The sequence below is a fragment of the Zalophus californianus genome, chromosome X, assembly GCF_009762305.2.
Source record: "Zalophus californianus isolate mZalCal1 chromosome X, mZalCal1.pri.v2, whole genome shotgun sequence".
NCBI lineage: Eukaryota > Metazoa > Chordata > Mammalia > Carnivora > Otariidae > Zalophus > Zalophus californianus.
The window spans coordinates 58,814,250-59,102,607 of record NC_045612.1 but is presented as its reverse complement, the minus strand read 5'-3'; the positions used below and the strand labels follow the sequence as shown (position 1 = coordinate 59,102,607).

The 288,358-nt window shown below is 36.9% G+C and overlaps 2 protein-coding genes and 1 pseudogene across 3 annotated transcripts; 1 reads left to right on the top strand and 2 right to left on the bottom strand.

Moving 5' to 3' along the window:
* Positions 1-51,841: 51,841 nt before the first annotated feature.
* On the top strand, positions 51,842-174,888 carry APOOL (apolipoprotein O like). 2 transcript variants are annotated; one of them, XM_027609644.1, is made up of 9 exons: positions 51,842-51,946; positions 99,208-99,312; positions 130,248-130,367; positions 133,051-133,105; positions 134,789-134,887; positions 147,934-148,025; positions 153,716-153,829; positions 154,037-154,154; positions 174,326-174,888. In XM_027609644.1, the coding sequence occupies exons 1-9, from the start codon at positions 51,932-51,934 to the stop codon at positions 174,412-174,414; spliced, it is 807 nt and encodes a 268-aa protein (XP_027465445.1). In that variant the 5' UTR covers positions 51,842-51,931; the 3' UTR covers positions 174,415-174,888. The 2 variants fall into 2 exon arrangements, with proteins under 2 accessions (XP_027465445.1, XP_027465447.1); XM_027609646.1 differs by lacking the exon at positions 153,716-153,829.
* Positions 100,663-102,374, bottom strand: LOC113931170 (annotated as a pseudogene).
* Positions 174,889-177,698: 2,810 nt separating the features above from the next.
* Positions 177,699-201,401, bottom strand: SATL1 (spermidine/spermine N1-acetyl transferase like 1). The gene is made up of 6 exons (XM_027609643.1): positions 200,996-201,401; positions 198,792-198,843; positions 192,969-193,049; positions 192,454-192,555; positions 191,850-191,890; positions 177,699-177,964 (listed from the first exon to the last, which is right to left on the bottom strand). Exons 1-6 carry the CDS (start codon positions 201,374-201,376, stop codon positions 177,794-177,796), a joined length of 828 nt encoding a protein of 275 aa, XP_027465444.1. The 5' UTR covers positions 201,377-201,401; the 3' UTR covers positions 177,699-177,793.
* Positions 201,402-288,358: the final 86,957 nt, after the last annotated feature.

The following is a 288,358-nucleotide window of genomic DNA, read 5'->3' as shown; positions in this document are numbered from 1 at the left end:
TAACTTTGTGCCATTACCACATTGCCTTAATTACCATTGCTTTGTAGTATATTTTGAAATCTGGAACTATATGTACTCCTACTTTATTCATTTTTAGGACTGTTTTGGCTATTTTATGTCCATTACAATTACATATAAGTTTTTGGATCAGCTTGTTGATTCATTAAAAGAAATCAACTGAGATTCCGATAGAGATTGTGTTGATCTGTAGGTTAATTTGTGAAGTATTGCCATTCAACAATATTAAGTCTTCTGATCCATAAACATGGAATGTTTTCCATTAATTTAGATCTTTTAAAATTTCTTTCAATGTTTTATACTTTTTTAAAGTATGATTTTTGAACATATTTTATTAAATTTATTGCAAAGTTTTCTTTTTACTACTATTGTAAATGGAATTTTTAATTTTATTAAAGTATTCTTCATTGCAAGTATATAGAAATAAAATTGATTTTTTTCAAGTTTTTATTTAAATCCCAGTTAGTTAACATAGAGTGTAATATTACTTTCAGGTATAGAATTTAGTGATTCATCACTTAAATACAATGTCCTGTGTTCATCACAAGTGTCCTCCTTAATAGCATCAACCATTTAATCTTACCCTCACCCACTTCCTGTCCAGTAATGCTCAGTTTATTCTTCTTAGTTAAAACTGTTTTCTGGTTTGCCTTTTTTTTTTTTTGGTATGTTCATCTGTTTTGTTTCTTAAATTCCATATGTCAGTGAAATCACATGGCATTTGCCTTTCTTTGACTGACTTATTTCACTTAGCATTACACTCTCTAGTTCCATCCATGTCATTGAAAATGGCAAGATTTCATTCACTTTTATGGCTGAGTAATATTTCATTGTGTGTGTGTGTGTGTGTGTGTGTGTGTGTGTGTGTGTGTGTATCTTCCATATCCATTCATCAGTCGATGGACCTTTGGGCTCTTTCCAAAATTTGGCTAGATAATGCTGCTATAAGTATCATGGTGAATGTGCCCCTTCAAATTAGTATTTTCATATCCTTTGGTTAATTTCCTAGTGCAATTGCTGGATCATAGGGTAGTTCTACTTTTAACTTTTTTTTTATTAACATATAATGTATTACTTGTTTCAGGGGTATAGGTCTGTGATTCATCAGTCTTACACAATTCACAGAGCACATCATAGTACATACCCTCCCCAATGTCCATCACCCAGCCACCCCATCCTTCCCACCCCCACTCCACTCCAGCAACCCTCACTTTGTTCCCTGAGATTAAGAATCTCTTATGGTTAGTTTCTCTCTGGTTTCATCTTTTTGAAGAAACTCCATACTGTTTTCCAGAATGGCTGCACCAGTTTGCATTCACACAGTATAAGAGGGTTCCCCTTTCTCCACATCCTCTCCAACACCTGTTGTTTCCTGCGTTGTTAATTTTAACTATTATGACAGGAGTGAAGTGATATGTCATTATAGTTTTGACTTGTATTTCCCTCATGATGAGCGATATTGAGCTTCTTTTCATTTGTCTGTTAGCTATCTGTATGTCAGCTTTGGAGAAATGTCTGTTCATGTCTTCTGCCTATTTTTTAACTGGATTATTTGATTTTTTGTTTGTTGAGTTTTAGAAATTCTATATATATTTTGGATACTAACCCTTCATTCAGTATATAATTTGCAAATATCTTCTCCTATTCAGTAGGTTGCCTTTTAGTTTTGTTTATTGCTTCCTGCCTGTATAAAAGCTCTTTATTTTGATGAAGTCCCAATAGTTTATTTTTGCTTTTGTTTCCCTTGCCTCAGAAGACATAGCTAGAAAAAAAGTTGTTACAGCTAATGTCAAAGAGGTTACTACCTGTGTTCTCCTCTAGAATTTTCATAGTTTCCTTTCTCACATTTAGGTCTTTCATCCACTTTGATTTTATTTTTGTGTAGTGTAAAAAAAGTGGTCCAGTTTCAATCTTTTGCATGTTGCTGTCCAGTTTTCCCAATACCATCTGTTGAAGACACTGTCTTTTTTCCATTGGATATTCTTTCCTGCTTTCTTGAAGATTAATTGACCATATAGATGTGGGTTCATTTCTGGGTTTTCTATTCTTTTTCATTGAACTATGTGTCTGTCTCTCTGCTCTGTGCTAGTACTATACTGTCCTGATCGCTAGAGCTTTGTAGTCCAGAATTATGATGCCTCCAGCTTTGCTTTGCTTTTTCAAGATTGCTTTGGCTATTTGGCGTCTTTTGTGGTTCCATATAAACTTTAGGATTGTTTGTTCTAACTCTGTGGAAAATACTGTTTGTATTTTGATAGGGGTTGCATTAAATGTATAGATTGCTTTAGGTAATATGGACATTTTAATGATATTTGTTTTTCCAATCCATGAGTGTGGAATTTTTTTCCATGTGATTTCACTCACATGTGGAATTTAAGAAACAAATGAGCAAAGGGAAAAAGAGAGAGTGAGAATATATATACAAATATTTGAGACCATGGTATATTATTCCCTGCATTTGAGAACACCTTTTCTAAATGTTGGCAGAAATCTTCATACTTATTACTCAGTCAGAATTTTGTGTTTAACTCCTATATGACTAAGGACCATTCTGGGTTTTTGGTTTATTTGGGTTTGTGTATGTGTGTATATGTAAAAATACATATGTAAATGGTTTTCTTTTCTTTCTTCCTTCCTTCCTTCCTTCTTCCCTTCCTTCCTTCCTATCTATCTTTGTTTAACATTCACCAAAACAAAACAGCATTTCACAACCATGGATAAGTCCATGTTTCTGGGATAGCATTATTTTCAGCAACATAAGAAATAAATCATGGAAAGTTAAATTGTAATTTTTCCTGAAGCTTTAGCCTTTCAAGTTTTGTTACTAACTGGACAATTTAAATATAATATAAACAATTTAAGTTGGACAATTTAAAAGCAGCCATACCAGAATCCATAGCCATATCTACAGTCATATAAATGCAAGTTTATTTGCAAGATCCCTGAAAGGAAAATTTTATCACTACCAACCACCTCCCCACCTAAATAAGAAAACGAAACAAGTTCTCGTGTGTTCTAAGTAGGTGACCAAACCTTAGTTAAATGGACATTTAAAGGTTCATTCTAGTAAACCATTCCTTTTCAAGAAGTTGAAATCCGTGTGCTACATTGACTAATAAAAGGTCATGATTCTTGGAATGACTAAGACTTCATTCATGGAAACCTAAACATAATCAGATGGTTAGAGATGTTGGCAACTTAAGACCTGCTAGGATAAGTGAGTGAACAAACGTCTGTAATCTAAATTCTTGAACTGTATGTTTCATCTTTACCCCAATTCATACATCACATGTAAGCTCAGCAGAAACCAGGAAAAATAAATTTGTAGTATTCAGAATGTTATCCAACTGTATATTGTTTACTTTAACTACTGGTAAACTGTGGTCAATAGATTTTTATTCCTTTAAAAAAATAAAATACTGTAATGAAAACAGTGTTATATATAACAAATGAATCACTGAACTCTAGCTCTGAAACTAATAATACATTCTATGTTAATTTTGAATTTAAATTTAAAATCAAATTAAAAAATAAATAAAATAACATAACATAACATAAAAAAGTTGTCTCGTTTCATATGAATATCAAGACTTTTTCTCAAAGTTACTGACATGAGTATCATTACATATAATTCAAGCTATTAGCAGTTATTATTACTAAAAGGGTCACTGTAAGAATTTGTACTTCTCATAATTTTGCTGTGTGTACACTTTATTTTCATAACTATTTCCTTAAATTATATTTAAGTAAATACCACTATATTTAATGTTTTTAGTAACAACATTTAGGATAAATCAGATTTCTTTTTTTAATTTCTTTTTATTACCATATAATGAATTATTTGTTTCAGAAGTACAGGTCTGTGATTCATCAGTCTTACACAATTCACAGTGTTCACCATAGTACATACCCTCCCCAATGTCCATCACCAAGCCACCCCATCACTCCCAACACCCTCCACTCCAGCAACCCTCAGTTTGTTTCCTGAGACTAAGAGTCTCTTATGGTTTGTCGCCCTGTATGGTTTCATCTTGTTTCATTGTTCCCTCCATTCCCCTATGATCCTCTGTCTTGTTTCTCAAATTCCTCATATCAGTGAGATCATATGATATTTGTCTTTCTCTAATTGACTTATTTTACTTAGCATAATACTCTCTAGTTCCATTCACGTTGTTGCAAATGGCAAGATTTCAATTTTTGATGGCTGCATAATAGTCCATTGTATATATATACCACCTCTTCTTTATCCATTCATCTGTCAATGGACATCTAGGCTCTTTCCATAGTTTGGCTATTGTGGACATTGATGCTATAAACATTGGGGTGCATGTGCCCCTTCAGATCATTACATTTGTATCCTTGGGGTAAATACCTAGTAGTGCAATTGCTGAGTCGTAGGGTAGCACTATTTTCAACTTTTTGAGGAACCTCCATACTGTTTTCCAGAGTGGCTGCACCAGCTTGCATTCCCACCAACAGTGTAGGAGGGTTCCCCTTTCTCCGCATCCCCGCCAACATCTGTCATTTCCTGACTTGTTAATTTTAGCCATTCTGACTGGTGTGCGGTGGTATCTCATTGAGGTTTTGAGTTGGATTTCCCTGATGCCAAGGGATGTTGGGCACTTTTTCATGTGTCTGTTGTCCATTTGGATGTCTTCTTTGCAGGAATGTCTGTTCATATCTTCTGACCATTTCTTGATTGGATTATTTGTTCTTTGGGTGTTGAGTTTGGTAAGTTCTTTATAGATTATGGATACTAGCCCTTGAGCTGATATGTCATTTGCAAATATCTTCTCCCATTCTGTCGGGTGTCTTTCGGTAGTGTTGACTGTTTCCTTTGCTGTGCAGAAGCTTTTTATTTTGATGAAGTCCCAATAGTTCACTTTTGCCCTTGTTTCCCTTGCCTTTGGCGATGTTCCTAGGAAGAAGTTGCTGCAGCTAAGGCTGAAGAGGTTGCTGCTTGTGTTCACCTCAAGGATTTTGATGGATTCCTATCTCACATTTAGGTCTTTCATCCATTTTGAGTCTATTTTTGTGTGTACTGTAAGGAAATGGTCCAGTTTCATTCTTCTGCATGTGGCTGTTCAATTTACCCACCACCATTTGTTGAAGAGACTGTCTCGTTTCCTTTGGACATTCTTTCCTGCTTTGTCGAAGATGAGTTGACCATAGAGTTGAGGGTCCATTTCGAGTCTCTCTGTTCTGTTCCACTGATCTATGTATCTGTTTTTGTGCCAGTAGCATACTGTCTTGTTGATTACAGCTTTATAATAGAGCTTGAAGTCTGGCAACATGATGCCCCCAGCTTTGGTTTTCTTTTTCAACATTCCTCTGGCTATTCGGAGTCTTTTCTGGTTCCACACAAATTTTAGGATTATTTGTTCCATTTCTTTGAAAAAAAGTTGATGGTATTTTGATAGGGATTGCATTAAATATGTAGATTGCTCTAGGCAACATAGACATTTTCACAATATTTGTTCTTCCAATCCATGAGCATGGAAAGTTTTTTTTTTTTTTCCATTTCTTTGTGTCTTCCTCAATTTCTTCCATGAGTATTCAATAGTTTTCTGAGTTCCTTTGCTTCTGTAGTTAGATTTATTCCTAGGTATCTTATGGTTTTGGGTGCAATTGTAAATGGGATCGACTCCTTAATTTCTCTTTCTTCTGTCTTCTGGTTGGTGTATAAAAATGCAACTGATTTCTGTGCATTGATTTTACATCCTGCCAATTTACTGAATTCCTGGATGAGTTCTAGCAGTTTGGGGGTTGAGTCTTTTGGGTTTTCCACATAAAGTATCATATCATCTGCAAAGAGTGAGAGTTTCACTTCTTTGCCAATTCGGATACCTTTTATTTCTTTATGTTGTCTGATCGCTGCCACTAGGACTTCTAATACTATGTTGAACAGCAGTGGTGATAGTGGGCATCCTTGTCGTGTTCCTGACTTTAGGGGAAAAGCTTTCAGCTTTCCCCATTGAGAATGATATTCTCTGTGGGTTTTTCATAGATGGCTTTTATGATATTGAGGTATATACCATCTATCCCTACACTCTGAAGAATTTTAATCAAGAAAGGATGCTGTACTTTGTCATGCTTTTTCTGCAACTATTGAGAGGATTATATGGTTCTTGTTCTTTCTTTTATTAATGTATTGTATCACATTGATTGATTTGCGGATGTTGAACCAACCTTACAGCCCAGGAAGAAGTCCCACTTGGTTGTGGTGAATAGTCCTTTCAAAGTACTGTTGGATCCTATTGGCTAGTATTTTGGTGAGAATTTTTGCATCCGTGTTCCTCAGGGATATTGGTCTGTAGTTCTTCTTCTTGATTGGATCTTTGTCTGGCTTTGGGATCAACATAATGCTGGCCTCATAAAATGAGTTTGGAAGTTTTCCTTCCATTTCTATTTTTTTTGGCACAATTCAGAAGAATAGGTGTTAACTCTTCTTTAAATGTTTGCTAGAATTCCCCCGGGAAGCCATCTGGCCCTGGGCTCTTGTTTGTTGGGAGACTTTTGATTACTGCTTCAATTTCCTTAGTGGTTATGGGTCTGTTAAGGTTTTCTATTTCTTCCTGGTTCATTTTTGATAGTTTATACATCTCTAGGAATCCATGCATTTCTTCCAGATTATCTAATTTGCTGGCATATAGTTGCTCATAATATGTTCTTATAATTCTATTTCTTTGGTGTTGGTTGTTATCTCTCCTCTTTCATTCATGATTTTATTTATTTGGGTCCTTTCTCTTTTCTTTTTGATAAGTCTGGCCAGGGGTTTATCAATCTTACTAATTCTTCCAAAGAACCAGTTCATAGTTTCCTTGATCTGTTCTACTATTCTTTTGGTTTCTATTTCATTGATTTCTGCTCTGCTCTTTATTACTTCTCTTCTTTTGCTGGGTTTCAGCTTTATATGCTGTTGTTTCTCTTGGTCCTTTAGGTGTAGGGTTAGGTTGTGCATTTGAGACCCTTCTTGTTTCTTGAGAAAACCTTGTATTGCTATACACTTTCCTCTTAGGACAGCGTTTGCTGCATCCCAAAGATTTTGAGCAGTTGTGTTTTCATTTTCATTTGTTTCCATGAATTTTTTAAATTCTTCTTTAATTTCCTGGTTGACCCATTCATTCTTTAGTGGGATGCTCTTTAGCCTCCATGTATTTGAGTTCTTTCCAACTTTCCTCTTGTGATTGAGCTCTAGTTTCAAAACATTGTGGTCCAAAAATAGGCAGAGAATGATCCCAGTCTTTTGGTACTAGTTGAGACCTGATTTGTGACCCAGGATGTGATCTATTCATGAGAATATTCCATGTGCACTAGAGAAGAATGTGCATTCTGTTGCTTTGGGATGGACTGTTCTGAATATATCTGTGAAGTCGATCTGGTCCAGTGTGTCATTTAAAGCCTTTATTTCCTTGTTGATCTTTTGCTTAGATGATTTGTCTGTTTCAGTGAGGGGGTGTTAAAGTCCTCCATTATTATTGTATTATTGTCGATGTGTTACTTTCATTTTATTAATTGGCTTTTATAGTTGGCTGCTCCCATGTTAGGGGTATAGATATTTAAAATTGTTAGATCTTCTTGTTGGATAGACCCTTTAAGTAGGATATAGTGTCCTTCTTCATCTCTTATTACAGTCTTTGGCTTAAAATCTAATTTGTCTGGTATAAGGATTGCCACCCCAGCTTTCTTTTGATGTCCATTAACATGGTAAATTGTTTTCTACGCCCTCATTTTCAATCTGGATGTGTCTTTGGGTCTAAAATGAGTCTCTTGCACACAGCATATTGATGGGTCTTGTTTTTTAATCCAATCTGATAGCCTGTGTCTTCTGATTGGGGCATTTAGCCCATTTACATTCAGGGTAACTATAGAAAGATATAAATTTAGTGCCATTGTATTGCCTGAAGGTGAATGTTACTGTATATTGTCTCTGTTCCTTTCTGGTCTATGTTACTTTTGGGATCTCTCTTTGCTTAGAGGACCCCTTTCAATATTTCTAGTAGGACTGGTTTGGTGTTTGCAAATTCTTTTAGATTTTGTTTGTCCTGGAAGCTTTTTATCTCTCCTTCTACTTTCAGTGACAGTTTAGCTGGATATAGTATTCTTGGCTGCATATTTTTCTCATTTAGTGCTCTGAAGATATCATGCCAGGCCTTTCTGGCCTGCCAGGTCTCTGTGGATATGTGTGCTGCCAATCTAATGTTTCTACCATTGTAGCTCACAGACCTCTTGTTCCAATCTTCTTTCAGGATTTTCTCTTTGTCTCTCAAACTTGTGAGTTTTATTATTAGATGTTAGGGTGTTGACCTATAATTATTGATTTTGAGGGGAGTTCTCTGTGCCTCCTGGATTTTGATGCCTGTTTCCTTCCCCAAATTAGGGAAGTTCTCTGCTATAACTTGCTCCAATATTCCTTCTGCCCCTCTCTCTCTTTCTTCTTCTTCTGGGATCCCAGTTATTCTAATGTTGTTTTGCTTTATGGTATCACTTATCTCTCGAATTCTCCCCTAATGATCCAGTAATTATTTCTCTCTCTTTTTCTCAGCTTCTTTATTTGCTATCATTTGGTCCTCTATATCACTAATTCTGTCTTCTGCCTCATTTATCCTAGCAGTTAGAGCCTCCATTTTTTATTGTACCTCATTAATAGCCTTTTTTCTTTCAACTTTGTTAGATTTTAGTTCTTTTATTTCTCCAGAACGGGATTCTCTAATATCTTCTGTACTTTTTTCAAGCCCAGTTATTATTTTTTTAAGGTTTTATTTACTTATTTATTTATTTGACAGAGGGAGACACAGCAAGAGAGGGAACATAAGCAGGGGGTGTGGGAGAGGAAGAAGCAGGCTTCCCGTGGAGCAGGGAGCCCTATGCGGGGCTCGATCCCAGGACCCTGGGATCATGACCTGAGCCAAAGGCAGCTGCTTAATGACTAAGCCACCCCGCCCCCCCAGCAATTATCTTTATAATCATTATTCTGAGCTCTAGCTCCATCTTACTAATGTCTGTATTGATTAGGTCCCTGGCAATCGGTACTGCCTCTTGTTCTTTTTTCTGAGGTGGGTTTTTCTGTCTTGTCATTTTGTCCAGAGGAGAATAGATGAATGAGAGAACCAAATGCTAAAAAAAATGCTAAAATGGTATCAACAACCCGAGAAAAATATACACTAAACAAATCACAAGAGACCCAAAACCAGAGAGGAAAGAAAGGGAAGAAAAAAAAAAGTATATGATCAGGCTGGTGAATAAAACAGAGCCACACACTAGATTTTGGTTGTATTTTGGTCTGTTAGAAGAACTTGCCTTCCAAAATTTTAAAAAAAGAAAAACTTATATATATGTATATATATATACAAAAGTAAGGTAAATACGATGAAGGGATGGACTATGACTGTAAATATATAAAAAAAAAACTTTTTAAAAAAGAATTGATAAGAATGTGGTTGAAAAAAATTTAAAAAATAAAAAGAGAGAACGTGATCCGGTGGGAGACTAGGACAACCTCATACACTAGATTTAGGGTATATTTTGGTCTGTTAGAAGAAACTGTATACCAAAATTTTAAAGAAAGAAAATCTTATATATATACAAAAAATAAGGTTAAATACAATGAAGAGATAGAATATGACTGTAAACATGAAAAATTAAAAAAGATTTTTAAAAAGGAATTGATAAGATGTTGGTTGGAAAAGGAAAGAAGAGTAATTCAACTAAATAAATAGAAAAAGAAACGAATAAAGAAAATTTTAAAAATTAACTTTGAAAGAATAAAGCATCATGGGAAATAAGCCATGAATTCTATGTGCTGTATTGCCCTAGCACTGGGGTTTTGCCTTTCTCATTGATTGGTAAACTTGGTCTTGCCTGGACGTTCTTGCTGATCCTTTGTGGGAGGGGCGTGTTGCAGTGATTCTCAAATGTCTTTGCCTGAGGCAAAATTGCCCCACCCTTTCCAGGGGCCAGGCTAAGTAATCTGCTTGGGTTTGCTCTTGGTAGGTTTTGTTTCCTGAAGGCTTTCTGCACAGCTTTGGAGGATGAGAGTGAAAATGGCAGCCTCAAAATCTCTGGTCCTGGAGGAGCTAGAGCTCGGTGCCCCACTCCTCAGTGAGCCCTCATAGAAAAGCAGTCAATCACTCCTGTCTCCCTGGTTTCTGGCCATACTCTGTGCTCACCCGGCCTATGACCGAGCATTTCTAACTCTGGCATATGACCCCGTTTGGAGTCTCCAAACCCATCAGATCCTTGCAGTGTGTTCCTGTGCCGCTCCTCCCAGGGGGAAGGGGAGTCTCCCCGGATCTGCTGCTTTTTGGGTCCCTGCTCGAAGAGCAGTGGCTCACCTGTGCCACGGATCATGTTTTACAGCAACCATGAGCTGAAAGCCCACTCTTTGGCTCCGTCTTTGCAGCTGGCTTCCCTGCTCCAATACCTGGGAGCTCTGCCGCACTCAGGCACCCCGGGTCTTTCTGTGACCCTGAGGGTCCTGAGACCACACTGTCCCAGTGAGGGTTCCATCCCCCCACTTGGCCACTGGAGCAAAGTTTCTCAGCAGAGCAGACTTCTAAAAGTCCTGATTTTGTGCTCTGCTGCTCTATCACTTGCCTGTACCCAGCTGACAGAGGCTCCCTACCCCCCTCCCAGGGTCTATCTTCTCGTATTATCTCCTCAGATTCATTTTTCCTCATGTCCTACCTTCCAGAAAGTGGTCGCTTTTCTGCTCAGAGAGTTGTTGCTATTCTTTTCTTCAATCTCTTGCTGAGTTTGTAGGTGTTCTGAAAGGTTGGATAACTATCTAGCTGAATTCCTGGGACCAGATGAAATTTAGGACTCCTACTCTGCCACCTTGCTCCTCCTAAATCAGCTTTATTTTCACTATATGCAATAGTGTGGGAAATAAAGGTATTGGACTTCTTGGAATTATAAATGAAATTAGAATTGGTATTATCATTATATATATAAATTAAAAATGCCTAAAATTTAGTCTTTGTAATTGAACAATCATGTTCTTCCTAATATTCAGAAAATTAGAATTAATACAATAGTGCAAAATTGGCTGCTAGTTACTAGGTATATAAGATTCATAAGGGTAAAAAGACTTAGCACAACAATCTCAACAATATTGTACTCTTCTATCTTGGGAAGGTAAAAATGTCTAACATTTGTAGAGTATCTCATTTAACCCATGCAAAAACTTTAAAAGGTAGATATAATTATAATTGTTTTAGAGCTGAAGAAACTATGACTTGTGAATATTGGTATAACTTTCCCAAATCATATCACTAAAACTGACAGAACCAAATTCTCAAACATAGGTTATTGACTGAAAACCAATGCTCTTTTTTACACATACAATATTGACTTCTCTAAATCATATAGAAACCACTCTTCTGTCTGATAATGTCATTAAGATTCTACTTTGTTGCCATTTATTCATTTTATTTCCTCCTCTAAAAGTCACAAAAAGAATAAAAGGCTTTATATTCTTTCTTTTTTCTAATTTTATTTTATTTAAATACAATTAATTAACATATAGTGTATCATTAGTTTCAGAGGTAGAGTTCAGTTATTCATCCATTGCATATAACACCTAGTGCTCATTAGATCACATGCCCTCCTTAATGCCCATCACTCAGTTACCCCATCCCCCCTACCCCCTTCCCCTCCAGAAACCTTCAGTTTGTTTCCTATAATTCACTCTTTTATGGTTTTTCTCCCTCTCTGATTTCTTATTTTCCCTCCATTCCACTATGATCCTCTGTTTTGCTTCATAATTTCCACATATGAGTGAAATCATATGAAAATTGTCTTTCTCTGATTGACTTATTTTGTTTACATAATACCCTCCAATTCCAACCATGTCATTGCAAATGGTAAGATTTCATTTTTTTGATGGCTGAGTAATATTCCATTGTATATATATATATATATATATATATATATATATATATATATATATATATATATATACCACATCTTCTTTATCCATTCCTCTGTCGATGGATATCGGGGCTCTTTCCATATTTAGGCTATTGGGGACATTGCTGCTATAAACATTGAGGTGCAAGTGCCCCTTCAGATCACTATGTTTGTGTCTTTTGGGTAAATACCTAGTAGTGCAATCTGGCTCATAGGATAGCTCTATTTTCAACTTTTTGAGGAATCTCCATACTATTTTCCAGAGTGGCTGTACTAGCTTGCATTCCCACCAACAGTGCAAGAGGGTAACCCTTTCTCTGCATCCTCACCAACATTTGTTGTTTCCTGACTTGTTAATTTTAGCCATTCTGATTGGTATGAGGGGGACTCTCATTGTGGTTTTGATCTGTATTCCCTGATGCCAAGTGATGTGGAGCACTTTTTCATGTGTCTGTTGGCCATCTGTATGTCTTCTTTGGAGATATGTCTGTTCATGTCTTCTGCCTGTTTCTTGAAAGGGTTATTTGTTTTTGAAAAACAAAACAAAACAAAAAAAGTTAGAAAAACAGCAAAGACAGCAATAAAATATCAACAAAACAACAATATCTTCTGGAAGTGATTCTGGAGTATACTGTGTACATTCTTGCTATTGTGTTTTGGCTGATCTTTCCCACTGGTCCTTCCTCTACCAAGTTCCTCCTTGCTTGTAGTGGGGAATGTTGGTTCCTTTAAGTAGGTATGCTTTGATTTGTTTTTGAAGTTAAGCCATTAGGTGATGTTTTGGAGTTTTCTTTAATCAGTAGACTTGGTAGATATGGGGGTTTGTGTTGATCTTCTGAGGGAGAGGCCTGCCATGCTGGCTCACAATCTGATTTGCCCTCCTAAAGATGCCCTGCTGGGTCATGGGGGTGGGGTTTAGTGTAGGGGACTCCAACCTCCACTAGAGTGTCTCTGTTTCTTTCAGGAGTCTGACTGTGCTGGTGGGCAGGAGGGGGGGAGGGGTGGTGGAGAAGGTAGAATATGGCATCACCTTGCCTTCTTGTCCCTGGGGAGCAAAACTCCTGGCAGCTGCTCTTAGGAGGTCCTCTTAGAAAAGCAAGTCATCTCATGTGACCCAGGCCCTTGTCAGCTCCCTGCCCTAACCTGTCTGTGTCCAGGTTGTCAGTACACCCAGACCCCCAGATTTCCTGTATTTTATCTCTGGCCAGTGGCTGGGATTCAAAACTCCAAGTTTTAAAGGGCCACATAATGTGTGTACCCACTCCTGTCCCCAGGCAGGGAGGTTTGGGGTGTGTGCAGCACCATCCCATTCCTGAAAATCTGTCACAGTGTTTATGCAGAGGCTAAAGTTTATTGTAACACTGAGGGAAAAGCTGGAGCCAGGTTATCAGCCATCTGCATTTGACTCAGTCCTGTGCTCCCCTTTGTCCCAGAAAAGCTATAGCAGAGGCTTGAATCTATTGTGGCAGACAGCAAAAAGCAGTAGTCAAGTTATCCACAATCTGCTCCAGTCTCTATGATCTGCTCAGTCAGTCCCAGAAAAAAACTAGATTATTTCTTTTTTTTTTTAAGATTTTATTTATTTATTTGACAGAGAGAGAGAGAGTACAAGCAGGGGGAGCATCAGGCAAAGGGAAAGGGAAAAGCAGGCTCCCTGCCGAACAGGAAGCCCAATGTGGGGCTCCATCCCAGGACCCTGAGATCATGACCTGAGCAGAAAGTAAACGCTTAACCAACTGAACCACCCAGGTGCCCCAAATACTAGATTATTTCTGATAGAGATCTCCACCATATGCCTCATGCATTCTGTACTGTAGCCACACCAAAACTCTAAGTACAGATAATCATGTAGGAATAAATTAATCATTATAGAGGCCCTATTTTTCTTATGCAAATGAATATATCCATTTGGTTTTTGAAATCAAGGCTACATCTTCAGTCTTATTGAGTGATACTTTCTTGACTATAATTTATTCATTTTTTTTAACCAAATGATTTCTCTCATATGTGGAATTTAAGGAACAAAACAGATGAACATAGGGGAAGGGGAAAAAAGAGAGAGAGGCAAACCATAAGAGACTCTTAAGTATAAAGAACAAACCGAGGGTTGATGGAGGGGAGGTGGGTGGGGGTTGGGCTAAATGGGTGATGGGTATTAAGGAGGGCACTTGGTTTGGTGAGCACTGGGTGTTATATGTAAGTAATGAATCACTACATTCTGCTCCTGAAACCAATACTACACCATATGTTAACTAACTAGAATTTAAATACAAACTTGAAACAAACAAAAATCTTGTTTATAATTTAAGTTATTTATCTCTGTAGAGCAGCCTGAGTACCGCTGTCTGATTTTCATCTCACTCTTAGTGTTGTGCCTTACTCCTGATCACATGATAAGATATTAATCAATTTGGTGATACAACTCTTATTCTTGATATGACTTTTTTCAAACAGTGTTCTTTTTTCATTGAGTTTAAGAAGCTTGTATACCTTGAGTGCCCAGATACTTCCAATGTGTTTTACAGCCAGATTGTTTATAACTGTTTTAGTATATTCTATTATTATCTTGAGTGTGAATGAGTTTAACAAATAGTGCAATTGCATCATTTTTTTTTGTTTCTGTCAGGGTTAAGCCTTTGTCACTAATTTATAATAATAGCACTATATTAGTAAATTATATAATACATGCTATTGCAGAACAGAGCCATTAAAAATTATAGTTACCACCTTCCTTCAATATTTGTTGACACTTGGCTTGGGATAGAAAATTTATATTTGTGTTTCTAGTATTTACTATAAAACATAAATAAACACTACCAAGATCTCTTGTCTTTTGCATTATGTGAACACCACGAAATGCTATCATGTTATCAAAAGCAACATAATGACTTCATGTATTTACAAGAATATGAGCTCCTTTTCATAGAAATAAATCTGTGAGGGCTATACAGTAAAAAAGTTTCATTGTCATATATAGAATACCCTATTGAATACTTTTCAGAATGTATCTACATAAAGTCATCTCTTTTATAAAAGCCTAAAGATTATGAGTGTGCAATTAAAATTTATCTTAAGGATTCTGTATGTCGCTAAAGAAAATTTTATGAAAAGACATATCTCCTTCTCTCTAAAAAGACACTATCAATTTCTAAGGGGAAACTACCACCCAGCATTCTTTGACTTTTTCCCAAGTATGATTTTGTGTTTGGTGCAAAAACGTAGGAAAAATGTTCTTAGGACCTTGAAGAAATGGTAGAAAGAGGTCTTCTGTTTTTAAAATTAAGTGATGTTGATTTTTATTTTATTTCTGCCTATTTACCTGACATATTAAGCCAAAGAAAATTTTTTTTCTCTAAACAGGGAGATTGTATAAATTATAGGAATTATATTCCAGGAAATAATAAATTGCTAGTATTTCTAGAAGCAAAATGAAAAAAAATAATATAGACCTGTGGTAGCCAAACTTTGTACAGCAAGTTTTATTTTGGCCACATTGTGCCAATGAATTCCTACTAAATGAGCTATCTCCTAAAAAATAAGGTCTCTGAATCTGGACAGTATAGATATATAAGATAAATTATCACCTTTCATTTTTTTATGTCTTAATGAGCACAAGAGGACAGAAGAAAATTTAGGATCATGGCCACCTTTTGAAATATCAAATAGCAATAATCTATTGAAAGAAATGTTTTTTTTTTCCTTTGCAGAGATTTGTATTGTAATGTGAATGTCAAAGTATAACTTTATTATTTTTTTGTTATTCTTGCTCATGTTTTATTCTTCTCTTTATAGCAGTTTCAAGAATTCAACTTGTAAGATACCTGAGTGATGACAAGATTGTGAGATTTAAAGAGGTATCTTCAATGTTCAGTGACAATCAAAACTCACAGAAAAAGTTAAAGGAAAAGCACAGACACAGCATCTCTCCAAAGCCAAACACAGTCATGGATAATAAGCATCACAGAAATGCCAGGCGCATAACTTCTGTATATAAAATTCGTTGCAAGGACTACAGATTCCCACAAAGTTTTCAGAGTTCCCAATCTCTAATTAATCTTATTCCTCCTCTAAATGTTGAGGATTATACTTCCGAAGACTTAGCACCTCTCTGCCATCCTATGTCCATGAGCCCTTGGCCTGATGTACACCCCAAGACTCACAGAAATAACACATATTCTTTGGACACTGGAGCACCTATATGTTCCAAATGTTTCATGGAAATCAGTAATTCTTTTCATAAATGTCTTGTGAATTCTGATAATGATTCAGACCCTGACTCTACTTTACATCTCCAAATTCCCTTGGATTCTAAATATTCTCTGAGCCCCAAATCTATTAGACATCATAAGACTTCTCGGAATAGCCCTCTATCTCGATCCCTGGATCCTAAGCATCCTGTGGGCATCCACTGTCCTTTACACCGGGAGGATTCTAAATATTCCTTGGGCTCAACTTCTTATTTACACTGTGAAAGTTGCTCAGCTCTTCAAAATCTCATAGGCCTTACTGTAACCAGTACCTTTCCCATGAATCCTCAAAATACCATGGGCCACCATAGTACCCCTGACTCAGACAGTGCTATCTACACCAGCAATGTTCCTGGCCTTGAAAATGAGGGCAAGTTTAACCTTACTGCTAAGTTTGAAAATGAGGTCAATTCTGATAATGAAACTAAATTGGCCAGTGCTAGAAATCTCAAAGATAAGGCCAATGCCAAAGAGAAGCCTCTTCTCAAAGATGAGACAGACCATGAAGACAAGACAGAGTCTGAAGATGAAAAAGATTCTGAAGATGAAATAGATTCTGAGGATGACAACAACACCAAAGATAAGAAAGACCCCAAAGATAAGTCTGACCCTGATGACAGTGATTCCAAAGATAGCAATGCCGAAAAAGATGCAGACACAAACAATGGATCTGATCCCAGTGGTGATGCTGACCCTACAAGTGGAGCTGATTCCAATAATGATGGTGATTCTAACAATGGAACTGACTCCAACGGTGAACCTGACTCTAACATTGATAACGCCACTAACAGTGATGCTAACTCCAAACATAGCACTGATTCTGATGGGGAAAAACACACCAATAATTCAGACAGTACCTCTGGCCTAGACAATGGTGTTGATCAGGACTGTACTGCTAACTCCAACAAGGATACTAATACAAACTATAGCTCTGTGCTCCAAAATGGAACTGGCCTGGACTACGCTTCTGGTTCCAATAATGGTGCTGGCCCCAACAATAGACCTGGCTCTAAAATCAATAGATCTGGCTTCCAAAACAATGCCTCTGACCCCCAAAATATCAGATCAAACCCCAACAGCTCTGAGTCCATTAAGAATGTCTCTGGCCCCAACAACAATGGTTCTGGCCACAATAACAATGGCCCTGGCCTTAAAATAGACCCTGACTCTAACTATAATGTCAGGCCTAGTAACACTACAAGCCACAGTAGTGCTATTAGTTTTAACAAGTATGCTGATTCCAAGTATGATACAAAACCCACCATTGCTACTGGCTGCAACTATGCAGCTGTCTCAAACTGTGACTCAGATCTTGACTGTGTCTCAGGATTTACCCATGCAGTAGGTTCTGGCCTTCTACTCAACTCCAACTATATTGCCAGAAATAGTTATGCTGCCAAACCCAGCTCTACAGCTACCACTGTCAATGCCATTGACACTAGCAATACAATTAGTTGTAGTGGTGCCATTAGCCCTAGTTATACTGCTGGCACCACCTTTGCCTCAGGCACTAACCATGACCCTAGATTAATTCATGTATTTGGATCCAACCTTGTCACCAACCCCAATTATGATGCCACAAATACCCATAATGTTCATAATACTAGCAATATTAATAATCTCCCTGAGCCTGAATTGGAAATCAGTACCAATTCCTCCATTCTTAATATTTTTAATGGTAACTCCCCCACTTTTGCTGCTAACACAAACTATATTTCCACTCCTGGAAATTTGACCACCTCTGAATTTTCTAATCCATCCAAGCTTGGTATAAATTACACAATTTTTGATAACCACAAATTTGGTGCCTGCCTCAAAGACTCTGCTGGCTCCATGGATTTTGTTAGCCTTAAGCATACAACTGAGTCCAAGGATGTCCTTGATGCCAAGGAATCTGGCTTTTTAAAAGGTTTCTCCAGGGTCCAGAATCCCGTTGGTATCAAGGATCCTACAAATTTAAATTTTCACTCCAATTCAGATATTCCACTCCCTAGTTTTGACATTATAGTAGAAGCTGAACCACCAAATGTTGTGAAGTTTGCTGTATCATCAGGTGCTCTGAATCAATTTTTTAAGGTAAGTTTATATAAATGTAGGCTTTAAATTTCTTCTCTGTTTCTTATAATTCAGAGTGTTATGTCACTAAACAGGACCAAAAAACTTCCTTTTTAAAATTTACTTGAATATGCAATCCATGGAGGAGAGGAGACAAGATGTCCACTATTATTTATTTTTTGACCCTGGTAGCCAGCAACACGGTTTTCCATTTGAAAGATCTATCTGCTAGACAGCTGGTAAATAGAAAAATGGCCTTGATTGCACTGTGGCTGGCTCATTCACTACCTCCATCAAAGGTAAAATGACCAAGTGTTGGTTTCTTCCCCCTATTTGTAGAGAAAGTAAAGTTAAATTGATTTTAAATACCATGAATCAAAACATTTGAAACTACTATCTCCCAAAATCCCATTTTTATAAGGAAGCTGGCAAAAGTAGCTATAGCTATTATATTCTAATTTTTCATTAAATAAATATAATTTTAATTAGTTTGGTGACATAATGTTAAGGAGCAAAGAACCCTAATTTTTTTTTTTACTTTTGACTTAAAATTTGCTTTTTCTTATTTCTCCTGAAAATGAGTAAAATTATATCTTTAATAAGTCTTTATCAAATGTTTCTTCTAGCACTCTGAATTGCATGCACAACCTAGGATTTTTATATTTTGGAAGACTATTTTTGACAGCAGCAAGTAATACTCTTTTTGATGAAACTTTACCACCATACTGTCATTGAGACATAATCAAGTTGGTACACATTGAATTTTATTTTAGTTATTCTTCATTAGACATGGTAAACAAATACATTTATTTGGATTATAGTGTCTGTGTGGATAAATGTGCAACTTGAAAAATTACTTTGTTTTCTACTAGAATGTATAATTGAATATATATATACATTTTAAAATAAGGCATATAATCTTATAACCAAAATGAAAGTACAAAATTAGTATCTCTGTAATGCTTTTACTTTAATAGAGAACAGTTTCATGATTTTCCCAAGAGAACCATCTCTCTGGAAATAGTTGTAAATACCTAGTATAGTTTTATAGCTCCACCTTATGTAAATTTAAGGGTAATGTCCTGTTATAAGTAATAAAAATAATATTGCTAAAATACAAGCCTTAACATTAGAAAAAAGAGATGTTTTCTCCAGTTGTTTTATACAAATGAACTTTTGCAGTAGTCTGAAAACTTTTAAAATATGTTTATTTTATGGATTTGGTATTTTTGGATGAATGAAAATATGGTTATCATAAGTTTTAGCTTCCTAGTTAAGGAACACTTTGCAGTTAGAATCCTAGTATATAAGAACTATGTTTCTTAAGTTTGGGTATGTAAAACATATCTTGTTGATTTTAGATGCAAAGTAGGGCATTTCCTTCCCCCCCCAAAAAAAAACAACCAAATTTTTCAAATGGAGGGTACACAAACAAAGCTTTCTTCTGAAAGAATGGATGATTACCTTCCTTCAGAGCTTTGGTAGTTCCACATTTTCCTGGTTTATTACATCCTTGTCCATATTTCCATCACAAACAACTACAATAGGGAAAACAAAGGTACTTGCCCCATTAAAACAATTTTAAGTGAGAGAAGCTCACTTTAAAAGGAATAAAACTTTTCTACTAACCACAAATGAACCAAACAACCAACTTAACATCAGAACATTTAGTCAAACCATTTGTATCATCTTCATTCATTATTTCAATAGGCATTTAGTAATTAAACAGTGTAGAAATCTCAAAAAATATACAAAGTGAAAAACATCGTGCCTTTTAAGGTGCTTTTAGCCTATTTATCTTAATAGGAAAACAAGTGCCTATTTGAGGATAGAGGCTATGTGAAGACAAATAAAATGGCATCTCACTGAAATTCTAGAATGGTTAGAAAACATTTTGGTTGTTCAGATCACATATCACCAGTGTATTAAAGTAGTTGGAAATATGTGTGTATTAATTATTATACTGTGTTGCACTTTTCAGAAATAACCAAACAAGATCATAACTCCTAAAATTATCTTCCTTTTTGAGGGTTAACATTGATTTCTATGGATAGTGGTTTTAGAACTATATTACTAAGAGCCTGATATCATTTAATAAGTTATCTAGAAGTTATTTACAATTCTGAAGAAACAATATGATTCCATATAAAATAGATAAAAGTAATATTCTATCTTTCTTAAACTTTGAAAATAGTTTTTATTTATAAAAAGATTTACTCAAGGATTTAATTAATTGAAGTACTTGACAGATTCCAATGTACTTAAGAAAAATTGCATTAGGGCCATTCAAAGAAGTGTTCATCTATGATTTATGGTAGATTAAAAAAAAACAATGATTCAGTAGTGATCTGAAGGAAATTTTCATATAGTATAGTCTATTATAGCCAGAGTTTTATAAATACAGAGTTATATAGGTCTTCTTAGTGACAGATGTCTGAACATGCCAATCAAATGTGTTATGCTTTTTGCACAAAAGTTCTCTTACATTAGTATCTCTAGAAATTGCTCCAAAATTAACCAACAAAAATATTTTTGTTTATAAATATCTTGTATATTTGAGGAAGCCTACAGACAAGTCTTGGTTCAGAAGAGACTAAATTTGTAGTATAATGTCATCAAAATGGATTAACTGAAGTGGCCAGAAGTTTTCATATTTTCATTTTGAAATGGTCCACCCAATGTGTCATTTCCTTCCTGATCATAGAGCCATTAAAATACATGAATAGGTTTAACTCTTCTGCCTAATATTCATTGAAATAAATCTTAGTTAAACCCAACCTTTAGGCATATTTAGGTATGGAGTACCCACGTACTCTAGGTAATCAAAGCAATGTCCTGCCTTGTAGTTTCTTAGTTAAATATGTTTACATAGAGATAAACAGTTTTTCTCTTTCTAGCTTTTTAGGGATATGCTGTGTTTTGTCAGTGGGAGACATGTTTCCTGGGGATTTTCAATCTAAGATACAGTAAACCATCTCCTATCAACTTGCTCAAGGTCTGTTAATTATTAAACTGCTTTACTGAGGTCATCTGTGCACCAAACCTTTCCATAAAGTCACTCCTTTATATATCAGCTTGATCATATTTCTTTATAATACTGAAGTGCTTCCATGGTATCCTTTTGCTGGATTTGTTGTTAGATAGGATAGGGTCCTGAAAGTGTTTAATTGAAATACAGTGAACTGAGTTGGAACCTACTTTGGAATTAATTAGTAAAAGATCTCAAGTTAAATGTAACTAAATAAATAATATTGAGTAAATAAAAAAGTTCCTCCTGCTAACCATGTGAACTGCCCATTGTTCTCTGAATAGTTTGGGGAAAAAAAAATTGTTGGTTTGTTAAAAGATCAAAGTCTCAGACTGAATTCAGCCTTCTCTCTTTATCTACACCATGTATAGTTTCCTTTTTCTCTTTTTTTAAGTTTTATTTTATATTATGTTATGTTAGTCACCATACAGTACATCATTAGTTTTTTTTTTTTTACACTTCAATTATGGCTATATTTATTTTTGTTTTGTTGTTGTTGTTGTTTTATTATGTTATGTTAATCACCATACATTACATCATTAGTTTTTGATGTAGTGTTCCATGATTCATTGTTTGCATATAACACCCAGTGCTCCATGCAGTACGTGCCCTCTTTAATACCCATCACCAGGCTAACCCATCCACCCATCCCTCTCCCCTCTAAAACCCTCAGTTTGTTTCTCGGAGTCCATAGTCTCACGGTTTATCTCCCCCTCTGACTTCTCCCCCTTCATTATAATTTTCTAAGCCAACCACAAACTTGCAATGACCCAGGTGAGCAATCCAAAGGAAAGCCAGTTACCCCAAGCTCAAAGTAAAGTACACTTTATTCCTGCCCCTATTGCAGAAAATTGCAAATGACCTTCTTTCTGAAGGAATTTCAAAATTATGTATTTTTCCTTATGCTTCAAGGGCCTTTGGCTCAGCCTCCTTAAATGTAACCACAGGATCAATGATGCATCTTAGCAGATAGAGAAAAAACAGACCAAATCAACTTGAATCCAAAAATTGGTAGAGAACTTTAATACTATCACTCAACACCATAAATCTTAAATAATTGACTAAAGAGACATTTTATTCTCAAAAAGATTGCACTAGATTTTCAAATCTCAGAAATGTTTGCTACAATGACACCAGGGTATATGTAGTGCATTCAACAGTTATAGGATCTGTGCGGTCTGCCATGTTCCAGGCTTGAAAAAACCTGAGGCAGGTGTGTCTGAATTTATTTCATCTTCTACTTGAGGGACAATTAGTAAACCACATTTTCCAAAATTTTTAAGTCTGAGTTTGGAAGTATTGAGTATCAAAGACAATAAATGTGAAATGATTAAATAAGCAAGGTATGAAATTTCAGGTTTTGTCTCTCATGAATTATGTCAACCAATCCACTTCTAAAGATACCTGGATTCATTAAGTGGAATATTTATGGGATGGAAACTATTGACCCAGTGTAATAGAGTCCCTCAATAAAATGAAGAATGTAGATAAGAAGGTAGCAGCAAAAGAGGATTATATTGGAGGTGAATACAAAGGAAATAATGTTATATGGAGGAGAGATATTGTGGAATAATAAACATGATTGCAGTAATCTTTACTTTTGTTATCATATCATTGAATCCCAATATGCTCTGGCTGGTCCAAGTCCATTTGTAAAAGAAAAATATTTCCTCTATGCCATCCCTTGTACTTCCTTACCTGCCCTTATCTCATCACACACATGCACAAGCACACACACACACATACACTTACACACACACACACACGTACACAATTGCACTTTTCAAAGTTTCAAATACCAAGAATATAAGCACCCTATATTAACAAATGCTCACTTATTCACCACCAGCTTCTGTTTTTCCCATTCTGAGGTCATTCTAACACCCTAAAATACTAGCCCCATTTAGAAAGTAACCAAGGTGTTAAGCTGTCAAGCAAAGTGTACTTCCTGATTGCTGACTTTTGAAAGTTTATCTCCTAATATATCTGCTACCACCTCATTTTTACCCTTTCACGGAGAACCTATACAAATGCACACACACACACACATGCACACACACCATTGATAACTTTCGCTGCTTTTGGGTTACTTTGAGGACCATAGCCATCTGAGTTTTCACAGAGATCTTAATAAAAAGATCATTTTTATTACAAATAACTGATTTTTTGTTTTTTTTAAATAACTGTTTTTTTTATAAGAAGTTAGGAACAATCTGTTTGTTCATACTTACTATCTTGGTACTTCCTGAATAAAAAGATGATCAATCAAGTAGTAAATGAAGTAGAAATAATAGAAGAAACAAGCACCAGCACTACCTTATTTCATCACATAAATATTATACCACAAATGGACAGTGACCACAGCCAAGAAGCATAGTTCATCCTACCTGACTACATAGTGATAGATAATGAGGCAAACAAAATTTTATTCTAGGCCCTGAAAAGACCATTTCTAGACAGTTGCAAAAGGCTCTGAATCAGAATAAGATTGCTAATTGTGAGAGTTTTAAGCAAAAGATTCAGAAAATTCAATTCTCAGTATGATTATTTTCATGGCTTATACTACTCTTGAATATAGTTTACAAATGGAATATGATATGACATAACAAAAGATTAGTAAGATATCAATGTTGAAATTAGAAAACAAATAAAAATAAACTTCAATATAAATCTTATGCCATTTCATAACCAAGATTTAGTAGCACTTACTATTTGACATGCATTCTTGAGTTTAATGTGTAGTAGTTCATTTAACCCTCTCAACAACTCTATGAAGTTACATAATTTTCCTTATTATCCCTATTTTATAGGTGAGGACTATGTTATATAGTCAAGTAACCTTTTTGTGATCACACAGCTACCAAGTGAAAAAGAATCAGAGCCTATAATGAAAAACTTAAAGTTAATTTTATATATTGAAAATAACATAATTAAAGGTGTCAGGTGTAGTAAATATTGTGTTAAACTAACCTAGGCAGATGCCTAGGTTACAACATGAACACTACTATAGTTCCATCTTAGTATTTTAAGAGAGTATTATACTTGTGATTATAAGGTGGTCATAGTAGTTTTTGGGGCATGGGTTTGAAGCTTTCAAGGATCATGATATCTAATATTTTATATTAAATAATCTGTTTAAAGTAGTCTAAGGATAAAAATATTTGTTTCTTTCATTACAACTTTTAACTCCCAAGTTTCTTTTTATCCTGTTGTTGCAGCTCAACCTCCAGACAGGTAGCAGACAAAACCTTGACCCTTGATTAGTGAAAAGAATACCTTGAGATGGAAAAGACAAAGGCACACAAGAAGGTTTTGAGGATGTGAGCAAATAACTTCAAAACTTGCAGAGATCCCTGAGCAATGTTTATTATATGTTTGTTTCCTTACCCCTCCCCATTACATGACCTCGCCTTTATTGTCCATGGGACCAACAGTGTTGCTTCAAAATACCATGTGACAATTGCCCCATTCATCTTATTTGCTTTTGGCAGACTTTGAAGTTAGAAAAAAGAACACATTGTGGTCCTTTCTAACCATCATATAAAAATTATTTTATATTGTTAATGACTAAAAAGTGCAGTCAGATTTTTCAGCCAGAAATTCTCTCCATCTTTTGTGTAAGTCTCTGTCTCCAGAAGAAGATTGTCTTAAGAAATTTCATGAGAAATGTTTTTAATATTGTGATAGCCACTTAAGAAATCTTATGACAGATGCTTTTAAAATTGTGAGAGCCACTCCAGGTTTAATATCACTCATAATAAATTGTTATTTTATTGTTAATGTTGCTTATTATTGTTATTGTTTTATGAATGTGGTACACATAATTAAAATAGTTGAGACTCATCAGTACTGTGCAGTGTTTGCTTAACTTGATATTTATCCCATTCAACCTTGCTAACCTAGAAAAATTGATAACATATGTCATTTACCAAGAAGTTTTAGAAATGAATGAATTGGATGCAATAAAGCTATCTCTGGAGCTGCCATAAAGCAACTCAAAAACTGGTATAGAGATTTTATAGCTTGTGGTAAAAGAGCTGAAAAATATAGTGAAATAATTAAAAGAAAAATATATTTCTTTCCTTTGCAGTTACAAACAGGGGCTGTGTTGCCAGGTGTACTTAAAAACACACACACACACACACACACACCTTTTTGTCACTAATAATTACCAGATACGCTTTGAGGACTATAGGACACATAGGCAATCAAGCCACAATGACCTACCAGACCTTTTTATAAGATCTCCACTATTTGTCACCACTCTGTATGCTTATTTTTATTACTTAAATCTAGCCCTCTGCTCCACCTAGGTGAGTCTCCCTACTTTTCTCTACATTGTCTTGCTTGTATATATAGGCACCATATTCTTTTTGGTATCTTCCCTTAACTAAGACCTTTCTCATTTAAGAAGTCTCAGACTTCAATGAACAATATTGCTCCTCCATTTTTCAAGTTTCTATTCTTAAAGTCAGCTGAGAAAGATCATAGCACATTTGGGGAACTACCCATATTTTGGCATGCATATAGTACACGGTGGGACTGGGGCTGATGAGAAGTGAGGTTGGAAAAGTAAGCAGGGACCTCGTTTGCCTTTAGAGAGTTTAGATCTCATCCCAGAGGTAATAGGTAACCTTTAAAAGATTTTAAGCATGGTAGCAATGTGATTGATTGCACTTTAGAGAAATAACTCTGGTGGTGGTGTGGAGGATGGATTTAAGAAGAAGGCATAGAGGAAAAGAGGACAGAGGACACCTGTTAAGACACAGTTGTGGTAGTCCAGATTCTAATTCAAAAGAGCTTGAAATAAAGCAGTAAGAAGTAAGAATAGGGAAGCGAGGACACATTTGAAAGCTATTAAGACAGAAATGGCTGTAATTACTGGATTATTTGATGTAGTAGGAAAGAAAGTGGGAAAAGTTCAGTTTAACTCCAAGCTTTCTGATGTGGGGAGATGGTGGTGCCATTAACCAAGTTGAAATATAGAGGAGAATGGAAGAGAGGTGGTAGTAATGATACCAGTTTGTGACAAATGAAGATGGAGATTCTTGAGTAACATTTAGGTGCTGATGTCCAAAATTCATCTAAGATAAGCCCTGACCTTTAATATACCCCAGATGTAGAAGAAAAAGAACATAATGTTTATTGACATTGTATTTATATGTAAGGTTAGCAATTGTATGAAGCATTATCAGAATATTTGATCTTAACAATTACCCTTTAGAGTCATCATCACATGTAATAGTAGCTCCACTGTACATAAAAATAAGAAAACAAAGGTTCAAAAAAGACAAAATATGTTGTTCAAAGCTACAGATACAATTAAAAGAACTTGGAACTGGAACACTTGTATAGCAGTGATGGGTTCCAGAAAGTAACTCGTGGTTCAGGAAAAAAATGCTTGTAACAAATCTGATTTCCAGAATCAACATTGTGTTCCTTTATGTTAAGTTAAAGATGAAACACCTCAAGAAGAAAGTAACAAATTACATGTTTACATAAAACAACTACTATAAGTATAATTAATTTTTGTAGATTTCTGTGCTTTGCATAGTTATAAATTACCTAAAAAATAAATTTCCATTTTCCCCCTATTTTTTTATTTTGGTAAAATGCACTTAACATAAAATTTACCATCTTAACCAATTTTAAGTATACAGTTTAGTGCTATTAAATATATTCATGGGACACCTGGATGACTTAGTTAAGTGTCTGACTCTTGATTTCAGCTCAGGTCATGATCTCAGGGTCTTGGGATTGAGCCCTGTGTTGGGATCCACACTGAGAGCAGAGTCTGCTTGTCCCTCTCCCTCCCCCACTTGTGTGCACTCTCTTTCACTCTAAAAAAATAAAATATTTAAAAAATAAATATATTCATAATGTTGTCCAAACATCACCACCATCCACCCCCATAACTCTTTTTACTTGTAAAATTGAAACTCTATATCCATTAAATAAGAACTCGCAATCCAATCCCCAGCCCATGGAAACCACCATTCTACTTTCTGTATCTGTGATTTTGACTAGTCTAAGTACGTCATATGGTGGAAAGATACAGTATTTGTCTTTTTGTGACTGGCTCTTTCACTTAGCATAATGTCCTCAAGGTTCATCCATGTTGAACCATATGTCAGCATTTTCTTCCTTTCTAAGGGTAAATAATGTTCCATTGTATATTTAAACCATATTTTGCTTATCCATTTATCCAACAATGGACACTTGTGTTGCTTCCACATTTTAGCTTTAATGAAATAATGCTGTTTATGAACATGGGTGTACTAATGTCTCTTCAATACTCTGCTTTCAGTTCTTTTGAGCATACACAGAAGTGTAATTGCTTCATCATATGGTAATTCCTTTGTGTGTGTAGGTGTGGAACTGTTATATTGCTTTCCACAGCAGCTGTAACATTTTATATGCCCACCAATACTGCACAAGAGTTTCAATTTCCTCAAATCCTGGGCAATATTTGTTATCTTCCATTTTGTTATTCTGTGAGGTTTGTTTTGTTTTATTTTTATATAGGTCCCATCCTAATAAGTATGAGATGATATCTCAGTGAAATTTGATTTGCATTCCCTTAACAATTAGTGATGTTGAGCATCTTTTCATGAACTTATTGGCCATTTTTACATATTCCTTGAAGAAATGTCTATTTAAATCTTTTGCCCATTTTTGAGTCATTATTTAATTTTTGTTGTTGTTGAATGTTAGGAGATTTCTATATATTCTGAATATTAACCCCTTATCAGATATATGATTTGCAAATATTTTCTCCCATTCTGTTGGTTATCTTTTTACTCTGTTTACATTGTCTTTTTTTTTTAAAGATTTTATTTATTTATTCATGAGAGACAGAGAGAGAGAGAGAGAGAAGCAGAGGGAGAAGCAGGCTCCCAAGGAGCAGGGAGCCTGATGCGGGACTTGATCCCAGGACCCCGGGATCATGACCTGAGCCAAAGGCAGACGCTTAACCATCTGAGCCACCCAGGCGCCCGACATTATCTTTTGATGCACATTTTTAAAATATTTCATGAAATCTAATGTGTCTGATTTTTCTTTTGTTGCCTTTGCTTTTGGGATTTTACTCAAGAAATCACTGCCAAATCCAATGTCGTGAAGATTTCACTTTGTTTTCTTCTAAGAATTTTACAGTTTTAGGTCATATATTTAGGTTTTTGATCCATTTTGAATTAATTATTGTATATGGTGTTAGGTAAGGGTCCAACTTCATTCTTTTGCATGTGGATATCCAGTTTTCCCAACACCATTTCTTGAAAAGACATCATCAATGAATGGAATTGGCAGCCTTATCAAAAATCATTTAACCATGCATGTAAGAATTTATTTCTGAGCTCTCTATTTTTTTCATTGGTCTACATGTCTGTCTTTATGCCAGTACAGCACAGTTTTGATTCCTGTATCTTTTCAATAAGTTTTAAAATCAGGAATCGTGAGTCCTCCAGCTTTGTCCTTTTTCAAGACTATTTTAGCTATTTTGGGTCCCTTGATATTCCTAATAAATTTTAGGATGGGTTTTCTATTTCAGCAAATAATATCGTAGGGATTTTGATGGAGATTTCATTGAATCTATATATCACTCTGGGTAGTGTTGACATCTTAACAGTATTAAGTCTTCCAATCTATGAACATGAGATGCATTTCCATTTATTTATGTCTCCTTTCATTTTTTCAGTAATGTTTTGTAGTTTTCACTGTACAAGTCTTAACTTCCTTGGTCAAGTTAATTCCTTTTTACATGGTATTGTAAATGGAACTTTTTAAGTTCCTTTTCAAATTGTTCATTCTTAATGCCTAGAAATGCAACTGATTTTTGTGTGTTGACTTTGTATACTGCTACATTGTTGAATTCATTTATTATCTTCAGCAGCTGTGTGTGTGTGTGTGTGTGTGTGTGTGTGTTTAATCATTAGGGTTTTCTATATGTAAGATCATATCATCTGCAAACAGAGGTAATTTTAGCTCTTTTTTTTTCCAATTTGGATGCATTTTATTTCTTTTTCTTGCTTAATTGTTCTGGCTACAACTTCCACCACTGTGCTGAATAGAAGTGATGAAAGAGGGCATCCTTTCTTTATCTCTGATCTTAAAAGAAGTCTTTCACTACTGAGTATGATATTCACTGTGGGGTTTTCATATATGACTTCTATTATATTAAGGTAGTTTCCTGCTATCCCTAGTGTATTATGTATTTTTATCATAAAAGGATGTTGAATTTTGTCATTTTTTTCTACATTAAATGAGATGATCATGTGATTTTTCTCATCGTTCTGTTAATGTGTTATAATTTATTGATCGATTTTCATATGTTGTGATATCCTTGAATTCCATGAATAAATCTTACTTGGTCATGATGTATAATCCTCTTAATATGTTGCTGAATTCTGTTTCCTAGTATTTTGTTGAGGATTTTTGAATTAGTGTTCATAAGGTATATTGATCTATGTTTTTCTCTTCTTGTGATTTTTTTTCCGGCTTTGGCATCAGGAAAATGCTAGATTTATAGAATGAGTGATGCAGTGTCCCATCATTTTAAATTTTTTTAGAAACATTTGAGAAGGATTGACATTAGTTCTAGTTTAAATGTTTGGTAGAATTCACAAGTGAAGCCATCAGGTCCATGGCTTTGTCAGAAGAGTTTTGATTATTGGTTCAATCTCCTTATTAGTTATAGGTTTATTTCGATTTTCAGTCTTCATGATTTATTCTTGGTAGATATTATGTTTCTAAAAATTTGTTCATTTCATTTAGGTTATCCAATTTGAGTACAATTGTTCATAGTACTCTCTTATAATCTTTGTTTCTGTAGAATTCAAAGTAATGTCCCCAATTTCATTTTTCATTTTAGAAATTTGAGTCTTCTCTCTTTTTTCTTAGTCCATCTAGCTAAAGGTCTCTCAATTTTGTCAATGTTTTAAAAGAACTAACATTAATTTTATTGATTTTTATATTTTTTCCTCTTCTCTATTTGACCTCTGCTATAGTCTTTATCATTTCCTTCCTTCTGCTAGTTTTTAGTTTAGTTTGTTCTTCTTTCTCTAGTTCCTTAAATTATACATTTAGGTTGTTGACTTGAGTTCCTTGACTGATTTTTTTAAAGAAATATTCATTTTTACTGCTTTTATGATTTCTATCTTCATACTTTCATTTTTGGTCTTTCCTTTTTACTCAAAGAGCCCCTTTTAATATTTCTTGCAGTGCTGGTTTAGTGGTCATGAACTCCTTTAGTTTTTGTTTGTCTGGGAAACTATCTTTCTTTCTATTCTGAATGATGATCTTGCTGGATACATTATTATTGGCTGCAGTGTTTTTTTATTCAGCACTTTGAATATATCATGCCACTTCTTTCTGGCTTGGAGATTTTCTGCTGAAAAAGCCACTGATAGCCTTATGGGGTGTCTTTTGTATGTAGCTGTCATCTTTTGTCTTGGTGCTTTTGAGATTTTTTTCATTATCATTATATCTTGACATTTTAATTACAGTATGTCTTGGTGTGGATCTGCTTTTATTGATTTTGCCAGAGGTTTTCTGTGCCTCCTAGATCTTGATGTCTGTTTCTTTCCCCCAGATTAGGGAAGTTTTCAGCTCTTATTCAAATAAAATCTCTGCCCCCTTTTCTCTTTCTTCTTCTTTGACTCCTGAGTTCCCTAAGTCTATTCTCGTTTTGCATAATTCCTTTTTCTCTTTTTTGTTCAACTTGACTGCTTTTCCATTACTCTGTTTTGTAGGTCATCAATTTGTTCCTCTGTTTCTTCCATCCTGCTATCCATCCTATCAATTATGTTTCTCATTTCATTTATTGAGCCTTTTATATCTGCTATGTTATTCTTTATCTCTTTGTTAATGGTCTCACTGATGTTATCCACTCTTCTCAATTCCAGTGAGTATACTTATCATTGCTTTAAATTCACTATCAGGCATATTACCTATATCTGTTTTACTTAGATCTGTGGCCATGGCCTTGTCATTTTCTTTCATTTGGGACAAATTTCTCTGCTTTCTCATTTTGTCTAAGTCTCTGTGCATGTTTCTCTGTGTTAGGAAAATCAGCTACATCTTCTATTCTTGAGGGTAATGGCTTTATGAAGAAGAGGTCCTGTAGTGCCCTGCAATGTAATTTCCCTTGGTCCCAAGGGCCTGGCACTTCCAGGATTGTCTCCAATATGTACTGCATATGTTCTGCTGTTCTGCCCTGGCCACCTTATTTTTCAGAGCAGTCATCTGCAGAGGCTCTCTTTGCCTGTTGTGGGCAGTGTTTGGTCCTGTGTCTGAATGTGGTGAATTTTAACTACGTGTGCTCTTGTGAAATAAGATCTGGCACCACTGCCACCGGCACAGAGGCCTTGCAAATCTCCCAGGTAGGGAGATGCAGTTTTGGCATGGATTTGGGCCAGACTTATGGGGGAAGAGGTCATCTGTGCTGGGACTGAGGCAAGTGTGACTAGGAGGGGCACTTCCACCAGAGCATGTGGAGGCATGGCTTAGTGTAAGCAAGTAAGGTACCCAGTATTGCTGCTGTGCAGATTACAGCAGGTGGCTCTGTATTTATGCTGAGGGGAAGGGGAGGGAATTGGTGCCTTTCAGTTTCTTTGTTCTCAGAGAGGTCTTTCTGTGAACATTGCCTCTCTAGGGCATCTTCCAAGATGAGCAAATAACCTCCCCATTTATGCCCCAGGTGCTCTTCAGATCAGTGTTTCCACACTGTATGTTCACAAGCTGTTTTCCCTGTCTTTTCTCCAAGAGCAGCCCCAACATCACTGGAGCTTTCCCAGAGTCAATCTTGCTGACATTTAAAACTCCATGCTTTAAGCCCTGCTGTTTGCAAGAACTCATGAAAGTCAGGTCCTCTAGCTTTCCAAGACAACTGTTATGAGGGTTTGTTTTCCCCATGTGCTCCCTTGTGTGTCAGTCTTTGTCTCACCCTTCTCTGTGACTGCAGCTCCCTCCCCGTTGCAGCAGCCATAATCTGTTTTTCTCCCAAACTGTGTCTCTGTACTTCCTATCTCCTTCAATGTAGCCTTTCTCTACCTTTAGTTGTGGAGTTTGTTCTGTCAGTCTTCACAACAATTTCTGTAGTATTTAGGATGATTTGATAGTTATCTAGTTGTATTCACGGGGCGAGGCAAACCTAGGGTCCTACTTCCCCATCACCATCTTCCCCTCCAGTCTCCTAAATTGTATCTCAGTTTAAGGTTAAACATTTTTGAACACCATTACAGGGATAAAAGTGCAAGCCACAATGTGGTAGAAGATATCAACACATATAACTGGCAAAGTGCCTGTATAAGGTCTTATAAAGGACAACTAAAAATAAATGAGAAAAAAATAGACAACACAATAGAAAAAGTAGGAAAAACTTAAGCACTTCATGAAAGATAATATTCATATGGCCAATTGAAATATGAAACAGTGATCAATTTCATTAGACATCATGGAAAGGCAAAATAAACTTGAATGAGATACCACTATACACCTACCAGTATGGTTAAAATGAAAAAGACAATACCAATTGTTAGTGAAGATGTTGAGCAACTCTAACCTTCAAACCCTACTGGTGGAAGTGTAAATTGATACAATTATTCCAACAATTACATTTCTGTCTTCTGTTCTTTGGCCAATTTTTATGTGCCTGCTACCAAAGCAAAAAATAGCTGCACATAGACTCTTACTGAATTCACTCCGGGACAATCTGATGGTGCCCTGCCTCATGCTCATGCTATAATCTTCTCACTTTGCCCCCTATGGTTCCTCTTTTGACATGGAGACATGCAATACTATGGACCCACCCAGCACCTGTACATGTGCAGCTTGGAATTTGGGGGCAGGTAACCTTCCATGGCATGAATCTTTAGTAAATAGATGATGAGAAACAAAGGATAAATACTTTTTTTCTTCTTCTCACTGCCAGATTGTCCTGATACAGCCCACATAGCCTCTCAAAAATGAGATTGTGAGATTGAGCAATCAGTTGTGTTAGTTCCAAGTGGTGGTCAGCTCAGTAACACAGTCTTGAGTTAACTCTCCCTTCTCCTGAGACTTGGTCACCTTGTGAATGTTCTCCCTAATCAAGTAATAGTACATACTATATTTCTCAGGCTGTTTTCTGAAGAACCCAGGCTAAGGAAATACCCAACTGAATCATAAACATAGGTACGTCAAAAGACATGTACAAGAATGTTTATAGCAACATTATTCACAATATCCAAAAACTAGAAACAACTCAAATGTCCATCAAAGTATAATAGATTTTAAAATGTGACAGAAGTCAGAAGTACCTAGTCAGTTAAGCATCTGACTCTTGACTTTGGCTCAGGTCATGATCTCAGAGTCATAAGATCGAGCTCCACATTGGGTTCCATGCTGGGCATGGAGCCTGCTTAAGATTCTCTCTCTCTCCCTCTCCCTCTCCCTTTGCTTCTCCCCCCACTAGCATGCTCTCTCTCTCACTAAAAAAAAATAAAATAAAACAAAATGTAAAAGAAGTCAAATGCAAAAGAATACCTACTGTGTGATTCCATTTATGTAAAGTTCAAACACTGGCAAAATTAATATATGGTGTGAGGACGGAAGAGTGGTTATCTTTAGAGAAGAGAGTGAGTAATTAATGAGAGTGAGCACAATGAAGGCTTCTAGAGTCCTAGCAATGTTTGATTTTTTGATTTGTGTGCTGTTATGTGGATGGATTTAGTCTATAATAATTCTTGTTTATACAGTTTTCTACAAATAGGTTATACTTCAATTTAAAAAAAAAATGATTGTCATAGTCCCACTTGTCCATTTTTGCTTTTGTTGTCTCAGGCAACCTATGGAATGGAAGAAAATATTTGCAAACCATATATCTAATAGAGGGTTAATTTCCTAAATATGTAAGAAACGCCTATAACTAACTCAATATCAAAAATAAAATAAAAATAAAATAAATAACCTGATTTAAAAATAGCCAAAGGCCCTGAATAGACAATTCTCCAAAGATATACAAATGGAAATGAGAATATATGATTCTCAACACTTCTGATCATCAGAGAAATGCAAATCAAAACCACAATGAGATAGTAATTTCACACTTGTTAAAATGGCCATTATGAAAGCAAGGAAGAAAGAGAGAGAGAGAGACAGAGAAAGGAAGAAAGGAAGGAAGGAAGGAAGGAGGGAAGGAAGGAAGGAGGGAATGGAAGGAAGAAGGAAGGAAGGAAGGAAGGAAAGAAGGAAGGAAGGAAGAGAAAATAAGTATTGGCAAGGATATGGAAAAATCAAAACCTTTGCACTGTTGGTGGGAATACAAAATGGTGCTACCAATATGGAAAAAAGTATGAGGGTTTCTGAAAAAATTTAAAAATAAAACTACTGTATCATCCACAAATCCCACTCCTGAGTATTTCAATCCAAAATAATTGAAATCAAACTCTCAGATATCTGGATTCTCATGTTCTTTGAAGCATTATTCACAGTGATCAAGATATAAAAACAATCCAAATGTCCATTGACAGACTAACGGATAAAGAAAATGTGGTATACACATGCAATGGAATATCATTCAGCCTTAAAAAAAGAAGGAAATCCTACTATTTGCAACATGAATGATTCTGGAAGACATTATGCTAAGTGAAATGTCAGTCACAGAAAGACAAAAACTACAGGATCCCACTTATATAGAGAAAGGTATATACAATAGTCAAACTCATAGAAGCCAAGAATATGACGTCTTGCTAGGGGATGGAGGGAGGGAGAAATGGAGAGTTGTTGTTCAATGGGTATAAAGTTATACAAGATAAATAAGTTCTAGAGATCTGCTGTACAACGTAGCGCATATAATTAACAATACAGTGTTGTGCACTTAAAAAGTTAAGAGGATAGACTTCATGTTCAATCTCTTACCACAAAAATGAAGAAGGGTACACAAGAAATCTTTTGGAGGTAGTGGATATGTTTATTACTTGGATTGTGCTGATGTTATCATGTGTATATTTATATGTCCAAACTCATCAAAATGTATAAATTAAGTATGTGTAATTTTCTGTATATTAAGTATACTTTAATAAAGCTGAAAAAAACTTAAATGGAAAGGTAGGCCATAAGAGGGAGAAGGTAGTGATTTCCATAGCAAGTCTCTAAATCTGGGACATAACTCCAGGGAAGTTTTCCAAGAAAGGAGCAGTCCCACCACCTATGAAAAACTGAGTATCTATAAGTAAAGCCTACAATGTGGGATATTTTTGGACTTCCCAGGACATGTGAGTTATGGCTTACAGACTATCCAACATTGAACTAAACAAGAACCACCTACTGATCATCTACAACTAGGGAATAGTTAAGGATCCAACTTCATCAACATCCAGTGACTACCCCCAGTGACTACTTCCACAGGAATCACATCAATCCATGACCAAGACTTCTTTGCTTCCAGTATGATTTGCTTCATGTGAACCTTCCCTCCTTAAAATGCCCCAGAACACTCATAAACTCAAGGAGAAGAGGGAGGGGGGGTTTTGTAGATTTTTTTCCTTTTAGTGCTTTGAATATATCATGGCACTCCCTTCTGGCATGGGAAGCTTCTGCTTAAAAATTAGGTGATAGCCTTTTAAGTTTTCCCTTGTAGGTAATTTTTGCTTCTCTCCTGGTATTTTCAAAGGTCTTTATCTTTAATTTTTGACATTTAAATTATTATCTGTCATTGTATGGACTTTATTGGGTTCATCTTGTTTAGAACTTCCTGTGCTTCTTCGACCTGGATGTCTTTTTACTTCCCAATGTTAAGGAAGGTTTCATTTATTATTTCTTTAAGTTAATTTTCTACCCCTTTCTTTCTTTTTTTCCCTGGGACCCCTCTAATGCAAATGTTTGTTCACTTAATCTTGTCCAAGAGATCCTTTAACCTATCTTAACTTTTATTTCTCTTTAGGCTGTTCAGCTTTCAAGATTTCCATTACCCTGTCATCTAGATCACTGATATTCATCTGCATCTGCTATACTACTGTTATTTTTTATTTAAATTCAATTAGCCAACATATAGTACATCATAAGTTTCAATGTAGTGTTCAATAATTCATCAGTTGCATATAACACCCAGGGCTCAAACGTGCCCTCATTAATGCCCATCACCCAGTTACCCCATCCCCCCACCAACCTCCCCTCCAGCAACCCCGTCTGTGTCCTACAGTTAAGAGTCTCTCATGGTTTTTCCCACTCTCTGATGACTTCCAATTCAGTTTTGCCTCCCTTCACCTATGATCCCCTGCACTGTTTCTTATATTCCACATATAAGTAAAAATTTATGATAATTGTCTTTCTCAGAATTATTGTGCTCAGCATAATACCCTCCACTTCCATCCACATCAATGTAAAAGTAAGTATTCAACCTTTATGATGGCTAAGTAATATACCGTTGTGTATATATATATATATATATATATATATATATATATATATATATATATATATATATATATACCACATCTTCATTATCCATTCATCTGTCAGTGGATATCGACTTTTTCCACAGTTTGGCTATTGCGGACATAGCTGCGATGAACACTGGGGGGCAGGTGCCCCTTCGGATCCCTACATTTGTATCTTTGAGGTAAAAACCTAGTAGTGCAATTGCTGGATCATAAGGTAGCTCTATTTTTAACTTCATGAGGAACCTCCATACTGTTTTCCAGAGTGGCTGTACCAGCTTACATTCCCACCAACGTGTAAGAGAGTTCCCCATTCTCTGCATCCTTACCAACAGTTGTTGTTTCCTGTCTTAATTTTAGCCATCCTGACTGGTGTGAGGTGGTACCTCATTGTGGTCTTGATTTGTATTTCCCAGATGGCAAGTGATGTGGAGCATTTTTTATGTGTCTGCTGGCCATTTGTATGTCTTCTTTGGAGAAATGTCTGTTTGTGTCTTTTGCCCATTTCTTGACTGGTTTATTTGTTATTTGGGTGTTGAGTTTGATAAGTTCTTTATAGATTTTAGATACTAGCCCTTTATCTGATACGTCATTTGCTAATATCTTCTCTCATTTCATAGTTTGCCTTTTAGTTTTGTTTATGGTTTCCTTTGCTGTGTAGAAGCTTTTTATCTTGATGAAGTCCCAATAGTTCATTTGTGCTTTTGCTTCCCTTGCCTTTGGAGACATGTCTAGCAAGAATTTGCTCTGGCCATGGTTGGAAGAGGTTACTGCCTGTGTTATCTCCTTGGATTTTGATGGAGTCCTATCTCACATTTAGGTCTTTCATCCATTTTGAGTTGATCTTTGTGTATGGTGTAAGAAAAAGGTCTAGAGGGTGCCTGGGTGGCTCAGTTGGTTAAGCGACTGCCTTCGGCTCAGGTCATGATTCTGGAGTCCCGGGATCGAGTCCCACATCGGGCTCCCTGCTGAGCAGGGAGTCTGCTTCTCCCTCTGACCCTCTTCCCTTTCGTGCTCTCTATCTTTCATTCTCTCTCAAATAAATAAATAAAATCTTTAAAAAAAAAAAAAAAGAAAAAGGTCTAGATTCATTCTTCTACATGTGGCTGTCCAATTTTCCCAGCACCATTTACTGAAGAGGCTGTCCTTTTTCCATTGGATATTCCTTCCTGCTTTGATGTAGATTAGTTGGCCATACAGTTGAGGGTCCATTTCTGGTTTCTTTATTCTGTTCCATTGATCTATGTGTCTGTTTTTGTGCCAAAACCATACTATCTTGATGATTACAGCTTTCTAATATAGCTTGAAGTGTGGCATTGTGATGCCACCAGCTTTGGTTTTCTTTTTCAACATTCCTCTGGCTATCTGGGGACTTTTCTGTTTCCATACATATTTTAGGATTATTTTCTTCCAGCTCTGTGAAAAATGTTGATGGTATTTTGATAGGGATTGCATTGAATCTTTAGATTGCTCTGGGTAGCATAAGCATTTTCACAATATTTATTCCTCCAATCCATGAGCATGGAATGTTTGTCCATTTCTTTGTGTCTTCCTCAATTTCTTTCATAAGTGTTCTATAGTTTTTAGAGTACAGATCCTTTACCTCTTTGGTTAGATTTGTTCCTAAGTATCTTATGGGATTTGATGCAATTGTAAAAGGAATTGATTCCTTGATTTCTCTTTTGTCTGTCTCATTGTTAGTGTATAGAAATGCAACTGATTTCTCTGCATTGATTTTATATCCTGCCACATTGCTGAATTGATATATGAGTTCTAGCAATTTTGGGGTGGAGTCTTTTGGGTTTTCCCAATAAAGTACCATGTCATCTGTGAAGAGTGAGAGTTAGACTTCTTTGCCAGTTTAAATGCCTTTATTTCATTCTGTTGTTTGATTGTTGAATCAAACTAGGACTTCTAGTACTATGTTGAACAACAGTGATGAGGGTGGGCATCCCTGTCATGTTCCTGACCTCAGCAGAAAAACCTTCAGGTTTTTCCCATTGAGAATGATTATTTGCTGTGGGCTTTTCATAGATGTCTTTCATAATATTGAGGTAGCTTCCCTCTATCCCTACACTGTGGAAAATGTTAATCAAGAAAGGATCCTATATTTTGTTAAATTCATTTTCTGTCTCCATTGAGGTGATCATATGGTTCTTGTCCTTTTGTTTACTGTGATGTATCATGTTGATTTATTTGTGAATGTTGAACCACCCTTGCAGCCCAGGATTAAATCCCATTTGGTCATAGTGAATAATCATTTTTATGTACTGTTGGATCCTATTGGCTAGTATCTTGGTGAGTATTTTGGCATCCATGTTCACTGGAGATATTGGTCTATAATTCTCCTTTTTGGTGGGGTCTTTGGTTTTGGGATCAAGGTAATGCTGGCCTCATAGAACAAGTTTGGAAGTTTTCCTTCCGTTTCTATCTTTTGAAACATCTTCAGAAGAGTAGCCTTTAATTCTTTAAATGTTTGATAGAATTCCCCTGGAAAGCCATCTAGGCCTGGATTCTTGTTTGTTGGGAGATTTTTAATTACTGCTTCAATTTCCTTGCTGGTTTTGGGTCTGTTCAGGTTTTATATTTCTTCCTCTTTCAATTGTGGTAGTTTATATATTTTCAGGAATGCATCCATTTCTTCCAGATTTCCTAATTTGTTGGCATATAGTTGCTCATAATGTGTTTTCAAAATTGTATTTTCTTGGTGTTGGTCATGATCTCTCCTCTTTCATTCATGATTTTATTAATTTGGGTCCTTTCTCTATTCTTTTTGATGAGTCTGGCTAGGGGTTTATCGATCTCATTGATTCTTTCAAAGAACCAACTTCTAGTTTCATTGATCTGTTCTACTGTTCTTTTGTGAGGTTTTTTTTATTAATTTCTGCTCTAATCTTTATGATTTTTCTTCTCCTGTTTGGTTTACCCTTTATTTGCTGTTCTTTCTCCACTTCTTTAGGTGTAAACCCATTTACATTCAGAGAAATATTGACAGATATGAATTTAGTTCCATTGTATTACCTGTAAAGTCCCTGTTTCTGTAGATTGTCTCTGTTTCTTTCTGTTCTATGTTACTTTTGGGCTCTCTCTTCACTTACAGGATCCCCTTTAATATTTCCTGGAGGGCTGGTTTAGTCATCACAAAATCTTTTAGTTTCTCATTGTCTTGGAAGCTATTTATCTCTCCTTCCATTCTGAATGACAGCCTTGCTGGATAACATATTCTTGGCTGCATGCTTCAGTATGCATGATATATTCATTTACTACCCTGAATATATCATACCAGGCTTTTCTGGACTGCCAGCTCTCTGTGGATAAGTCTGCTGCCAGTCGAATGTTTCTATCATTGTAGGTTAAGGAACTCTTTTCTCGAGATTCTTTCAGGATTTTATTCATCTCTGAAATTTGCACTCTTCACTATTCTATGTCAGGTTGTTGATCTATTTTTATTGATTTTGTGGGGCATTTTCTCTACCTCTTGGACTTGAATGCCTGTTTCCTTCCCCAGATTAGGGCATTTCTCAGCTATGATTTGCTCAAATATGCCTACTGTCTCCCAATCTCTCTCTTTCTTCTTCCTCGGAGACCCCAATAATTCTAATATTGTTTCACTTTAGGGTATCACTGATTTCTCAAATCCTCTCCTCATGGTCCATTCGTTGTTTTTCTCTCTTTTCCTTAGCTTCCTTCCTCTCCATCATCTTGTCTTCTATGTCACTGACTCTCTCTTCTGCCTCATTTACCCTAGCTGTTAGAGCATCCAATTTAGATTGCATCTCAGTTAAAGCATTTTTAACTTTGGCCCGATCAGATTTTATTTCTGCACTAAGAGATTCTCCAGTGTCCTTTTTTAAAATTTAAATTCAATTAGCCAACACATTGTATATCATTAGTTTCAGATGTAGTGTTCAACAATTCACCAGGTGTGTATAACACCCAGTGCTTATCCCATCACGTGCCCTCCTTAATGCCCATCACCCAATTACCCGATCCCCCCACCCACTTCCCCTTTAGAAACCCTCAGTTTTTTTCCCATAATTAAGAGTCTCTCCGTCTAGTGTCTTTTATGCCTTTTTTCAAGCCCAGCTAGTAACTTTAGACTCATTATCCTGAATTCCAGCCCTAACATTTTGCTTATATCCATATGGATTAGATCTGTGGCAGAGAGCATTACCATTGGGTCTTTCCTTTTTTTGTGAATTCCTCCTTCCAATCATTTGTCTCAGAGAAGAATGGATGAATGAGAGAGAAAATCAAAAATATCAACCATGACCCAAGCGAAATATACACTAGACAAATCCAAAGAGGTCAGAAACCAAACAAGAAAAGAAAAAGAAAAAAAGGGGGTAGGTAAAGAGAAAATCTAACCTCCCAGGTGTTCAAAAACAGGGTGATCCACTTGTTCCTGCATGTATTTTGGACTGTTTGTTAGAAGACACTAAATCCCCAAATTGTAAAGAAAGCAAAACTTATACAAAAATAAAATTGAATACAGTGAAAGAAAGCCAAAAATGAAGAATATATCTATAAAATGTAAGTGTAAAAATGAAAGTTAAATGAAGACTTAAAAACAGAAAGTTGATAAAATAAGAAACTAGTTGAAAATGAAAAGAAGAACAAAAAGAAAAGGAAAAGTTTAAACTGAAGGATAAAAGAATCATGAGAAAAAAACTCAACTTCTATATACCAGCGCTGGAATTTTGCAGTTCTGTGTGCTTGGTAAACTTGGTATTCCCCTGATGTTACAGCTGGTCTTCTGGTGTAGGGGCCTGCTGTGCTTATAATGAGGTGTGTTTGTCTACACGAAGTTGCACCGCTTCTTGCTGGGGGGCTGGTCTCAGTTTAAGCTGCTTCGGGTTCTTTGATGTGGCTTTTTTTCCCCTGAAGGCTCTCTTTGCCACTTCAGAGGTTGAAAATAAAAATGGTTGTGCCCTGATCTCCAGCCCTGGAGCTGAAAGATCATGCTGCCCTCTTTCTTCAGTAAACCCTCAGGGAAAAGCAATCTTCACCTTTGTGTGTGCCAAACTCTGCAGACTCACGTGTTGTGCACCTGTGCCTCCCCTCCTGGGGCAGGGAGGAGGGTTGCTGGGGGCCTGCTGCTTGCAGGGTCCCCACTTGGAGAGCAGTCACACCATCTTGCTGTAGATTGCTGTTTATGGCAAACCTAGCTGAAAGCACACCCCCAGCCTCACTGACCGTAGCCAGTTTCCCAGCTAAATGTTTGGGAACTATGCCGGCTCAGGCACCCCCATTCTTTCTGTGATCCAGGGATCCTGAGACCACACTGTCCCACCTAGGATTCTGCCCTGCTTCACCACCTGAGCACCTTTCAGACAGGGATGTCTCTCAATGGAGCAGATTTCTAAAGGTTCCAATTTTAAACTATATCACTTTCCAATAGCCAGCTTGTGGAGGCTCCCTTCCCCATCCATTTATCTTCTGATATATCCCCTCTGATTCAATTTTCCACACATTCTACCTTGCAAAATGTCCATGATTTTCTATTTGTAGAAATTCAGGGATTCTTTTCTTACATCTCAGGTTGAATTCATAGGCATTCAGAATAATTTGATAGATATCTAGCTAAATTCAAGGGTCCAGATAAAACGAAGTCTTCTACTCTTCTACTTTCTTGCCTCCCAGTCTAGTCTACTGTTGATTCCCTCTAGTATGTTTTTTTATTTCAGTTATTGTACTCTTCAACTCTCATTGGTTCATTTTTATATTTTTTATCTCTTCATTGAATTTCTCACTGAGCTTTTCCATTCTTCTCTCCAGGCCAGTGAGCATCTTTACAATCATTACTTATAATCTTAATCAGGCATATTGCTTAGCTCCCTTTAATTTAGTTATTTTCTGAGGTTTAATCTTGTTCTTTGTTTTGGGGAATATTCCCTTGTCTCCCCATTTTGTTTCACTTTCTGTGTTTGTTTCTATGGATTAGGCAGAACAGCTACTTCCTCTAAACTTGAAGGAATTGTCTAATGTATGATCATCTATGTAGATTTTGTGTGATTGGTGACTTTTGCTGGCTGGCTGGAGCTGTGGATGTTGTGGGCTGGGGTCTGGGGGCTTTCTGCAGCGTGGGCACACTGTCAGAACATTTAAGTTGAGGTGGATGCAGACCAGTGTGTCCTGGGGTTCTTTGTTGAGGGTACCCTGGCAGGACAGCTGAATCTGAAATGGGTGCAAGCTGGGTTTCCGTGGGGCACTCTGTGTAGGGGGTGCCCTGGTGGTGAGGCTGGAGCTGAGGTATTATGCAAGTTGGGAGGCCCCTGAGCTCTCTGTGCTGAGGGTGTCTTGACAGGCTAACTGAAACTAAAATGGGTGCAAGCCAGGGGGACTCAGGCTCTACACACAGAGGGCACCTTGGTAGGACAACTGACACTGAAGTGGATATAAACCAGATATCCCAGGACTCTCTGCACATAGGGTGCCCACAAGGGGTGGCTGGAGGTGAGGCATGGTACAGGACAGGAGTTCCTTGGTGTTCCATGCAGATGGTGCCCAGGCAATTCTGCTAAAGCTAAAATGGTTTTGGGGCAGTGTGTTCCCTGGGCTCTTCATACAAAATATGCCCTGTCAGAGCAGCTGAAGCTGAATTGGGTGCAAACCTATATGTCCCAAGGTACTCAGCTCAGTGGGTGCCCTGGCCAGGTAACTGAAACCATGACTGGTGTGGGAAGGTGTGTTCTGGGGTGCTGCACACAGGGTGTGCTATGATGGAAAGGCTGAAATCAATGCAACCTTGGGCTAGGGGTTCCCAGGTTGTTCCACGTAGGGAGCACACTGGCAGGGCAGCTGGATCTGAAGCACACATTAACCAAGTTTCCTGAGCACTCTGCCCTTGAGGTGCCCTAGCAAGCCATCTAAAGCCAGAGTGGTTTAGACCTGGAGTTTTCCACAATGCTTTGTGCCTATGTCACTTTGGCACAAAGGCTGGGGCTGCAGTGATCACTAATCAGGGGTGTTCTAGTGTGCAATGCCTTGTGGCTACCTTGGTGGGACAGCTAGGGCTGGTGTGGGCTATGGGCCTGAGGCTCACTGATGTGTCAGGTCAGCTAGGATGCCTGGACCGTACACTGGTTTGTGCTTTCAAAGTTGGGGGAAGTGTAAATCTTGTCTATCAGCCTCTCCCATCTACAGAGCATTCCAGCTGTTCCCCCATCCATTTGGTAAAGGTCTAGTGGTAACTGTTTTATATGCTAGTTGCTGTTTTAAGTTGCTTTTTAAAGAAAAAAAAAGAAGAAAAAAGAGAAAAGAGGAAAAAAGAGAAGAGAAAAAAAAGAAGACAACATGTAGCTTTTTTTTTTTTTTTTCTGTATACCGGAGTGACCAGGGCTGGTGTACGTTTGTAGACCGAAGGCTTGCAGAGACAGCAAGACAGTTATGGAATCCAAGACCTTGCTCTGGCTTGTGCTTTTAAGGTGGAGAGGGAGCATAAATCTGCAGTTCTTCAGTTCCTATGACCCAGAGACCAGTCCCATGACTCCTCTGCCATTTGGCAGAATTCCAGTGTTGTCTCTTTTACATATCAGTTGTTCATTTATTTATTTATTTTAAGATTTTATTTATTTATTTGAGAGAGAGAGAGAGAAAGTACGAGAAGGGGGAGGGTCAGAGGGAGAAGCAGACTCCCTGCTGAGCAGAGAGCATGATGTAGGACTCGATCCTGGGACTCTGGGATCATGACCTGAGCTGAAGGCAGATGCCCGACTGACTGAGCTACCCAGGTGCCCTTAGTCGCTCTTTTAAACCAATGCTTCTTTTCTGTGCCCAATAACAGAGGAATCTGTTCCCAGGTCCTCAGTACTATCCCTTCCCACTGTAGTTCACAGATTTGGGTGGTTGAAGGATTCCTTTGTTACCATGGTTCCTTCTCTCTTGCTGTTCTCTTTTGCTGTTTTATCTTTTGTCATGCAGAAGTTTTTCAGTCTGCCCTCAGTTTTTCTTCAGGAGGAGCTGTTCTATAAATAATTGTAATTTGGTGTGTTTCGTGGAGGATGTGAGTTTAGGGTCTTCCTATGTCACCATCTTGGACCAGAACTCTACACCACAGCTTTTTTATCCATTCATCTATCAACGGACACAGGTTGCCTCCCTATCTTGACTGTTGTAAATAATGTTCTGATAAACAAGAAGGTGCATATATTTTTTTTATTTAGTGTTTTCATTTTCTTTGGGTAAAGATCCAGTAGTGGAGTTATTGGGTCATGTGGTATTTCTACTTTTAATTTTGTGAGGTAATGCTACATTGTTTTCTACAATGGCTGCACCAGTTTGCATTCCCAACAACAGTGCATGAGGGTTTCTTTTTCTCCATATCTTCCCAACATTTGCTATTTCTTGTGTTTTTGATTTTAGCCATTCTGATAGATGTAAGGTGATATCTCATTGTGGTTTTGATTTGCATTTCCCTGATGATTAGTAATGTTGAGCATCTTTGCATGAGTCTGTTGGATCTCTGTATGCCTTCCTTAGAAAAAGGTCTTTTCAAATCCTCTGCCCATTTTTTAATGTGATTATTTGTTTTTACACTGTTGAATTGTACAAGTAATTTATATATTTTGGATATTAACCCCTAATTAGATATATCATTTGCAGATATTTCTTCCATTTATTAGGTCATATTTTTATTTTGTTGATGGTTTTCTTTGCTGTGCAAATGCTTTGTATTTTAGTGTAGTCCCAAGAGTTTGTTTTTGTTTTTGTTTCCTTTGCCTCAGGAGAAATATCTAGAAAATGTTGCTAAGGCCAATATCAAAGAGAATACTGTCTATGTTTTCTATTAGGAATTTTATGATTTACATCTCACATTTAGGTCTTTAATCTATTTTGAGTTTATTTTTGTGTATGATGTTAGAAAGTGGTCCAGTTTTTCCAGCATGATTTACTGAAGAAAGTATCTTTTCCCTATTGGATATTCTTGCCTACTTTGTCATAGATTAACTGACTATATATGTGTGGATTTATTTCTGGGTTTTCTATTCTGTTTTATTGATTTATGTGTCTGTTTTTGTGCCAGTACCATACTATATTTTTTTATTATAGCTTTGTAATGAAATCTGGGATTGTAATACTTCCAGCTTTATACTTCTTTCTCAAGATTTCTTTGGCTATTTGGGAGGTTTTGTGGCTCCATACAAATTTTAATATTAATTTTTCTAGTTTTGTGAAAAATGATGTTGGTATTTTGATAGAGATTGCATTAAATCTGCAGTTTGGTTTGGGTAGTATGGACATTTTAACAACTATAATTTTTCTACCTCATGAACATGGAATATCCTTCCATTTGTTTGTGTTGTGTTCAAATTTTTTCATCAGTGTTTTATAGTTTTCAGAGTACAGGTTTTTCACCTCCTTGGTTAAGTTCATTCTTAGATATTTTATTATTTTTTGTGCAATCAGTTTCTTAATTTCTCTTCTTGCCACTTTATTATTAAGCAACACTGTGGAAAGACTCACATGGTAAAAAAAAGGAGTCCTCTTAATAACAACTATGTAAGTGAGTGAACCATCTTGGAAGTAGATCCTCCAACTTCAATCAAGCCTTCTGATAAATGCAGTTCCAGCTGACATCTTGAGAAGAACCTCATGAGAGACCTAGAGGCAGAATCACACAGCTAAGCCACTTTTGAATTCCTGAGCCACAGAAACTGTGAAATAATGTTTGGTTTTTGTACTGCTAAATTTGGGATAAATTGTTATGTAGCCATAGACAGCTAATCAAGGCCTAGAGATCTTGACAAAATAAAAGAAAAGGTGTGGTTCCAGAGCTTAAAGGATAATAGTTGTTTTAATTTAAAGTTTCAGAGGTGAAATGGTTCTCCTAGTAATAAGAAATTCAAGAGTATAGACATTGTTGTGGATGGCTGAAGCGAAGCAGGAGTAAAAGCCACTGGAGATGAGAATATCATGTGTCCACAAGAATATTGGAGTTACCCAGGATGACCAAATAGCATTATATAAAAGCCCTTATAGAATCTTAAAATGTTGGTGCTAGAAATGACATAGCATTGTAAATCATTTAGTCAATCTAATTGGACTTAGTTTCTCAAAGTATAGCCCAAGGAATACCCACATGAGAAACAATTGAGGAACTTTTGCAGAATTCTCTTATATCAGAAAAAAAATGAATACTCATATCCAGGTCTGGTATCCAGGAATCTTCATTTTATCAAATTATCCAGGTAATTATTAAACACACTAGCTTTCAGCACCTCTGGTTTATTTCAACTCCTTTATTTTATGACTTCTCTTTTATTTTTATTTTTTTAAAGATTTTTATTTATTTATTTGAGAGAGAGAATGAGAGATAGAGAGCACGAGAGGGAAGAGGGTCAGAGGGAGAAGCAGACTCCCTGCTGAGCAGGGAGCCCGATGTGGGACTCAATCCCGGGACTCCAGGATCATGACCTGAGCCGAAGGCAGTCACTTAACCAACTGAGCCACCCAGACGCCCATGACTCCTCTTTTAAAGACCAAGATCTTATTTTGCTTCTAATACTTTTCATTACTCAGAGCAGCTATTTGTGCCCAAAGCAATCAGTAGCAATTGGTAAACCTACAATAATAAATCAGAAACTATTTAAATAATATTTAAATTAAATATTTCTTTTTTAAAAAAGATTTTATTTATTTATTTGCGAGAGAGAAAGAGCAGGAGCAGGGGGGAGGGGCAGAGGGAGAAGGAGAAACAGACTCTTCTACTGATCAGGGAGCCCAATGCAGGGCTCAATCCCAGGACCTGAGATCATAACCTGAGCTGAAGGCAGATGCTTAACTGACTGAGCCATCAAGGCCCCCCTTAAATATTTCTTATAAAAAGAAAATTGAAATTTTATACATATGATCTGGCTCCTGCCTGACTTCTACTGCTTTCTGCCTCACTCATGATACTCTAGTGAATTTTTTCCCACCTCAGGGTTTTTGCATTTGTTGCACTTTTCACATAAGTGAATCTGTGAATCTGTGATATTCAGATACTCACATAAGTGGACCCTCTCGTTACTCAAGAAGTTACTCAAGTGTCAGCTCAAGTATCTGCTCCTTGAAGAAGTATTTTCTGTTCTCCCAATCTAAAGTATCTACCACACCAACCTCTCACTCTCTATGGTAGTTAACACTATTTGAAATAATCTTGTTTCTTTTTTTGTTTTCCTGGTCAAAAACTTACACTTAAGCTCAAACAGACCAGGGGTTTTGTCTTCATGTCTGTTTTGTTCATTGTTTCATATCTACCACATAGAACCATAACAGGCGTGAGGCCCTATGGGCAGGAATGGGAGTAGTCAGAACTGAGTGCAGTCAATAAGGAGATATATTATCTATAGAGAATTTAAAATCATTAATAAAACAAGAAAAATCATTCTTCTTTTTATTATTACAGTGTACTGGAAATTCTAAGCAATGTTGCTAATAAAATACTCCTCCCTTAGAAAACTTTTTTTTTTTTTTGGTCTAAGATCTAAACAAATCTTTTGGTTACTATATGTAACCCTCAAATTAGCACATCTTGATAACTTATTCTTTAACAAACATTGTATTCTCCAGTGAAACTTAATTTGGAGAATTCCAAGTTATACAGTTTCCAAAAACATGTTGACTGAGCTATACAAATTCTTTTAGAGAATAAATTCACAAAGTTTCCAAATTGTTGGGGCTCAACTTTGGTGCAGGTTGCATCTCTGCCCCCTGTGGTACTACATATCCTTGCATCTAAACAGATTAGAAATGAACAATGATAGCACAGTGATTGAAAAAGAGAAACAGAATCTGGGTTATTTCAATTCTGCCAATTTATGTGACCATTCGGTGTTTTGTGTGTATGTGTTCAAAATTTAAAACACTGAAACGGAGTGCAAACTTTGAGGTGTAAATTTTGTTTGGAAAAGTGTAACTTTATAAAAAAATTTATTTATTTATTTATTTGACACAGAGAGACAGAGCACAAGCCGGGGGAGGGGCAGAGGGAGAAGCAGACTCCCCACTGAGCAGGGATTCCCCCCTAGGGCTCAATCCCGGGATCCTGGGATCATGACCTGAGCCAAAGGCAGACACTTAACCAACTGAGCCACCCAGGCGCCCCAAAAAGTATAACTTTTAATATATCATGAACTGTTTTACTGAACTTGAATTTTCTGGCATGAAAATTTAGATGAGGTTGCTAATCAAACAGAAAAATATGTGCAAACAGCCAGAATTAGCCTTGAGCACCACACAGTGAAAAACAGTCTTAAACTGTTCCTTAAAAATTGGGACACAGAAAATGTGAAGAAAGTAATTTACTATGCAACAATACAGTGTAAGGAAATAGACATTACATAGAAAAGATGATCACATTTAAAAAAAATAATAGCAAGAGAAATGACAAAAGATGATTGTGTGACATTACCAGAAGAAACCAAAAGGGCATTATATAAATGCCTTGATAGTTTGCAGAAAGCACTGGACACTTGTTCTAAAGCAATGGATCAAATGATGTCAAAGTTCCCTCTCATTCAGACGTTTTTCACTGATTTCTACAGAACTTCTGAAGTTTTTACCTAGTAGTATAGAAATGTATAATTAATTTTCTGATGAAGATATTTAGATGAAATTTTCAACTGTGGAACATCTGAATGCCACTGGATTGGATGCTGAATAAACTAACACATGGATGGTATTGTAATTCATGGAAGTTCTGTGAAAGAAAATTATTATAATTCTCTTCCAAACTTATTCACAATTTTGTGCTCGCTTCAGCAGCACATATACAAACTTATTCACAATTTTAAGATTTTTTTTATTTGTGTATATGTTGCTTTACACGAAATAAACTTTATATATAGGTTTAAGTTCTTTCTCTTTTAAAAACATATATTAATGCAATTAGAAAACATTGATCCATTACTTTTCTCCTTTTCTGTACTGCACTATTTTCTGTTTTATTTTTATGATAGATATGAATTTCAATAAAAGAAAAAATTCAGTGTCTTTTATGGCCATTATTATTAGTTTAATTTCACCCTTATTTCTTTAAAATATTTATTATAATATTTAATATTTATAAATAATAGTTATAATATTTAATATTTATTTGATAAATATTTAATATTTTGAATATAGTTGATACACAATGTTACATTAATTTCAGGTGTACGACATAGTGCCTCAATAACTCTATACATCATGCTGTGCTCACCACAAGTGTAGTACCATCTGTCACTATAAAACGCTATTACAATACCACTGACTGTATTCCCTGCGCTGTACCTTTTGTTATCCTGACTTATTTTTCCATAACTGGAAGTCTCTCTCTTCCTTCACTCATTTTGCTCATCCCCACCCTTCCCTTCTGGCAGCCATTAATTTGTCCTTTGTATTAATAAGTCTCTTTCTGCTTTTTCTTTGTTTATTCATTTGTTTTGTTATTTAGTTTCCATATATAAGTGAAACCATATGGTATTTGTTTTTCTGTGTCTGACATATTTTATTTAGCATAATACCCTCTAAACCCATCCATGTTGTTGCAAATGGCAATATCTTATCCTTTTTTATGGCTGAATAGCCAAGATATGGAAGCAACCTAAGTGTCCATTGATAGATGAATGGATAAAAAAGATGTGGTATATATTATACAATAAAATATTACTCAGTCATCATTATTTCTCAAAACAATTTTGTCATATAGAGGAGAAAGCTGTTAAAAAATGATTTGCTTAGAGTGTCAAATATGTTAGATATGTTACTGATGCCTGGTATATAGTTTGCACTTAAATATTTGTTGAATGAATAAATGAATTAATATTGGCTATGCTGATGGTCAGATTATGAGCATTTTCTTTCCTTAAAATCATTCGTTGGAGGCCTAGGGAATATCTTGCTCCCTGTTAAGTAGATTGCACCTATTCAACGCATATTCTCCTTACAGCACCAAAATAATCCTTTTAAAATCTAGCTTAGATCATGCCACATCTTTGCTCAAAACCCTCCATTGACTCCACCCCCCCATTCAGAATCAAATCCGGTCTGTATGGTGGTACAAAAAGCCCCTACATAGCCTCTTATTTCATTCCTTTTGGACTTCTCACTCCAGCCACACCAGCCATTTTTCATTGTTGTTCTTTCTACATCAGATAGCCTTTCCCTAACCTATTTAAACAAGTAAATTCTCACCTTATCTCCATACTGTTTTATTTTCCTTCATAGCATTTGGCACTTCGTAACATTTGTTTGTCTTTTCCTTTTGGAAACATAAGCTCGTTGAGGGTGAAGACATTGTATTGTTCTGTATGTTGAACAAGTGCCTGGCATATAAGACGGTCAGAGTGACAGTCTTAAAATGTATGAATTTGACCATTTATCACAGAGGTAAGATGTTCTTTTAGTGATTGATAAAATACAAGAAATTTTCAACTTTTCATGTGTTTGGGGGTCCTGCTCCTGGGGTCCCAGAGAATGTATCCTTTAACATTTACCGAGGTCAAAATGACTCCGCAAAACTTCAAAGTATGGACTTTCTTTCTGCGCCAGGCACATATTGTACATGTGCTTTATTTAAAAAAATAGCCAAAAAAGAGCATTCCAAACATAAAGATAAGAAAAAAGAAAAAAAAATCTCCCTGGTTCCCATAAAATTAAAGTCATACAGCCTTGCACATATTAAAAACCTAAGATAAAGTCTTTAACGTTCTGGAATGTCCTTCCTCAGGATGATTTGTAACTTTTTATGAAAAAATATATATATATATAAAACCCTGGACCAAATGTTCCTTCCCAAGAGCACTCCTTTCTTTGTGAAGATTGTGTTTCCGGGCAACTGTATTCACTTGGGCTTGAATAAAACTCTTTTCCTTTCTCTTTAAAATTTTAAGAAAGCTTTGTTCAATCTGCCTGGACCTGACTATATAGTTATTTATTAATGCAGCTGGACTTGGATTTTAGATCCTTACCTAGACAAATCACATATGTCCGAAACAATGAAAATAGTGCAAACTTTTGCACCCAGCAAAACAGCTTTCAACTGGATTATGGAAAGTATTCTGAAAGGCTTTATGGAGGATAGGAACAGTCAGTCACGAGGATGAACAGTTTTACCGAGAGACAGCCGGCTAGCTGTAGCAGCTTCCCAAAGCCGCACTAGGAGAGTGGAGAAAGGGCGGAGCCAGCAGACAAGGACGTAACCAGGCGGGGCTGGTGAGGTGAGCCGAGTTGAGCTGTTTTGTCCCTCTCTGCCCACCATATGGTGAAAAACTCAGACGGAGAAGGTCACAGATATGGCGGCTGTTAGGGTAAGTTTAAAAAAAAACCAAAACCTTCCTTAGTTTCTGGGTGCAGATAGCATTCTAGTAACTATAGAAGGGATCCTCCTAATTTCAGAAGGGAGCCCCACAGCAAGAGGCGGGGTGGAGGTGGGGTTGTGAGAGAACTGACAAGGCCAGGGAATCTTAAACGTTTGCAGCCTCCAAACACCGACCTCTCCCCCTTGGATTTCCTGAGCCTGGGACAGTACTCTCTCCTCCGTCCCCTGCAGTTAACTGTTTATACAGCGGCATCGTGAAAACTGGGGAACGGCTGGGTGAAAAAGGCTGGCTTGGCGACAAGCAGCAGCAGACTTGTGGGTCTTGAACTGAAACAAAGAGTAAAAAATCCTGGGCATTCGACTGGGCGCACAGGGCGGAGTCTCATGACCCTTTGAAAGACTTTGTTCAAACATTTGGAGGTGAAATAGACTAGGATAGAGACATCTCAGAGTTTCTACGCAGTGCGCGGTGTTTGTATTCACTGTTGTTCCTTTCCGGGTTTGAATAATAGGTTACCTAAGTTTCTTTTGAGTTCTGTAATGGGAAAAGATGCCTTTACTTAGAAATCTAAGTACCGGAAGTGACTCAGCTGGCTGCTAGCTGCTGTTCCCTAAGTAGGTTTCAATATTAGTAGTAGACAAATATCTACAGGTGGGTATTTGTAGCGGGTTTTAAGTGTAAAATGCACTGCTTGCAGAAGATACAAATATGAATAATTCAGTTCAGCCAAAGTTTAAGGTGACTCAGTATCCATCTTGATTGACCATTCTTCATTTCAGCATTTCTGATTCTCATCTCATAATTTATCGGAATTATCATAATAGCCTTGTCACTGGACTCGCAGTCTCTAGCCTAGCTCTCGTGGAATCCATTTTCCCTTAACTGCCAGAGTACTGATCGTAAAATGCAAATCTGATTATACCCCTTTCCTACTTAAAAACCTTTATTGGCACTCATCATCTGCCCTCTGGGGTCAGGTCAGACTCCTGTGTCTACAACACCCAACCCTGCCTTGGCTTTTCAGCTTCATCTATTGTTTCCTAGGAAATTTTTTAACGTCTGTACTCCAAGCCTTTACCCCGGCTATTTCTCCGGACCTGATGGGAAACATCCTCATCTAGTTAGTTCCTATTTAAGTCTATTCGTTCATTTAACAGCTATTTGTGTACTGCCTCCTCATATACTAAGCACAAAATGCGTTTTCCAAGATAGTGTTCCCTACTTCCCCAATCTAATATAAATAACTCCTTTTTGTGCTTCCAGAGGACCCTGGGCATACTTTTACCTTAGGACTTATCACATTTCAAATAATAGACTACTTGCCTGTTCTACCCTCTTATAAGCTGCTTGAGGACAGTAATTATGATATTAATTTTTGTATCCCTAGCACAGGTATGACTTACATTAGGTACTCAATAAAAGCTACAGGAATAAATATATGCTAGGCAATGAAGTAGTGTACTCTGATTCAGAGCAAGAAAAGTGCCTTGCCTCAGGAGAAGTACAAAGTGATCTGAGGGTTCAAAAGAGAGAACTCAAACCTGGTTGAGGAGAATAAAGAACGACTTCATGGAGGCGGTGCAGAGACAGAAGGAATAGTCAGTGGTGAAAAGCAAACCAGAATAGAGTGTTGTCACTGAAGCCTAGAGGAGAGAGTTGAACAGTCTTTTGATTTAGCCATTAATAAGTCACTGGAAGCTACCATTTGTTAAGTGCTTACTACAAGATCAGGTACCATGCAAAAGTACTTTACATATGTTATTTCACTTAAATCTCAAGACAACTTTATCTTGTAGTTATTATGATCACCGTTTTACAAACGAAAAACTAAGGTTGAGAGAAGTCAAGTAAATTGCCCCAAATCATAATGCTAATAAGAGCTGAAGTGAGAAAAACCAGTATCAATAAAGTGATAGAGGGAGAACCTAGATTGTAAGGGGTTAAGGAAAGGCTAAGGGGTGGGAAACTGGCCTTAATTTAGCACTTACTTTGGCCAGCTGCTCTACATGTATTATTTCATTTTAGTCCTTTTGATGACCCTAAGAAATGGGGTAGTATCCCCATTTTATTTATGAAAAAACAGGCTTAGAAAAAGTGCTTGCTCCAGGTCATATTGCTGCCAAGTGGCAGAGTCAGGTTCAAATGCAGGTATATTTGGCTCCAAAGTCCATGATCCTTCCATTACTCCTTGCTTCTGAAAGGAAGGGTACATTACTCTTTGGAAAAGTGTGTGGTAAAAGGAAGGAAATAAATCTTGAGATACAGGTAACAAATTCCAGAAAAGGTGTCTTTTCATTTAAAATAGTCATGAGACTGTCAATTATATCTTGATAAAACTGGAAAAACAAAGTCAGGAGGCCTGAGCCGGTTTGGTGACAAGGCAAAATGTGCCAAAAACTAGTATAGAGGTGGGATGCATGGGTGGCTCAGTTGGTGAGGTGTCTGCCTTTGGCCCAGGTCATGATCCCAGGACCCTGGGATCGAGTCCCACATCAGGCTCCTTGCTCAGAGGGGAGCCTGCTTCTCCCTCTGCCTACTGCTCTCCATGCTTGTGCTCTCTCTCTCTCTGATAGATAAGTAAAATCTTAAAACTGATATAGAGGAAAGATAATAATTGTTATCACAGCTAGCTATTAAGTTATTAAACATTTACTGTGCTAGGCATTTTTGCCGAGCATTTTACGTGCATTTTCTCATTTATGCTTCACAGTGGCCCTATGAGTAGGTAGTTATCAGCATTTTACAGGTAAGGAAACTGAAGCTTAGAAAGTTTGAATAACTTGCCCACAGTCACATGGTAGCAAGCAGTAGAGCTGGATCTGAAATTACATGATCTGAGTCCCGATTATGAGGCTTAAGTTTGAGGAAGCATTTGTGAAGCCAAGGTACCAAAAGGGTGATCTGTGTTCATTTTGAAGCCCCAGAGTTTAATAACAAAGTGTAAGATAGAGGGGATCCCAGCAAGTTGGCAGAAAACTCTAAAAAATATTACATAAATCTTGAAATAGAGCTTGTTGAGCAGATATGATAGTGGAACACTGACATGGAATTACCCTCAAGGAATAAGGACTATGTTGATTTTTTCCTCCTGACTTCTTGAATCAGAAAGAATGGCTTGAGGGCTGGCCTTCATTTAAAAGGTTTGGTAGGAGAGGCACCTGGGTTGTGCAGTCGGTTAAACCTCTCTTAGTTTCTGCACAGGCCCTGTCGGGCTCTGTGCCGAGTGCAGAGTCGGCTAAAATTTCTCTCTCTCTCTCTCTCCTTCTGCCCCTCCCCACCTCCCTCTCAAATAAATAAATCTTTTAAAAAAAAGGACTGGGAAGAATATAGTAGTGTTAGACAAACGCCAAGTTTCTTTCATGCCAGAGGTTGAGTGAATTTGAGGAAAATGTGAGTCTCGAAAGAAAATTTATGATAAAATACTTATTATTAAAATGTGGGGGCACCTGGGTGGCTCAATTGGTTAAGCATCTGTCTTTGGCTCAGGTCATGATCTCAGGGTCCTGGGATAGAGCCCTGCATTGGGCTCCCTGCTCAGTGGGGAGTCTGCTTCTCCCTCTCCCTCTGTCCCTCCTCCTGCTCATTCTCTCTCTCTCTCTCTTAAATAATAAATAAAATCTTTAAAAAAAGAAAAAACTAAATATGGCTACCATTTATTGAGCACTTCCTGTGTGTCTGACACTGCCAAGCTGTTGATGCACATCATTTCATTCTTATGAAAGGTTTTCGAATGTAGGTAATTTTATTAGCTCAAAGAACAGGAGTAGAGCAGAAAGAAAATCAAAGGTGTAACAGGAGGTTGTAGTTAGAAAAAAGCTTGTTCAATGTATGATTTTAGCTATTAGCAAGTTCTGGGTAATGGTAAGTTCAGAGTATACTCATGGAGTGGATAGCCACAGTGGAGTGAATATGAAGGTCTATGGAGGTAAGGTAAAAGGGTGAGAGGAGGCTTTTGGGTGGTTTGTCCACAAGCATATTAAAGTCATTCTTAGTTAAAGCAGGATTTAGAGTATAGAAGACTGCTAACCAGGATTCTAACTCTTTGATGTGATGCAGTGACCAGGAGGCAGGTAGATGATAGTGCTAAGAATGAATAGATAGATGGTATGAACTTCAAAGTAGCAGAGTTACTTTTATTTCTTTTATATAAACTTTTTTTTAATTGAAGTATAGCATATATCCAGCAAAGTACACAAGTCATAAACAGCTTGGTAAATTTTCATAAAATGATCATGTTTATTGAATCAGAACCCAAATTAAAAAAAAAAAAAGAGCATTACCAACAGCCCAGAAACCTTTCCTTCTGTTCCTCTACATTGTTATCCTCCACCATAGATTATTTTTGCTTATTTTTGAGCTTCAGATAAATGGAATGGTACAGTATATACTGTGTTATGTCTGGCTTCTTTCACCCAATATTATGTTTCTGAGATTCAGCCATTATGCATGTAACACTAATTCATTTTTATTACTGTATGACATTTAAGAAGGTGAATGTATCATGATTTATTTATCCATTCTACTCTTTTTTTTTTTTTTTAAAGATTTTATTTATTTATTTGACAGAGAGATAGAGAGCACAAGTAGGCAGAGCGGCAGGCAGAGGGAGAGGGAGAAGCAGGCTCTCTGCTGAGCAGGGAGCTGGACATGGGGCTCGATCCCAGGACCCTGGGATCATGACCTGAGCCGAAGGCAGCCGCTTAACCGACTGAGCCACCCAGGCACCCCTATCCATTCTACTCTTGATGAACATTTGAATTATCTTCAGTTTTGAGCTATTACACAAATAATGACCCTGTGAACATTCTTCTGTATGTCTTTTTGGTGCACATAAATGTACATTTCTATTGTGTATACACCTAGGAGTGGGATTGCCAGGTCATAGGGCATGTAGCTTTGGTAGATACTGCCAAATAGTTTTTCAAAGTGGTTATACCAATTTACATTCCATTCAAGAGAGTTCTAGTTGTTCTACTTCCTCACTAATAAGAACAGAGGTTTTTACCTAAGGGTGAAGAAGTAATAGCTTAGAAGTAGCATTGAATATCAGGAAGAAGAAAATTAACCTCCTTTCCCTGAGACACTTTGAATAGCCTCGTCTTCAGGATTATAAGGGAAGTAGAGACCTCACAGAACAGTCATGTTTCATTTCAGGCAAGGAGAGGGGAGGGTAGACACAATGCAAGGACTTTCGGAGTTTTGAGGAATAGCAGAAAGTTTGGTCAGTGGAGAGAAAATACAGAGCACTGTAGAAATTAGAATACAGGAGATAATACATGACTGGGATTATATTTTGGGGCTTGGGCCAAGGATGGTGGATATGGAGAGGAACATGGACATCATAGGACTTAAGGTTTTAAAATCCTTGATAATACCAGCTGCATATTCCTTTGTGTCAATTTTAGTCCTTGTCTGTTTCCTTTCCTTGTTTCATGTAAGTTATACCAGAAAATAGAACCTAACAAAGTGAAATTTGTTAAGTTGGAAAGACTGGTGTTTATCATTAGCAAAATCAGTGTTCCTGTTTCCACTTAGCATTGTTGAACATGTTTATTTTCAGTGCAACTTTGAAAGTTAAGCTTTGAAACCCTTAGCCTATTTAACTATGTTTGGTATAGGTTCCAGGATATCACTTTATGCCATAAAGTGAAAGTGATGTGTGCGTTGCCTCCTCCCACACCCACATGACTGACTTCCCTGTAATGCCATCCTCACAGATGGTGGTTAGGTGTTCTGTGAACGTCATTGAATATGGAAATAAAATATTGCTTGTCATGTATCCTAAGGTTATAGAGAACTATGGCATGTTCAACTTATCTTAAGCAGTGTTTTAATGAAAGGATGCATAGTTTAGCAAGAAGGCCTAGGAAAGTGTCTCACCAGCCAAACAAACCTCAAGAAGAACCATTCAGAATATCATAGCAACTCTGGTAGTTACCAATCTCATGACTGGACTGTTCTGTTTCTGCTAACTCTACATGTTTTATATCAAGACTTTCCTAGAGAAAGGATTTGATTGGGTTGGCTAGACACTAACCACTACAAAGTACCCCTGTTGGGCAGAAATTGCACCTCAGGCCCCTTTATAAGACAGCCTCTAGTTGGCTGCCTTTGGCTCAGGTTCCAATCCCTAGTCTAGTCAGTTTTGGCCAGGGCATCAGTCCTGTAGTTCAAAGCATAGCAACCTATGTTAGGAATCATAGAAGGGAACACTATAATTGTCAGAAGCTCTGAAGCTTCTTAGAAGGGCCAAGGCAATGGACGGATATACTTTTGGGGTTCATGGTCTGTCTGGTATAAATTTACTTTTTTTGAATACTTTCCGGAAGTAAGTAGTAAAGTTGTTGAAATATGGTAGAACATTTTTAGAATTGCTATTAAAACCTAACTTATTAACCTCTTGTAATTTAAATTGGGAAATTGGTTTCTCAAGGATAAAAAACAGCAAGATGGTGGAGGGTTTGAATGCTAGGATATGTTGGAATTTTATTTTGAAGGTAGTAGAGAGCCATTGAAATAAATCCAAAATTATTTATGATTTTTAAATTTAATGTAAAATATTACAGTTATCAAAAAGGCATTAATGAACACTGTAAATGTAGGTGAAACCTCCTGTGTATCCCTCCAACTCTGATTGCATTCCCCTTACTTCCTAAACCCCCCATAGCTATTTTCCTGACTTGTATTTAATATTGCTATGTGTGTTTTGAGACTTTTACTCTATATACATGCATTACTAAACTTTATACACTGTTGTTTTGTGTGCTTTTTAGCTTTATATAAATTTTATTTATGTGGTATCTATTCTTCTGCCACGTGTTTTTATCAAGTAGCAGTTTGTGATACATACGTTTTTATGTGTAGCTGTAGTTCATTTATTTTCACGTGCATAGTATTCTATTATTCGAATATAACACGTTTATTTCTTCATTCTCTTGATACTGTAGTCACTTTTTTCTATTACAAATAATGCTATTATGAACTATAATATGCAAATCTCCTTGGACCCATGTGAGTTTCCCTGCTATACCATAGACTAGCTGTATGACTTGGGGCAAATCACTTAACCTGTGGAAACCTCAGTTTTCTTATCTGAACCCTTAGGATAAGAATAGTACTTATCCCCTAGAGTTTTATACTAGGAAATACTAAGTAGATAGTATATTATGTGCACAACACTATGCATGGGTTATAGCAGACATCCAATAATTTCTAGCTCCTATTATTCTCAGTGTTTAAAATAATATATTCCCAGCACTTAGTGTAATGCCATTATTTCTTCTGACCTTTAGATCCCAATTTAAGTCACACCTCATTCAGGCCAGTGGATTGATAACTTGTGAGTATCAGTAGTCTCAAGCAAGTAGAATAGAAATTTGTTGTGTTAACATGATCAATTGTTTATTGAAATGAATATTTATACACAGCCTTGTTTCTTCTTAGACTTATTTTGATTTCTTTCAGACTCTTGATGCTTATTCATGATACTTTTAATGATAAATAATTTTGAAAAAGTATAAAATGTAATGTGCTTTTTTGGTTACCATACCCTTTATGTATAAAATGTTCTTTCTCTCTTCATCGTTCAAACCGTAAGCCAATAAACAAGAAATTTGAATGGAGAGATTATTGCAGAGATTGTTTAGTCAAAAACTGTCATGTGAAACATAAAATAATTTTTATGACTTAAGAAAGGTTTCTTTAAGAATAACCCTAATTGAGGGCGCCTGGGTGGCTCAGTTGATTAAGCATCAACTCTTGATTTCAGCTCAGGTCATGATCTCAGGGTTGTGGTATTGAGCCCCATATCAGGCTCCGTGCTCAGTAGCGAGTCTGCTGGAGATTCTCTCCCTCTCCCTTTCCCCCTTCCCCTCACACACTCACTTGCTCTCTGTCTCTCAAAGAAATAAATCTTAAAAAAAAAAGGAATAACCCTAATTGAAGGGGGTAAAATTCTAGTAGAGTAGGAATGAGAGTACCATTTCCATTGATCTATGAACCCTAACGGATAAAGAGTGTAATTAAGGCATAATAGAGTCTCAAACCTTTGAATATTGAGATGCTAAAGGCTTTGTAGTTTGTTGCTGTTTTACACCTATAGTTTTTTCACAGGCACTTTATTTTTTTGTCTTTTCAAGTTTTTATTTAAATTACAGTTAGTTAGCATACAGTATAATTTTAGTTTCAGGTGTACAATATAGTGATTCATTACTTCCATACAAGACCTGGTGCTCATCAAAACAACTGCAATCCTTAATCGCCATCATCTGTTTAACCTATCCCCCTACCCACGTCCCCTCTGGTAACCATCAGTTTGTTCTTTGTAGTTAAAAGTTTGTTTTTGATTTGCCTTTCTCTCTCTCTTTTTTTTCCCTTGTGCTCTTTGTTTTGTTTGTTAAAATCCACATATAAGTGAAATCATATGGTATGTGTCTTTTTCTGACTGACTTATTGGTCGCTTAGCATAATACTCTCTAGCTCCACCCATGTCTTTGCAAAGGGCTAGATCTCATTCTTTTTTACGACTGAGTAATATTCCATTACACACACACACACACACACACACACACACACACACACACTTCTTTATCCATCCATTAGTTGATGGACATTTGGGCTGTTTCCTTAATTTGGCTATTGTAGATAATGCTGCTATAAACATTGGGGTGCATGTCTCCCTTTGAATTAGTATTTTTTTTATTATGTTCAGTTAGCCAGCATATAGTACATCATAAGTTTTTGATGTAGTGTTCACGATTCATTAGTTGTGTATAACACCCAATGCTCATCACAACATGTATTTTTAGGTAAATCCTTAATAGTATAATTGCTGGATTATAGGATAGTTCTGTTTTTAACTTTTTGAGGCAGCTCCATACTGTTTTCCAGAGCGGCTGCACCAGTTTGGATTCCCACCAACACCGCAAGAAGGTTCCCCTTTGTGAACATCCTCCCCAATATCTGTTGTTTCTTGTGTTGTTGATTTTAGCCATTCTCACTGTTGAGGGGTGATACCTCATTGTAGTTTTGATTTGTATTTCCCTGATGATGAGTGATGTTGAGCATCTTTTCATGTGTCTGTTGACCTTCTGTATATCTTCTTTGGAAAAATGTCTATTCATGCCCATTTTTAATTAGATTATTTGTTTTTTGGTGTTGAGTTTTATAAGTTTGTTATATATTTTGGATGCTAACCCTTTATCAGATATGTTATTTGCAAATATCTTCTCCCATTCCATAGGTGGCCTTTTAGTTTTGTTGATTATTTCCCTTGCTCTGCAGAAGCTTTTTATCTTGATAAAGTCCCAATAGTTTGTTTTTGCTTTTGTTTCCCTTGCCTCAAGAGAATTATCTAGTAGGAAGTTGCTAAGGCTGGTGTCAAAGAGGTTACTACCTATGTTCTCTAGGATTTTGATGGTTTTGTGTCTCACATTTAGATCTTTCATCCATTTTGAATTTATTTTTGTGTATAGTGTGAGAAAGTGGTCCAGTTTCATTCTTTTGCATGTTGCTGTCCAGTTTTCCCAACACCATTTGTTGAAGAGACCGTCTTTTTTTTTCCAATTGGATATTCTTTCCTGCTTTGTCAAAGATTAATTGACCATATAGTGTGGGTTCCTTTCTGGGTTTTCTGGTATGTTCCATTGACTTATGTGTCTATTTTTGTACCAGTACCCTACTGTCTTGATCACTACAGCTTTGTAATATAGCTTGAGGTAAGGAATTGTGATATCTCCAGCTTTGCTTTTCCTTTTCAAGGTTGCTTTGGCTATTCACAGTCTTTTCTGGTTCCACACAAATCTTAGGATTGTTTGTTCTAGCTCTGTGAAAAATCCTGATGATATTTTGAGAAGGGATTTCATTAAATGTGTAGATTGCTTTGGGTAGTATAGACATTTTAACAGTATTTGTTTTTCCAATCCACAGGCATGGCATGTCTTTCCAATACTCTCTTTCCTCTTCGATTTCTTTAATGAATGTTGTATACATGTCTTTCACCTCTTTGGTTAAATTTATTCCTAGGTATTTTACGGTTTTTGGTGCAATTGTAAATGGAATTGATTCCTTGATTTCCCTTTCTGCTGCTTCATTATTGGTGTATAGAAATGCAACAGATCTCTGTACCTTGATTTTGTATCCTGTGACCTTACTGAATTAGTGTATCAGTTCTAGTAGTTTTTTAGTGGAGTCTTTAAGGTTTTCTGTATAGAGTATCATGTCATGCGCAAATACTGAAAGTTTGACTTCTTCCTTGCTGATTTGGATGCTTTTATTTCTTTTTGTTGTCTGATTGCTGTGGCTGGTACTGTGTTAAAAAACAATGATTAGAGTGGACATCCTTGTCTTGTTCCCAACCTTAGAGGAAAAGCTCTCAGTTTTTCCCTATTGTGGATGATATTAGCTGTGAGTTTCTTTTTTTTTTTTTAATCTATGGCCTTTATTATGTTGTACATTCTTTCTAACCCTAATCTGTTGAGGGTTTTTATCATGAATGTATGTTGTACTTTATCAAATGCTTTTTCTGCATCTGTTGAATGGATTTTATGGTTCTTACCCTCTTTTAGGGGTGTCTTTATCTTGTTTTGGTATCAGGGTAATGCTCGTCTCATAGAAAGAATTTGGAAGTTTTCCTACTTTTTCTGTCTTTTGGAATATTTTGAGAAGAACGGGTATTAACTCTTCTTTACATGTTTGGTAGAATTTGCCTGTGAAGCCATGTGGCCCTGAACTTTTATTTGTTGGGAGATTTTTGATTAGTGATTCTGTTTCTTTGCTGATTATCAGTCTGTTCAAGTTTTCTTTTTCTTACTTTTTCAGTTTTGGTAATTTAAATCTTTCTAGGAATATATTCATTTCTTCCAGATTGTTCAATTTGGTGGTATATAATTTTTCATAATATTCTTTTTATAATTGTTCATATTTCTGTGGTGTTGGTTGTTATTTCTCCTCTTTTAATGGTGGTTTTATTTAAATGGGTCCTTTCTCTTCTGTTTTGTTCAATCTGGCTAAGGGTTTATCAATTTTATTGTTTTTTTTTTTTTTTCCAAAGAACCAGCTCCTGGTTCACTGATCTTTTTTTTTTTTTTTTTTTTTTTAGTTTCTGTACCATTTTTTTCTGCACGAATCTTCATTATTTTCTTCCTTTTGCTGGCTTTGTTGTTCCTTTAATAGCTCTTTTAGGTATAAGGTTGGTTAGGTTGTGTATTTGAGATTTTTCTTGCTTATTAAGGTAGGCATGTATTGCTCTATATACTTCCCTCTTAGGACTGCTTTTGCTGCATCCCAGAGGTTTTGGACTGTTTAGTTTTCGTTTTCATGTATTTTTTTTTTAATTTCCTTGAATGGATTGACCCATTCATTGTTCAGTAGAATGTTCTTTAACCTCCATGTATTTGTGGTCTTTCCAAATATTTTCTTGTGGTTGGCTTCAAGTTCCATAGCATTGTTGTCAGAAAAGATGCTTGGTATGGATCTCAATCTTTTTGTTATTTGTTGAGGAATGATTTGTGACCTAGTATGTGCTCTATTGTGGAGAGTGTCCCATGTGAACTTGAAAAGAATGTGTATTCTGCTGTTTTAGGATGGAATGTTCTGAACAGTCTGTTAAGTCCATCTAGTCCAGTGTGTCATTCAAAGCTGTTGTTTCCTTGTTGACTTTCTGCCTAGATGATCTGTCCATTGGTGTAAGTGGAGTTTAAAGCCCCCTGCTGTTATTGTGTTATTATCAATGAGTTCCTTTACATTTGTTATTAATTGTTTTATATATTTGGCTGCTCCCTTATTGGGTGCATAAATAATTACAATTGTTAGATCTTCTTGTTGGATTGCCCCCTTTATTATGGTATAGTACTCTTCATCTCTTGTTACAGTCTTCTGTTTAAAGTGTTTAAAGTGTAGTTTTCCTCAGATTGCCAAGGGCTCAAATTGACACTCTTCCCCTCAAATTCCAGCCCCTGTGCTCAAGTTTGTGCACAAAAGTGGGCATAATTATAACAGCAGAATGAAGCAACCCAAACATCTAATTATTTCTGTGGAATATAGAATGGATAAAAGGAGTGTGCTCGGCTGAGAACATCTCCAGCAAGCACATCAAAGAACAGTACATACAGCAGGATTCTGGTTAGTAAAACAAACAAACCAACCAACCAACCTGGGAAGAATAAAACAAGATGAAACCAGAGAGGGAGACAAACCATAAGAGACTTCTTAAGCATAGGAAAGAAACTGAGGCTTGCTGGAGGGGAGGTAGTGGGGGGGATGGGGTAACTGGGTGGTGGGCATGAAGGAGGGCACGTGATGGAATGAGCACTGGGTGTTGTATGCAATTGATGAATCACTGAACTCTACCTCTGAAACTAATAATACACTATATTGTTAATTAATTGAACTTAAAATAAAAAAAAATAAAGTATAGTTTTCCAATATAAGTATTGGTACTCTGGCTTTCATGTAACATCCATTTGCATGATAAATGTTTCTCCCTCCCCTCACTTTCAATGTGCAAGTGACTCTAGGTTTATAATAAATCTCTTGTAGGCAGTATATACTTGGGTCTTGTTTTTGTTTTTGTTTTTTAAAGATTTTATTTACATGCTGAGCATGGAGCCTGACCTGGGGCTTGATCTCACCACACTGAGATCACAACCTAAGTTGAAATCAAGAGTCGGTCACTTAACTGATGGAGCCACCCAGATGCCCCTTGGGTCTTGTTTTTTTATCCATTCTTACACTCTATGTCTTTTGCTTGGAGCATTTAGTCCATTTACATTCAGAGTAATTATTGATAGATATGTATTTAATGTCATTACTTGTTTTGTCATTGTTTCTGGAGATTTTTCCACTCAGAGTCTCCTTTAATATTTTTTGCAGGGGTGGTTTAGTGGTGAGGAGCTCCTTTAGTTTTTGTTTGTTTGGAAAACTCTTTATCTCCCCTTCTATTTTGAATGATAGCCTTGCTATTTTTCCCATTCAGCACGTTGAATATATCATGCCACTCCCTTCTGACTTGCCACATTGTGTTGAGAAATCTTCAGCTAGCTTAATGAGTCTTCCCTTCTAAGTTAGGTACTTCTTTTGTCTTGCTGGTTTTATGATTTTTTTCTTCATCACTGTATTTTGCAAATTTAATCACAGTATGTCCTGGTCTGGGCTTGCTTTTGTTGATTGTGATGGGAGTTCTCAGTGCCTCCTAGATCTGGAAGTTTTCAGCTATTATCCCTCCAAAACTTTTTTCTGCCCCTTTTTCCTCTCTTCTTCTTCTGGGACTCTTACAATACGAATGTTATTAAGTTTGATGGAGTCTTTGAGTTCCATAAGTCTGTTCTCGTGTTCCATAATTCTCTCTCTCTCTTGTTCAGCATCATTATTTTCCATTATTTTGTCTTCTAGGTTACTTATTCATTCCTCTGTTTTTTCCAGCCTGCTGTTCATTGCAACAAGCCTGTGTCCAGTCTCAGTTATTGCATTTTTCATTTTTTTTAATGTTTTCTTTTATGTTGGGTGTAGAGCCCAATGTGGGGCTTGAAATCTTGACCCTGAGATCAAGACTTGAGCTGAAATCAAGAGTTGGATGCTTGATCAACTGAGCCATTCAGGCACCTCACATTTTTCATTTCTGACTGTTTTTTAATTCTTTTATGTGTGTGGTAAGGGCCTCCCTGATGTCTTCCATTCTCTTCTCAACCTCAGCAAGTATTCTTATGATTGTTACTTTAAGTTCCCATCAGGCATGGTACTTATATTGGTTTGGTTAGATCTCTGGTGGTGACTTTATCTTGTTCTTTCATTTGGGATGAATTCCTCTATCTTGGCATTTTGTCTAAGTCTCTGCCTTCTTCTGTGTTTTAGAAAAGCCCATTATGTTTTCCTGCTCCTGAGAGTAATCGCTTCATGAAGAAGATGTTAGAGTGTCTAAGGCTTCCCACTTCCGGGAGTGTCTCTAGTGTCTCTAATGGCTCCAGTCTCTAGTCTGTGCTGTATGTGCTCTGCTGTTGTGTTTTGGCTCTTCTGTTCTCCAGTCCAGTCATCTGCAGTGGCTTCCCTAGCTTGCATTGGGCAGTGTTTGGTCCTTGGCCAGAATGTGGCAAGTTTTAACTAGGTGACCTGATACTACTACCACTAGAACTGAAGCCCTGCAGAGCTCTCTGGGCTGGACACATGGTATGGGCAGGGGTTTCTGCTGGTCTGGGGAAGGGGCCTGCTGTGCTGGCACCGAGGTAGACTTGACTGAGATGAGGAGGGCAGTACTGCCAGAGTGTAGGGGTATGGGACTTGTAACCAGGTTAAGCAGCCAGTGGAGGTGCTGTACTGTTTGCTACAGGTGGCTCTGTGTTTATGCTGAGGGGCAGATCAGGGAAATGAAGCCAGCCAGCTCCTGTTTCTGTGCAGAGGGGTCTGGGTGCTTGCTGTTTTCCATGAAGCACTGTGAAAAAAGCAAAGAATCTCCCTACTGTGTGTTCCATGCTTTTTTCAGATCAATGTTTCTACACTGTTTGCCTTTGGGTTGTTTACCTGCCTTATCTCCAGGAGCAGGGCAGTGCCCTTTGGGCTGTATTCAAGCCAAATATATTGCCTTTTAAACTCCAGGTCTTAGGGAGGTGGTACTGGCAGGGGCCTCTGCTGGTCTCCTGTGGGGAGGGTCTTGTCATGCTGGGACTGAGGAAGGCTGACCCAGAAGGGCAGTCATGCCAGAGCACAGAGGTGTGAGACTTGGTGTAAGCAAGTTAGGCAGCCAGTGTTGGGACTCATCTGTTTTCTGCAGGTGGCTTTTTGGTTATGCTGAGGCGCAGGGGAGGGAAATGGCTCCAGCCAGCTCCTTTGTCCTGGGAGAGGCATCTCTCTGAATGCTGCCTGTTAGGGATGTGTTCCAAGAAGAGTGAATAATCTCCCCAGTGTGTGCCCCAAGCGTTCTCCCTCTCCTCTGCAGCACTCATAGCTCGTTTCTCCCCTTAACCATGTGTCCATACTTCCTACATTCTTCAGTGTGCCTTCTCTCCTTTTAGTTGTGGAATTCATTCTGTCAGTCTTCAGGTAGGTTTCTGGGGTTTTTAGAATGATTCGATAGTTATCTAGTTGCATTTGTGGGACAAGATGAGCCTAGGGTCCTCCTGTTCTATCACCACCGTGTCTCTCAACTAGTATTTCAGTCGTTTAAAGTACACGATTTGATAAGCAATTGTGGAAGGACCAAACTGTATAGGTGCGTTTTTGTAGTTTATTTGTTCTTTAGTACCACTGTATTTTTCAAGGATTTTGTGAGAAAATGCAGGCAGATTTTTAAAATTTTCTATTTCAGTGAATTACCTCCTTTTCATGTAGCAGTATAATGAATAATGGCATAGCTGTTAGACTCTGCTATTCTCTGTCGATTTAATGTTAGTTTATTCTCTTAGAAATGATTCACCCACTCATTATTTTCTGAAGAAAATAAGCACCATGATACATACAAAATTTTGTTAGTGACTCACTGGTGATTAAAACTGTATCTTTGTGTAAGATTTATGTTGCTGTCAGGAAATAGCTCTTAGGCTATGGCTACAAAATGCAGCATTAATGCCCTTTCTTTTTCACTTTTAGTCAGAAAGAAATAAAGTAGTATTTCTGTTAGAGCAGAAGATGAGTTCAGTAGCACTTGACCATTGTCAGAAACTTTATTACCCCTGGAAAGTAGTACAGGAGACACAAGGGTACATTCCAGAAGTCACTAAAAGGAAATTAAAATATGCTTTCATAGGCAAGTATGGCCGGATGGGTCCTGTATGACCCAGAGGAGTGGAACCAGGACCAGTGAAAGTATATGGACATGTATTTCAGTTCAGTCTGTGGAAGAACTTTTTCATAGAGCTGTAAGAAGATGAAATGATCGATCAGTGGAGTTTCCCATTACTGAAGGTGGTCATACATAAACTGGGGGAATTCAAAATGAGAGAAATGGTTGGACCAGAAGACTTTTAAGGTCACTTTGCATTGTGAGATTGAAACTCTAGTACAAAGAAGGTGATATGCCTGAGATACAACCTTGTATTTTGAAACCAGTCTTTCTTTTGCCATTTTATGTTGGATTCAATAATCATTAGTTTATTCAGGAGCAGTGCTTGATTTTTCAAGCCAATTTGTGTTCTTTCCATCTCCTACCTGATACTTCAGAAGAGGCTAAAACTTCATCAGTTATGTAGTTATTCCCCTCTCTTTGTTTACCTCAGGACTATTTGTACATTAGGTCTGTAGATAACAAAAATCACCCAGAAAGAATAGTACTAATACAGTCAGTCACAGTCCTCCCTCCCCTGCTGATGATGCAAGCTATTACCACTTCAGGTCTGCCAAAGGAAGGAAAGGGAGAAAGAAGAAAAAATAGGAAGGTAAAATAAAACTTTAAAATCAATTGGAAAAAAATAAAAGTGTGGAAGAAAGAGATGAAGAGAAGAAAGAGCAACAAATGGGAGCAATTGGAGATGGGTAATCTGCTTTTTCCTTTACCAAGGATGGTAGACTATAACTTCCCTCTCTTCCCCACCCAGGTCTTGTGATCTGAGCCATAAACAGCCATGTGGTGTTGAGATTTTTCTTGTGAACAGCTCCTAAAAGATACCAGCCCCACACTGAAAAGGAAACTCCTTTTCATACATTTCCAACTCCCTCCATTTCTTGAACTTTTGACCTCTACAAAATGAGGCTTTTTAAAAATATATATTTAAGCAGTATAGTATACAGGAATATTTTTCTGTAAAGGATTCCTTAATCAAGGTACTATTCACCATTCTAGCTAAAAATGTATCAATTTAGAAAGTATATTTTAAAACATTTATTTGATACAGTATAATAATCATCACATTAATTTGACCAAGAAATTTTGTCATGGCACATGCAAAGTAGAATGCTGTTTCCAGTAAGAAAGAATCAGGCTTGTTTTGTTGTCCACTCAGATATAATCTTCAGAAGGTTGAAATTTAGTCAAAAAATGTTATAAGAATACTACCTTCCATTTATTTAGTATAATAGAGTTTATAAAATTTCATTTATTATAAGTTGTATATTATATATGTATTATACATGATTCTTAAAACTTTGCTATGAGAATTTTTTTAAGTTCTTTTTTTTAAGATTTTATTTATTTATTTGACAGAGAGAGACATAGCAAGAGAGGGAACACAAGCAGGGGTAGTGGGAGAGGAAGAAGCAGGCTTCCCGCTGAGCAGGGAGCCCAATGCGGGGCTCCATCCCAGTACCCTGGGATCATGACCTGTGAGCTGAAGGCAGATACTTAATGACTGAGCCACCGAGGCGCCCACTATACACCATTTAAAATGGCATTTTTATTTAAAAAAAAAAAAGGAGACAAACCCGAAAACAGGCTCTTAACTATAGAGAACTTACCAGAAGGGAGGTGGGTAGGGGGATGTGTGAAATAGGTGAAGGAGATTAAGAGTACACTTATCTTGATGAACACTGAGAAATATATGAAATTGTTGAATCACTATACTGTACACCTGAAACTAATACAACATTGTTTGTTAACTATGCTGGAATTATAATAAAATAAGATAAAATAAAATAATTTTTAAATAAAAAAATAAAATGACATTTTTATCCTTTGCAAATCTCTTCTCCCGTTCAATAGGTTACCTTTTTTTTTTAAAGATTTTATTTATTTATTTAATTGACAGAGAGAGAGAGACAGCGAGAGAGGGAACACAAGCAGGGGGAGGGTCAGAGGGAGAAGCAGGCTTCCCGCTGAGCAGGGAGCCCGATGCAGGGCTCGATCCCAGGACCCTGAGATCATGACCTGAGCTGAAGGCAGTCGCTTAACCAACTGAGCCACCCAGGCGCCCCAATAGGTTACCTTTTTGTTTGTTGATAGTTTACTTCTCCTTGCAAAAGCTATTTATTTTGCTGTACTCCCAGTAAGTTTAAATTTGCTTTTGATTCCCTTGCCTGAGGAGACCTCTAGAAAAAATGTGTCTATGGCCGATGTCAAAGAAATTACTGCTTATGTTTTCTAGGAATTTTATGGTTTCCAGTCTCACATTTAGATCTTTAATCCATTTTATTTTTGTATATGGTGTAAGAAAGTGGTCCATTTTCATTGGTTCACATGTAACTCCCGTTTTCCCAGCACCATTTTTTTTTTAAGATTTTATTTATTTATTTGACAGAGAGAGACATAGCGAGAGCAGGAACACAAGCAGGGGGAGTGGGAGAGGGAGAAGCAGGCTTCCCGCAGAGCAGGGAGCTCGATGTGGGACTCGATCCCAGGACCCTGGGATCATGACCTGAGTCGAAGGCACACGCTTAACGACTGAGCCACCCAGGCGCCCCCAGCACCATTTGTTGAAGAGACTTATCTTTTTCCCATTGTATATTCTTGCCTCCTTTGTCATAATTCAACTGAACATAAAAGTGTGGGTTTATTTCCAGACTCTCTATTCTGTTCCGATGATCTGTGTCTGTTTTTGTGCCACTAGCATACTGTTTTTGACTACTGCAGCTGTGTAGTATATCTTGAAATCTGGAATTGTGATACCTCCAGCTTTGTTCGTTTTCAACATTGCTTTGACTGTTTGAGGTGTTTTGTGGCTCTATACAAATTTTAGGATTATTTGTTTTAGGTTCTGTGAAAAAATGCTTTTAGTATTTTGATAGGGGTTGCATTAAATCTGTAGATAGTTTTGTGTAGCATGGACTTTTTAACAATATCAATTCTCCCAATCCATGAGCATGGAATATGTTCCCATTTGTTTGTGTCATCTTCAGTGTCTTTCAGCAGCATTTTACAGTTTTTAGAGTAGAGGTCTTTTACCTTCTTAGTTAATTTATTCCTAGGTACTTTGTTATTTTTGGTCCATTTGTCATTGGGATTGTTTTCTTAATTTCTCTTTTTGCTATTTCATTATTAGTGTATAGAAATGCAATGGATTTCTGTATATTTTATATCCTGTGACTTCACTGAATTCATTTATCAGTTCTAGTTTGATGGAGTCTTTAGTTTGATGGAGTCTTTAGGGTTTTCTACATATGGTATCAGGTCATCTGCAAAGAGTGGAAGTTTTTTTCTTCCTTACCAATTTGTATACCTTTTATTTCTTTTTGTTGTCTGATTGATGTGGCTAGAATTTCCAGTACAATGTTGAATAAAAGAGGAGAGAGCAGACATCCTTGTCTTGTTCCTGATCTTAGAGGAACAAGATCTTAGTTGTCACCATTGAGTATGATGTTAGTTGTGGATTTTTCATATAAGGCCTTTATTATGTTGAGGTATGTTCCCTCTACACCTACTTTGTGGAGAGTTTTTATCATGAATGAATGTTGTGCTTTTTTCAAATACTAATTTAAAAAGATATATGCACCCCTGTGTTTATTGCAACATTATTTACAATAGTCAAGATGTAGAAGCAACCCAAGTGTCTGTCCATAGATAATAAGGAAGATATGGGGTATACACACACACACACAATGAAATATTACTTAGCCATTAAAAAGAATGAACTGCCATTTGCAACAACATGGGTAGATCTAGAGGGTATAATGCTAAGTGAAATAAGTCAGTCATATGATTTCACTCATATGTGGAATTTAAGAAACAAAACAAATGAACAGAGGAAAAAAAAACAGACTTAAATATAGAGAACAAACTGGTGACTGCCAGAAGGGAGATGGGTGAGGAAGTGGGTGAAATAGGTGAAGGAGACTAAGAGTACACTTATGATGAGCACTGAGTAATATATAGAATTTTTGAATCATTACATTTTGTACCTGAAACTAATTTAAAACTGTATGTTAATTATACTTGAATAAAAATAAAGTGGCATTTTTATTTGTTTTAATTTTTAAAAAATTTTAAAAAGATTATTTTAGAGAGAATGAGCAGGGGGAGGGGCAGAGAGAGAGAATCTTTAAGCAGACTCCCCACTGAGCATGGGGTTCCATATGGGGCTCGATCTCGCCACCCATGAGATCATGACCTGAGCTGAAACCAAGAGTCAGATGCTTAACCAACTGAGCTACCCAGGCACCCCTAAAATGGCCTTTTCCTTAAGATTTACTTATTTGAGAGAGAGAGAGAGAGCTCAGGGGGAGGGTCAGAGGGAGAGGGAGAGAGAATCTCAAGCAGATTCCATGCTGACCTTGGAGCATGATATGGGGCTTGATCTCATGACCCTGAGATTACAACCCAAGCTGAAACCAAGAGTTCAATGCTTAACTGACTGCGCCATTTTTAGGGGCACCTGGGTGGCGCAGTCAGTTAAGAGTCTACCTTCGTTCCTGGGATCCAAACCCATTTCGGGCTCTCTGCTCAGCAGGAAGCCTCTTCTCCCTCTCCCTGCCGCTCCGCCTGCTTGTGCATGTGCTCTCTCTTTCTCTCTCTCTGTCAAATAGATAAAATTTAATAAATGGCATTTTTAATGGTAGGCAACAGAGCAAAAAGATGGGTTTTTCATAAGTTACTGAAATCATTCAATCTGAAAGTTCTGCTTACTTCTGGACTTCCTCTTACATGGGAGAATAATGTTTCGTCATTGTTGAAGCCTACTTGAGTTGGGGATCCCAAAACTTTAACCAAAAGAATCCTAAATGATGCCTACTATATTAGATTGCTCTGAGCATTAAAAGGCTCGATGTGTGTAAAGCACCTACCACATAGTAAGTGTTCCTTAAACAAAGAAAACCTGTCTTCAATGATCCCTTATGTTTTGAGGGACATTATGTTCAGGTGTAGCACCGGTACCATTACAAGATTGGTGAGCTGTTCCATCATCCATTTGTAACTTCATTGCTGTTTTTTTCTTAGCAATAGCATGTGCCTCTGCTACAGTCTTTCTTTCTACTTTTATTCTTATCCTATGTATTTCTTGTTACTTCTCCCACTTGGTTTTTGTATGATAAATCTAGACTTTTAAAACACAACTAGCCAGTTGGAATATCCTTGCCTATAGTACTCAGCTCTTTAGTTCTCCCTTTTGTTGGTTGCTGGATGTTAAGGGACAGCTCTTTGGCCACAAGAGATTCTGAAATATGAGGTCTTGTTTCTTTTTCCCCCTCCCCAGGTTTTAGAACTCCCCTAGATACCTAAAAGATCTAGGTAGCTAAGATCATACTGTACTATATAATAAGCATGGTTTGTGAAAGACACGTTTCTAAAAGCCACAGGAAATTTAATCTCCTTACATTGGAGTCATACCATGTATCTTAGATATGGTTACTATAACAAAATATCACAGACTGAGTGGCTTAAACAACAGACATTAATTTCTCACAGTTCTGGAGATTGGGATATCCAAGATCAAGATGCCAGCAGATATAATTCTTGATGAGGGCTCTCTTTCTTACAGACTGCCACCGTCAAGTTGTGTGCTCACGATAAGTTTTTGTGCATGCTTAGGAGAAAGAGAGAGCTCTTACGTCTCTTCCTTTTATTACAAGGATACTAACTCCCTTGTAGGGGCTCCACCCTAATGACTTCTTCTAGACCTAATTACCTGTCAAAGGCTCTACATTAGAATACCATCACATTAGGGGGTTAAGGCTTCAATGTATGAATTTGGGGGGGATACAAACATTCAATCCATAAAACCTTGTATATTTTTAAAGTAAAAAAAAAAACTTGGAGCATGTGGGTGGCTCAGTCGGTTAAATGTCCTACTCTTGATTTTGGGTCAGTTCATGATCTCAGTGTCCTGAGATCGAGCCCCATGATCGGCTCTGTGCTCAGTGGGAAGTCTACTTCTCCCCTTCTCCCTCTCCTCTGCCCCTCCCACTGCATGTGCGTGCTTTCTCTCTTTCTCTTTCTAAAATCAGTCAATCAATGAATCAATCTTTAAAAAATGTCTTTTTTTTTTTTACAGTGCAATATTTGTTTATTCGTTCATCGAGTGGAATTCAGTGATTCATCACTTACACACAACACCCAGTGTTCATCATAAGTGCCCTCCTTCATACCCATCACACATCTAGCCCATTCCCCACCAACCTTCCTCTATCAACCCTCAGCTTGTTCTATATCAGGAAGAGTCTCTTATGGTTAGTTTTCCTCTCCTTTTATTTATTTTCCCCCTTCCCATATGTTCATCTGTTTTCTTCCTTAAATTCCATATTGAGTGAGATCATGTGGTATTTGTCTTTCTCTGACTGACTTATTTTACTTAGCATAATACACTCTAGCTCCACCCAGGTCATTGCAAATGGCAAGATTTCATTCTTTTTTGATGGCTAAGTAATATATACACACCACATTTTCTTTATCTACTCATCAGATGATGGACATTTGGGCTCTCTTTCCGTAGTTTGGCTATTGTTGATAATGCTGCTATAAACATTAGGGTGCATGTATCCCATTGAATCTGTATTTTTGTATTTTTTGGGTGAATACCTAGTTGTGCAATTGCTAGATTGTAGGGTAGTTCTATTTTTAAAATTTTGAGATTTAAAATCTTCAGAGTAGTTGCACCAGTTTACATTCCCACCAACAGTGCAAGAGGGTTCCTCTTTTTCCCTATCATCGCCAAGACCTGTTAATTCTTGTGTTGTTAATTGTAGCCATCCTGACAGTTGTGAGATAGTATCTCATTGTGGTTTTAATTTGTATTTCCCTGATGATGAGTGATGTTCAGCATCTTTTCATGTTTCTGTTAGTCATCTGGATGTTGTTTTTGGAAAAGTGTCTATTCATGTTTTCTGCCCATTTCTTAACTGGGTTATTTGGGTTTTTTGGGGTGCTGAATTTGGTAAGTTCTTGGTAGATTTTGGATACTAACCCTTTTTCAGATAATGTTGTTTGCAAATATCTTCTCCCACTGTGTAAGTTGCCTTTTAGTTTTGTTAATTGTTTTCTTTGCTGTGCAGAAGTTCTTTATCATGATGAAGTCCCAATAGTTTTATTTTTGCTTTTGTTTCCCTTGCCTCTGGTGACATGTCTAGTAAGAAGTTGCTACAGCCACAGTCAAAGAGGTTTCTGCCTGTGTTCTCATCCAGGATTTTGATGGATTCCTGTCTCACATTTAGGTCTTTCATCCATTTTGAGTTTGTTTTTCTGTATGGTATAAGAAAGTGATCCAGTTTCATTCTTCTGTATGTGGCTGTCCAGTTTTTAGAGCACGATTTTTAAAGAAACTGTGTTTTTTCCATTGGATATTCTTTTTTGCTTTGTCATAGAGTAGTTGACCATAGAGTTGTGGGTCCATTTCTGGGTTGTCTCTTCTATTCTATTGATCTATGAGTCTGTTTTTGTGCCAGTACCATACTTTTTGATGACTACAGCTTGAAATCTGGAATAATATAATATAGTTTGAAATCTGAAATCATGATGCCTCCAGTTCTGTTTTTCTTTTTCAAGATTGCTTTGGCAGTTCGGGATCTTTTGTGGTTCCATACATGTTGGAGGATTGTTTGTTCTAGCTCTGTGAAAAGTGCTGGTGTTATTTTGATGGGTACTGCATTAAATGTATAAATTGCTTTGAGTATTACAGACATTTTAACAATGTTTGTTCTTCCAATCCATGAACATGGAATGCTTTTCCATTTGCATCGTCTTCAGTTTCTTTCATAATTGTTTTATAGTTTTGAGAGTATAGATCATTTACTTCTGTAGTTAGATTTATTCCTAGTTATCTTACTGTTTTTGGTACAGTTACAAATGGGATCAATTCCTTGATTTCTTTTTCTGCTGCTTTATTATTGGTGTATAGAAATGCAACAGATTTTTGCACATCTGTTTTATATCCTGTGACTTTGCTGAATTCATGTATGAGTTCTAGCAATTTTTTGATGAATTCCTTCAGGTTTTCTACATAGTATCATGTCCTCTGCAAATTCTGAATGTTTGACTTCTTCCTTGTCAATTTGGATGCCTTTTATTTCTTTTTGTTGTGTGATTACTGAGGCTAAGACTTGCAGTACTATGTTAAATAGTGGTGGTGAGAGTGAACATCCTTGTCTTGTTCCTGACTGTAGGGGAAAGCCTGTCAGTTTTTCCCCATTGAGGATGATATTAGTTGTGGATCTTTTGTATATGGCCTTTATATGTTGAGGTATGTTCCATGTATTTCTACTTTGTTGAGGGTTTTTATCAGGAAAGGAAGTTGTATTTTGTCGAATGCTTTTTCTGTATCTATTGACAAGATCATATGGACCTTTCTTTTATTAATGTGGTATATCACATTGATTTTTTAAGGAATATTGTACCACCCCTGCATCTTAGGAATAAATCACACTTGGTTGTGGTGAATAATTCTTTTAATGTACTGTTGAATTCAATTTCCTAGTATTTTATTGAGAATTTTTGCATGTTCATCAGGGATATTGGCCTATAATTCTGCTTTTTAGTGGGGCCTTTGTCTGGTTTTGGAATCAAGGTAATGCTGGCTTTGTAGAATGAGTTTGGAAGTGTTCCTTCCATTTCTATTTTTTGGAACAGTTTGAGAAGAATAGGTATTAACTCTTCTTTAAATGTCTGATAGAATTCCTTGAAAAGGCATCCAGGCCAGGACTTGTGTTTGTTGGGAAAGTTTTGATTACTAATTCAATTTGTTTGCTGTTATGGGTCTGTTCAAATTTTCTATTTCTTCCTGTTCATTTTTGATAGTTTGTAAGTTTGTAGAAGTTTGTCCATTTCTTCCAAGTTTCCCAGTTTCTTGGCATATAATTTTTCATAGTATTCTCTTAAAATTGTTTCTATTTTGTTTTTAAAAAAATTTTTTAAATAGTTTATTTATTTATTTGAGAGAGAGGGAACACAAGCAGGGGGAGTGGGAGAGGTAGAAGCAGGCTTCCCGCCGAGCAGGGAGCCCGATGCGGGGCTTGATCCCAAGACCCTGGGATCAGGACCTGAGGCAAAGGCAGATGCTTAACGACTGAGCCACCCAGGCACCCCAAATTGTTTGTATTTTGTGGTGTTGGTTGTGATCTTTCCTCTGTCATTCATGATTTTATCTATTTTGTTCCTTTCTCTTTTCTTTTTGATACATCTGGCTAGGGGTTTATCAATTTTAATTCTTTCAGAAAAACAGCTCTTAGTTTTTTAAATCTGTTTTGCTATTTTTTTGTTTCTATATCATTTATTTCTTCTCTAATCTTTATTATTTTCCTTCTTCCTCTGGCTTTAGCCTTTATTTGCTGTTCCTTTTCCAGCTCCTTTAGGTGTAAGTTTAGGTTGTGTATCTGAGACTTGCTTCTTGAGGTAAGCCTGTACTGTAATATACTTCCCTCTTAGGACTGTTTTTGTTGCATCCCAAAGGTTTGGGGATGTCATGATTTCATTTTCTTTTGCTTCCAAGTATTTTTTTTTTAATTTTTCTTTAATGTCTTGGTTAACCTGTTTCTTTTTTAGTGGGATGTTTTTTAACCCCCATGTATTTAAAGTGTTTCTAATTTTTTTCTTGTAGTTGACTTCCAGTTTCATAGTGTTGTGGTCTGAAAATATGCATGGTATGATCTTGATCTTTTTGTACTGGTTGAAACATGATTTGTGACCCAGTATGTGCTCTATTCTGGAGAACATTTCCTGTGCATTCAAAAAGAATGTGTACTCTTCTGCTTTAGGATGAAATGTTCTGAATATATCCTTTAAGTCTATCTGGTCCAGTGTGTCATTCAAAGTCATTGTTTCCTTGTTGATTTTCTGCTCAGATGATCTGTCCTTTGCTGTAAATGGGGTGTTAAAGTCCCCTACTATTATTTTATTATCATCAATGAGTTTCTTTGTTTGTAAGTGATTTATATATTTGGCTGCTCCCAAGTTAGGGGCATAAATATTTACAGTTGTTAGATCTTCTTGATTGATAGACCTCTTCATTATGATATAATGCCATTCTTCATCTCTTGTTACAGTTTTTGTTTTAAAATCTAGTTTGTCTGATGTCAGTATTGCTACTCTGGCTTTCTTTTGATGTCCATTAGCACGATAAATTGTTCTCCATCCCCTCACTTTCATTCTGGAGGTGTCTGTGGGTCCAAGATGAGTCTCTTGTTAAGTAGCATATTGATGAGTTTTGTTTTTTTATATAACCTAATACCCTTTGTCTTTTGATTGGCACAATTACTCCATTTACCATTCAGAGTAATTATTGATGGATATAAATTTAGTGCTATTGTGTTACCTGAGGAGTTGGTGTTTTTGGTTATGTTCTCTGGTCCTTTTTATTCTTTTTTGCTTTTGTTTTTTTTTTTTTCTCTCCAAAGAGTCCCCCTTAAAATTTCTTGCAGGGCTGGTTTAGTGCTCACAAACTCCTTCAGTTTCTCTTCATATGGAAAACTCTTTATCTCTCCTGTTTTGAATGACAGTCTAGTTCAATAAAGAATTCTTGGCTGCATATTTTTCCCATTGAGCTTGATGAATATTTTCTTCCACTGCTCTGTGGCCTGCCAAGTCTCTGTGGACAGATCTGCTGTGAACCTAATCTGTCTTTCCTTGTAGGTTAAAGACCATTTTTACCCTTGCTGCTTTCAGAATTCTTTCCTTGCTGTGTTGTTTGTGAATTTGACTATGATATACTTGGCAGTGGCTGGCTTTTGTTTAATTTAATAGGAGTTCTCTGTTCTTCTTGGTTTTTGATATCTGTGTACTTCACAAGAGTAGGGAAGTTTTCAAACTTAATTTGTTTGAATAAACCTTCCCCTTTATCTCTCTCTTAATCTTCTGGAACTCCTATGATACTAACGTTACTACATTTTACTAATAAGTCCCTGAGTTCTTTAAGTACACATTCATGGTCTGTTACCTTTCTTTCACTCTTCTTTTGGGCTTCATTATTTTCTATAATTTTATCTTCTATATCACTGATTTGCTTTTCTGCTTTGTTTCTATGGCCTCTATTTGTGTTTTCATCTCAGTTATAGCATTTTTATTTTGGCCTGACTAGATTTTAGTTCTTTTATCTCTGTAATAAGGGATTCTCTAGTGTCTTCTATGCTTTTTTAAAAGCCCAGCTAGTATCCTTATAATTGTTGTTTTAAGTTCTAGTTCAGACATCTTATTTGTGTCTGTATTGAATAAATTCCTGGCCAGGAGTTCTACCTTGTGTTCTTTCTTTTGGGGTGAATTCCTCCATCTCATCATTTTTTCTAGAAAAGAAGAAAGAAAAAAAAAGAATAATAAAAACAAAAAAACAGAAACAACAACAAAGAAAAAAATAAGAAAAACAAAAACACAAAGTAAGAAAACCAAAAAAAAAAAAAAAAAGTAGATCCTGAGTGTGTTTTGGCCTGCTTGTTAAAAGAATCTACATTCCAAAATAAGAATAAATTAATAAAGGGGCGCCTGGGTGGCTCGGTTGGTTAAGCGACTGCCTTCGGCTCAGGTCATGATCCTGGAGTCCCAGGATCGAGTCCCACATTGGCCTCCCTGCTCAGCAGGGAGTCTGCTTCTCCCTCTGACTCTCTTCCCTCTCGTGCTCTCTATCTCTCATTCTCTCTCTTTCAAATAAATAAATAAAATCTTAAAAAAAAATAAAAATAAAAGTAGGCCAAAAATAGTTATCTCTGTATATAGATAGATATGAAAAGCATACATATATATAAATTTTAAAAAATAACAAATTTAAAAGGAATTGGAAAATATAAGAAAATAAATGAAAAGATATTAAAAATGAAAGAAATAGTGAAAGATGGAAGCTCAGTCCTGTTCCCTCTAGAGTTTAAGCTTGCAGCACTCTATGATCAGTAAACTTTTTGCAAACTTGTTATTTGTGCTGGTCTTCTGGGGGAGGGACCTGGTGTACTGATTCTCAGGCCGACTTGTTTCAGTGGAAATGCTTCTCCAGGGTGCAAGGGTGTGGGGCTTGGTGTATGAGGCTCTAGCCTCCAGTAGATGGAGCTCTTTGGCTCCCTGAAGCCTTTCAGCACTGGTTGGAGGGATGAAAATGGGCACCCTACTCTCTAGCCTTGGAGCTGAAAAGTTTGCACCCCCTACTCTTCAATGAGCCCTCACAGGAAAGCAGTCAATCACTGTATTTGTTTCTCCAGTTTCCATCTGAACCCTGTGTTCACCCTGCCCATGTCTAAGCCTTTTTATCTCAGGTGTGTGACCAAGTTCAAAACTCCAAATTTCAAGGATGTTGGTGCTGCAGACATACACTGTTCCTCCAGGGGAGGGTCTTGCCACGTTTGCCAGCCTGTCCCAGGAAAGCAGTCCCATGACTGACTGGCAGTTTGCAGTTTATAGCAGAAACTTGGTACCAAGACCCGCTGTTCTCTGCTGGCTTGCTGGCTCTTATGCATGGGAACAGCTCAGCACCTTGGTGCCACCCATTCTTCCTGCAACCCAGGAGAACCTTAGACCACACTGTCACTCCTGGGATTCTTCCCCTCTCTGCCACCTAAGCACCCTTAATCCAGGAACGTCCCTCACAGTAGCAAACTTAAAAGTTCAGATTTTGCCCTCAGCTGCTTCTAATACTTTGCTGTAGGCTCCAAGCAGCCTTCCTTCCCACCACTGCATTCACAGCTATGTCTCCCCCAGGTGAGCTTCTACACCTCCTACCTTCCAAAAGGTGGTTGCTTTTCAATTGGTAGATTTGCAGTCTCAGACCTCTAATTGACTTTTTGGGTGTTCAGAATAATTTGATAACTCTCTAGCTATGTTCGAGGGATAAGACAAGCTCTGGTCCTCCTACTCTTCCACCATCTTAACTCCTCTCTTTAAGTTAAAAAAATCTTAACATTGGTCAAGTTTGATGTCACTGGGTAAAAATAACTTTCTTTGAATAATGACCCCAACCCCCCCCTTATTTCACTTTGGGATTATGCTTGATCATCATGTGTCCCCATAGTATTGTTAAACTAGAACTAATAAAACTGCTGTTCACATATTTTATATATTATTTTAGAAAAATGCTGGCTGATAGTGGATAACTATCATAAAAAGCAGCCTTATATTAATAGTACAAGGAGAAAGCTTCAGTATTCTTCCCAGATGATAACTCTTTGATTTTAACAAAAATGTCAGTTGAGGGCTGAGGGAAAAATAAGCAAATTATGATTTGACAGTTTTCATGTCAAATAAGCAAACATAAAGTATCTAATGGATTTTGGGTTTATTAGTAGACTTTTGGCGATCCTTAATAAATTATACCACATAAGTATTTCATAAACCTTGTGTTTCATATTGTAAGAAATTTCAGATGAAAGACCTGTTTCATGCATAAAGTTGGCTTATTCTAATTTTAAACCTGTGGGATAATACATAATAATGTATAAACAGAGAGGTTATCTTGAATGTGTTCATTTTTACCCCTTGTTCTAAGTTTTAACACGTCAGAAATGTGACGATTTGTAGGCCCAGTGAAAATCTAAAGAATGGATAAAGATGATATGATTACTTCATATTTTAGTCCTTGGATCCTACATTTGTTCAGAGATAGGTTATTTTGACCTGATGTTCTACTCTCACTAATTTATACTAAAAGGTATCCTTGGTACAAGCCTGGGGTAAAATGGCTACAACACTGCTAAGATTTAGTCATTGTCTTCAAGTAAAATGCAGTCTGTGTGGTTCAAAATAGTGACAAAGCAAATATAATTAAGTTAAGAAAGACTACATAGAGAGTGTCATAACAAGTAGTTCTTAAGAATGGCCAGGATTTTAGTAGAGAGGGTATTAATGGGAGTAATGGCATGGAGACAGGCAACCAGTTGAGTTTAGCTACATCAGAGTTCCTGAAGGAGAGTAGTGAATAGACACAAGGTTAGAAAAGTGATGGTGAATTTCCTCAGAGATGGGGCTTGGGGGAGGTGGGAGCATAATTTTTATTATGTTTATATTCCTAGTACCTAGCATTATGTTTGACTAATCTTTGTTTAAAGAATAGGAAAAATGTAAAAAAAGAAAAAGTGTGTGTGTGTGTGTGTGTGTACATATATATATATATACACACACATATATATAATAGGTTTGTTTTTATGATTCTATAAGACTATTCTCTGATTTATAGATTTAAATCATGTTCAGAACCATCCCTACGTAAGGATAAAATCACTCATTTTCAATTTTCCTTTTACTTTCTTGAAAGTGTAATGCCATTATATTGCTCTGCAGTGGCATGAACAACATCCAGCTCTTTATTCTGTTGTCTTCTGGTCAGCATATACCCTATGCTGGGTTAGGTTGGATGGATATACAGTTAAGACTGGTATGTTTAAAAGCAGAAACCATAAATAATTTAATTTTTTATCACATAAACTTGACATGTAACATTGTGTAAGTTAAAGATGCAAAGCATGTTACTTTGATGTATTTATATATTGTAATATGATTGCCATTGTAATATTTATCATACTACATAATTATAGTACAATATCATTTATATTCATTGTACTGTGCTTTCAATCTCTATTGCTTATTTTTACTTATTACAAGTTTGTACACTTAAGCACCATCAATCTTATCTACCTCTGTCCCTTGGTTACTATCATTTTACTGGTTTTTACAGGTTTGACTTTTTAGATTCCACATATAAATGATTTCATACAGTACTTGTCATTCTCTGTCTGATTTATCTCACTTATCATACTGTGCTCAAGGGCCATCCATGTTTTTACAAATAGCAGGATATCATTCTTTCTTGGGGCTGAATAATATTCCATTGTGTATATGTACCACATTCTTTTTCATATTTTCATTCTTTGATGGGCATTTGAGTTGTTTCCATATCTTGGCAATTGTGAATAATGCTGCAATAAACATGGGAGTGCATATTTCTCATTGAAATCTTAATTTCTTCTTTTTGAGATTTTATCCATTTTTTTTCTCATAAGAAAAACATAATGTTAGAGCTCTAAGGCAGTGCTATCCAATAAAACTTTCTTCAATGATGAAGTGTTCTATTTTGGTGCTCTTCAGTGTGATAGCCACTAGAGTCACATGTATCTTTTGAGGCCTTGAAATGTGGTTAGGGGATGAAGGACCTGCATTCTCAATTTTATTTAATTTTAATTAATTGAAATACAAATTTAAATAGCATATGTGGGTAGTGGCTACCATATTGGACAGTATAGTTCTAAGAGTACTAAGAAATTATCTGCTTGAGGTCTTTCATTTTACAAATAAGGAGACTTTGGCCCAGAGGTTATGTAGTTGTTTAAGAACAGAACTGGGATTAAACACAGGTATCCAGATGCTCAAGTCAGTGGTGTTACTAGAAATGAACACTTTGAAATTTTTGGGGGCACTTTGAAAAAAAATTTTTTTAAAGATTTTATTTATTTGACAGAGAGAGACACAGCGAGAGAGGGAACAGAAGCCGGGGCAGTGGGAGAGGGAGAAGTAGGCTCCTTGTGGAGCAGGGAGCCGGATGCAGGGCTTGATCCCAGGACCCCAGGATCATGACCTGAGCTGCAGGCAGAGGCTTAACGACTGAGCCACCCAGGCGCCCCAGACATTTTGAAATTTTTAAGTTACTAATTAAATTGTAATTATTACTTTTACTTCATTTATTGTGTTTAGTAGCAATTACCCAGTTCTCCTATCCTTTCTGCTACCTCTACTTCACACACACCTATATTCTCCCCATAAAAAAAATATGTCTTTAGGGTGAAGTTTTCAAATTAATTTAACTAGGAAGTAGGTTTTCATTGTGTGTGATTTTTAAATGACTTTTACATCTCAATTTTTGAAATTCCCTCTGTGGTCTCCACATTCAAGATGTTCAATGTGGGTAAAAGAGTGATTCTGGTCATATAATCTAGAGTATTATTTTGATATAAGGTAATTACTTATTCATAATTTCCCTTGTAGTTTTAAGAGAAATAAGGTGGCAATATCTTATCTGTAGTAAATTATGCACTGGGAAGTTATCACTGAACTTCAGAATTGTGCATTGTCAAAATTAGGAGGATGGGAGAAAATATTTGCAAATGACGTATCAGATAAAGGGCTATATCCAAAATCTATAATGAACTTAATCAAACTCAACATCCAAAGGACAAATAATCCAAGCAAGAAATGGGCAGAAGCTATGAATAGACATTTCTCCAAAGAAGACATCCAGATGGCCAAAAGACACATAAAAAATGCTCCACATCCCTTGGCATCAGGGAAATACAAATCAAAACCACAGTGAGATACCACCTCACACCAGTCAGAATGGCTAAAATTAACAAGTCAGGAAACAACAAATGTTGGTGAGGATGCAGAGAAAGGGGAACCCTTTTACACTGTTGGTGGGAATGTAAGCTGGTGCAGCCACTCTGGAAAACAGTATGGAGATTCCTGAAGAAGTTAAAAATAGAGCAATCCTGTGACCCAGCAATTGCACTACTAGGTATTTACCTCAAAGATACAAATGTAGTGAAACGAAGGGGCACCTGCACCCCACTGTTTATAGCAGCAGTGTCCACAATAGCCAACATGTGGAAAGAGCTGAGATGTCCATGGACAGAAGAATGGATAAAGAAAATGTGGCATATATATACAATGGAATATTACTCAGCCATCAGAAAGGATGAATACTTATCATTTACATGGATGTGGGTGGAACTGGAGGGTATTATGCTGATTGAAATAAGTCATTCAGAGAATGACAATTATCATATGGTTTCACTCAAATGTGGAATATAAGAAATAGGGCAGAGGACCATTGGGGAAAGGAGGGAAAACTAATGGGAAGTCATCAGGGAGAAAAACCATGAGAGACTCTTAACTATAGGAAACAAACTGAGGGTTGCTAGAGTGGAGGTGGGTAGGTGGATGGGGTAATTGGGTGATGAGCATTAAGGAGGGCACATGATGTGATGAGCACTGGGTGTTATACGCAGCTAATAAATTATTGAACACTATATCTGAAACTAATGATGTACTATAAGTTGGCTAATTGAATTTAAATTTAAAAAAAGAAGCTAAGGATAATTGTTGGGGAGTAGTGGGAAATAAGACTACCTGTATAGATTGGAGATAGATTATGGAGAATCTGAAAAGTACAAAATGGTTCTACATAGTTTTCTAGGCAAGAGGGTGCCAATTTTTTTGAGCAGTGTAGTAATCTGACAAAAGAATGATTTTAGTTTGACAGTGGTAATTACAGTTGGTTGGAATTAGATGAGAATGGTGTGATGGCCTTTGGCTAAGGAGATTGGTGATGATGGAAATGATGATGATGATGGTTATAATTAATATGTATGAGCCCCTCTTCTCTGCTTGTTCCTGTGAGATAAGTAATATTATAGTGTTTTAAAATTGACACCCATTCAAATCACTTGCCCAAAGCCACATCACTAGTAAGTAATATAACTCAAATTTGAATCTAGGTCTCACTCTGAAGTCTCTCCTCTCTCCATTATTTTACCATCCAGGCAGTAAAGGCCTGGTCTTGGATGGTGGACCCTATTGCACTCTGTACCTGCCTGTATTATAACATTCATCACAGTGGACTCTTTCGGTATTATATATTTGTCTTCTCTACTAGACTGTGATTCTTTGAGGACATGGATTTTATCTTAATCATTTTAGTAACCCAGCACCTAAATTATACATTAGGCACTTGAAAATGTTTGTTGAGGGGCGCCTGGGTGTCTCAGTCAGTTAAGCGTCTGACTTCCTCAGGTCATGATCTCAGGGTCCTGGGATCACACTCCCTGCTCAGGAGGGAGTCTGCTTCTCCCTCTGCCCCTCCCCCTGCACGTGCTTTCTCTCTCTCTCAAATAAATCTTTTTAAGAAAATGTTTGTTAAATGAAAGGATAGAGAGTACAGAGTAAGCAAGAGATATAAACAAACAATTTTTGTACTTGAGTGTAGTAGAATATTAAAGTTGGAATTGTAGAATTCTTTCTTCTGTTCTTGCCTTTTATCAGTATTAGTAAACTGCCCTCATTTCAACTGAAAAATGCTGTTGACAGATAATAATGGGATATATCCTAAGTTTCATAGGAGTTTTTAAAAAATTTTTATTATGGAAAATTTCAAACATTTACAAAAGTAAGATAACAACGTGAAATAAAATAATGTAATATAGCACAATATAATATAACATGTAATGTAACATGTAATATATGCCTATCCCCGAGCTTCAACAATAATCAAGTCCTGGCAAATCTTGTTTCATCTTTACCCCACCCCTGGAATATTTTGAAGCAGATCCCAGACATATTTCATCTCTAAAAATATTAGCATATATCTCTTAAAAAACTGGAACTCTTTAAAAAATTATCATACATAAAAATTCCCTAATACCAAATATCTGGTCAGTGTTAAAATATCCCTGAATATGAGGTTGGTTGGGAAGATGACATAGTGGGAGTACTCTGAGCTCACCTCCTCCCAGATACAACTAGATAACACTCACATCAGCTTAAGTAACCCAGAAAATGACATGACAGCTGGCAGGACAAACTCCAGAGATATCACTTGAAAGCAGCAGTTTGAAAAACACCAGGGGTATATGGGAGGTAGTTATTTACTCACCTCAGAGCATGGTCCGGAGAGACAAGGATCATGGTGAGACACTTCCAGGAACAAAGGAGATGGCAGGCACTAATTCCCTCCCCTGCCCCCAGGTATGAACAGTGGACACCTGCTGTGACCAGAGTACCACACACACTCCTTACTTAACATCTTATACCAAGCCCTGCCCATCCCTCACCCAGCATGCTTCTGTGGATCCTTACTTCCCAGTCATGCTACATTTAGTCCTGGTGCTGCAAACCCCTCCCTCAGAAGATAGGAGCAAACCTTCCTAATATATCTCCCAACCTGTGTGTTTTGTAGGACGTCAGTTCCAGGGGTGCTGGGGGAAGGTCTCATTTCACAAACAGACCACCGCATACCATGTTAAAATGTGCCCCAACCTGCTGGGGACCAAACACTGCTCACAATAAGCAAAGAGAACCTCTGCAGACAACTGGACTGAAGGAAAAAGAGGCCAAGACTTAATAGCGGAGCACATGCAACACACATAGGACACAGTCCCTGAAATGCTAGGCCCTGGGGTACAGGGGACACTGCACTGCAGGGCATTACAGGATCTCTTTTTCTTAAGGCCATTACCTTCAAAAGCAAGAGACATAGCTGACTTTACTAACATACAGAAACAGACACACAAAACAAAATTAGAAGACAGAGAAATAATGTCCCAAATGAAAGAACAAGACCAAACCACAGCAAGAGACCTAAGCAAAACAAATATAAATAATATGGCTGATAGAGAATATAAAATAATGATCATAAAGATACTCAATGGACTTGAGAAAATGTGGAGGATATCAGAGAGACACTTCACAAAGAGATACAAAGGAACCAATCAGAGATGAAGAACACAATAAACGAAATTAAAAAGGCACTTAATGGAAAAAATAGGCTAGAGGAAGCAGAGGAACAAATTAACTACCTGGCAGAGTAATGGGAAGTAACTAAGCTCAGCAAAGGAGAAGAAAATTATTCAAATTGAGAACAGTCTCAGGGAACTCAGTGACTTCATCAAACACTTCATCTGCATTATAGAGATCTCAGAAGAAGAAGAGTGAGAAAAGGAGGCAGAAAATTTATTTGAAGAAATAAGAGCTGAGGGGTGCCTGGGTGGCTCAGTCAGTTAAGCGGCTGCCTTCGGCTCAGGTCATGATCCCAGGGTCCTGGGATCGAGCCCTGCATCGGGCTCCGTGCTCAGTGGGAAGTCTGCTTCTTCCTCTCCCACTCCCCCTGCTTGCGTTCCCTCTCTCACTGTCTCTCTCTGTCAAATAAATAAATAAAATCTTAAAAAAAAAAGAGAAGAGCTGAATACTTCCCTAATTTGGGGAAGGAAACAGATATTCAGATCCAGGAGGCACAGAGATCCCTCAACAAAATCAACCAGAGGAGGTCCAAACCAAGACACATAGTAATTAAATGGCAAAAAGTAGTGATAAAGAGGGAGAGAACAGGAAGATGGCAGCAGAGTTGGAGGAACCTAGGTTCCTCTCTTCGCATGAATACAACTAGGTAACTATCAAATCATCCTAAATACCCCAGAAATTGACCTGAAGACTGGCAGAAGAAACTTCACAACTAAAGGGAGAGAAGAGGCCACATCCAAGAAGGTAGGGGAAGTACAGGGATGTGGTTTAGGGGATAAACAGAGCCTGGTTGCTGCAGAGGGGAGGGAGCTAAGGTTGTGGAGAGGGCAAAAGAGCAAGGAGCACATAGGGAAATGCACAGGGAGAATGTTCCCCATAGCCACTGGCTTGGAAAATAAGAGGCACTGGATTTTATGAGTTCATGCAGTCAGTGGGGCTTAAAACCTAGAGTTTTAAGGGTCAGCAGGCTTTGTTGGGATAGAGCCATGAGAGTATTACACTGCTCCTGGAGAGAAGAAAGGCAAACAGCCCAGGGTAGACAGCTCAGAAACAGTGATCTGAGGAGTGCCTGAGGCACACACTGGGGATATTATTTACTCCTCTCCCAGAACAAAGGAGCTGGCTGACACCATTTCCCTCCCCGACCCCTTGACATAAACAAAGACCAACCTGCCTTAAGCTGTGCAGCTCTGGCATGGGGCTGCCTAACTTGCATACACCAGCCACAGCCCCCTGTGCTCTTGTGGGCCTGCCCTTCTCAGTCATGCTTGCCTCAGTCCTAGCAAGGTGGGCCCATCCCCTCCTAAGACCAGCACAAACCCCAGCCCACACCCTGTGTCCCAAACAGCTCTGTAGGCCTCAGTTCTGGTGAAGGTGGTGACAAGTCTCATTTCATAACCATACTAGATCACACCTAGTTAAAACTCATCACATTCAGGCCAGGGACCAAACACTGCCCATAGAAGGCAAGGAGAGCCTCTGCAGATGACTGGCCTGAAGGATAGAGCAGCTAGAACATAACAGCAGAAAGCACACGACACATAATTGAGACACTCCTTGAAGTACCAGGCCCTGAGTACTACATGACCTCTTCATTAAGCCATTACTTGCAGGAGCAGTACATAACTGACTTTTCTAACACAGGGAAGAAAGCAGAGATGTAGACAAAATACCAAAATGGAGAATTTATCCCAAATGAAAGAATGAAATCTTATGGCCAGAGATCTTAGTGAAACAGATAGAAATAACATGCCTGATGGAGAATTTAAAGCAATGATCCTAAGTATACACACTGGAGATGAGAAAAGAATGGAAAACATCACAGAGACTATTACCACAATGATAAAAGATAAAAAAGAATCAGAGATGAAGAATGTAATAAACCAAATTAGGAACATATTAATGCAATGAACAGCAGGCTGGAAGATACAGAGGAATTAATTAGTGACCCAGAAAACAACATAATGGAAAGCAGTGAGGCTGAAAAGAAAGAATTATGCAAAACAAAAATAGACTTCAGGAACTCAGTGACTCCACCAAATGTAAAAACATTTGTATTATAGGAGTCCCACAAAAAGAGAGGGAAGTGGGGGCAGAAATTTTTGAAGAGCTAATAGCTGAAAAGGTCTCTAATCTGGGAAAGGAAACAACTATCCAGATCCAGGAGGCACATAGAACTCCCATCACAGTCAACAAAAGCAGGCACACACCAAGACACATTTTAATTAAATTTGAAAAATATACTGATAAAAGTTCTTAAAAGCAGCAAGACAAAAGAAGTCCTAAACTTACAAGGCTAGCTGGATATTTCTCAAAGAGAAACTTGGTAAGCCAGAAGAGAGTGGCATGATATATTCAGAGTACTGAATGGGAAAAATCTGCAACAGAGAATACTCAATCTAGGAAGGCTAGCTATCCCAGCTTTGCAAGAAATATTAAAGGGGACTCTGAATGGAAAGAAGAGACCAAAAGTGACAGTATTAAGGTAGGAAGCACAAAAGCAGTAAACATGACTATTTCTGTAAAAGGACAGTCAAAGGACTCACACACAAAAAAGACATAAAATGTAATAACATATACCTAAAACATGAGGAGGAGAGGAAAAAAGAATGGGTTGTTACTTGAATGATCGTGAACTTAAAAGAGACTGCTATTTGCAGAAGAGGTTACATAGAAAGTTAGTGGTAACCATCTATCAAAAACCATTAATACATATGCTAGGATAAAGGGAAAGAAATCCAAATATATCACTAAAGAAAATCAGTGAAACTTGAGAGAAATACAAGAAAGGAACAGAAAAAATTTCCAGAAAAAAAACACAAAACAAGGAATAAAATTGCAATACATACATATCTATTAATAATTACTTTGTTGTATGGACTCAGTGCTCCAATCAAAAGATTTATGGTGTCAGATTGTATAAAAGAAACCAGACCAGGGTGCCTGGATGGCTCAGTCGGTTAAGTGTCTGCCTTCAGATCAGGTCATGATCCCAGGGTCCTGGGATTGAGCCCCGCATTGGGCTCCCTGCTCAGTGGGGAGCCTGCTTCTCCCTCTGCCGCTCCCTCTGCTTGTGCTCTCTCTCTTTCTCTCAAATAAATAAATAAAAATCTTAAAAAAAATAAACCAGACCCATCTTTATGCTACCTACAAGAGACTCATTATAGACTTAAAGACACTTGCAGATTGAAAGTGAGGGGATGGAGAAATGTTTGTCATGAAAATGGGTGTCAAAAGAAAGCTGGAATAGCAATACTTATATTGGACAAACTAGATTTTAAAGCAAAGACTTCCACAAGGCACAATAATGGCATGGTATAATAATAAAGGGGACAATCCAGCAAGAAGATAGAGGAGTTGTAAATATTTATGCACCCAAGATGGGAGCACCCAAATACATAAAACGATTAATAAGAAACACTAAGGAACTAATCAATAGTACTACAATAACAAATAGTATGGGACTTTAACACCCCACTTACATCAATGGACAGATCATCCAAACAGAAAATCAACGCGGCAACAATGCCTTTGAATGACACACTGGACCAGATTGATTGAACAGATATATTCAGAACTTTCAATCCTAAAACAGCAGAATACACATTCTTTTCAAGTGTACATGGAACATTCTCCAGAGTAGATCACATCTTATGTCACAAAAAAATGGCCTCAACAAATACAAGATTGAAGTCATACCATGCACTTTTTCTGACCACAGTGCTATGAAACTTGAAGTCAACCACAAGAAATAATTTGGAAAGTACACAAGTACATGGAGGTTAAGTAACATGGTACCAAACAGTGAATGGGTCAACCAGGAAATAAAAAAAATAATACATGTTGAAACAAATGAAAATTAAAATACAACTACCAAAATGTTTGGGATGCATCAAAAGCAGTCCTAAGAGGGAAGTATGTAGCAATACAGGCCTACCTCAAGAAACAGGAACAATCTTAAACAACCTAATCTTACACCTAAAGGAGCTAGAAGAAAAGCAACAAAGGAAGCCTAAGTCCTGTAGAAGGAAGGAAATAATAAAAGAATAGAGCAGAAACAAATGATATAGAAACTAAGAAAACAGTAGAACAGATCAATGAAAACAGGAGCTGATTCTTTGAAAACATCAATAAAATTGATAAATCTCTAGCCAGACTTATTAAAAAGAAAAGCACCCAAATAAATAAAACCATAAATGAAAGTGGAGAAATATCACCCAACAGCAGAGAAATACAAATAATTATAACAGAATAGTATGAAAAACTATATGCTAACTAATTGGACAACCTAGAAGAGATAGATAAATTCCTAGAAACATATCAACTATTAAAACTGAAACAGGAAGAAAAAATTTGAACAGACCAATCACCAGCAAAGAAATTGAATCAGTAATCAAGAATCTTCCAACAAAGTCCAGGACCAGATGGCTTCATGGGAGAATTCTACCAAACATTTAAAGAAGAGTTAATACTTATTCTTAAACAATTCCAAAAAATAGAAATGGAAGGAAAACTTCCAAATTATTCTATCAGGCCAGCATTACCCTGATACAAAAACGAGATAAATATACCACAAAAAAAAAAATAACTGCAGGCCAACTCTGCAGAACATAGATGCAGAAATCCTCAACAAAGTACTAGCTATCAAATCTAAGCATACATTAAAAAAATTATTCACCACAGTCAAGTGGGATTTATTCCTAGGTAGCAAGGGTGGTTCAGTATTCACAAATCAATCAATGTGATACACTGCATTAATAAAGAATAAGAACGATATGATCCTCTCGATAGATACAGAAAAATCATTTGACAAACTACAACATCCATTTATGTTAAAAAGATTAACCAAGTAGGTTTAGAAGGAACATACCTCAACATAATAAAGGCCATATGCTAAAAACCCACAGCTAACATCATCCTCAATGGGGAAAATACTGAGAGCATTTCACCTAGGGTCAGGAACACAACAACAATGTCCACTCTCACCACTGTTATTTAATATATTACTGGAAGTGCTAGCCACAGCAATCAGACAACAAAAAGAAATAAAAGGCATCCAAATCAGCAAGTAAGAAGTCAGACTTCCACTATTTGCAGGGTGCTATATACAGATAAATTAAAACACCCCACCAAAAAACTGCTAGAACTGATAAAAGACTTCAGTAAAGTTGCAGTATACAAAATCAGTGTACAGACATTACTCCATTTCTATACACCAGTAATGAAATAGCAGAAAGAGAAATGAAGGAATAAGTCCTGTTTACAATTGCATTGAAAACAGTAAGCTACCTTGCAGTAAACCTAACCAAAGAGGTGAGAGTCCTGTACTCTGAAAACTACAAAATGCATTAAAGAAATTGAAGATGACACGAAGGAATGGGAGGACATTTCATGCTCAGGGACTGAAAGAACAAATATTGGTAAAATATCTATAGTACCCAAAGCAATCTACACATTTACTGCAATCCCTATCAAAATAGCAACATCATTTTTCTCAGACCTAGAGCAAATAATCCTACAATTTGTATGGAATCACAAAAGACCCTGAATAGCCAAAGCAATCTTGTAGAAGAAAAGTACAGCTGGAGGCATCACAATTGTGGTCAAATTATTTTACAAAGCTTTAGTGATCAAAACAGTTTGGTACTGGCATAAAAATAGAATAGAATAGGATAGTATAGGATAGAAAACCCAGAAATGAACCCACAATTATATGGGCAATTAATCTTTGACAAAGGAGAAAGGAATATCCAATGGGAAAAAGACAAGTCTCTTCAACAAGTGTTGTTCAGAAAACTGGATAGCAACCTGCAAAAGAATGAAATTGGACCACATTCTTACACCATACACAAAAATAAATTGTAAATGGATTAAAGACCTAGATGTGAGACCTGAAACTATAAAATCCTAGAAGGGAACACAGGCATTAACTTCTTTGATATTGGCTATAGCAACTTCTTTCTAGATACGTCTGTTGAGGCAAGGGAAACAGAAGCAAAAATAAACTATTAGGACATCAAAATAAAAAGCTTCTGCATAGTGAAGGAAAAAAATCAACAAAACTAAAAGTCAACCTATGGAATAGGAGAAGATATTTGCAAGTTACATATCTGATAAAGGGTTAGTACCCACAATACATAACGAACTTATAAAATTCAACACCTAAGAAATGAATAATCCAATTAAAATGTGCAGAAGACATGGATAGACGTTTTTCCAAAGAAGACATACAGATGGCACACAGACACATGAAAAGATGTTCACCATCACTGATCATTAGGGAAATCCAAATCAAAACTAGAATGAGATATCACCTCACACTTGTCAGAATGCATAAAATCGAAAACATTAGAAGTGTTAGCAAGGATGTGGAGAAAAAGGAACACTCTTGCACCATTTGTGGGAAAGCAAACTGGTGCAGCCACTGTGTGAAATGTTATGAAGGTTTTTCAAATAATTAAAAAGAGAAGTACCCTGTGGTCCAGTAATTGCGTTACTAGGTAGTCACACAAAAAATACAAAAAACATTAATTCAGAGGGATATACGCACCCCTATGTTTATTGCAGCATTATTTACAGTACATAAACTGTGGAAGCAGCTCAAATGCCCATCAATAGATGAATGGATAAAGAAAATGTGTGTATATATAAATTTTTATACACACACAAACACAATGGGATATTGTTCAGCCATGGAAAGAATGAAATCTTACTATTTGCAGCAACATGGATGGAGCTAGAGTGTGTAATGCTAAGTGAAATAAGTCAGAGAAAGACAAATACCATTTGATGTCACTCATGTAGACTTTAAGAAACAAAACAAATGAAGAAGGGAAAAAAAAAAGACCAAGAAACAGACTATCAACTATGGAGACCAAACTAATGGTTACCCAAGGGGAGGTGGGTGGGCAATGGGTGAAACAGGTGACAGTTATTAAAGAGTACATTTTAAAAATAATCCCTGAATGTATCATAACTTTTTAAAGTTCACTTTAAAATTCTTGTTCCAAACAGTATCTATATGTTAGAATTTATTGATTTTAAGTCTCATAAGTCTGTTCCTCCATTTTGTGTCATTTATTTATTGAGGAAATCAGGTCATGTCGTTTTCTCTTTAGAGTTTCTGAATTCCTGAATTTTCTTAATGAATTCCCATGGTGCCTTTTAACATGTTTCATTGTATTTATCTCCTGTGTCATAATAATATAGGATAACTGATAATTCCTATTTAAATTGAGAACTAGAAGATTTTGCTTTAACTTCATCAATCTTTGTCCCATATGAAAATCTCAATCTTTCAAATTCCAGTGTACTTTGTCTTATTCTACAAAACAACACACACAAGAGTTTCCTTATAAAATGGCAACATGGCCTCCAACAGTATGATTATTAGAAACATATTATTAAATACATTATTAAGAACAGTTTTAAGATTTTTGTTGTTTTTGCATTTGTATTTTTTGCTGTTTTCTCTTCTTTGGTTATATTGTTGCCCATTAGGGATGGACAATCAGTTACTTGGTTGTAATCACTGTGAATTGTTTCTCTCTTTGATCATTGCCTCTGCATTGTTTGTTTATTTCATTTTCCATTTAGTTTTCAGGGCTTAACCTTTTTAACTTTAAATTTTTTTAATATTTTATTTATTTTAGAGAGAGAAATAGAGAGAAAGCAAGACTGTGTGAACAGGGGGAGGGGCAGAGGGAGAGGGAGGGAAGAAGACTCCCTGCTGAGCACAGAGCCCAATGTGGGGCACAGTCCCAGGACCCTGAGATCATGACCTGAGCTGATATCAAGAGTCGGATGCTTAACCTACTGAGCCACCCAGGCACCCCTTTTAATTTTTAAATTTAAAAAAATTTTATACTTATCACAGGACTCTTGATTTATTTATTTTCTTTTTTTAAATTTAAATTCAATTAGCCAATAGTAAATTAGTTTCAGATGTGGAGTTTAGTAATTCATCAATTGGATATAACACCCAGGACTCTTGATTTAATACAAAAAATCCTTTGCTACATGATGATACATCTCTAAAGCAGAACTAATAATTAGGACTGGTTTTATATTAGACTAATAAATATATAGTCTTTATTACAAAATAGGTAACAAAAATTCTTATAAAGAAAACTTTACATTTCAATTCTCTTTGTAAAGTAGAAAATAACCCATATGTTTATGTTCCCAAGTGAACATGGATAAGGCATTTACCCATTCTGACAAGTGTGAGGTTTTGATTTGGATTTCCCTAATGATCCCTTCTGTGATCTAATCAGTCCTACATTTTTTTTTCACTTTTTTTGGTGATGCAGCTATTTAAAATGGCTCCCATGCATAGTGCACAAGTGCTATTAGTATTTTTAAGTGCAAGAAATACGTGATATGCCTTATAGAGAAAATATTTGTGTTGAGTATACTTCATTTAGGCATGAGTTACAGTGCTGTTGACCTTAAGTTTAATGTTAATGAATTAACTGTATATTAAATAAGGTGTTTTTTAAACAGAAACACATATAAATAAAGGTTACATATTGGTCAGTTGATAAAAATGTAACCAGAGACTTGCAAGAAATTAACCCTTTATTTTCCCTAGGAGCAGTGTTTCAGTTTTCACAGCTATTTTATGGAATGCGACTACTGCAAATAATGAGAATCAACTGTATTTTGATTACAGAAGTGCTTGGAAAGGTTGAGTCTTATGTGCGAGTTAATCTGATGCTCATCTTCAGTCTTGGTTTTTGTAAACTCTGTATGATAGAATTCTGTTCTAGAACCTGTTATCTTTTGGAGGAAGCCAATTTTTCTCTCACTGATTTTAAACAAGTCGTTAATAGTTTTGAATTGACAAGTCATTATTTTGAAGTTACAAATAATTTTAATGCAAGATCTTCTTGTGTAAAGTAGGATTGCCTTTGTTCAATTTTAATGCTATTTAATTAATGGCCTTATGGGACTGTAGGTTTGTATAGTACCCTCAAGCTCTGATATTTTTTGAATGTCTTATTTAATTTTCTAAATCAGGAGTTGGCTTTTTTTTCTGTAAAGGGTTAGATAACAAATTTGTTAGACTCTACAAAACAGAAGGTCACATATTCTTTGTTTCTTATTTTTGTTTTCACTATTCTTTAAATATTAAAAAAAAATGAAAATAGGATGCCTGGATGGCTCAGTTGGTTAGGCATCTGCCTTTGGCTCAGATCATGATCCCAGCTTCCTGGGATCAAGTCCCGCGTGGGACTCCTTGCTCAGTGGAGAGCCTGCTTCTCCCTCTGCCTGCCACTCCCCCTGCTTGTGCTTGTTGTGCACTTTCTCTCTCTGACAAATAAATAAATAAAATCTTTAAAAATTTTTTAAAAAAACATTCTTAACTCAGAGACCAGACCAGATTTAGCATAGAGCTGTAATTTGCCAATTCCTATTCTAAATTTTTCATGTGTTACGCAGTCAGTTGCCTCTCTTTGGGTAGGAAATCCCTTCTTCATCCGTATAACCAGTGTTTGAAAAAGCCTGAGGATGCCAATGTGCCTGTTTTCTTTTGATCAAAATCTTGGCCTTTTCTATTTTGAGACGACAAGTATGCTGTATTTTATTGTTGTTATGGATCTCAGCCAGAGCCTGATTAGCATCAAATACATCTGAGAAGAAAAATGAGGAGTAAGTGCAGCCACTTAACATCTTTATTCAGCAAGGAAAGATTGGGGAGCTAAAATTAATTGTCCATTTACCAAGTACAAGCCATTTTATATAATTATTTAATCTTCATGATAACCATATAAAAGGAAGGCATTTCCATGTTTTTCAGATAAATAAACTGAGACTCTAAGGTAGCACTGTCCAGTAGGATTTTCTTCAATGATGGAATTACTGTGTATCTGTACAGTACACTGTTGAGCACTTGAAATGGAGCTAATGTGACTAAGGAAATAAATTTTAAATTTTATTTATTTTTTATTTAAATTTAAATAACCACAAGTAGCTAGTAGTTACCATATTGTGCAGCATAACTCTAACAGCTTAAGTTACTTGCCCAGATTTAACAGTTCCACAACTGGAATTCAAAACCAGGTCTATGTAACTCCTAAGCTCATGTTTTTAGCATCATGCCACACTGCCTCATTAGTAAGAGGTGGATGGGCCCTACCCTACTGAATAGAAAATATAGTGAATTTACTTAGGCATTTTTCAAAATATGTTAACTTTTTAGGCCACTAGTTCAGTTAATCTAGACTTTGGAGCCCTGGATCATAAATATCAAGTAATACCTATGAATTTATTTTATAGTCTATATATTATTATTGTATTATGTGAAGATGAATATACTCTGAGAAGATTAGGGTAATTGAAATTTTTTTAGATATTAGCATACTTCAACTGTTTTTTCGTATTTAAGGAATAAGGTTTAATCAGCTGTTTTTAAAATAGCTTTTAAATGTTGAGAATTTACATTCTTTAATCACTTCAGAGATATATTAACAAAATTTCTCAGGTGCATGGGAGAGCATCCTTGATGGCATCAGCTTTAATATTTTTTTATTAAGAAATGACATAGGTATGGTGTAGAAATCTTACTTCATTAGTGAATACCAAGTATAAGGAAATCAAATGTGATGTCTTTTGGGAAGGCAGGCCTAGATAAATTATTCTGTGATGCTGATATATATATCAGAGGGAGGCTTGAAGGGAAAACAACAGTGAACAAAATTTTTATTAGTATCGAGTCCTCATTTTACCCTGTCTGAAGTCTCAGTCTAAATCAGTCATGACTGGCTTAAACAGGAAGTAGCCTAACTAAAGTCTCTAGCTTCCCTTATTCTGCTCAGAAGATATTGAAAAATATGTCAGAAATGAAGTATAGGCACTATCACTGTTATCAGAGAACACTTAGAGTCCTTTGACTAGTATTTCTTCCAGTTCTTGTATAATTTCTCTTCTGTGTAAGCCAAAGTGACCTCTTTCCTCTGGATGTCCTTTGTCAATTTCAGCTTTTCCTATGTAAAGAAAATATTTGTTCCCTGGAAAGCTTTTCAGTCGGCCTTGAATGGGTAATCTTTGGGAAATATTTTGATACCTGGATGACACTGGAGCACTTTGTTCTTAGAGCCAGTGATTTTCCTGCATTATTTTTTTTTGTTTAAATTTTTATTAATTTTAGAGATTCGGAAAGAGAGCATGAGCTGAAGGGGCAGAGGGAGAGAGAATCTCATGCAGACTCTGTGCTCAGCACAGAGCCCAGTGCAGGGCTTGATCTCACAACGCTGAGATCACGACCTGAGCCAAAACCAAGAGTTGTAGCTTAGCTGACTCTGCCATGCTGGTGCCCCTTTCCTGCATTCTTAATTCAAATCAAGTTATATCCAAAACAAAGTTCATTTTGGCTTAAATAAAGCATGAGATAGGTAAAAAGTGAATGTTTTGGAAAGTTAGGAATAAAGGATTTGTAATGGAAGGAAATTATTTTTATAAATAAATATAAATCGTATTTCAAGATACAACTTGAATCATTCAGTACTCCAGATCACCCTTATCTTTTACTTTCTCCATAGCATTTATCAATTTCTAATATATTGTTTATTTATTGTGTTTATTGTCTGTCTGTGCTCCACTAGAATGTCATCTCCAGAAGAGCAAGAATCTTTGTTTTGTTTATCGATATAGCCTAAGCACTGAGACCAATGGTCTGACACGTATTTGTGTACTAAGTGACTACCATGATATATCCTACTGAATCCTTCAAATTTTGTATTCACTTCTTGGTAATTATTTTATTGGTATATTCCATATGAAGTAGACTAAAGTTAACTAATAAAAATAATACTCTACTATCTAGGATGATATGAGAATTTTAGGAATTATACTCTAAAAATATATGCAGCAATTTGGAGTGCTTGAGTTTTTAATACTTTAAATAAAACCCATAGTGTTGCTTGGATACCCCCAGAATGTATCAGGAAATGGAGGATGGGGAGGTTTTCAATTAAAAATAATGATATGTCTTTCTCAGATGGGAAAGCTGACAACCATACCTGGAGGTCTGATATGTGCATCTATAACTGTCCATGCAGCTAAAGAAGAAGAATACAAAAAGCAGCTAGTAAGACCAGAGCAGGTAATTTGCCTACAAAAGTTTGTGCATTTTGTATAACATACATATGATGCAAAAGCCATGAGTGTTTTTATTTTTGACTTATCTCTATTCATCAAAAATGTATTTAAAGTATTTGTTAGGCTCATTTTATAAGTTGAAAGAAATAGTCGTAGGGTGTGTAAAAATAAACACTGTATTTATTATATTTAAATCAAACATCTAAAATTCTAACTCCAATGAAAAAAATTAGTGATTTTTCTTAGTGAATAATCAATTAGTAGTACAGGATCTTAGTACTTATAAGCAGTCTGATTTTTTTTTCTTGACAAATTTATACAAGTACACCTGATATTTGAAAACTTTAGTTTAAGAAATTCATTAAGATCTCAGCTTTGAAAGTGACCTTAGATGTTTTCTAGTGCAGCCTTCTGTGGTACTGTAATCCCCTCTACAATAGGCACACTAAGTGGCCGTTTATCTTCTACAACAATAAAATTCTGGAAAAAGGAACCTAAGGCAGTCTACCCATTTTCTGGCAGCTCTCATTCAGCTTGAGGTCCTTCCTTATGTCAGACACAGCTGTGTCTCATAATAAGTTCTATCCTTTGGCCTTGTATCTCTTGGCATTGGTACCATATAGAAAAATTCTCATCCCTCTTCCACAAAACAACTCTTCAGATATCAGTTACACTTTAAGTAATTTTGTATCCTGGATAAGTATATTAGTAGCTTTAACCCTCACATGTCATAGCTTGGAGTTCTTGCACTATAATGGTCATTCTTTGCCAAACATGTTTAGGATGGTTAGTGTTTTTTTCAGGTGACTGTAGGATAGAGTCAGATTCTGACTTCTCTTGTTTTAGATAATGTATTTCTATTAATACTGCCTGAGATCACATTCATTTTTATGTTTATATTTGTTTTGAGTGTCCTTATAATCAACCTTGCCTAAAATCAGCTTTTGACCATGACAGAGTAAACCTGAAGTTCTCTAAAATTAATTAAACTTCTTTATATGGGCTACCGGTAAGCTGTCTTTTTCCAATCTGTACTTAAGTATATGGACTTTTTGGACTCCATTACAGGTACAATTATGCCTGTTCAATTTTATTGATCTAGTCTATCATACCAGCTTGTTGATACTTACTTGTGGCTATTGATTCTGTTCACCATTGTACTTTTTTTTTTTAAGGGGCTCTTTCTCTTTAGATAAAAAGCACAAATAAAACCTGGAGGAATTGGGGGAAGGAAATATAGAAAAGGCCTGGGCAAAGCTCAGAGATGACAAAGGGGAAAAGCAGGGAGTGGAGGGGGAACAGTAAGAGCCCCAAGTCAGGGCATGAAAGAGGTTTCTAAAGAGTAAACATCTCCTTATTTGATGACAATTTTCTGGTGCAAGACTTGGGGCCCAGAGCCAGGAAGTGGCTCGGGAAGTGCTGAGGCAGTGGGCGGCAATCCATGGGCAGTGATGTTCTACTTGTAGGCCTCATGGATGATCTTGAAGCCTTGAGCAGTGGTGTAGGGGATGTCTGTGACAGCGTCCCAGTACAGGGCTGGGCAGATGTGACAGAGTCCCAGTACAGGGCAGACCTCCCAAACAGAGACCTTTGGGGCAGCCCTTGGGGAAACCATTCCTCAAATGTCACATTATCACTGAAAATAATGAAGGTACAGGAGCAGTGAGCAGGAGGGTTGATAGGTCCAGTGCTGGCCTGGGGAGTCAGTGCAGAAGCTGTGGGAGCAGGATCCAGTCCTTCCACATCCACATTTTCTTTAGGGCCTGGCTCCCCAATAAGCAGCACTACCACTGAATGATGTGATTATGGGCCCAGGGCACATCTGCGTCTTGTCCATCTGCTTCTTTTTGTCAGCCTTGATCTGCTCATATGTTTCTAATAAACTTAAGTTGAGCTCCTCTGTGGTCTTGGCCTCTCTGAGCAGCACCTCCTGGATCAGTAGCCACTCACAATGGGGCCCCTTTCGCTGCTGTGACTGGCGCTGCCTCTCCTGTACCCAAAGGAATGTCTGTCACGTATGCTCAGCTGTAGACTGACACATGGAATTCTGTCAGAGCCATTTTCCTGTAGTTCCTATTGGCAGCAGTGCTTTCTCTTATTAGGCCTTCTGAGAGCTACCAGCTGGAGTGCTGACTTTTCGAGGTCTCAAGATCTTGAGAGGCTCCTTATATGCTTTGGTGACTACTCAGCACTTCTTTTTTGGCTCTTCTGCTTTTCTATCACTGAATGGTTCATCCTCTTCATGGATGTCAAAGTCAGAGTTCACCTAATCCTCTGTGTCTGACTGGTGCCCTTGATACTCATTATTTCCCAATTCCTCTGTGAAACCCCCGTAAGTCATCTGGTAGAACTCGTCTTTCTCCTCTGCTTCCAGGAACCCAGAAACCTGGTTCCCCACAGTCTTCTGGGGACCCAGTCCCCAGCCAGACTCATACCGCCTACCGAGACTACGCTGCTACTAGCAGCCCCTCCCCCAGGGCCCTGTTCACCATTGCAATTTTTACCTTTTCCAGCCTGAAGTCACCCCTAAGCTTTATCTACATTCTTAGAAAAATGTATGTAAGTCTGAATCTGAATCCTGACTCCACCACTATTTGGATGACATTAAAGAGAATTCTTAATGGTGGCATAAATATTTGGTTGCATGAATGTACCATTATCAAATGTACAATTTCTATAATTTTTTTTTAAATTTAGCATATTTCCAATTATTTTGCTGTTACAATCAATCAGTGCTTTGTTGAAACACTTTGTACGAAATCTTTATGTACATTTCTGTTTCCTTAAAATGAATTTCTAGAAATGGAATTATAGATCAGAAGGCATAAAAATATCAATACATTGCCAAACTGACATGCATAAAGGTAGTATTCATTTAACAAAACTATTTCCTGAATTCCTCTTGTATGTGTATGAGGCACTGTATAAGCACTGGGTAAAGTTTTATTAATTTTCATTAGCAGTCTAAGATAGTCACTTTCCTACATACTTGCCGATTCTCAGTTTTCTTTCTCCTTTTTATTAATCTTAGAGAGATGATGATTTTAAGCTTACCTTGACACTCATCTTTGAAAAAGCTCAAAATCTAGGTATTCCCGAAAATCTATTTGTCCCGAATAGCTGAATTTACATATTTCTGAATTTAAAAATAAATTTGTACTCTTTATTATAGAATATACAGAATTCCTTATATTTATTGTGTTCCACAATACATTTTAAATAGAATTTAATTGAATTACTTACCAAACAAAATATTCTTTAATAACTGAAACTTTTTACTCAAGCCAGCACCTCCACATTTCCTTCTCCACCCACCTCTGGTAACCACTTTTCTACTCTGTGCTTCTGAGTCTTTTTGTTTGTTGGTTGGTTTGCATTTCAGTTGTAAGTGAGATTGATCTTGCCTTCATTGGCTTATTGGCATTTGTATTTCTTTTTTTATTCAAGTGTAATTAACATAGAGTGTTAAAATAGTTTCAGGTATACAGTGTAATGATTCAACAATTCTATCTACTTCTCTATGCTCATCCAGATAAATATAAATATATGCCTAATTCCTTTTATCTATTTCACCCATCCCCCTGGCAACCACCAGTTCCTTCTCTGTATTTAAGCGTCTGGGTTTTTTTCTTTGTCTCTTTTGTCTTTGTTCATTTGTTTTATTTCTTAAATTCCACAAATAAATGAAGTCTTTTGGTACTTGTCTTTCTCTGACTTAATTCACCTAACATTATACCTTCTAGGTCCATCCACGTTGGAAATGCTAATATTTCAGTCATTCTTATGGCTGAGCAATATTCCTTATATATTATATATATATATATAAATTTTCCATTTGAGATATATATCCATTCATCAGTTGATGGACATGTTGTTTGCTTCCATATCTTTGCTATTGTAAATATTATTACAGTAAACATAGGAGTTTATATCTTTTTGAATTAGTGTTTTTGTTTCCTTTGGATTACTCTAGTCTTGTAGTATATCTTGAAATCTGACATTGTAATACCTCAAGCTTTGTTCTTTTTTCTTACAATTGTTCAGCTGGGGTGCCTGGGTAGCACAGTTGGTTAAGCAATCAACTCTTGGTTTCGACTCAGGTTGTGATCTCAGGTCATGAGATTGAGCCCCACATTGGGCTCTGTGCTTAGTGTGGAGTCTGCTTAGGATTCTCTCTCTCTCTCTCCCTCCCTCTCTCTGAAATAAATAAATCTTTTTTTAAGAAAAAAGATTGCTTTCACCATTTGAGGTCTTTTGTGGTTATATACAAATTTTGGGATATTTTTTCCTAGTGCTGTGAAAATTGTTCTTGGCATTTTGATAGGGATTGCATTAAATCTGTGGATTGCTTTGTGTAGGATGGACATTTTAGCAGTGTTTGTTCTTCTAGTCTCTGAGGATGGAATGTCTTTCCATTTCTTTGTGTCATCTTCACTTTCTTTCATCAGTGATTTATAGGTTTTGTAGTACCAGTATTTCACCTTCCTGGTTAAGTTTATTCCTAGGTATTTTATTATATTTAGTCCAGTTGTCACTGGGATTGTTTCCTTAATTTCTCTTTCTGCTACTTCATTATTAGTGTGTAGAAATGCAATGAATTTCTGTATATTACTTTCATATCCTGTGACTTTGCTGAATTATCAGTTCTAGTAGTTATTTGATGGTTCTTTAGGTGTTTCTATATATAATACTGTCATCTGCCAAGAGTGAAAGTTGTATTTCTTCCTTATCAATTTGGATGCCTTTTCTATCTTTTTCTTGCCTGATTACTGTGACTAGGACTTCTGGTACCACGTTGATTAAAAAATGGTGGGTGTGAACATCCTTGTCTCGTTCCTAATCTTAGAGGATAACCTCTCAGATTTTCACCATTGAATATGATGTTAGCTGTGGGTTTTTCATAAGTGGCCTTTATTATGTTGAGGTATATTCTCACTAGACCTATTTCATGGAGAGTTTTTATCATGAATGGATGTTTTACTTTATCAAATGCTTTTTATACCTGTATTGATATTATCATGTGGTTTTTATACTTTCACATGTTAATGTGATGCATTACATTGATTGATTTGTGCTTACTGAACCACTTTTGCATCCCTGGAATCAATCCCACTTGATCATGGTGAGTGATTTTTTTTCACACATTGTTGGATTCAGTTTGCTAACATTTTGCATCTATGTTTATCAGAGATATTGGCCTGTAGGGGGGGGTGTGTGTGTGTGGTGTCTACCTAGTTTTGGTATCAAAGTAATGCTGCCCTTGTAGAATGAATTTGGAAGCTTTCCTTCCTTTTCTATTTTTTGGAATAGTTTGAGAAGAATAGATATTAACTCTTTTTTAAATGTTTGTTAGATTCATGTGTGAGTTGATTGGGTCCCGGGCTTTTTTATTGCCAGATTTTTGATTACTGATTCAATTTCATTGTAATGGTTCTGTTTCAATGTTCTATTTCTTCCTCATTCAGTTTTGTGAAGTTACATGTTTCTAGGAATTTATCCATTTCGTCTAGGTTGTTCAAATTGATGGTATATAAATTTCTATAATATTCTATAATATTCTCTAATAATCTTCTGTCTTTTGGTAGTGTTGGTTATTTCTCATTTCATTTCTGATTTTATTTCCTTGAGTCCTCTCTTGTTTTTTTCTTGATAAGTCTTGCTAAAGGTTTACCAATTTTGTTTACCTTTTCAAAGAAGCAGGACCCTGGTTTCATTGATCGGTTGTGGGTTTTTTGTTGTTATTTAGTTTCTATTTCATTTATTTCTCCTCTGATCTTTATTATTATTATGTTTTCTTTTTTTTAATTTTATTTTATTTTGTTATGTTAATCACCATACATTACATCATTAGTTTTTGATGTAGTGTTCCATGATTCATTGTTTGCATATAACACCCAGTGCTCCACACAGAACATGCCCTCTTTAATACCCATCACCAGGCTAGCCCATCCCCCCACCCCCCTCACCTCTAGAACCCTCAGTTTGTTTCTCAGAGTCCATAGTCACTCATGGTGCATCTCCCCCTGTGATTTCCCCCCCTTCATTTTTCCCTTCCTACTATCTTCTTCTTCTTCTTTTTTTTTAACATATAATGTATTATTTGCTGGCTTTGGTATTTATTTGTTCTTCTTTTTCTACCTCTTTTAGGTAAAAGGTTTGGGATTTTTCGTTTTTTGAGGTAGGCCTGTATTGCTATAAAGGCCTGTTAGAATGGCTTTTTCTGCGTGATAAAGTTTTTGGATCATTGTGTTTTCATTTACATTTACCTCCATGTATTTTTTTATTTCCTCCTTGATTTCTTGGTTGACACATTCATTGTTTAGTAGCAAGTTACTTAGTCTCCATGTATTTGTATTCTTTCCAGTTTTTTTCTTGTGATTGATTCTAGTTTCCTATCATTGTGCTTGGAAAAGATGGATGATGTAATTTCACTTCTTTTTTAATTTATTGAGACTTTGTTTTGTGGACTAAATGTGACCTATTCTAGAGAATGATCCATGTATACTTGAAAAGGATGAGTACTCCACTATTTTTGGATGGAATATTCTGACTGTATCTGTTAAGTCCATCTGGTCCAATGTGTCATTCAAAGCCACTGTTGCCTTGTTGATTCTCTGACTGAATGATCTATCCACTGATGTAAGTGGGGTGTTAAAGTTCCCTACTGTTATTATATTACTGTTAGTTTCTTCCTTTACGTCTGTTAATACTGCTTTTTGTATGTAGGTGCTCCCATGTTGGATACATAAATATTTATGATTATATCCTCTTATTGGATTGTCTTCTTTGTCATTATGTAGTGTCCTTTTTTGTCTCGTCTTTGTTTTTATTTATTTAGATTCAGTTAGCCAACATGTAGTACATCACTAGTTTCAGATGTAGTGTTCAGTAATTCATCTGTTTCCCATAACACCCAGTGCTCCTCAAATCATGTTACCCTCCTTAATGCCCATCACCCAATTACCCCATCCACCCACCCACCTCCTCTCTAGGAATCCTCAGTTGTGTTTCCTGTAGTTAAGAGTTTCTCATGGTTTTTCTCCCTCTCTGATGAGTTCCCATTCAGTTTTTCCTCCTTTCCCCTATGGTCCTTTGTACCTTTTTGTATATTCCACATATGCGTGAAACCATATGATAATTGTCTTTCTCTGATTGGCTTATTTTGCTCAGCATAAGACCCTCCAGTTCCATCCACATCATTGTAAATGGTAAGTGTTTATCCTTTCTGATGGATGAGTAATATACCATTGTGTGTGTATATATATATACCACATCTTCATTATCCATTCACATGTTGGTGGACATCTTGGCTCTTTCCACCATTTGGCTATTGAGGACATTGCTGCTATGAACATTGGGGTGCAGGTGCCCATTCAGATACCTACATTTGTATCTTTGGGGTAAATACCTACTAGTACAATTACTGGGTGTAGGAGAGCTCTATTTTTAATTTCTTGGGAAAGTTTCATATTGTTTTCCAGAGTGGCTGTACCAGCTTGCATTCCCACCAACAGTGTAAGAGGGTTCCCCTTTCTCCACATCCTCACCAGCATTTGTTGTTTCCTGAGTTGTTCATTTTAGCCATTTCTGACTGGTGTGAGGTTGTATCTCATTGTGGTTTTGATTTGTATTTCCCTGATGCCAAGGGATATGGAGCATTTTTTCGTGTGTCTTTTGGCCATTTGTATGTCTTCTTTGGAGAAATGACAGTCCGTGTCTTCTACTCATTTCTTGATTGGATTATTTGTTTTTTGGATGTTGAGATTGATAAATTGCTTATAGATCTTTGATACCAGCCCTTTATGTGATGTGTCATTTGCAAATATCTCCTCCCATTCTGTAGGTTGCATTTTAGTTTGGTTCACTGCTTCCTTTGCTGTGCAGACGCCTTTTATCTTGATGAAGTCCCAGTAGTTCATTTTTGCTTTGGTTTCCCTTGTCTTTGGAGACATGTATTGCAAGAATTTGCTGCGGCCGAGGTCAAAGAGGTTGCTGCCTGTGTTCTCTAGATTTTGATGGATTCCTGTCTCACATTTAGGTCTATCATCCATTTTTGAGGCTAGGACTTCTAGTACTATGTTGAATAGCAGTGGTGATAGGGGACATCCCTGCCGTGTTCCTGACCTCAGGGGAAAAGCTCTCACTTTTTCCCCATTGACTATGGTATTCGCTGTGGGCTTTTCATGATATTGAGATATGTTCCCTTTATCCCTACACTGTGGAGAGTTTTAATCAAGAAAGGATGCTGGATTTATCACATGCTATTTCTGCATCAGTTGAAAGGATCATATGGTTCTCTTACTTTCTTTTATTAATGTGATCTATCACATTGATTGATTTGTGAATGTTGAACCACCCCTGTATCCCAGGGATAAATTCCACCTGGTCTTGGTGAATAATCCTTTTAATGTACTTTTGGATCCTATTGGCTGTTTTTTTGCTGGGTATTTTGGCATCCATGTTCATCAGGGATAATGGTCTGTAATTCTTTTTCATGGGGTTTTTGTCTGGTTTGGGGATCAAGTTAATGCTGGCTTCAGAGAATGAGTTTGGAAATTTTCCTTCCATTTCTGTGTTTTGAAACAGCATCAAAAGAATAGGTATTAATTCTCCTTTAAATTTTTGGTAGGATTCTCCTGGGAAGCCATCTGGCCCTGAACTCTTGTTTGTTGGGAGATTTTTTTTTTAAGGACTTAATTTTTTTATTTGAGAGAGAGAGACACAGCGAGAGAGGGAACACAAACAGGGGGAGTGGGAGAGGGAGAGGCAGGCTTTCCGTGGAGCAGGGAGCCTGATGTGGGGCTCGATCCCAGGACCCTGGAATCATGACCTGAGCTGAAGGCAGATGCCTAACGACTGAGCCACCCAGGCGCCCCTGTTGGGAAATTTTTGATTATTATTTCAATTTCCTTGATGGTTATTGGTCTGTTCAGATTTTCTGTTTCTTCCTCTTTCAGTTGTGGTAGTTTATAAGTTTCTAGGAATGCATCCATTTCTTCCAGATTGCCTAATTTGTTGGCATATAGTTGCTCATAATATGTTCTGAAATTTTTTTTTATATTTTCTTGGTGTTGATTGTGATCTCTCCTTTCATTCATGATTTTATTAATTTGGGTCCTTTCTCTTTTCTTTTTGATATATCTCGCTAGGGATTTATTGATCTTATTAATTCTTTCAAAGAACCAACTTCTAGTTTCATTGATCTGTTCTACTGTTCTCTCAGGTTCTATTTCATTGATTTCTGCTCTAATCCTGATTATTTCTCTTCTGCTTGGTTTAGGGTTATTTGCTCTTCTTTTTCCAGCTCCTTTAGGTGTAAGCTTAGCTTCTGTGTTTGAGACTTTTCTAATTTTTTGAGAAAGGTTTGTGTTGCTATGAACTTCCGTCTTACAACCAGCTTTGCTGTATCCCAAAGGTTTTGAACAGTTGTATTTTCATTTTCATTTGTTTCCATGAATTTTTTTTAAATTCTTCTTTAATTTCTTGGTTGACCCATTCATTCTTCAGGAGGATGCTCTTTATCCTCCAAGTGTTTGAGTTCCTTCCAAATTTCCTCTTGTGATTGAGTTCAAGATTCAAAGCATTGTGGTCTGAAAGTATGCATGGAATAATCCCAATCTTTTGGTACCATTTGAGACCTGTTTTGTGACCCAGTATGTGATCTATTCTGGAGAATGTTCCATGTGCACTCAAGAAGAAGAATGTGTATTCTGTTGCTTTAGGATAGAATGCTCTGTATATATCTGTGAAGTTCATCTGGTCCAATGTGTCATTCAAAACCCTTGTTTCCTTGTTGATCTTCTGCTTAGATGATCTGTCCATTGTTATGAGTGGGGTGTTGAAGTCTACTATTAATTTATTCTTATCATTATGTTTCTTTACGTTGGTTATTAACTGGCTGATATAATTGGCTGCTCCCATGTTAGGAGCATGAATATTTACAATTGTTAGATCTTCTTGTTGGATAGACCCTTTAAGTATGATATAATATCTCTCTTCATCCCTTACTACAGTCTTTGGTTTAAAATCTAATTTGTCTGATATGAGGATTACTACTCCAGCTTTCTTTTCATGTCCATTGGCATGATAAATGGTTCTTCACCCACTCACTTTCAATCTGGAGGTGTTTTTATGTCTACAATGAGTCTCTTGTATACAGCATATTGATGGGTCATGCTTTTTCATCCAATCTGATACTCTGTCTTTTGATTGGGGCATTTAGTCCATTTATATTCAGAGTAACTATTCACAGATATGAATTTACTGCCATTGTATTACATGTAACATCCCTGTTTCTGTAGATTGTTTCTTTCTGGTCTATGTTACTTTCGGCTCTCTCTTCACTTACAGGATTCCCTTTAATATTTCCTGGAAGGCTGGTTTAGCAATTACAGATACTTTCAGTTTCTCTTTGTCCTGGAAGCCCTTTATCTCTCCTTACATTCTGAATGACAACCTTGCTGGATAAAGTACTTTTGGCTGCATGTTCTTCTCATTTAGTACCCTGACTATATCATTCCAGCCCTTTCTGGCCTGTCAGGTCCCTGTGGATAGGACTGCTGCCAGCCTGATGTTTTTTTATCATTGTAGGTTAAGAAGTTCTTTTCTTGACCTGCTTTCAGGATTTTCTCTTTATCTCTGAAATTTGTAAGCTTCACTATGATATGTCAGTGTGTTTATCTTTATTGCTTTTGTGGGGTGTTCTCTCTACCTCCTGGACTTAAATGCCTGATTTGTTCCCCAGATTAGGGAAGTTCTCAGCTATGATTTGCTCAAATATACCTTCTGTCCTCTCTCTCTCTTTCTTCTTCCTCTGGGACCCCAATAATTCTAATATTGTTTCGCTCTACAGTATCACTGATTTCTTGAAGCCTCCCCTCATAGTCCATTAGTTGTTTTTCTCTCTTTTCCTCAGCTTCCTCCCTTTCCATCAATTTGTTTTCTGTGTCACTCTCTTCTGCCTCATTTACCTTAGCTGTTAGAGCATCCAATTTAGACTGCTTCTCAGTTAAAGCATTTTTAATTTAGGTCTGATCAGATTTTATTTCTGCACTAAAATATTCTCTAGTGTCTTTTATGCTTTTTTCAAATTCAGTTAGAAACTTTATCATTGTTATCCTGAATTTCAGCTCTGAAATTTTATTTACATCCATATTGATTAGAGCTGTTGCAGAGAGTATTCCCTCTGGTTCTTTCTTTTGTTGTGAATTCCTCCTTCTAGTCATTTTGCCCAGAGAAGAATTGATGAATGAGAGAGCAAAATAAAAAATATCAACCACAGTCTAAGCAAAGTACACACTAGACAGATCCTAGGAGGTTAGAAATAGAAAAAAAAGGAGGGGGGAGAGAATATAATCTCTCAGGTGGTCAAAACATGGTGATCCATTTGGTCCTAGGTGTATTTGGTCTGTTAGAAAACACCAAATCCCAGAATTGTAAAGAAAGTGAAACTTGGATATATATGAAAATAAAATTGAATACAGTGAAAGGAAGGCAAAAATGAAGAATCTATTTCTAAAATATGTAAAAGTGAAAGTTAAAAAAAATACCTAAAAGCAAAGAGTTGATAAAATAAGAAGCTAGTTGAAAAGGAAAAAAAGTGGCAAAGGTAAATTTTAACTGAAAGAATCATGAGAAAAAAATCTCTACTTCTATATACTATTTTCCCTTAGCGCTGGAGTTTTGCAGTTCTGTGTGCTTGGTGAACTTGGTATTCTGCTAATGTTCTAGCTGATCCTCTGGGGGAGGGGCCGCTGTGATGATTCTCTGGTGTCTTTGCCTGGGTGTAGTTGTGCCACTCCTTGCTGGCAGGCCTGGATCAGTGTAACTTGCTCCGTGTTGCTTTATGTGGCCTTTGTTCCCTGAAGGCTTTCTGGGTTGCTTTATAAGATGAAAATCAAAACTGGCAAGCACTCTAATCTCCAGCCCTGGAGATAAAAGATTGTGGCCCACCCTCTTCAGTAAATGCTCAGGGAAAAGCAATGTTCACTTTTGTGTGTGCCGAACTCTGCAGATGCCTGCAGTGTGCAGCCGTGCCAATGCTCCCCTGAGAGGGACAAGTGTCACCGCGGTCCTGTTGCTTACAGGGCCCCCACATGGAGAGTGGTTGAACAATCTTGCCACAGTTCACAGTTTATGATAAACCTAGTTGAGAGCCCACTCCCAGTCTCCCTGGCCATAGCCAGTTTCCCCACTCCAGTGCTTGGGAACTCTCCTGGCTCACGCACCCCCGTTCTTTCTGTGACCCCAGGAATCATGAGACCACACTGTTCCACCTAGGATTCTTCCCTGCTTTGCCATTTGAGCACCTTTCAGGCAGGGATGTCTCTCACTGGTGCAGACTTCTAAAGGTTCTGATTTTGTGCTCCGGGCCTATATCACTTTATGGTACCTGGTTTATGGTGGCTCCCTGTCCCCGCCATTTGTCTTCCACTACATATTCTCTCGGATTCACTTCTCTGCACCTCCTACCTTGCAAAAAGTGTTACTGTTCCATATGCTATCTACAAGAGACTCATTTTAGACCTAAAGACACTTCCAGACTGAAAGTGAGGGGGTGGAGAACATTTAACACGCTGGTGGACCACAAAAGAAAGCTAGGGTAGCTATCCTCATATCAGACAAATTAGATTTTAAACCAAAGACTGTAGTAAGGGATGAAGAGGGACACTATATCGTACTTAAAGGGTCTATCCAACAAGAAGATCTAAGAATTCTAAGTATTTATACCCCCAACTTGGGAGCAGCCAATTATATCAACAAATTAATAACCAAATTAAAGAATCACATTGATAATACATTAAGAGTTGGGGACTTCAACACCCACCCACAGCAGTGCAGAAGATCAACAAGGAAACAATGGTTTTTGAATGACACACTGGACCAGATGGACTTCACAGATATATACAGAGCATTCCATCCTAAAGCAACAGAATACACACACATTCTTCTTGAGTGCACATGGAACATTCTCCAGAATAGATCACATATTAGGTCACAAAACAGGTTTCAACCAATACCAAAAGATTGGGATTATCCCGTGCATATTTTCAGAGCACAACTTTGACCCTTGAACTCAATCACAAGAGGAAATTTGGAAGGAACTCAAACACTTGAGGGCCACAGAACATCCTCCTGAAGAAGGAATGGGTCAACCAGGAAAGTAAAAAGAATTTTAAAAATTCATGGAAACAAACAATAAAAAAAAAATTCATGGAAACAAGTGAAAATGAAAAGAACTATTCAAAACCTTTGGGATAGAGCAAAGCTGGTTTTAAGAGCAAAGTACATAGCAATACAAGCCTTCCTCAAAAAATTAGAAAAGTCTCAAATACACAGGCTAAACTGGGAGCTGGAAAAAGAAGAGCAAATAACCGTAAACCAAGCAGGAGAAGAGAAATCATCAAGATTAGAGCAGAAATCAATAAGATAGATATCAGAAGAACAATAAAACAGATCAATGAAACAAGGAGCTTGTTTGTTGAAAGAATAAGATCGATAAACTCCTAGACAGACTTATCAAAACGAAAAGAGAAAGGACCCAAATTAATAAAATCATGAATGAAGTAGGAGAGATCACGATCAACACCAAGAAAATACCGAAAAAATTCAGAAAATAATGTGAGGAACTATATGCCAATAAATTAGGCAGTCTGGAAGAAATGTATGCATTCCTGGAAATTAATAAAGTACCACAACTAAAAGGGGAAGAAAGAGGTAACCTCAGCAGACCTATAACCAGCAAGGAAATTGAAGTAGTAATAGAAAATCTCCCAACAAACACGACTCCAAGACCAGATGCGTTCCCGGGGGAATTCTACCGAACATTTAAGTTAGAACTAATACCTAGTCTTCTGAAGCACTTTCAAAAAAATAGATATGGAAGGAAAACTTCCAAACTCGTTCTACAAGGCCAGCATTACTTTAATCCCTAAGCCAGGCAAAGACCCCATCAAAATGGGAATTACAGACCAATATCCCTGATGAACATGGATGCCAAAATTCTCACCAAGATACTAGCCAATAGGATCCAATAGTACACTAAAAGGATTATTCACCAACACCAAGTGGGATTTATTCCGGGAATGCAGGGGTGGTTCAAGATTCACAGATCAATCAACGTGATAGGTCACATCAATAAAAGAAAGAACAATAACCATACGATCCTCTCAATTGATGCAGAAAATGCATTTAACAAAATCCAGCATTCTTGACTGAAACTCTCCACAGTGTAGGAATAGAGGGAAAATACCTCAACATCATAAAAGCCATCTACAAGAAGCCCAGAGCAAATATCATTCTCAATGAGGAAACACTGAGAGCTTTTACCCTGTGGTCAGGAACACGATAGGAATGTCCAGTCTCACCACTATTGTTCATCGTAGTACTAAATGTCCTAGCCTCTGGAATCAGAGACCAAAAAGAAATAAAATGCATTCAAATCGGCAAAGAAGTCAAAATCACTCTTCACAGATGACATGATACTTTATGTGGAAAACCCAAAAGACTCCACCCCATAATTGCTGGAACTCATACAGGAATTCAGCAATGTGGCAGGATATAAAATGAATGCAAAGAAACAGTTGCTTTTCTATACACTAACCATGAGACAGAAGAAATAGAAATTACGAAATCGATCCCATTTATAATTGCAGTAAAACTATGAGTTATGTAGGAATAAGTCTAACCAAAGAGATAAAAGATCTGTACTCCAAAAACTACAGAACATTTATTAAAGAAATTGAGGAAGACACAAAGAAATGGAAAAATACTCCATGTTCATAGATTGGAGGGATAAATATTGTTAAAAGGTCTAGGCTACCTAGAACAATCTATATATTCAGTGCAGTCCCTATGAAAATACCATCGACATTTTTCAGAGCTGGAACAGACAATCCTAGAACTTGTATGAAACCAGAAAAGACCCTGCATAGCCAAGGGAATGTTGAAAAAGAAAACCAAAGCTGGGGGTGGCATCACAATGCCTGACTTCAAGCTATATTACAAAGCTGTAATCATCAAGACAGTATGGTACTGGCACAAAAACAGACATATAGATCAATGGAACAGAATAGAGATCCCAGAAATGGACTCTAAACTCTGTGGTCACCTAATCTTCAACAAAGCAGGAAAGAATAGCCAATGGAAAAAGGACAGTCTCTTCAATAAATGATCCTGGAAAATTGGACAGCCACATGTAGAAGAATGAATGTGGACCATTTTCTTACCCCATACACAAAGATAAACTCAATATGTTTGAATGACCTAAATGCGAAAAAGGAATCCATCAAAATCCTAGAGGAAATCACAGGCAGCAATCTCTGACCTCAGCCACAGCTACTTCATTCTAGGCATGTCTCGAAAGGAAGGAAGCAAAAGCAAAAATGAAATATTGGGACTTCATCAAGATAAAAGGTTTCTGCACAGCAAAGGAAGTAACAAAACTAAAAGGCAGCCTACAGAAGTGGAGAAGATATTTCAAATGACATATTACATAAATGGTTAGTATCCAAGATAGATAAAGAACTTATCAGACTCAACACCTGAAAAACAAATAATCTAGTCAAGAAATGGGCAGAATACATGAACAGACATTTCTCCAAATTAGGAGAGATGGGGAGAAGATATTTGTAAATGACATATCAGATCAAGGACTAGTATCCAAAATCTATAAAGAACCTAACAAACTCAATATCCAAGGAACAAATAATCCAATCAAGAAATGGGCAGAAGCTATGAACAGACATTTCTCCAAAGAAGACATCCAAATGTCCAGCAGACAGATGAAAAAATGCCTCACATCCCTTGACATCAGGGAAATACAAATCAAAACCACAATGAGATACCACCTCACACCACTCAGAATGGCTAAAATAAACAACTCAGGAAACAACATATGTTGGTGAGGATGTGGAGAAAGGGGAACCCTCTTATACTGTTGGTAAGAATGCAAGCTCATATCCCCACTCTGGAAAATGGTCTGAAGGTTCCTCAAGAAGTTAAAAATAGAGCTACCCTGTGTCCCAGCAATTGCACTACTAGGTATTTACCTCAAAGATACAAATGTAGTGAATCGAAGGGGTACTTCCTCCCCAATGTTTATAGCAGCATTTTCCACAATAGTCAAAGTGTGGAAAGAGCCGAGATGTCCATGGACAGAGGAATGGATTAAGAAGATGTGATATATGTATACACACACACACACACACACACACACACACACGAATATTACTCAGCCATCAGAACAGATGAATACTTACAATTTACATTAACATGGATGCAACTGGAGGGTATTATGCTGAGCAATATAAGTCAATCAGAGAAAGACAATTATCATATGGTTTCACTTATATGTAGAAATAAGAAATGGGGCAGTGGACCGTAGGGGAAGGGAGGGAAAATAGAATGGGAAGTCCTCAGAGAGGGAGAAAAACCATTAGAGACTCTTAGGTATAGGAAAGAAACTGAGGATTGCTGGAGGGGAGGTAGTTGGGGGCACGGGGTAGTTAGGTGATGGGCATTAGAGGGCATGTGATGTGATGAGCACTGGGTGTTATATGCAACTGATAAATTATTGAACACTACATGTGAAAAAGAAACAAAAAACAAAAGGAGGGGCACCTGGATGGCTCAGTCAGTTGAGTGTCTGACTCTTGGTTTTAGCTCAGGTCATGATCTCATGGGTCCTGAGATCGAGCCCTGCATTGGGCTCCACACTCAGTGGGTAGTTTGCTTCTCTCCATCTTCCTTTACCTCTTTCTCTGCTCGTGTGCTCTTTCTCTCTCTGTCTCTGAAATAAATAAATCTTTTTTAAAACTCTAAAAATATGGGGTTTGAAGAGCTTCCACATTGAACACATGGATATGTGGGGAGGATGGTGCACCTGGAGAGGGCATGGAAGCTACATTCCCTTTCCCCACACCTTTACCTATGCACCTCTTCTATTTGGCTGTTTCTAAGTTACTTCCTTAATAATAAACCAGTGATCTAGTAAATAAGTAAGTATGATCAAGTAAGTAAATAAACTGCCTAGTGAGGGTTATTTGGCTGCAGAATGTCTTGGGTTTTATCTGTCTGAATGTGTCCTTGCTACCCCCTCATTTTTGAAACAAAGGTATTTTATTGAGTATATAATTCCCTGTTGCATTACTCTCTTTTGGCACATTGAAGATATTATCTTGTGCATTGTTGTTATTGAGAAGTCAAAGTTTTATCTAACATTTATTCCTTTGAAGGTAATCTAGTCTCTGCCTTTTTTAAAAGATTCTTTCTTTGTCATTGGCATTATGGAGTTTTACTATTATATATCCAGTTGTGGATTATTTTTTTGGTTATCCTACTTAGGATATGTTGGATTTCTGAATCTCTGAATTGTTTAGTTTAGTCCTGGAAAAATCTTGGCCATTATGTTTAAATATTATCTCTGCCCCTCTCTTTTCATTCTGTCTTACATATCTGTTTCATTTTTTTTTATTTCTTTGCATAGTTTCTTCAGATTTACCAATTCACTAAATCTCTCAATAACTGTATCCAGTCTATCAATTGAGTTCTTTTCTATTAACTTTTTAATTTTATTCCAGTATAGTTAACATATGCTGTTATATTCATTTCAGGTATTCAATAATATACTTATTAAACAATTAAGCAATTCTCTACATTACTCAAGTGCTCATCATAAGTGTACTAGTTAATCCCAATCACCTGTTTTACCCATCTGTCCACCCACCTCCTATCTGGTAACCATCAGTTTGTTATCTATAGTTAAGAAACTTTTTTTTGTCATTTGTTTTCCTTTGCTCATTCCTTCTGTTTCTTTTATTCCACATATGAGTGAAATCATGTTATTTGTCTTTCTCTGACCAACTTATTTCACTTAGCTGTATACCCTCTAGCTCCATCCATATCCTTGCAAATGGCAAGATTTCATTGTTTTTATGACTAAATAATATTCTGTTGTGTGTGTGTGTGTGTATCACATCTTTATCCATTCATCTGTCCATGGACATATGGGCTACTTCCGTAATGTGGCTGTTGTAAATAATGCTACAATAAACATAGGGGTGTATGTATCTCCTTGAGTTAGTGTTTTTGTATTTTTTGGTTAAGTACCCAGTAATGTGATTACAGAGTCATAGCATAGTATTATTTTTACCTTTTTGAGGGACCTCTAGACTATTTTTCACAGTGGCTCCACCAGTTTTCATTCCCACCAAACAGTTCACAAGAGTTCCTTCTTTTCCACATCCTCAACAACACTTGTCTTCTCTTACATTTTTTATTTTAGCCATTCTGACAGGGGTAAGTTGATATCTCATTGGGGTTTTGATTTGCATTTCCCTGATGATGAGTGATATTGAGCCTCTTTTTATATGTCTGTTGGCCATCTATATGTCTTTTTTGGAGAGATGTCTGTTCATGTCTTATGCCCATTTTTCAACTGGATTATTTGTTTTTTGGGTATTGATTTTTATAAGGTTTTTTATGTATTTTAGATACTAACACTTTATTAGATACATCATTTGCAAATATCTTCTCCCATTCAATATGTTGTTGTTTAGTTTTGTTGCTGGTTTCCTTTGTTGTGCAAAAGCTTTTTATTTTGATTAGTCCCAAAAGTTTATTTTTGCTTTTATTTCCCTTGCCTCAGGAAACATAGCTAGAAAGATGTTGCTACAGCTGATGTAAGAGAAATTACTGCCTCTGTTCTCCTCTAGGACTTTTATGGTTTCATATTTAGGTTTTGAATTCATTTTGAATTCATTTTTGTGTATGGTGTAAGAAAGTGGTCCAGTTTTATTCTTTTTCATGTTGCTGTCCAGTTTTCCCAACACCATCTGTTCAAGAGACTTGTCTTTTTCCCATTGCATATTCTTGCCTCTTTGGTTGGAAATTAATTGACTATATAATGTGGGCTTATTTCTGGATTTCCTGTCTGTTCCATTGATCTATGTGTCCAGTTTTCTGCCAGTACTACTCTGTTTTGATTACTATAGCTTTGTAGTATAACTTGAAAACTGGATTGTGATACCTCCAGTTTTATTTATCTTTATCAAGATTGCTTTTTCTATTTGGGGTCTTGTGTTTCTATACCAATTTTAGGATAATTAGTTCTAGTTTAGTAAAAAGAAATGCTGTTAGTATTTTGATAGGGATTACATTATATTTGTAGATTGCTTTGAGTAGCATAGACATTTTAACAATATTTGTTCTTTCAATCCATGAGCATGGAAAGCCTATTTCTTAATATCATCTTCAATTTCTTTCATTAGTGTTTTATAGTTTTCAGAGTACAGGTCTTTTACCTCTTTAGGTAAGTTTATTCCTCAGTATTTTATTATTTTTGGTATAATTGTAAATGTGATTGGTTCCGTAATTTTCTTTTCTGCTGCTTTATTATTAGTGTTTGGAAATGCAATAGATTTTTCTACATTGATTTTGTGTCCTGTGACTTTACTGAATTCGTGTATCAGTTCTAGTAGTTTTTGATGGAGTCTTTAGGGTTTTCTATATATTGTATGTCATCTTCAAATAATGAAAGCTTTACTTCTTCCTTACAGATTTGGATGCCTTTTATTTCTTTTTGGTATATGATTGCTGTGGTTGAGACATCCAGTAATACAGTGAAAAAAGTGGTGGGAGTGGACATCCTTGTCTTTTATTCCTGATCTTAGGATAAAAGTTCTCAATTTCCCCCCATTAAGTATGATGTTAGCTGTGGGTTTTTCATATAAAGCCTTTATTATGTTGAGGTATGTTCTCTCTACCCTGATTTATTGAAGGTTTCTATCTTGAATGGATGTTGTATTTTGTCAACTGCTTTTTCTTTGTCTATTGAAGTGATTAACTGGTTTTTATCTTTTCTCTTTGATGATCATGTTGATTGATTTACAAATATTGAACCATCGCTGCATCCCAGGAATAAATCCCACTTGATATTGGTGAATGATTTTTATTAATAATATAGTTGGATTTGGTTTGCTTCTATTTTGTTGAGGACTTTTGCATCTATGTCCATCAGAGATATTGGACTGTAGTTCTCTTTATTATAGTGTATTTATGTGGTTTTGGAATCAGGGTAATGCTGGCTTCATAGAATGAATTTTGACGTTTTGCTTCCTCTTCTACTTTTTGGAAAAGTTAGAGAAGAACAGGTATTAACTCTTTAAAATGTTTGGTAGAATTTTCCTGTGAAGCCGTCTGATCCTGGACTTTTGTTTGTTAGGCCTTTTTTTTTTTTTTTGATGTTGTTTATTTCATTGAGAGAGTTAGTGAGAGAGAGAGCATGAGCAGCAGGGAGAGGGAGAAGCCGGCTCCCTGTGTAGGACTCAACCCCAGGACCCAGGGATCATGACCTGAGTTGAAGGCAGACACTTAACTGACTGAGCCAACCAGGTGCCCCATTGTTAGGCCTTTTTTGATTACTGTTTTAGTTTCATTGCTGGTAATTGGTGTGTTCAAATATTCTGTTTCTTCTTCCTTCAGATTTTGTAGGTTATATGTTTCTAGGAATTTATCCATTTCTTCTAGGTTGTCCAGTTTGTTGGACAATATAATATTTTATAATATACTTTTACAATGTTTTTTTATTTCTGTGGTGTTATTTCTCCTCTTTTCATTTTTGATTTTGTTTATTTAAATCCTCTTTTTTTTCTTTTAATGAGTCCGGCTAGAGGTTTATCAAATTTGTTGATCTTTTCAAGGAACCATCTTGTGGTTTCATTGATCTTTTTTATTTTGTTTCTATATCATTTATTTCCACTCTAATCTTTATTATTTCCTTCTTTGTTCTGGTTTTAGGTTTTGCTTGTTCTTTTTCTAGGTTCTTTAGGTAGTTAGGTTTTTGAAAAATTTCCTTGCTTCTTGAGGTAGGCCTATGCTGCTATAAACTTCCCTCTTAGAAATGCGTTTGCTGTATCCCAGTTATTTTGGACCTTTGTGTTTTCATTTCCATTTGTTTCCATGTAATTTTTGACATCTTTGATTTTTTGGTGAACCCGTTCATTGTTTAGTAGCATATTATTTAACCTCCATGTATTTGTGCTCTTCCAGATTTTTTCTTTTGGTCAGTTTCCAGTTTTAATAGTATTGTGGTCAAAAAAGATGCATGGTATGACTTCAGTCTTTTTGAATGTGTTGAGACTTGTTTTGTGTCCTAATATGTAATCTGTTCTGGAGAATGTTCCATGTGCTCTTGAAAAGAATGTGTATTCTGCTGTTTTGGGATGAAATGTTCTGAATATATCTGTTAAATCCATCTGTTTGACTGTGTCATTCAAATCCCATTCCCTTTTTGTTTTCTGTTTAGATTATCTGCCCATTTATGTAAGTGGGATGTTGAAATCCCCTACTGTTACTGTATCACTATTGATCATTTCCTTTATATTTGTTAACTGTTTTAAGTATTTGGGTGCTCCCATGTTGGGTGCATATATATTTAGAAATGTTATATATTCTTTTTGATTTGTCTCCTTTATTATTACATATTGTCCTTTGTTAGACTGTTTTAACATCTGTTTTGTTCAATACAGTGTTGCTGCTCTGGCTTTTTATCAAGATTCATTTTTATGATAAATGTTCTTTGCCTTCCCAAACTTTCAGTCTGCGGGAGTCTTTAGTCCTGAAATGAGCCTCTTGTAGGCAGCACATGGGTGGATCTTGATTATTTATCCTCTCTGTCACCCTATGTGTTTTGACTGGAGTATTTAGTCCATTTACTTTCAAAGTAATTACTGATAGGTATTTATTACCATTTTTTTACTTGTATTTGTGTACTTTTTTTTTCCTTGCTCTCTTTCATGGTTTGCTGGTTTTTGTTAGTGATTTACTTGGGTTCCTTTCTCTTTATTCTTTACTTATCTATGACTGGTTTTTGATTTGTGCATACCATTAGGTTTACAGATCACATCTTTTGTATATAGCAGTCTATATTAAGTTGATGGTTGCCTATATTTGAACCCATTGTTTAGTCATCTGTCCCCAGACTTTAGACATATGGTATCATATTTTGCATCCTTTTGTGAAACCCTTCACTGCCTTTGCAAATTTACTTATTTTTACTGTTTTTGTACTTATTTTTAATTTTCATACTTTTACTTATGATCTTTCCTTACCACTCAGAGTCCTCTCTAATATTTCTTCTAGGACTAATTTAGTGGTTATGAAGTCATTACATTTCTGTGTGTCTTAGAAATTCTTTATTTCTCCTTTATTCTGAATGATAGCCTTGGTGAATAGAATATTCTTGGCTGCAGATTTTTCCCTTTCAGCTCATTTCATGTATCATGCCATTGTCTTCTGGCCTGAAATATGTCTGCTGAATAATCTGCTATAGCCTTATGGAGTTTCTCTTGTATGCATGTATCTTTTTTTTTTCTCTTGCTACCTTTAAAATTCTTTATCACCATTTCTTGCCATTTTAACTATTATGTTTCTTTTTTTAAATTTTATTTTATTATGTTAGTCACTCATTAGTTTTTGATGTAGTGATCCACGATTGTTGTTTTCTTATAACACCCAGTGCTCCATGCAGTACGTGCCCTGCTTAATACCCATCACCATGCTAACCCATCCCTCCACCCCCCTCCCCTCTAAAACCCTCAGTTTGTTCCTTGGAGTCCATAGTCTCTCATGGTTCATCTCTCCCTCCAATTTCCCTCCCTTCATTTTTCCCTTCCTGCTCCTAATGTCCTCCATGCTCTTCCTTATGTTCCACAAATAAGGGAAACCATACGATAACTGACGTTCTCTGCTTGACTTATTTCACTTAGCATAATCTCCTCCAGTCCCATCCATGTTGATGTAAAAGTTGGGTATTCATCCTTTCTGATGGCTGAGTCATATTCCATTGTATATATGGACCACATCTCCTTTATCCATTCATCTGTTGAAGGGCATCTTGGCTCTTTCCACAGTTTGGCTATTGCAGACATTGCTGCTAGGTACATTGGTTTGCCTGTGGCCTTTCTTTCCACTACATCTGTGTCTTTGGGGTAAATACCCAGGAGTGCAATTGCTGGGTCATAGGGTATCTCTATTTTTAATTTTTTGAGGAACCTCCATACTGTTTTCCAAAGTGGCTGTACCAACTTGCATTCCCACCAACAGTGTAAGAGGGTTCCCCTTTCTCCACATCCTTTCCAACATTTGTTGTTTCTTGCCTTGTCAGTTTTTGCCATTCTAACTGGTGTAAGGTGGTATCTCAATGTGGTTTTGATTGAATTTCCCTGATGGCGAATGATGATGAACATTTTCTCATGTGTCTGTTAGTCATTTGTATGTCTTCTTTGGAAAAGTGTCTGTTCATCTCTTCTGCCCATTTTTTGACTTGATTATTTGCTTTTTGGGTGTTGAGTTTGAGAAGTTCTTTATAGACCTTGGATACCAGTCCTTTATCTGTAGTGTCATTTGCAAATATCTTCTCCCATTCTGTGGGTTGCCTCTTTGTCTTGTTGACTGTTTCCTTTGCTGTGCAGAAGGTTTTTATCTTGATGAAGTCCCAAAAGTTTATTTTCCCTTTTGTTTCACTAGCCTTTGGAGATGTATCTTGAAAGAAGTTGCTGTGGCCAGTGTCCAAGAGGTTACTGGCTATGTTCTCCTGTAGGATTTTGATGGATTCCTGTCTCACATTGAGGTCTTTCATCCATTTTGAGTTTATCTTTGTGTATGGTGTTAGAGAATGGTCAAGTTTCATTCTCCTGTATATAGCTGTTCAATTTTCCCAGCACCATTTATTGAAGAGACTGTCTTTTTTCCATTGCATATTTTTTCCTGCTTTGTCGATGATTATTTGACCATAAAGTTGAAGGTCCATTTCTGGGCTCTCTGTTCTGTTCCACTGGTCTATATGTCTGTTTTTGTGCCAGTACCATGCTGTCTTGGTGATCACAGCTTTGTAATATAGCTTGAAATTGGGCAACGTGATGCCCCCAGCTTTGTTTTTCTTTTTCAACATTATCTTGGCGATTCGGGAACTTTTCTGATTCCATACAAATTTTAGGATTGTTTGTTCTAGCACTTTGAAAAATGTCATTGGAATTTTGACCGGGATGGCCTTGAAGGTATAGATTGCTCTGGGTAGCATAGACATTTTAACAATGTTTATTCTTCTGATTCATGAGCATGGAAAGTTTTTCCATCTTTTTGTGTCTTTTTCAATTTCTTTCATGAGTGTTCTGTAGTTCCTAGAGTAGATCTTTTACCCCTTTGGTTAGGTTTATTCTGAGGTTTCTTATGGTTTTTGGTGCTATTGTAAATGGAATCGTTTCTTTAATTTCTATTTCTACAGTTGCATTGTTAGTGTATAAGAGAGCAACTGATTTCTGTGCATTGATTTTGTATCCTGCCACATTCCTGAATTGCTGTGTGAGTTCTAGTAATGTGGGGGTGGAATCTTTTGGGTTTTCCACATAAAGTGTCATGTCATCTGCAAAAAGAGAGAGTTTGACTTCTTCTTTGCCAATATGAATACCTTTTATTTCTTTTTGTTTTCTGATTGCTGTTGGTAGGACCTCTAGTACTATGTTGAACAATAGTGCCGAGAGTGGGCATCCTTGACATGTTCCTGATCTTAAGGGAAAGGCTCTCAGCTTTTCCCCATTGAGGATGGTATTCCTTGTGGGTTTTTCATACATGGATTTTATGAACTTGAGGAATGTTCCCTCCAACCCCATTTTCTGAAGAGTTTTAATCGGAAGAGGATACTGTGTTTTCTCAGATGCTTTTTCTGCATTAATGGAGAGGACCATGGGGTTGTTCTCTCTCCTTTTATTAATGTGTTCTTTCACATTGATTGATTTGCAAATGTTGAACCACTCCTGCCTCCCAGGGATAAATCCCACATGGTCGTGGTGGATGATCCTTTTAATGTATTGTTGGATCCTGTTAGCTGGGACTTGTTTAGTATTTTGGAATCCATATTCATCAGGGATATCGGTCTGAAATTCTCCTTTTTGATGGTGTCTTTGCCTAGTTTGGGGATTAAGATAATGCTGCCTCATAGAATGAATCTGGAAGCTTTCCTTCTGTTTCTATTTTTTGAAACAGCTTCAGGAGAATGGGTATTATTTCTTCTTTCAATGTTTGGTAGAATTCCCCAGGGAATCCATCAGGCCCTGGACTCTTGTTTTTTGGGAGGTTTTTGGTCACTGCTTCAATCTCGTTACTTGTTATTGGCCTATTCAGGTTGTCAATTTCTTCCTGTTTCAGTCTCGGGAGTTTATAGGTTTCCAGGAAGGCATACATTTCATCCAGGTTGCTCTGCTTATTGGCATATAGTTGTTGGTAATAATTTCTAATAATTGTTTCTATTTCCTTGGTGTTAGTCGTGTTCTCTCCCTTTTCATTCATAATTTTATTAATTTGGGTCCTTTCTCTTTTCTTTTGGGTAAGTCTGGCCTTTGATAAGTCTGGCCAGTGGTTTATTGATACTACTAATTCTTTCAGAGAATCAGCTTCTAGTTTCGTTGATCTGATCTACTGTGTTTCTGGTTTCTAATTCATTGATATCTCCTCTAGTCTTAGTTATTTCACTTTTAATGTGTGGCTTAGGCATCATTTGTTTCTTTTTCTCTAGTTCTTTAAGATGTAGAGTTAGATGGTGAATTTGGGATTTTTCTCTTTTTTTGAGTGAGGCTTGGATGGCTATGTATTTCCCCCTTAGGACCGTCTTTGCAGTATTCCGTAGGTTTTGGACTGATGTGTTTTCATTTTCATTCATGTCCATGAATTGTTTAAGTTCTTCTTTGATTTCCTGGTTGACCCAAACAGTCTTGAGCAGAGTGGTTTTTGACTTCCAAGTGTGTGAATTTCTTCCAGATTTTTTCTTGTGATTGAATTCCAGTTTTAAAGCATTATGGTCTGAGAAGATGCAGGGAATAATCTCAGTCTTTTTGTATCAGTTGAGACCTGATTTGTTACCCAGTATGTGGTCCATTCTGGAGAAAGTTCCATGTGCACTCGAGCAGAATGAGTATTCTGTTGTTTTAGGGTGGAATGTTCTGTATAATGAGGTCCATCTGGTCAAGCGTGTCATTCAAAGCTCTTGTTTCCTTGTTGATTTTCTGCTTAGATGATCTGTCTATTGCTGAGAGTGGAGTATTGAGGTCTCCTACAATTAATGTATTATTGTCAATATGACTCTTTATTTTGGTTAACAGTTGGCTTATGTAGATGGCTGCTCCCATGTTGGGGGCGTAGATATTTACAACTGTTAGATAGATCTTCTTTTGGATAGACCTTTTAAGAATGATATAGTGTCCTTCAGTGTCTCTAACTAGTCTTTAGTTTAAAATCTAATTTGTCTGATATAAGAATTGCTACCCCAGCTTTCTTTTGAGGTCCATTGGCATGGAAGATGGATCTCCACCCCTTCACTTTCAGTCTGGATATATCTTTAGGTTCACATTGAGTCTTTTGTACACAGCATATGGATCGTTCCTGTCTTTTTATCCAGTCTGCAACCTTGTGCCATTTTATGGGCGCATTTAGGCCATTCCCATTGAGAGTGATTATTGTAAGATATGAATTAATTGTCATCATGTTGCCTGTGAAGATGTTGTTTTTATAGATTGTCCCTGTAAATTTCTTTTCTGTATCACTCTTGGGGTCTTTCTCCTTTTATAAACCCCCCTTAATATTTCTGGCAGGGCCAGCTTAGTGGTCACATATTCTTTCGGTTTCTGCTGGTCATGGAAGCTCTGCATCTCTCCATCCATTCTAAATGACAGCCTTGCCGGATAAAGTATTCTTGGCTGCATGTTCTTCTTGTTTAGTACCCTGAATATATCTTGCCGGGCCTTTCTGGCTTGCCAGGTCTCTGTGGATAGGTCTGATATTATTCTGATATTCCTCCGTCTGTACATAAGGAATCTCTTCCCCTTGACTGTCCTTCAGATGGTTTCCTTGGTTCTAAGATTTGCGAGTATTACTATTACATGCTGGAGCATTGGCCTGTTTTCCTTGATCTTGGGAGGGTTCGTGTCTGCCTCTAGGATATGAATGTTTGTTTCATTCACCAGATTAGGGAAGTTCTCAGCTACGATTTGCTCAAATATATCTTCTAGTCTTCTCTGTCTCCACCCCTTCAGGGATTCCAGTAATTCTGACATTGGAACGTTTCATGGTGTCACTTATTTCTCTGATTCTATTTTCATGTTTTCTGAGTTGTTTTTCCCTGGCCTCCTCTTTTCCCTTTTTGTCTATTATTTGGTCTTCTAGGTCACTAATTTGTTTTTCTGCCTCACCTACCCTACCTGTTAGATTATCTAAATTAGATTGGATCTCACTGATTTTTAAGCATTTTTAAGTTCTGCCAATTCAGCTTTCATTTCTGCCCTTAGAGACTCTATGTTGCCATTAATCGATTTCTCCATTCTAGCTATTGTCTTCACAATTGCTAGCCTGAATTTCATATCTGACATCTTGGTTATACCTGAATCCATTTGTAAGTCTGTGGCATAAGTCATAATCTCTGAGTCTTTCCTATTTTGGGGGTTCCTCCTCCTAGTCATTCTGTTGAGGGGTGGTTGAGGGAATGTACAGTGTCCAAATTATTGATCAGAACCCAAGCAAGATGCACCTGTTTTCTAGGGACCTTAGGGTTGCTGTCCTCTTGTTTTCCCTCTTGTCTTCTGGGGGAGGGGCCTGCCATGCTGTTACTCAGGCTACCCTTTTTGGGCAGAGTTGCCGTGACCCCTGTGGCAGGGTTTGGGCTTAGTGAAAACCGGTTTTTGGGGGCTTTTGTTCTCTGGCAGATTTCCGTGGCATCTGTGTCTCTTCTGAGAGAGCAGAAGAGACTGTTTCCACCTCTCTGCCTCAGAGCAAAGAGATTGCAGTCTGTTCTATGCATCACTGAGCTCTCCAGGCCACACTATCTCTGTTTCTGTCGGTGCTGCTATAAACTGCAGTCCTGGGTTATGTACCCCTCAGGAGCATTCCCAGTTCTCGCCTTCAGGTTTGGGCACATCTCTGCTCTTTGTTCTTCTAAAACCGCCAGCCCCCCCCCCCCCCCCCCCCCAGTTTACACGCTCAGCCCTGCTGCTCCAGGTTTCCGTCTGGCGGCTGCCCTAAAGTCCTTTTCCCGTTGCTCCTGGTCTGCGAGTCTGTTCCCCGTCCCCAGTGCATGAGACTTTCACTCACTGGCAGTGTAGGATCCCCACGGCAGACTCCTTCCCTGTTCCATTTATCCTCTGATATCTGCCCACAGAATCACAGCTCCCCGCTTCTTACATCGAAACCAACCGCCTGTAATACTCTGTAGAGAGCCACATCTGTCTTCTTATATCTCAAGCTGATTTCCTCAGTGTTCAGAGTAGCCTCATAGATACCCAGCTTAATTCTGGGGACTGGTTGGAATAGGGTGCCCTACTCCTCCATCATCTTCCTCCCCCCATTATGTGTTTTGGGTGTGGACCTCCTTGGGATGAATTTTTGGGGGATATCTGTGCCTTTTGGATCTGGATATATGTTTCCTTCCCCAGATTAGGGAATTTTTCAGCTATTATTTCTTCAAAACACTTTTCTGTCCCCTTTTTCTTTTCAGGTCCATTTAATGTGTATATAATGAATTTGTTGGAGTCACTGAGTTTCCTAAGTCTATCCTCATTTTGCATATTTCTTTTCTCAATGGCTTAGTTTGATTACTTTTCATTACTCTGTCTTCCAGTTCATTAATTTGTTTCTCTGCTTCCTCTAGCCTGCTATTAATTATGTCAAGTTTATTTTTCATTTCATGCATTGTGTTCTTCATCTCTGATTGGTTCATGTTTGTCTATTTGTTAAGTTTTTCACTGATATCTGCTCTTTTCTCAAATCTAGTGCATATCTTTATGATAATTACCTTAAATTTTATATCTAGCATTCTACTTGTATCTGTTTCACTTAGTTCTCTTGATGTAGTTTGGTCCTGTTCTTTCATTTGGGACATATTTCTCTTGAGTCTTCATTTTGTCTAACTCTGTTTTTGTGTATTAGGAAAGTCAGCTATATCTCCTGCTCTTGAAAGTAGTGGGCGGGCTGCCCACTTTTATCAAGGTGGTACTGGTGGGTTCTGAGACTGGCGCTGTATGAGATTGGTTCAAAAAGCATGCATGGTTAGGGGGCATAGTTTTAGCAATGTGTGCACATAGTCCTCAGGCGGTGATCAGCCACTACTTCCAGGACTAAGGCCCTGCAAAATGTGCGGGTCAGGGGATGCATTATTGGTGAGGTTTATGCTGGTCTTCTGGGGGAGGGGAACCACAGTTCTGGGACTGAGGCAAGCATGACTGCCAAATCACAGGGCAGAGGGCTTGGTGTAAGAAAGCAGTGAGTGTCAGCGTTGCACTGGTTCCTTCAGGTGGCCTTGTGTTTATGCTAAGAGGCAGGGGAGGGAAATGTCACCTGCCAGCTCCTTTATTCCTGGAAGGCTCCCCCTGGGATCCCTGCCTATATGGGATGTGTTCTGAGATGAGTAAAGAACTCTCCTTCCTGTATGCACCAGGCATTTTCCACACTGCTGCTTCTACACTCGATCTCAGCAGGCTGCTTCTAGTGCTGTCTCTTTAAGGGTAGGACTCAGCTTCCTAATGCTCTCAGGGGTCTCCAGGAGCCAAGACTGATTTTTAGCATTCCAAGCTTTAAGTCCCTCTAGTTTAAAAACTCACAAAATTTGACCCCTCTTGCTTTCAAAACCAAATGTTTTGGGGGTTTGTTTTCCCCATGGAAGCTCCCCACTGTGATAGTCTTTTTTTTTTTTTTTCTTGCCCTTCTCTGCCCCCTAGACTCCCTCTTGACTGGATGCCCAGGGCCCTTTTAGCTCCCCACCATGTCTCTGCCCATCCTACCCTTTTTGTTGTGGTCTCTTCTCTACCTTACTCATGGAATTTGTTCTGCCAGCGTTTGCATCATTTTTTGGGTTATTTTACACTTACATCAGTGTTATTTAGTTGTATCTGTGGGACCAAGCAAACTTAGGGTCCTTCTACTTGGCCATCTTCCCAGCCTCCCAATTGAGATCTTTATTTACGTTTTTAATTTCCAGTCCAGAAGTTCTCTGTTTTCATTAGTTTTGGTAACTTTTGTAGTCTCTTCCTCTTAACCCATAGGTCCTTCGTTTATTTCTTTAAAAACAAGAATAAATGTATTTGATATTATATATTCTAACATATACATTCTTTGTGGATCAGAGTCCGTTTGTTGTTTCTGCTATGTCTTGTCCAGATACTTCCTTGTGTTTTTAACTTTCTTTTCCTTCTTTGTGTTTTCTATTTTTTCTTTTAATTATGGGCTCATATTTCTTGGAACTTTATCTGTTGTAATTCTTTGACATCTTGGTAGCTTCCTCCAGGGGGGAGATATTTATTTTGTTTCTGCCAAGTATATGTGGGGGCTACTAGCTTGGGAGTACTTTAAATGTATTCTTGTTTGAGATTTCTCATATTATCCAGTTAGTTTTATTCTGCAGGTTATATGAGCTATCACTTGTGTTTGCCAATGGAAATACTTCTTTCCTCTCTACTTGGTGCCCAATCTTTGAGACAGTCAATTTTCCTAACAGTTCTTTGGAGTGAACTCTTTATTTCTAGTTAACTCTTAAGCTGAGGATGTAAAACTTTGAGATACCAACTAATAGGGTCCTCACTTAGGTTGCCCACCTTAAGCTTTTTCTAGGTTTTGTTTCCTGATTCCATACTCTTGAACCATCCTATTTTAAAGCAAATGATTACAAGGTAAAAGCTGACTTTATTGTTTATCTCTGCATTTCTGTTGTTTTTTAGTCTAGGATTCTGAACAGTCTTTATAACAGCTTACTGGATCATTTCTCCCATTTAAAATGTTTTTAAAAATATTTTATCAGCATTTTTAGTTGCTTTTAGCAGGAAGGTTGATGACTTCTCTTCAGTTTTACTGAAAAAGGAATTCCAGCTGTTTCATATTTTTAACATGAACTTTTTTTGCCTCTAGCTCCCCATATATACTGCACCACCTCTGCAGTCTAAATATGTTGAAGAACAGCCTGGTCGTTTACAAATGGGCTTTGCATCCATCCGCACTACAACTGGTCATTATATTGGCTGGTGCAAGGTAAGTAAGTTCTAATAGTGGTTTAATGTTGGAGGTTTCTGATTTGTTCAGACAGATGATTCTTCTGTTGCATTTGGTATTGACAGAGGTTACTCAGTGACGTTCATCAGGTGAATGGGTTGATCTAGAGGCCCTAAGACAGTTTCATTCTCATCTTTAGTACCTTGTCACAGATAACTAGAAGGCTAGGCTCAGCTAGGAATGTTGACTAAAGCACCTACATGTGGCCTATCAGGCATGGTGATCTCAGCATAGTCAGATAACTTACACAGGCAGTTCGAGGCTCTTACAAGAGCCTCGAACAATAAGCTGCTTATTTATCATCAGATGTCCAAGAAAGTTACTTCTACAGCATTCTATTTTTAAGTCACAAAGGCCAGCCCAGTTTTAAAGGGAGTGAAATTAGATGCCACCTCTCATTATGAGTAGCAGCAAAGAATTGTGGCCATATTTAATAATATTTAATCTACCGTACCACTACTACATAGATTAAGATAGTTGAGCAAGCATTTATGTTATTTTTCATGTATAGTTGTTTGGCTACTTACAAGAAGTTCTGAAATTATTTCTCAATTGTTCCTTACTTGACTAAGGAAAATGTTAACTAGGTGGGTTTAGCTCATAAGACCATTCTGAATATAGTCAGCTATTGGGAAAAATAGAATTCATCTGACTTTAATACTTAGCTTTAAGTCAGCATTATCTAGCAGCAGAGTGATGGAGTAAGCTGATAAAATATTGATATTTCACTATCCTCACAACAACATAGGTGTGTTAGCATCAACATTTCCAATGTCATTTTCATCATTCTGACCTAATAACCACACAACTTTTTCTCAGATATAACCTATCCAATTGTAAACCTTTGTTCTTTTTTGTTTCTAATCCATTCTTTTTTCAAAAAAGATTCTAATGATTTTATGAAACACTAAATGTGAATTCTGGTCATTCCAGATGATATTTAAAACATCTGATGAATACATGGTGTTATTTTTTTAAAATTTGTGTCTGTCAGACAACTCTAATAGTATTAGTTGTATTATACACTCTTAATAGTTTGATCTCAGAGGAGAATATATTAACTAATTAGGGTTTGAATCATGCCCCTAACTCTATATACCAACAACCGGGTGATTCATACTTAAGCCTCCTGAGATCTAATTTTCCATAGTGTTCTCAAATTTGTTTTCAGTGAGGTAAATTGTTCCTGAAAGATCCTTAAATTGCTATTGTTACTATCACCCAGTTTAAGACTAAAAGAACTTTTATTCTGTTAATACGCTAAAGTGAATAGGTTGAAGAAGGACACTTTGAATGCATTTCATCTTCAATGTAAATAACTTTTTTTGATTTTCCCCTAAAAACATAATCTATTCTTTAAAAATTACTTCTGAGTCAAATTGCATTCTGCATTAAACTTAGAATCTTGCAGGGCATATTCAGTTTCTCCTCCTCTCCTTAGTGTTTGCAAATTTAGGTAGCAGTGAGCCACAGTGGTAAAAGTGAATTCCTAAACAAGCTAAGGAAGACTTCCCAAAAGAAGTGACTAGTTTTCTTCCTCAACAGCTACATGATTTTCAGTCAACCAGTCAATAGGTATTATAACTTCAAAGGTGAGGTTTTCTCAAAAGAGTCTTTAAAGAGAAGTAACTCAGTGACAGTTAAGGTCTGTGCTGGTTTATACAGCTTGAAACCACAATGAAGGGATGAACCTCTACATCTCTGATCATCATGAAAATATCTGAAACAAGGTTACTAATACCGAGATATCACAATAGTAATGACTTATCTCTTTACTGTGTAATATAACTACTTCTATGTTCTTTGCTTTAAAAATCCTTTTTGTTTTTATACCATGATTTCATAGCAGCTAGTTCAGAGATAGAGACCATATATTTCAGTTACGTTTTCTGGTTTCTTCAATATTGTACAGCATGACTATGGGTAAATCATTCTCTGCCTTCATTTTTCTTCTGATGTAATTGAGATGGTACCTATCACTCAGTAAATTAATGTAACCATATTTCTTGCATTGAAATAAATTCGTTAGAAATAGGTAAAAGAGCAAATTTGATTTAAAACTTTAATCACTTCAATGGGTTAATATAATCTTGATTTGTAGAGAATTTATATTCCTATGTAAAAATAATATAAACACTAGTGTGTGTAGGATGATTTCTATCCTGAGATAAATGTCTTATTTAGGGTTTTTTGCCATTCTAATGCACACTAAGAAAAAGAGGATGAAGTACTTTCTTTAGGTTTGTTGTTACTACTTTCTTCACAAATCATTATGGGATTGCTACCACATGTTTATTAATCAGATGTTGCTTCTCAGCAAATACCTCTATCCATGATTTATTTAAATTCCATTCATTTTTCTAAATCTTTATAAAATAAGATGATAAATCTTTGTATTTCTGCAATAAATTATCTGTGAGATGCTCTACTTATAGGCATTACTTGTTTATATGAGGAAAATAGTAAACAAGTATTATCCATGTTAAACAGAATGAAAAGCAAGAAATGAAGCTAAGTTCGAGTATTCTCATGTGAATAAATGGGAAAGTTAGATTTGAGTGCAATGCTAAGTCAACATTTTAATATTGATGAATGTGGAATATTTGATTTAATTATCAAAATCTTCAAAAATGCAGATGTCCTTTTTTTTCTTTTTGCTTAGGGTGTTTATGTGTTTGTGAAAAATGGAATAATGGATACAGTACAATTTGGGAAAGGTAGGTGAGTGAACCATCCATAATTAGAAATGTTCTATCGTCTTTTTAACTTGCAAGGTTTAAATGTGAGAAAAAATAAAGGTGGTAAGTTATTCATTATCATGTTTTACCAACTGAGAAGATACTCTGTAAAGCACTTTATGATAACAATACCAAAGTAATAGTACCTATCATTTATTAAGCAGTTACTGTATGCTAAGGCACTACGGTAAGCATTTTACACAATTTATCTAATTTAATTTCTATACCAAGTCTATGAGTGTTGGTATTATAATTATTCCCCTTTTCTTCAAGATTTTATTTACTTATTTGAGAGAGAGAGAGTGCAAGTGTGAGTGTGAGCAGAAGCAGGGGAGAGACAGAGGGAGAGGGACAGCAGACTTCATGCTGAGCACAGAGCCCGACACGGGGCTCGATCTCATGACCCTGAGATCATGACCCAAGTGGAAACCAAGAGTCAGACACCCAACTGACTGAGCCAACCAGGTACCCCTATAATTATTTCCTTTTTACAGATAAGGAAACTGAGGTTTAGAAAGGTAAAGTAGGTTGCCAAGGTCACATAAGAAGTAAGTGGCAGCACCTGGACTCAAACTGAGGTCTGTTTTAGCTGCAAAGCCCATGTTATATACTCAAAGCATAAATTGGAAACATGTCTACATTGTTATCAGTTAGTTTAAATAGGTGCTATTTGCTGTTAAAATCTGTAGAATTTTGCTATCTATTGCTAGGAAACACTAATACCAATCAGTTACTCTAGAATATTTGAGCTAATGTTGGAAAGCAATTGTATTTGATTCTTTATTTTGATAATGGTATTTGACAGTAGATATATCTTCCTAATATTCTTGGCCTATGCCAGTTGTTAAAATAAATGTGTATGGGAGACAGAAAGATCAGCTAAAATTTTAAATGTCTCCATGATGTTGATGACCTGTAAATGTATTATCATTACTTAGGGTTTGTAGGAATTAATTCCAAATTGTATTCCTCATCAATCTTGAGGAATATGATTAAATAAGTGATTGCCATTAAATAATTAACGGTGATAGAAGAGTCTGTTTTTTTTGGGTTGTCTGGAAACAGAAATAATTTAAATATATAAAAAGCCGAGAAATCTAGACTTGTGCCTGCTCTTCATCTACTTTTGGTCTAGGCTCACTTCTCCTCTTGATCATTGGTTTTAATCAAGAGCAATGGCTGCTGTGGGTATTGGGGAGTGATGGCAAGCAGGGCCTACAAGCTACATGTATCCCTTGTCAGTTATTCAAAGTTCCTTAATAAAGTATTTCTATTCCTACTAGATCCTATCAAAATTTGAAGAGGTAAGTCCAGAAGCATTTCTGTTAGAGAGATAAGTACATACACAGTCATGCATTTATTTTATAGTAATCCAAGCTAAGGTGTGAACTCTAGCATCATATTTCCTTAAAGAGTAATAGTTGCCTGTATTAAGAAAACAATTATTAAATCAGCTATGGAAGGAAGATTTTATTTTGTAGCAAGTAACTATTTTAACTAGCTTTTTCATTTGCTGCTTAAATCATTATTTTTGTAGCTTTTTTTGAAGAGTGTTTAAACCATCTTCTGTCTTAGCAAATCTCTTTAGCATTTCTGCATCATATATAGAATGCCTAATTTTAGTAAGTCATTTATATTAATTTTTAACTTATTTCTTAAAAGATGCGTATATCTATCTGAAGAATCCACCTCGAGATTTTCTTCCAAAACTTGGAGTGATTACAGTTGCAGGATTGGCAGGCTTGGTTTCAGCAAGAAAAGGTAGGGTTTAAAAAAATACATTTTTTTCTTTCAATGCCATTATGTTCTGAATTATACTATCATGGGAAAACCTCATATCCTTTATTGAATATTGTTAGGATAGGGAACTATAAAGATTTTTAGATTCTGTGTTACAGCATGTTTACTTTTATAAACACTGTGCTTTAAAAAATAGAGCGATTTCAAGATGTTTAACATCATTAGTTATTAGGTAAATGCAAATGAATATCACAGTGACATATTACTACACACATATTAGAATATCTAAAATTAAAAAGACTGACCATACCAAGTATAGTCAAGAATGTAGAGCAAGTGAAACTCTCATACACTGCTGGTGGGAGTACAAAATGGTACAGCCATTCTAGAAAACAATTTGACAGTTTCTCTTATAAAGTTAAACATGCTCTTATCATGAGATCAAGTAATCGCACTCCTGGATATTTACCCTGGAAAAATGAAAAATCTGTACATAAGTGTTTATAGTAACTGTAATTACCAAAAGCTGGAAACACCTAAATGTCTTTCAGGAGTAAATTAAACTGTGGCACATCCAAACGGAATTATACTCACGAATAAAAGGAATAAACCATTGACACATGCAACAATCTTGATGAATCTGACATAAAGAAGCCAGTCTAAAAGAGTTATATATTCTGTGATTCTAGTCATATAACTTTCTCAAAAAGACAAAACTGTAGTAACAACAACAACAACAAAAAAACAGGTCAGTAGTTCCCAGGAGTTAAGAGTGGGAAGATGTGACTATAAGGAGGTAACATAAGATTTTTTTTTTTAACAGTGATAGAACTCTTCCATATCCTGATTGTACTGGTGGTTACAGGATTCTATACATGTATTAAAATTGATAGAACTATAGATCAATTTTCTGTATGATATTTAAAATAAAATACAAAAATATACAGCTATTATTAAAATTATAATTTATCATTTTGTCAGCTTTTAGATAACTTTATTTTTTAAAAGATTTTTTTAAATTTAAATTCCAGGTAGTTAACATATAGTAAATATTAGTTTCAGGTGTACAATTTAGTGACTCAGCAGTTTCATACAACACCCAGTGCTCAGTACAACAAATGTACTTCTTAATCCCCATTATCTATTTAACCCATCTCCCCACTCACCTTCCCTCTGGTAACCATCAGTTTGTTCTCTATAGTTAAGAGGCTGTTTCTTGATTTGACACTGTCTCTTTTTTCCCCTTTGCTCATTTGTTTTGATTCTTAAATTCCACATATGAGTAAAATCACACGGTATTTGTCTGTCTCTAACTTACTTCACTAAGCATAATACTCTCTAGTTCCATCCATGTTCTTGCAAATGGCAAGATTTCATTCTTTTTTAAGGTTGAGTCATACTCTGTTTTATATATATAGATATATATATATATATCTATATATATCACATCTTTATCCATTTATCAGTTGATGGATACTTGAACTGTTTCCATAGTTTGGCTACTGTAGATAATGCTGCTATAACATTCGGATGCATGTATCCCTATGCATTACTATTTTTGTATTCCTTGGGTAAATTCCTAGAAGTAGAATTGATGGATTGTAGGGTAATTCTATTTTTAACTATTTGAGGAAATTCCATACTGCTTTCCAAAAGGCTGCACCTGTTTCCATTACCACCAGCAGTGCAAGAGGGTTCCCCTTTCTCCACATCCTCACTAACACCTGTTGTTTCTTATGTTACTAATTTTAGCCATTCTGAAAGGTATGGTAGTTTTGATTTGTATTCCCCTAATGATGAGTGCTGTTAAGCATCTATTGAAGTGTCTGTTGGCCATCTGTATATCTTCATGGAAAAATATCTATTCATATCTTCTGCCCACTTAATTGGCTTGTTTATTGAGTGTTGACTTTTATAAGTTCTTTATATATTTTGGATAATAACCCTTTATCAGATATGTCATTTACAGATATCTTCTCCCATCCCATAGGTTGCCTTTCAGTTTTGTTGATTGTTTCCTTCACTGTGCAGAAGCTTTTTATTTTGATGAAGTCCTAATAGTTTATTTTTGCCATTGTTTCCCTTGCCTGGGGAGACATATCTAGAAAGAAGTTTCTATGGCCAATGTCAAAGAAGTTACTGCCTGTATTCTTTCTAGGATTTTCATGGTTTCCTGTCTCACAATTAGGTCTTTAATCCATTTACAATTTATTTTTGTGTTTGGTGTAAGAACGTGGTCCAGTTTCATTCTCTTGCATGTTGCTGTCCAGTTTTCCCAACACCATTTGTTGAAAACACTCTTTTTTTCTACTGGATATTCGTTCCTTCTTTATTGAATATTAATTGACCAAATAGTTGTAAGTTCATTTCTGTTCACTTGCATTGATCTGTGTATCTGATTTTGTGTCAGTACTGTGTTGATCACTGCAGCTTTATAACCTGAAGTCTGGAATTGTGAGGCCTCCAGCTTTGCTTTGCTTTTTTTGACTGCTTTGGATATTTAGGGTCTTTTGTGGTTCCATGCAAATTTTAAGATGTTTTGTTTTAGCTCTGAAAAATGCTGTTGGGGCATTTTGATAGGAATTGCATTAAATGTGTAGATTGTTTTGGGTAGTATGGACATTTTAACAATATTTGTTCTTTCAGTCCATGAGCATGGAATGTCTTTCTATTTCCTTCTTTCATCTTTAATTTCTCTCATCAGTGTTTTATAGTTTTAAGAGTAAAGGTCTTTCACCTCTTTAATTAGATTTATTCCTAGGTATCTTATTTTTTTTAATCTAAATTCAATTAAGTAACATATAGTGTATTGTTAGTTTCAGAGGTAGAGTTCAGTGATTCATCAGTCTTATATAATGCCCAGTGCTCATTTTATCACATGCCCTCCTTAATGTCCATCACCCAGTTACCCCATCCTCCCACCCTCCTCCAGCAACCTTCAGTTTATTTCCTATGATTAAGAGTCTCTTATGGTTTGTCTCCCTCTCTGATTTCATCTTGTTTTATTTTTCCCTTCCTTCGCCTATGGTCCTCTGTTTTGTTTCTTAAATTCCACACACCAGTGAGATCATATGTTAATTGTCTTTCTCTGATTGACTTATTTAGTTTAGCATAATACCCTCTAGTTCTGTCCACGTCATTGCAAATGGCAAGATTTCATTTCTTTTTTGATGACTGAGTAGTATTCCATTGTATATATATACCACCTCTTCTTTATCTATTCATCTGTTGATGGACATCTGGGCTCTTTCCATAGTTTGGCTGTTGTGGACATTACTGCTATGAACATTGGGGTGTAGGTGCCCCTTCGGATCACTACATTTGTATCTTTGTGGTAGATACCTAGTAGTGCAATTGCTAGGTCATAGGGTAGCTCTATTTTCAACTTTTTGAGGAACCTCCATAGTGTTTTCCAGAGTGGCTGCACCAGCTTGTATTCCCACCAACAGTGTAAGATGGTTCCCCTTTCTCCACATCCTCATCATATCTGTTGTTTCCTGAGTTGTTCATTTGAGCCATTCCATCTGGTGTGCGGTGGTATCTCATTGTGGTTTTGATTTGTATTTCCCCAATGCCAAGTCATATCGAGCATTTTTTCACGATGACGGCATACACTATGTGGAAAACCCAAAAGACCCTAACCCAAAATTGCTAGAACTCATACAGGAATTCAGCAAAGTGGCAGAATATAAAATCAATGCACAGAAATCAGTTGCATTTCTATATACTAACAATGAGACAGAAGAAAGAGAAATTAAGAAGTTGATCCCATTTACAATTGCACCAAAAACTATATGATACCTAGGAATAAACCTAACCAAAGAGGCAAAGGATCTGTACTCAAAAACCTATAGAACACTCATGAAAGAAATTGAGGAAAACACAAAGAAATGGAAAAATGTTCCATTCTCATGGATTGGAAGAGCAAATACTGTTAAAATGTCTATGTTACCTCAAGCAGTCAATACATTCAATGCAATCCCTATCAAAATACTATCAACTTTTTTTCACAGAGCTGGAACAAATAATCCTAAAATTTGTATGGAACCAGAAATGACCCCGAATAGCCACAGGAATGTTGAAAAAGAAAACTAAAGCTGGTGGCATCAGATTTCCGGACTTCAAGCTCTATTACAAAGCTGTAATCATCAAGACAGTATGTAATCATCAAGACAGTATGGTACTGGTACAAAAACAGGCATATAGATCAATGGACAGAATAGAGAGCCCAGAAATGGACCCTCAACTCTATGGTCAACTAATCTTTGACAAAACAGGGAAGAATATCCAGTGGAAAAAGGACAGTCTCTTCAATAAATGGTGTTGGGAAAATTGGACAGCCACATTTAGAAAAATGAAACTGGACCATTTTCTTACACCATACACAAAAATAAACTCAAAATGGATGAAAGACTTAAATGTGAGACAGGAATCCATCAAAATCCTTGAGGAGAACACCGGCAACAACCTCTTTGACCTTGGCTGCAACAACTTCTCGCTGGACACATCTCCAGAGGCAAGGGAAACAAAGGCAAAAATGAACTATTGGGACTTCATCAAGATAAAAAGCTTTTGCACAGCAGAGGAAACAGTCGACAAAACCAAAAGACAACTCACAGAATGGGAGAAGATATTTGCAAATGTCTTATCAGTTAAAGGGCTAGTATCCATAATCTATAGAGTTTATCAAACTCAACACCAAAAGAATAATTCAAGCAAAAATGGGCAGAAGACATGAACAGGCATTTCTCCAAACAGGACATACAAATGGCCATCAGATACATGAAAAAATATTCCTAGTTATCTTACTGTCTTCTGTGTTGTTATTGGTGCAGATGCACAGATTTCTGTATATTGATTTTGTACCTGCGACTTTACTAAATTTGTCTGTCAGTTCTAGCAGTTTTTTGGTGGAGGCTTTCAGGTTTTCTATATATATGTTACCATGTCATCTGCAAATAATGTAAATTTTACTTCTTGCCGGTTTGGATGCCTTCTGTTTCTTTTTGCTGTCTGATTGGTGTGACTAAGACTTCCTGTACTATGTTTAAAAATAGTGGTGAGAGGTGATGTCACTGTCTTGTTCCTGATCATAGAGGCAAAGCTCAAAGTTATTGCCATTTAGGATGCTATTAGCTATGGTTTTTTTCATATGTGTCCTTTATTATGTTGAGTATATTCCCTCGAACCCTACTTTGTTGAGGGTTTTTGTCATGAATGGAGGTGCTATTTTGTCAAATGTTTTTTCTGCATGTTTTGAAAGGTTCTTATCCTTTCTTTCATTAACATTTATTGATGTGTATCTTGTTGTTTGATTTGTAAATATCAATCCACCCTTCCAACCAGGAATAAATCCCACTTGATTGCAGTGACTGATTTCTTTAATATATTTTTGGATTTGGTTTGCTAATATTTTATTGAGAATTTTTGCATCCATATTCATCAGGCCTATAATTCTCTTTTTACTGGGGTCTTTATCTGGTTTTGATATCAAGGTAATGCTAGCCTCATAGAATGAATTTTTAGGTTTTCCTTCCTTTTCTATTTTTTGGAGTAGTTTGAGAATAGGTATTAACTCTTCTTTAAGTGTTTGGTAGAATTTGCCCATGAAGTCATCTGGCCCTCAACTTGTTTGTTGGGAGTTTTTTTGATTACTGATTCAATTTCTTTACAGGTTATTGATCTGTTCAAGTTTTCTGTTTCTTCCTGTTTCCGTTTTGGTAGTTTATATGTTTCTACAAGTTTATCCATCTCTTCCACGTTGTCCAGTTCGTTGGCATAAAGATTTTCATAATATTTTCTTACAATGTTTTGTATTTCTGTGGTGTTGGTTGTTATTTCTCCTTTCTCATTTGTTTTATTAATTTGGGTTCTTCCCTTTTTCTTTTTCATAAGTCTGGTTGGAGGTTTATCAGTTTTACTAATTTTTTCAAAGAACCAGTTCCTGGTTTCCTTGATCTGTTCTATTGTTTTTTTTTTCTTTAGTTTAAGTATCATTTATTTTTTTCTCTAATCTTTATTATTTCCTTCCTTCTGCTCATTTCAGGTGTTCTTTTTGTAGCTCCTCCTTTGTGTAAGGTTAGATTTTTTTATCTGAGATTTTTCTTGCTTCTTAAGGTAGGCCTGTGTTCCTATATCCTTCCCTCTTAGGACTGCTTTTGCTGTATACCAAGGTTTTGGACCATTGGTTTTCATTTTCATTGTTTCTGTTATATTTTTAAATTTCTTTGTTAATTTCCCCATTGGCTCATTCATTGTTTAGCAGCATATTGTTTAACTTCTACGTATTTGTGGTCATTCCAAATTTTTTCTTTTGGTTGCCTTCCAGTTTCATAGTGGTCAGAAGAGGTGCATGGGATGAGTTCAATCTTTTGATATTTTTGAGGCCCGTTTTGTAACACAATATGTGATCTGTTGTGGAAAATGTTCCATGTACACTTGAAAAGAATGTATATTATGCTGTTTTAGGATGGAATGATCTGAATATATCTGTTAAGTCCACCTGGTCCAGTGTGTTATTCAAAGCCATTGTATCCTTGTTGTTTATCTGTTTAGATGGGCTCTGTCCATTGATGTAAATGGGGTGTTAAAATCCCCTAATATTATTGTGTTATTGTCAATTAGTTCTTTTATGTTTGCTACTGTTTTATATATTTGGGTGCTCCCATGTGGGTGCATAATTATTTATGATTGTTTCATCTTCTTTTTAGATTGTCCCCTTTATTATTATATAGTGACCTTACAGTCTTTGTTTTGAAGTCTAATATTGCTACTATGGTTTTCTTTTGGTATCGGTTTGCATGATAAATGTTTCTCCATCTGCTCATTTTCAATCTGCAGGTGTCTTTAGGTTTAAAATGAGTCCATTGTAGGCAGCATATAGATGGGTCTTTTTAAATCCATTCTGACACCCTATGTGTTCGGATTACAGCATTTATTCCATTTAAATTCAAAGCAATTGCTGATAGATATGTCTTTATTGCCATTTTATTACCTGTTTTGTCTTTGTTTATAGAGATTTTTTCTGATCCTTTCTTGTTTTTGTCACATTTGGTCTCCTTTCCACTCAGAGTCCCCTTTAATATTTAATAATGGTTTAATGGTCAGGAACTCTTTTAGTTTTTGTTTTGGAAAGTCTTTATCTCTTCTATTCTGAGTGATAGCCTTGCTGGATAGAGTATTCTTGGTTTCACATTTTTCCTATTTAGGACTTAGAATATGTTATGTCACTCCCTTCTGGCTTGCAAAGTTTCCATTTAGAAATCTCGAACCAGCCTTATGGGTTTTCCCTTGTAAGTTAAGGACTTCTTTTCTCTTACTGCTTTCAAGATTATCTTCTTTATCACTATATTTTGCAGTTTTAATTACAATATGTCTTGGTATAGGCCTTCTTCTATTGATTTAGATGGGAATTCTCTGTGTCTCCTGGTTCTGGATGTCTGTTTCCTTTCCCAGATTTAGGATGTTTTCAGCTATTATTTCTTCAGATAAACTTTCTGCCCCCTTTTCTCTCCATTTTCTGGGACTTATAATATGAATGTTATTACATTTAATGGAGTCACTGAGTACCCCTAGTCTATTCTTGTGTTTCATAATTCTCTTTTGTTCATCTTAATGAATTTTCATTACTTTGTCTTTGAGGTCACTAATTCATTCCTCTACTTCTTCCAGCCTGTTCATTGCATCAAGCTTGTTTCCAATCTCATCTATTGCACTTTTCATCTCTGATCAATTCTTTGTTAACTCTTTTATCTCTGTGATAACTTCTTACCTGTATTTTCTATTATTTTCTCAAGCCCAGTGAATATCCTTATGATTGTTCCTATAAATTCTACATCAAGCCTGTTACGTACATCTGTTTTTGCTTAGATCTCTGCCACGGACTTGTTTTGTTCTTGCATTTGAGATCATTTCTTCGATCTTTGCATTTTCTCTAAGTCTCTGCTTTTTTTCTCTGTGTTCAAAAAGCTGACCATGGGGTACCTGGGTGGCTCAGTTGCTTAAGTGTCTGACTCTTGATTTCAGCTCAGGTCATGATCTCAGCTCCGTGCTCAGTGGGGAGTTTGTTTGGTATTCTCTCTCCCTCTCCCTCTGCCCCTTCCCCCTCTCACATTTGTTCTCTCTCAAATAAATTAATTAAAAAAAAGAAAAAAAAAGCCAGTCATTCTTCTACTCCTGAGAGTAATGGCCTTATGAGGAAGAGGCCATGTAGTTCCTATAGCCTGGCCCTTTAGGGTGTATCTCCAGTATGTGCTGCGTGTACTCTGCTCTTGTGTTTTGGCTGCTCTGTCCTTTAGGCCAGTCGTGTGCAGTGGCTGTTTGGCTGCTCTTGGAGGTTTTGGTCCCTGGCCTGAATATGGCAAGTTTAAATTAAGTGTGCTCTGGTATGCTTGTGAAATGAGACATGTCACCACCTCCACCAGAACTGAAGCCCTGTAGAACTCACTGGTTGGTACATGTGGTGTGGGTAGGGGGTTTCTACTGGTCTTCTGGGGGAGGGTCCCACCATGGTGGGACTGAGGCAAGCATGTCTGAAAAGAGCAGCTTCACCAGTGTGCAGGGGTTAGGGCTTGTTGTATATAAGTTAGGCAAGTACTGTTGGTGCTGCACTACTTCCTGCCAGTAGCTGTGTACTTACGCCGAAAGGCAGAGGATGAAAATGGTGCTGGCCAGCTCCTTTGTTCCTGGAGTGGTATCTTTCTGAATGTTGCCTGTCAGAGATGCACTCTGAGAAGTGCAAATAATCTCCCCACTCTGTGCCCCAGGCCCTCTTCAGATCACTGTTTCCACACTTTCTGCCCTCCTGGTTGTTTACCTGCCTTCTCTCCAGGAGCTGGACAGTATCCTCCAGACTATCCCAGCCAAGCCTGCTGATCTTTAAATCTCCAGGTGTTAAGCCCTACTGGTTGATAGAATTCAACAAAATTCAGTCCCTCTCATTCTCCAAGCCATTGGCTTTGGGGAAGCCTTCTTGTCCATTTCCCTGTGTGTTCCTTTCTGTCTCACCCTTCTCTAGACCATGGCTCCCTCTCCTCTGCAGCAGCTAGGATCGATTTCTCCCCTAAACCACATCCCCACACTTCCTACCTTCTTTGATATGGCCTTTTCTTTCCCTTTAATTGTGGAGGTTTCTCTGCCAGTCTTCAGGTCAATTTCTGGAGTATTTAGGATTATTTAATAGTTATCTATTTGTGTTCGTGGGATAAGGCAAGCCTAGTGTCTTCCTACTCTACCACCATCTTCCGCTACTCCTTTTTAAACGAGATTTTCAAGGGTGCCTGGGTGGCTCAGTTGGTTAAGCATCTCATCTGCCTTTGGCTTACATCATGATCCTGGGATCCTGGGATCGAGCCCTGTGTCGGGCTCCCTGCTCAGCGGGGAGTCTGCTGCTCCCTCTCCCACTGCCCCTCCCCACTGCTCATGCTCTCTCTCTCTCAAATAAATAAATAAAATCTTTAAATAAAAGAAAAATATGTAAACATTTTCAGAGTCTCTAGCTATCAAAAAAAAAAAAGACTTTGGGAATTTTATGTTAATGTTAAAATGTATGCTAACCACTCAAACTTGTTTTCTCTGCTTTATGATGACCATTCATATTCTGGGGCTATATTAAGGATTTGAGATAGAGATGCTGGTATCAGAAAAATATTTTATTCTCTCATCATCTCATCCTGACCAAGATTGCTAGAACCAACATCAGCCACCTCAGAATGGAATTTGCGAAAGTAGACAACTCATTACTCTCATTCAGCACATGAGGCTTGATATGCTTGATTTCTTTTTTCTCTCTTTTTATCCTGTATCTCTACGAACTTTGTCATTCCCTCTCACTCTACCACTTTTGTAGAGGGTCCCCAAGACTACCCGCGTGTTTGGTTAAGTAGGACAACTTAGAAGACTCAACCTATAGTCATAGGCCTTATTACTGTGAAAGATTGCAAAGTAAAATCAGAAAAGGGAAAAGGCAAATGGGGCAAAGCTTGTAAGAAACCAGGTACAAGCTTCTAAGGATCTTCTTCCAGTGGAGTCATATAAGATGTACTTAATTCTTCACTAATGAATTATGATAATACATGTAGGATGTTGTCAGCCAAGGAAGCTCATTAGAGACTGAGCAGTCAAGGTTAGTACTAGTAGCTGGTCACATAAACACACTCTCTCTAGCATGTCCAGAATTCCAGACTAGAAGGAAAGTAATTACTCAGCATAAACCATATTCTTTCAACAGTTTAAGCACAGTGCTTCACTCTTATCATTCAGAGAATGTTTTCTATCATTGTATGGAACTGTTTACCAGAGAAGTCCCCAGATGCCAACCGAGAGCGAACCTTGCAAGCAGGACTTTCTAATAATGGCAGTCTTGAGATACTATGTGAACTCTTTTCTGCACACTATTATATAACTGTCTTTCATAAATACGTGGCAAATTTTGTACTTTCCCATCTTCTACCTCTGAGTATGGAAATTCTCAGTAGGCATTACTGCCTCTCTTCCTCACTGAAGTCCTTACTAAACTGGTACAGTTCTCTGGTTAGTAGCCATTTTGGTCACCTTCCATTCATCTTCTATCCACAACTCAGTTACCAATCATTGTTCCCAAACTAAATTACATGTGTTTCAAAGTCACAGCTCTGACTGGAATCAAATATCAGATACCTTATGGTTGGTTTGCCCAGTTTTAGTCCTTAAAGTAGTCTCAACTCAAGTATACCCAATCAGATACAAAACCTTTGTGAATTATAAGAACATTCCAACATTCTAACTAGCTCATATATCTCATCCCAATAGATCTAACACTCTCCCTATAGCTAATATTAATGGCTACTGATATCCCATTTTTAATTCTAACACTGTGAACAACTTTCACTTGGATACATATTATAAATTACTTATTAGGAAAAAAAATGAAAACCAAGATCACTCTTTGTAGCATATAAGACTCAAAGAAGAACATACTAATCAGTTTTCAGTAAGAAACTCATAATCCACTTGCAAAAGAATATGTTTCTTAGGTCATTCACATTGTTTCTAAATGTCAGAGCTAGAATAATCTAACCTACTGTTTTTCAAATAGGGATCTCAACCTATTAGGTAATGAAATAAGCATAGTGAATAAATAAGCATGAATCTCAGGAGACATTTTATTAAAAAAATAAAATAGAGGAGAACAACAAATACCAGAGTGTTCTGTACTTAGTATGGGTAAATAGTGTGAAAGTTCTTTCCATGGAGCGTGTGTGTGTCTGTGTAAGATAGGTCATAGGTCATATTGTAAAATTTATTCTGAGTCATGGTCAAAAAATGTTTGAAAGCTGTTGATTTAGTCTAACCCCATTAGCTACATATAGAGGTCCAGAGAAGGGCAATCACTTAGTGATTTCTTGGTACATAACTTGTTAGTGGCTGTGTCTAGAGTCCTTTCCTACTTATGGGAGTAGGGCTATTGAATCCAAATGAAATTTATGTTTTGTTAGACTGGCCCTTCATAACAAGTAAAGAGAAGATGAATGTAAGTCTTTTTTTTTAATATTTAAAATGACACATCAAGAAAAAAAAAATGCTACTTTCCAAGGTTAGAAGCAGCACAATTAGGGGAATTTGGCTGAGTCAAGGAAACTTGCATTAAGAGACGTTAGGTCAATAAAATCAAGAATCAAACTATAGATACTAGAATAATTAGTGAGCAGGACCTGAGTAAAGGAGCAACTTAAGACATGTTTTTTTTTTCCTAACTTATATGTTTTAACAGATCTAGACCCTCTTTCACAGAACCACACAAACTAGTCTAAAACCAAAGGAAAGCTAAATTAGAGATTGAAGCAGCCTACCTACCCACCTCTACCAAGTTCAGTCTCGTAGACTGTAGGCCTCCTTACGAATAGGTAAACCAGACACAGAAATAAATAGCTCTTGTTTCTATCTTTTTATCTTTCATTAACATTGCCTGCAAACATCGCTAGTTACTTTTCACCTTAGTCTTTACTGATATATCAAATAGGCCATTCCATTTTTAAAGTAAGGGTTGTAAGAGCTGTTTCAGAGAAAAAAAGTACTTATCCCAACTAGAAAGCCCATCATCTAAATGCCCAGCTCATATTTAGAGTCCAAGGTATCCAATCAAGCATTTAAGATACATATTGTTTTGAACCAGTGGTCTGTTGGACCTAAGCTATGGCTATATGAAGTTACTAGTGAGATTGTATTTGGGAAGATTTTTTTTTAAGGATTTTGTTGTAAAAAAAAAAAAAAGTTTGGGGGCGCCTGGTTAGCTCAGTCAGTTAAGTGTCTGACTCTTTATTTTGGGTCAGGTCATGATCTCAGGGTTGTGGGATTGAGCCCTGGAAGGGGGGAGGTGGGGAGAGGGAGGTGGAGTCTGCTTCTCTCCTTTTTCTTCTTCCCCTTGCTTGTACTCTCTCTCTTTTTCTCTCTCTAAAATAAATACATCTTTAAGAAGTTTGAAAATGTCTCTTAGTTTAGGAACTTTTGGAAATGCATACATTATCTCAAGTTACCTGCAGTTATTAAATTATTACTTCTGTATTTTAAATCAGTGACATGAAAGAGTTATAGACCTTTTAAAGTCCTTAACTGATTAGTTAGTTGGATCTTTCATGTTCCTGAGGACTTAATCAAAACAGGATATGTAAAGAGAGTCCATATCGCTTTAACATGGTGTCACAAGTATAGTAGTTCATCAATTCTTTGTATTACCATGCCCTATTAGATACTTGAAAAAAAAATGTGCTTACAACTTTGAGTTTCTTAGGACATGAAAAAAATACCTAGTTTTAAAAAAGAAGAAAATCATCAACTCCCTTTGTGTAGCTAATTATCAATTTTAAATTGAGAATACTTTTCTAAAATTGGACATGACAACTGAGAGATATTAGTTGAATTGTGATCCTTAAGGATTTTTTAGCTACCATTTTGATTAGTATTATTATCTAAAGAATAAATTGACATAGGATAATGACTTGAAAGGGAACAAAGAGAACATTAAAGTTATAAAAACATCAAGTCTCTGCTAGCATCTGTTTGGAGTTTAATAGTTTGTTTGAATTTCATAGGTTCTAGGTTTAAGAAAATTGCTTATCCACTGGGACTGGCCACTTTCGGAGCAACTGTTTGCTACCCAGTTCAGTCAGTAATAATTGCAAAGGTAAGTTCCTTTTAGATAGCTACATTTCAGTATTTGTTTAAACTCTTAGTGTGACAATATTTAAATGACCTAAGTATCTGCAACGTTTAATTTCCAGAGAAATAAAGTGAGCATCAACTCTTACTTTGGCAAAATCACATTACATTTCAGCATGGTAAATGCCATTCTTAATTACATGATCATCACAAATAGGATAAATTTGTTGAAATATAATTCAAAAATATAAATGCTGCTTTGAGGATTGGGTTCAGAGACACAATTAGAATTTATGGGGAGAAATACCACTCCATTGCTGAGCTATGTGAAATTCAGTTTTTAATTAACAGAAAATTATACCTGCTGGATGCTGTCAGTTCATCAGATTAGTATAAGAATCAGCAAACTGGTAGATAACAGCGGCTTCTGAAGGTTAAAAAAAAAAAATCATATATACAAATTCAATTTTGATACCACCTAGAACTAAGTAACATTTTCCATGAGTCCATATTATAGCTGTTTTGTCATTTTCTTATGAGCTTACCTACAAATCCAAACATTCTCCTAATGATTTGAACAGTTTGTGCCAGTATTTTACTTTTAATACATATTCAGATTGAGAAGGAGAGCTTTGGGTAATGCAGTATTTTCTTCCTTTCCTTCTTTTCTTAATTACCAACACTTAACATTTCCCCTCACACTTGAAGCACTGTGTAGTGTTACCAGAAGAATTTTCTGTACTTGGATTCTCATTACTACATCTCCCTAATTATTGATGTAGATAAAACTGCCTACTCAGTATTTTAAGAATGACAAGAATATAGTGCCCTATGTAGTTTGTAATGTGATGAAGCTATAAAAGTTTATAGCAAAGAGGGCATTATTCATTAAATCTAGTTATAGTTGAGACACTTGGTCCAAAATGATCAACTTATTTTTTATAAATCTTTCCTGAGAATTTATATAGGAATTAGCCACTTCAATTCATATCATATTCATGCTGAAAGAAACTTCCGAGTTTATTACATTCAACTTCCTCATTTTCTCATTTACTGATAAGAAAACTGTGGCCCAGAGAAGTTTCACAGTGACTGATTTTGTCCAGGGTTGTCTTCTGTTTCCCTGTCCATTTCTCTTCTCAGTATGTAATGCTGCCACTCAATCTTTTTGTTTGTTTAGAGTAATGCCTTAATGTTTTTTTTTAAATAAAATTGGTAACTATTCATCCTTAAATAATTTAAGCATTATAGAAAAGTATAGGGAAAAAAAACAATTAACCATCTGGAATTCTTTCATCCAGAAAAATATCAGTGTTAACATTTGGTAGAATGTTGTCTAGACATTTCTTTATGCATATATAGAGGTAGAAAGATAGATGGGTGAATAGGCAGATATAGTTTCATAATAACAGGATAATACATCTTATTTTTAATTTTAAGAATAAAGTATTAAACTTAATTTTACTCTAACAGAAGGAAAATAAAAACAGAAGAATTCCTGAACTTCAAATAAAAATTTCTATGATAAAAGATATTAATGTGCGAATCCTGAAAGTTTTTCTATGGTTAAATACTGATTGTTACTGAAATTCCTAGAGTTGAGACCCTTGCTTTTCCTTTGGCATATAACAATGCCATGTGTAATATCTGCTGGATTCTATATATATATAACATGGATTCTTAACCTGAGATCCATGATAGGCTTAGGAGTGACTCCAGCACATGAAACTATGAAAAATTTTATATATACAATAGATACCTTCTAATTTGGTATTATTGGGACCAGTAGTTAACAATTCATTAAAAATGTTAAAGTGGAAAGTTTTTAAAAGTCATAAATATGGACCTTAAATATTTTATTTCAAATTATAACATAAATGTGTGTCCATTTTTCTCTTTTGAAGTAAGTATTTTCTATGAGTCTGGGTCTCCTAGTTGAAGATCATGGCATCTGTCTTATAGTTAGCCATAGACATACTACATGTAGTATGTCTTCTACTGTTTTCAGTTTAGATTTCCTTTAAATAGAATGAACACTTAAAAACATTTTTAAAATAATATGAGTGCAGAATCCTCTTAAATTGTTATTATTTCTCCCAGCCTTTAACAGTTGACTTGCCCACCTCTAATTTAACAGTAGTTTGGTAAATCATTTTTTAGTCTTTACAAAGCATTTAACTTAATTTTCCTGTAGACAACAATTCTCTTCACACTCATATTTCATCCTATTATGTTACATTTATTTTTTTTAATTATAGTAAAACTGATATAGAGACTTAGAAATAAATACAACTGATTCTTGGTAAGTGCACAAATCACTTGTCAAAGACAGTACTTAGATATATTTGAGAGTACCTGCTTTCGGTGAATATTCAGCATTCTATGAACATCATTTATTATACATTTTTAAGACACCTTTACTTAATCAGACAAGTGTCTTAAAAGGATATCAAATGAGAGCTCTTCTGCTATATGGGTAGTTTCTTAAGGAAAGGGCCCGTACCTTTCAGGAGATTCTCCAAGAGGTCTTTGACATAAAAAAATCACAAAATGGTAGTCTAGAAGGCTCTTTGAAAAATAAGTCACTTCCAGTTATTTACCATTTTGGAAATATATTTCAAGATGGGATTACTTTTTGCTTTTTATTGTTTTCCTCATACTGTTTTCATTATTAACTTTAATAAAGAGTATCAAGTAATCTGTCTTTGAAAACTATAAAATACCTAGGAATAAACTTATCAAATAATGTTCTAAGATCTGTTTATTAAAAACTATTAATCTGTAGTAGGAAGGGAAAAATGAAGGAGGGGGAATTGGAGGGGGAGATGAACCATGAGAGACTATGGACTCTGAGAAACAAACTGAGGGTTCTAGAGGGGAGGGGGGTGGGGGATGGGTTAGCCTGGTGATGGGTATTAAAGAGGGCACGTATTGAATGGAGCACTGGGTGTTATATGCAAACAATGAATCATGGAACACTACATCAAAAACTAATGATGGAATGTATGGTGATTAACATAACATAACAATAAAATTTAAAAAGAAAAAAACTATTAAACTTCAGTGAAAGGCATTTTTAAAAAATTTGAATACATTTAGAGATATATCTTGTTTCTAGATGAAAGGACTGAATATTGGCATATAGCATATGTTCCCAAATTTAGAAGTTTAATTTAGTTCTTACAGAATTCTTCGATTTGTAGGGAGTATGACATTCATTCAACCAGTATTTGTTGTCCATTTACCATGTATTGGTAACTATGCTAGCATAGACAATAAAATAGACCAAAAAAAAAAAAAAAACAAAAAAACAAAAGAGAATATCCAAAAACAAATACATCAAGTATGTCTTTGTATATATTGTGGGGTAAGGGGAGGGTATAGTAAAGGTGGCATTTCAGATCAGTGTGTAAAGAAAGGATGGGTTGGTTATTCCAGACGTGTTGGAATAATTGGCTTTTTGGAAAAAAATCTTAGACCTTGCAAAAATAAATTTCAGGTGGACTAAAGATCTAATCATAAAATATAATACTATAAAAATATTAGAAGAAAGAAGGTAAATACCTCTGTAATGTTGAGATAGGAAGGGCCCTCTTAAGCAAAACACAATCCAGAAACCATCAAAAAGATTAATGTATTTTACTACATCAAAATAAATATGTTTCTTCTGATCACAATATAACATTTACAAAGTTAATGGGTAAATTAAAACTGGGAAAACTATTTGCAACATCTATAACAAAGGACTAAATAATGGCCTTCCTATAAATTGATAGGAAAAAGATAAAGGCTGTCTAAGAAAATGAAGAAAGTAAACAAACAAGCAATCCACAAAATAAGAAACATAAATGGCCTAATATGAAGGATGCTTAACTTTATCAGCAATCAAATAAATGCAAATTTAGAGATCATTTAGATATTGGCTTTTAGTCTTTCAATTTGATAAAGATTTAAAAGACTCATAGTTATTACTATGAGTCTGCTTCTGGTAAATGGGGTAGGAAAACACACTTTTGGTGGGAGTATAAAGTACTACAGTGTATTGCTGACTTTATGGAGGCAATGTGGCAATATTATCAAAAATTAAAATGTATATAATCTTTAATCCAGGTATTTCACAGAATTTGTACCAGGAAATACCACAAAGATGTGTGGTCCCAACTGTATGTGTAAGAATGCTAATCACAGCATACTTATAATTGCCCAAAAAAGAGAAACATCCCATATTACCCAAAATAGGGGATTTATTAAACTAACCGTGGCATATCCATTGTAGAATACTAACTGTGCAGCTATTATAAAAGAAGCAGATCCCAGGTATATAAACTGATATGGAAACATCTCTGACAAATTATTAAGCTTTTAAACTATCAAATCTCACTATGTATAGTGTGATCCTATTTGTGTTTTTAAAAAGGAAACAAGCTAAGTGTATATGTGTGTAGTTTATTTTAAAATTTAATTTAAAACATAATTGAGATTGTAGTGTAGAATCTGTTCTCTAATCTCGTCTTTTCAGTGGTTCATGGAAATCCATATCAGTGCATATAAATCTAAAGTCTACCTCATCCTTTTTGGTAGAGGTATATAAGTATCAACATTCCATTTGTTTTAAAATGTGTGTGTGTATCTAATGCACATATAAGGAAAACCTCAGGAAGAATAGCCACACAGCTGTGACCAAAGTTACACTGTGGGGAGGAAGAAGACTTCCTTTATATTAGTGGTTTGATTTATTTTTCTTAATTGTAAGTATATACTTAGCAAACAAATTCTATTTTAAGCAAGAAAGTCACAGTTTTTACAAGTTTTATAAGTTCATGTTTATAAAAAGTATAATCCTGGAAAGCGTCCAAAACCTCTTTAAAACTTGAAAAGTCAATAGCTATTGAAATTACTTTAGCCATAAGGAACAAAAAGATGGGGAAAGAACAGAAAGAGGGAATAAGGAGATTTTTAAAGGGAAAGAGATATGAATGAAAGTAAGAGCAGCGTCAGGAATTCACTCACCATCCTTGCCTCTGCTTTGGTGTGTTTGTAGTTCATTTGTATTTTATGTTTCTACCAAGAGAGAGTATTATTCTCTGGAGAAATACATTAATACTTTATGACAGGAGAAAGCGCCAGAAAATTTGAACAAAAGTATTAACTTCATAGCATCTTAAAATCTTATTTTCTGATTATCTCAAGCTGTCTTTCCCAAACTTCTGTTAAATAAACATAGTTTTAAGTTCACATATTACAGTGTGAATGCAAACTATACATTTTTAAGAATTTATTTTTCTAAGAGCAGTTTTAGGTTCACAACAAAATTAAGCAGAAGGTACAGAGATTTCCCATACACCCCCTGTTCCCACACATGCTCAGCATCCTCCATTATCAACATCCCTTTTCAACATCCCCCATTAGGGTGGTACATATGTTGAAATTGATAAGCCTACATTGACACATTATCACCCAAAGTCATAGTTACTTTAGGATTCGCTGTTGGTGTTATACTAACTATACATTTTTTTAGCCTTTTACATGAGGCAAGTAAGTTTTCATACAAGATTTAGAAAATGGGGTTTTCTGTTATATGATCTAGAGATTTATATCTTTACTATTGATTCTGACCTGATTGTTTACATAAAATACCTGACATAATTTTTTTAATATTTGTTATTTTGACTTTTAAAAATATATTTTATTTGACTCACTTCTTGTTTTAATTAGGTAACTGGGAAAAAGGCATATACTACAAGCCAGCAAATTTATGAAGCAGTTAAATCATTGTGGACAAAAATCAACAAAAAAGAGTCATTTCCTAAACCTAAAGAAAAATCTAAGGTAGAGTTTAAATGGACCAAAAAGGTAGACATTTGATTTTGTTGGTTGGGGTGGGGGATTGGCTTATAATGGGAGCCCTGAACAGAGGTCAAGGATAGAATGAAAGGAGATGAAGGAACATAATATCTTTGCATACTATACGTTTTTAAGATGTTTTGTTTTAGCAAAATGATTTACTTATGAAGGAAAAATCTTTTTGGTAAACAGCTAGGAAATTCTGCTGAAATAGAAATACCTGCAAAAGCAACTGACAGCCTGAAATACTCAGTGCCCTTGACAACAGAACTCAGCTCTGAAACAAAGATAAAATCAGAATCCACCTCAGGTTTGTTTGAAATAATTCAATTTTGTTTTCATTCTTTCCTTAAATAATGTTATTGTATTATTAGGAGTAGTTTGAACTTATGTGCTTTCTTCATAAATGTTTTTTCTTTCTCATATCTGTAGTCTATATATCTTTTTAGGTTGTGAGATACTCGGGTACTTGGGACTTTTTCTAGTTGTCGCATTGTTCATAATACCAATCTTTGCATATGGTTGTGTGCAGTAACACTGGTGGGTTGGGTGAGTGAAGCATTTAGTATCACTTTGTAAATGTGAGCTTTGTAATTAGGTGGAGAAAAATGTGCCTTTCCAGATTCTATCAATTTACAAGCTATAAGTATGAGTCGTATCTACATAGAAGAAATACTGGCTTTCCATTTCTTGTGCTATTTACCCCTATCAGTCTTAGCTTCCACCATCACTATTATTTAGTTTAGATATTAGGAGAACATTCAGAATGAAACAGTAGAATAACACCAATCATAATACTAAAAACTTTTTTAATATTAGATACTGGCAATTGATACTTTGTGAGACCAAATAGTGACAATTATACTTTCTAGGCAAATACTACTATGGTTTTACTGTAATCATTGAGAAGGTAACAGAGTGTTTAATACCATTTTAGGAGTGTATTCACATAAACTCACCAGTCACTGGGTAATACAGGATTGTCTATCTGTACAGTGTGAATGGTACTACCCATTGTTTTATTGCAAAGGAAATAGGACCAACTCAGAGATAAGGAAGTAGAAAATAATGATAATATCTGCCCTTTACATTGTGCCTACTGTGATGTAAAGAGCTATAAATATCATATGTTATTAATTCTCACCCAAAAGGCAAAACAAAACAAAAAACTCTTGTGCATATGTAATTATAATTATTGCATAATGAACAGACTGAAACGCCAGAAGCCTAAGTAACTTGCCCAAAATCATAGAGCTTACGAGTAGTAGACGTATTCATAGCCTAGATTTTCCTAATACAAGTCCAAGCTCTTTCTATTGTGTATAGATTATCTAATTTAAAATCAGAGTTTAGTCTCTAATTTCAGCTACCTCCTCTATCTTAATTTTTTATAAAACCTGTCACTGAGTAACAAACCTGATAGGAGTTTTACAGTGTTCTCCTGTCACCTCTCATTTCTAATCTGTTGGTTTACAGTATTTATTTTTTTATTATTTACTTTCAATTCTGGTATAGTTAGCATACAGTGTTATATTAGTTTCAGGTGTACAACACAGTGATTCAACACTGCCACACAACACCCTTTGCTCATCACAACAAGTGTACTCCTTAATCCCCTTCAGCTGTTTCACCTATCCCCCACCAACCTCCCCTCTGGTAACCATCAATTTGTTCTCAGTAGTTAAGAGTCTGTTTCCTGGCTTGTCCCTCTTCCTCTATTTTTGTTTTTCTCTTGCATCCATGCAGATATAGATAGGTAGGTAGGTAGGTAGATAGGTAGGTAGATAGATAGATAGATAGATAGATAGATAGATAGATAGATAGATAGATAGATAGAGATATGTATATAAAGGAGATGTGGTGTGTGTGTGCATTTATATATCAATAGACTTGGGCTCTTTCCATGTTTTGACTGCTGTTGATAATGTTGTTATAAACATTGGGGTGCATGTACCCCTTCAAATCTATATATTTGTATCCTTTGGGTAAATACCTAGTAGTGCAGTTGCTGGGTTGTGGGGCTGTTCTATTTTTAATTTGGTGAAGAACCTCCATACTGTTTTCCAGAGTGGCTGCACCAGTTTGGATTCCCACCAACAGTTCAGAAGTGTTCCTTTTATTCCATCCTTGCCGACTCCTGATGTTTCTTGTGTTGTTGATTTTAGCCATTTTGACGTGTGAAGTGGTATCTCATTGTGGTTTTGATTTGTATTTCCCTGATGATGAATGATGTTGAGTATCTTTTCATGTGCCTGTTAGCCATCTGTATGTCTTCTTTGGAAACATGTCTGTTCATGTCTTCTGCCCATTTCTTAACTGTGTTGTTTGTTTTTTGGGTGTTGAGTTTGATAAGTTCTTTATAGATTTTGGATACTAACCTTTTATCAGATATGTCATTTGTAGTTATCTTCTCTGATTTTGGAGGCTGCATTTTAGTTTTCTGGATTGTTTCCTTTGCTGTGCAGAAGCTTTTTATCTTGATGAAGTCCCAATAGTTCATTTTTGTTTTTTTTTCCCCTTGTCTCTGGAGACATGTAGACATGTCTAGTAACAAGTTGCTACAGCCAGGTCAGAGAGGTTTCTGCTGTGATCTCCTCTAGGATTTTGATGGTTTCCTGTCTCACATTAAGGGTTGTTCATCCATTTTGAGTTTATTTTTGTGTATGGTGTAAGAAACTGGTCCAGTCATTCTTCTGCATGTGGTTGTCCAGTTTTCTCAACATCATTTGTTGAAGAAACTGTCTTTTTTTCTTTTTCTTTTTTTTTTTCTTTTTGGAATGGGAGTGCTAACAGGAAGGGGCAGAGGGAGAGAGAGAATCTCAAGCAGGACCTACACATGGAGCCTGACACGGGGGCTTGATATCATGACCCTGAGATCATGACCTGAGCCAGACTCAAGAGTTGGACACCCAACCAACTGAGCCACTCAGGCACCCCAAGACTTTTTTTCCATTGGATATTCTTGCTTTGTCAAGATTAATTGACCATATAGTTGTGGGTCCATTTCTTGGTTTTCTATTCTGTTCCATTGATCTGTGTATCTGTCTTTGTGTCAGTACCATACTGTCTTCATGACTACAGCTTTGTAATGTCGCTTGAAAGCTGTAATATAGCTTGAAGTCTGGAATCGTGAGGCCTCCAGCTTTGCTGTTCTTTTTCAGGATTGCTTTGGCTATTTGGAGTGTATTGTGTTTCCATACAAATTTTAGGATTGTTTGTTCTAACTCTGAAAAATGCTGGTGGTATTTGATAGGAATTGCCTTAAATGTGTTGATTGCTTTCGGTAGTATAAATATTTTAAAAATGTTTGTTCTTCCAATCCTTGAGCATGGAATGTTTTTCGACTTCTTTGTGTCCTTTTCAGTTTCTTTCGTAAGTGTTCTATAGTTTTCAGGGTACAAATTTTTTACCTCTTTGGTTAGATTTGTTCCTAGGTATCTTATGGTTTTTGGTGCAATTATAAATGGGATTCGTTCCTTGATTTCTCTTTCTGCTGCTTCATAATTGGAGTATAGAAATGCAACAGATTTCTGTATGCTGATTTTATTTAACCTGTGGCGTTGCTGAATTGTATTTAGTTCTAACAATTTTTTGGTGGAGTCTTTTGGGTTTTCCACATAGAGTGACATGTCATCTGCAAATAGTAAAAGTTTGACTTCTTCCTTGCCAATTTGGATGCTTTTTATTTCTTTTTGTTGTCTGATTGCTGAGGCTAAGACTTCCAGTACTCTGTTAAACAACAGTGGGGAGAGTGGACATCCCTGTCTTCTTCCTGACTGTAGAGGAAAAGCTCTCAGAATTTCCCTATTGAGGATGATATTGGCTGTGCATCTTCTGTATATTGCTTTTATGATGCTGAGGTATGTTGTCCCTATCCCTACATGGTAGAGGGTTTTTATCAAAAATTGATGCTGCATTTTGTGAAATGCTTTTTCTGCGTCTATTGAGAGAATCATATGGCTCTTATCCTTTCTTTTATTAAGGTGGTGTATCACGTTGATCATTTTGTTAATATGGAACACCCCTGCAGCCCAGGAATAAATCCCACTTGATTGTGGTGAATAATTCTTTTAATGTACTGTTGGATGTGATTTGCTAGTATATTGTTGAGAATTTTTGCATCCACATTCATCAGGGATATTGGCCTGTAATTCTCCTTTTTGGTGGGGTCTTTGGTTTTGGAATCAAGTTAATGCTGGCTTTGTAGAATAAGTTTGGAAGCTTTCCTTCCATTTCTACTTTTTGGAACAGTTTGAGAAGAATAGGTACGAACTCTACTTTAAATGTCTGGTATAAATCTACTGGGAAGCCATCTGGCTCTGCATTTTATTTGCTGGGAAATTTTTGATTACTGATTCAATTTGTTCGCTGGTTATGGGTCTGTTCAAATTTTCTAATTGTTCCTGTTTCAGTTTAGAAATTTTGTATATTTCTAGTTATTTGTTCATTTCTTCCATATTACCCAGTTTGTTGGCATATAATTTTTCATTATCCTCTCTTAAAATTGTTTATGTTTCTTTGTGTTGGTTGTGATCTCTCCTCTCTCATTCATGATTTCATTTATTTGGGTCTTGTCTTTTTTCTTTTTGATAAGTCTGGCTAGGGTTTATCAATTTTATTACTTCTTTCAAAGTACCAGCTCTTAGTTTCATTGATCTGTTCTACTGATTTTTTTAATATGGTTTATTTCTGCTCTAATCTTTATTATTTCCCTTCTTCTGCTGGCTTTATGATTTATTTGCTGTTCTTTTTCTAGCCCCTTTATGTATAAGATTAGTTTGTGCATTTGAGACTTTAGTCCTTCTTGAGGTAGGCCTATATTGCCATATACTTCCCTCTTAGGACCATCTTTACTGTATCCGAAATGTTTTGGACTGTCGTGTTTTCATTTCTTTGTTTCCATGTATTTTTTTTATTTCTTCTTTAATTTCCTGGTTAAGTCATTCTTTCTTTAATAGGATATTCTTTAACCTCCATGTATGTGTTGTCTTTCCAAATTTTGTCTTGTGGTTGACTTCAAGTTTCATTGCGTTGTGTTCTGAAACTATGCATGGTATGATCTCAATCTTTTCGTACTTGTTGAAGCCTGATTTTTGATCCAGTATGCGATCTGTTCTGGAGAATGTTCCATGTACACTCGAAAAGAATTTGTTTATTCTTCTGCTTTAGGGTGAAATGTTCTGAATATATCTGTTTAGTCCCTCTTGTCCAGCGTGTCACTCAAAGCCATTGTTTCCTTGTTTATCTTCTGCTTAGATAATCTGTCCATTGCCGTAAGTGGGGTGTTAATATCCCCAGCTGTTATTATATTATTATCATTTTCAATGTGTTTGTTATTAATTGATTTATATATTTGCAGCTCTCTATTGGGGGTGTAAATATTTACAATTGTTAGATCTTCTTGATAGATAGAACCCTTAACTATGATTTAATTCCCTTCATCTCTTGTTACAGTTTTTGCTTTAAAATCTAGTTCATCTGATAAATGTATGGCTGTATGGCTATTCCGGCTTTCTTTTGACATCCATTAGCATAATAGATGGTTCTTCATCTCCTCACTTTCAATCTTCAAGTGTCTTTAGGTATAAAATGAGTTTCCTGTAGGCAGCATATAGATGGGTCTTTCTTTTTCTTATCTATTTTGATACCCTATATCTTTTGATTGGATCATTTAGTCCATTTACATTCAGAGTGACTATTGATAGATGTGAATTTAGTGACATTGTGTTACCTGTAAATTGATGTTTCTGGTGATGTTCTCCTTTCCTTTCTAGTCTTTGTTGCTTTTTGTCACCTTTTTCCCTACTCAAAGAATTCCCTTTAATTTTTCTTGCAGGGCTGGTTTAGCGGTCACGAACTCCTTTATTTTTGTTTTTCTGGGAAACTCTTACCTCTCCTTCTATTCTGAATGGCAGGCTTACTGTATAAAGTATTCTTAGCTGTGTATTTTTCCCGTTCAGCACTTGAATATATCATGTCACTGCCTTCTGCCCTGCCATGTTTCTGTGGCCAGATCTGCTGCAAACCTGATCTGCATTCCCTTCTTGTTTAAGGACTTTTTTCCCCTTGCTGCTTTCAGGATTCTTTCCTTGTCTGTGTATATTGTGAATTTGACTATGATAAGTCTTGGTGATGGCCAGGTTTTGTGGAATTTAATGGGAGTTCTTTGTGTTTCTTAGATTTCAATGTCTGTTTCCTACCCCTGATTAGGGAAGTTTTCAGTTATACTTTGCACAAACAAACGTTCTGCCTCTCCTTGTCTCTCTATTTCTTCTTGGACTCCTTTGATATGAATGTTATTACACTTTAAGGAGTCACTCAATTCCTTACATCTACATTCATGATCCAATACGCTTTTTTACCTCTTTTCAGTTTCATTATTTTCCATAATTTTATCTTCTATATTACTGATTCATTCCTCTGTTTCATCCATCCTTATCGTTACATCTAGTCAGATTTTCATCTTGGTTATAGCATTTTTTACTTTGGCCTGACTAGCTTGTAGTTCTTTTACCTCTGCAATAAGGGATTGCAGTGTCTCTAGTGTCTTCTGTGCTTTTCTCAAGCCCAGCTAGAATCCATATAATCGTTTTAAATTCTGGTTCAGGCATCTTACTAATATCTGTATTGGTTAAATCTCTGGCATCATTTCTTCTTGTTCTTTCTTTTGGGGTAAATTCCTCCATATTGTCATTTTGTCTAGGTCACTGTTTTTTGTGTGTGTGTTATTGTTAGGAAAGCCTGTTCTGTTTCCGCTCCTGAGAGTAATGGCTACTTTAAGAAGAGGTCCTGTACTGTCTTGGACCTAGTGCTTCATGAGGTGTTTCAGAGTGTGCACTCTCCTCTTATGTTTTGGCTGCTCCTTTCCTCAGGGCAGTACTCTGCAGAGTTTCTCCTTGGCCTGCCGTGAGGGGTGTTTGGACCATGTCTACTGTGTGGCAAGATTAAAATAGCTGTGTTTTGGTCTGCTTGTTAAAAGAAGGTAGATGCAAACAAACAAACAAACAAACAAATAAATAAATGAATGAATAAATAAGGTGGATCCCATTTCCCTTAGAACTGAAGCTTTTCAGCACTCTGTGAATCAGTAGACTTGGTGCATGCAAGGGGTTTGTGCTAATCTTCTGGGGGAGGGTGCTACTGCACTGATTGTCATCACACTTGCCTTAGTGAAGATACACCTGGAGGGCACTGGGGGACAGGGCTTGGTGGAAGCAGCTCTGGCCTCCACTGAGTGGCTCTGTGTTGCTCCCTGAAGTTGGTTAGTGCTAACGGGTGGAGGAGGAGTGGGGGACGGAGGTTCACCCTGATCTTTTGTCCCTGGAGCAGGGAATTCATACCCGCCACTCTTCAGGAAGCCCTCACCGAAGAGCAAACAATCGCCTCTTGGTGTCTCCCCAGATTCCATCAGATCCCTGTCTTTACCCTCTCTAGGGGTGTCCGAGCTGTCTGCCTGCCAGGCACCACAGTACTCCTGTGTTTTATCTCAGGCCTGCATCTGGGTTTCAAAACTACAAATTTTAGGGACCAACTCGGAGTGGACCTGCACTGATCCTGTGGGTGAGGGCTTAGCTGTGTTATGACCTGTGCTGGTCTTTCCCAGAAAAGCAGTAGCACGACTGTGCAGTGGTTCAGAGTTTATGTAAAGCACACTGAAAAGCCGGCGCCAAGGTTTGCTCCCCACAGCCGTTATCTTTGTTCCTATACTAGTGAACAGGGCAGCACATTGGTACTGCCAGCTCTTTTGTCCGCAGAGATGTCATGACATCACTCCCAAGTGCACTTCAGGAACAGGAACTTTCTCATGTGACCCAGGGGATCCTCAGACCATGCTGCCAGCTCCTGGGTCTCCCCGCCTTCCTTCCCTACCAGAGCATCACTAAACCCACCAGGCATGACCCCAGTGATAGTGCAGACTTCTAAAACTTGATTTTGAGCTCTGCTGCTATAAAAACTTGGTGGTAGTCAGCCCCTCTCGTTTTCCCAGTTAGTAGTTTTGGGGAAGAGTTTTTCTTGTGCATTCCCTGCACTCTTTCTCTCTCTCTTTCTCTCTTGCTCCTCTCTCAGTGATCAGGGCTCCCTCTGCTCTGCCACACCCACAGTTCTTTTCAACTCCCCACAGCATCTACCTTCCCAAAGGTGGCTGTTTTTCTATCTGTAGATGTGCAGTTTGTTGTCTCTGTCCTCAGATTTCTTGGGTGTTCAGAATGATTTGATATTTGTCTAGCTGTGTTCGAGGGATGAGACAAGCTTCGGGTCCCCCTACTCCACCATCTTAACTCCTCTGCCACATCTTCTTTATGCATTCATCAGTCAGTGGACACTCGTGCTGCTTCCATATCTTGGCTATTGTAAAGAATGCTGCTACAAGCATAGGGGTGCCTGTATCCCTTTGAATTAGTATTTTTTTAACTTTATTATGTTATGTTAATCACCATACATTACATCATTAGTTTTTGATGTAGTGTTCCATGATTCATTGTTTGCGTATAACACCCAGTGCTCCATTCAGTACGTGCCCTCTTTAATTAGTATTTTTATATTCTTTGGATAAATACCCACTGGTGCAGTTGTTGAATCATAGGATAATTCTATTTTTAACTTTTTGAGGAACCTCTATACTGTTTTTCAGACTGGCTGCCCCAGTTTGCATTCCCACCATCAGTGCAATAGGGTTACTTTTTCTCTACATCCTCCCCAATACCTTTTATTTCTTGGGTTGTTGATTTTAGCCATTCTGACAGTTGTGAGTTGATAGTACATTGTAGTTTTGATTTGCATTTCCCTGATGATACATGATGATGAGCAACTTTTCATGTGTCTGTTGGCTATTGGTATGGCCACTTTGGAGAAATATATGTTCATGTCTTTTACCCATTTTTTAATTAGATTTTTTGTTTTACAGGTTTCGAGTTGTATAAGTTCTTTATATATTTTGGATACTAAATCTTTATTGGCAATGTCATTAGTAAATATCTTCTACCATTCAGTAGGTTGCCTTTTAGTTTTGTTGATTATTTCCTTCATTGTGCAGGAGCTTTTATATTGATTTACTCCTGGTAGTTTATTATTGCTTTTCTTTCCCTTGACTCAGGGGACCTTTCTAGAAAAGTGTTGCTACGGCCGATTTCTGAGACATTATTGCCTGTGCCCTTTTCTAGGATTTTTAGGGGTTCAGGCCTCACATTTAGGTCTTTAATCCATTTTGACTTTAGTTTGTGTATGGTGTAAGAAAGTGGTCCTAGTATCCACTTTTTGACACGTTACTTTACAGTTTTCCCAACCCCATTTGTTGAAGAGACTGTTTCCCACTAGTTATTCTTTCCAGCTTTGTCGAAGATTAATCGACCATATAGTTGTGGGTTCATTTCTGAATTTTCTGTTATGTTCCATTGATCTGTATGTCTGTTTTTGTGCCATTACCATACTGTCTTGAATACTACAGCTCTGTAATAAAATTTGAAGTCCGAATTATCATGCCTCCAGCTTTACTTTGCTTTTTCAAGGTTGCTTTGGTGACTCAGGGTCTTTTGTGATTCCATACAAATTTTAGGATTGTTTGTTCTTGCTCTGTGAAAAATGCTGGTGGTATTTCGATAGGGATTACATTAAATGTGTAGATTGCTTTGGGTAGTATAGTCATTTTAACAATATCTGTACTTCCATCCATGAGCATGAAATGTCTTTTTATTTCTTTGTGTCGTCTTCAATTTCTTTCATAAGTGTTCTGTAGTTTTCAGAGTACACATCTTTCACCTCTTTGGTTAAGCTTATTCCTAGCTATCTTATTGTTTTTGGTGCATTCAAAAATGGGATTGATTTCTTAATTACTTCCTGCTCATTCACTATTGGTGTACCAGAAATTGCAACAGATTTCTGTACTTTGATTTTGTATTCTGCGACTTTACTGAAATCTTTTATCAGTTCTAGCAGTTTTTTGGTGGGGTCTCTTGGGTTTTCTATATATAGTATCATGTCAGCTGCAAGGAGTGAAAGTTTTACTTCTTTACCAATTTGTTGTCATTTATTTCTTTTTGTTGTTTGATTGCTGTGGCTAGGACTTCCAGTGCTATGTTGAATCAGTGTGGTGAGAGTGGATATCCTTGTCTTCGTCCTGTCAGGGGAAAAGCTTTCAGTTTTTCCTCATGGACTATCATGTTAATGTGGGTTTTTTATATATTGCCTTTACTATATTGATGTTTGTTCCCTCTAAATCTACTTTGTTGAGAGTTTTCATCATGAATGGATGTTGTACTTCATCAAATGCTCTTTCTGCATCTATTCAGATGAACATATGTTTCTTATCCTTTCTCTCATTGATGTGATGTAACCTGTTAACTGATTTGTGAAAAATAAACCACCCTTGCAACCCAGGTATAAATCCCAATTGATTGTGATGAATGATTTTTAATTTATTTTTGGATTAGGTTTGTTAGCATTTTGTTGAGGAATTTTGCATCTTTGGTCATCAGAGATGTTTCAACTGTTGTTCTCCTTGTTAGGGGTGTCTGTGTCTGCTTTTGGTATCAGGGTAATGCTGGCCTCAGAGAATGAATTTGGAAGTTTTCCTTCCTTTTCTATTTTTTTTGGAATAGTTTGAGAAGAATAGGTATTAACTCTTCTTTAAATGTTTGGTAGAATGCCGTTGTAAAGCCACCTGGTCCTGGACTTTTGTTTGGGATTTTTTTGATTCAATTTCGTTAATGGTGATCAGTCCATTCAAATTTTCTATTTCTTCCCTTTTCAGTTTTGGTAGTTTATACTTTCCTAGAAATTTATCCATGTCCTCTAGGTTGACCAATTTGTTGGCATATAGATTTTCATAATACTCTCTTATAATTGTATTTCTGTGGTGTTGGTTTTATTTCTCTTCTCTCATTTGTGATTTTATTTATTGGAATTCTTTCCCATTTTTTTCTTAATAAGTCTGGCTAGACATTTATCAATTTTATCAATTTTTTCAAAGAACCACCTCATTCAAAGAAACCAGGTTTCATTGACCCTTTGTATTATGTGTTTGTTTTTTTTAGTTTGTGTATCATTTGTTTCTGCTCTGATCTTTATCATGCCCTTCTTTCTGCTGGTTTTAGGTACTGTTTGTTTTTCTTTTCCTGCTCCTTAGGTGTAAGGTTAGGTTGTTTCAGATTTTTCTTCTTGATGTAGGCCTGTATTGCTATAAACTTCCCTCTTAGAACCTCTATTGCTGTGTCCCAAAAGTTTTGAACTTCTGTTTTGAACACAGAAAGTATGTTCTTTTTTATTATTATGTTATGTTAGTCACCATACAGTACATCATTAGTTTTTGATGTAGTGTTCCATGATTCATTGTTTGCATATAACACCCAGTGCTGCATGCAGTACATGCCCTCCTTAATACCCATCACCAGACTCACACATTCCCTCCACCCCCCTTCCCTCTAAAACCCTGTTTGTTTCTCAGAGTCCATAGTCTCTCATGGTTCATCTCTCCCTCCGATTCCACCCCTTCATTTTTCCCTTCCTTCTCCTAATGTTCTCCATGCTCTTCGTTATGTTCCACAAATAAGTGAAACCATATGATAATTGACTTTCTCTGCTTGACTTATTTCACTTAGCGTAATCTCCTCCAGTCCCATCCATGTTGATGTAAAAGTTGGGTATTCATCCTTTCTGATAGCTGAGTAATATTCCATTGTATATATGGACCACATCTTTATCCATTCGTCTGCTGAAGGGCATCTTGGCTCCTTCCACAGTTTGGCTATTGTGGACATTGCTCTATGAACATTGGGGTGCATATGGCCCTTCTTTTCACTACATCTGTGTCTTTGGGATAAATACCCAGGAGTGCAATTGCTGGGTCATAGGGTAGCTCTATTTTTAATTTTTGAGGCATCTCCACATTGTTTTCCAAAGTGGCTGTACCAACTTGCATTCCCACCAACAGTGTAAGAGGGTTCCCCTTTCACCACAATCTCTCCAACATTTTTGTTGGACCCAATCTGGTTGACCCAATCATTGTTTAGTAGCATGTTATTTAACCTACATGTATTTGTGGACTTTTCAGATATTTTCTTGTGGTTGACTTCTAGTTTCATAGTGTTGTGGTCAGAAGAGATGCATGGTATTCTTCAGTTTTTTTCAATTTGTTAAAAAAATTTTTGTGGTCTCATATGTGATTTATTCTTGGGAATATTCCGTGTGCACTTGAAAAGAATTAGGATGAAATATTCTGAATATATATGTTCAGTTCATCTGGTCCAGTGTGTCATTCAAAGCCATTGTTTCCTTGTTGATTTTCTGCTTAGATGATCTGTCCAGAGATGTAAATGGGATGTTCAAGTCCTCTACTATAATTAGGTTATTTTCCTTTAGTTCCTTTATGTTTGTTATTAACTGTTTTATGTATTTGGCCATCATCTGTTTCTCTCCCAAACCTCCCATGTTGGGTGTATAAATATTTACAATTGTTCTATCTTCTTGTTGAAATATTCCCTTTATGGTTATATAGTGCCCTTCTTTGACGGTTCTTACAGTCTTTGTTTTAAAGTTTGTTTTGTTCAATATAAGTATTGTTATTCCAGCTTTCTTTTGACATCCATTTGCATGTTAGATGTTTCTCCTTCCCCTCACTTTCAATGTGCAGTTATCTTTAGGTCTAAAATGAGTCTCTTAGGCATTATATAGATGGGTTTTGTCTTTTTTTTAATCCATTCTGATACCCCATATCTTTTGATTGGAGCTTTTATTCCATGTACATTCAGACTAATGATTGTTAGATATGTATTTATTGCAAATATAGTCCCTATTTTATGGTTGTTTCTGATTATTTGCTCTGATCCTTTCTTTTCTTTCTCTCTTCCGTGGTTTGCTGGTTTTCTTTAGTGATATATTTGGATTTCTTTTTATTTTCTGCATATCTATTACTGGTTTTTGATATGTCATTAGCATCAATTTTATATATAACATCTTCTGTGTATAACTCTATTAAAATGTTTTGGACCCATTCTTTATTCCTCTTCTCTCTGTGTGTTAATTGTATGGTTTCATATTTTATATCTTTTTATTTTGTTGAGTTCTTGTCTGATTTTTAGAGAAATACTTACTTTTGCTGCTTTTATGTTTCTTACCTGTGTTCTGTCACTTTTGATCTTTCCTTTCCACTCAGAGTCCCCTTTAATATTCTTGCACGTCTGGTTTAGTGGTCATGAACTCCTTTAGTTTTTGTTTGTCTGGGAAACTTTATGTCTCCTTGTATTCTGAATTAAAGCCTTGCTGAATAGAATATTTTTGGCTGCAGATTTTTCCCATATCTCTTTTTGCTTGCAAAGTTTATGCAGATAAATCCCTTGATAGCCTGATGGTGTTTCCTCTTTATGTAACTATCTACTGTTGTCTAGCTGCTTTTAATTTTTTATTCTTTATCCCTGCATTTTGCCATTTAATTATATTGGTGTGGATCTGCTTTGTTGATTTTGTTGGGCATTGTCTGTGCCTACTGGATCTGTTTTTTTCCCCAGATTAGGGAAGTTTTCATCTATTATCTCTGAAATAAATTTTCTGTCCCCTTTTCTTTCTCTTCTACTTCTGGGACTCCTATAATATGAATATTACTACATTTGATGGAGTCACTGAGTTCTCTAAGTCTATTCTTGTTTTGTATAATTTTTTTTTCAGGTGGATTACTTTCCATTACTCTGTCTTCTAGGTCATGAATTCATTCCTTTCCTTCTTCTAGCATGGTGTTCATTCCCTCAAGTGTGTTTCTCATTTTGTTTATTGAGCTCTGTATCTCTACTCTGTTGTTCCTTATTTCTTTTTTGAGAGTCTCATTTATGTCTTATGCTATTTTTTTCACTTCCAGTGAGTGTCCTTTTGATCTTTAATTTAAATTCTCTATCAGGCATGTTACTTATATCTGTTTCACTTAGATCTCTGGTCATGTTTTGTCCTGTTCTTTCATTTAGGACAAATTCCTCTGTCTTTTCATTTTGTCTAAGTCTCTGTGTCTGCTTCTCTGTGTTAGGAAAGTCAGCTCTGTCTCCTGTTCTGGAGGATAATGGCTTTATGAAGAAGACATCTTATAGTGCCATCTAGTGTAGTGTTTCCTATTCCCCAGTGCCTGGTGCTTCCAGGAGTGTCTCCAATATGTGCTGCATGTGTTCTATTATTGTGTCCTGGCCACTTTATTCTTCAGGTCATTTGCTTACAGAGGCTTTCTTTGCCTTTTGTGGACAGTGTTTGGTCCTTGGCCTGAACGTGGCAAGTTTTAACTAGGTGTGCTCTGGTCTGCTTTTGAAATGAGACCTGTTGCCACCACCTACAGAACCAAGGCCTTGCAGATCTCCCTCGTTGGGAGACATGTTTGGGTAAGGGTTTGGGCTGGTCTTCTGCTCAAAGGGGCCTGCTGCACTGGGACTGAGGCAGGTGTAACTAGGAGGGGCACTTCCTTGGCATAACCAAGTTAGGTAGTGTGGAGGCTGTGCTGGTTCCTGAAGATGACTCTGGGTTTGTGCTGAGGGGCTGGGAAGGTAATTGATGGCTGACAGTTCCTTTGTTCCAAGGTGTCTCTTTGTGAATGCTGCCTCTCTGGGACATGCTCTGAGATGAGCAAATAACCACTGCATTCTGCTCCCAGGTGCCCTTCATATCGCTGTTTCCACTATATGTCCACAGGCTGTTTGCTCTACCTTCTCTCCAAGAGCAGGCTCTTGGCTCTCCCAATACACATGTGTGAAGGCTTCCAGGCTCTCCCAAGTCCTGCCAACTAACATATAGAACTCCAGCTTTAAGCTCTGCTTGTTGCAAGCACTTCTGAAATTTGGCCCCTCTCACTTTCTAAGCCAATTGCTATGGGGGATTCGTTTTCCCTGCGCACTCCTTTGTGTGTTTGTCTGTCATCCTTCTCTAAGACAGTAGCTTCCTGCCCACCATAATGGCCATCATCTGTTTCTCTCCCAAACCTTAGTCTCCACACCTTTTACTTTCTTTGATGTGGCCTCCTCTCTGCCTTTAGTTGTGGAGTTTGTTCTGCCAGTCTTCATGTCAATTTATGTGATTTAGGATGATTTAATAGTTACCTAGTTTATTCATGGGACAGGGTGAGCCTAGGGTCCTCCTACTCTGCCGCCATCTTCCCCATTCTCTGTTCTAGAATGGTTTGCAGGTTTTAGACTCTGAAAATACACAGTTCACCATAGTCCCACAAGTATATAATATATTCTGTCAATTTTCTAAGTATCTGTCAATTAAAGAATATCTTTGTGGAGATGAAACACGTTACAACTTATCAGTGGGACCAAACTATTGCAAGCCCGTGGTTTTCTTCACACATGTGTATTCCAGAACCCTTTAGCCACTTGTCATGGGTAATGTAGTATGTGAAAAACATTCTGAGTTCACATGTAAAGGAGAGAAATATGCCAGTACTATTCATCCTTATCTTATATCATTCAGAATTGATTATACAGAATACTTTTGGGATTTATCGTTTCCACATTTCACATGCAATCCCAAAGGTCCAAGACATGGAAAACAGTAGTGATTATGAGCACAGATTTAAGAGTAAGACCTGAAACTGAATCCTAGATCCAACATTTGCTAGTTCTCTTACTAGGGACAAATTATCTAATACCTCAAGCCTGTCTTCTAATCCATAAAGGGGAGAACAATAATAGTGTTTTTCTCACATAGTTGTGAGGATTAAATGAGATGCTGCATGTAAAGCACAAAGTACAATGTCAATCACATGCTAAATTCTCAATGAGTGTTAGAAAATATCATTTGCCCAGAGTAATTAGCCATTTTACAGATAAACAAATATTTCCATTGAGCAAGCTTTGGGAGCACACTATTTAGCTAGAGAGCCTCGCCATAGCTACCACTTACCACCATACCGAATATGTTGGGTATACTATCCAGTTATATATTATGGCTCTTAATATGAGCTTGGTAGTTCTCTGTCATTCATATACATTTATAGGAAAAATTATGTTATTTTAGGAATAACAAATTTAGAAATTTGGTGACATGGACCTCTTTGAAAGAAGAATAAAATCTCTCATATTCTCACAGGATTAATGTACTTCTAAAGCAGAGGTTGGCTGACTATGGCCTTTGTGCCTAATCTGGCTCACCATCTATTTTGTAAATTTCACAAGCCAAGAATGGTTTCTACGTGGTTTATTTACTTTTTTTTTTAAATATTTTATTTATTTGACAGAGAGAGAGACAGCGAGAGAGGGAATACAAGCAGGGGGAGTGGCAGAGGGAGAACAGGCTTCCCGCGGAGCAGGGAGCCCAATGCAGGGCTCGATCTCAGGACCCTGGGATCATGACCTGAGCTGAAGGCAGACGCTTAACGACTGAGCCATCCAGGCGCCCTACATGGTTTAGTTGAAAAAAAAATAGAAGTATTTTGTGACAAGAGAACATTATATGAAATTCAAATCTTAGTGTCTATAAATAAAGTTTTATTGGAATACAGCTGCACTCATGTATTGTCTGTGGCTGCCTTCATACATATTGCAGTATCTAGTATAAATATTTCAATTACTTATAAGCTGAATGCTGAATATCATCTCAATTTTATACAAAGAAACAAAAATAGAATTTTCAACAATCCTAACTTCACTCAGAAATTTATTAGTGATCTGTCCCATTTTTTATATCTAACTTGCTCAAAATATAAATAATGTATAAACTAAATTACCAGTGAATAGATAACACACAATGGCTATTTAAGATAATAATTTATTGTTATTTTATGACTTTAAACATCTTTCTTCTTTCCTGTTTGTTGTAACACCAGCTTTTAAGTTTTTATTTAAATTCCAGTTAACATACAGTGTACTAGTGTCAGGTGTACAATATAGTGATTCAACACGTCCATACAAACACCCGATGCTCATCACAAGATAACATCAGCTTTTTAAAAAGTCTTCTAAAAAACTTTTAAGTGTAAAAACAGCTTTTTATGAAAGATTAAAAATGTGATAAAGTACAAAGAAAAGCATTCTAATGGGTTAGGGGATTGAGATTCAAGAAGAGTTTTATTACTGCTCATCCTTTGGGAGGAGAGAGCCCTTGATCAGCTTAAGGGGTGAAGAAATTTCTAAGAGGAAAAGGTGTAACCCTTAGTTACTCAGAAAAGCAGGAGATGAATCTTTTTTAAAAGGCAGAAAACAAATGACCTAGGCTAAGTGGTTCTAAACTACAGGGATCCATGTTACAGTTACTGGAGTTGTTTGTTTTCTAAAATTCACTGTACCTAATTAAAATCTTCAGAGGTAAGGCCTCTAAGCAGGTGGATTCTAGGAAAAGCTCCACAGGTAATTCTCTATGCATATTCCTCTAGTTAATAATGTCTGATGTAAGCTGTGGATAAATTAAAGTTCTGAAGCCTTTCAACAAATTTTGAAAGGTAGAGATCTAAAGGCAATGGGGCATTTCAAATTTGGGTGAGCTGAAGTTTTGACTAAACTTTGGACAAGAATATATATATTAAGGAAGTAAGTAGAAGTGTTAGAGAACTTAGTCAACTGATGGGCATTGTTGAGCAAATTAGGTACATTCAGACTTATATAAAATAATTGTTTGTCATATGCTTACTATAATATGTTTGATGAAGAAGGAAACTATTTCCTAGGACACTTTTCACTTGTACTGAGCAAAGACTTCCACCAGGTGGCAGTAAAAATATATTTGCAAAAGAAGCTAGCAGAACCAGTTTCTTAACCTTTTCTGTGTGTGATGGACCCCCTTCTCAGAATAATGCTTTTAAGTGGATAAAACAAAATAACATGGTAATATATGTGCTTCTTTAAATGTATTAAACAACAGTACCTAACAGATCTAATAGAAGCCATAGTTTTGAAGTAGTGATAAGTATAAATATTTCAAAATACTTGCAGCTGCAACATGATATGAAAATATTTGTGATTTCTGTTAGTGACAAAATCTAAGTTCCTCCTAATACTATTGTGGTTTGTTGCCTACACTCATTACTGAAGAAAATGTTCATTTTCAGTCCAAGGCTAATGAAAATGAAGACAAATTTCCTACACTTACATTTATAGATCACATGAATTCTATCCATAGACCCCCAAAGGGACACCATATTAAGAATTAATATCCTAAAAAAAAAAAGTATTCTATCCTATGGAGAACTATATCAGTGTATGGATAGTGATTTCTTATGATCTGGGTTTTTTTTTAAACATGTGTGGTAGTGAAGTTGCATATAGGTATATCACACTTTATGAAATAGAAAAAGTTTCTGGGGGCGCCTGGGTGGCTCAGTTGGTTAAGCGACTGCCTTCGGCTCAGGTCATGATCCTGGAGTCCTGGGATCGAGTCCAGCATCAGGCTCCCTGCTCAGCAGGGAGTCTGCTTCTCCCTCTGACCCTCCCCCCTCTCATGCTCTCTCTCTCATTCTCTCTCTCTCTCAAATAAATAAATAAAATCTTAAAAAAAAAGAAAAAGTTTCTGAAGAGATAGGCATAAAATAAATCATTGTGTGTAAATCTATTTCTCCCCTTTGTTTTCATCATAAAACTGGAAATTAAATTCCTCTATGGGAAAAAGATATGTTTCCCAAATATAACTAAATTATTTTAAATCAGATTTTGAAAAACACTTAAAAGCAAATTTCTGAAAAAATATTTTTAATCTTACATCACAAAGTAAATATAAAAATAGTTGTTTCTTGCCTACTTACCATGCACAGGATATCATATGCAACACTTTGTATGTATTATTATACTGAATACTAAAATAATTATGTGACATTGTTACTACTCTAAGCCCCATTTTACAAGAGTCAGGGTTCTTGTTTTAGGGAGTCAAACTAACCTGGATTCAGTCCTGACTCCATTTATCAGCTAAGTGAGATTGGTCAATTTTCTTAACCTCTGTAAATTAAAAAGTCCTTACCTATAAAACAAGGATAATATAAAAATATTATCTATCTTATGGTGGTAATGTGAGATAATGCATGAAAATAATGTAGTATCTTGCCTGGCACACTATCAATTTATCAAGATCACCAATGATCTATACATTGCCAAATCCAGTCCATTTTCAATCTCCATCTCCATGGATTCATCAGTAACTTTTAACACAGGTGATTATTCCCTCTTCCTTGAAACAGATCTCTTCACTTGGCTTGTGGGATACCACTTGCTCTTGGTTCTCTTACTTAACTGACTGGCTGTTCCTTCTCAGTTTTCTCTGATACATTCTCCTTATTTTCTTAAATTAAAAAAAAAAATGGAGTATCCAAAGGACTCATTGCTTAGACCTCTTCTCTGATACTCTAGATGATCTCATAGATAATTTTAAATGCCATATGTAAATTAGTACTGTAAAATTTATAAAGCAGCCAAGGCCTCTCCTGAGCTTTAGAGACTCATATTTCCAACAGATGACTCAACATTTGTACTCAGATGTTCAGTTAGCAATGCAAATTTAACACATCCAAAACTTGACACTTATCTTGCCTTCCCCCAAACATGCTTCTCCCACATTATTCCCTGTCACAGTAAATGTCAACTCCATCCTTCCAGTTTAAGTTAGAGTCTCTCTCACACAACATATTCAGTCCACTTAGGAAATCCTGCCCATTCTACCTTCAGAAGTTATCCAGAATCCAGTCTTTTTTTACCATCTCCACTGCTACTGGTCTCCCTGCTTCCACCCTAATTTCCCTGTAGTCTCTTCTCCCTACAGACAAGAGTGATCTTTTATTTTTTTTAAAGATTTTATTTATTTGAGAGACAGAGATAGTGAGAGAGAGCATGAGCACAGAGGAGAGGGAGAAACAGGCTCCCCACTGAGCAGGGAGCCCGACATGGGACTCGATCCCAGGACCTTGGGATCAAGACCTGAGCCAAAGGCAGACGTTTAACTGACTGAGCCACCCAGGTGCCCCAAGAGTGATCTTATAAAAAAATAAAACATCGTGTCACTACTCTTCTCAAAACTGTCCATCTAGCATTAAAATAAAAGAGAAACACCTTACCATGGACCTATATGGCTTAGCCTTCTATTGTTGTTTGATCATGTCTCCTATCACTCTCATTGCACCCACCATCACCACATCTTACCTATTCTCTTCCAGTCATACTGACCATTTTGTGGTTCCTCAGACATGCCTCAGGTCCATTATACTTTCAAGGCATTGTCCTCTGATATCTACAGGGCACACACCCTCACCTCCTTCAGTTCTTTGCTCAATTACCACCTTTTTATAAGGCCACCTGTTTAAAATTGTAAATCACCCAAGTGCTCTATGTGCCCCTCCCTGTTTTATTTTTTTGCATAGCACTTACCACCATCTGATAATATCTGTTACTTAATTTATTGTCTATATTGCCAAACTTAAATGTTAGGTCCGTATTGACAGAGATTTTTATTTGTTTCATTCACTGCTGTATTCCCAGTACCAACAATACATTTGTGAAATGAATGACTAATTTTTTTTTCACTTTAATGCTTTATCAGGTGCTACGCAGTTTATGCTTGACCCCAAGCTCATGGATCACGGGCAGTCCCATCCAGAAGATGTAGATATGTACAGCACTAGAAGCTGAAATAGTCTGCGTAGAGAACTACAAGATGTGTGAAGTTGAAAACGATGATGCAAAAATCATGTAAAGGGTAACTGTGACACAGAGAGTATAACCTTTTTTTTTTTTTTTTAGGGTATAACTTTTAAACGAAGTTTTTCCCTCACATCGTCTAATGTAATGTACAGTTTGACCAATCACATAAGGGATTAAAACACAAACTGTGAATTTAATCCAAACAGTATTAAAAGACTGATGAAGAAGCAGAAGTATTGGGATGCATTTAATGACTTTTAAGGGTGTTTATTAAAAAACAAAAATAGAGTGAATATATAAACACTGATGAAATATGTATGTGTATATATAAATATTTATACAGATACATGTACATATTTGCTTTAGCTTTTTCAAATTAATGTCAGCTAAATTAGAAGGGTCTGCAGAAGAATGTGTTCCCCTTTTTTTTCATTCCCCAGAGCTGGAATAAAATATCCATATTTTATGACACTCGGGCTTGGTTTTGTCTCTTTGTTTTATTAATGTCAACTCCTCTTAAATGTCCAAAAACATTTCTATTTAAGAGGACCATATTCTATAAGGCACCCCAGTGCTACCTAGTAATCCTACTGGTTCCTTTAGGTGGTTTCCTATTCTGTTCCCCAGGAGAGGTATTACAGACCATTTATTCTTAAGCCTCCTACACCTGCCAGAGATGACTGTTACATAGTGGGGAAACATGAGCTTTTAGACATGACTATTTTCAACTTCTTCCCCTTTGCCTTCAAGACTTGCCTCTTTTCAGCCATGCATCCCTTTCATCTAAGGCTAATGCTTATTTGTGTTCCTGATCTCATTCTTTGCCGTGTTTTCCAGTACCATATTCTATCCTATTTAATCTTCAGTCTTTGGTTTCTCTTTTTGTTAATTTCTTTTCCTCGATCTATAAATAGCTTCAAATCTTCTTTATCCAGAAACAAGAGTAACAAAAACCTTTCTTTAACCCTGCCTCTTCCTCTCAAGCTATCTTTTCTTTCTCTTTCCTATGATTGCCATACTTCATAAAATAAATAATTAGTGTCACTTTCTTACTTCCTCACTTTTGATTCCTCTCTAACTTTCTGACTCCCTGGCCTCTATACCTATTTGAATTTTCTGTAATTATTGACTCTTGAACATTCCCTGCCTGAAACTCACTCCTCCCTTTGCTGTTATTCCTGCTTATCTTGCCATTCTTTATTCTCTTGCTCTGAATCAAAATGCTGTGGCTCTTCAGGTTGCATTCCTAGTCATCTTTTCTCATTTTATATGCTCTCTCATTTTCATTCAATACACTTTACTGGCTTTAGCCATCATTTATATTTCCTTATCATTTATATTTCCAGCTCCCATATTTCCCTAGAGCTGTAGACCTATTTTCTAATTATTTATTATTGCATCTACCTTACGTCTCAGGTATCCCCAATGTTAATATGCCTAAAATTAAATTGCCTCTACCTCTCTCTTTTATTTCTGTGTTTTTCAGATCTACTCTACCTTTTCTACTCTTCTTTAATCCTTGCTCCCATTCAAGTTTTCATCATCACCTTCCTGAATTATTACAATAGCCCTTCATTTGCCCTCCATCGATCTTGCTTTATGTCACTTGAGAATGTGTTCTTTGCAGGTAGCAATAAACCAGTTAAGAGTAAATAAGAGTATATATAAAGTCTGGAATTAGACAGTACAGGGTTCATTCAGTAGCTCATTAGTGCCATCAAAGACCTAAACATTTTCTCTTTCCACTCTGCTCTTTAGTATGTCAGTTTGTCATCTCATGGTCACAAAATGGCTGTTGTTCCTGTGGAACATATACACATTCAGTGTAGGAAGAAAGATTAGGACAAACTCTGCTAGATGCTTCTGACCCTCTATTATCAAAAAAGTAAATGCTTTCTTAGAGCCTCTCTCAGAATTCTTGTCTATATCTTGACCAGAACTTATCATACAGCCACCTTAGCTCAAGGAAGATTGCCAAATCATATTTTTTTCCTATGGTGAGGAAGGCAAGCTGTAAGGGATATGGAATGGGTGTTGAGTTTCAGCTAACATATAGTGTCTGCTACCCTATTCTTCTAACCCATCTGTCATGACATAGTTGTCTAACAAACATTATGGTTAGTTGTCTCTCTGAAATCTTCAGTGGCTCATCATCGCCTATACAGTCAAATCAAGACACCTAAGCATGACATACAAGGTCCTTCACTTATGATCCCAATTCAACTTTAATCCTATCTTCCCTCTCCTTTCCTACCCTACTGCCAATGTATGTTATATTTTATCTGTAACATATCACTTACTCCTTGAACATGCTTCGTTATTTTTTTTTCTGCCTATGCTGGTATTTCCTCTTAGAAATTTTTTTGTTTCATCCTGTTCCATATTCTAACTTCCTACTCATCCTTACAACCCAATTCCAGTGTTACCTTTCTCAGTCCTCTAAGGTAGGAGTGAAATGCTCTCTATTCTACATTCCTTTACACTTGGGTGTTTATAGTTGTGACAACCCATCCAATTTATTATAAAGCTAAAACTAGTATTTTTTCACAGACAGGACTCCTTGTGGGTTATGACTGAATCATCTTTGTGCAGCTTTTATGCTTATGAAATACCTGGTACATAGTAGGAACTCACATGTTCTATGCTTGCAACACAGGATACAAAAGTAATTATACTTCTGTCAAAGGGCTTATAGTTCTACTAGAAAAGAAAGAAAGGTATGTATATACAAGTGTTATATGTAGTATCTTCCCTAAGATAAATACAACCAAATAGCTGTAAATGCTCAGAGATAAAATGTAGTTCTGAGATGATGTTAAGGAGTCAGTGGTACTTGAGCTACTCAAGGTAGGGAAATAGTTCACTTACTACTTTTTCATAAGTAAGCTCCTCAAAATTTAGCTTCAGTATTTTAAATGAATTTTTTGTACCTCAGATCTGTTTATAATCAAATGAATCCATATTTCATCAAATCTAAGACATGTTATTTGCCTCTAAGAAAAAAGTGATACCAGTTGATCATTATAATTATCCCAATTTCAGCTGTGTTAAGATGTGAAAATATAAACATCTAAAATTTAGTGAGATATGGTAGGTAAAAAATAAATATCCTACTACTAAATATAAAGTGATGCTTGATTTATCTACTCTTTTGGATCATCAACTCTGTTACTAGTCATTAGTATATTAGTTTGGATAAAGGAAGGTTGATTATATATACCAAATCTCTTTCAAAGTAAAAGATCTGCTCAAACCAGAGTTTGATCACTTGCTGTATTGTACAACACTCAAAGTCAAACTGCTGTTAGACTCAGGTGACATTCAAATGTTGGAGCATATGTTGGGACAAGTTGAGATGAGTCATCTTTCACTCTTCCTTTGCCATATCCATGAGTTCTTCTCTATTAAACCTGAACAGATGCCAACCCTCCTCAGAGGAAAGGTCTAAAGCCCCTCGACGAGTATAGTAGTCAATAGAAGCCTGGTTCCAAATGACAACAAGAAAGTGCATGCAGTTACATTGGCTTCTGATGGCTATCTGTTTAAAAACAAAGAGATTACTTTTAATTGAAAGTACATTTTTTTAAAGTACACATTTATTTTATTAAAGGTCTATATGCAAGGCACTATGTCTGTATAATACTTCCAAATAATAATACAATAGTTAACTCTTGGACTTCTCCAAAGCTGTAAGAAGAAAAAAAGGCCTGTTGAGTTTTAAAACTCTTTCTTTGAAAAGTCCAAAAATGATTTGCAAAGTCTTCTCATTGGTTTTTCATAAATCCCATTCAGTTTTTTTCTTTGTTTTTGTATTTTTTTTATTATAGTAGTCACCATACAGTACATAATAGTTTTTGCTGTAGTGTTCCATGATTCATTGTTTGCATATAACACCCAGTGCTGGATACAGTACGTGCCCTCCTTAATACCCATCACTGGGCTCACGCATCCCCCCATCCCCCTCCCCTCTAAAACCCTCAGTTTGATTCCCGGAGTCCATAGTCTCTCATGGTTTGTCTCCCCCTCTGATTTCCCCCTTCATTTTTCCCTTCCTTCTCCTAATATCCTCCATGCTATTCCTTATGTTCCACAAATAACTGAAACCATATGATAATTGCCTTTCTCTGTTTGACTTACTTCACTTAGCATAATCTTCTCCAGTCCCACCCATGTTGACACATCCGGAAAGGATGCAAAATTTGGGTATTCAGGGAGAAGGAAAGATGGCGGAGGAGTAGGGGACCCTATTTCAACTGGTCCCCGGAATTGAGCTGGATATCTACCAGGCCACTCTGAGCACCCACAAAACCAGCCTGAGATATAAGATCTGGATCTCTACAAGCAGAATATCACAGGTGGTTGGTTTTGAGGTACGAAGCAGGGAGCCCTGATTTATTTGGAGGATAAACGGCAGCGGGAGGGTGCCTGGCCGTGGGAATCCTACACCTACGGTGAGCAACAGCCTCGTGCGCTGGGGACGGGGCAGACTCGCAGACCGGTAGCGGTGCGAAAAGGACTTTAGGGCACACCCCAAGGTGGAAACCCGGAGTGGCAGGGTCGCGCAGGCGAACTGGGAGCGGCTGGTGGTTTTAGAAGCACAAAGGGCGGAGACGTGCCCCGACCTGGAGGCAGGACTGGGGACGATGCAGAGGGGTGCACAACCCAGGATGCTGCAGTTTATAGCAGGACAGACAGAAACGGAGACAGTGTGGCCTGCAGAACTCACTGAAGAACAGACTGTGGTCTCTCTGCTCTGAGGCAGAGGGTTGGAAACTGTCTCTTCTGCTCTGACTCGTGGAAGAGACGCGGAAAGCCGCCAGAGAACAAAACATTGATTACCACTGAGGCCATCCCCCGCCACAGAGGGGCAGGTCAACTCCGCCCAAACAGGGTTGCCTGAGTAACAGTGCGGCAGGCCCCTCCCCCAGAAGACAGGCTGGGGAAACAAGAGGCCAGCAACCCTAAGTTCCCAAGAAAACAGGTGCATCTTGATTGGGTTCTGGTCAATAATTTGGACTCTATACATTCCCTCAAACACCCATCAACAGAATGACTAGGAGGAGGAATGCCCAAAATAGAAAAGACTCAGAGATTATGACTTATGCTGCAGATTTACAAATGGATGCAGATATAACCAAGATGTCGGAGATGGAATTCAGGCTACCAATTGTGAAGACAATGGCGAGAATGGAGAAATCAATTAATGGCAACATAGAGTCTCTAAGGGCAGAAATGAAAGCTGAATTGGCAGAACTTAAAAAGGGTATCAATGAGATCCAATCCAATCTAGATAATCTAACAGCTAGGGTAAGTGAGGCAGAAGAACGAATAAGCGACCTGGAAGACAATATAATAGATAAAAAGGGAAAAGAAGAGACCAGGGAAAAACAACTCAGAATCCATGAAAATAGAATCAGAGAAATAAGTGACACCATGAAACGTTCCAATGTCAGAATAATTGGAATCCCAGAGGGAGTGGAGAGAGAGGGGGGACTAGAAGATGTATTTCAGTAAATCGTAGCTGAGAACTTCCCTAATCTGGGGAATGAAACAAATATTCGCGTCGAGAGGCAGAGAGGACCCCTCCCAAGGTCAAGGAAAACAGGCCAACACCCCGGCATGTAAGAGTAAAACTTGCAAATCTTAGAACCAAGGAAACCATCTTAAGCGCAGTTAGGGGGAAGAGATTCCTTACGTACACAGGGAAAAACATCAGAATAACGTCAGACCTATCCACAGAGACCTGGCAAGCCAGAAAAGCCTGGCAAAACATATTCAGGGTGGTAAATGAGAAGAACATGCAGCCAAGAACATTTTATCCGGCAAGGCCGTCATTTTGAAAGGGTGGAGAGATGCAGAGCTTCCACGACCGGCAGAAACTGAAAGAATATGTGACCACTAAGCTGGCCCTGGAAGACATATTAAGGGGGTTTCTATAAAAGGAGAAAGACCCCAAGAGTGATATACAACAGAAATTTACAGGGACAATCTATAAAAACAACATCTTCACAGGCAACATGATGACAATTAATTCATATCTTTCAATAATCACTCTCAACGTGAATGGCCTAAATGCTCTCATAAAATGGCACAGGGTTGCAGATTGGATAAAAAGAAAAGACCCATCCATATGTTGCCTACAAGAGAGTCATTTTGAACCTAAAGATACATCCAGACTGAAAGTGAAGGGATGGGGATCCATATTCCATGCCAGTGGACCTCAAAAGAAAGCTGGGGTAGCAATTCTTATATCAAATTAGATTTTAAACTAAAGTCTGTAATTAGAGACACAGAAGGACACTCTATCATTCTTAAAGGGTCTATCCAACAAGATCTAACAATTGTAAATATCTATGCCCCCAACATGGGAGCAGCCATCTACATAAGCCAGCTGTTCACCAAAATAGTCATATTGATAACAATATGTTAATTGGAGGAGACCTCAGTACTCCACTCTCAGCAATGGACAGATCGTCTCAGCAGAAAATCAACAAGGTAACAAGAGCTTTGAATGATACAGTGGACCAGATGGACCTCATAGATATTTATAGAACATTCCACCCTAAAACAACAGAATACTCATTCTTCTCGAGTGCACATGGAACTTTCTCCAGAATAGACCACATACTGGGTCACAAATCAGGTCTCAACTGATACCAAAAGATTGAGATTATTCCCTGCATATTCTCAGACCACAATGCTTTAAAACTGGAACTCAATCACAAGAAAAAATTTAGCAGAAATTCAAACACTTGGAAACTAAAGACCACTCTGCTCAAGAATGTTTGGGTCAACCAGGAAATCAAAGAAGAACTTAAACAATTCATGGAAATCAATGAGAATGAAAACACATCGGTCCAAAACCTATGGGATACTGCAAAGGCAGTCCTAAGGGGGAAATACATAGCCATCCAAGCCTCACTCAAAAAAATAGAAAAATCCCAAATTCACCAACTAACTCTACACCTTAAAGAACTAGAGAAAAAGCAACAAACGATGCCTAAGCCATGCATTACAAGAGAAATAATTTAAATTAGAGCAGAAATCAATAATTAGAAACCAGAAACACAGTAGATCAGATCAACGAAACTAGAAGTTGGTTCTTTGAATCCAGGAATCCATCAAAATCCTAGAGGAGAACATAGGCAGTAACCTCTTTGACATTGTCCACAGCAACTTCTTTCAAGATATATCTCCAAAAGCTAGTGAAACAAAAGCAAAAATGAACTTTTGGGACTTCATCAAGATAAAAAGCTTCTGCACAGCAAAGGCAACAGTCAACAAAACAAAGAGGCAACCCACAGAACGGGAGAAGATATTTGCAAATGACACTACAGATGAGGAGTTGGTATCCAAAAAAGATGTGGTCCATATATACAATGGAATATTACTTAGCCATCAGAAAGGTTGAATACCCAACTTTTACATCAACATGGATGGGAGTGGAGGAGATTATGCTCAGTGAAATAAGTCAAGCAGAGAAAGTCAATTATCATATGGTTTCACTTATTTGTGGAACATAAGGAATAGCATGGAGGACATAGGAGAAGGAAGGGAAAAATGGGGGGGGGAATTGGAGGGAGAGATGAACCATTGGAGACTATGGACTCTGAGAAACAAAGAGGGTTTTAGAGGAGAGGGGGGAGGGAGTTTGGTTAGCCCAGTGATGGGTATTAAGGAGGGCATGTATTGCATGGAGCACTGGGTGTTATACGAAAACAATGGATCATGGATTACCACATCAAAAACTAACGATGTATTGTGTGGTGACTAACATAACATAATAAAATTTTTAAAAAATTCTAAATAAAACTTTAAAAAAAAAGTACCATCAACCTTTTACAAAGAAATGGAACAAATAATCCTAAAATTTGTATGGAACGAGAAAAGTGCCCGTATAGCCAGAGGAATGTTGAAAAAGAAAAGCAAAGGTGGCGGCATTACAATTCCAGACTTCAAGCTCTATTACAAAGCTGTCATCATCGAGACAATATGGTACTGGCACAAAAACATACACATAGATCAGTGGAACAGAATAGAGAGCCCAGAAATGGACCCTCAACTCTATGGTCAACTAAACTTTGACAAAGCAGGAAAGAATGTCCAATGGAAAAAGACAGTCTCTTCAACAAATGGTGTTGGGAAAATTGGACAGCCACATGCAGAAGAATGAAACTGGACGATTTCCTTACACCACACACGAAAATAGACTCCAAATGGTTGAAAGACCTACATGTGAGACAGGAGTCCATCAAAATCCTAAAGGAGAACACAGGCAGCAACCTCTTCAACCTCAGCCACAGCAACTTCTTCCTAGAAACATCGCCAAAGGCAAGGGAAGCAAGGGCAAAAATGAACTATTGGGAGTTCATCAAGATAAAAAGCTTTTGCACAGCAAAAGAAACAGTCAAGAAAACCAAAAGCCAACTGACAGAATTGGAGAAGATATTTGCAAATGACATATCAGATAAAGGGCTCGTATCCAAAATCTATAAAGAACTTATCAAACTCAACACCCAAAGCACAAATGATCCAATCATAAAATGGGCAGAAGACATGAACAGACATTTTTCCAAAGAAGACATCCAAATTTCCAACAGACACATGAAAATGTGCTCAATATCACTCAGCATCCGGGAAATGCAAATCAAAACCTCAATGAGATACCACCTCACACCAGTCAGAATGGCTAAATTTAACAAGTCAGGAAATGACAAATGTTGACGAGGATGCAGAGAAAGGGGAACCCTCCTACAGTGTTGGTGGGAATGCAAGCTGGTATAACCACTCTGGAGAACAGCATGGGGGTTCCTCAGAAAGTTGAAAATAGAGCTACTGTATGACCCAGTAATTGCACTACTGGGTATTTACCCCAGAGATACAAACTTAGTGATCCTAAGGAGTATGTGCACCTCAGTGTTTATAGTAGCAATGTCCACATGTCCACAATGTCCACGATAACTTTGTTGTCCATCAACAGATGAATGGATAAAGAAGAGGTGGTATATATATAAAATGGAATATTATGCAGCCATTAAAAAAAAAAACTAAATCTTGCCATTGGCAACAACGTGGATGGAACTAGAGGGTATTATGCTAAGCAGAATAAGTCAATCAGAGAAAGACATGTATCATATGATCTCACTGATATGAGGAATTTGTATCTCAGGAAACAAACTGAGGGTTGCTGGAGTAGTGGGGGGTGGGAGGGATGGAGTGACTGGATGATAGACATTGGGGAGGCTATGTGCTATGGTGAGCTTTGTGAATTGTGTAAGACTGATGAATCACAGACCTGTACCTCTGAAACAAATAATACATTATATGTTAAAAAGAAGAAGACGAAGAAGAAAAAGATAGTAGGAAGGGAAAAATGAAGGGGGGGAAATCGGAGGGGGAGACGAACCATGAGAGACTATGGACTCAGAAACAAACAGGCTTCTAGAGGGGAGGTGGGTGGGGGGATGGGTTAGCCTGGTGATGGGTATTAAAGAGGGCACATACTGCATGGAGCACTGGGTGTTATATGCAAATAATGAATCATGGAACACTACATCAAAAACTAATGATGTAATGTATGGTGATTAACAATAAAAATTTTTAAAAAATTGAGTATTCATCCTTTCTGTTGGCTCAGTAATATTTCATTGTATATATGGGCCACATCTTCTTTATCCATTCATCTGTTGAAGGGCATCTTGGCTCCTTCCACAGTTTGACTATTGTGGACATTGCTCTATGAACATCAGGGTGTATGTGGCCCTTCTTTCACTACATCTGTGTCTTTGGGGTAAATACCCAGGAGTGCAATTAGTGGGTCATAGGGTAGCTCTATTTTTAACTTCTTAAGGAACCTCCATACGGTTTTCCAGAGTGGCTGTACCAGCTTGCATTCCTAGCAACAGTGTAAGAGGGTTCCTCTTGCTCCACAACCTCTCCAACATTTGTTGTTTCTTGCCTTGTCAATTTTTGCCATTTAACTGGTGTAAGGTGGTATCTCAGTGTGGTTTTGACTTAAATTTCCCTGATGGCTAATGATGTTGAACATTTTTTGACTGGATTATTGTTTTTTGGATATTGAGTTTGAGAAGTACTTTATAGATCTTGGATACTAGCCCTTTGTCTGTAGTGTCATTTGCAAATGTCATTGCAAATATCTTCTCCCATTCTGTGGGCTGCCTGTTTGTTTTGCTGACTGTTTCATTGCTGTGCAGGAGTTTTTTATCTTGATGAAGTCCCAAAAGTTCATTTTTGCTTTTGTTGCCCTTGCCTTTGGAGACATGTCGTGAGAGAAGTTACTGTGCTCGATTTCGAAGAGGTTACTGCCTATGTTTCCCTTTAGGATTTTGATGGATTCCTGTCTCACATTGAGGTCTTTCATCCATTTTGAGTTTATCTTTGTGTATTGAGTTAGAGAATGGTTGAGTTTCATTCTTCCGTATATAGCTGTCCAATTTTCCCAGCACCATTTATTGAAGAGACTGTCTTTTTCCATTGCATATTTTTTCCTGCTTTTTCAAAGATTAATTGACCATAGATATGAGGGTCCGTATCTGGGCTCTCTATTCTTTTTTTTTTTTTAAGATTTTATTTATTTGAGTGAGAGAATGAGAGAGAGAGAGCACATGAGAGGGGGGAGGGTCGGAGGGAGAAGCAGACTCCCTGCTGAGCAGGGAGCCCAATGCGGGACTCGATCCTGGGACTCCAGGATCATGACCTGAGCCGAAGGCAGTCGCTTAACCAACTGAGCCACCCAGGCGCCCTGGGCTCTCTATTCTGCTCCATCGGTCTATACATCTCTTTTTGTGCCAGTACCATGCTGTCGTGATGATCACTGCTTTGTATTATAGCTTGAAGTCATACAATGTGATGGCCTCAGCTTTGTTTTTCTTCTTCAACATTTCCTTGGCAACTCGGGGTCTTTTCTGATTCCATACAAATTTTAGGATTGTTTGTTCCAGCACTTTGAAAAATACCATTGGCATTTTGATCAGGATGGCATTGAAAGTATAGATGGCTCTGGGCAGCATAGACATTTTAATAATGTTTATTCTTCTGATCCATGAGCATGGAATGTTTTTCCATCTTTTTGTGTCTTCTTCAATTTCTTTCATGAGTGTTCTGTAGTTCCTAGAGTATAGATCCTTTGCCTCTTTGGTTAGGTTTATTCCAAGGTATCTTATGGCTTTTGGTGCTATTGTAATTGGAATTGATTCCCTACAAGGGAAGATTCTCTTTCTACAGTTATATTGTTAGTGTATAAGAAAGCAACTGATTTCTGTGCATTGATTTTGTATCCTGCCACATTCCTGAATTGCTGTATGAGTTCTAGTAATTTGGGGGTGGAGTCTTTTGGGTTTTCCACATAATGTATCATGCCATCTGCGAAGAGAGAGAGTTTGACTTCTTTGCCAATTTGAATACCTTTTATTTCTTTTTGTTCTGTGATTGCTGTTGCTAGGACTTCTAGTACTATGTTGAACAATAGTGGTGAGAGTGGGCATCCTTGTCGAGTTCCTGATCTTAAGGGAATGGCTCTCAGCTTTTCCCCATTGAGAATGATATTCGCTGTGGTCTTTTCATAGATGGTTTTTATGAAATTGAGGAATGTTCCTTCTATCCCTACACTCTGAAGCATTTTAATCCGGAAAGGATGCTGTATTTTGTCAAATGCTTTTTCTACATCAGTTGAGAGGACCATGTGGTTCTTTTATCTTCTCTTACTGTTTTCTGTAACACTGATTGATTTGGGAATGTTGAACCACCCTTGTATCCCAGGGATAAATCCCACCTGGTTGAGATGGATAATCCTTTTAATGCCCTGTTGGATCTTATTAGCTAGGAACGTGTTGAGAATTTTGGCATCCATATTCATTGGGATATTGGTCTGTCATTCTTTTTGATGGGGTCTTTGCCTGGTTTTGGGATCAGGGTAATACTGGCCTCATAGAATGAGTTTGGAAGTTTTCCTTCTGTTTCTATTTTTTGAAACAGCTTCAGGAGAATAGGTATTATTTCTTCTTTGAATGTTTGGTAGAATTCCTCAGGGAATCCACCAGGCCCTGGACTCTTGTTTTATGGGAGGTTTTTGATTACTGCTCTCACATGATTTTGCTGCAACTTTTGAGATAATCGTATGGTTTTTATCCTTTTTCTTGTTAATGTGATGTATCGCATTGATTGATTTGTGAATATTAAACCACCCTTGCATCTGTGGTAAATCCCACTTGATCATAGGGAATAATTTTTTAAATGAATATTTGGGTTTGGTTTGCTAATATTTTGTGATGATTTTTGCATCTATGTTCAGCAGAGATATTGCCTTTAGTTTTCTTGTTTTTTAGTGTCTTTATCTGGTTTTGAAATCACGGTAATGCTGCATTTGTATAATGAATTTGTAAGCTTTTCTTCCTTTTCCATTTTTTGGAATAGTTTGAGAATAAATGGTGTTAATTCTTCTTTAAATGTCTGGTAGAATTCACCTGTGATGCCCTCTGGTCCTAATTTTTGTTTGGAGTTTTTTGATTGCTTGATTCAATTTCATTGCTAGTAATCAGTCTGTTCAAATTATCTATTTCTTCCTGATTCAGTTTTCGAAGGTCATATTTTTCTAGGAATTTATCCATTTCTTCTAGATTGTCCAATTTGTTGGCATAAAATTTTTCATAATATTCTCATAATCCTTAATATTTCTGAATTATTGGTTATTATTTGTCCTTCACTTTTAATTTTATTTGAGTCCTTTTTTTGATGAATCTGGCTAAAGATTTTCAATTTTGTTGACATTTTCAAAGAACTAGCTCCTGGTTTCATTTATCTGTTGTATTGTTGTTGTTGTTGTTGTTTTTCCTTTTTTAGTCTCTATTTCATTGATTTCCGCTGCATGCTTTGTTATCCTCTTCTTTCTACTGGCTTTGGGCTTTGTTCTTTCCCTGTAGCTCCTTTATGTGTAAGGTTAGTTCTTTATTTGAGCTTTTTCTTAGTTTATCAAGTGGACCTATATTGCTATAATCTTCCTTCTTAAAGCAACTTTTCCTGGATCCCAAAGATTTTGGATCATTGTAGTTTCATTTTCATTTGCCTCCATGTGTTTTTTTTTTTTTTAATCTCTGATTTCTTGGTTGACCCATTCATTGTTTAATAACATGTTTGTAGCCTCGAGGTATTTGTGTTCTTTCCAGATTTTTTCTTGTGTTTGATTTCTAGTTTCATATCATTGTAGTCAGAAAAGATGCATGATACATTTTAATCTTTTTGAGTTTGTGGAGACTTGTTTTGTGGCCTAATCTGTGATCTGTTCTGGAGGACATTTCAGATACACTTGAAAAGAATGGGTATTCCACTATTTGGGGATGGAATGCTCTGAGTATATCTTTTAGATATATCTGGTCCAATGTTTCATTCAAAGCCACTGTTTCCTTGATTTCTGTCTGGATGGTCTATCCATTAATGTAACTGAGGATTATAGTCCCCCAGTATCATTGTATTAATGTCATGTTTTTTTTTCTTTATGTCTGTTAATAGTTGCTTTATGTATGAGATACTCCTATATTGGGTGCATAAATATTTACAATGATTATATCCTCCTGTTGGATTGTTCCCTTCATAATCATGTAGTGTTCTTCTCTGTCTCCTGTTACAGTCTTGTTCTAAAGTTTATTTTGTCTAAGTATTCATACCCCAGCTTTGTTTTCACTTATATTTACATGGTAAATATCTTTCCATCCCTTCACTTTCAATTTGCATGTAACTTTAGTTCTGAAGGGAGACTCCTGTAGGCAGCTTATCATTGGGTCTTGCTTCTATATCCATTCAGTCACCCTATGTCTTTTGATTGGAGCATTTAGTTCATTTACATTCAAAGTAATTATTGATAGGTATGTACTTATTGCCATTTGTTACCTGTTTTACAGGTATTTTTGCTGTTCTTCTCTATTACTTTTTTCTCTTGCACTTTCCTTGTCTTTGATAGCATTCTATAGTGATATGCTTGGGTTCCTTTCTCTTAATTTTTTGTTTATCTATTAGATATTTTTGATTTATGGTTTCCATTTGGCTCATATATAACATGCATATAGTGTAGCAGTCTATATTAGGTTGATGGTCGATTAAGTTTGAACCCATTCTATTTTTTAAAAAGATTTTGTTTATTTATTTGACAGAGAAATAGAGCCAGAGAGCACAAGTGGGGAGAATGGCAGAGGGAGAAGGAGAAGCAGGCTTCCTGCTCAGCAGGGAGCCCGATGTGGAGCTCGATCCCAGCACGCTGGGATCATGACCTAAGCCAAAGACAGACTCTTAACCGACTGAGCCACCCAGGCGCCCCTTTTTAAGAACCCATTCTAAAAGCAGTAAATTTTTATCCTCCCCCCACCATTTTATGTATATGTCCTACTTCACGCCCTTTCATTTTGTGAATCCTTTGACTTGATATTTATAGATACACCTGGTCTTACTGTTTTTGTGCTTTAACCTCCATACTGGTTTTATAAGTGATTCATCTATGACTTTTTTTTGTTTGTTTGTATTTAACTGAAGCTTTTTCCTTTCATAATTTCTTACTCCTGGTTATGTTTTCTTCCCACTCAATGAATTCCCTTTAATAGTTCTTCTAAGGCTGGTTTAGTTGTGATGAACTGTTTTGCTTTTTGTTTGTCTGGGAAACTCTTTATTTCTACTTCTGTTGTGAATGATAGCCTTGCTGGGTAGCCATGAAATGAGTATTCTTTGTTGCAAGTTTTTTCCTTTCATCACTTTGAATATATCATGCCAGTCCTTTCTGGCTGCAAAGTTTCTGCTGAAAAATCAGCTGATAGCCTTATGGGATTTCCCTTGTATGTAACTTTTCTCTTACTGCTTTTAAAATTCTCTCTTTATCACTACTTTTTTACCATTTTAATTATTATGTGTGTTGGTGTGGACCTCCTTGGGTTGATTTTCTTGGGGACTCTGTGCCTCCTGGATCTGAGTATCTGTTTCCTTCCCCAGGTTAGAGAAGTTTTCAGCTATTTCTTCAAATAAATTTTCTGCCCCCTTCTCTTTTCTCTTTTTGGGATCAATATAATGTGAATTTTATTAGGTTTGATGATGTTGCTGAGTTCCCCAAACATATTCTCATTTGTATTTTTTTTTTCTTTTTCCTGTTCAACTTTGTTGCTTTCCATTACTCTGTCTTCCAGGTCACTGATCTGTTCTTCTGCCTCCTCTAATCTATTGATTCCCTCTAGTCTATTTTTCATTTCAGTTATTAAATTATTCATCCCTGATTGGTTACTTTTTTGTTTTCTATTTCTTTGTTGAAGGTTTTCCTGTGATTTTCCACTTTTCTCAAGTCCAGTATCTTAGGACCATGAGTTTGAATTCATTATCAGGTAACTTGTTTGTCTCCATTTCATTTAGCTCTTTTGCTGTGGTTTTATCCTGGTCTTTCATTTGGGATATATTCCTCTGTCTTATTTTGTCTAATTCTCTGTGTTTGTTTATATGTAAGGAAAATCAATTATGTCTCCTGATCTTGAATGTAGTGGCCTTACAAAGAAGAGGTCCTGTGGTGCCCCGTAGCACAATGTCTCCTGTTCACCAGAACCAGGTGCTTCATGGGTGTCTTCTATTTGGTTTGTGTGTGCCCTACTGTTGTGGCTAAGCCTTATTTGCTTTCAGTCCAGTTGGCTGCAATGGCCTGCTTTGATTTTTTGTGGGCCATATTTGGTCCTGTGCTGTTAAAGGGCCATTCTGTGGCAGTAGGCTTATAGTTGGGCATTGTCAGCAGTCAGACCAAAATGCCTGCCCTAAGCCCAGTTTGCTGGGGATGAAGTCATACCAGACTGCAGAGTGCGTTCCCTGTGTTGTCTCCTAAGAGGCTTATGTTGGTGGGCAGTGGCTATAAACAAATCAAATGCTATCCCCAGTTCGTCTCTTAGGGCTGTGGTAGCACCCACCTGCAGCGTGCTCTCTCTACCTTGTACCTTGAGAGGCTTTTATTGGTGGGCAAGGCTGGCAGACCAGATGCCTGTCTCCAATGCCATGGCTGCAGTGACTCCAAACTGCAGAAATCTCTCCCTCTGCTACCCCTGAGGTTTTTGTTGGTGGACAAGGCCAATTATCGTATCAGGTGCCTGCCCCCAGTCCATGTGCTGGTGCTGCAGACCCACTGATCAGCAGGGCACTCTCTGCACTGCCAGTTACTAGGTTTGGCTGCTAGGGCTGCAGTCGAACTGATGTGTGGGGTTATCTTTCCCTCTCCACAAGGCAGGAGTCATTCTGGACTGGTGCAGGTCACTGCCAGAGCTGCTTGAATAAGACCTGACAGGAGCTGCTTTGGAGAGCCTCCTGCTGAGTGGGGTGAAATGGATGGAGTGGATCCACAGGAGAATATGGGGTGGGATGGATGGTATTAGCAAGGTAGTTGCAGCATACCCCGTTTCCCACAAGTATCCAGCTATCTAGGCTGGGAAGTAGGGGTTTGGGGAGAGAGAAAAGGCTCCCACCAACTTTTTTATTCTTGGCATAGTCTCCTAAAGATCCCTGCCCCTCCAGCACATATTCTGAGATTTGTAAATAAGTTCATGGATACCCTAGGCATTTTTCATACTGCTGCTCCTGTGTTCTGTCTTGGTGAGGTTGTTTGTTATGCTGTCTCTTTAAGGTTCGGGACTCCATTTCCTATTGCCCTCTCACTCTCAGCACTAAGCCCACTGATTTTTAACGTTCCTGGAGTTAAGCCCAACTGGTTGTAAAAATTCGAGAAGTTAAAGACCCATGGTTTTCAAAGCCAAATGTTACAGGCACTTGTCTCCAATGCAGATCCCCCATGCCTGGGTTGCCTGCTGTGGGGTCTGATCCTCTCCCTTCTATGTGCTTGTGGTGTCCCTCCCATTTGTGGTTAGTCTCCCCAGGAATCTGGTTCTTGACCTAGTCTCTGCCTCTCCTACCCTTTTCAATGTGGGCTCCTCCCTTTGATTAACTGTGGGATGTCTGTTCTGCTAGTCTTTAGGTCATTTTCTGGGTTGGTTGCACTTATGTGGCTGTTTTCTAGGTGTGTCCCTGAGACAAAATGAGCTTAGGAGGCTCCTACTCCAATTTCCCAGAAGTCATTTTCATGCTATTCTTATATTCATACCATGGACCTATTTTATAGGTAGAATTGCCTTCTAATCTCCCTCTTGCTTACTTCTGCTTTATAGCAAAGTGATGTATAGTATGGTTGTGGATTACATAGATATCAGTTTTTGATTAACATAATTCAAATATAATTATATGACTATCTGATTTGAAGATCTATTTTAATTGAAATGAAAAAATAAGTAGTGTTTTGAGGTTATGTTCAGAAGGTGAGATAAATTATCTAATTTACACCCTGTTAAATAATATTTAATGAAGAAAATGACAACATACAGAATACCAATACTAAATGTAATACTTACCTGACTTAACCTCTTCAGCATTTCAACTCCAATACCTAGACCTTTTAAATAGATAATGGAAAATGACACGAGTTTTAAAAATCTACTTAACAAGTTTTGCTTTAATCTTAAAGAAGTAAAATATGAAACCCTATATGTGGCTTTATATATTCTTAATAGCTTGTGTTGAAACTCAACTCATGAATGTTTTTAATATCTTCTTCCTAATTGTAAAGTGGTTCCAAAGGTAATAGAAAAGATTTTGGATTTAAAGATTGGTGAAGCAGAAGTGAGTCCCTGTCACTCTCATAATATAGTATATTTCTTATTCACTTCCAGACAAAACAATCTAAAATATAAACACATTTTTTAAAGATAAAAGGATAGCTGTGATAATTTGGCTTATTCAAGCTTTGATGGGAACTAAAAAGAAAGTCATTTTCTAATCTGTGATTAAGTTTTCCCCATATGCAAGGATAACTAGGATAGTGATCATTCTCATGAAATAGAAGTAAGTTACACAAACTAACTTAAATACCATATTTATAGTGAATCCCTATCTCTACTCCTTTAAATATGCCATTTTAATTTTTAAACTATAAGTAAAATATAAGTGTAGCTCGACCTCGGTAAGATTGTATGACATAAAAGTCCTCTAGGTAAAGTAACTTGCCAATCCAGGGATCGTACGTAAAGTAGTACATGGCAAATCCAACAGTCACTTTGCCTAGAAAAGGGAAGAGAAGGTACAACGAGATTAATGCTTTGAATCTTAGAGTGTTCTTTCCTCTAAAATTGAATATCTTAGTGTTTTCTTTATTAAACTAATAAAAGCTTACTGGACAAAATATCAAACAGTACAAAAAATACATAATGTAGGTTTAGGTCCCTTATAACACAGTCTTAAAACAAAGACAGGCCATCTTTTAATAATGTATATTTTTCCAAATTTTTTCCTATGCATATACAAATACATACCACACATTTTCTGTAAAAACAAAATAAAACAAAAAACAAAGTTTATGTACTTATACTCTTCTACTCTGTTTAATAGGAATTCTATGCTATCAAACTGTTCTTCATTTTCAGGGTAGAGAAAGTATACCCCAGATTAAATTGGAAGAGGCAGATTTGTTTTACCTGATGGTTTTTGTTGATTGTGTACTTCTGCAATTAGGCAGTAGAAAAGGGGATTGTTCCCAAAGCCATCTCTGAGTAAATCTGAAATATAAATTCATATACAATATGTTAGAAAGTTTATAATAAAGAAAAGGAAGATGGTAGAGTAGGCAGTACCAGGAGTTCATCTCTTCACCTCTACAACTGTACTGGCAGTGAATATTCTGGAACTCTAGAGTTTATTTGAACACTTACAACTTCCAGAGGACAGCTTGGCTGCCAAACTGCAGTTAATTTTGGTCAAATTCAGCTATCAGCCTACTGGTGGCTTACAAGTCTCCCCTGCCCCCTTGCCTCATGGCAGCAGCTGTACAGATGGCAGCATGAATTGCTGAGTGATTGCTGGAGCCAGGGTAGGCATTAGGGGACTTATCCTCCAGATACTGGAGTTCTGTGTTCTGCTCATGGATTGCTACTCTTAATGCTGAGGTGAGAGCTTAGAAGTTGGCCACCATTTTTCAAACCTCCACCAATGAAAGCAGCTTCCAGATGTAAAAAGAGCCACACAAGAATTTAGAAAGCTACCATGCATGACCAGGGAAAGACAGACTCAGAAAAGACCTCAGAACACCTTAAACATTTAACCCACGCTGATCTCTTACAGAGATACCCTATAACAATAAAAAACAAAAACAAAAAAAACGAGCCATCCCTGGGGAAGGGGGAGAATTTTATTTCCAGAGTTAACATAAAATTCAAATGTCCAGTTTTCAACAACAAATCACAAGACATACAAAGAAATTGGAAACTATGCCCTATTCAAAAGAATGAAGTAAATCAATAGAAAACATACCTGAGGAAGCCCACATGTATTAGAACAAGACTAAAACAACTGTCTTAAAGATGCTCAAAAAGCTAAAGGAAAGACAGGCACAAAAACAGGAAACAAATGTATGAACAAAATAAGAATCTCAGTAACAAAATACAAATTATAAAAAAAGAACCCCCACCAAAAATTCTGAAGCTGATAATTATGTACAATAACTGAAGTGACAAATGCACTGTAGACGTTCAAAATCAGAATTGAGCTAGCAGAAGAAAAAAAATAGTGAATTTGAATATAAGACAATTGAAATTACCAAGTCAGGAACTGAAAGAAAAACAATGAAGAGGGGCGCCTGGGTGGCTCAGATAGTTAAGCATCTGCCTTCGGCTCAGGTCATGATCCTGGAGTCCTGGGATCGAGCCCCGCATTGGGCTCCCTGCTCAGCGGGGAGCCTGCTTCTCCCTCTCCCTCAACTGTTCTCCCTGCTTGTGCTCTCTCGCTCTCTCTGTCAAATAAATAAAATCTTTCAAAAAAAATGAAGAAAAATAAACAGTGCCTAAGGGCTTTGTGGAACACCATCAAGTGGGCCAATATACACTCTATAAGGTAGAGTCTTAGCATGATAAGAGAGAAGGGAAAAAAGAATATTTAAAGAAATGATGGCTGAAAACTTCCCAAATTTGAATCAATTAATGTATCTACAAATCCAAGAAGCTCAACAAACTCCAAGTAGTATAAACTAAAAAGAGCAACACTAAGACACATAATCAAACTGCTGAAAGACAAAGAGAAAATTCTGAAAGCAGCAAGAGAGAAGGAACTTGTCACGTACAATGAATCATCAATAGGGTTATCATCTGATTTCTCATCAGAAACCTTGAAGACCAGAAGGCCGTGAGTTTATCTATTCAAAGTGCTGGGGGGAGCCTATCAACTGAGAATTGTATCTCTACCAAAACTGCCCTTCAGAAATGAGGGAGAAATTGAGACATCCCCAGATCACCACCAAAAACAAAGAAACAAAAACCTGAGGGATTTCACTATCAGTAGACCTGCCCTGCATAAAATGCTAGAAGTCTTTCAGGTTGACATGAAAGAAAGCTAGACAGTAACTCAAAGCCACATAAAGAAATAAAGATAAAAGTAAAGGTACCTAGTTAAAGGTAAATACATGGGCAATTATAAGGGCTAGAGTTATTTTAATTTTGTTTATAACTCCACTTTTTATTTTCTACATAATTTAAAAACAACTGCATAAAATTAGTTATTAATATATGTTATTGGGCACATAATGTACAAAGATGTAACCTGTAACATCAGTAACATAAAAGAGGGGAAATGGAGATGTATAAGAGAAGAGTTTTGTATGCTATTGGAATTAAGCTGGTATAAATTCAAATTAGATTATTATAACTTTAGGATGTTAAATGTAATTTCCATAATAACCACAAAGAAAATATCTATAAAATATACACATAAGGAAATGAGAAGGGAATCAAAATATTTCAATACAAAAATCCAACGAAACACAAAAGAAGGTAGCAGTAGAGGAAATGAGGAACAAAAAGCCTGTATGGCATATAGAAAACAGCAAAATGACAGAAGTCCCTCCTCATTTACTTTAAATGTAAATGGATTAAATAGTTTAATCAAAAGACAGAGATGAGCATAATGGATTAAAAAAATGATCCAGCGCTATGCTGCCTATAGGGGACTCACTTTAGATTTAAACACACACACACACACAGAAAGGTTGATAGTGAAATAATGGAAAAAAGATATTTCATGCAAATAGTAACTATGAGAGCTGAGGTGGCTGTAGTATATCAAACATAATAGACTTTAAGTTAAAAATGTTACAAGAGACAAGGAGGTTATTTAATAATAAAAGGTCAATTCACCAAGAAGATACAACATTTATAAACATTTATGTACCAATCAGAGATCCAAAATAAATGAAGCAAATACTGACAGAATTGAAGATAGAAAAATAGCTCTACAATAATAGTAGGAAACTTCAGGTCTTCAATTTCAATAATGTATTGAACAACCAGAGAGAAGATAAATAATTTGCTAGATTATTTGAACAACAATATAGATCAAATAAACCTAAAAGAAATACACAGTACACTCCACCCAACAACAACATAATGCACATTTTTCTCAAGTGCACATGGAACTTTGTCTAGGATAGGCCATATGTTAGGCCACAAAACAAGTCAATAAATTTTGAAAGATTGAAATCATACAAAGTATCTTTTCCAATCACAGTGGATTGAAACTAGAAATCAACAGCAGAAGGAAACTAGGAATATCACATATATGTAGAAATTAATGCACTCAACCAATAGGTCAAAGAAAAATCACAAGGGAAATTAGAAAACACTTAGAGATGAATGAAAATATAAATACAACATATGAAACTTATAGAATGCACTGAAAGCAGTGCTTGGAAACTTGTAGCTATAAATGCCTACATTAAAAAAAAAAATCTCAAGCAATAACCTAACCTTATACCTTAAGAAACTAGAAAAAAGGAGCAAACTAAGCCCAAAGCTAACAGAAGAGAGGTAATAATAAATTTTAGAGCAGAGATAAACAAAATAAAGGGGAAAAGTACAATAGGGAAGAATCAGTAAAACGAAAATTTGGATCTTTGAAAAGATCAACAAATTGAAAACTAGACTGACAAAAAAGAGAGAAGATGCAAGTTAATTAAAATCAGAAATAAAGCAACACTACTACTGACCTTACAGAGATGAAAGGGATTATAAGTAAATACTATGAACTTTACACCAAGAAATTAGATAACCCAGAAGAAATGAACAAATTCCTTGAAACTTACAAATGACCTAAACTGATTCAAGAAAAAATCTGACCACATCTGTAATGAGAGTTTGAATCAGTAATCAAAAAAAATTTCTCAACAAAGTAAAGTCAGGAACCAGGAGATGGTTTCCGTGGTGAATTCTATCAAACATTTAAAGAAGAACTAACATAATCCTTAAACTCTTCCAAAAAAGTGTGAAGAGGAAGAAACATTTCCTAACTCATTCTATGAAGTCAGTATTACTTTGATACTGAAGACATGTAAAGACATCACAAAAGGGACGCCTGGGTGCCTCAGTCAGTTAAGCATCTGCCTTTGGCTCAGGTCATGATCCCAGGTCGTGGGATCTAACCCTATGGCCAGCTCCCCAATCTGCTTCTCCCTCTCCCTCTGCCCCTTCCCCCACTCTTGCTCTCTGGCTTTCTTTCTCAAATAAATAAATGGAATATTACTTAGCCATCAGAAAGGAGGAATACCCAACTTTTTGCATCCTTTCTGGATGCATCAACATGTGTGGGACTGGAGGAGATTATGCTAAATGAAACAAGTCAAACAGAGAGAGGCAATTATCATATGGTTTCATTTGTGGAACATAAGGAATAGCATGGAGGATATTAGAAGGAAGGGAAAAATGAAGGGGGGGGGAATCAGAGGGGGAGATGAACCATGAGAGACTATGGACTCCAAGAATCAAACTGAGGGTTTTAGAGGGGAGGGGGTGGGGGGATGGGTTAGCCTGGTGATGGGTATTAAGGAGAGCATGTATTGCATGGAGCACTGGGTGTTATATGCAATGCATCATGGAACACTACATCAAAAACTATGATGTACTGTATGGTGTGATTTATCCTAGGAAAGAAAGGATGGTTCAACATAAGAAATCAATATAATACATCATATTAACAGAACAAAAGGAAAAAAGCACATGAACATCTCAATTGATGCAGGAAAGGCATTTGACAAAATACAATACACTTTCATGATAAAAGCCCTCAGAAAACCAGGAATAGAGGAAAATTCTTCAACATTATAAAGGGTAATTATAAAAAACCGTTAACTTCATGCTCAATGGTGAATGGCTTAAAGCATCCCCCCTAAGATTAAGAAGACAAGGATGCCCACTTTTACTACTGCTTTTCAACATTGTACTGGAAGTTATAGCCAAAACTATCAGAAAAGAAAAAGAAATAAAAGCTATCTAAATTAGAAAGAGGTAAAATGATCTCTGCAGATGACACAATCCTACTGATTAAAAAACCTCAAAGAATCCAAAAGAAAGTTACTATAGCTAATAAAGGGGTTCAGCAAATTTGCAAGCTATAAGATCAACAAACAAAAGTCATTTTTGTTTCTATACACAAAAAGAACAAACTAAAAAGTAAACTAAGAAAACAACCCCATTTACAGTAGCCCCTAAAATAAATAACTAGGAATTAATATAACAAAAGAGGTGAAATATTTGCATGCTGAGAACTACAAAAAACATTGCTGAAAGAAAAGGACTTAAATAAGTTGAAAGACCTCTTGTATTCATAGATAAGACATAACATTGTTAAGATGTCAGTACTACCCAAAGTGGTCTAAAAATTTAATGCAATGGCTATCAAAATTCCAGTCCCTATCTCTTTTCACAGAAATGGTAAAGCCCATCCTCAAATTCATTTGGAATTCTAAGTGTGTCATTTTATATGCTTTAATCCTCTCTTAGTGTTTATATTTCCTGCCTAAAAAGTTCTAATTCATTGTAAAACACTAGCCTATCCTTTTAACATTATCAAATGTATCTATTTGCATTGCTATCAAAATGTAGTGAATATCTTGAAAATAGTCGGTCATTTTCTGTTTATCTATTTCATCCTGTTTGGCTACTACCAACGTATTGGGCATTAAATTCACTTTCTTTGAGCAGTTACATTTCTCATTCTACATTTTGAAAATTAGTTGAAGTCTATTGCAGCCATAAGATGTAAAAGCTCTTAAATATGAATTTCATACTTAATGGGGAAAATATAGTGGATCACTGACAAGGCTACCAAACTAATGTCCTGCACAGGTAGGCACTATTAATGGCATCATCTTTGTGTACCAAAGACAGCAGCTTCCACATATCTAGGTACAAGTATGTATGAGTGTATACATTATGCCATGTTTCTTTTTTTAGCTCTGAAAATACTATAAAACATCTTACCTGTTACTGTTAACTTCACTGAATCTAGCATGTTTTCACAGGAAGCCAATTCCTATCAAAGTAGAGAAAACTTTCAGTTTATGGCTTAATAATAAATTCTTAAGATGATAATCATGAAGTTTTTCTTGAGCACTTATTTATTGAGCGTTTATTAACATAAGATGTCCCAGTCGGCATTAATAAAAGTGAGTGAGAATTAACTCCAGTCATCTAGAACCTTAAAATCTAAATGTATGTAGAGAGAAGATCAACTATGTCAATAACTCACTCATGAAGATAGGTTGTCCAGGTAACTAGTCTTGAATACAACCAGAAAGGTTGAAGTACAGTTAAAAATGTTCCTGAATATTCAAGGTAGATTTCACAAAGTCTATATACAATAAAGCTAGTAGACTTTATGAAAGGTCTGTCATGTTTGCCTGTGAGGTGTTTTTCCCAGTTTAACTTTAGACTTTGTCAATGTGGCTTTTCACTATATCATTTTTTTGCACATTCAAATTAATACATGGTTTGGATCTCATGCTTGGGAAGTCATTGCCCACTTTCAGATTATTAGAACATAAAGCTCAAAGCTACTTAATTATTACATTCATACCTATGAGTAAATAATGTCTCATGTCTATAAGAGTAAGTAATTTAGCTTTTCTAGTATTTTTCTAGTGAATACTCATTAAAATTATTCCCAAGAAACTTCTAGTTTATATTCAGGTACATGAGGCAAATTTAAAATTAAATGTGGTCAGGAACTCCAGAGATACAGGTTCATTGAAGTGGGAGGGTCCAGTGATCTATTTTTCCCTTGGTGATGTTTGGAAAGATAAAGAAGGTAAGTTTTCTGGATAGAGAGATTCACTGTCATTCAGTAATAAATTCATTAATTGCCAACTGGGCGTCAGATACTAAGCTACAGAAAAATTTAAGTGTTTTTTTTCTACATGGAAAAACATGCTTCTGGAATAATTAACGTGTGTAGTATTTTGATTGATGATCTAATCATGCAGATTAATGCCAGTTAGAGAAATGATATGGGAATTTGTGGGAATAGAATAAAGTGGAAGATATAGATAATCCAGTTCTTACAGATCTGTAATAGGACCTAGCATCATTTCAGCAGATAGATTTCACTAGAAAATGGTTGGTGTTTTTTTTTTGGCCATTGAAACACATTCTCTGATCAAAGAGAAAGGAACCTGGCCTGATTTAAGGATTTATAGATAGATGATAAATAGATAGATAGATGATTGATAGATAGATGATAGATAGATAGATGGATGGATAGATAGATAGAAAAAGTATGTAAATTAATTTATAAAATATATGTACATATAAATTAGTAGATGGAAACATTTTCATTGCAAAACTTTTTATAAGGTTCCCTTATGTATAACCTGTGCCTTATTCCAGCCTCATATTTACTCCATTAAAAATCTAAGCCACTACTTTTATATGGAATTGTTTAGGCTGTGCATCACATAAGTGATTGTTTGAGTGCCACAAAACTTAAGCACAGTAACCATGGCTATTAGCTTGTCCTCTTTACTATATACTGGGATGATTTCCAGGAAAACCATAATTACCTCCTTAAAAATGAATTTTTAAATCAGACATTTTTAACCCAACTCCTTGGACTCCTGGAGGTTGTCTGTGGATGGGTGTGGATGGGCTTCAGGAGTCAAAGAACTGTCTGAAAGTGTATGGAAAATTTGTTCGGGATGAATATTTTTTTGGCACAATCATTAGCTTCTACATGTAGGTGTGGTCTTAAAAGCAACAAGACTTTCTACCCTAAAATCTTATACATTAATACCTGAAATTCTATTACTGATAGGTCATTCATTTAAGTGAAACATTTCTTTTCTCTAAGATCCTCTTAAAGATAAAATTTCCCCAGGACGGACAACATACTAGGTCTCTGAAATATCCATGGATTCATCCCCCCCCCACTTCCTGAGCCCACTACTTTAAGTCAAGAAATTTATGTGTAATTATTTTACATTATTACAACAATCTTTTGATATAGATAGTACTATGATCTTGATTTTAGATGTGAAAATTGAAACCTAGAGAGGTTCAGTAACTTCCAGAAGGTTGTGTACGTGGGTCATAATTAGCAGAGCTAGGATTCAAACCAACCTATGCCTTCCTTACTCTCAGCCCTAAACTAATGCCATGAAACTCCCCAGAATAAGGAGAAAGATGCTTACTTTAATTAGGCGCAAGATTTCTGGGCAGTCATGAGCCTCTGCAGGTCTTACTCGGAAAGAATTCATGCTTGCTTGCCTCATGCCTGATTGGCTTCTACCTGGTTGCCTTATGCCTGGTTGGCTTGGGCTTGGTTGGTTCATGCCTGCTTTGCTTGTTCCTGCTTGACTTGTGCCTGATTGGCTCCAGCCTGGTTGCCTCATGCCTGATTGACTCATACTGAATTGGCTCAGGCCTGGTTGCCTCAGGCCTGGTTGACTTGTGCATGGTTGGCTTGGGCCTGGTTGCCTCATGCTTAGTTGACTTCTGCTGAATTGGCCCCAGCATGGTTGCCTCATGCTTGGTTGCCACATGCGTGGTTGGTTCAGGCCTTGTTGGCTCATACCTGGTTGCCATGTGCCTGGTTGGCTCCTGACTGGTTGTTTCATGCTCAGTTGGTTCACGTCAGGTAAGCTTGTATTTGGTTGGTTTACAACCAGTTGGTTCATACCAAATGAGCCCATGCCTGGCTGGCTCATCCCTGGTTGGTTCATGTCTGGTAAGCTTGATTGTTTCATGCCTGATTGGTTCATGCCAAGCTGATTCATTCCTGGTTGGCTAAGGACTTGTTGACTTATGACTGGTTGGCTGAGGACTGGCTGGCAGATGATGGGTTGGCAGATGATTGGTTGGCCAGTGACTAAGTTAATCTTGATGGAGCAGGAGTCCTTAACTACAGCACTGTAGTGGGAGGCTTTAGGACGTTTCTGTTTTTTCTCAACTTGATTCGTACTTTGAGACCCCTCTATCAAGATGAGAATGGGGAAAATAAAGGACTACCTAAAGAAGATTACTGATGCCTCTGATTTGCTGGAGTTGACCTCACCAGCGATTACAGCTGTAGCCTTGGCTGGGTTTCAGGTTGTCATCTAGCCTTTCTCTGCCAACAGGCCGGAAGTGAGAGGAAGAAAATGACCCTGGGGGAGTATTACTGCTTCACCCCCTTGCACAGTCACTGCATCATAGTGATGGAAGTCACAATGCTCATATTTACGTGCCTAAGTGCTCCCCCATGTGGTGAGGGACAGGGCCTGCTTGACCACCACTTTATTTTCTCCTTTCCTGGAGCTTAAGAGGGTGGAGCAAGAAACTGGAAGGAGTCTGAGAGCTTATGCTTGGCGTTCTCCCTAAAAGTGCCTGCTATTTTAACCACTCAATTCAAAGATAGTTGCTTTAATTCTGTTTTCCCTCTGCCCCGGCCCTGAAATAATTCACTTCCTATTTCTGTCCTTACTTCCACTTACCACCTCTTTCCCATAGACATAGAAACTAGAACGCTTAAAAAGGTTGTCTTAATGAGATGCCCAAGTCTCTAATGCAGAAAATATTTCTTTACAAATAATTAAAAATAACTAGTTACTATTTATTGACTTATTTTATGACCTAGGCTCAGTGGGAAGCACATTACATTTTCTCATTTAATCCCATAGCAATCCTATTATCCCCACTTCAGAAAATAGTTCAAAAGATTTGGTAAACTAACCAAGGCCTCAACAGTTGGGGAAGAGCCTGAATTCAGGCAGAGGTGTATTCAACTCCATTTTCAGGCATTTTACCGTCACACTATCCTGCCTCTTACACACACTATTCTTATTCTCCACCCCCATATCTGTGAAATCCAGATTATCTTTTAACCCCATCCTCCCTCACAGGAACCCTTCTCCCATCATTTTATTTGTTGGCTCATTTACATAATAATGTATATTACGTAAATGGTGCTAAAATTGTTACAGATGGAGTGACTTTTGTTTTTTGATTATACCAGAGTACCTTGGTTGAGGTTATTTCAAGTCTCACACTGTGTTAAGAGCCTTATATATGCATTACTTCATTTAATCATCAAAGCAACTCTGTGAGATATATACTGTTGTTCTACACTTTACTAATAAAAAAGTGGAATTTGAATTAAGTAGTTTATTCAAGTCTAATACATGGCAGAATGGGGACAGAGTCCAAAGCCCAGCCCATGGACAGAACAGTAAATAGAACTGTGGGGCCACAATCACCATTTGGCCTATACTGGCTATAAATGGAAACTAGAGGGCCCATTTTCATATAATGACAGGCAAATCAAGTCACATCACAGAATTATGCTAAACCTAACATATTATATGTAGGTAATTTGATCTCAATCCATTTGTAATAATAATGAGAGCTAAAATTTTATGAACGATTCCTGTGATGTCAGGCATGATTTTAAGGAACAATTTACTTGCAATAATTCATTTTTTCCTCACAACAATCCAGTGATGTAGATGATATTATGACCATTTTTTCAGGAGACAGATTCAGAGACATTAGATAACCTGACTTAGGTCACACAATGAAAATTTCAGACAAAATTAAGAAAACCCAGTTACCATTTTGGTTTTTCTGAAATGCCATGAAAGGGGTGAAGGAATTTTGCTGTTTGTTTTTAAAATCAAACCATTTGAATAATTTATCATGGGGATGTTTGACTTTTTTTTCCTGCTTTTTTAGTGGAGGCACATGTCCAGTTGATCCCTTAAAGAGGTAAAACTAGAAATTACAGTTTAGTGACCTAGCTCTGCTAAATAGTTCCTTCTGTATTTTGGCTCATAAACATTAACATCACTTGAAAGCCATGTAGGTTTTCATTTTCTTTTTAAAGAATGTTGGGTTTGAGTATCATGCAATTTTGATTTTAAGAGAACACACCAACAATGCATATTCTTGCTCAGTTACTTATTAACACAAATTGTCCCATCTTCAGAATACAGAATGAGATTGCCTCCATCAGCCATGCAAATATCTTCACACTGTAGCTGTAATAACATCAGGGAAAAACGAAATTGTTTTAATATTTAAACAAAACCTTCAATAATCAGTATTTGCCACAAGGTGGCAGTGTTATCCAGTTTGGGAACTCAAAGTCTAAATGATTATATTTAATAAAAGTATACATATTAATTTGAGGTTTTTGTCATTTCCAGACCTTATCAGAAAAAGTTTGTAAATATTATTAGTCTTAACATACTGTTTTATTACAGTCTATGTAGTGAATTACATATGCCAAGACCTGCCAAATTCTAAGATTTCCAAACTGCATGCATTGTCTGCTCTAACAAGATGTTTTAAATTTAATATAATGTATAGATCTAAAAATATGGATATATTTATGCATTAAAATGACTCCCACTCATAACATGCCCTTTTATGAAGATGCTAAGTAAAATCCTATATTCTCAATTCTGACCCTAGCTTGGTTTCATCTAAATGAATATTCACAGTTGAAAAGGCATTTGTATGCAGGGATCTGCTGGGTTTGGAGACTCCGCGCGGGGTCGGGTGCCAGAGATAGCAACGCTTGATCACAGGCCGGGTGAGCACGGAGTGCGGCCAGAGACCGGGGACACGGGAGTGACTGCTTTTCTCTGGGGGCGCACTGAGGAGTGGGGCCCCGAGTTCTCGGCTCCTCCGGGCGGAGACTGGGAGGCCGCCATTTTCGTCCTGGTCCTCCAAAGCTGTACCGAGAGCTTGCAGGGAACAAAAGCTCCTGAGAGCAAACTGGAGCAGCTTCCTTAGCCCGGACCGACAAGGGCGGGGCAATTCCGCCTCCGGCAAAGACATTTGGAAACCACAGCAACAGGCCCCTCCCCCAGAAGATCAGCACAAACAGCCAGCAAGCCAAGACCAAGTTGATCGATCAAGGAGAATAGGAGAACTCCAGCGCTAGGGGAATACTGCACATAGATTCATGGCTTCTTTTTTTTTTTTTTTTTTTTACCATGATTCATTATTTCATCAAAGTTAATTTTTGTTGACTTTTTTTATTTTTCTTTTTCCCTTTTTCAACCAACATCTTATAAATCCCTTTTTTTAAAAAAAAAAAACATTTTTTATTTTTTTTTCATTTTTAGAGTCATATTTTATCCCTTCATAGTAGTTATCCTTGTTTTTGGCATATATATATAAGTTGTTCTCTCTTTAAAATTTTGAGGTACAGTTTCTTCTAACAGATCAAAATATACCCTAAACCACTAGTGTATGGCTTTGTTCTAGTCTCCTGCCTGATCACATTCTCTCCCTTTTTCCTTTTTTTTTTTTTCCTTAAATCTTCTTTCTTTTTTCAAACAACTTATCTTACCAAGTCCTTTTATAAAATCTTTTATAATTTTCATCTTTACAGTCATCTTCCATCCCTTCATTGTATCAACCCTTATTTTGTACATATATGTCTTTCTTCCTTTAAAATTTTAGGAGGCACTTTTTTCTAACAGACCAAAATACGCCCAAAATCTAGTGTGTGGCACTGATCTATGCACTAGCCTGATCATATTTGATCATATTCTGCCTTTTTTGAATTGTTTTGTTTTTGTTTTTATCTTTTTTTCTTTTTTTTTCTTTTTCTCTTTCTTTTTTCTTTCTTTCCCTTTCCTTTCCCCTGGTTTCAGGTCTTTTCTGATTTGTATACAGTATATTTGCTGGGGACGTTGTAAACCTGTTAGCCTTTTGTTCTCTCATTCATCTATTCTCCTCTGGACAAAATGACAAGACGAAAGAAATCACCTCAGCAAAAAGAACAAGAGGTAGTACCGTCTGCCAGGGACCTACTCAATACGGACATTAGTACGATGTCAGACCTAGAGTTCAGAATCATGACTTTAAAGATACTAGCTGGGCTTGAAAAAAGCGTGGAAGTTATTAGAGAAACCCTTTCTGGAGAAATAAAAGAACTAAAATCTAACCAAATCGAAATCAAAAAGGCTATTGATGAGGTGCAATCAAAAATGGGGGCACTGAATGCTAGGATAAATGAGGCAGAAGAGAGAATCAGCGATATAGAAGACCAAATGATGGAAAATAAAGAGGCTGAGAAAAAGAGAGAGAAACAACTACAGGATCACGAGGGCAGAATTCGAGAGATAAGTGATACGATAAGACGAAACAACATTAGAATAATTGGGATCCCAGAAGAAGAAGAGAGAGAGAGAGGGGCAGAAGGTATATTGGAGCAAATTATAGCAGAGAACTTCCCTAATGTGAGGAAGGAAACAGGCATCAAAATCCAGGAGGCACAAAGAACCCCTCTCAAAATCAATAAAAATAGGTCAACACCCCGACATCTAATAGTAAAACTTACGAGTCTCAGAGACAAAGAGAAAATCCTGAAAGCAGCTCGGGAGAAGAGATATGTAACCTACAATGGTAGAAACATTAGATTGGCAACAGACCTATCCACAGAGACCTGGCAGGCCAGAAAGGACTGGCAAGATATCTTCAGAGCACTAAACGAGAAAAATATGCAGCCAAGAATACTATATCCAGCTAGGCTATCATTGAAAATAGAAGGAGAGATAAAAAGCTTCCAGAACAAACAAAAACTAAAGGAATTTGCAAACACGAAACCAGCCCTCCAAGAAATATTGAGAGGGGTCCTCTAAGCAAAGAGAGAACCTAAAAGCAGCAAAGAGCAGAAACGAACACAGACAACAGACAGTTAACAGTCACCTTACAGGTAATACAATGGCACTAAATTCATACCTTTCAATAGTTACCCTGAATGTAAATGGGCTCAATGCCCCAATCAAAAGACACAGGCTATCAGATTGGATTAAAAAACAAGACCCATCCATATGCTGTCTGCAAGAGACTCATTTTACACCCAAAGACACCCCCAGATTGAAAGTGAGGGGGTGGAAAACCATTTACCATGCTAATGGACACCAAAAGAAAGCTGGGGTGGCAATCCTTATATCAGACAAACTAGATTTTAAAACAAAGACTGTAATAAGAGATGAGGAAGGACACTATATCCTACTTAAAGGGTCTATCCAACAAGAAGATCTAACAATTGTAAATATCTATGCCCCGAACATGGGAGCAGCCAATTATATAAGGCAATTAATAACAAAAGCAAAGAAACACATTGACAACAATACAATAATAGTGGGGGACTTTAACACCCCCCTGACTGAAATGGACAGATCATCTAAGCAAAAGATCAACAAGGAAATAAAGACTTTAAATGACACACTGGACCAAATGGACTTCACAGACATATTCAGAACATTCCATCCCAAAGCAACGGAATACACATTCTTCTCTAGTGCCCATGGAACATTCTCCAGAATTGATCACATCCTAGGTCACAAATCAGGTCTCAATCGGTACCAAAAGATTGGGATCATTCCCTGCATATTTTCAGACCACAATGCTTTGAAACTAGAACTCAACCACAAGAGGAAAGTCGGAAAGAACTCAAATACATGGAGGCTAAAGAGCATCCTACTAAAGAATGAATGGGTCAACCAAGAAATTAAAGAAGAATTAAAAAAATTCATGGAAACCAATGAAAATGAAAACACAACTGTTCAAAATCTTTGGGATACAGCAAAGGCAGTCCTGAGAGGAAAGTATGTAGCAATACAAGCCTTTCTCAAGAAACAAGAAAGGTCTCAAATACACAACCTAACCCTACACCTAAAGGAGCTGGAGAAAGAACAACAAAGAAAGCCTAAACCCAGCAGGAGAAGAGAAATCATAAAGATCAGAGCAGAAATCAATGAACTAGAAACCAAAAGAACAGTAGAACAGATCAACGAAACTAGGAGCTGGTTCTTTGAAAGAATTAACAAGATTGATAAACCCCTGGCCAGACTGATCAAAAAGAAAAGAGAAATGACCCAAATCAACAAAATCATGAATGAAAGAGGAGAGATCACAACCAACACCAAAGAAATACAAACAATTATAAGAACATATTATGAGCAACTCTATGCCAGCAAATTAGATAACCTGGAAGAAATGGGTGCATTCCTAGAGAAGTATCAACTACCAAAATTGAACCAGGAAGAAATAGAAAACCTGAACAGACCTATAACCACTAAGGAAATTGAAACAGTCATAAAAAATCTCCCAAGAAACAAAAGCCCAGGGCCAGATGGCTTCCCAGGGGAATTCTATCAGACATTTCAAGAAGAATTAATACCTATTCTCCTGAAACTGTTCCAAAAAATAGAAATGGAAGGGAAACTTCCAAACTCATTTTATGAGGCCAGCATTACCTTGATCCCAAAACCAGACAAAGACCCCATCAAAAAAGAGAATTACAGACCAATATCCTTGATGAACATGGATGCAAAAATTCTCACCAAAATACTAGCCAATAGGATCCAACAGTACATTAAAAGGGTTATTCACCACGACCAAGTGGGATTTATCCCTGGGCTGCAAGGCTGGTTCAACATCCGCAAATCAATCAACGTGATACAATACATTAACAAAAGAAAGAACAAGAATCATATGATCCTCTCAATAGATGCAGAAAAAGCATTTGACAAAGTACAACATCCTTTCTTGATCAAAACTCTTCAGAGTATAGGGATAGAGGGTACATACCTCAATATCATAAAAGCCATCTACGAAAAACCTACAGCGAATATCATTCTCAATGGGGAAAGGCTGAGAGCTTTTCCCCTAAGGTCAGGAACGCGGCAGGGATGTCCACTCTCACCACTGCTATTCAACATAATATTAGAAGTCCTAGCCACAGCAATCAGACAACAAAAAGAAATCAAAGGCATCCAAATCGGCAAAGAGGAAGTCAAACTCTCACTCTTTGCAGATGATATGATACTGTATGTGGAAAACCCAAAAGACTCCACCCCAAAACTGCTAGAACTCATACAGGAATTCAGTAAAGTAGCAGGATATAAAATCAATGCACAGAAATCAGTGGCATTCCTATACACCAACAACAAGACAGAAGAGAGACAAATCAAGGAGTCGATCCCATTTACAATTGCACCCAAAACCATTAGATACCTAGGAATAAATCTAACCAAAGAGGCAAAGGATCTGTACTCAGAAAACTATAAAATACTCAGGAAAGAAATCGAAGAAGACACAAAGAAATGGAAAAACGTTCCATGCTCATGGATTGGGAGAATCAACATTGTGAAGATGTCAATGCTACCTAGAGCAATCTACACATTCAATGCAATCCCCATCAAAATACCATCCACTTTTTTCAAAGAAATGGAACAAATAATCCTAAAATTTGTATGGAACCAGAAGAGACCCAGAATAGCCAGAGGAATACTGAAAAAGAAAAGCAAAGCTGGCGGCATCACAATTCCGGACTTCCAGCTCTATTACAAAGCTGTCATCATCAAGACAGTATGGTACTGGCACAAAAACAGACACATAGATCAATGGAACAGAATTGAGAGCCCAGAAATGGACCCTCAACTCTATGGTCAACTTATTTTTGACAAAGCAGGAAAGAATGTCCAATGGCAAAAAGACAGTCTCTTCAACAAATGGTGTTGGGAAAATTGGACAACCACATGCAGAAGAATGAAACTGGACCATTTCCTTACACCACACACAAAAATAGACTCCAAATGGTTGAAAGACCTAAACGTGAGACAGGAGTCCATCCAAATCCTAAAGGAGAACACAGGTAGCAACCTTTTCGACCTTAGCCGCAGCAACTTCTTCCTAGAAACATCGCCAAAGGCACGGGAAGCCAGGGCAAAAATGAACTATTGGGATTTCATCAAGATAAAAAGCTTCTGCACAGCAAAAGAAACAGTCCACAAAACCAAAAGACAACCGACAGAATGGGAGAAAATATTTGCAAATGACATATCAGATAAAGGGCTAGTATCCAAAATCTATAAAGAACTTATCAAACTCAACACCCAAAGAACAAATAATCCAATCAAGAAATGGGCAGAAGACATGAACAGACATTTCTCCAAAGAAGACATCCAAATGGCCAACAGGCACATGAAAAAGTGCTCAACATCGCTTGGCATCAGGGAAATCCAAATCAAAACCTCCATGAGATACCACCTCACACCCGTCAGAATGGCTAAAATTAACAAGTCAGGGAACGACAGATGTTGGCGGGGATGTGGAGAAAGGGGAACCCTCCTACACTGTTGGTGGGAATGCAAGCTGGTGCAACCCCTCTGGAAAACAGTATGGAGGTTCCTCAAACAGTTGAAATTAGAGCTACCGTTCGATCCAGCAATAGCACTACTGGGTATTTACCACAAAGATACAAATGTAGGGACCCGAAGGGGTACGTGTACCCCAATGTTTATAGCAGCAATGTCCACCATAGCCAAACTGTGGAAAGAGCCAAGATGCCCATCGACAGATGAATGGATAAAGAAGATGTGGTATATATACACAATGGAATATTATGCAGCCATCAAAAGGAATGAGATCTTGCCATTTGCAACGACGTGGATGGAACTGGAGGGTGTTAATGCTGAGTGAAATAAGTCAATCAGAGAAAGACATGTACCACATGACCTCACTGATATGAGGAATTCTTAATCTCAGGAAACAAACTGAGTGTTACTGGAGTGGTCGGGGGTGGGAGGGATGGGGTGGCTGGGTGATAGATATTGGGGAGGGTATGTGCTACGGTGAGCGCTGTGAATTGTGCAAGACTGTTGAATCACAGATCTGTACTTCTGAAACAAATAACGCAACATATTTTAAGAAAAAAGAAAAAGAAGAAGATAACAGAAGAGGAAGAAAAGGGGAGTATGTCAGAGGGGGAGACGAACCATGAGAGATGATGGACTCTGAAAAAGAAACTGAGGGTTCTAGAGGGGAGGGGGGGAGGGGGATGGGTTAGCCTGGTGATGGGTATTGAGGAGGGCACGTTCTGCATGGAGCACTGGGTGTTATGAACAAACAATGAATCATGGAACACTGCACCAAAAACTAATGATGTAATATATGGTGATTAACATAACAATAAAAATTAAAAAAAAAAAAAGAAAAAAAAAAAAGAAAATTAAAAAAAAAAAAAAGAAAAAAAAAAAAGAAAAGGCATTTGTATAGTTTTAATCTATAGCAAACAGAATTTAAATTTGCTGGAATCTCCATATACCTCAGAGCAATATTTTTTTTCCTATCCCTTTTAATTTCACAGGCTTTTAGTTTTTACTTCTGAAAATGCAAATAAAAAGAAATAAAAGAAAAAGAAAAGGCAGAAGATTGAGTAGACTGGGGGATAGGGGGTGGGTGGGAGGGGTGGAGCTTAATGCAGGGAGCCAGACTAGAACAAAGCTAACATATAGGATATTTTCTGAAATAAAAACTTAAGGTGCTTTGGAGGCATCTATCAGTAAGTACCACTTAATATTTTCATAATATTTGCTATATTTTATTTTATTTCAGAATGCATGCTTATTATAAAACATTTGAAAAATATCTAACAGACAGCCAAAAAATATATATATATATATACCTCACCACTTTACTTTACTTGAGCACACCCAAGAATTTGAAGTTTCTTTCCAAATACCAGCAGCAAATTTCCAATTAAGGGAAAATCATCACTTTGCTTATGCTGTCTCTGCTTACCTGAGGGTGCAGATCTGGGATACATGGCTATTTTGTTTATTTTTTCTTAAGTTTTTATTTGAATTGCTGTTAGTTAACATACAGGGTAATATTGTTTCAGGTGTACAACATAGTGATTCAACACTTCCATAAAACACTCAATGCTCATCCCAATAAGTGCCCTCCTTAATCCCCATCATCTATTTCACCCATCCCCCCCACCCAGCTCCATGTTGGTAAGGGAGTTTGTTTGTTCTCTATAGTTAAGGCTTTTTTTCCCTGATTGCTCCTTTGTTTTGTTTCTTAAATTCCACATATGAATGAAATTCTATGATATTTGCCTTACTCTGACTTATTTCACTGAGCATAATACTCTCTAGCTCCATCCACGTCCTTCAGATGACAAGATTTCATTATTTCTTATGGCTGAGTAATATCCCATTGTATATATGTACCACATCTTCTTTATCCATTCATCAGTCAGTGGACACTTGGGCTATTTGCAGAATTTACCTATTGTAGATAAGGCTGCTATGAACATCGGGGTGCATGTATCCCTTTGAATCATTATTTTTGTATTCTTTGGATAGATACCTAGTAATGCAATTGCTGGATCATAGGGTAGTTCTATTTTTAACTTTTTGAGGAACCTCCATACTATTTTCCAGAGTGGCTGCACCAGTTTGCATTCCCAACAACAGTGCAAGAGGGTTCCCTTTTCCCCACATTCTCACCAACACCTATTGCTTCTTGTGTTGTTGATTTTAGCCATTCTGAGAGATGTGAGATGAAATCTCATTGTAGTTTTGTATTTCCCTGATGATGAGTAATGTTGAGCATCTTTTCATGTGCCTGTTGGCAATCTGTATATCTTCTTTGGAAAAATGTCTATTCATGTCTTCTACCCAACTTTAATTGGATTTTTCATTTTTGGGTGTTAAGTTTTATAAGCTCTTTATATATTTTGAATACTAACCATTTATTAGATATTTCCTTTGCAAATATCTTCTCTCACTCCATAGGATGCCTTTTAGTTTTGTTGTTATTTCTTTCACTGTGCAGAAGCATTTTATTTTGATGAAGTTCCAAGAGATTATTTTTGCTTTTGATTCCCTTGCCTCAGGAGACATATCTAGAAAGAAGTTGCTATGGCCAATATCAGAGGTTACTGCCTGTGTTCTCTGGTATTTTAATGGTTTCTTATCTTTAATCCATTTTGAGTTTATTTTTGTGTTTGGTGTAAGGAAGTGGTCCAGATTCATTCTTATGCATGTAGCTGTCCAGTGTTCCCAATACCATTTGCTGAAGAGAAATTCTTTTTCCCATGGGATATCCTTTCCTCCTTTATTGAAGATAAATTGATGGTATAGTTGTGGGTTCATTTCTGGGATTTCTATTCTGTTCTATTGATCTTTGTGTCTATTTTTGTGCCAGCACCATACTGTTTTGATTACTACAGCTTTGTAATATAACTTGAAGTCTGGAATAGTGATGTCTCCAGCTTTGCTTCCCCCCCCCCCAAGGTTGCTTTGACTATTTGGGATCTTTTGTAGTTCCATTAATTTTATTTATTTATTTTTTTAATTTTTTTAAAGATTATTTATTTATTTATTTGACAGAGAGAGACACAGAGAGAGAGGGAACACAAGCAGGGGGAGTGGGAGAGGGAGAAGCAGGCTCCCGGCTGAGCAGGGAGCCTGATGCAGGGCTCGATCCCAGGACCCTGGGATCATGAACTGAGCCGAAGGCAGACGCTTAACGACTGAGCCACCCAGGCGCCCAGTTCCATTAATTTTAGCAGTTTGTTCTAGCTCTGTGAAAAATGCTGGTGGTATTTTGATAGCAATTGCATTAAGTGTGTAGATTGCTTCGGGTAGTATAGACATTATAATAATATTTGTTTTTCCAATCCATGAGCATGGAATATCTTTCCATTTCTTCATGTCATCTTCAATTTCTTTCATCTGTGTTTTATAGTTTTCAGAGTACAGATATTTCATCTCTTTGGTTAGGTTTATTCCTAGGTATCTTATGATCTTGGATGCAATTGTAAATGGCATTGGTTCTTTAATTTCTCTTTCTGCTGCTTCATTATTGGTGTATAGAAGTACAACAGATTTCTGTACTTTGATTTTGTATCCTGCAACTATACTGAATTCATGTATCACTTCCAGCAGTGTTTTGGTCAAGTCTTTAGGGTTTTCTTTATATAGTATCGTGTCATCTGAAATACTAAAATTTTTACTTCTTCCTTGCCAATTTGGAAGCCTTTTATTTCTTTTTGTTATCTGATTGCTGTGGCTGGTACAATTTTAAATAACTGGTGAGATTGGACATCCCTGTCTTCTTCCTGCTGTCGAGGAAAAGCTCTCAGTTTTTGCCCAATTTAAGAAGATAGCAGGAAGGGAAAAATGAAGGGGGGGAAATCGGAGGGGAAGATGAACCATGAGAGACTGTGGACTCTGAGAAACAAACTGAGGGTTCCAGAAGGGAGGGGGGTGGGGGGATGGTTTAGCCTGGTGATGGGTATTAAAGCGGGCATGTACTGCATGGAGCACTGGGTGTTATACGCAAACAATGAATCATGGAACACTACATCAAAAAACTAATGATGTAATGTATGGTGATTAACATAACATAATAAAAAAATAAAATAATAAAATAAAAATAAAGAGTAAAGCAAAAAAAAAAAAGATAATATTAGCTGTGGGTTTTTCATAGATGGCCTTTATGGTGTTGATGTATGTTCCCTCTAAACCTCCTCTGTAGAGGGTTTTTATCATGAATGGATGTTGTACGTTGTCAAATGCTTTTTCTGCATTATTTGAAATGATCATATGGTGCTTATCATTTCTTTTATTAATGTGGGGTATCACATTGCTTGATTTGTGAATAATGAACCACGATTGCATCATGGGAATAATTCCCACTTGATTGTGGTGTATAATTTTTTTAATGTATTGTTGCATTTAGTTTGTTAGTATTTTGTTGAGGATTTTTGCATCTATGTTTGTCAGAGATATTGGCCTGTAGTTCTCTTATTTGTGGTGTCTTTATCTGGATCAGGGTAATACTGGCCTGATAAAATGAATTTGGAAGTTTTCCTTCCTTTTCTATTTTTTTGGAATAGTTTGAGAATAGGTATTAACTTCTGTTTAAATGTTTGGTGGAATTAACCTATGAAGTCATCCAGACCTGGACTTACTTGTTGAGAATTCTTTTATTACTGATTCAGTTTCTTTGCTGGTTATTGGTCTGTTCAAGTTTTCTATTTCTTCCTGCTTCCTTTTTGGTAATTTATATCTTTCTAGGAATTTATCCCTTCCAGGTTTTCCAATTTGTTGGCATATCATTTTTCATAATATTCTCTTATAATTGTTTGTATTTCTGTGAGGTTGGTTGTTATTGCTGCTCTCTCTTTTGTTATTTTATTTATTTGGGTCCTTCTATTTTCCTTTTGATAAGTCTGGCTAGGGGGTTATCAATTTTATTAATTTTTTCAGAGAGCTCCTGGTTTCATTCATCTGTTCTACTGTTTTTCCTTTGTTTGTTTCTAGATCATTGATTTCTGCCCTAATCTTTATTATTTCCTTCCTTCTGCTGGCTTTAGGCTTTGTTGTTCTTTTGTAGTTCCTTTATATGTAAAGTTAGATTGTTTATTTGAGACTTTTCTTCCTTCTTAAGATAGGACTGTATTGCTATATACTTCCCTCTTAGGACTACTTTTCCTGCATCCCAAATGTTTTGGACTTGTGTTTTCATTTTCATTTGTTTCCATGTATCTTTTTACATCTTCTTTATTTCCTGGTTGACTCATTCATTGTCTAGTAACATGTTATTTAACCTCCATGTATTTGTGGACTTTCCAGATTTTTTTCTTGTGGTTGACTTCTAGTTTCATAGTGTTGTCGTCAGAAAAGGTGCATGGTGTGTCTTCAATCTATTTGTATTTGTTGAGACCTGTTTTGTGACCTTATATGTGATCTATTCTGGAGAATGTCCCATGTTCACTTGAAAATAAAGTGTATTCTGTTGTTTTAGGTTGGAATGTTCTGAATATATCTGTTCAGTCCATCTGGTCCAATGTGTCACTCAAAGCCATTGTTTCCTTTTTGATTTTCTGTTTAGATGATCTGTCCATTGATGTAAGTGGGGTGTTACTACTATTATTGTATTATTATCCATTAGCTATTTTATGTATGTTATTAACTGTTTTCTGTCTGTGGATGTACCCATGTTGGGTGCATAAATATTTACAATTGTTATTTCTTGTTGGATTGTCCCCTTTATGTTTACATAGTTCCCTTCTTTTTCTCTTGTTATAGTCTTTCTTGTAAAGTCTAGTTTGTCCAATATAACTATTGCTACCAGCTTCCTTTTGACATTTTTTTGCATGATAAATGTTTCTTCATCCCCTCACGTTTAATGTGCAGGTGTTTTTAAGTCTAAAATGAGTCTCTTGTAGGCAGCATATAGATGGGTCTTGTTTTTTAAATCTATTCTGACACACTTTGTCTTTTTTTCTTCTTTTTAAATTCTTATTTTAGGGGTGCCTGGGTGGCTCAGTCAGTTAAGCATCTGCCTTCGGCTCAGGTCATGAACCTGGAGTCTCAGGATCGAGCCCCACATCGGGCTCCCTGCTCATTAGGGAGTCTGCTTCTTCCTCTGCCCTTCGCCCTGCTCGTGCTCTCTCACCCCTCTCATGCTCTCTGGCTCTCACTCTCTCAAATAAATAAAATCTTTAAAAAATAAATAAATTCCTATTTTAATTCTACTTAAGTAACATGCAGTGTATTATTAGATTCTGGTATACAATATAGTGATTCAGCACTTCCATACAACATCACCCTTTCTGACACTGTATGTGTTTTGATTGGAGCATTTAGTCCATTAACATTCAAAGTAATTATTGATAGGTATGTATTTATTGCTATTTTATTACTTGTTTTGTCATTGTTTCTGGAGATTTTCTCTGATCCTTTCTTGTCTTTGTCACTCTTGATCTCTCTTACACTCAAAGAGTCCCCTTTAATATTTGTTATAGGGCTGGTTTAGTGGTCATGAACTCCTTACGTTTTTGTTTGTCTGGGAAACATTTTGTGTGTGTGTGCAATGTCTCAAAAATATGTAAACACTATATTTTTGCTCTTTTCAAATGTATTTAAATTACAGTCAGTTAACATATAGTGTAATATTGGTTTCATGAGTAGAATTTAGTGATTCATCACTTACATATAACACCCATGCTCAAAACAAAAGTGCCCTTCTTAATACCCATCATGCATTTAGCCCATCCCCTGCCCACCTCCCCTCCATCAACCCTCAGTTTGTTCTCTATCATTAATAGTCAATTATGGCTTGTTTAGATCTCCTTTTTTTTTCTTTTGCCCTTTCCCCTATGTTCATCTGTTTTGTTTCTTAAATTCCACATATGAGTGAAATCATATGGTATTTGTCTTTCTCTGACTGACTTGTTTCACTTAGCATAATACACTCTAGCTCCATCCACATTGTTGCAAATGGCAAGATTTCATTCTTTTTGATGGCTGAGTAATAGTCAATTGCATATATAATTGGATATATATATCACATCTTCTTTATCCATTCATCAATCAATGGACACTTTGGCTCTTTCCATAATTTGGCTGTTGTTGATATATACATCAGGGTGCATGTGCCCCATCGAATCAGTATTTTTGTATCCTTTGGGAAACTACCTCTCCTTCTATTCTTTGTTGAAGATTTTTTCCATTCAGCACTTTAATTATATCATGCTACTCTCTTCTGGCTTGCAAAATTTCTGTTGAGAAATCTCCAGCTTACCTTATGGATTTCCCCTTGTAAGTTAAGGACTTTTGTCCTGCTGCTTTTACACTTTTTTCTTTATCACTATATTTTGCAAATTTAATTACAGTATGTCTTGGTGTTGGCCTGGTTTTGTTGATTTTGATGGGAGTTTTCTGTGCCTCCTGGATCTGGATGTCTGTTTCCTTCCCCAGATTAGGGAAGTTTTCAGCTATTATTTCTTCAAATAAATTTTCTGCCCCCTTTCCTCTCTCTTGTTCTAGGACTTCTGTAATTCATGAATGTTATTATGTTTGGTGGAGTCACCAAGTTCCCTAAGTCTATTCTTGTTTTGTGTAATTCTTCTTTCTCTCTTTTGTTCAGCTTCATTACTTTCCATTATTGTCCTCTAGGTCACTAATTCGTTCCTCTCCTTCTTCCAGCCTTCTTTTTATTGCATCAAGCATATTTCTAATCTCATTTATTAAACTTTTCATCTCTGATTGATCTTTTTTTTGAAGGTTTTATTTTTTATTTGGATAATTAACATTTTTCATATTAAATCATTTTAAAAACAATTAATTATTACAAGCATTCAGAAAATCATAGAGGGTAACAAAACATCTATGTACCTACCAGGCTGATTAAAGAGATTTTGTTATATATGTTTCAGATCTCTTCCTTTCCCCCCTCATTTTATTATTATTTTTTAAATTTTATTATGGTATGTTAATCACCATACATTCCATTGTTAGTTTTTGATGTAGTGTTCCATGATTCATTGTTTGCATATAACACCCAGTGCTCCATTCAGTACGTGCCCTCTTTAATACCCATCACCAGGCTAACCCATCCCCTCATCCCCGTCCCCTCTAGAACTCTCAGTTTGTTTCTCAGAGTCCATAGTCTCTCATGGTTCGTCTCCCCCCTCTGATTTCCTCCCCCTTCCTTTTTTCCCTTCCTGTGTTCTTTTTTTAAAACATATAATGTATTATTTGTTTCAGAGTTACAGGTCTGCGATTCAACAGTCTTACACAATTCACAGCGATCACCATAGCACATACCCTCCCCAATGTCTACCACCCAGCCACCCCATCCCTCCCACCCCCCACCACTCCAGCCTGATTGATCTTTTTTTAACATTTATCTCTGAGGTAAGGTTCTCACTGATGTCTTCTATTTTTTTCTCAAGCCCAGTGAGTATCATTATGATTGTTGCTTTAAATTCTCCATCAGGCATATTACTTATATCTGTTTTGCTTAGATCTCTGAGAGTGGCCTTATCTTGTTCTTTCATTTGGGATAAATTCCTCCATCTTCACATTTTGTCTAAGTCTCTTCCTTCTGTGTTAGAAAAGCTGGTCATGTGTCCTGCTCCTGAAAGTAATGGCCTTATGAAGAAGAAATCATGTAATGCCCAGGGCCTGACACTTCAGGGAGTGTCTCTGTTACATGCTGCTTTCACTCTGCTGTTCTGTTTTGGATGTTCTAACCTTCAGGCCACTCTTCTGCTGAGGCTCTTTTTGCCTGTTGTGGGCAGTGTTTTGTCCCTGGCCTGAATGTGGCGAGTTTTAACTAGAGGTGCTCTGGTCTGCTTGTGAAGTGAGACCTGACACCACCTCTACCAGAACTGAAGTCCTACATACTCTCTGGTTGGAAGACATGGTGTGGAAATGGATCATGCTGGTCTTCTGGGTTAGGGTCCCACTGTGCTGGGACTGAAACAAGCCTGATTGAGAAGGGGAATCCCACCAGAGTGCAGGGGTTTGGGGCTTGGCATATGCAAGTTAGGCAGCCAGTTTGGGTGCTGTGGTGCTCACCACAGGTGGCTCTGTCTTTATGCTCAGGGGCAGAGAAGGGAAATGGCTCTCTCCAGCTTCTTTGTTCCCAGAAACGTCTCTCTGTGAACGCTGCCTCTCAGGGTTATGCTCCAAGAGTGAATAGTCTCTCCCCTATGTGCCTCAGGTGTTCTTCAAATTGCTGTTTCCACGCCATCTGCTCCCAGATTTTTTGACTGCCTTCTCTCCAGAAGCAGGATAGTGCCCTCCAGCCTCTATCTCTGCCAAGCCTGCTGACCTTTAAAACTCCAGGCTTTAAACCATGTTGGTTACAAGAACTCACAAAATTCAGTCCTTCTTGTTTTCCAAGCCAATGACTTTGGGGAAACCTTTTCCTTGTGCATTCCCCTGTGTGCTCCCCTCTCTCTTGCTCATCTCTGTGACCCTGGCTCCCTCCCTTCCACAACACCCACAATCCATTTCTCCCCTCAACCACATAGCTGCACTTCCTACCTTCTTTGAGGTGACCTCTTCTCTCTGATTGGTTGTGGAGGTTGTTCTGTCAGTCTTTAGGTTGGTTTCTGGGGTATTTAGGATGATTTGTTAGTTATCTAGTTAGTTATCTAGTTGGGATAAGGTGAGCCTATGGTTCTCTTACTCCATCATCATTTTCTTTTCCTCATGGCTTTTTTGTTTAGACAAGTTCCCTGAGTGTAATCTTTTGTGAAAGGCAAGATGGGTCCAGAGCATAGTCTGGGATGGGGACTGAGAATTAAATTGCTTTGCACATAAAATGAACTTTTTTTTTTTAAGAGAGCTGTGTGTAGAAAGAGGCTGAGTATTCCAGAAACTAGGAAAAGAGATGTTAAATGGAAAGGAAGAGTTTTTGACTTGCAAAGCAGAACCTGGCATAATGGTGATAGCCTGAGTCTTACAGCACAAGACAGCCAATAAAGGTTCTCTTTAAGATGTCAGTATTTAGTTTTAAGTTTTTCCCATTATATGCTGTGTAGAAATATGCCTACCTCCTCCTGAGTAATTTAGTGGTTGTCATCACATAGTAGCTTTGTATTTGTTGTAGTTTGGGAGCATGAAAGTGGAGGGATGAAGGCTACAAGTCAGACAGAGGTGCTGAAAGAAGGCCACAGCTGTAGGAATTGAACCCAGAGACTGAGAATTCTGACTATAGCTTGAACTGATTCATAAAAGTTAACCTTGGAGTAGGAGGGATGGGTAAAGAGTATAGATCCTGATGTTACTTGGGGTAGGAATTCAAGACATTTGGTTATTACTGGAATATGTGATGCCAGAGTACTGGGAGACATATGAGTTTCCTAAGAAATATAAAATAGAAATGAAAAATCTGTCAGAATTCTATCTGGAGATAACTATTTACATTTTAATGACCCTCTTTCTTCTCTCTTTTTCTCTAATGTATTATATATAATTTTATAATAAAAATATAAAATATAAATATATACACAAACTATAATTATATATAATATTGTCTAATTTTAAATATAATTGATATGTGGTAGCTATCTTTTTTGCTTAGCAATATATTATTAGTCTTTCCCCACTGCTATAGCATTACATATGACATTTTTTAAAAAATTTGCTATCATTGAACAAATATTAATTAACCACCAACCATATGCCAAATTGTTTGAAGCCCTGTTGAACATTTATCAAATGTCTAGTACTATGGCAAATGCTTTATATATGTAATCCCATTTAATCCTCACAATGAGGTAGGCATAATGACCCTAATTTCATAGAGAGGGAAATTGAGGCTTAGAGAAGTTAAACTTACCAAGATCACACAACTTGGTTTGAGCCAGGATTCAAACCCAGAACTAATGTGATTCCTGAGCTCACTGCTTTGAACCAGATGCTAAGTCACTTCACTGTTTATGTATACGTTTTATTTAATATGACATTTGATGTGCATTTTTGTTTCCAATTTTATAGTATTAACAGTGTTCCAGTGAATATATTTGTGCAATACGTTTTTAAATAAACATCACTTTAAATATGTCTGGAGAACCCAGAAATTTTTAGAAAAATATCAGTAGATGAAACCTGAACAAAAGCTCTATTTAAGATATTTAAATACCTTGCATTTGAAATATAGGACACTTAAGTAAAAGATCTCCCTCAGTATACAAGTTTCAGCGAATACCCGGGGAGTATCAAGTTAGGACACTTTTCATGTTAAAAAATATAGGGGTGCCTGGGTGGCTCAGTCGGTTAAGTGTCTGACTCTTAATCTCAGCTCAGGTCTGGATCTCAGGGTTGTAAGTTCAAACCCCATGTTGGACTCCATGCCCATGTGGAGCCTACTTTAAAAAAAAATTATTTTTATTCTAACTCTTCAAATATTTTTTAATTTTTTTTCTTTAAAGAGAGAGAGAGCAGGGGTTGGGAGAGGGAGAGAGAGAATCCTAAGCAGGTTCCATGCCCAGGGCAGAGCCTGGCACGGGACTTGATCTCATGACCCTGAGATCATGACCTGAGCCAAGACCAAGAGTTGGATGCTTAACTGACTGAGCTGTGCAGGCTCCCCTCTTCAAATATTTTAAGGAGAATCAGAGGGAAGTGGGGGAGAAAAGCTATCCTTAAGAGATTTTTTGAATACAAAACACTAAAAGGAAAAAATTCAAGTACTAGAATAAAACAATTCAGGAAATATTTAAGAAATAACTTATCCCCATTTAAATTCTTAATTATTAAGAAATTTAATGTAATTTAAATCCTGCTTTTTCCCCTTCAATTAATCTTCCTTTTAAACTGCCTAGTAACCCAACTGAATATTATTATAATCTTACTTTTCTAGTATCTTCAAATATCCCTGTTCCTGTATTAAAATTCTTGGAAAGCCTCTCTCTTCAGAGTATGGTGGTAGTGAGGCAGGGGACTGATACTACAGCTATGGCCCCAAAGTTCATATCCTCTTCTTATTTGTACTCACTAATCTTACTAATTTTTAATTATTTATTGTCTTTCTGAAATGTCCCTAGTTTAAAAGTAAACCCCAGCTCCAAAAGAGGAATAATGAGAGTCTTTTCCACATCCAATCAAGAAATAATATTCTTGGAGAAAATGGGAGGTGAAGTTAAAGTTGTTAAGAAGAATATAATTCTGGGATGAAAGCAGACCAAAAAGGCTAACATGAAATTGAGAACTCAGTTTACTTCAATGTTATTAGGAAACATTCAAGATAGCAGGGAGCAAAGTTAAAGGAAGCATGTTTCCAGAAACTGAGTTTATGTTACTGGTGTTTGATGAGAGAATTCTCCTTCACTTGAACTTTGGAACTGGAAAAGTCGTAACAATAAACTATCTTCTGTTATATTATGGACTACTATGGAAAATGTTATTACTCACCAAATGCTAGTGATTTTGAAACATATACTCTAAGATACATTCCTCTTCTTCTACAAACCTATCTATTACCAAAAAAAAAAAAAATTAGAGTTGTCCATCATAGAGGTGAAAAAAAATGGGTTCTGCTTAAGTTGGTTCTGGGCTCTGTGCCATCATCACTTGTTTGGTGATAATATTCTCACCATTGTAATGGGTTTCAGTCAGTTGGAGTAAATAGAATTTTGGAGCATAAGCTCAGAATTCAAAATGCTCTCAGAGAAAGAGAGAGAAGAATATTGAACTTGGTATCAAAAAACCAAAAACAAAACAAACAAAAAATCCTAGTTCAAGAGTCAATTCTGTGCTTCTTAGTAACTTTGAGGCCTTAGGAAACTTAACCTCTTTGAGCCATAGTTTTCTCATGTGTAGAGTTGAGACAGTAATACCTGTGCAGCCTCACAGATTTGTTGTGAGGGTTTATTCAAATGAAAAATATATAAGAACTTAACAAATGTAAGGGATTATTAGATTTAGAGTGATAATGATATCTATAAGTGGAAAACAAGAAATAGCTAATTGACTAAGAATATAACAAATAATTAAATGGCCCTTGTTAATCTTCTTAACCTCCTCCTCTACATCTCCCTTAAATGTTAATGATCCCTGTGGTACCAGCCTTGGTTATCACCTCAAGCTACCCTTTCAACTGGGGTTCATATCCACTTACCACTCCCCTACCTACCTCAAACTCTATTCTTAGCTATATTGAACCTTTTTCACTTTCTGAGTGCAGACACTGTCTCTCCCTCCCCTCCCCATATTCAGGCAGTGTCTCTTCTTGTTATGCTTTTACCCACTTCTCAATGCCTAATTTCCAATTGCCTAGTTAATTCTTACTCATTATTCAAATCTCAATGTAGACATAACTTTTTGCAGCAGCCTTCCCTGACTCCCTTTAAACAAACTTGCCCCCATGCACTTCCTATTGAACCCCATTCTTCCTCTATACATTGCCAAAAGAAAACACCCACATCAGAACATCTGGTAGCTCATTAAAATGAAAACTTCTAGGATCCACCCTCCAGATGTTCTGATTCAGTGGTCTGGTGTAGAGCCAGTCTGCAAGTTAACTAGCATCCCAAATGATCCTGATGCACCCTAAATGTTAAGAGCCACATTCTGTCATAATACTCATCACCCTGAATTAAAATTTTAGATCTGTCTCTTCCCTCTAACCTGTAATGAGAACAGGGACTGTGTCTGCCTTGCTTATGATTTGTGTTTCCAGTGCCTAGTATACAGTAAGGACTCAATACATGTTGAAACAAATAAATAAATAAGTGACTATATGAAAGTAAAGAAAGGGAAAGAACAGGTCTCCTAAAGTGGGAAAAACAGTGTGAATTCTGTGAGGCCCTTTGAACCCTACATATCAATTACTACAAAGAGATGTGCTCTAAAAACACACACACTAAATGAAAAACATTTACCACTTTGGTGGCTACTAGATGATGAGGATCCATAAAAATGTCTCAGGGCATGTGCTTGACAGCAACGGCCCATGCGCCATGCCCCTCCTAAGGACAGCCACAGGAAAGGCGGGCCTGGGAGGGAAAATGGGACTGAGCATGCACTCCCCACTTACCCTTGAAAAGTCGTAAGAGAACACAATAAAACTTCAGGATAGCTTCACCTTCTCTGGCTGACCATGATAATCAAGTAATAGGAGCATTAATAATGCCAGAATCCTGTCTGGTGGTCTTTTTTCATTATCATTTCAAAATCAGGAACACCTCTAGCTTGCATTTTGTGGTATATTTTTTTCTTAGGAAGTAATGTTGACATTAAAACAAAAAAAAATTCATTGCTTTGGAAAGGGAGTGTTTTTCCTGAATGAATAAATGCTATGGGCTTGGTAAAAAAAGAAAAAAGAAAAAAGAAAAACATTTACCAATTCTTAGATTCACTGTTGTAAAAGCTGCCAAACATGAGTTACATAAATCATTTAATGGAAACTATAGATGATTTTTCAGAAACCAAAAAGTCACATTCACAACAAACTGTTAAATCTGGTTGCTGCTGGAGAGTGGGATTGGGACAAGGGTAAGGGGTTTAGGTTTTTACTTTATATACTTCTGTATTGTTTGCTTTTCTTAAAATTACCAAAAATAATTGCTTTAAAAAGTCAAGGACTATGCTATTGACTCCATGATTTATCAATACACTACTCTACAAAAATGCATTTGAATAGTTATTTATAATCCAGCTTTTTCTATGATACTTAGATATTTGGGACTGAAGTGTAAGTATTTAGCTTCAAACATTTGCCTTATTCTTTTCTTCTGTTACTTTTAAATATGGCTCCAGAGAATAGCCTTTATATCATTGATTCAGTGGAAAAGTCACACTAAACAGATATTAAAGCAATATGGTAAAGGGCTGAGAGTGAGGGAATTGAGGAGATGTTTAAGGGTTAAAAACTTACAACTAGGGGCACCTGGGTGGCTCAGTTGGTTAAGCGACTGCCTTCGGCTTAGGTCATGATCCCAGAGTCCTGGGATCGAGTCCCGCATCCGGCTCCCTGCTCCACGGGAAGCCTGCTTCTCCCTCTCCCGCTCCCCCTGCTTGTGCTCTCTCTCTGTGTCAAATAAATAAATAAAGTCTTTAAAAAAAATAAATAAATGTTAAAAAAAACTTAAAACTAGTAGATAAATAAGTTCTGGAGATCTAATGCACAGCATAGTGATTATAGTCCACAATACTGTAACTTCAAAGTTTCTAAGACTAGATTTCAACTGTTCTCAATACGGAAAAAGAATTATGTGACATAATAGAGTAATGCTACTGTAATAATCATATTGTAATATATAATTACACAATGTTATAGGTCTATTATATCTCAATTTATAAAAAGGAGCAATGAGGTTGAGAGAAGAGCACTAGCTTTGAAATCAAACAGTCTTCAGGTTGAATCCTGGCACTGCCATTAATAATGCTGTGATGTTAGAAAAGTTACTTAGTCTCTCTGAACCTCAGTTTCCACCTCTTTAAAATGTGCTAATAATACCTTCCTCACAAAACTGTTGTAAAGAACAAGTATGATGTACTATATGCTGGCTAACCGAACGTAAAAAATAAAAATAAAGAACAAATAGGAGTTTAAATGTAAAGTGTCTAGCATAGGACTAGGTATTCAATAAATGCCAGCTTTCTTTTCCACTTTGCTCATTATACAAATAATGTACTGAGCACTTATGTGCCAGACATCACTTCATGCACTGGGAATACACTGGTTCACAAAATCAATGTGGTCCTTGCCCTCATGGAGCTAGAGTATAGTGGGGGAGGCAAACATTAAATTATATCTATCCATCTGTGTGAGAAAAAGGTGTGATAAGTGCCATGAAGAAGAACCACGGGGTGTATGAGAGAGTATCACAGGGGAGTTGAATTTGTTGGGTTTTCTTTTAATGTAAAAATGTGGGTACGTTAATTGGGAAGTGACAATTAAAGTGAGTAGGTATTGGTCAGGCAAAAAGTAAAGCAGAAGCAAAAAAGAACCCTTCATTGCTTAAATCTGAAACATGTTTTTTCCTTCCACTTGAAGGTAGAAAAACATAGGAAAGTGTGTGTGTGTGTGTGTGTGTGTGTGTGTGTGTGTGTGTGTGTGTGTGTAGAAAAAAGAATTGCCCACTGGCTTATATAAACAGGAGATATCATTTCTGAACTCTGCATACACGAGAATTTATCTTAAAGTGAGTCTGTAATGACCCCATAAGAAAGAACTGTTAAGAAGTATAAGAAAGCTGTTTTCTTTACAGTACATCAATGCTATGAAATTTGCAATAATGAAACTGTCTTTCCACAATCCAGTCAATTCATTCTTGAATCATTCCATTGAAGAACTCACCAAATATGTTATCCATTGCTAAGCATTGCCTTAAATTTCATTGTCTAATTTTTTAAAAACACTATGAAGTGCTTGCTCAGATAGTTAGTGAACTCTGAAGGGAAAGAATTGCCTGACCAATAATGTAGCTCAGGAGATTCAAGTATGCTTCATTCATTGTAATCCTGTATTACTCATAGTCTAGAAGATGTCTTGAAGGCCAAAAAAGAATTTAGTAGGGACCCAGGAAATCCTGAACGACCTCAAAGTTTCCAGGAGTGACCTAGCTTCCCAAAAGTTAATCTGAGGATCACTCCATGACTATAAGATTTTAGGCTTTCCCTTCCCTTTATTTACTTTCAGTCCTTCACAAAAGGAGCCCATCATTGCTTTGAATTTTCTATCTGTCACATCCTTCCCATCCTACATCACCATAGCCTGGATTAATGTATCATCTCATTTGGTCTCCCTAGCTTCAGGCTTTACCCCTCTAGTCTACCCTTCGCATGTATCCATGTTACTCATTATTTTATTTTTCACATATAGCATTAGGTGCTTGGAATTGTTCTGAACATTATGAACATATTAATTCACTTAATACTCCCAGTAATCCTTTTATATAGGTATATTGTTACCCTCATTTTACAGGTGAAGATCCTGAGGGCACAGAAGAGGTTAAGTTACTTGCCCAACCAAGGTTACACATTTAGTAAGTGGTAGACTGGGATTTAAACTTAGGTAGCCTAGTGCCAAAGTCTTTTCTTTTTAACTGCTATCCTATACTGCTACTTTCAGTATAGTGAGATACCCTCCTGCTACTCCAGCCTTACTGATCTTCTTTTCTGTGAATTCCTTCAGCACTGATAAACTATACTACTTTGATACTTGCTTTTTATGTGATTGTCTTATGCTTATTGATTAGACAACTTAACCGGGGTATAAAATTCTCAAGGAGCAGCAGCAATGTCTTATCTGAGTTCTATAGCCCTCAGAACACTTAGCACAGGGCTAGGGACCTAATAAGTTGCCCAAAACTTGAACAAACCTCCAAAGGTTGATATATCAAATGATAGCCTTTATCTCTTTAATTATAAATTTCACTCCTCTATTTTGATTAAACCGTATATACCATTATAGGTAACTTATTTACCATGGTTAAAATGACTCAGGAATCAAGGTTCAGAGTTATTTTGAAACATTGGAAAATTGACTCAGTGAGTATTTTATTACTTTAACTTCCCCAAAGTCTGCCATTTTAGAATTCTTTAGTGATGTATTTTACAAAAATTATAGGATAAAGTAAAATAAAAAGCTAATTTAATCTTTGTAACTAACTTGCTGATTCAGATTCATATATAGTTTATTGTGATTTAGTGTGTGATTTAGAGCCAGAAGACTTGAATCCTAGTCCCATCTCTAAGTCTTTACTAGTTATATAATTTTGAGAAGTTATTTAATCTCTCTCTGAATCCTGCCCCCACCACCTTACCCCACCCCTACTTTCTTGTCTATAAATTGGGGATAGTATTCACTTACCTCAAAGATGATTTTGAGGATCAAAGAAGGCAATGCATCTGAAAGTGCTTTTTAAACTCTAAAGCACTATACAAATATATGTTTTGTTATTATTCATAGCATAAGGTCAGAGAACAGAGAACTGTTAGTTTAGGATTTAGATTAACCCCTAATCTAAACTGTGTGATCTGGGTGAAGGTATTAACTTCTCTACCTCAACCTCTCCATTTGTAAAACAAATAATGATCTTAATTTCCTCCATATCCTTTTGGCAAATAACAAAAAATCTGATACTAAAAAAATCTGAATTGTTACTGAATTTTTTTCAACCCAAATGATGACCATGCCATGAAGTAAGTTATTTTACATCATTGCCTTCTACTGGCACTTAGTAGTTATATAATTATTTTGCCTGAATAAAATATTTTAATTCTTCCTGCTTTCTATAATTATAAATGATGATAGTGCAAATGCTATATGTACATTATATAGAAAAGAATAAATCACTCTCTTTGCATTATTAAAAAAACTAAACTGAAAGAAATACATATTTTATGGAGCTCTTGAAGTAAATAAAAGAATTTTGCACAAAGAACAGAATATTTCTTCTGTGCTTAGAACTAAAGTTCCAAAAGTACATGACTTCAATTAATGAGTATTCTAGTCCAGTAATAATAACATAAAACTTCTACAAATTCATATGTGTGTATATATGTGTATTTGTACATACATACTTTTAAGTATTCTGCCAATAGAAGACTTCAAGACAAGTCTTTAAGAAAGATTAAACCAAGAAAAAGAAGAAAGAAAGAACAAAAGAAAGAAAGAAAGGAAGGAAGAAAGAAAGAAAGAAAGAAGGAAGGAAGGAAGAAAAAAGAAAGGAAGAGAAAGAAAGAAAAGAAAGAAAGAAAGAAAGAAAGGAAGGAAGGAAGGAAGAAAGGAAGAAAGAAAAAGAAAAAAGAAGAAAGAAAGAAATGTTTGACTCATGAGACAAGGAAGATATGAATGCAAGAGAATGTAGAAATTGTTGGGATTAGATTGAAGGAAGGGGAAAAGCACTTATTCAGTTAAGTATTCATTCATTAAACATTTACTGATCAGTTACTATGTGCCAGGCAGATATTATGTCAGGCTCTGAGGAGACAAAAGGTGATTAAGACAAATCTCTGTTCTCAATGGTTTCAGTATATTGGAAAGACAGACCTATTGATAGATGATGATAGAGAGATGATAGAAAGATGATAAATAGATGATAGATGATATAGATAAAATCAATGTAAGTACTGTGCTAGAGATATGCAGAGGGTGCCAAAGGAGCAAGGAAAAGAACATCTGTCTCAAATTAAATGATCAAGTAAAGTTTTTTTGGAATAGGTGACAGCCTCAACTGAGTTATAAGTGAGAAATAGGAGTTATTCATATTAAAGGAGAGTGAGGTGTATTTCAAGCAGTGGAAGAAGCTTTTTATCGAAGTCTAGAGATAACAAAAAGCAAGGAGAATTCCATAATATTGCAACTTGTTCAATGTGAGTGTGAGGGAAGGAGTAGCAATAGATAAAGCTGAAGAGGTAGGCAGGAGCCAGATCTTTAAAAAGTACTTGGTATGACTTTGCTAAGGAGTTTGACTTTATCCTGAAGGGATTGAGAGCCATCAAAGGATTTTAAGCAGGACAGTGACATAAGTCTTGCTTCAGAGATAAATCTAATGAAAGAGGGAAAGAACCAAAACAGTTGAGAGATTGTTACTTTAATCTACACTTCAAAAAATGAAGTTCTGAAATAAAGCTCTGGATGTACACAAGAAAGAGGATACATTCAATAATTATTTAGGGGTAGAAGTGAGGGGACTTGATTACTGACTACATGTGAGGATGGGGGTGTTGGTAGAATATAAGAAGACCCCTGGGTTTGGGGCTTAGTGAATAGATGGATAAGAATGCAGTTTAATGAAACATGGCATATAGAGAAGGGAAGGATCAGGCACAGAGGCAAAGTTACGAGTTCAGTTATGTCAGATTTGAGTTACCTTTGAAATTTCCAAGCAGAGATGTTCGGTTAGCAGTTGGACATCTGGGTTGTAAATAGATTTAGGCCTACTTTTGGAGAGTTGGTAATTGAGGACAGTGAGGTTACTCAACAGAGAGTACAAAAAGTAAGATCAGAACCCCATTGATAGAGTCCTAAGAAGTACCATTGTATATGGACTAAATAGAAGAAGAGGAGCACCTGAAGAAGACTGGATTGTCTATAGAGGTATGGAGAAAACCAGGGAGATAATGATGTCACAGGAGCCAAGAGAGCAGAGTTTCCAGAAGGGAGTAGTCACCAGTGTCAAATGTTGCACAGGAGATAAAGACTGAAAAGTACCCACTAGATTTAGCAACAAGTAGGTTATATATAACCTTATTGAGTACAGTTTCAATTTCAGTGAAATGAATGAAATGGAATCAAACTGTATAGGCTGAAGAGTGGATAAGAAGTGAAGGAATAGAAGCAATGAATAAATATTATTCTTACAACTAGCTGTGCTATGAAGAAGAGAGAAATAGTGATAACTGAAGGCACAATTGGCTTAATGGCTGTCTCTCTCCCTCTCCTTTTCTCTTTCTCTCCCTGCCTTCTTCCTTCCCACTCTCCCTCCCTCTTTCTCTCTTTCAAAAGACTTGACTATGTTTAAATGCTGATAAAAAGGAGCCAACATAAAGGAAGAGGCTTAAGATTCAGGAGAAAGGGGATAATCAAGGAAGAGGGACTGTAAGGAAGCTGAAGAGGATGGGATCTAGAACACAAATGGGAGGATGGGATTTGTTAAAAATGGTATATACCTCTTCTACTGAGATGAGAATGAAGGAGTTAATGATGGAAGCCAGTAGTTTATGTGTGAAAGCTCAATGGCAAGAATCAGGAAGCTAGAGTCATCACATCATAACCTCAATTTTACCCTATGAAATTGTTATTTAGTGTGATAAAAATCTGGAATAGTAGATGAAGGTAACGTTTAAAAGAAATGACTACGTTTAAGAAGAATTCCTGATTTGTCTGATGCTTGTGTCATGCTCTTCACCTCTACTTATTATGTCCCACTTCCAATCCATCAGGAAATTCTGTCAGCTTTATCTTCAAAATATACATTAAATCCAACCACTTTTCTCTACCTCCACTGCCACCACCCTAATCTGAGCCATCAGCATGTCTCTCTTTGATTATTGTAATAGCTCTCTCCTCCCACCCCCAACCCTGGCTTCTTTCAGATTCTCTTTGTCTTTCTTTTTCTACAGTTTTAATCTGATATACCTAGGTGTAGAATTTTGGGTATTTATCTTGCTTAGTGTTCTCTGAGATTTCCAATCTGTGGTTTGGTGTCTGTCATTAATTTTGGAAAATTCTTACGTATTATTACTTCAAATATTTCTTCTGCTCCTTTATCTATTTCTTCTCCTTCTGGTATTTCCATTACACATATGTTACACCTTTTGTGGTTGCCCTATAGTTATTGGGTATTCTATTCTGTTTTTTTCTTTTCTTTTTTCTCTTTGCATTTCAGTTTGGGAAGGTTCTACGGACATATTTTCCAGCTCAGATTTTTTCCTCAACCATGCCTAGTCTACTAATAAGCCCATTAAAGGTATTCTTCATTTCTGTTATGGTGTTTTGTTGTAGAATTTCATTTTGACACTGTCTTGGAGTGCCCATCTCTCTGCTTACATTACCCATCTATTCTTGCATTGTCTACTTTTTCCATTTGAAGCTTTAGCATATTAATCATGATTATTTTAAATTCCCAATCTGATAAATCCAAAATTTCTGCCATTTCTGATTATGTTTTTGATGCTTGGTTTGTCTTTTCAGACTTCCCTGCCATCCCTGCCTTTGAGCATGCCTTATAATTGTTTTAAACCAGACATGACGTATCAGGTAGGAGGAACTAATATAGATAGACCTTTCGTATGAGGTATCATCTTTATGTGGAGCAAAGCTGTATTTACTGTTTCTGGGGTTGTGGTGTCAGTGGCTAAAATGCCCTCTAATGTCCTTGTTTTTGCCCCCCCCAACTCCATTGTGTTTGGATTTTCCTAGAGATCCTTAAATGGAGTCTTTGTCTTACAGCTCTCTTTTTTGTAATCCACTCTTGTAATACCACAGTCCTGTCGATGTGGCAGTAAAGTACTGAGGAGGGGAAGTGTTCTATAATCTTGTAATTAATCTCATTTTTTTAGTGGGCCTGAGTCCTTAGGCTGTAACCTTCAGAAGCATTTCTTAACCTTTTTTTCACCCCTTATATCTGAAAAAGGAAGACTGGAGGGGGCTGGTGTTGTCTAATTGCCCTTCTTATAAGTCCGATAAGGCTCTGGTAGTTTTCCTTGAGGGCAGGATTTTATTACTGAGAACAGAATACTCTGAGCATTTCAAAGTTGTTATTTTCTTCTGATCATATTTTAATATGGTTACTTTCCCCCTCTTCCTGCCCAAAACACATGGGATTTTCCTCTGATCGTCACTGTGGGAATTTGATGGGGCTCCTGAAGGTAAAATTAATGAAAGTGTGCCCCAACCTCAAGACTGGGCCCCAGAAGATTTTTAATTCTCAAGTTTGTCCATGTTCAGCCTCCAGCAATTCTTCAATTGCCATTTAAGTGTTCCTTCCTGTTACTGGCTCCAGTAACTTCTGTACCAGGGAAGCTAATCTGAACATTATTCTTTATGTTCACCTGTCTCCCCAGTTTTAGGGGCAGTGACTTTCCCTGTAACCTCAATTCTCTGGTGGGTCTAAGAAATATCACTGATCTTCAGTTTGTGTGGTTTTTTTCCTTGCTGCAAGGAAGGTAGTGATGACTTTCAAGCTCTCCATGTGTTGGAGCTGAAATCAGAAGACTGTAATAGTGTTCTACTATCCCTTTGCTTCTACCTTTTCCCCTTGCAGCATTTTCTCCACACAGTGGCCAATGTGATCCTTTTAAAACATAAGTTGTGTAATGTCACCCGTTCCCCTTACCCAGAATACCCTTCAGTTAGAAATCCATGTGACTCCATCCCTCAATTCCTTCGAGTCTTGGCCCAAATATCACTTGCTTCCATGAAGCTTACCTTCCAATTGAGGGAGACAGAAATAATAAACAAATAACATGTGTATAATGTCAGATGGTTTTAGATATTATGCAGAATAATAATGCAGGGAAGGATATTTGGAAGAGCTGGGATTGTGGAGGTGATGCAAATTTAAAATAGGGTGGCTAGGGAAGACCTCACTTAAAAGGTGACATTTTATCAGAAAACTGAAAGAGTGAAAGAATAAGACATTTGAATATCTGGAGTTGGAGCATTCCAAGCTGAGGGAACAAGTACACAGCCCCAGAGAATGAGAGTGACTAACATTCTGGGATAACAGTAAGGAGGCCAGTGTAGTGGTTTAAATCTCAATAAGCAAGGAGGCAATTAGGAGATATGGTTAGATTATGTAGTATCTTTAGGCTATAGTAAGACTGAAAGAAACTGATTTAAAGGGAAAGGTTATAAGGTTTGGGAAATAAGTCTGAGACATCTATTATGCAAGTTGAAATGTCAGGTAGGTTGTTGGATATGTGAGTCTGGAGTTTAGAGTAGTTTGGAGTGGAGATAAAAATGTCAAAGTCATTAGCCTGGAATGATATGAGATCAATGAAATGTAACAGAGAAGAGGTTTAGATTTAGGCCATGGCACTCCATGGCTTAGAAATTAACAGGCCAGCAGAGATGTCTCTGAAGGAATGGCCAGTAAAGTAAGAGGAAAAGCAAATGAGAAAGATGTCCCAGAACCCAAGTGAAGAAAGTGTTTCAAGAAATAGAGAATGAAACAAAACAGAACAAAACAAAGAAATAGAGAGTGAGTCAAATAAATAGGATCAGGTGATCATGTAACTTGTAGTCCAAAATGGGACACTTCTGAAAGTGAAAGAGAATGCTATTAATAATCATGTACAGAGAATAGGCAAAAGCTAAGACTGTCCTGGGCAACCTGGGACATATGGTCATCAAAATAGGTCATGTATGAGGACTGAGAATTAACCATTGGATTTAGCATCATGGTGATCATTGCTGAGCATGACAGGAACAGTTTCAGTGGAATAGTGAAAAGAAAATTTGACTGAAGTGGATTCAAGACAGAATGTGGAAGAATTGGAGATAACAAGCCTAGACATCTCTTTTGAGGAGTTTTTTGCTGTTAATGAGAGTAAAGGAAAATAGGTGAAGGAAGATGTAGGGGTCAAGGAATTTTTTTTCCTTTTGGAGATGCCTAACCTAAGAGCATGTTTGCTGATGGGAATGATCCAATGAAGAACCAAAAATTCTAATGCAGAAGAGAGAGGGAATAATTACTGAGTAAAATCCTTAAGTAGGCAAGAAGAGATAAGAACCATTGTACAAGTTATTATCCTTAAAATGTTATTGTTGCTCTTATTGTTATTTTTATTCAATACACATTCTCTTAGGGTTGCCTGATTCATATGAATTTGTTTCTTATGTTCCATGTGGAAATTTTTAGCCCTTTGCTAACCACCATTATAACCAGCCTTGCCCTTTGATAAATCACAACTTGGAGATCAGAACTGAATCTTAATTCTACCAAAGAATAAGAATCCTCGGTGTATGGGATGATATTTTTAAAAGGAGACGAACCTAGCATTTGTGATAATAGCTAATACCTTAACAGCATCTATGTGCCAAGCACTGTTCCAAACACTTTCCGTATGTTAACTCATTTCATTATGACAATAACCCAATGAAGTAGATGCTACTGTTATTCCCATTTTACAGATGGGGAAACTGAAATATACAGTGAGTAAATGGGGGAGTCAAGTTATAAACCCCAACTGTTGGGCTCTGAAGTCTATGCACTTAACCCACCACAATATTTGTCCTATCTTCTGAACAAGAATTCATGTAAGGCCTTGATGATGATCTCAAGGTTTACTGAGATTAGTTTAGTCTCCAAAAAAAGCAAGCTAAGTTCCTTATTACAGTGTCTTGGCCTATCATCATAAATCTCAAAAATACTCAGATTAATCTCACTTTCTTATGGCTCATTATTTATGGATTTGCCTTTGTCCATAAACATGTAAAGAAAAGTCAAATATGCCTTTCTGAAAGTAAAAGATCTGAATTTAATTTACATTAAACTTGTTATATTCTTTCTATGAGAAACCCCAACTCCCCTTTATAAAATAACTTTTTATTGAAGTATTGCATTCATAAAAATACATAAATCATAAGTGCACAGGCAGGTAATCTTTCACAAAGTGAGCATACCCATGTAAATAGTACCCAGATCAAGAACCAAAACATTATCCATACCCCAGGATTCCCCTGTGGCTAACTCTCAGTCATTACTCTCCCAAAGGTAACTACTATTAGTTTTCTATGTTTTTGAACTTAAATCCAACCCACTTTTGAAATACATGCATACTCCCATTAACAATCTATTTCTTGCCTGATTTTGATGTTCTTTCCACTCATTCAAGGATGAAACCTAAAATTACATCCTATTCACCTAAATGACAATGATTCTGTTCTAATCTTTTATTTGAATTGCATTTGCCATAAAATTATAAATAATTACAATAATAGCTCTCACTTATCAAGCACTTCTTACATGCTAAGTAAGTGCTGTGTTACTTTTTTGATCCTCATAACAAGATTATGAGGAAAGTACTATTATTATCACTCCCTCTTTTCAAAAGAGGAAACTAAAGCTTAAAGAATTTAGGTAACTTACCTAAGGTCACACAGTTAACAAGAGGCAGAACTAGGGTAAAATTTTTGTTCTTTTGAAATAGTATGTTTGACCATATCTGGATCAAGCTGATATATCCCAGTTATATAGATGAGCTATTGTTATTGTAAGATTACTTTTACTGAATTATTTACATATACTTTATTAACATCTGATTATTACTTTAATTGCAGGCCACACTAAATTCCCATTATATAATTATTTTAAAATTTGGGATCCATTGTTAGCCTTCTTGGATTTAATTGCATCCTATTTCTGAGATTAACATTTAAATCAGTAAATTTTGATTAAATCAAATTACCCTCCATAAAGCGGGTGGACCTCATCCAATCAGTTAAATGCCTAAATTGAGCAAAAAGTCTAGCTTCCTCAAGTAAGAGCAATTTAGAAGACTGTTTGCTGGTAACCCAGCAGACTGCCTTGGAACTGAAATTACACCATGGGTTCTCTTGGATCTGCAACCTGCCAGCCCACACTACAGATTTTGGATTTGCCAGCCTCCATAATTATATGGATTTATAACATATATATACTTTAAAAAAATAATTGCATCCTGTTTCAGGCATCAGATTAACCATTTGTAATGGTTTGTAACATTACCCCAATGTGCTAAAATATATAATATTTACCTTATATCCCTAGAATTCTTTAAAGGCCACTTTAGTTGATCTGTACTGTTTGTTTTCATTAACATAGTGTATCAGAATACTTCTGGCTGCAAGTAATAGAACATCCAATTAAATGTTGTTTAAACAATAGAAGTTTATTAATAAATCTCATATAACAAGAAGTTGGAGTTTAGGCACCCCCAGGCTTGATTTGATGGTTCAGTGAGGTCATCAAGTACCTAGTTTTTTTCCATCTTTTCACTCTATAGCCTCCATTGTATTAGGATATCTCTACTCATGGTTACAAGGTGACTGGAACAATTCTAAGCATCACATATTGATACAGCTGTATGAAAAGCAGGAAGAAAGAAGACTGCAAGGGAAAGCAACCTTTTTCTTTTTACCAGGGAGGAAATTTTTCTGAGAAGCTCCACAGACTTCTCTTTAAGTCCCATTAATTAGAATTGTGCCACATGGCCATACCTAGCTGCAAAGTAGGCTGAGATAGCAATAACTGGCATTTTCACCCTCTGTTGGGGGAAGAAAGGTTTTTGCCTACATAGAAGAAAGTGTTAGTTGGGCTGGGAAGGAACAATTTATTGTTAGAATTGAAACCATCACCGTGTGCCTCACATAGATAATTTATAACCTAATGTCTTAGAAAGGATAGAGATGAAGAAGGGAGGTATGTATTAACTATACCCATAGTAAATTGGATATGTTAGCTGAAATGTTCCCTTCTCACAAGTTGTCTACTACTGTGCTTCTTAAGTCTCACCATATGACAGGACTTCCTAATTGGTCCACAGTGAATTTGTTCCATATTGGCTGAAAGTTTCAAGAAAGTAGATTTTTATTTAATAGAAGAAAGAATATTTCTAATAGAGCTGGCTACTTCCAGAGCATCTGAGTTACCTGTCACCCCAAAATGTTTAAGCAGAGCACTTTAGTGACAATTGTAATCTATAAATTTCAAACCAAAAAACCCTAAGATTCATCTCAAAAGCCAGTGTAATTTTGTAGAGGGGATTCAGGCAGAGTTTATGTAGAGAGACTCTATCTAGTCTCAGTGATTCATAACCTTTTTTATCTTATTTCTTACTAAACATTAAACAAGGACTTGGTTCTCACAATGATAGAAATAAACAAAAAATCCTATTTTTCAAAAGTGAGTATATATATTCTGTTAATATGGTACCAATACCAATAAGTACATATTTTACTGCTGTAAGTATTATAAAACAAGAAAATTATTTTTAAGGTGAGATAGAATTGTTGTAAACAAGTAAGTTATACTGGGTCAGGGTGAGCTGGGTAGATAAAAAATGATCTATCTGTATTAACAGGTAACATAAAGGTTCAACATGGAATCTTCATGAAACTGATTTTATTGGTTGCCAGAAAGAAGGAGTGAAGAATAAAGTACAATAATGGATAAATTCCAAGCAGAAAATAGTACATAAAATACACTTGTCAGTAGATAGCGAAAATAGTAGATTTTGAGATACACAGTGGATGCAAGGTTAACAACTTATCAAAATCACGTAGATGAAAAATATAGAGTAGGTAATATTAGCAGAATGTGAACTGACATCCTGATAAATGTGGACTTGAAGGGAGAGGAAGAGAAAGAGAGAGAAAATATGAGGGAGGAAGGATCCTAAAGCCTGGAGTCCCCGCTGGGTTACATCTATGTCTGTTGCTCTGCCTAATGTTTCCTTGTCTCTTTATTTTCTCTTCATGACAGCTCTCCTTACTTCTGTTTCTCTCTTTCTGCCCTCTTTCACTTCCTTTTTTTTTTTCCTTACTCTATTTTTTTTCTCCCTGCCAATGATACCCAATGATGTCCTCAGATTATTGCTTAGCAATCCTAGCTGGCTTTAAGGTCAGAGATCTCTGACTTTGACAAAGTTGAAAACTACATATGTAGCAGTATGTTTCAAACATGAAGAGGTGGGGTTTTTTTGGCAAATAATAAGACATTATAAAACCTAGTACAAAGATGAAAAAACAGTTCTTCTAAGTAACAAATAGCTGTGACTGAACTTAAATAGTATACAACTGATAAGTCATGTCTGTTCTGTATAGAGAGACTATAGATATGGGGAACCAACGAGTATGCAACCAAAAATTTAGTAATTTACACAGGCTGGGGGAAAAAAGTTCAAAATCTATGCTCACTTATCTCCTATTATAAACCATTCACAATCTCTGTTTACTGATCACCTCTCATAATTGAAGCAGGCTTTAAGTACAGTTGTTAAGACTGCTTATGTTTCTGCCTTACTTTCACAATGATGGATAGCATGTTTATATTGACTAGAATTCTGTTCATCTCCTGCTGTTTTCTGACTGTACACTGTGCACAACACAAGAAAATTTTAAATTGCTTTATTTTCATTGGTTGAAGATGTGAAATATTAATTACATTTTAATTAGACAGGGAATCAAGGCTGCAGTAGGTAGCCTAAGAGATTAGACTGTATTCCAAGCAAAGTTCTGTTGTTAAAAATTCACAATCATGGAACACTACATCAAAAACTAATGATGTAATGTATGGTGATACATAACATAATAAAATAAAATTTAAAAAACTAATAAAATAAAGTTAATATTAAACAACAAAAAATTCACAAACCTGAAAGTATCTGATTTTCTTAAATGTTTATTTTTAAAATGGATAAATAATTGTTTTCACTTGTAATTAACATGTTTGTCTCTGCTCTCTAAGATAAATATAAAAAATTTTATGGACTACCAACAAAAACCTTTACTTGTGTCAATATTACTGATTATTTTAAGCTACTTATATTTAAGACTTTGTCATAATATAAAAAGGTTGTACTTTATTTTTCAGAAATTTTTCACTCTGCAATATGTTCAATACAACATATACTTACTTGGTATAATAAAAAACATATGAATCCCAATAAAAGGAAAGAGATATCCAAATAAATAAATTATATAATCATATAAACATATCTGACTATAAAACATAGCCTAAAATCTAAAAAAGTAGCACCATTTGACCCACTAATTCTGGTGAAAGATTTTTGCTATGTTGGATAGTTAGATGGTCAGTGGAGCATTTTGGTCAACTGAAGTTGTTTCCATATTCAGATATTAGAGTGGAACTGTTTTTAAAGTACTGTATAGTGTTTTCACTTAAAAATTCCTTTATGTTTTCTGATGTCACTCTTTTGTTTCTTTTAGCTATGTTTATGTAGCAACATCAGTGTGTCATATTTTATGTTAGAAAAAAATATGCTCTCCAAAGGGCAGTTTTCCTTTGGATTCTGTAGGCCTGATCTTATCAGAAACATTTTCTTGTCTTACCTGCCACCTCTAAGATACTCAGAGGTCTGGAACTCAGACAATCTGAAATTTCATTTTATAGAATCTCTTCTTTGTGTTTACACTGACAGAGGGTCAAAATAGTTATCCCTTTCTTGAAATTACATTTTCTATGCATGTTTATGGATCCTGTGACTCCTAATAAATTTTGCTACTCAGTAATTTTCAAACTCTAGAAAACCTTTTCTCAGTCCAGATTGCTGGAAGGGATGCTGCAGCTGTATCATTGACAGAATGACTCTCCAGGGTAGTCTTACAAATATAAAAAAAATCATTAAGTGTTAGGGCTGAGGTGCCTGCTACCCCCCAGTGGCCTACTAGTACTAATCTCTCTGTCTCAGCCAGGGCACTTTGAGAGTGAAAAAAAAGTATTAATAATTATTCCAGGACAACAGACATAACTGGAACTGTCCTAGCAAACCAGGACATATGTTGACTCTATCTTCAGCTATATTGGTTTATCTTCCATTAGCTAGAGATGATACTCAAATTTATTCTGAAAGGACTTTATTTTAAATGTTATATATCCTTTGGTCTGTAATGCTGCATAGTGACTGTTAATTTTTTTAAAAGATTTTATTTATTTATTTGAGAGAGAGAGAGAATGAGAGATAGAGAGCACGAGAGGGAAGAGGGTCAGAGGGAGAAGCAGACTCCCTGCCGAGGAGGGAGCCCGATGTGGGACTCGATCCCGGGACTCCAAGATCATGACCTGAGCTGAAGGCAGTCGCTTAACCAACTGAGCCACCCAGGTGCCCCTGACTGTTAATTTTAAGTCATGCTATGAAAATCATCAGGTACAAAATAATAGAATGAAATCATGTTTGTTGCTTGTCTTAATTTTTAGAACTAGTACTTGAAAACATATTTGAACATCCAAAGTTATTTTCACTTTCACATTTCCTTAACATAAATAGTTTTTCTTACATGTAGAACTTTTCACATGTGTATTAGCCAATTTTGAAACATTTTGTTCTATATTGTTGAGGGATTTTTGAAAGTTGTTATTTACAGCCAACTGTACATCTGTGACTGGCTTTCATGATTGTCTAGGGACTGTAACAGATTTCTGTCCAGAGCACATTGTTTGTGCATGCAAAGATAGAGAGCCTTTTTGCAAATAAGTGGTTATACATGGTGTAAAAGCAGAGTAAGCACAATGTATTGTAAGTAATAATTCACTTTATTTTTATTGTTTGCTATATTCAGTGGTGCAATACTTGTTTTAAAATAACATTTTAATTAGAAATGGCTGCTAACATAGAGCATGGTTGTTGTAGATTTCCTAAAATATTTTAATTGACTGTTTTAAAAACAATATGATTTAAAACAATAACTGAACCAATTTATATTAACTTAAAGAGATTAGCATCATTAAAAACTGCTTTCCTCAGGCAGACTTTTTACAGATAAGTTACATAATTCATAAATAAAATGTTTTACTGTTCTAAAAAGGAAGAAAAATTTAAGGTGTGCCTCATGTTATGCAATTGCCATAATCCTGACATATTATGTGAGAATAAAGTTTTTTGTAAATCAAGAAATATTTTAAATGCACTGTGACTTCCACTTTTTTTTCCAGGTTTACTTTTTATAAGAGTGTGTTCTTTGATTAATAGTTAATTTTTCTTTTAAAAGTTAAGCATTTTTGGGGGCAACCCTCTCAGGTCCCCTCCCTCTTTGGGAGCTTTGTACTATCACTCAATAAACTTTGCTTTGCTGCCCACCAAAAAAATCAAATAAATAAATAAATCTAAAAGTTGGGCATTTTTTCTACTTTTTTCTAACCATAAAAATGAGATTAGTTGGGTCAAAAATGTGAAGAAGACTTAGGAAAACAACATAAGAATAAGAAAAAATGCATATGTGAGAAAGAGAGGAGAGGTAGGGAGAGGGCAATAGTGAAAGGTTTTCCAGGACCCATGCTGAACTTTGAAAACTGATAGTAAGAAAACCAGGTGTAGGGAAAGGGACAAGTATGGGCAAAGGCACCGAGATTTGAAAGATTTTTGTGTTTGCAGAAATGTGAATAGTTAGCACACCATACTCTGAACATACATATTTACAGTTCTACAAGGCACTATTTTCTCTATCACTTTTGGATGTTCACATATACTACAACTTCTATTATTCTTTTTTCAGTTTCCCTTCTTTCACCATGGTTCTTCTTCCCTTGACAAATTCCTACTTAACCTTTAAGACTAAACTCCATCATATTGCTGACATAACACTTAAACCACTATACTGAAATGTCTTTGAAGGTAGGGTGTATATTTCCTTTTTAAGAGCACCACAAAGACAATAATTTAGTCTTGTTTATCTTCTAGCACAAAGGCTGTCGTATGGAAGGTGTGCTGCAATGATTTGTTGAATAAACCAGTCATTCCATGGAAGCAGTTACTCAATAGTGCAAAATATTGAAAGAATATTGAAGAACAGTGGTTTTAAAAAGCTATTAGATTTTGGGGTGCCTGGGTGGCTCAGTAGGTTAAGAGTTCAACTCTTGATTTTGGCTCAGGTCATGATCTCAGGGTTGTGAAATCAAGCCCCACATTAGGCTCTGCACTCAGCAGGCAATCTGCTTGGGATTCTCTCTCTCCCTCTCCCTCTGCCCTTCCCCCTGCTCATGCTCTCTCTCTTGCAGGCACTCTCTCTCTTTCTTAAGGAAAAGCCATTGGATTTAGTCGTTGGTGATAAACTTTGAGAATATTGTTCAAATATTGAGGTAAAACATAAGCCAGATTCCAGGAGCACCTGGATGGCTCAGTCGGTTAAGCGTCTGCCTTCAGCTCAGACCATGATCCCAGGGTCCTGGGATCGAACCCTGCATTGGGCTCCCTGCTCAGTGGGGAGTCTGCTTCTCCCTCTGCCTCCCCCAGCTTGTGCTTGTGCTCTCCCTCTCTTTCTCTCTCTCTCAAATAAATAAATATTAAAAAAAAACATAAGCCAGATTCCAAAATTATATCCAAGGAATGAGAAGTAAATGTAATACAGCAATGGAGAAACATAGATGTCATTTGACAACTTTAATATTATTTGTAAACTCATAGTTGGAGGAATTCTGGAGACATTTAATCAACATTTTGGCTAAAAGCCAATTACCCTTTCTCTATTTTCCTAATCCTTATAATAATTATTCACCCCATTTGTTTTACAAGTCTTTACAACTGTTAATTGCCACATCACACTGACATTATACTTATTGTTTTTTGAAATATTTTTCTCTGCCAAGTTGATTCAAACAAGTTACTTCAACTTATTTTCTCTGTGGATCTCAATGTGGAACAATGACTGCTCTGGATTTGGTGTGCCTTTCTATAGTCTTTCATGGCAACTCCATCCTTTCATTTGTTTAGGCCTGTCAAATTCTTTGGGTGTCTACCTGATGACAAGAGATCATCTTTACTACTAAATATAGTTATAATCACACAATTTGGATCAGTTATTTTGACATTGTTAATCAGAGGTAGGCACTAAAAATTCAGAATTAAACATACCAAACTAAATGATGTAATCATTATTTTTAAGCTCTTAAAACATTTTAATGACATTGCTGAAGTTGTCTAAAGATTCACATACTGCCACCACCACTCACATCCCTACAGGCAGATCTCACACACACTTGCTCATATGTTCCAAATGTTTAATTTAAATAAATAATGGACAAAAACCAAATTTAAAATATGTTTAAAGTTGGTCAAACTAAAAACACATGCCTGATATATCTCTAAAAATTTTCAGTCTTGTTTTATTTCAAATAATTATATTTTACATTGATACAAATAGAATAAAGATGATTTAAGATAATTTTAGATTTTTATAAAAATTAAACTCTTACCTCCTACCTCCCTCATCCTTATCAAAATGAGTATCAGGGAGAAGGAGCTAAGATGGCAGAGTAGTAGGACAACCCTAGGCTTGCCTTGTCCCTCGAATACAGCTAGATAAATATGAAATCATTCTGAATATCCAAGAAATCAATCTAAGAACTGACAGAACAAACTACACAACTAGAGGGAGAGAAGAGGACACATCATGGAAGGCAGGAGATGTGGAGACATGTTCTGGGGGAGAAACAAATCACAGGTGCTGTGGAGAGGAGGGCGCCTTGGGCTCAGAGAGAGGTGACAGGCGAGAGAGAGAGAGAGAGGAGTGCACAAGGGATCACACAAGGAAAACATTTCCCTAAAGCCATTGACTGGGAAAACAAGAGGGACTGGGAAAACAAGAGGGATTCTTACAATGAGCAGGGCTCAAAGACTGGGGTTTTAGGGGTCCACAGTGTGGCTGGTGTGGAGCCCTGTGGGTGCTGCAGTACTCCTGTGGAGAAGGAGGATCTGAGGATCCCCTGGAACTCACAGGGAGAGATGGTCCCCCTTCTTGGAGTGCATCTGGAAGAGGTGGCATAGTCTCTCCATGGACAAAGAAGCAGGCAGGCACCATTTCCTTAACCCACCCCTCAGCATAGGTGCAGAGACACCTGCTGTGGGAGGCAAACCTGGACACCGGCTCTTTGCAGTGCTTTACTCCAAACTCTGTCTCTGTGCTTTGGTACAACTACCCTACTGGGATAAACTTGCATCAGTCGCAGGGTGGCAAGACCCTTCCCCAGCAGACCAGTGTGGATCCCTGCCATGCCAGGTCCTTAAAGTTTAGAGTTTTTAAACTTAGCCAGTCTGCCTGGAATAGAGCCCAAGTTTCACTGCTGCTGAGCAGACAGGTGGCTTAGACACAGACAAGAAGAAGGCAGTGATCTGAGGGATGCTTGTGACACACAAGGGGAGATTTTTCGCTCTTCTGGGAGGGTTTCCCAGACAGCAGCAGGTGCAAACTCCCCTCTTCTGGGACTAGGTTGCTGGCTGACACCATTTCTTTTCCCCACCCCTTAGTAAAAACTAACTTCAGTAAGCAACACAGACCCAACATTGGCAGCCTAAACCACTTACACCAAGCCCCGCCCACCCTGAACTCCTCTGGCATGCTTTGCCCAGGAAAGTGTGCCTAAGAATCAGTGCTGTGGGCCCTTCTGCCAGAAGACCAGCACAAACCCCATACATGCACCATGTCTACAGGCCATAAAGTTCTGCAAAGCTTTGGCTCTAGTGGAAATAAGATTGGGCTACTTTTAACAAGCAGACCAGAACACACCTAGTTAAAACACACCACATTCTGGCCAAGGTCCGAATACTCCCCATTGCAGGCAAGGAGAAACTCTGCAGAGGAATGACCTGAGGGAAACAGCAGCCAAAACACAGCAGCAGAGTGCACACAGCATACACCAGGGAAACTTCCTGAAGCATCAGGCACTATACAGTATATGACCTCTTCTTCTTAAAGCCATTACTCTCAGGAGCAGGAAACATAAAAGGCTTTCCTAGCACACAGAAGAAGACAGAGGCCTAGACAAAATACCAAGAGAAGGAATTCATCCCAAAAGAAAGAACAAGAAAAGTTCATGACCAGAGATCTAATCAAAACAGATATAAGTAATATTTGTGATGGAGAATGTAAAGCAACAATCAGAAGGATACTCACTGAGCTTGAGAAAAGCATGGAAGATATCAAGGAGACTCTTACTACAGAGATATAAGAGTTAAAAAACTGTCAGAAGTTAATAAGGCAATAGCAGAGATTTGAAACAGATTGGATGTAATGACTACCAGGATGGAAAAAACAGAGGAACGAATTAATGATACAGAGGATAAAATTATAGAAAATAATGACACTGAAAAGAAGAGGGAAACAAAAAGACCATGGATGTAGACTTAGGGAACTGAGCAATTCCATAAAGTGTAATAACATTCACATTATAGTAGTCCCAGAAGAAGAGAGGAGGAAAAGAAGAGGGAGGCAAGGAGGAAATTATAGCTGAATACTTCCCTAAACTGGGGAAGGAAACAGACATCCAAATCCAGGAAGCACAAAGAACTCCCATCAAAATCAACAAAAGCAGACCAACACTAAGACATATCATAGTCAAATTTGCAAAATATAGAGCTAAAGAAAATATCCTGAAAGCAGCAAGACAAAAGAAGTAAGTCCCTAAACTATAAGGGAAGACAAATAAGTTTAGCAGCAGATCCCTCCATAGAAATGGCAGGCAAGAAAAAAATGGCATGATATATTCAATGTGCTGAATGGTAAAAAGCTGCAGAGCAGAATATTCTATCCAGCAAGGCTATCATTCATAATAGAAGGAGAGAAAAGGAGTTTCCAAGACAAAAAAACTAAAAGAGTTCAGAACCACTAATTAGCCCTCATAGAAATATTAAAGGGGACTCTTTGAGTGGGAAAGAAAGACCAAAACTGACAAAGATTAAGAAGGAACAGAGAAAATCTACAGAAACAACAACAAAACAAGTAATAAAACAGTACTAAATTCATACCTACAAATAATTACTGTGAATGCAAATGGACTAAACGGTCCAATCAAAAGACATGGGGTGTTGAAATTGATAAAAAAAAAACAAGGTCCATCTATATGCTGCCTAACAAGAGAATCATTTTAGATCTAAAGACACCTGCATATTGAGAGGGGATGGCGAACCATTTATCATGCAAATGGAAGTCAAAAGAAAGCTGGAGTAGCAAAGCTTATCATCAGGCAAACTAAATTTTAAACCAAAGACTATAAAAAAAGATGAAGAAGGCCCTATATCATAATAAAAAGTTCTATCCAACAAGAAACTCTAACAATTGTAAATATTTATGCCCTCAAATTGGGTGCACCCAAATATATAAAAAAATTAAAAACAAACATAAAGGAAGTAACTGATAATAATACAATAATAGTAGGAGACTTTAATAACCCACTTACAGCAATAAGCAGATCATCTAAGCAGAAAATAATCAAAGAAACAATGGCTTTAAATGACACACTGGACCAGATGGACTTAACAGATATATTCAGAACATTTCATCCCACAGCAACAGAATACACATTTTTTTTTTCCAGTGAACATGGAACATTCTCCAGAATAGATCACATACTGGGTCACAAATCAGGCCTCAACAAATACAAAAAGATTGAGATCATACCATGCATATTTTCTGACTAAGTGATATGATACTTGAAGTCAACCACAAGAAAAACCTTGGAAAGACTACAAATACATGGAGGTTAAAAAACATGCTATTAAAGTATGAATCAGTCAAGCAGGAAATCAAAGAAGAAATTAAAAAATACATGGAAACAAATGAAAATGAAAACACAACTGTCCAAAATATTTGGGATGCAGCAAAAGAGGTGCTAAGAAGGAAGGCCTACCTCAAAAAGCAAGAAAAATCTCAAATATGCAACCTAAACTTACACCTAAAGGAGCTAAAAGAGAACAATAAATGAAGCTTAAAGTCAGCAGAAGAAGGGAAATAATAAAGATTAGAGCAGAAATGAATGATATAGAAACAAACAAATAAAAAACCCACAGTAGAACAGATCAATGAAAAGGAATGGTGAAAAAATTAATAAAACTGATAAAACTCTAGCCAGATTTATAAAAAATAAAAGCGATAGGACCCAAATAAATAAAATCACAAATGAGAGAGGAGAAATCATAACCAAGATCACCAAAATAAAATTATAAGAGAATATCATGAAAAATTATATGCCAACAAATTGGACAATCTGAAAGAAATAGATAAATTCTGAGAAACACATAAACCACCAAAACTGAAATAGGAAGAAATAGAAAACTCAAACAGATGGATAACCAGCAAAGAAATTGAATCAGTAATCAAAAATCTCCCAACAAACAAAAGTCCTGGCCCAAATGGTCTCAAAGGTGAATTCTACCAAACATTTAAAGAAGAGTTAATACCAATTCTTCCGAAACTGTTCCAAAAAATAGAAATGGAGGGAAAACTCCCAAACTCATTCTACAAGGCCAGCATTGCCTTGATTCCAAAACCAAAGACACCACTAAAAAAGATAACTACAGGCCAATATTCCTGATGAACATGGATGCAAAAATCTTCAACAAAATACTAGCAAACCAAGTCAAATAGTAAGTTAAAAGAACCATTCACCATGATCAGGTGGAATTTATTCCTGGGCTGCAAGAGTGGTTCAATATTTGCAAATCAATCAACGTGATACACCACGTTAATAAAAGAAAGGATAAGAACCATATGATCCTCTCAATAGATGCACAAAAAGCATTTGACAAAATATAGCATCAATTATTTTTTTATGTTCAGTTAGCTAACATATAGTACATCATTAGTTTTTGATATAGTATTCAATGGTTCATTAGTTGCATCAATTCTTTTTTTTTAATATTTTATTTATTTATTTGAGAGAAAGAAGAGAGAGAGAGAGAGAGAGCATGAGAGAGGGGAGGGTCAGAAGGAGAAGCAGACTCCCTGCTGAGCATGGAGCCTGATGCGGGACTCGATCCTGGGACTCCAGGATCATGACCTGAGCCGAAGGCAGTTGCTTAACCAACTGAGCCACCCAGGCACCCAGTTGCATCAATTCTAGATAAAAACCCTCAACAAAGTAGGGTAGAGGGAACAAACCTCAACATCATAAAGCCCATGTACAACAAACACACATCTAATATCATCCTCAATGGGGAAAATTGAGAGCTTTTCCTTTATAGTCAGGAACAAGACAGGGATGTTCATTCTTACCATTGTTATATAACATAGCACTGGAAGTCCTAGCCTCAGCAATCAGACAACAAAAATAAATTAAAGGCATCCAAATTGGCAAGAAAGAAGTCAAACTTTCACTATTTGCAGATGACATATTACTCTATGTAGAAAACCTGGAAGACTTCACCAAAAAATTGCTAGAACTGATACACAAATTCAGTAAAGTTGCAAGATACAAAATCAATGTACAAAAATCTGTTGCACTTCCATACACCAATAATGAAGCAGCAGAAAGTGAAATTAAGGAATCAGTTCTATTTACAATTGCACTAAAACCATAAGATACACAGAAATAAACCTAACAAAAGAGGTAAAAGATCTGTATAGAAGACTTATGAAAGAAATTGAAGGGGGTGCCTGGGTTGCTCAGTTGGTTTAGTGTCACTCTTGATTTTGGCTCAGGTCATGATCTCAGGGCTGTGGGATCAAGCCCCGTATCAGGCTCTGGACTCAGTAGGGAGTCTGCTTCTCTCCTTCTCCCTCTCCCTTTGCCCCTTCCCCCACTCATGCTCTCTCTCAAATAAATAAATAAATCTTTTTTAAAAAGGTAATTGAAGATGACACAAAGAAATGGAAAAACATGCCATGATCATGGATTGGAAGAACAAATATTCTTAAAATGTCTATACTACCCAAAGCAATCTACACATTTAATGAAATCCCTATCAAAATACCAACAGCATTTTTCACAGAGCTAGAACAAACCATGCTAAAATTTTTATGGAACCACAAAAGACCTCAAGTAGTCAAAATAATCTGGAAAAAAAAAGAGCATGGCTGAGGCATCACAATTCTGGACTTTACGTGATATTACAAAGCAGTAGTGATTAAGACAGTATGGTACTGGCAGAAAACAGACACAAAGATCAATGGAATAGAATAAAAACCCAGAAATGGACCCACAACTATATAGTCAATTATTCTTTGACAAAGCAGGAACAAATATCCAATGGAAATGAGACAGTCTCTTCAACAAACGGTGTTGGGAGAACTGGACAGGAACATGCAGAAGAATGAAACCGGACCACCTTCTTACACCATACACAAAAATAAATTCAAAATAGATTAAAGACCTAAATTTGAAGTGAGAAACTTATAATATCCTAGAGGATAACACAGGCAGTAACCTCTTTGACATCTGCCATAACTACTTCTTACTAGATATCTCCTGAGGCAAGGGAAACAAAAGCAAAAATGAACTATAGGGACTGCATCAAAATAAAAAGTTTCTGCACATCGAAGGAAACAATCAACAAAACTAAAAGACAACCTTTGGAATGGGAGAAGATATTTGCAAATAACATCTGATATAGGGTTAATGTCCAAAATCTATAAAAAACCTATCAAACGCAACACCCAAAAACCAAATAATCCAGTTAAGAAATGGGCAGAAGATATGAATAGAGATTTTTCCAAAGAAGACATACAGATGGCCCACACTCACATGAAAAGATGCTCAACATTACTCATCATCAGGGAAATATTAATCAAAGGTACAATGAGATAGCTCCTCACACCTGTCAGAATAGCTAAAATTAACAACACAGGAAACAACCTGTGTTGGTGAGGATGCAAAGAAAGGGGAACACTCTTAAATTCTTGGTGGGAATGCAAACTGGTGCAGCCACTCTGGAAAACAATATAGAGTTTCCTCAAAATGTAAAAATAGAACTACCATATGATCCAGCAATTGCACTACAAGGTATTTACCCAAAGGATACAAAAATACTGAATCAAAGGAATACATACACTCCAATGTTTATAAGCAGCATTATCAACAATAGCCAAATTATGGAAAAAGCCCAAATGTCCATCAACTGGTTAATAGATGAAGAAGATGTGGTATACATACAATGGAATATGACTCAGCCATCAAAAAGAATGAAATCTTTCCATTTACAACGATGTGGATGGAACTAGAGTGTATTATGCTAAGCGAAATAAGTCAGAAAAAGACACATACCATATGATCTCACTCTTATGTAGAATTTAAGAAATGCAACAGATGAGCATAGTGGACCAGAGAGAGAGAGAGAGAAAAGCAAACCATAAAACAGACTCTTAACTATAGAGAACAAAATGAGGGCTGCTGGAGGGTAGTTGGGAGGAAGATGGGTTAAATGGGTGATGTGTAACAGAGAGGGCAGTTGTGATGAGCACTGGGTGTTATATGTAAGTGATGATTCACTAAGTTCTACTCGTGAAACTGAAACTAATATTACACTATATGTTAACTAACTGGAATTCAAATAAAAACTAGGAACTACAAAAAAATGAACATCAGTATTACAATAGATCTTAACAATTCAATTTTTTTTTACTTTATTGAGGTATAATTGATATACGAAAATTGTACACATTTAATGTATACATATTGATGAGTTTGGACATAGGCATACATCAGTGATACCATCACCATAAGCAAGGCACTAAGCATATCCAATACTTCCAAAAGTTTCCTTGTGGTATCTTTTCTTTCCATTTTTTAAATATGAAATCTATCCCCTCGACATGACATATTTTGAAGTGCACAATTTTGTATTGTTAACTATAGGTACTGTTGTACAACATATGTGCATGTGTGTTTGTATGTGTGATCTGCCTGTAGAGGATATAAAATTCATTATGTATAACAGAAACTTTATACCCACTGAAAAACAATTCCCCATTTCCCCCTTCCCTCCAGCTTCTGACAACCTTCATTTGATTCTCCGCTTCTGTGAGTTTGACTATTTTTATTTGTAACAGTTAATGTATCTCTCAACAATATTCACATACTTACTAGTATCTTACAATGGACTGTGGAATGACCTCTGGAATGACCTACAATTACCTTTACTTCAATTTAACACTGAAATCTCTGCCCAAGGAGTATCCTTTGCCTCATTTACATAACATACAATGTATGTATAGGCATGTTTCCTTAAGGTACATGTGTGACCTATGTCTGCCTCTATGTAGGATGCAAGTCTTCCCTATCTATTCATCTTAACCCTAAACAAAAGGAACTCATTCACCCTCTCTTGGGGAGTCACAGCTTTAGAAGTCTTTCTCTGTGATCTCCTTTGCTGCAAATTAAAGTTTTCTTTGTGTGACAACTCAACCTGGTGCATTTTCTGATTCACAAGGAGTGAATTCACATAGATTTGGTTACAGTTCTGCCTTTAAAAAGATAAACAGAAATAAACCATTCTTTTTTACTCTCACCTCCACTGTTATTCTATTCTAAGCTATTCTGGTCATCTCTTGCCTAGATTACTGAACAGCTTTGTGACCTTTTCACCTGCTCTTCTACCATACTCCCCCAACTCACTGTGATCCACTACCCTGATTTCCTTATGTTCCTCAAACATGCAGGTGCACTCCCTCTTGCTTTAGAACCTTTATTTACTTGCTGTTATTTTTGCTTAGAATGTTCTTTTACCAAAATATACTATGGCTCTCTTACCTCCTTCAATCTTTCTTCAAATGTTACCTTCTCAATAAGGCCTACCCTTTACTATCTTATTATATCACTGCAACCTGTCTCACTATCCTGCCACCTATGTTGCTAATCCCTCCTGCCCTCCTCTACTTTTTTTTTCTTTAGCACTTACCATCTTTAATCATTTTAGATAATTTACTAATTATGCTCATTTTTGTTGTCTGTCTTCCTCTGCTACATTTTTAGCAACTTGAGCATATGTATCTTTGTTTTATTCACTGGTCTCTCTCAAATGCCTGGAACAGTAACTGGTACATAGTAAGTACCCAATAAATGTTATTGAATAAATTAATGAAATGTTACTGTTTAATAGAGACTTCCTTTTTTATGCATTCCTAAGAAAAATAGTATTGTGAAGATGTCAATTCTACCTAGAGCAATCTACACATTTAATGCAATCTCTAACAAAATACCATCAACTTTTTTCAAAGAAATGGAACAAATAATCCTAAAATTTGTATGGAACCAGAAAAGACCCCGAATATTCAGAGGAATGTTGAAAAAGAAAAGCAAAGCTGGCGGCATCACAATTCCAGACTTCAAGCTCTATTACAAAGCTGTCATCATCAAGACAGTATGGTACTGGCACAAAAACAGACACATAGATCAATGGAACAGAATAGAGAGCCCAGAAATGGACCCTCAACTCTGTGGTCAACTAATCTTCCACAAAGCAGGAAAGAATGTCCAATGGAAAAAAGACAGTCTCTTCAACAAATGGTGTTGGGAAAATAGGACAGCCACATGCAGAAGAATGAAACTGGACCATTTCCTTACACCACACACAAAAATAGACTCCAAATGGTTGAAAGACCTACATGTGAGACAGGAGTCCATCAAAATCCTTGAGAAGAACACAGGCAGCAACCTCTTCGACCTCAGCCGCAGCAACATCTTCCTAGAGACATCGGCAAAGGCAAGGGAAGCAAGCGCAAGAATGAACTATTGGGACTTCATCAAGATGAAAAGCTTTTGCACAGCAAAAGAAACAGTCAACAAAACCAAAGACAATCAACAGAATGGGAGAAGATATTTGCAAATGACATATCAGATAAAGGGCTAGTATCCAAAATCTATAAAGAATTTATCAAACTCAACACCCAAAGAACAAATAATCCAATCAAGAAATGGGCAGACATTTTTCCAAAGAAGACATCCAAATGGCCAACAGACATAGGAAATGTACTCTTACAAAAGTCTTTTTTCCATGAAGAAATCCATGAGGATTGAAAAGACATATTTTTCAAAAATATTTCAAATATATATTTTGACATCTCTAAAGAATGGCATTGTTACATATTATAAGCCATGTCTTATTGAGTAGATTACAGTGTAATAAATGCAATAAATGTTGACAAATGCATTTTCTTACAGAATCCTAGACTATCAGAACTATGAGAATTTATACTACTAATTTAATCAATTCTTTCATGTCATCCATGACAATACTCTTTAATATATTGGAACAATACAAATCAGGAGTAACTTACTTAGGATCTGACATTTACTTTCCAACTGGGTAATTCTTTACCAATTCTACAGAACACAATGAAACAGTTTCTAAAACACTACATGAACTAACCTCACTATTAGTCACTCTCATGGAGGATAGTGAGAAGTCATTATTTCTCTCCACAAAGCCACAGACTTTTCTATGTGGGTGTATGCTATGCCAGTATAGTCTATGCACCAGAGAACCACATTCAGGTTATTTGGCAGAGTGTCAAGGCTCTATGAAAACACTAGAAGTTCATATATGAGTCATTTACTTCTATAAAATAGAGAGAAATCTGTAGTTGTGGGAAAGATGGGGGCAGGCAGATTTTGCTGGCAGATGTTTCTTCTCATGTTTCTTCATGTATTTGCTGCAGAGTGGCTGTCAGTCTGTTTACCTGTATTCATCACTGTAAGAGTGGGTGGGGGGACACACCCAGCCTGCAGTTACAGACAGAACTGGTCAAACAGGCTGCTTCAAACTTTTTTTTTTTTTATGGCACTGATAGAACTAAAGTAGCCAGAGTGAATGGGGATATGAATTGTAGGCAAAATGTGGACAATTTTAAAATCAGTCTTAAGACAGACATTCTGGGTGAAACTTTTCTTTTTTCATTTCTAACTAAATGCCACATCTTTATTAGCTAATAGTTGGGAAATCTTGACAGCCTTTTGCATGCTGACTCAGTGTTAAAAGCTGTAGGTTTTAGAGTGTTTTTTTAAGTGGAAAATGGCACAACATAAATCTCTTGAAGGCCTTAAAGGGAAAACTCCTTTAGTAACAGGGAAAGGTTTGATTCATTCAGGGGAGATATTTTTTTTCTAATTTGTGAGTTTTTTCTATTTCTATTACCTCTATCTAAATGTTCAAATTTCAGAGGTCAGGGAGGGAAATTATTGGTACATGGGGGCCAAATGTGACCAACTCTGGAATACTCTGGACCTTACTTTGGTAACAGCATTACCTGGAATAGGACTGACTTTAGTAGTTGGTATAACAATCCAGACTATCCACTTCTGTAAAAAGAAGTGAAAGAAGAATATAAATAATCACCGGTAAGATATTTCTAAATACCTTTGAGAATGGTTGGAAATCTCTTGTAAGATCAGCAAATGAATCAAGAAATAATGGATATCTATTATGCACACAACTGATATGTTCTCTTTTATATTCATGAACATTTCATTAAATTCAAACAAAAGTCAGGATAACCAAATACATTTTGTTCAGGATTTGGATACAGCAAAAAACCCCTTCCCCAGATAAAATCCAAGTGTAATTTATTAAAGAATTATCCTAATTCAGTGCCTTCCTTCCACCAAGACAGTATTTGTGGGCACCATACATACTGTCCTAAGAGTGGAGGTGGGGGTGCTGCTATACCAGTACCTCCTATTCATCCCACCCACGAGCAACAATGTCAGAGAAATAGAAAGAAGAATCCAATAAACTTGACTATAATCTGACTCTATCTTGGGTAAATCTCTTCACCTCACTTGGCTTCAATTTCCTCATATATAAAATAGAAATTTGTTATAATCTGGACTACCCACCTCATAAAAATGGTAAGAATAATGTTGAAAGCAACTGTCATTTACTGAGGGTTTATTATGTGTGTCAGGCTGAATTATAAATGTTTCATACCTATCAACTCATTTAATCCTCACAAGAATCCTATAAAGTACAGATGAGATTACTGAGACAGAGATCAAATAACTTGGCTGAGGCTACAGGGCTAACTCTGTAGCCAGGGAATCTGGTTCCCAGGCCTGAACTCTTAATCCCCATGCTATATTAATGGAATCTAATGAGATAAAATAGTGCTTTGAAAGCTGCAAAGCCCTGCTGCATTCCTTTTATTTCTTTGTTTAAAAGCAAACAGTACCCTTTATACTTTACACTCCTGCTGAATGGTACAGATACAAGGAATAAACACCAGTAAGGTAAAATCTCATCAATTTTGTCAGTTAATTCAAGTTAACATCTACTTTGATGTATCATTCTCCAGTGACAAGATAATATTACCCTCTATACAATATGAGGATAGTGTGAAATATAACTTTAAAACTGAAAGTGCTGGCACTATGAGCCTCACACTTCTAAGAATAGGTTTGCAAATTTCAATAAAATCAAAAATTTGGAGCTGCCTGGGTGGCTCAGTTGGTTAAGCGTCCAACTCTTGATTTCAGCTCAGGTCATGATCTAAGGGCTATGGGATCAAGCCCTGCGTCAGGCTCCATGCTCTGCATAAAGTCTGCTTGTCCCTCTCTCTCTGCTCCTCTCCCACCCTCTCTCTCTCTCTCAAATAAATAAGTAAAATCTTTTTTAAAAATCAACAACTTGAGCAGTCTTAGCTATTTGTCTCTGGGAGGGTTGAGATAAACTCTGCAATCTTTTTGTTGTTTCACGATCCTAATCTTTTCCTGCACCATTATTCCATATGCATAAAATCAATGTTAATTAACATTGAGCAAGATGGTGGAGGAATAAGAGACCTGGATTTTGACTGGTCTCAGGAATTCAGCTGGATAGGGATCAAACCATTCTGAACAACTACAAACTCAACAGGAGATTGAAGAAAAGAATAGCACCAACTCTGAACAGAAAAGCAACCACTTTCTGGAAGGTAGGACGTGTGGAGAAGTGAATCTGAGGCAATATTCGGGAGGATAGACGGCAGGGGAAGGGGCCTCCATCGGCCGCTTCTGGCAAGTGACAGAGCCCTGGAGCACAAAATCGGAACTTTTAGAAGTCAGCTCCGCTGAGGGACATTGCTCCAGTGGCTAAGCAGGGGGTGGAAACCTCATGGGACAGTGTGGTCGCAGGACCCTCAGGGTTACAGAAAGACCAGGGGTACCTGAGTGTGGCAGAGCTCCCAAGTATTGGAGCGGGGAAGCCGGCTGCAGAGACTGAGCTGAGGCGCGGCCTCGCAGCCGGGGGTTGCATAAACTGTGATCCACGGCACAGTCGGGCCACTGCTCCTCTAGCAGGGACCCAACAAGCGGCAGATCTGGGGAGACTCCCCTTTCTCCCCTGGGAGGAGCGGCGTGGGAGTGCACCGCAGGGATCTGCTTGGTTTGGAGACTCCACACTGAGTCAGGTGGCAGAGATAGAAACGCTTGGTCACAGGCCGGGTGAGTATGGAGTGCAGCCGGAGACCAGGGAGATGGGAGTGATTGACTGCTTTTATCTGGGGGCGCACTGAGGAGTGGGCCCCTGAGTTCTCAGCTCCTGAGGGGCGGAGATTGGGAGGCTGCCATTTTCACTGTCCTCCTCCAAAGCTGTACCGAAAGCTTGCAGGGAACAAAAGCTCCCGAGAGCAAACCGGAGCAGATTACTTAGCCCAGACCAGGCAAGGGCGGGGAAATTCTGCCTCTGGCAAAGATATTTGGGAACCACAGCAACAGGCCCCTCCCCCAGAAGATCAGCAAGAACAGCCAGCCAAGACTAAGTTTACCGATCAATGAGAAGAGCAGAACTCCAGAGATAGGGGAATACTGCACATAGAATTCATGGCTTTTTTTACCATGATTCTTTAGTCTTTCAAAGTTAATTTTTTTAACTTTTTTTTTGAATTTTGCTTTTTCCCTTTTTCAACCAACTTCTTATCAATCCCTTTTTTAAAAAACATTTTTATTTTTCATTTTAGAGTCATATTCGATCCCTTCATAGTAGTTACCCTTATTTTTGGCATATATATATATAAGTTGTTCTCTCTTTAAAATTTTGAGATACAGTTTCTTCTAACAGATCAAAACATACCATAAATTTCTAGGCTTTTGTCTAGTCTCCTGCCTGATCACATTCTCTCCCTTTTTTTAAAAAAACCTCTTCTTTCTTTTTTCAAACAACTTCTTATCTTATCTATTCCTTTTATAAAAATTTTATAATTTTCATCATTACAGTCATATTCCATCCCTTTATCATATCAACCCCTATTTTGCACATATATACGTTTTTCTTTCTTTAAAATATTGGGAGGAACTTTCTTCTAACAGACCAATATACACCCAAAATTTAGTGTGTGGCACTGATCTATGCACCAGCCTGATCATATTTGATCATATTCTGTTTTTTTTTTGTTTTGTCCTGTTTTTGTTTGTTTTTATCTTTTTCTTTTTCTTTTGTTTTTGTTTTTCTTTTTTCTTTCTTTCCCTTTCTTTTCCCCTGGCTTCAGGTCTTTTCTGATTTGTTTAGAGTATATTTTCTGAGGATGTTGTTACCCTCTTAGCATTTTGTTCTCTCATCCATCTATTGTCCTCTGGATAAAATGACAAGATGGAAAAAAATCACCTCAACAAAGATAACAAGAGGTAGTACCGACTGCCGGGGACCTACTCAATACAGACATTAGTACGATGTCAGACCTAAAATTCAGAATCATGATTTTAAAGATACTAGCTGCGCTTGAAAAAAGCATGGAAGTTATTAGAGAAACCCTTTCTGGAGAAATAAAAGAACTAAAATCTAACCAAGTCAAAATCAAAAAGGCTATTAATGCGATGCAATAAAAAATGGGGGCACTAACTGCTAGGATAAATGAGGCAGAAGAGAGAATCAGTGATAGAGAAGACCAAATGATGGGAAAAAAAGAAGCTGAGAAAAAGAGAGATAAACAACTACTGGATTATGAGGGCACAATTTGAGAGATAAGTGATATCATAAGACAAAACAACATTAGAATAATTGGGATCCCAGAAGAAGAAGAAGAGAGAGAGAGAGAGGCAGAAGGTTTATTGGAGCAAATTATAGCAGAGAACTTCCCTAATTTGGGGAAGGAAACAGGCATCAGAATCCAGGAGGCACAGAGATCTCCTCTCAAAATCAATAAAAATAGGTCAACACCCGACATCTAATAGTAAAACTTACGAGTCTCAGAGACAAAGAGAAAATCCTAAAAGCAGCACGGGAGAAGAGATCTGTAACCTACAATGGTAGAAACATTAGATTGGCAACAGACCTATCCACAGAGACCTGGCTGGCCAGAAAGGACTGGTATAATATATTCAGAGAATTAAACGAGAAAAATATGCAGCCAAGAATACTAATCCAGCTAGGCTGTCACTGAAAAGAGAAGGAGAGATAAAAAGCTTCCGGGACAAACAAAAACTAAAGGAATTTGCAAACACGAAACCAGCCCTACAAGAAATATCGAAAGGGGTCCTCTAAGCAAAGAGAGAGCCTAAAAGCAATATAGACCAGAAAGGAACACAGACAATATACAGTAACAGTCACCTTACAGGCAATACAATGGCACTAAATTCATATCTTTCAACAGTTATGCTGAATGTAAATGGGCTAAATGCCCCAATCAAAAGACACAGGCTATAGATTGGTTAAAAAAACAAGACTCACTGATATGTTGTCTGTAAGAGACTCATTTTAGACCCAAAGACACTCCCAGATTTAAAGTGAGGGGGTGGAAAACCACTTACCATGCTAATGGACACCAAAAGAAAGCTGGGGTGGCAAATCTTATATCATACAAATTAGATTTTAAACCAAAGAGTGTAATAAGAGATGAGGAAGGACACTATATCCTACTTAAAGGGTCTATCCAACAAGATCTAAAAATTGTAAATAACTATGCCTCTAACATGGGAGCAGCCAATTATATAAGGCAATTAATAACAAAAGCAAAGAAACACATTGACAGCAATACAATAATAGTGGGGGATTTTAACACCCACCTCACTGAAATGGACAGATCATCTAAGCAAAAGATCAACAAGGAAATAAAGACTTTTTTAAAAAGATTTTATTTATTTATTTATTTGAGAGAGAGAGAGAGAATGAGAGATAGAGAGCACAAGAGGGAAGAGGGTCAGAGGGAGAAGCAGACTCCCCGCTGAGCAGGGAGCCCGATGCAGGACTCGATCCTCGGACTCCAGGATCATGACCTGAGCTGAAGGCAGTCGCTTAACCAACTGAGCCACCCAGGCGCCCAGGGTGGCTTTCAATGACACACTGGACCAAATGGACCTCACAGATATATTCAGAACATTCCATCCCAAAGCAACAGAATACACATTCTTCTCTAGTGCCCATGGAACATTCTCCAGAATAGATCACATCCTAGGTACAAATCAAGTCTCATCCGGTACCAAAAGATTGGGATTATTCCCTGCATATTTTTAGACCACAATGCTTTGAAACTAGAACTCAATCACAAGAGGAAAGTGGGAAAGATACATGGAGGCTAAAGAGCATCCTACTAAAGAATGAATGGGTCAACCAGGAAATTAAAGAAGAATTTAAAAATTTCATGGAAACCAATGAAAATGGAAACATAACTGTTCAAAATCTTTGGGATGCAAAAAAGGCAGTCCAGAGAGGAAAGTATATAGCATAGCAATACAAGCCTTTCTCAAGAAACAAGAAAGGTCTCAAATACACAGCTTAACCCTACACCTAAAGGAGCTGGAGAAAGAAGAGCAAATAAAGCTTAAACCCAGCAGGAGAAGAGAAATCATAAAGATCAGAGCAGAAATCAATGAAATAGAAACCAAAAGAACAGTAGAACAGATCAACGGAACTAGGAGCTGGTTCTTTGAAAGAATTAACAAGATTGATAAACCCCTGGCCAGACATATCAAAAAGAAAAAAGACCCAAATCAACAAAATCATGAATGAAAGAGGAGAGATCACAACCAACACCAAAGAAATACAAACAATTATAAGAACATATTATTAGGAACTCTATGCCAGTAAATTAGACAATCTAGAAGAAATGGATGCTTCCCTAGAGATGTATCAACTACTAAAACTGAACCAGGAAGAAATAGAAAACCTGAACAGACCTATAACCACTAAGGAAATTGAAGCAGGCATCAAAAATCTCCCAAGAAACAAAAGCCCAGGGCCAGATGGCTTCCCAGGGGAATTCTACCAAACATTTAAAGAAGAATTAATACCTATTCTTCTGAAACTGTTCCAAAAAATAGAAATAGAAGGAAAACTTCCAAACTCATTTTATGAGGCCACCATTACCTTGATCCCAAAACCAGACAAAGACCCCATCAAAAAGGAGAATTACAGACCAATATCCTTGATGAACATGGATGCAAAAATTCTGACCAAAATACTAGCCAATAGGATCCAACAGTACATTACAAGGATTATTCACCACGACCAAGTAGGATTTATCCCTGGACTGTGAGTTTGGTTCAACATCCACAAATCAATCAATGTGACACAATACATTAATAAAAGAAAGAACAAGAACCATGTGATCCTCTCAATAGATGCAGAAAAAGCATTTGACAAAGTAAAGCATCCTTTCTTGATTAAAACTCTTCAGTTATAGGCATAGAGGGTTCATACCTCAATATCATGAAAGCCATCTATGAAAAGCCCACAGCGAATATCATTCTCAATGGGGAAAAACTGCGAGCTTTCCCCCTAAGGTCAGGAACGCGGCAGGGATGATCACTATCACCACTGCTATTCAACGTAGTATTAGAATTCCTAGCCACAGCAATCAGACAACAAAAAGAAATAAAAGGCATCCAAATCGGCAAAGAAGTCAAACTCTCACTCTTTGCAGATGATTTGATACTTTACATGGAAAACCCAAAAGACTCCACCCCAAAACTGCTAGAACTCATACAGGAATTCAGTAAAGTGGCAGGATATAAAATCAAGGCACAGAAATCAGTGGCATTCCTATACACCAACAAGACAGAAGAAAGAGAAATTAAGGAGTCGATCCAGTTTACAATTGCAGCCAAAACCATAAGATACCTAGGAATAAACCTAACCAAAGAGGCAAAAGATCTGTACTCAGAAAACTAAAATACTCATGAAAGAAATTGAAGAAGACACAAAGAAATGGAAAAACATTCCATGCTCATGGATTGGAAGTAACAAATATTGTGAAGATGTCAATGCTACCTAGAGCAATCTACACATTCAATGCAATCCCCATCAAAATACCATCCACTTTTTTCAAAGAAATGGAACAAATAATCCTAAAATCTCTATGGAACCAGAAAAGACCCCGAATATCTAGAGGAATATTGAAAAAGAAAAGCAAAGCTGGCAGCATCACAATTCCGGACTTCCAGCTCTATTACAAAGCTGTCATCCTCAAGACAGTATGGTACTGGCACAAAAAAAAAAACAAAAACACATAGATCAATGGAACTGAATAAGAGCCCAGAAATTGACCCTCAACTCTATGATCAACTGATCTTCAACAAAGCAGGAAAGAATGTCCAATGGAAAAAAGACAGCCTCTTCAACAAATGGTGTTGGGAAAATTGGACAGCCACGTGCAGAAGAATGAAACTGGACCATTTCCTTACACCACACACAAAAATAGACTCCAAATGGTTGAAAGACCTACATGTGAGACAGGAGTCCATCAAAATCCTAAAAGAGAACACAGGCAGCAACCTCTTCGACCTCAGCTGCAGCAACTTCTTCCTAGAAACATCGTCAAAGGGAAGGGAAGCAAGGGCAAAAATGAACTATTGGGACTTCATCAAGATAAAAAGCTTTTGCACAGCAAAAGATACAGTCCACAAAACCAAAAGACAACCGACAGAATGGGAGAAGATATTTGCAAATGACATATTAGATAAAGGGCTAGTATCCAAAATCTATAAAGAACTTATCAAACTCAACACCCAAAGAACAAATAATCCAATCAAGAAATGGGCAAAAGACATGAACAGACATTTTTCCAAAGAAGACATCCAAATGGCCATCAGACACATGAAAAAGTGCTCAACATCGCTCGGCATCAGGGAAATCCAAATCAAAACCTCAATGAAATACCCCCTCACACCAGTCAGAATGGCTAAAATTAACAAGTCAGGAAATGACAGATGTTGGCGGGGATGTGGAGAAAGGGGTACCCTCCTACATTGTTGGTGGGAATGCAAGCTGGTGCAGCCACTCTGGAAAACAGTATGGAGGTTCCTCAAAAAGCTAAAATTAGAGATACCCTATGACCCAGCAATTGCACTACTGGGTATTTACCCCAAAGGTACAAATGTAGGGATCCGAAGGGGTATGTGCAACCCGATGTTTATAGCAGCATTGTCCACAATATCTAAACTGTGGAAAGAGCCAATATGTCCATCAAAAGGTGAATGGATAAAGAAGAAGTGGTATTTATATACTATGGAATATTATGCAATCATCAAAAGGCATGAGATCTTGACATTTGCAATGACATGGATGGAATTGGAGGGTGTTATGCTGAGTGAAATAAGTCAATCAAAGAAAGACATGTATCATATGACCTCACTGATATGTGGAATTCTTAATCTCAGGAAACAAACTGAGGGTTGCTGGAGTGGGGGTGGTGGGAGGGATGGGGTGGCTGGGTGATAGACATTGGGGAGGGTATGTGCTATGGTGAGCGCTGTGAGTTGTGCAAGACTGTTGAATCACAGATCTGTACCTCTGAAACAAATAATGCAATATATGTTAAGAAAAAAAAGAAGATAGCAGGAGGGGAAGAATGAAGGGGGGGAATCGGAGGGGGAGATGAACCATGAGAGACAATGGACTCTGAAAAACAAACTAAGGGTTCTAGAGGGGAGGGGGTTGGGAGGATGGGTTAGCCTGGTGATGGGTATTAAAGAGGGCATGTTCTGCATGGAGCACCGGGTGTTATGCACAAACAATGAATCATGGAACACTACATCAAAAACTAATGATGTGGGACGTCTGGGTGACTCAGTCATTAAGCATCTGCCTTTGGCTCAGGTCATGATCCCAGGGTCCTGGGATCGAGCCCTGCATTAGGCTTCCTGCTGGGCAGGAAGCCTGCTTCTCCCTTTCCTGCTCCCCCTGCTTGTGTTCCCTCTCTCACTGTGTCTCTTTCTGTCAAATAAATAAATAAAATCTTAAAAAAAAAAAACTAATGATGTAATGTATGGTGATTAACATAACAATAAAAATTAAAAAAAAAGAAAGCAGGGTCTCCCCAAACACCACATCTGCCAGCCCCTTGATCTTAGACTTCCCAGATTCCAGAACGTGAGAAATAAACGCCTGTTTATAAAACAACAACAACAACAATGCTATTTAACATTAATTTTGTAAATTGAAATCATTGTGGAGAATTTCATATTACTGCTTGACTTAGATTGAAAATCTCCTGAGATTTTAAAGAATCATTATGGTTAGAAATCATACCTGTAAATAAGTCACCTTCTAAGCATTTTCCATAGTTTTTCGGCTCCAAAGCTTACTAGAACACTGGTTTAAGGTCTCCAGTCGTCTCTCTTCTACTAACTGGCTATGACTTTGAATGAATCACTTAGCCCCTGTTTCTTGCTTTATAAATGGAGAATTGAGTAATACATATTCTTTCATACTTAATGCTATACAAGCTCTAATCACGGATACAACTCAGAAGGAAAGTCAAGTATAATGCCTATCATTTAGACTGTGTTCAATAAATATTATTCTCCCCTTCCCCAGTCCCAATCTTCCTATGGTTAAATGCCTGTTTTAGTTCCTCTTACATCTATCTGAATACTTCTACTGTAGACACTTTCTCTTTAATGCTGTGACCATTTCCTAAACTTCCCTTTATGTGGGGACACCACAAGTAAACCACCATGTCTGATCTTCCTGATTATTTTTCAGAGTCTGGGGGAATTAGGAAGCAGAAATGGACTACTGCTTAACAATTTCATAGAGGACTAGGAAAGTTTCCATCTGAGTTAAACTATTTAGAAAGATGTCCAGATGTACTGTGCTCTGAATGTACATTTGAAATATTGACTTGGGCATGTGAAAACTTCTCAGGAGCTAAGGCCCAGATCAGATTTCCACAAAATTGAATAATGCTTTTCCTTGCAAATTAATCACTATTTTCTTTATTTAGCTAGTTCACACACACTGAACCAAGAATTAATAAGCAGAAAAAAAAATAAGCAGAGCCTGAGTTCATTCTTGAATTGTTAATACTAAGCTTCTCCAATTGACTTAATGATTAAATTAGATTTGAGTGGGTAGAGGTAAGACTACATATTTGCTACCTATTCTTCACCCCTACCCCCACTTTTACATTTAGCAGAGTAGCTTGTGACTTTCGAAGTTGTTACAATTCTATCATGAGTATATAATTGGAAATCTCAATATATTCTATGAATCTCTGGCAAAAAGTTGTACTACATAGTTTAGCCCTGTGAAAAGAATTCACCATTACCTTTGTTATTTTTGGTTGTTGTTCTGTTCATAAATATGTTTTTAAAATTTATTTGCCTTGAAAAACAGATTATATGACATCATTCAGCCCTTTCCACAGGAGAGAATATGTTTGAATTACTTTCACCTGGTGAAAATTTGCAGCAGTTATGTCAAGGGGAAAAACACCTTATATTTGTTAGTTAGAGACCCAGGTAATGGGCATAGATTGAGGAGCATAGAAATGAATACTGATACGGTTTAAAGATCATATAATAAGCTATATAGTAGAGGCAACAAATATTGAGAAATGGTCACTGAAAAGGAAGAATACTTTTTAAAAATTCCAGTATAATTAACATACAGCATTAATTACTTTCAGGTATACAATGTAGTGATTCAACAATTGCATACATCACCCAGTGCTCATCCCGACAAGTACACTCTTTAATCCCCATCACCTATTTAACTCATCCCCCTACCGACCTCCCCTCTGGTAACCATCAGTTTGTTCTCAATAGTTAAGAGTCTGTTTCTTGATTTGTCTTTTCCTCTTTTCTTCTTTTGCTCATTTGTTTTGTTTCTCAATTTCCACATACAAGTGAAATCATATGATATTTGTCTTTCTTTGACTTATTTCACTTAACATAATATTCTGTAGTTCCAACCACGTTGTTCCAAATGGCAAGATTTCATTCTTTTTTTATGGTCTGAGTAATATTCCAGTGTGTGTGTGTGTGTGTGTGTGTGTGTGTGTGTGTGTGTGTGTGTGTGTACCACTTTTTAAAAAATATTTTATTAATTAATTTATTTATTTATTAGAAAGAGAGATCACAAGTAGGCAGAGTGTCAGGCAGAGGGAGAGGGAGAAGCAGGCTCCATGCCCAGCAGAGAGCCCGATATGGGGCTTGATCCCAGGACCCTGGGGTCATGACCTGAGCTGAAGGCAGACACTTAACCAACTGAGCCACCCAGATGCCCCATATATCTACTTCTTATTTATACATTCATCAGTCAATGTACACTTGGGCTGTCTCCATAATTTGGCTATTGAATATAATGCTGCTATCAACATCGGGGTGCATGTATCACTTCGAATTGGTATTTTTTTATTTTTGGGTTGGTGGTATTTCTATATTTAACTTTTTGAGGAACCTCCATACTGTTTTCCAGAATGGCTGCACCAGTTTGCATTCCCATCAACAGTTTAAGAGGGTTCCCCTTTCTCCACATCCTCACCAACACGTTTCCTGTGTTGTTCATTTTAGATATTCTAACAGTGTGAGGTTCTAACTCACTGTAGTTTTGATTTGTATTTTCCTGTTGATGAGTGACGCTGAGCATCTTTTCATGTGTCTGTCGGCCATCTGTATGTCTTCTTTGGAAAAATGTCTGTTCTTGTCTTCTGCCCAATTCTCAACTGGATTATTTGTTTTTTTGGGTGTTGAGTTTGATAAGTTCTTTATGGACTTTGGACACTAACCCTTTATCAGATATACCATTTACAAATATCTTCTCCCATTCCATAGCTTTCCTTTTAGTTTTGTTGATTGCTTCCTTTGCTGTGCAGAAACTTTTTTATTTTGGTGAAGTCCCAATAGTTCATTTTTGCTCTTGTTTCCCTTTCCTCAGGAGACATATCTAGTAAGAAGTTGCTATGGCCAATGTCACAGAGGTTATTACCTGTGTTCTGTGGATTCAGGTCTTACATTTAGGTCTTTAATCCATTTTAAATTTATTTTTGTGTATGGTGTAAGAAAATCGTTTCATTCTTTTGCATGTTGCTGTCCAGCTTTCCCAACACCATTTGTTGAAAAGACTGTCTTTTTTCCATTGGATATTCTTTCCTGGTTTGTTGAAGAATAGTTGACCATATAGTTGTGGGTTCATTTCTGAGTTTCTATTCTGTTTTATTGGTCTATCTGTCTATTTTTGTGCGAGTTGCCAAACTATTTTTATCACTACAGCTTTGTAATATCACCTGAAGTCCACAATTGTGATACCTCCAGGTTTGCTTTGCTTTTTCAAGGTTGCTTTGGCTATTCAGGGTCTTTTGTAGTTCCATACAATGTTTAGGATTATTTGTTCTAGCTCTGTGAAAAATGTTGTTGGTATTTTTAAAATATATATTTTATTTATTTATTTTAGAGAGAGAGAGGGAGAGAGAGAGTGCAAGCAGGGGGTAGTGACAGAGGGAGAGGGAGAAACAGGCAACCCACTGAGCAGAGAGCCTGAGGTGAGGCTTGATCCCAGGACCCTGGGATCATGACCTGAGCCAAAGGCAGACGCTTAACCAACTGAGCCACCCAAGTGCCACTGCTGTTGGTATTTTGATAGGGATTGTATGAAATGCGTAGATTGCTTTGGGCAGTACAGATATTTTAACAATACTTGTTCTTCCAATCCATCAGCATGGAATGTTTTTCCATTTCTTTTGTCATCTTCAATTTCTTTCATCAATATTTTATAGTTTTCAGAGTACAGGTATTTCATCCCTTTGGTTATGTTTATTCCTAGGTATCTTATGGTTTTTGGTGCAATTGTAAGTGGGATTGATTCCTTAATTTCTCTTTCTGCTGCTTCATTATTGGTGTATAGAAATGCAACAGATTTCTGTACATTGATTTTGTATCCTACAACTTTACTAAATTTATGTATCAGTTCTAGCAGTTTTTTGGTCAAGTCTTTATAGGGTTTTCTATATAAAGTACCATGGGTCATCTACAAATAGTGAAAGTTTGATTTCTTCCTTGCCAATTTGGATGCCTTTTATTTCTTTTTGTTGTCTGATTGCTGAAGTTAGGACTTCTAGGATTATGTTGAATAACAATGGTGAGAGTGGATATTTTTGAAAGACATTGCTCTTTAAGCTCACCATAAGCTTTATTAGACATGAATTGATGATAAGAGAAATTTGAAAAGAATAAAATTGTGGGCACCTGGGTGGCTCAGTTGGCTAAGCGACTGCCTTTGACTCAGGTCACGATCCCGGAGTCTCTGGATCGAGTCCCACATCTGGCTCCCTGCTCAGTGGGGAGTCTGCTTCTCCCTCTGACCCTCTCTCCTCTCATGCTCTCTCTCACTCTCTCTCAAATAAATAAATAAAATATTTAAAAAAAATAAAATTGCATATTATTAATGCCACACATGATGTGACATTTGGATATTTTCACCTTTTTAAATTGTCCTCAAACCGGTCTACTTATTTCAACATTGCCACTTAAACACCTGAATTTGACATTGAGAGTTCATCTGTGGAGATAGTTCTTTGTAAAACTTCAATGAAAGCAGTGGGAAAAAGTATGTGTTGACCTTCTGTATCATAAACATTTGGGTAGATCATTTATTTCGTTCTGAGTTAGTAAGAAAAAAGCCTCAGTCTACTTGATGTCACACAAATTTATTTGATACATTAAAATTTCATATTCAAGTCATAACTTTGATTGGTTCTCTTCTCCACACTACACAACAATGTCTTTCCTTTCCCACTTTATTCATCCACATAAACATTTTACAATTCTCACCAACATTTGTATCAGTGGCAAATGATCTCTTTCTCCCTGGACCTTTATGCAGCTGGCCTATGTCCACAATCTGAATATCAATATTCAGCTAACACTATTGTGCTGCAGGATGAACACAATTGCTGACATTATTCACCATACAGCTGCAGAGATGATTCTGCAGCCACTAACATTGCACTTACAAACTATCCACTACCTGACTTTCTCCCCAAGTTTCTGATGTTTCCAGCACCTGGAAAATCTCCAGGGCATTGCTCTAGACCACCTAGCTTTAGGTTGTGTTGGTAAAGTAAAGGTATTGTTATGCAGGTAAACCCAGAGTTTGCATTTTATGGGGCAACATGATAATGTTATGGGAACATGAGCTGTTGCACCAAAGGCCTGGAATTTACTAGCTGTTGGAGGGTCACTTGAACTTTCTGGGTATGAAATTAAAATTAATTTATTTTGGGGGCGCCTGGGTGGCTCAGATGGTTAAGCATCTGCCTTCAGCTCAGCTCATGACCCCAGAGTCCTGGGATCAAGCCCCGCATTGGACTCCCTGCTCAGCAGGAAGCTTGCTTCTCTCTCCCTCTAGTGTTCCCCCTGCTTGTGCTCTCTTTCTCTCTCTGTCAAATAAATAAATAAAATCTTAAAAAATTAATTTATCTTTTAAAGTTGTTTAAAGGATTAAATGAGATATTGCATACAAAGGGGGTTGGAACAATGCCAAAAAATAGTGTTCTTGAAATAATATCTGTTAATGATGTTTACAATAGGTAAGCACGTATAAAATGTTTCATGTTTGCTGTCTGTTAGGAAAAGACAAGCAGAGTGCTATACCACTGTGGGATTCCAAAAGTCTGTGAGTACAGATAGAATAATTTTATTGCCCCCAAAAGCAAACTTTTACCATACTTTCCACCAATATGCCATCAAAGAAATGAGGCCATTGGTGGGCAAAGGGATAGTGAAGGGAGTGTGGGGTACTAGCTTGACTTATTAAATTTCAATGTCTTGCTCAGCAATTATCATAGAATGAACCTGAACTGTTGACTTAATTTGAGAAAGGTCTATGATAGGGCAAGGGGCATCTCTAGACTTCTCAGAGCTCAGATCTTTGTGCCAGGATAGAAATATTTTCTATCCTACTCACATCTCCTTGCTACCTCAACAGATTCCCTCATCCCTCTGGGATGAGCTTAAACCCATAAAGATAATTCTGTACTTGCCCTTACTGGATCCCTCCATAAGGACAGAAAACAAAAAACTCTCTGCATGGTGCCATGGTGGCTCACTAAGAGCTGGTATCTGGCCCATAAAATTTTATCCTAGTTGCTGGGAAAACAAGTAACTTTCTGATGTTGGTGGGATAGATTTAAAAACTAATTGTACTCCATCCAATATAGTCTCCTTCAGCTACAAAGATAGGGGGGTTCATTCCTTACATCCACTTTCTGTGGGAAAAAAGGCACCAGATATCTGCCATGATGGCCATGACAGACCTGAGAACAGAAGGCAGGCTTGCAGGCTTGTGTAACGATAACTAACTTGGCATGCCCCATAGCTTATCCCACACAAATCTGACTCAAAATTATTGCTGATGGGTAACTCCCTCTAGGAGAATAGTTATTCTATATATGAGCTAAATTTAGGGGGCCACATGGAAAGATTGATAATATCCATCATCTACTTTGTTTTCAACCCCTCCTGATTGGTGATTTATGACCCCATCATTTCTCACCTGTTGAGGAAAAGTATTAATGAAGCTGGAACTTTAGAAACCAATAATGTTAAGAACAGTGATATATGTAAAAAAAAAAAAGTCTTTGATACATATCTCAATTTGAGTACACAATGGTTTTTTTCTTTTTTTATTTAAATTCAATTAATTAACAGATAGTGTATTATTAGTTTCAGAGGTAGAGTTCAGGGATTCATCAAGTGTATATAACACCCAGTGCTCATTACATCACATGACCTGCTTAATGCCCATCACCCCGTTACCCCATCACCCATTCCCCTCCCCTCAAGCAACTCTCAGTTTGTTTCTTGTGGTTAACAGTCTCTTACGGATTGTCTCCCTCTCTGATTACATCGTGTTTTATTTTTCCCTCCCTTCCTCTATGCTCCTCTTTTTCTTTCTTAAATTTCACATGAGTGAAATCATACGGTAATTGTCTTTCTCTGATTTATTTAATTCATTAGCATAATACCCGCTAGTTCTATCATTGCAAATGGCAAGATCTCATTTTTTGATGACTAATATTCCATTGATATACCACATTTTCTTTATTCATCTATCAATGGACATCTGGACTCTTTCCATAGATTGGCTATTGTGGACATTGCTGCTATAAACATTGGGGTGCGGGTGCCTCTTCAGATCACTACATTTGTATCTTTGGGGTATATACCTAGTAGTGCAATTGCTGGGTCATAGGGTCTATTTTTAACTTTTTGAGGAACCTCCATAATGTTTTCCAGAGTGGTTACACCAGCTTGCATTCCCACCAACAGTGTAGGAGGGCTCCCCTTTCTCTGCATCCCCGCCAACATCTGTCGTTTCCTGACTTGTTAATTTTAGCCATTCTGACCAGTGTGAGGTGGTTTTGATTTGTATTTCCCTGATGCCAAGGGATGTTGAATATTTTTTCATGTGTCTGTTGGCCATTTGTATGCCTTCTTTGGAGAAGTGTATGTTCATGTCTTCTGCCCATTTCTTGACTAGATTGTTTGTTTTTTGGGTTTTGAGTTTGGTAAGTTCTTCATAGATCTTGCATACCAGCTTTTTATCTGATATATCATTTACAAATTTCTTCTTCCGTAGGTTGCCTTTTAGTTTTGATGAGTGTTTCCTTTTGCTGTGCAGAAGCTTTTTATCTTGAAGTCACAATAGTTCATTTTTGCTTTTGCTTCCTTTGCCTTTAGAGTTGTGGCTAGCCAGAAGTTACTGCGACCGACGTCGAAGAGGTTGCTGCCTGTGTACTTCTCTAGGATTTTGATGGATTCCTGTCTCACATATAGGTCTTTCAAACATTTTGAGTTAATCTTTGTGTATGGTGTAAGAGAATGGTCCAGTTTTATTCTTCTGCATGTGGCTGTCCAATTTTCTGAGCACCATTTATTGAAGAGACTGTCATTTTTCCATTGGACATTCTTTCCTGCTATGTTGAAGATTAGTTGACCATAGAGTTGAGGATCAATTTCTGGGTTCTTTGGGTTCTGTTCCATTGATCTATATGTCTCTTTTTGTGCCAGTACCATGCTCCCTTGATGATCACAGCTTTGTAATTTAGCTTGAAGTCAGGAATTATGATGCCCCCAGCTTTGGTTTTCTTTTTCAACATTCTTCTGGCTGTTCTGGGTCTTTTCTGGTTCCATACAAATTTTGGGATTATTCGCTCCAGCTCTGTGAAAAATGTCAATGGTATTTTGATAAGGATTGCATTGAATGTCAGATTGCTCTGGGTAGCATAGACATTTTAACAATATTTGTTCTTCCAGTCCATGAGTGTGGAATGTTTTTCCATCTCTTTGTGTCTCCCTAAATTTCTTTCATAAGTATTCTGTAGTTTTTAGAGTACAGATCCTTTACCTCTTTGGTTAGGTTTGTCCCTAGGTATCTTATAGTTTTCGGTGTGATTGTAAATGGGATCAATTTCTCAATTTCTCTTTCTTCAGTCACACTGTTAGTGTATAGAAATGCAAATGATTTCTCTGCATTGATTTTGTATCCTGCCACGTTGCTGAATTCCTGTATGAGTTCTAGGAATTTTGGGGTGGACTCTTTTGGGTTTTCCACGTAAAGTATTATGTCATCTGTGAAGAGTAAGAGTTTGACTTCTTGTTTGCCAATTTGCATGCCTTTTATTTCTTTTTGTTGTCTGATTGCTGAGGCTAGGACTTCTAGTACTATGTTGAACAACAGTAGTAAGAGGGCATCCCTGTTGGGTTCCTGCCCTTAAGAGAAAAGCTCTATTTTTCCCCATTGAGAATGATATTCATTGTGGGCTTTTCATGGATGGTTTTATGATACTGAGGAATGTTCCCTCATCCCTATACTTTGAAGAATTTTGATCAAGAATGGAGGCTGTACTTTGTCAAATGCCTTTTTTGCATCGATTGAGAGGATCATATGGTTCTTGTCTCTTCTTTTATTAATGTGATCTATCAAATTGATTGATTTGCGAATGTTGAACCACCCTTGCATCCTCGGAATAAGTCCCACTTGGTCCTGGTGAATAATCCTTTTAATGTACTATTGGATCCTATTGGCTAGTTTCTTGGTGAGGATTTTGGCATCCATTTTTATCAGAGATTGTTCTATAATTCTCCATTTTGATGGGGTCTTTGCCTGGTTTGGGGATCAAGGTAATGCTGGTCTCATAGAATGAGTTTGGAAGTTTTCCTTCCATTTCTATTTTTTGAAACAGCTTCAGACGATTAAGTATTTCTTCTTTCAATGTTTGGTAGAATTCCCCTGGGAAGTCATCTGGCCCTGGACTCTTGTTTGCTGGGAGGTTTTTGATTACTGCTTCAATTTTCTTGCTGGTTAAGTCTGTTTGGTTTCCTATTTCTTCCTGTTTCAGTTTTGGTAGTTTATAAATTTCTACGAATGCATCCATTTCTTCCAGATTGCCTAATTTGTTGGCATAGAATTGCCATAATATGTTCTTAAAATTGTATTTCCTTGGTGTTGGTCATGACCTGTCCCCTTTCATTCATGATTTTATTAATTTGGGTCGTTTCTCTTTTCTATTGGATAAGTCTGGCTAGAGGTTTATCGATCTTATTAATTCTTTCAAAGAACCAGCTTCTAGTTTCATTTATCTGTTCCATTGTCCTTCTGCTATCTGTTTCATTGATTTCTGCTCTAACCTTTATTATATTTCTTCTCCTGCTTGGTTTTGGCTTATTTGCTGTTCTTTCTCTGGCTTCACTAGGTGTAAGGTTAGTTTGTGTCTTTGAGGTTTTTCTTAATTTTTAGAGAGACTTGAATTGCAATGTACTTCCCTCTTAGGACAGCATTTGCTGGGCACCTGGGTGGCTCAGGCGTTAAGCATCTGCCTTCAGCTCAGGTCATGATCCCAGGGTTCTGGGATCGTGCCCCACATCAGGCTCCTTGCTCTGTGGGAAGCTTGCTTCTCCCTCTCCCACTCCCCCTGCTTGTGTTCCTGCTCTCGCTCTCTCTCTCTATCAAATAAATAAAATCTTAAAAAAAAAATCAATGTACTATACTCTTTAAAAAAAAAAAAAGACTGCCTTTGCTGTATCCCAAATGTTTTGAACAGATATGTTTTCATTCTCATTAGTTTCCATGAATTTTATAAATTCTTTAATTTCCTGGTTGATACATTCATTTTTCAGTAGGATGTTCTTTAACCTCCACTTGTTTGAGTTCCTTCCAAATTTCCTCCTGTGGTTGAGTTCATGTTTTAGAGCATTGTGGTCTGAAAATATGCAGGGAATAATTTCAATTTTTTGGTACCAGTTGAGATCGGATTTGTGACTCAGAATGTGATCTATTCTGAAGAAGGTCCATGTGAACGCGACAAGAATGAATATTCTGTTTTTTAGGATGAAATGTTCTGTATCTATCTGTGAAGTCAATCTGGTCCAGTGTGTCATTCAAAGCCTTTGTTTCTTTGTTGATCTTCTGCTTAGATGATCTGTCCATTACTGTGAGTGGAGTGTTGAAGTCCCCTACTATTATTGTATTATTATCAATGTGTTTCTTTAATTTTGTGATTAATTGGTTTATATAATTGGCTGCTCCCATGCTGTGGGCATAAATATTTACAACTGTTAGATATTCCTGTTGGATAGTCCCTTTAAGTATGATATAGTGACGTTCTTCATCTCTTATTATCGTCTTTGGTTTAAAATCTAATTTGTCGGGCGCCTGGGTGGCTCAGTTGTTTAAGCGACTGCCTTCGGCTCAGGTCATGATCCTGGAATCCCAGGATCGAGTCCCACATCAGGCTCCCTGCTCAACAGGGAGTCTGCTTCTCCCTCTGACCCTCTTCCCTCTCGTGCTCTCTTTCTCTCATTCTCTCTCTCTCAAATAAATAAATAAAATCTTTAAAAATAAAAAAATAAAAATAAATAAAATCTAATTTGTCTCATATATGAATTGCTACCCCAGCTTTCTTTCGATGTCCATTAACATGATAATGGTTCTCCACCCCTCACTTTCAATCTGGAGGTGTGTTTGGGTCTAAAATAAGTCTCTTGCAGACAGCATGTCGTTGGGTCTTGCTTTTTTATCCAATCTGATACCCCGTGTCTTTTGATTGGGGCATTTAGCCCTTTTACATTCAGAGTAACTTTTGAAAGATATTCATTTAGTGCCATTGCATTACTTGTAAAGTGACTGTTTCTGTAGATTGTCTCTGTCCCTTTCTGGTCTATGTTACTTTTGGGCTCTCTCTTCACTTAAAGGATCCCCCTTTAGTCTTTCTTGCAGGGCTGGTTTAGTGATTATTCTCAAAGCTCTTTATCTCTCCTATTCTGAATGTCAGCCTTGCTGGATAAAGTATTCTTGGCTGCATAGTTTTCTCATTTAGCACCGTGAATATATCATACCAGTCCTTTCTGGCCTGCCAGATCTCTGTGGATAGCTCTGCTACCAGCCTTATCTTTCTACCTCCATATTTTGAAGACCTCTTGTCCCAAAGTACTTTCAAGATTTTCTCTTTTTATTTAAAGATTTTATTTATTTATTTGAGAGAGAAAGAATGAGAGAGAGAGCACATGAGAGGGGGGAGGGTCAGAGGGAGAAGCAGACTCCCTGCCAAGCAGGGATCCTGATGCAGGACTTGATCCAGGGACTCCAGGATCATGACCTGAGTTGAAGGCAGTCACTTAACCAACTGAGCCACCCAGGCGCCCAAGATTTTCTCTTTGTCTCTGAAATTTGTGAAGTTCGCTTTTATATGTTGAGGTGTTGACCTATTTTTATTGATTTTGCGGGAGGTTCTCTGTGCCTCCTGGACTAGAATGCCTGTTTCCTTCCCCAAATTAGGGAAGTTCTCAGCTATGATTTGCTCAAATATACCTTCTGTCACTCTCTCTCTTTCCTCTTCCTTTGGGACACCAATTATTCTAATATTGTTTTGCTTTATGGTATCACTGATTTCTCGATACCTCCCCTCATGATTCAGTAGTTGTTTTACTCTTTTCCTCAGCTTCCTTATTTTCCATTATTTTGTCTTCTATATCACTGTCTCTCTCTTCTCCCTAATTTACCCTAACAGTTAGAGCCTCCATTTTTTTATTGTATCTCAGTAATACACTTTTTGATTAAATTTTAGTTCTTTCATTTCTCCAGAAAGGGATTCTCTAGTGTCTCCTATGTTTTTTTCATACCCAGCTAATATCTTTACAATTGTTATTTTGAATTATGGCTCCAACATCTTCCTTATATCCATATTGATTAAGTCTCTGGCAGTTAGTATTACCTCTTGTTCTTTTTTCTGGGATGAGTTTTTACACCTTGTCATTTTATTCAGAGAAGAATAGATGAATGAGGGAACAAAATACAAAAAATATCAACCCTGACCCAGGAAATATACACTACACAAATCAGAAGGTCAGAAACCAAAAATGAAAAAAAAGGAGGGGAGAAAGAGAGAATATTATCAAACAGGTGGACAGAACAGAATAATACACTAGGTCCTGGGTGTATTTTGGTCTGTTTGTTAGAAGAAACTACATCTCAAATTTTATACAAAGAAAAACATTATATATATATATATGTATATATATATATATATATAGAGAGAGAGAGAGAGAGAGAAAGAGCGAGAACATACAAATATATATACAGAGAACATACATATATATATATATATATATAGGCTAAAATAAAATTGAATACAAAGAAAGGAAGCCAAAAATGAAAAATATATATAAAATGTATATGTAAAAATGAAAAATAAAAGGTCTTAAAAAAGAGTTTATAAATAAGAAATTAGTTGAAAAAGAAAAACAGAAAAAAGAAAGAATAAATTTTTAAACTGAAAGACCAAAGAATCATGAGGAAAAAAACCTCAAATTCAAACACTGTTTTCCCCTAGTGCTGGAGTTTTTCAGTTCTGTGTGATCAGTAAACTTGTTATTAGCTGGATGTTCCTGCTGGTCTTCTGTGGGAGGGGCCTGTTGTATTGATTCTCAAGTGTCTTTCCCCAGGCGGAGTTTCACTGTCCTTGCTAGGGGGCTGAGCTCAGTGTAAGTGGCTCCAGATTGCTCTATGTGGCTTTTGTTCCCTGAAGGCTTTCAGTGCTACTTTAGAGGATGAAAATAAAATGGCGGCACTCTGATCTCCAACCTTGGAGCTGAATTTCACCACCCCCACTCTTCAGTGCACCCTCAGGGAAAAGCAGTCAATCACTTTTGTCTCCCTGGTTTCTGTCCACACTCTGTTCACCCTGCCTGTGACCAAACATTTTTATCTCAGGCATGTGACCCCATTTGGAGTCTCCAAACTTCGCAGACTCCTGCAGCACACACCCCTGCCAGTTGTGTCTCCAAGCCCTGCAGATTCCTGCAGAATTCACCTGGGCAGCTCCTCTCAGAGGAAGGAAGAGGTCTTGCTGTGGTTCTGCTGCTCACTGGGTCCCTGCTTGTAGAGTGGTCGCCAATCATGTGATGGTTTGCAGTTTATGGCAACACCAAGTTGAAGGCCCCATCCTGGGCTCACTGATTGTAGCCAGCTTCCCTGCTCCAATGCTTGGGAACTTTGCTACAGTCAGGCACCCCCACTGTTTCTGTGACCCCAGGGATCCTGAGACCACACTCCCACCTAGGATTCTGCCCTGCTTCACTACCTGAGTGCCTTTCAGACAGGTATGTTCCTCATCGGAGCCAACTTCTAAAAGTTCTGATTTTGGGCTCCAGCTGCTATATCACTTCCTGGTAGCTGGCTTACAGAGAGGCTCCCTCCCCCTGGGTTTATTATCAGATCTAACGCCTCTGATACACTTCTCCACACCTCCTACTTTGCAAAAAGTGGTTGCTTTTCTATTTGTAGAATTTCAATAATTCTTAAATCTCAGGTTGTATTCACAGGTATTCAGAATGATTTGATAGCTATCTAGCTGAATTCCAGGAACCAGATGAAACTAGCATCCTCTACTCCTCTGCCATCTTCCTCCAACCATGATGTCTTTTTTTTTTTTTTTTACAACCTATGAAATAAGCTTATGGTTTCTCAGTGATTATTTAATGAGATGCCAAGTAGCCTTCTAAATCAAAGGGTCTTCCATCTGCCTAATGATATATCGATCTAATCATCATACCTGTCTTCTATAACCTTTGAATTAGGTGGTCTTAGATTATCCACCTTTGGCCAATCCTGAGCAATGTACTTGAGTGCCTAGAAATGGAATTCCAGTACCATGCCTATTCAACCAAGGAATTTCCATAAAGCCAGACAAGGAAATTGGTGGTGCTGGAGTCAATGCCTCTAAGACCAAAGAACAGGCAGGCTATACTGTTACAGGCGAAGCCTATCATCTCCACATTTACTTCTCTAGGAACCAAAGTGTTGGCTATCAATATTTCCTGAAGCTTGAAGGACTTCCCTGAAGGGGCGTGGTACTATGTAGTAGTGCTTCCAAACACCATACATAACCTAGAGTAACCCATGTCAAACAGGTAAAACCACCATCTTCACTTGGTTAGTCTTCTTCATCATGTTCATATTGAGCAGCTAAAAACATTACTTGGGCTCTGTGTTTTTTTCAGCTGAAATTTTTAAAAATCAATAGAGGCTGTCTTACTCTGAGAAATTTTCTGACCTAAAAACTTCGTAGCAGATAATAAAACTTAGGCAGTGTTGAAGTATCCTAATCTTTAGGAAAAGCAGGATATATGACTGGCCTACCTCCTAGCACATTTGCAGGATATTTCCATAACAAGTCACTGCTAGAGCTTTGGTCTAGTGATAATAGGTAATGACCTGGTAGAAAAGCTTTAAACCACTGGCATGTAAATGAGATTATCTAGGGAGAGAATATAGAATACATAGGATCTAGAATAGGAACTCCAACATTTACCAACTGTGTGAACTTGGGCAACTCACTTAACCTCACCAAGCACCAGTTTTAGTACCTAAAAAATGAAGGAAAAAACACATACACTTTGGGATAATACAACTATGTACAATAAATGAGAGATCTTGCTAAAATGGAGAAGTGCTTTCATTTATTCTGTCTCAAATATTTTATGATTATTTCTTTTCTCTTTCTGCTCCTGTGCCTTTTATTTTATTTTTTTTGAGTTTTTTTTATTATTTCATGTTACTCACCAAACATTCCATCATTAGTTTTTGATGTAGTGTTCCATGATTCATTGTTTGTGTATAACACCCAGTGCTCCATTCAATACATGCCCTCTTTAATACCCATCACCAGGCTAACCCATTCCCCCCACCCCCTACCCTCTAGAACCCTCAGTTTGTTTCTCAGAGTCCATAGTCTCTTTTTTTTCAACAATTAAGATTTTGTTTTAATAAATTATGGGCTTTCTCTTATAAATACATATTAGCATAAGAAATTGGCCAAGAAAGTTACACTCCAAAGAGTTATCATTAGTGATCACTTGGTAGTGGGGATTCTGAGTGTTTTAAACAGCTTTCTTCATCTTTCTTTTTATTGTTATATTAATCACCATACCGACAGAATGGGAGAAGATATGTGCAAATAACATATCAGATAAAGGGCTAGTATACAAAGTCTACAAAGAACTTATCAAACTCAACACCCAAAGAACAAATGGTCGAATCAAGAAATGGGCAGAAGACATGAACAGATATTTTTCCAAAGAAGACAACCAAATGGTCAACAGACACATGAAAAAGTGCTCAACATCGCTCAGCATCAGGGAAATCCAAATCAAAACCTCAATGAGACACCACCTCACACCAGTCAGAATGGCTAAAATTAACAAGTCAGGAAACGACAGATGTTGGTGGGGATGCAGAGAAAGGGGAACCCTCCTACACTGTTGGTAGGAATGCAAGCTGGTGCAGCCACTCTGGAAAACAGTATGGACGTTTCTCAAAAATTTGAAAATAGAGCTACCCTATGACCCAGCAATTACACTACTGGGTATTTACCCCAAAGACAAAAATGTAGGGATCCGAAGCGGTACGTGCACCCCGACGTTTATAGCAGCAATGTCCACAATAGCCAAACTATGGAAAGAGCCAAGATGTCCATCGACAGATGAATGGATAAAGAAGATGTGGGAGATACACACACACACACACACACACACACACACACACACACACACACACACACACACAATGGAATATTATGCAGCCATCAAAAGGAATGAAATCTTGCCATTTGCAACAAAATGGCAGGAAGTGGAGAGTATTATCCTAAGCGAAATAAGTCAATCAGAGAAAGACATGTATCATATGATCTCACTGATATGAGGAATTTTTAATCTCAGGAAACAAATGCTGGAGTGGTGGGGGGCGGGAGGCATGGGGTGGCTGGGTGATAGAAATTGGGGAGGGTATGTGCGATGGTGAGCGCTGTGAATAGTGTAAGACTGTTGAATCACAGACCTGTACCTCTGAGACAAATAATACATTATATGTTAAAAAAAGAAGAAGAAAATAGTAGGAAGGGTAAAATGAAGGGGGGAAATCAGAGGGCAAGAAGAACCATGAGAAACTATGGACTCTGAGAAACAAATAGAGGGTTCTAGAGGGGAGGGAGGTGGGGGGATGGGTTAGCCTGGTGATAGGTATTAAAGAGGGCATGTACTGAATGGAGCACTGAGTGTGATACACAAATTTAATCATGGAACACTACATCAAAAACTAATGATGTAATAAAAGCCATCTATGAAAAACCCACAGCAAATATCATTCTCAATGGGAAAAAACTGAGAGCTTTCCCGCTAAGGTCAGGAAGACGGCAGGGATGTCCACTATCACCACTGCTATTCAACATAGTATTAGAAGTCCTAGTCACAGCAATCAGACAACAAAAAGAAATAAAAGGCATCTGAATTGGCAGAGAAGAAGTCAAACTCTCACTCTTTGCAGATCATATGATACTTTATGTGGAAAACCCAAAAGACTCCACCCCAAAACTGCTAGAACTCATACAGGAATTCAGCAACTTGGCAGGATATAAAATCAATGCACAGAAATCAGTGGCATTCCTAAATACCAACAAGGCAGAAGAAAGAGAAATTAAGGAGCTGATCCCATTTACAATTGCACCCAAAACCGTAAGATACCTAGGAATAAATCCAACCAAAGAGGCAAAGAATCTGTACTCAGAAAACTATAAAATACTCATGAAAGAAATTGAGGAAGACACAAAGAAATGGAAAAATGTTCCATGCTCATGGATTGGAAGAACAAATATTGTGAAGATGTCAATACTATCTAGAGCAATCTGCACATTTAAAGCAATCCCTATCAAAAGACCATCCACTTTTTTCAAAGAAATGGAACAAATAATCCTAAAATTTGTATGGAACCAAAAAAGACCCCAAATACCCAGAGGAATGTTGAAAAAGCAAAGCAAAGCTGGCAGCATCACAATTCTGGACTTCCAGCTCTATTACAAAGCTGTCATCATCAAGACAGTATGGTACTGACACAAAAACAGACACATAGATCAATGAACAGAATAAAGAACCCAAAAATGGACCCTCAACTCTATGGTCAACTAATCTTCCACAAAGCAGGAAAGAATGTCCAATGGAAAAAAGACAGTATCTTCAACAAATGGTGTTGGGAAAATTGGACAGCCACATGCTGAAGAATGAAACTGGACCATTTCCTTACACCACACACAAAAATAGACTCCAAATGGTTGAAAGACCTACATGTGAGACAGGAGTCCATCAAAATCCTAAAGGAGAACACAGGCAGCAACCTCTTTGACCTCAGCTGCAGCAACTTCTTCCTAGAAACATCGTCAAAGGGAAGGGAAGCAAGGGCAAAAATGAACTTTTGGTACTTCATCAAGATAAAAATCTTTTGCATAGCAAAAGAAACAGTCAATAAAACCAAAAGACAACCTGCGCCTGTGCCTTTTAGACTGACTGTCTTAATTTAGGACTTATATAAGCATGTCTTATGTAAAATAAATATACAAATGTATGAATCAACAATAACAAACTAAATAATTAAAATAAAACTTTCAATCTCTGCTTTATGTTACATCACTGTTACTATATTACTTAGATTGTATGACAACATAGATAATGGCAAATGTAAAAAACCTGATTAGAGTGTTATTAGCTGGTTTGGGAGTAGTAAGATTAGATTACTTTTGTTTATCTATAAGATGATAAGAAAAGAAAAGAAACCCAAAGAAAGAACATTATTTAGTTTTGATTAAACTCCTAAGCTTCCTCAATTTTTGGTTCTATTTTTCTTGCCATTTTATTTAAGATTATCATTCCCCCATAATATCTGGAATTATTTTTTAGATGTGTTTTCATAAACAATAAAATACCCATGCCAGGAGGAAAAGTTACTGGGTGAAATTTTGCATTATTACCAACAGGGGGCAGGGATTAACCATTATAACGTTTTGGTGTTTCTGGTTTGGAGAGGAAAATTCAAAAGCAGGAAACCTGTAGTTAAGGACTCAGAACCAAATTATTCAGAGGGCTGTACTACCAGTATCGAATTGTGGCGATTCTGATAGAATTTTAGCTGATTCGTGTCACACTAACAGCATTGCAAGCAAGAATCAATCAGGTAAAAAAATAAGAAAATAAAAAACTGTGGATGCTGAAGAATTACAGCTATGCTTTTTGTAAAGTATACATAAATAATGGAAATACATTTACCAAAATATTAGCCATTCTTTTCTTTAGTGGGAGTCTAGGGGTGCTTTTTCTTCCCTTATCTCAATTTTTCCACGTTTTTCAAAATTCTGAATTAAAATTTTATTTGCTTATTTCAAATATACAAAATAAATTATGAAATGGTAAGAATCTTCCAAAACAGAAGAAATTAAAAGAATCACAAGAGACAGCTTTGTCCAAACCTATCTCGATATATGTAAAAAGATGAATTAGATTTTTTTTTAGGAAAATGTGGGGCAACTGGGTGGCTCAGTTGTTAAGTATCTGCTTTCTGTTCAAGTTATGATCCCAGAGTCCTGGGATCAAACCCCACATCAAGCCCCGCATCAAGCCCTGCATCAAGTCCCGCAGGGGCCTCCCTGCTCAGCGGGAGGCCTTCTTCTCCCTCTCCCCCTGCTTGTGTTCCCTCTCTCACTGTGTCTCTCTCTGTGTCAAATAAATACATAAAATCTTTAAAAAAAGAAAATGTAACTATATCCAGAAAAAAATAGTAAACAGAGTGATTTCCATGAAACTAATAGAGAAAGCCCTCCCCCTCCATATACATATACAGAGCACTAGATCCAGCAGTGTCCCTGAGGATTTCCAATGACATTTAAACTATTTCAGAGCATAAAAACGGAGGCAAACTTCTACTACATTTTTAATGAAGTGAGTATAATATTGATTTAAAAATCTGAAAAAGATTGCATTTACAAAAAGAAAATCATAGACTAATCATTTTTGTAAATATAAATGCTAAAATTCTGAGCAAAATATTAGCAAACAGCATCTAGTGGCACATAAAAAAAAATAACCAGTCATGACTAAGTGGGATTATTCCCAGAATGCAAGGGTATATAATTAATCATATTAATACATCAAAGGAAATAATTTTATGATCATCCCCACAAATACTGAAAAGGCAACTGACAAAAATTAATACTCATTCATGGAAAAAACACTTAATAAAAATAGAAATAGATTAATATTTCCTTAACATAATAAAATATACCTCTCCCAAACCAAAAGTCAGCATTAGTCCTAAGAAACAGAGTGAATCCCTCTAAAATAAGGAACAAAATTAGTCTGCTTACTATTACAACTATTATTTAACAGTATTTGAGATGCCAGCCAAATAGTTAGACAATGACAGAAACTAGAGTTATAAAAATTAGAAAGGAGGAGTAAAAGCTATCATGATTTATGTACAGTAAAATCACATACATGGAAAAACTGAGAATTTTGAATAGAATCAATAGCATCCATTTGTTCAAATAATGAGTTTAGAGGATAAAGCAGAAGAAACTAGTCCACTTACAACAGCAATTAAAAAGGATAAAATATTTACATATAAAAAAATGAAACCATATAATTACTAGAAGAAAAACATTAGAGAAATCCTTTACAACATTGGAATGGGGAATTTCTTTCTATGACTCAAAATATAGAAGCCATAAAATGACAAAGGAAATTTTACTACATTAAAAACAATACAAACAAAATAAAACAGAAAAACTTCTATGTAGTCAAATCACCATGAACAAACACAAATTACAAAGCTAGGAAAAAATATTTGCAACTAATACTCTACTAATCAGGGTCCCAGGAAGAAACTGTTAATTCAGGGAGAGTTTATTTGTTTGTTGTTTGTTTGTTTTATGACTCATGTTCATTTTATCTGGGAAAATAGCATCTTTTTGGCTACTTCTTTTTTCACCCACTCCAATCAGAAATGCCTCCTCCAACTTTCAGCTCCCCAACTACTTCCAGCTTTTTCTTTATTACGTTTTTTAAATTTTAATTACAGTAGAGTTAACATACAGTGTGATATTAGTTTCAGGTGTACAATATAGTGATTCAACAATTCTATACATTACTCAGTGCTCATCATGATAAGTATAATCTTTAATCCCTATGGCCTATTTCACCCATCACTCCACCCACCTCCCCTCTGGTAACCATCAGTTTTTTTTCTCTATGGTTAGAGTCTGTTTCTTGGTTTCTCTCTCTCTCTCTCTTTTTTTCTTCATCCCACTGTTTCCTAAATTCCACATATGAGTGTGATCATATGGTACTTGTCTTTCTCTGACTGACTTATTTCACTTATAATTATACCTCTAGCTCTCTCCATGTTGTTGCAAATGGCAAGATTTCATTGTTTTTTATGGCTGAATAATATTCCATTATAGATATAATATATATCTAATTATTAGCTATCATTATATCTATCTATCTATCTATCTATCTATCTATCTATCTATCTATCTATCTATATCTATCTATCTATCTATCATCTATCTATCCATATATATATATATATATATATATATCTTCTTTATTCATTCATCTGTTGATGGACACATGGGCTTCTTCTATAATTTGGTTATTGTAAATAATGCTGCAGTAAACATAAAGGTACATGTATCCCTTTGAATTAGTGTTTTTGCATTTTTTTAGGTAAATACCCAGCAGTGCAATTACTGGATTGAAAGGCAATTCTATTTTTAACTTTTTGAGGAAGCTCCATACTGTTTTCCACAATGGCTGAACCAGTTTACATTCCCATCAACAGTGCACAAGTGTTCTTTTTTCTCCACAACCTCAACAACACTTGTTGTTTCTTGTGTTTTTGATTTTAGCTCTGCTGACAAGTGTGAGGTGATATCTCATTGTAGTTTTGATTTGTATTTCCCAGATCATGAGTGATATTGAACAACTTTTTATGTGCCTGTTGGCCATTTGTATGTCTTCTTTGGAGAAATGTCTGTTCATGTCCTCCGACCATTTTTTAATTGGATTATTTGTCCTTTGGGTGTTGAGTTGTACTGGTTCTTTATATATTTTGGATGTTAACCCTTTATCACGTATGTCATTTGAAAATACCTTCTCCCATTCCATAGCTTTGCTTTTAGGGTTTTTTTTTTTTATTGTTTCCTTCAATGTGCAGAAGTTTTTATTTTAATATACTCCCAACAGTTTATTTTTGCTTTTATGTCCCTTGCTTCAGGAGATATACCTAGAAAAATGTTGCTATGGCTGATGTCAGAGAAATGACTGCTTCTGCTCTCTTCCGGGATTTTTATGGTTTAAGGTGTCACATTTAAGTCTTTAATCCATTTTGAGGTTTTTTTGTATATGTATGGTGTAAGAAAGTGGTCCAGTTTCATTCTTTTGCATGTACCTGTCCAGTTTTCCCAACACCATTTGTTGAAGAGCTTTTCCCCATTGGATATTCTTCCTTCTTTGTCAAAGATTAATTGACTATGAAATTGTGGATTTATTTCTGTGTTTTTTTTCTATTACATTAATATATGTGTCAATTTTTATGCCAGTACCATACTGTTTTGATTACTACAGCTCTGTAATATAACTTGAGGTCTGGAGTTGTGATATCATCAATTTTGTTTTCCTCTTTCAGGATGCTTAGGTTATTTGGGGTCTTTTGTGATTCCATACAAACTTTAGGAATAGTCTGTTCTAGTTCTGTGAAAAATGTTGTTGGTATTTTGATAAGGATTGCATTAAATCTGTAGATTACTTTGGGGAGTATAGACATTTTAACAATATTTGTTCTTCCAATCCATGAGCGTGAAATGTCTTTCCATTTCTTTGTGTTGTCTTCAATTTCTGTCAATGTTTTATAGATTTCAGACTACATGTCTTTCACCTCTTTGGTTAGGTTTATTCCTAGGTATCATTATTTTCAGTGACATTGAAATGGGATTGTTTCCTTAATTTCTTTTTCTGCTGCTTCATTATAAGTGTATAGAAATGCAAAAGATTTCTGTATGTTGATTTTGTATCCTGCACCTTTACTGTATTCCTTTATCAGTTGTAGTAGTTTTTTGTGGTGTCTTCAGGTTTTCTATATTTAGTATCATGGCATCTGCAAATAGTGAAGATTTTACTTCTTCCTACCAATTTGGATGCCTTTTATTTCTTTTTGTTTGATTGCTGTAGCTAGGACTTCCAGTACTATGTTGAATAAAAGTGGTAAGAGTGGACATTCTTGTCTTGTTCCTGACCTTAGAGGGAAATCTCAGGTTTTTTTCCCCATTTGGTATAATGTTTGCTGTGGGTTTTCATATATGGCCTTTATTATCTTTCCCTCTAGTACTACTTTATTGAGGGTTTATATCATGAATGCATGTTGTACTTTGTCAAATGATTTTTCTGCATCTATTGAAATGATCAAATGGTTTTTATCCTTTCTCTTACTGATGTGATGTATTGTGGTGGTTGATTTGTGAATATTGAACCACCCCTGCATCTTGGGAGTAAATTCTACTTGATCATGGTGAATGATTTTTTAAGATATTGTTTGATTTGATTTGTTATCATTTTATTGAGGATTTTTGCATCTATGTTCATTAGAGGTATTGGCCTGTAGTTCTGTTTTTTGGTAGAGTCTTGATCTGGTTTTGGTATATCGGGGTAATACTGGCCTCATAGAATGAATTTGGAAGTTTTCATTCTTCTTTTTTGTGGAATAATTTGTGAGGAATAGATTAACTCTTCTTTAAATGTTTGGTAGAATTCTCCTGTGAAGCCATCTGGTCTTGGACTTTTGTTTATTGGGGTTTCTTTGATTATTGATTCAATTTCATTGCTGGTAATCAATCTGTTCAAATTTTCTATTTTTTCTGGCCTCAGTGTTGGTAGGTTATATGTTCTAGGAATTTATCCATTTCTTCTAGGTTGTCCAATTTGTTGGCATATAATTTTTCATAATAATCTCTTATAATTGTATTTCTGTGGTATTGGTTGTTATTTTTCCTCTTTCATTTGTGATTTTGTTTATTTGGGTTCTCTCTCTCTCTCTCTTTTTATCTCTCTCTTTCTTAATGAGTCTGGCTAGAGGTTTATCAATTTTGTTGCTCTTTTCAAGGAACCAGCTCCTGGTTTCCCTGATGTGTTCTATTGTTTTGTTTTATTTTTGTTTTGTGTTTTTAGTTTTTATAGCATTTGTTTCTGCTCTAATCTTTATTATTCCCTTCCTTCTTCTGGTTTTGGTTTTCTTTTTTTCCTTCTATTTTTAGCTCCTTTGGGTGTAAGTTTAAGTTGTTTATTTGAGATGTTTCTTGCTAATTGAGGTAGGCCTGTATTGCTATGAACTTCCCTCTTAGAACCACTTTTGCTCCATCCCAAAGGTTTTGGACTGTTGTGTTTTCATTTTCATTTTTCTTCATGTACTTTTTTATTTCTTCTTTGAATTCTTGGTTGACCCATTCATTGTGTAGTAGCATGTTATTTAACCTCCATCTATTTGTGCTCTTTTGAAGTTTTTTCTTGTGGATTATTTTTAGTTTCAAAGAGTAATGGTCAGAAAAGACGGATTTGATCTTTCTGAATTTGTTGAGACTTGTTTTGTGGCTTAATATGTGATCTATTTTTGAGAAAGTTCCATGTACACTTGAAAAGAATGTGTAATCTGATGTTTTGGATGGAATATTCTGAATATATCTGTTAAATCCATCAGATCCAGTCTGTCATTCAAAGCCACTGTTTCTTTATTGATTTTCTGTTTAGATGATCTGCCCATAGATGTAAGTAGGGTGTTAAAGTCCCCTACTATTATTGTATTGGCATTGATTAGTTCCTTTATGTTTGCTATTAACTCTTTTATGTATTTGGTTGCTCCCATGTTGGGTGCATAAATATTTATACTTGTTTTATCTTCTTTTTGGATTGTTCCCTGAATGATTATTTAGTGTCCTTCTTTGTCTCATTAGTCTTTGTTTTACAGTCTATTTTGTCCAATATTAAGTATTGCTACTCTGGCTTTCTCTTCACATCCATTTGCATGATAAATATTTCTCCATCACCTCACTTTCAATTTGAAAGGTCTTTCAGTCTGAAATGAGTCTCTTGTAAGCAGCATGTAGATGGGCTTTTTTTTTTTTAATCCACTCTGTCATACTGTCTTTTGTGTAGAGTGTTTAGTCCATTTACATTCAAAGTGATTATTCATAGCATGTATTTATTGATATTTTGAACTTGTTTGTGGCCATTTTTATAGTTTTCCTTTGATTTTTTTCTTCCATTGCTGTCTTTCATGGTTTGTTGGTTTTCTTTAGCGGTATACTTGGATTCCTTTCTCTTTATTCTTTGCATATCTATTACTGGTTTGTGATTTGTGATTACCGTTAGGTGTGTATATAACATCTTCTTCATATAGCAGTATATATTAAATTGATGGTCACTTAAGTTTGAACCTCTTGTTTACTCTTCTCCCCCCTTTCCCATGTTTTAAGTACATGGTCTCATATTTTACATCCCTTTATTTTGTGAATCCCTTGACTGCTTTCTACAAATGTATTTATTTTTACTGTTTTTTTTTAACTTATCATACTCTTATGGTCTTTCCTTTCCATTCAAAGAGTCCCTTTTAATATTTCTTGCAGGGCTGGTTTAATGGTCATAAACTCCTTTAATTTTTGTTCATCTGAGAAACTCTTTATCTTTCCTTCTATTCTGAATGATAGACTTGCTGGATAGATTATGCTTGGCTGCAGATTTTTTTCCTTTTAGCACTTTGAATGTATCATGCCACTATCTTCTGGCCTGCAAAGTTTCTGCTGGAAAACCTGCTGATAGCCTTACAGGATTTCCTTTGTATGTAATTGTCTTCTCTTACCAATTTATTTATTTTTTCTTTATCACTACTTTTTTGCCATTTTAATTATTATGTGTCTTGGTGTGGACCTCATCGGATTGATTTTTTGGAGAGATCTTTGTGCCTCTTGGATCTTGATATTTGTTTGCTTCTCCAGATTTTTGAAGCTTTCAACTATTATTTCTT

Bases quoted from the DNA above. Each gene is read 5' to 3' on its own strand.
- APOOL (XM_027609644.1), top strand. The intron at 130,368-133,050 runs GTAAGTAAGTTC...CTTTTTGCTTAG, and splicing joins ATTATATTGGCTGGTGCAAG to GGTGTTTATGTGTTTGTGAA. The intron at 133,106-134,788 runs GTAGGTGAGTGA...ATTTCTTAAAAG, and splicing joins TACAGTACAATTTGGGAAAG to ATGCGTATATCTATCTGAAG.
- SATL1 (XM_027609643.1), bottom strand. From the start codon at position 201,376: ATGAGCCAACAAGGCCTGAACCAACCACGCATGTGGCAACCAAGCATG. The intron at 192,556-192,968 runs GTAAAACAAATC...TCCCTTTTCTAG, and splicing joins CAATCAACAAAAACCATCAG to GCAAAGTGACTGTTGGATTT. The intron at 177,965-191,849 runs GTAAGTATTACA...GTTTTTAAACAG, and splicing joins TGCTGAAGAGGTTAAGTCAG to ATAGCCATCAGAAGCCAATG.